The sequence below is a fragment of the Erpetoichthys calabaricus genome, chromosome 2 (genome assembly GCF_900747795.2).
Source record: "Erpetoichthys calabaricus chromosome 2, fErpCal1.3, whole genome shotgun sequence".
Lineage (NCBI taxonomy): Eukaryota > Metazoa > Chordata > Cladistia > Polypteriformes > Polypteridae > Erpetoichthys > Erpetoichthys calabaricus.
The window spans coordinates 29,187,346-29,475,703 of NC_041395.2; the positions used below are offsets into that span (position 1 = coordinate 29,187,346).

Genomic DNA, 288,358 nt, shown 5'->3' on the forward strand with positions numbered 1-288,358 from the left:
CGCTCTGGTGTTGTACAGAATAAATCTACAAGACCGCTATGGACACCGTAGCAACGTGGTCAGTGAAAGACAGCTGGTCATGAATGAGCAGCCCAAGGTAGTGTGCCAGCTTGGCAAGTTAACAGAGACGAGCCTGTCAGCACGAGCGGGGCCTTCTGTTTAATCGGCGGTTGTATTCTCTATGATGGACCACTTCAGACGAGGACCTCCTGTCGCGTAGCTCTCTGAGGAATTTGTTCGTTTGAAAACTAAGACATTTTGAACATTTTAGTGTTTATTTTGGTTTCTGAATAGTTATGATAGATAGATAGATAGATAGATAGATAGATAAATAGATAGAAAAGGCACTATATAATAGATAGATAGATAGATAGATAGAAAAGGCACTATATAATAGATAGATAGATAGATAGATAGATAGAAAAGGCACTATATAATAGATAGATAGATAGATAGAAAAGGCACTATATAATAGATAGATAGATAGAAAAGGTACTATATAATAGATAGACAGATAGATAGATAGATAGATAGATAGATAGATAGATAGATAGATAGATAGATAGATAGATAGAAAAGGCACTATATAATAGATAGATAGATAGAAAAGGTACTATATAATAGATAGATAGATAGATAGACAGAAAAGGCACTATATAATAGATAGATAGAAAAGGCACTATATAATAGATAGATAGATAGATAGATAGATAGATAGATAGATAGATAGATAGATAGATAGATAGATAGATAGATAGATAGATAGATAGATTTACACTCCTACACCACTAGGGGGCCTCAGCAGCTGCACGGTCCTAATTGCCGCTCAGGTATAAAATCACAAGAAGGTAACAGACTCCAGCTGCAGGCCCCCAGTGTTCCACTCCATTGTGGGGACTGTCACTTTATATTGTACCTCAGTGATATTTCCACCTGCTTACACCATGGTGAAGATTAGGGTTAAGGGTGGGTTATCTCAAGTCAAGTAAATCAAGGGATAAAACCTGCAATCCAACTGGCTGTCCAGCAGAGCTACTGAATCGCAGAGCTGAGGGCTGAGGTCTGCAGCTGGACTCCCTCTCTGCTAAGGCCCTGTCACATTACATAACTTTTCCAGTAATTTTCAGGCATAGACTTTACTTACATACAGTGCATCCGGAAAGTATTCACAGCACATCACTTTTTCCACATTTTGTTATGTTACAGCCTTATTCCAAAATGGATTAAATTCATTTTTTTCCTCAGAATTCTACACACAACACCCCATAATGACAACGTGAAAAACGTTTACTTTAGATTTTTGCAAATTTATTAAAAATAAAAAAACTGAGAAAGCACATGTACATAAGTATTCACAGCCTTTACCGTGAAGCTCAAAATTGAGCTCAGGTGCATCCTGTTTCCCCTGATCATCCTTGAGATGTTTCTGCAGCTTAATTAGAGTCCACCTGTGGTAAATTCAGTTGACTGGACATGATTTGGAAAGGCACACACCTGTCTATATAAGGTCCCACAGTTGACAGTTCATGTCAGAGCACAAACCAAGCATGAAGTCAAAGGAATTGTCTGTAGACCTCCGAGACAGGATTGTCTCAAGGCACAAATCTGGGGAAGGTTACAGAAAAATTTCTGCTGCTTTGAAGGTCCCAATGAGCACAGTGGCCTCCATCATCTGTAAGTGGAAGAAGTTCGAAACCACCAGGACTCTTCCTAGAGCTGGCCGGCCATCTAAACTGAGCGATCGAGGGAGAAGGGCCTTAGTCAGGGAGGTAACCAAGAATCCGATGGTCACTCTGTCAGAGCTCCAGAGGTCCTCTGTGGAGAGAGGAGAACCTTCTAGAAGGACAACCATCTCTACAGCAATCCACCAATCAGGCCTGTAAGGTAGAGTGGCCAGACCAAAGCCACTCCTTAGTAAAAGGCAAATGGCAGCCCGCCTGGAGTTTGCCAAAAGGCACCTGAAGGACTCTCAGACCATGAGAAAGAAAATTCTCTGGTCTGATGAGACAAAGATTGAACTCTTTGGTGTGAATGACAGGCGTCACGTTTGAAGGAAACCAGGCACCGCTCATCACCAGACCAATACCATCCCTACAGTGAAGCATGGTGGTGGCAGCATCATGCTGTGGGGATGTTTTTCAGTGACAGGGACTGGGAGACTAGTCAGGATAAAGGGAAAGATGACTGCAGTAATATATAGAGACATCCTGGATGAAAACCTGCTCCAGAGCGCTCTTGACCTCAGACTGTGGCGACGGTTCATCTTTCAGCAGGACAACGACCCTAAGCACACAGCCAAGATATCAAAGGAGTGGCTTCAGGACAACTCTGTGAATGTCCTTGAGTGGCCCAGCCAGAGCCCAGACTTGAATCCAATTGAACATCTCTGGAGAGATCTTAAAATGGCCGTGCACCGACGCTTCCCATCCAACCTGATGGAGCTTGAGAGGTGCTGCAAAGAGGAATGGGCGAAACTGGCCAAGGATAGGTGTGCCAAGCTTGTGGCATCATATTCAACAAGACTTGAGGCTGTAATTGCTGCCAAAGGTGCATCGACAAAGTATTGAGCAAAGGCTGTGAATACTTATGTACATGGGATTTCTCAGTTTTTTTATTTTTAATAAATTTGCAAAAACCTCAAGCAAACTTTTTTCACATTGTCATTATGGGGTGTTGTGTGTAGAATTCTGAGGAAAAAAATGAATTTAATCCATTTTGGAATAAGGCTGTGACATAACAAAATGTGGAAAACGTGATGCGCTGTGAATACTTTCCGGATGCACTGTACGTTACGTTAGCTGGTTAGAGGCAGGCTGTGGTGCTCTCCTGTGAAACTGGTCATCTAATGTGACATTCCCAGTGACTCACTCCATCAGAATCAAACAGATTTGGTTTTGTCTCCAGTCGCAGTGGTTGGCTCTTTGTGTATGAGAGCTGCCAACCAGTGAATGCCCATTCAGAAATTCAATGCACAGAATGCAGCAACGAGCATTGAGGACTGCAAGCATTTTGGACCTCACAAACGTAACAGAAGCTCGTCTGCTGGATGTCTCGTGCTTTATGTATGATGACAGAATAGAATAAAAGGGCAGAGATTGCAGTTGAACTCCTTGTAGCTGTTACCCCTCTGGATATTACCAGCTTTGCCATGCAGCACGTTATTGACTGTCACAAAAGGGGCAAGCATGCCCATGCTGGAAGGTCGGCACTCAAGTGGTAAATGTGACATACCCATCAGTTTTCAGTTGTTTAAATTGACACGGTGCAGTGAAGAGATCATCAGTGTGGTGTATAATGTGACATCGGCTTAAGTTCATTCTAAACACAATAAAAACTGAGCTGCTCTTTCACTATAAAAGGATTACATTGGGAAGGAGTGCTGTTGGCTGTGTCTCCCCCTAGTGGCTAAACAGCTCAACTTTAAGATAGAAGACACCTGTTTAATGTTCTTCACGTAATGTCAGGGTGATCTTGAGTGGCTGATTTACCTGCCAGCTCTTACACTGCGGAGATAAAGAAATGGTGACACTTGGCCCCATATTGTGATAATCGCTTTTTTTGTTTTATCTCTCTCTTTTTATTCTCCATCTGCGCCGCTGCGTATGCTTCTCTGTCCTGATGCTGCATTGAACACTGGCGCATATGCTGATTGTGAAGGCCAAGACAAGAGGAGGCGTCCTGCGAGGATGAGATGAGGATTTGCATTCAGATTGTTACGCACAGCAGAAATCTTTAAGTTAGGAACTGGAAAAGTGCTCTTCTCTCTGTCCGTCTCCCTTTATCTTCATGTTTTGGTGCAGCAGCTTCCTAAAGTCTACAAGAAATGGGGACATGTCACTGGCTGGGGGGGGTGGTTTGCTTGTGATCATCAACAGTTACGGCTCCCCCAGGGGGGGGTCACTTATGTCTAATGTTACTTGTTGGATTTTTGGGACTTTCTCCCATCATGCTCTGCTCAGTATTTTAGAAGCCCGCCCTTAATATTTTCATCCGGAGCCACGGCTGATCATCAGCCTCCAAAATGAAGCTCTGACAGTTTGCTGCAGCAGCTGGAGAAGAAGACATGTGACATTGGAGGTGAACAGAAGCCCCCCCCCCAAGGCGGGTACCTATGGTAAAGTTCTTCCGTTCTATTTTCCGTCATCAGAGATGGTGCCCACTTGAATCCCTTGGACTAAAAATAAAAAGGGGGTCAGTCAAGTGCTGTAAAGCAATGTGAGTTTGCTCAACAAATGTTTCTAAAATCCAACTAATACCTCCATCCTAATTCATCCATCCATTTTCCAACCCGCTGAATCCGAACACAGGGTCACGGGGGTCTGCTGGAGCCAATCCCAGCCAACACAGGGCACAAGGCAGGAACCAATCCCGGGCAGGGTGCCAACCCACCGCAGGACACACACAAACACACCCACTAGGGCCAATTTAGAATCGCCAATCCACCTAACCTGCATGTCTTTGGACTGTGGGAGGAAACCGGAGCGCCCGGAGGAAACCCACGCAGACACGGGGAGAACATGCAAACTCCACGCAGGGAGGACCCGGGAAGCGAACTGAGGCCTCCCAACTGCGAGGCAGCAGCGCAACATTCTAATTCAAATCAGGCTGATTTCTCAAAGAAAAGAGGGAAAGAAAGTAAATGTTTGTTCTTTATATATTATTAAAGACAAGAATAAAATTTGTATCAAATGATTTCTTATTTCTTAGTGTTACATTAAATTATAGGGGGGGAGGGCAAATCTGATGACCTCCTCGTCAGTTCTGGTCCCCCCTTTATTTTCATCTCAATAAAAGAAAGAAAGTATTTGCTTGTTCCTTTTATATTATGAGACACAAGAATGTTAGAAAATGTGTATGAACTGATTTCTTATTCCTTTTTGATCCATTCAATTACACTGACAAACAGATTGACAATTTGACCCTTGGGGGGGCAACTGAATTGGACACAACACCTGCAACAAACCGGCAAAAGAAAAAAGACAAACTGTGAGTACAATTGGAGTCATGGAGGAGGGCTAAGGAGGTGTGCCTTGTGATTGGCTGGTTAGCACTGACTAATCCCATTGGCTAAGAAGAACAAAGTCCCGTCCTTGCTGCTTTCACTCTCAAATAATTTTGTATTTGATGCCGCGCAAGAACATGGCCAAAAACCACGTGACCACAAAACATTTGCCAAGTGCATCACTCACACCCAAAATATGACTCCATCTTACTCGGACACGGACTCTTGGCAGTAATTGAACTCCGCAAGACTGGGCAAGACTGGTGAAGAAGAAAATGAGGAGACACCGACACTGCCCCCTCTCAGCCCAGGGGGGTATCACAAAACCTGGGAAGAGATTGGATGAAGAACCTCAGACCTGCCGGCTTGACAACATACATGAATGTTTAGAAGGTACAAGCATCAAGAGCAACATAGAACAAAATAAACAAAAAACAAGCAAGATGGAGCAGTAAGAAAGTAACTGAAAATGTATCTATAAAGTGCGTTTCACAGGCAAAGGCATCAAAGCTCTGTACTGTTATATCTTCTTCTTTTGGCTGCTCCCGTTAGGGGTTGCCACAGCGGATCATCTTCTTCCATATCTTTCTGTCCTCGTCATCTAGTTCTGTTACCCCCATCGCCTGTATGTCCTCTCTCACCACATCCATAAACATCCTCTTAGGACTTCCTCTTTTCCTCTTGCCTGGCAGCTCTACTCTTATCATCCTTCTCCCAATATACCCAGCATCTCTCCTCTGCACATGTCCAAACCAACGCAATCTCACCTCTCTGACTTTGTCTCCCAACCGTCCAACTTGAGCTGACCCTCTAATGTCCTCATTTATAATCCTGTCCATCCTCGTCACACCCAGTGCAAATCTTAGCATCTTTAACTCTGCCACCTCCAGCTCTGTCTCCTGCTTTCTGGTCAGTGCCACCGTCTCCATCTGACTTGTTCCAACTGACGGTATAGGGCGTGTCTTATGTTAGCATCAAGCCCAAGTGTTACCTGGGCAATGGTATTGGGTGTGTCTTATGTTAGCATCAAGCCCAAGTGTTACCTGGGCAACGGTATAGGGCGTGTCTTATGTTAGCATCAAGCCCAAGTGTTACCTGGGCAACGGTATAGGGCGTGTCTTATGTTTTTGTTAGTCCACTAATATGTTACCTTTTAATCTCATTTTAATATCTGTTACCCTTTTTTTCCTAATCTGTTGTTTATTGCATTAAATTTACTTTAATTTTAAAATAATTTTAATTAAAATTATTATTAAGTTATTATTTAATTTTATTTTCTTGTTGTTAATAATTGATTTTTGAAATGAGAGCAAAATGGCCAACTACTGCTGCATGCTGTACCATGACAATCCAGATACAGCGCAGACAAGAAAATCCGACTCAAGTGTTTTTGAAGAAACCGTGGTAGCTGACTGACACCATTCAGTATATCTATGCCACAGTGTGTGCCTATTTGACTTCGTACTGAAGAAATATTTACTTCATTGGTGCTTACGTTTTAGTGAAAACTGCATGCAAGTACACAGTAGACTAACATTACTCATAACTCAAAAAGTGGATTTGACTGGAAAAGACCAAAAGTAGATCTGAAATCAGCTTGAAAAACTGATTTAGAAAAAGGCATTGTGGTCTCTGATGATTACCAAAAAACAAGTTTTTGTTGCCTTGAGTAATTAAGTGGTCTCATTAAAAAGATGCCAAGGGAATCGCGATTATCTGTGTGTATTTCTTTCTATGTATCACTCACTATTGGACTACAAGCTTTCTTCGATTACGGTTTCATTCTGGATTTATGTGCTTGTCTTGTGCCTGCTTGTTCATGCAGTTTCATCAGAGTTGGTGCACGTCTTCATCAGGGGAGCACTCCCAACTTCTACAGATCTTCTCACAACACTTGGAACACGGTAGGACAAAACTCTCATCACATTCAGGATACGGGTTACTTGGCATCTCAATTAATAATTCTTTGCATTTATATAGCGCTTTTCTCACTACTCAAAGCGCTCAGCAATTGCAGGTTAAGGGCCTTGCTCAAGGGCCCAACAGAGCAGAGTCCCTATTGGCATTTACGGGATTCGAACCGGCAACCTTCTGATTGCCAGTGCAGATCTCTAGCCTCAGAGCCACCACTCCGCCCAATTCATTCTCTCCATCATCCACACCCGCTGTACTGGACTCTGTTTTGGACTGCGCCCTAAGTGTTGACTCTTTATTGGCTAGTGCTTAGTGTTCTATTAGGTTTCATTTGTGTAGTGTTCGTAATTTATTATCACCATCAGGAGAACTGGGCAGGGTTTTTGCGCATGCGATGTTTGTTTAATATTGTTTTTTTCTCCCTTTATTATTGGCTTAATATACTTTTATTATCATTATTCTATCTTTGCTATTCAACAATTCATTCAGCTTCTTTATCAGTATCTCCGTGTGTGAATGTGTGCGTGCCAGGTGAAGGCTGAACGTGTCCCTGGGGTCCCCGTAGTAACAAAAATAAATAAATCACCATCTTTGGATGGTGTGAATCTTCACATCCTCACGGCTGCTACTGAGTCATGAAATGGCTGGCCAGGTCCACTGAGATTCCACTGCCTGATTACACACATTCATTGTATGAAAGCGTTTGTGTCAGATGTGTTATTCATGGAGACTTCCTACATTTTTAATACTTCATGAAAAAATAAAACCTGACAGCCAGCCTGCTTTCTGGACTCAGTAAAAATTTGGTCACATAATTCAAAGATATTTTTAAAGATAGCCAATATACATGTATGACATCCTGAAGGGATTCATGTCCATTACCTGCTAAAGTCAGAGCGTTGCGCTCTCAGCAAATAAGTAAAACACAATGAACATTCAAAACGAACGGTACTGTTGTCTTACTGTTTATCTTGGGCAATTACCACAGAGACAGCTTTCGGTTCAGACATTTGGAGGAATATTCCAGACAAAACAAGTAAATAAATACACAATAAATAAATGTATTGCAAAATGTGACAGTGTATAAATAAACACAATGATACAAGAGTATAAATAATTAAATATTTCAGTAATGAGTATAAATAATTCAATATTAAATCTATTTTTTATGTATTTAATTAATTCTTCATTTATTTATTTCAGTGACACTATAGGCCATATGAAAGATGCAATGAAATAAACACTGTCATTGTCCCCTGTCAAAGTCCACAGAGCGGGCTCTGGCGAGTACTGTGTTTTCATTGGTTTACTTCCATAGTGTTACATTTTTTTTTCTCAAAAAAAACATGTAAAACGCGTGGCAGTTTTTGGCTTGAAAAATTACATTTTTATTAAATCTCATCTTTTTACTGTAAAATGTGCAAAACACTAAAAGTACAAAGTCAGAAGTGTAAAAAGTATAATGATAAAATAATAATGATGATGAATAATAATAATAATGCCAATACTATATATACTGTCACAATATGTCATTTGTGTGGTGTATCTTTAAACGAGAAAACTGCACAGATGTACGATCATTTACCCAACATTGTTACGCGTAATGGTTCATCTCAATAACAATTCTTTCGATCACGTCATCATGAAGAAATAACTTCATGTAAGGAAGTGGATCTTGGCTGGCAATGTTTACTTTTATTCCTGGCTGCCACACAAAATCAAAACGAGGTGCTGCTGGTTTATCTGAAGCAGGGTCAACAGAAACCCAAAATCAAGCGTCACTTTTGGATTCATCAGAATCCTTTTCGGTGTCACTGTTCATTTCAATTTCACTCCCTGAAGAAAGATCCACTTTGTCATCACTGCTGATGAGAGGCTCCTCACCATCACTGCTCACATCACTGGAAAGAGCGTGCAACATCTTGGATGCTGACAAACTTTTTTTACGGGACGCTACTAGGAGAAGACATGTCTACACTGTTACCCGGGAAAAGTTTGGGCAAGGCGCTTACATAAGACAAGCCCTATACCGTTACCCAGGTAACACTTGGGCTTGATGCTAACATAAGACACGCCCAATACCGTTGCCCAGGTAACACTTGGGCTTGATGCTAACATAAGACACGCCCTATACCGTTGCCCAGGTAACACTTGGGCTTGATGCTAACATAAGACACGCCCTATACCGTTGCCCAGGTAACACTTGGGCTTGATGCTAACATAAGACACGCCCAATACCATTGCCCAGGTAACGCTTGGGCTTGATGCCAACATAAGACACGCCCTATACCGTTGCCCAGGTAATGCTTGGGCTTGATGCTAACAAAAGACACGCCCAATACTGTTGCCCAGGTAACACTTGGGCTTGATGCTAACATAAGACACGCCCTATACCGTTGCCCAGGTAACACTTGGGCTTGATGCTAACATAAGACACGCCCAATACCGTTGCCCAGGTAACACTTGGGCTTGATGCTAACATAAGACACACCCTATACCGTTGCCCAGGTAACACTTGGGCTTGATGCTAACATAAGACACACCCTATACCATTGCCCAGGTAACACTCAGACCTGATGCTTACATAAGATACGCCCAATACCGTTGCCCAGGTAACACTTGGGCTTGATGCTTACATAAGACACGCCCTATACTGTTGCCCAGGTAACACTCAGGCCTGATGCTTACATAAGACTCATCCTATACTGTTGCCCGAGTAATGCTTGAGCTTGATGCTTACAAAATAATTCTTTGCATTTATATAGCACTTTTCTCACTACTCAAAGCGCTCAGCAATTGCAGGTTAAGAGCCTTGCTCAAGGGCCCAACAGAGCAGAGTCCCTTTTGGCATTTACAGGATTTGAACCGGCAACCTTCTGATTGCCAGAGCAGATCCCTGGCCTCAGAGTCACCACTCCGAACAGTCAGGCCTGATGCATATGTAAGACACGCCCTATACCGTTTCCCAGGTAACACTCGTGTATGACGCTTACATAAGAATTGTCCTATACTGTTACCCGAGTAACGCCTCAGGACTAACGTCATTGGCATTGCTTTCACAGCTGGAAGTGATGCTCAGTTCTGACACTAAGGAAGGAGGTTAATCATTGGTAGATCAGACTGAAATCGCCACTGATGATGAAAGAATCGTTGACATTAAAGAGTCCAAAAGCTCAGAGTCCAAAATCCAAATGAAACCCACTGTGTAAAACAATAAAACCTCAAAGGGGTGAAAACTTTTAGAGTTATCCATATTTACTTAATGTTTTTGATTTTCAGCTGTTTTTTTTATTTCCATGTAAATGTAAGTTTAGTGAAGGGTCAAAAATTCAGTTTCCAGTAAGTTCAGATTCTGATTCAACGATGTTCAAAACTTCTAAAAAAAAAAGTAGATTTTAACATGCTGTCTGTATGTGTGTCTGTGGATACCATATAAGAGGGGGGACCCAAAAATAACCGGAAATATTTTTAAAACGTGTTTAATTTAATTTTCTGTACAAACTACAATTAGTCTCCTTCAAAGTACTCTCCATTGGCGGAAATACACTTATCTAACCGTTTGTTCCATTGTTCGAAACATTTTTTAAATTCGTCTGAAGTAATGCCCATTAATGCTCTGGTCGTTCTTATTTTACCTCTTCGACGTCAGCAAAACGCCTTCCTTTCAAGTCTTTTTTCATCCGAGGGAACAAAAAGAAATCACACGGAGCTAAATCCGGTGAGTAGGGTGGGTGGTTCAGGGTTGTCATACCGTTTCTTGCCAAAAATTGGCGAATGCTGAGAGCAGTGTGAGATGGAGCGTTGTCATGATGAAAGAACCAATCGCCCGACTCCCACAAATCAGGGCGTTTCCTTCTCACACTGTTGCACAACCTACTTTTACAAAAAAATTCACTGAACACAAGCACAACCTTCCAGACTGATGGCACTTGGCAGACTGACTTGTGAGGAGTGTAACTAGATCGCCCTAGCGGCCCAATCACGTACTACAAGTACCAACCTAACAACAACAAAATTCCGGTTATTTTTGGGTCCCCCCTCGTATACTCGCATATAAGTCGGATCTTGAAACCCAAAAAAAACGATCATAAAATCAGACCCTGACTTATGCAACACTTCATTTTTTTTCTGTTACACGTTCTTTCCTCCTCCAAACTCACACCAGTTTCTCAGACACATCGAATTTTGTTGCAGCAGTGCAGTTACCAATTTCTTTCGCCACTTCAACGACTTTTAATTTAAAACCAGCTTCATATTTTCTTCTGATCGAACGCTCCAACGTAGATAAGGGATGCTCTTACGATAAAGGTGTATGAGAGTGTGAGATACAAAAAACACAAATCAGTGCAAACGTCACTTCAGAATAGTTCGGGTATTACTGTGTGGTCATGTAGGCACAATACACAGAAAAGAAAGGCCGTGTGCCCTGTGGTTACTCTCTCAGGTGGCCGTTAGCATATCAAAATCTTTTGGACCAATAGGGTGAGTTTTCTGCATTTGACTTATATGACCGACATTATAGAATACCAGAAATTATACGGTAAAATTAAGCCCGACTTATCCGCGGGAGAACTTAAATGTGAGTATATACGGTAATCACAATTTACTTTCACATCCTAAAGTTTCAGATTTCACCAGAGAATTGTGTCGTTTTTTAAAGTTGTGTGGAGCTCCATTACATCTGAGCTAAATAGAACATTTTAGAAGAAGAGCCCTGAACTCGGAGACCAATGTACAATGATAACTTCCAAAAAAATGAACCGTCTCCTTCAAACAAGTTGCATCGTGTTTGACTTATCACAGGCTCCAGGCCTTTTTGTTTTGGTCCAATTTGGTCCTGTTTGGTCTTATCTTCAAAAACCATTTGTCCAATGCCCAACGATATCAAGCACAGAAATCGTTCAGTTTAGCCAGAACTTTTACAGTTCTGAAGCTAGGCCTATTGATTTTCAAATTTTTGCACAAGCAGTTTTTCAAATACAGTATTAAATTCAATTGTGAGGGCCCTCCTCACTCACGCACCAACCTCGCGGCATATCTCACATCCTCTTAGCTAGCAAACAAGAGATCTACTTAACGGATTTAAATTGGGTTTTTTTCTATAATTTGCTTGAACATTCCAGTTGATTTTGCGACTTCTCTCATCTCGCCAAGTACTGTATCATAGTTCATTTGTGGTACTGATTTATTCACGCTAATCTGAGACAGAGGCTGTGGGGAAGTGTGACATCAGGAGTGGGGAGCCGGGCAGTGCCCTCCTCACTCACGCACCAGCCTCCATTTGAGTCGGTCTACCTCTGTGTTTTGGAGCGTACCTTGACTCCGCTTACCTAGCGATTCCTGTTTGTTTATTGATTTTTAAAGTTTGTCCTGTTTCACTACTGCACGGGCTTAGCTGTGGGGGACAGCTAGTATAATATAAAATGAATCAGCAAGCAACACTCTACAGCTGGTTATACAGCAACAATATAAAATTAGCCTTTAAAATAGACCACCTTCACAATTAAATTCTGGGGGGGCGGTTTCATTGCATAGTCGTCAGCGTTCCTGGACCCAATGCCGAGCCTGCTTGTGGTTGGCAGGTGTGTAGAGTTGGTGTCAGTGAGTTCTCCAATTTCTTCTCACAGGTTAGGCATCTCAAAACTGGCTTGATGTGAATGTGCAGTGGATACCCAAAGTCTTCAGACCCCTTCAGTTTCTGCACACTTTATTGTGTTGCAGATTTAGATTCGCCAAATTTTGCACAATAAGTCATAATGACAAAGTGAAAATGTTTTCAGAAAAGGTTTGCAAATTTATTAAGGACCCAAAACTGAAAGCTCTCATTTCTATAAATGCTGTGGCACTTCAAATTGTGATCAGGTGCATTCTGTTTGGTTTAATTCTCCCTGAGATGTGTCTTGAACTTGAGTGGAGTCCACCAGTAGCAAATTGAAATGAACGGACATCATTTTGAAAGGCACCCATGTGTTCCTATGTATGGAACGGCCCACAATTCACACTGCATTGTCAGGACAAAAAGTCCGAGGAATTCTCTGTAGACCTCTGTGATCAAACTGAGGTGAGGCATTTCTAAAGCTTACTGGGTAAGAAGGGCTCTGGTCAGGCAGGTGACCAAGATCCCAAAGGGCACTCTACCAGAACTTCAGAAGTCCTCAGCTGAGATGGGAGAACATGTTGGCAGGATGACATCGCAGCAGCACTCCATCAACCAGGTGTGGTATAGTGGACTGGCTAGATGAAGGTCACATCTGAGTAAAAGGCATTGTACAGTTTAAAGGACTCTGAGAGCATGACGGAAGAAAAAGATTTTTCTGATCTGATGAGGACAAAAAAAATGAACTCTTTGGGCAGAACTCCAAGTGCTATGTATGGTGAAGCATGGTGGTGGTGGCATCATGCAATGGGGAAAGGGAAACTGGTCAGAATTTAGGAAAGGATGAATGTAGCCAAACCAGAGAGGTTGACACAACCTCAGACTGGGGCGATGCTTTACCTTTCAGCAAGACAAAGGCCTGAAGCATGCAGGCAGCACAGTGCTGGAGTGGCTTTGGGACAAGTCTCTGACTGTTTTTTGAGTGGCCCAACCAAATCCCAGACTTAAACTTAAACAGCATAGAACATCTATGAAGAGTCCTGTAGATGGCAGACTACAGACGCTTGCCATCCAATCTAACACAACGTGAGAGGATCTGCCAGGAAGAATGGATGGATAAGCTGCTGAAATCCTGGAGTGCAAAGCTTATAGAGACTTACCCAAGAAGCTGGAATTTCTGCCAAAGGGGCTTCTAGAAAGTACTGAATTACAGTAAGGAAAGATTTCAGTTTATGATTTTTAATAAATTTGCTAACCTTTCTGGAAACCTGTTTTCATTTTATGGTTATGGGTTATTGGGGACAGATGAATGGGCAAAACTGGTAAATTTCTTCATTGAAAATTTAATCTACACCCCAATAAAGTGTGCAGAAAGTGTAGGGGTGTGAATACTTTCTAAATCCACTATATGAGGGTGTGTGTCCCACGATGGGAGCTGTGATTGTTTGGTTCCATATTATGAAGGTTAACTGGTAATTCTGCATTGGCCTAAGAAAGGTGAGTGTGGGAGTGTGCCTTATGGTGGTCTGGGTGGTGGTCTGTCCGGGCTGCTGCCACCCAGAAGCGCTCTCTTCCAAATACATTAAACAATGATAACTGTACATCTCGAGCCAATGTGTAGCTGGATTGCAAACTTAAATGGTTTAGAAGGGAAATTACACAGAAGTGATGTTTGTTGGCAGACATCTTAAAAGTCATAAAATGGTAATCTGCTGCGGATACAGCCATTAACTCTTAGGAATTTGACTGCTTCACACTGGAGGAGTTTTAAAACAATTTTACAAGTTTTTTAAAGTCCTTGAAGTTTTAACAAATTTAAACTTATTTGCCTGGTTGATTCTTTACTTTTAAGTACAGTGACAGAGGACCATTGTGTCCTGAAATTAGTAAGATACTTATTAAACCTGAATTGAAAATAGGTAGGGGTGAATGTGGGAAAACACATACTGTAAGTATAATAATAAATCACAGAACACGGCACACAAGGCCCTCACATCTCCAAACTTCTCTTCTCTTCTCTCTCTCTCCTATTATTAGCAACATCAAAGAGTAAGTTCTGTCTTTTTCAAGGCCAAATTATTTCTTCACAATCATGGCACCTATTTATGGAAGCTCTGGACCGTACAATGAAAAAAATGATGGGATAGCCCTTATCTTGTATGTACATGAAAATACTTTTATGTACAGAAGAGATGTTTTCACGTACATACGAGATAAAGTTTAATGAAAAAAATTACAAAAGTGCACTTTGGGTATTCCGTACGTGTGTTAAAGTATCTCATATGTATGAGAAAACTTCTTGTACATACGTAAAAGTATTCTGTACATACAATGGGTATAGAAAAGAATCCCTCCTTCTAAATATTCCCATTTTTTTTTGCTTTACAGCCTTAAACACACAAACCAATATTTTTTCCAGATTTACTTACTCAATGCAATCTATAACATCCAAGTGAAAGATATTATAGCTACACTTCAGAAGAATTATAAAAATTCAAAAACAAGACATACTGAGATTAATAAAGGTTCACCCCGCCACAATGTCAATATTTTGCTTTAATGACAGCCTTGAGTCTGTTGGGATACGTCTCTATCAGCTTTGCACATCTAGATTGAGTAATATTTGCCCCCACTCTTCTTTACAGTTTAACTGTTCAAGTTCGGTCAGATTGGACGGTGAGTGTTGGTGGTCTGCTATACTGTGATTTAGGTCTGGGCTCTGATTGGGCCACACAAGGACATTCACTTTTTTCTCCTTCAGTCACTGTGTGGTCAATTTTTTCTGTGTGATTCAGTCGTTGTCGTGTTGAAAGGTGAACATTCTGCCCATCTTCAACTTTCCGGCAGAGGGTAGCAGGTTTTCCTCAAGAATTTGATGGTATTTTGCCCCACCCATTTTTCCTTCTACCCTAACGATAACCTCAGGCTCTGTGGCGGAGAAACACCCCCACAACAGAATGCTGCCACCTCCATTCTTTACTGTAGGTATGGTGTGTTGTAGATGGTGAGCTGCATTGGATTTCTACCAGGTATACCATTTGATTTTGGTCTCATCTGACCATAAGACCTTTTTCCACTTGGCATCAGAATCTTCAAGGTGCATTCTGGCAAAGCTGAAACAAGCCTTAATGTGGCCTTTCTTGAGAAGTGGCTTTTTCCTTGCGACTTTCCTGAACAAGCCACAATTGTGGAGCGCTTGTGAAATTGTTGTCACACGCACAGAATGACCACTCTTTGCCATAAAATCCTGTAACTCCTTCAAAGTGGCCATTGGCCTCTTGGTAGCCTCTCTTACCAGTTTTCTCCTTGCTCTTCCTTCCAGTTTAAGGGACGGCCAGATCCAGGGAGGGTCCTAGTCGTACCAAACACTTGCCACTTCTTTATGATGGACTTTGCTGAGCTCCTTGGGATTGATAAAGCCTTTGAGTTTTTTTTTGTATCTATCTCCTGCCTTATGTCTGTCCACAACTCTATCCCTGAGATCTTTTGAAAGTGGCTTGCCACCCATAGTCAGTTGTTTGCTGTCAGTTGCACAACAAAGCAAGGGAATGAATGCTCCAGGAACAGCTTCACTAATCACATGGATTACAATTGATCACAGGTGGGTTAGTAACCATGATCTGCAATGGAAATGCTGCTTACTTACACCTGATTGAGTTTAGAAGGGGGTGATCCTTTATTAATCTTAGGATTTCTTGTTTTTCATTTTTTATAATTCTTCTGAACTGTAGCTGTGATATCTTTCACTTGGATGTTAAAGATTGCATTGAGTAAGTAAATCTGGAAAAAATATTGGTTTGTATGTTTTCATTTAAGGCTGTAAAGCAAAAAAAAAAAATGGGAATATTTCGAAGGGGGGGATTCTTTTCTATGCCCACTGTACATGAAAACATCTTGTATGTATGTAAAAGTACCCAGCATGCCCATGTACGAATGACATAAGGGTTATCCCATTATTTTTTTCATTCTGCGGTTCAGAGCTTCTGTACCTATTAATATGTCACATGAAATTGTTTTCTAAAGTGAACACTTTCAATAAACTCTAAAAAAAAAAAATACCTAGCTCATTCTGTTTTTGTATTTTAAAAAGCATGTGAAGGGTCAAAATGTGAAAGCAAAAGCTTTAAAATTTACAGAAGACCTCTTTGTATGCCCACCTTCATGATTCCATAACTACACCTATCCAGGTCACGCAAAAATAGATTAACGATCATCTTTCCCTATCAAAGCCGTTGTGTTGTGTTAAAAACATTTAAAGAAATCCTGTGCGAACTCTAGCCACCAACACATCCAAAATAAAATTGTCCAGAGGGTTTATTATTCCCCTAGGAAGTGCTTCCTGAAGGGCACCTTTCTCCACACATTCTGGGAATGTTCCACTGTTGCTGTTCTTTGGCCTTTAACTGCTATGTCCCTCTCCTCCATCTTATCTATCTTTATTCCTTGTTCTCCTATCACTCTGCTTGGTTAGATTTCTCTACTTTCTCTCTTTCCCTTCACTACCAGCACATTATCTCATTGGCCACAACAGCAAAAGTCTAATAGTTTCCCAAACTTGTTACTTTCTCAATCTGGACGTCCTCTTTTTACAACCTTGCTTCATTAGAATTGTCAGCTGGATGGATTAATGGGGTACTTGTGCATACTATTTATTAGAAAATAGGAAAACACTATCTCCCTGATCAAGTCATGGCTGACAGCGACCCCTGATTTCACATTCGACTCTACTCTATTAGATTCCTTTCCTCGGCCAGGTGTGTGGGCCTTTGAGACCTGTCAGTGACTTGTGTGTCCCATCAGTTCTAATTGAATCCACTTTCTTAAATAGCTCTGGGGTGCCGGTGGGGGTTTTCTTCAAAATCTATACATGAAAGTTTCTTCACCCTTTTTGCTGCCTTGCTATTTGCTTTTGACATCAATATGAAATTGATTACCAAAAAAAACAAACAACCTTACAGAATAAATCCACTTTAAAGAGGTCAAGGGTTAAAGAAAACATGACTTCCACATTTCTGAGACGTACATTTAACTTGAAAAATGTGGAACTCATCCTGTATTAAGGAAACAGCTGATGTAAAATTGGCACATAACAACTTTTGGCTTGCATAGCACTTTGGTGGTGGTGCGGGTGTTAGTTTGTCTTGCCAAAGTTACACCTTGCCTGATGAAGGGGCCTTAGCTGCCTCGAAAGCTTGAATTTGTAATCTATTTAGTTAGCTAATAAAAGGTGTCATTTCACCCTACTTTCTCCTGTATCAATCTATGGCTAACACGGTACAACTCTCTACCACTATGTACCTTGTGAGGTTATCACACCATATCAATTTAAGACACTGGTATTTTTCATAACCTTTTGTCCTCCTACACCTTTCTGGAGCTTTTGACATTAATAACCATGAGATCTTTCTGTTGCGGCTTGACCATCTGGTGGGGCTCATGGGGGCTGCTCTTAACTGATTCAGGTCATATCTTACTGGTAGACACTTTTCAGTGACTTTCAATTCCTCTTTCTCGTCTGCTGCTCCTGTTAATTGTGGTGTTCCTCAAGGATCCATTTTGGGTCCTAGTTTATTTTTCTATATATCTTCATTTTATAGGAGCTATTTCTAGGAATTTAAATTTTTCTTTTCACTGTTATGCTGATAACACACAGGTTTCTATTCCTGTGTGCAATTCTGCAAAGAATCGGCTGCACAATTGTCTTACAGAACTAAGATCCTGGATGGCTGACAATTTTTTAAATCTTAATTAAAATAAAACGGAAGTGCTGATAGCTGGTTGTGCAGCCAAAGCTCAAATCAGTTTTGAACATTTTGTCTCTTTCGTGGATTTTTGCAAACCTCAAGTTAGGAGTCTTGGGGTTATTTTTGGCAGTAACCTCTCTGTTGAGACACAGATTCTCTTGTGAAGAGTTGCTTTTTTCAGCTTCGTCTTTTAGCCAAGGTTAAGCCTTTTACTCAGACTTTTATCTTTTCTTGGCTTGATTACTGTAACTCGTTGTATTATGGGATTAGCACATCTCTGATATGAAGATTGCAGTTGGTTCAGAATGCTGCTGTTTTTTGGTTGGTACAAGAATGTTTGATTCTGTATCTCAAATTTTAGCCTCTTTACACTGGTTGCCTGTTAGTTTCAGAATTGATTTTACAATTTTACTGCTGTTTTTTAAATCACTACAAGGTTCTGCTCCTGTCTATTTATCCAAATTGTGTGCTTTACACCAGCCATCCAGAGAGCTCAGATCTACCAGTCAGTTGTACCTTATTGTCTCTTGTACCAAGTGCAAAACTAAGGGGGACAGAGCTTTTTGCATCTGCTGTACCTCGTCTGTGGAATTCTTTACCTAATTACATTAAGGAGTTCCCTTCAATTGATCCATTTAAAACAATTCTAATGATGCATTTTGTGACCATCAATGATACTGGTATTTTTATCCTCTTATTCATTTGTTTGTTTCAATTTACTGCTGGTAGTTGTGTGTTTTATGTTATTTATGTGTATTGTATGTTTTATTGTAAAGCACTTTGGCTACAGCATTACTGATGTTATTTTAAATGTGATCTATAAATAAACTGACATTGATAAGACTCCCTCTCTGAAAAGAAAAAAAATTCTTGGCTATAAAAGAAAATTCAGGACTGTGACATTTGCTTTGTTTCTGGCTATGTTTTCTTGGTTATTGTCTCCGTAGAGCCTTGTTCATTTTCTTGAATCTTGCTTCTGATGACTCTTTGGAAAGCCCTTTTACTTGCTTGCCTATCTGCTATTTTAAATATTACACCTACTGTCAGTGGCTACAATGGCCACCCTGACAGGTTGAGCACTTGCCTATATCTCAACCCCTGATTCCAAAAGCCAATCCTCACAACCACTTCTGGGGTCTGGAATGCACTTCAGAAAGTCCTGCTGCCTTTCCTCTGGAGCTCCTTCTTGTGGCCCTTTACACCTCCTTCATCTATCTACCTAACTTCTCTCTTTGGCCTTTGCTCTTCAGTTGTTCACTGCAATATGTTTTCCTTTGTAGTCAGTATTTTAAATTACTGTACACTTTATGCAAACTTTCTCCTTACTATTTGTTGTTCTTATCTTTTGCACTCTAAATTGAATAAGGGGCAGGCATACCTGACTCTCAAGTTCTCCAAACACCCTTAGGTTTTTGTTCAGATCAATTTTTGTAGGCTACATCCAAACTACAATTTTTTCATTTAAAACACAGACATTAGTCGTCGTTTTCACCTTTCTTCCACAATACCCCAGTTTGTGCTTATTATATAGCTCTTCTGTAATTGGATTCCACTAATTACAATGTCTCACTCCCTGATTGGTCACCTTTCATGGAAGAAAATTATGTTCCAACATACAGCTTTCCATGGCGCTTGCTGCAATGCTTACCTGTATGCATCTAAATTGCATTCTGTAGTTTGAATGCTAAATACATGCGCAAAAATGCAAGTTCGTTACCGATTATTATATATTAGTTCTGCGATAAATACCGTGGCCAGCAACATACCCATCCCTTCAAGGGTTTTTCTGCTGATGCACGTAGGCCAGTGTAGATGACATCATATGCATTTACGGCTAGTTTTATTGTGACCAAAGATACTTTCATAAACAATGTGACAACGCTAGTATATATGGAGATCACTTTTACTTAAAAAATGCAGTTTTTAAATGAAAAATGTAGCAGTGTTCACATAATTTTCATTTAATTAAATAGTTTCCTCAAGCTCTTTGCCTGCAGTCTTAACAAACGACTAAAAGTGTAGTTTACTCTTCTATAAAATTCACAAAAGACTCTACTATCATCTTACATATAAAAGTCTATGCATGGAAGTGTGTTTGTCTGTCTGTCCGGCCTGGAAGTGCACGGCTACAGCATGAAGCTCAAAGAAAGCAACTCCATCGCCAAAGTGAAATTGCCAAAAATACAGAGAAAATGCAGGGAAAACAGAGAAAATCACTTAGCCGCTAACACACAAGCGAGGCGAGCACATCGGCAAAACAAAACCTCCAAGGACAGAGAAGCTTGTTTAGCCGCTGATAGACAATGGAGGTGAGCACTTTGGCAAAACGAAACCACCGAGAAAAGAGAACAGTAACCACTTAACTGCTAATGCGCAACCGATGTGATTGACTGATTTAAGTGCCAGAATCCATGGTTTCTAGGAGCCCAGGCTTTTTACAGCACGGGCTTACACAACTAGTTATCATATAAAACTCCAAAGAGACTCTATTACTTTTGTTTTACTCACTGGTTAAGTGCTAAGCCAATCATAATCTACATTGACTCATTCCAATCAAGGGTGGTGTGTGGCATTCTTATCTATTAGTGGTGTAATTGTCACGTGTACTACACTAGTACAATGAAGTTCTTACTTCAATGTCTGACCAACATGCAACAGACTTCAACTCTCTGGAGCTATAATGAAAAATGCAATAAAATATAACTTCATTTCATTTAGTAGAAAATACAAATAATCTTACCTGATGCACTTTTTATCCATGCTTCCATTCCTCCTGCACACTGTCCCAGCTTGTGGAAAAAGCCCGAGGAAAACTCCAGTATAATTAGCATAGTGTACGTGTCCACATTAGCATTGTTGACTCTGATTTAATAATAATTGATTAGAGAATCAGTTAAAAGTGTTCATTATAAACAGTTTACATTTTTTTATCTGGCTAAAGTGAACAACTGTATCAAATGAAGTTGTCCACCTTGATAGTGTAGAGACAGAAGCAGTGGCAATAAAATATTCAATTTAACTGGGATAAACTCCTTAAAATCACAGTGGGAATAACATGTAATGAATGACAATCCTGATAACATGAAAGAAAAATCAATGATTACACTACTAAGTACATGTCTAAAGGTTCTGGTCATTTTTTATGGAATTTAGTTACCCAAACATTTCCTGAACTAGGGGGTTCAAAGCCTACTCCAGCAGGGTTCAATAAGGGAACCACATAAAAGTCACTCTAACAAGTAGGTCTTTAGGATGTGAGTAGCAATTAATTATTTTTGCAACCATCTGCCAATTAGCAAATTATTATTTTGCATATGTTTGTACGTATCTATCATAATTAATAAAATCCAGATATTTAGAAACAAATGGTGGGAGGAGAAGCTGATGGTTAAAACTCAACTTAATATGTTGTTGAATTTGTTAGAAAAAAACATTAGACAATGGCAGAAAGTTCTCATTCCACAGGACTGGGATTAGAAATGTTTACAGGACACAAGACCTGGCTTCTAAGTCAGATAGATGGATGGACAGATCTATGGCCACATGCAGCATAATAATAATAATAATACATTTTTTTATATAGCACCTTTCCAAGCCTGTCCTGTTCTGTACAATACTCCCAGACAAAGACTAAAATAATTCTACACACTAAAGGCTCAGACCACAGTGTGGTTTACTTCTCTGTAAAAATGCATTACTACAGTGTAAATTATTTTTAATTTGAAAAGAGGTGCAAAACTGTGCTGTTGATCATCCCTGAGACTACAGACATTTAGTTAAATAGCATTTTCAATTAACAACAAGGATTAATTTTAAATTAAGTAACTCAACAGAATGAAATGCTGCAGGCACTGAGATACTCAAGGACCCAATATCATTTACTTTATATTTTTATGGTTTATTCTACTATTAGTACTGATTTTTGAAATTTATGTTGACCACCATAGCTTTATCTTCTGCCTTATTCACATCTGTCGAGCACCATTACCTACATTTTACTGACAATCATCCCGTGTATTATTAATAACACTAGTACTATTAAATACTAGTTATTTTATCGACACTTAACACATGCAAATTTGGTTAGCATTTGAATAAATTATACAATCTTGGCTTTAACAAAGTGTTTTGCATTACCTGTCTGTAAGTGGCTTATCGTATATGTCTGTTTTATTCATGTACAGTATGTGCACACACAAACAATCAGTGATCACAAAACTGATCCAGTGTATCACAACAAACTGGTAATATATTTACAGTACAAGCACTTATAGCTGGGCCACTGCATTCCCTGTTGTGTTTTTTCATGCTCCTATTTAGTCAAGTTCATGTACCATTATGGAGGAAATAAATAAGCCAGCAACAGCCAATCAATAATTCATTTATAGAGACAATGGGAATATTCTCTTACTTGGAAAATAACTCATAAATTACATACAAATAGTACACAAAGGATTTTGGGATAGTGTAATAAACTGAGGTATTAGGAACTGTGTGGCCTAATGCAACTTGCTTTTTAATTCTTCTAGTGTGAACATTCAACATAAAAAAATAATTCTGTTTTAATAACTGCAAGAATATTCCCATTTATAATCATCAGTCCTTGTCCTTCTCCTTCTTTTTAGGCTTTCTCTGGGAGGCTAAATCATCAAGTTTCTTGTCCAGTTTCCTCTGAAGATGAACTTTTTTCACTGGGTCTAAGGATTTGTCTTTTGCTCCACTCCCTGCATAAACCACTCCCTCCCGGCTGATTCTGATACGAGCCTGGTGTTTAGCTTTATCACCACAGCCATGGACCTACAGTACAAAAGAAGAGACCTTATAAATCAATGTTTATTGAACAGACAACATTACTTACACAAGAGCAGCATTTGGCAGAATGAACAAAAAAATGTCATAGAAACAATGAAAACAGGTTTATATGGTGCAACTGAGGGGTATTTATCTGAGGGAGCAAGACAGCAAGAGTTCATGGATAACTTAACACACATAGCTAAAGGTCAGTAAGATAAACAAGGAAATCGGATTTGTGACACATAAAAAAGAAAAACAGATTTTCAGATAATTTTATGATCCCCAAGGCTTTCAATAATATATTTCACTTCACATTTTTGTAAGCCTTCAACAGCCAAAACACTTTTTCAGATTTTTCTTCTTCTTTTGGCTGCTCCCATTAGGGGTTGCCACAGAAGATCATCTTCTTCCATATCTTTCTGTCCTCTGCATCTTGTTCTGTTACACCCATGACCTGCATGTCCTCTCTCACCACATCCATAAACATCCTCTTAGGCCTTCCTCTTTTCCTCTTCCCTGGCAGCTCTATCCTTAGCATCATTCTCCCAATATACCCAGCAACTCTCCTCTGTACATGTGCAAACCAACGCAATCTCGCCTCTCTGACTTTGTCTCCCAACCGTCCAACTTGAGCTGACCCTCTAATGTACTCGTTTCTAGTCCTATCCATCCTCGTCACACCCAATGCAAATCTTAACATCTTTAACTCTGCCACTTCCAGCTCTGTCTCCTGCTTTCTGGTCAGTGCCACCGTCTCCAACCCATATAACATAGCTGGTCTCACTACTGTCCCGCAGACATTCCCTTTCACTCTTGCTGATACCTGTCTGTCACAAATTGCTCCTGACACTCTTCTCCACCCATTCCACCCTGCCTGTACTCCCTTTCTTACTTCTCTTCCACTATCCCCATTACTCTGTACTGTTGATCCCAAGTATTTAAACTCATTCACCTTCACCAACTCTATTCCCTGCATCCTCACCATTCCACTGACCTCCCTCTCATTTACACAGATGTATTCTGTCTTGTTCCTACTGACCTTCATTCCTCTCCTCTCTAGAGCATATCTCCACCTCTCCAGGGTCTCCTCAACCTGCTCCCTACTATCTCTACAGATCACAATGTCATCAGCAAACATCATAGTCCACGGGGACTCCTGTCTAATCTCGTCTGTCAACCTGTCCATCACCATTGCAAATTAGAAAGGGCTCAGAGCCGATCCCTGATGTAATCCCACCTCCAACTTGAATGCATGTGTCACTCCTACCGCAGACCTCACCACTGTCACACTTTCTTTGTACATCCATCCATCCATCCTCTTCTGCTTATCCGAGAGCGGGTTGCCGGGGCAGCAGCTTGAGCAGAGATGCCCAGACTTCCCTCTCCCCGGCCACTTATTCTAGCTCTTCCGGGAGAATCCCGGCCAGCCGGGAGACATAGTCCCTCCAGCGTGTCCTGGGTCTTCCATGGAGCCTCCTCCCGCTTAGACGTGCCCGGAACACCTCACCAGGGAGGTGTCCAGGAGGCATCCTGACCAGATGCCCGATCCACCTCATCTGACTCCTCTCAATGCGGAGGAGCAGTGGCTCTACTCTGAGCCCCTCCTGGATGACTGAGCTTCTCACCCTATCTTTAAGGGAAAGCTCAGACACCCTGCGAAGGAAACTCATTTTGGCCGCTTGTATTCGCGATCTCATTCTTTCGGTCACTACCCATAGCTCATGACCATAGGTGAGGGTAGGAGCATAGACCGACTGGTAAATTGAGAGCTTTGCCTTACGGCTCAGCTCCTTTTTCACCACGACACACCGATGCAGAGCCCAAATCACTGTGGACACCGCACCAATCCGCCTGTCGACCTCACGCTCCATTCCCTTGTACATATACTGTAAAACTCTTACGTACTTCTCTGCCACTCCCGACTTCCTCATACAATACCACAGCTCCTCTCGAGGCACCCTGTCATATGCTTTCTCCAGGTCCACAAAGACGCAATGCAACTCCTTCTGGCCTTCTCTAAACTTCTCCATCAACACCCACAGAGCAAACATTGCATCACTGGTGCTCTTTCTTGGCATGAAACCATACTTCTGCTCACTAATCATCACCTCACTTCTTAACCTAGCTTCCACTACTCTTTCCCATAACTTCATGCTGTGGCTCATCAATTTTATTCCCCTGTAGTTACTGCAGTCCTGCACATCCCCCTTATTCTTAAATATCGACACCAGTACACTTCTTCTCCACTCCTCAGGCATCCTCTCACTTTCCAAGATTCCATTAAACAATCTGGTTAAAAACTCCACTGCCATCTCTCCTAAACACCTTCATGCTTCCATAGGTATGTCATCTGGACCAACGGCCTTTCCATTTTTCATCTTCTTCATAGCTGTCCTTACTTCCTCCTTGCTAATCCGTTGCACTTCCTGATTCACTATCTCCATCATCCAACCTCTTCTCTCTCTCGTTCTCTTCATTCATAAGCCCCTCAAAGTACTCTTTCCATCTGCTCAACACGCTCTCCTCACTTGTGAGTACGTTTCCATCTTTATCCTTTATCACCCTAACCTGCTGCACATCTTTCCCAGCTCGGTCCCTCTGTCTAGCCAATCGGTACAGGTCCTTTTCTCCTTCCTTAGTGTCCAACCTCTCATACAACTCATCATAAGCCTTTTCTTTAGCCTTCGCCACCTCTCTCTTTACCTTGCACCTTATCTCCTTGTACTCTTGTCTACTTTCAGCATCTATCTGACTATCCCAGTTCTTCTTTGCCATCCTCTTCCTCTGTATATTCTCCTGTATTTCCTCATTCCACCACCAGGTTTCCTTTTCCTCCTTCCTCTTTACAGATGTACAGATTACTACATCTGCTGTAGTTTCTCAGCTGTCTGGTAACTCTTCACTGCCACCCAGTGCCTCTCTCACCTCCTCCCTAAATTCAACCTTGCAGTCTTCCTTTTTCAACTTCCACCATTTCATCCTTGGCTCTGCCCTCACTGTCTTCTTCTTCTTGATCTCCGTTATCCTACACACCACCATCCTATGCTTCTTAACTACACTACACTTTCCCCTGCCACCACTTTGCAGTCTTCAATCTCCTTCAGATCAACTCTTCTGCATAGGATGTAATCTATCTGTGTGCATCTTCCTCCACTCTTGTACGTAACCCTATGTTCCTACCTCTTCTTAAATTACTTATTCACCACAGCCATGTCCATCCTTTTGGCAAAATTAACTATCCTCTGACCTTCTTCATTCCTCTCCTTGACACCATACCTACCCATCACCTCCTCGTCTCCACTGTTCCCTTCACCAACATGCCCATTGAAATCTGCTCCAATCACCACTTTCTGTCCCTTGGGTACACTGTTCATCACTTCATCCAACTCACTCCAAAAATCTTCTTTCTCACCCACTGCACAACCAACTAGCGGTGCATATGCACTATGTGGCAAGCAGCTGGGAGTTGCACCTAGCCGGGACGCCCAGAAGGGGGCGACCGCCCTGGTTGCTTTGGGGACCACAGAAATGGAGCTTAGAAGCTCAACCCTATAGGGGCCCATGGTCACCGCCAGGGGGTGCCCCGATGCTTATAGAGCCCTGGCCCTCAGCACTTCCGTTACACCCGGAAGTGCTGGGGGGAAGAAGACCAGGGACACCCGGAGTGCTTCTGGGTCTGCAGCCGGTACTTCTGTCACACCAGGAAGGGCTGGCGGAAGCTTATCGGAGGCACCTGGAGCACGTCCGGGTGTGTATAAAAGGGGCTGCGTCCCTCCATTTGATGGCTGGAGTCGGGAGAAGAGAAAAACAGAGCTTGGTGGAGAGGCGTGGAGGCGGTGAAGAAGACAGTGTGAGAAAGGCCTGGACTTTGGGGGAGTACTGGGGTTGTGTGTGTTTCACTTGTATATAGTATTGTAAATAAATGTGTTGTGGTGCTTAAAACGATGTCTGCCTGTCTGTGTCCGGGCCAGTCTCCACAACTAACAACATTCATCATCACACCTCCAATTTCCAGCTTCATAATTATTACTCTGCCTGACACTCTTTTCACTTCCGAAACACTCTTGACATACTCTTTCTTCAGGATAACTCCTATCCGTTTTCTCCTCCCATCCACACCATAATTGAACAATTTGAATCCACCTCCAATCCACCTGGCCTTACTCCCCTTCCATTTAGTCTCTTGCACGCTCAATATATCAACCTTCCTTCTCTCCATCATATCTGCTAACTCTCTCCCCTTACCAGTAATACAGCCAACATTCAAAGTTCCTACCCTCAGTTTCATTTTCTTTACTTTCCTCCTCTCCTCCTGCCTCTGGAAACGTCTCCCCCCTCTTCTTCTCCTTCTTCTTTTTCAGATTTTTCTGCTTTATAGTATTGAATTCATTTTCATTTATTTCTTTTAGTTATTAATTTATTTTCTGTAAACTGATTCAGAAGCTATACACTAACCCATACAATTTTGGTGTCTTTTGTGGATGGAAGAATAGCACAATTTTTGTTAAATAAAGTACATACTAATAACTAAGTTTATTGTTACCATTTGTTATTTCCACAAGGGGTGGGTTCTTGGGTCCGCTCTTTGAATCTGGCATATTTGAAAAACCCTGGTCCAATTATTGGGTTCATAACAAATTTTACTTCACTTTCGGTCATAAAACATCTGATACATGGAATTTCACACAGCAAAGCTTATACAAATAAAACAGCAATACAAGCAAACAACATTACTACTGAAACACTCTTCATTTTCTCTACCGCCGTTAAGAAAATTTCACACACACACACACACACACATAAATATATATATATATATATAAATAGAACTAGGTGCTTGTAATTTATTGATATATTCTCTACAATGTGTTAGTGCTTAAGATAGCATTCTAAAACCTTTTTAATTTAATTCAGGATGTTAGGATACAGAGGCCTATTCCTGGTGTATCAAGCCTGGATAGTCATCAGTCCATCGCAGAAAAAAACACTCTTACACATAAATACACTAAAACTCATATGGATTAATATACCCAAATAGCCTAACACGTACTGTATGTCTTTGGGATGTGGAAGGAAACGCTGTGTCTTCACAAAGACAATAAGTGCACAATTCAAACCCAGGATGATGGATCTGTTAGACAGCAGTGCTAAACATTGCTTCACAATGCAGTCCTTTACTGCTCCTTTGCATGCTGTAGTATTAGTTGTGAATATGCTAATTTGGGTGTCATCAGTTTTAAACATGCTCTCATAAATTCACAACAGAAAACCAGCAAAGGATGCTAGTTTTTCTTGCAAAAGATCTTAATGAAAATCACATTGTCTTTGGGAATCATGAATAAAACATTTTCTAAAAATTCTGTATGTATTCCTAAGGATTCAATATTTAAAAATACCACCCTTAAACTATTTTCCATCTTTTTATTTTATTGACAGAATCATGTTTCTCTAAAATAGAATATTTTTTCCAAGAAAAAAAATGCATAAGAGGTTTTTATGTTATGCAAGACAAAAGGAAAGAACCACAAACAGTCTGCTTAGTTTTTTGTTCTGACGTTATGATTAAAGCAAGCTTTTTTAAGCTATGTATCATTTCACATTGGAATATACCTATTATATGGTGGCCCAAGGGTTTTAATATGCTGTCACCATTTCTACTAAACACATACTGTGTTATAGTGCTTTTATTAGTTACAGGTAAAGAGTAAACTGATTTGCAGTTGACTGACACACTATTTTTTTAAACCCATGGAATTCTCTTACCTCTGGGATATGATGAGACAAGCAATAACGCTTGTTACAGTGTAGGCACAATTGCCCTATCGTCAAAACACTGGCTTTGCATTTTAAAAATGCACAGACACTGTCCGCTTTTACAACAGCTGCAATTAGTTCATCAAAGTCAGCATCAGCCAATGCAGTTTCTACAGGTTCAACTTTATTTGAAGTCTTTCCTAAAAAATATTGTGAAATGAATAAGATTAAAATCATATAGCATCATAAATTCTGAATCAGAAGCCTGCTTTTCAAATCAATCACAGACAACTAGCTCACAATGAAATTTTTGTCACTTTTTTTATTGTGTCTAATATCTGTTCTGCTTACATTTACGGTACTGAAACCAAACCCAGGTCTTGCAAGAGGCAAGCCCATGCAGCAGATACAAGTGGCCCACCAAGTTATATGGTGCACCTAGTATCCTCGTCTGTATGAAGCACCCCCCAGGTTTTGCTTTAGAACTGTCATATCAATCTATCCTCTGGAAGAGGCTCCTTTTTGATGTTAAACAAATGACCACAGGAGCCCCTTTTTAGTAAGGATTTTTTCTTTGGCAACCCACTTACACTTTTTTCCAAGAAACACAAAATGAACAGTTGTACATATTTCTGGAAACCATAGATTGAAGGTTACCCCAGACATATAAACCCATCTACTATGCCACAGACACAATCATAAATCATAAATACACTGGTTAACTGTGTCATTTAGAATTGACTTTAAAATACTGCTTACGGTTTACAAAGCCTTAAATAATCTGCTCCAATTTATATTTCGGAATGTCTTACACCTTACACTCCAAATCGTAACCTTAGATCTTCAAATGAATGTGTACTTAGAATTCCAAGAGCTAAACTTGAAAGAAGTGGTGAGGTGGCCTTCTGCTGTTATGCACCTAAAATCTGGAATAGCTTGCCAATAGGAATTCGCCAGGCTGATACAGTGGAGCACTTTAAAACACTGCTGAAAACACATTACTTTAACATGGATTTCTCATAGCTTCATCTTAGTTAAATCTTGATGCTCTGTATATTCAATTAATTATCATTATTATTCATGGTGGCTCCAAAATCAGTACTAACCCCTACTTTCTCTTCTGTTCTTTTTCCGGTTTTCTGTGGTGGCGATCTGCACCACCACCACCTAATCAAAGCACCGTGATGTTCTTACAATGATGGATTAAAGGCCAGAAGTCCACATGACTGTCATCATCAAATTCTTCCATGAGAACCCTGAATACCATGAGGACTGATTGAGATAATTTATTTTTGGTAGAATGCCTAGAGGGGGCTGGGTGGTCTCATGGCCTGGAACCCCTGCAGATTTTATTTTTTCTCCAGCCGTCTGGAGTATTTTTGTTTTTTCTGTCCTCCCTGGCCATTGGACCTTACTTTTATTCTGTTAATTAGTGTTCGCTTATTTTAATTCTTATTTTATCTTTTTTTTCCCTTTCTTCATCATGTAAAGCACTTTGAGCTACATCATTTGTACGAAAATGTGCTATAAAATAAATGTTGTTGTTGTTCTTCATCATGTAAAGAACTTTGAGCTACACTGCTTGTATGAAAATGTGCTATATAAATAAATGTTGTTGTTGATGAGTAAAAGCTCTTCGTTTACAGTCTAAATCCCTGGTAACACCTGTGATCACAAGCCATCTACTGAACACAAAATGAGACATGGCATTCCTCAAGCACTTTGGAGAAGGGCCACTACTCGTCTGTGCTGCCAGGAACCAGGTGTAGCAATCTTAACATCTAAAAAAGATGCCACTAGGTAACCCTTGTAAGTGTTTTAGGTAAGACCTACAAGAGTGGGACATAGGTGAATAACCAGAAAAACACTACCGACTATTGTTTAGGATATGGAAGACTGGTGAGATCAGCTCAGTACGCCTTGTAAAGAAAACTCACTGATTGAATTCTTATTAATATACTGTGTGATGGACAGCAGGCGTTTCAGCCTGGCCTGGATGTCCCTCATCAGAGGAAAAGAAGAAAAGCAGCATGTTCAGGACACTACATCCCCCGGGACGCTAGATGGCAGCTCCCCTGGATGAAAATGGTTCCTTGGATTCCTGCAGGGCAGCATGGGACATGGAGTCCGTCTCTTCAGCCCTGTTGGGTGCCGCCAGGGGAAGCTCACCAAGAACTCGGGGACTATTACGGTTACATCAACCCAGAAGTACTTCGGGGTCACGTGGACGGAAGCCTGCAGTACTTCCGGGATACTTGAAGAAGGCATTTGACCCGGAGAGGGCATACTTCCGGGTCATGAACTTTAAAAGGACTCTGGGAAACCCCAGCAGATTGAGCCGGAGTTGGGTGGGAGTGTGACGGAGCGGCTGGGAGTTGGAGGATTGGTATTTGTTATGGTATTGATCATTGATTTATTACTGAGAACTGTGGAGTGTACGGTGCTTTGTGCACTTTAAAGAAGAAAATATTAAAAAGAATCTTCTTGTGCTTTTAATCGTGTGTCTGCACGTCTGTCTGGTGGGTTCAACGGGGTGCTATAGAGCGATTTATACCACAACTGTTATTTAAACTCTATTTTACTTTAAATTTTCTAAATGTACTGTATTACTATTTAATAAACTAATTCAAAAACCTCACATTGGGCTAATATGGTATGATTTAACAACTTTAAGCATTTATAAATGAAAATGCTAACCACTAAATAGTATACACTTTTTAATACCCACCCTTTTCTGTATTTTTGCTTTTCTTTGAGCACTTTATCTGCATGGCTGGTTTCACTTCTTGATTGGGCTTTACTTTCTGTTGTTCTCGCTGAAGTCTTTCAAAGTGAAGAGCCTTCAGATCAGTCTGAGTGGAACTTTTTAAGGTACATGGTATTTCAGCTTGGACATCCTCATCAGTCATTGCTTTAGAAAGTGGTTCTGTTTCTTTTTCTTTGCCCTCTGTGCATTGTTCCATTCTAAGTTTAACTTTTTTTGAAACTGTAATATATCTGTCTTTTCCTTCACCTTTGCTTTCATGGTTAAGGCCAAGCTCTTCACAAATCTGGTGCACCAGCAAACGATCATGAGAATTTAGAGATGGTGGGAAGTCTAATTTTTCCTCATGAGGCTGGCTGACAAATTCTAAAATCTTTGCTTTTAGTTCAGCATAGTTATCTCTAATCTCAAGGCAGTCCGTGGTTTTGAACAACTTATCTGTAATATCATTATTTTTACCATGAAATTTATTTGATTTTGCATTTTTCTCCCTTTTTTTGGGCTTTCCCTTATCTTCTTCATTGAGGCTTCTTTGAGAGCTTTTGCCCTGCTGGCCCAAGAGATTTTTGTTCATCTTCGGTTCTTTTTTCTGTTCCTGAGTAGGGTCATGTGAATAGTTCTGTGGTACAATGTCTTCTAGATACTCAAACGCAGTTCGGACTTCTCCATGGTTGGTCATATAATCAACAAGTGATTTCAAAAAGCCGTGATGACAAATAGTGCGTGAATCACAAACTACTGCAAGATGCCTTCGAGCCCTTGTGACAGCAACATTGATCCTCCGGTTTTCTGCTAGAAAACCAACATCCCCTAAAAAGAGACAAGTGTAAGGTTATGTTTTAAGCATAGTCTTGCTAAAAATAAATATGTTTAATGGCACTTACAAAACTGCATTAAATTAAACAATACAAAGGACATTTCAGGCTTTGGAAGAAACCTAAATTGTTCAATCCTAAGAAAGCCACTGGACTTTGATGAGCTGACCTGTCTTTCACTAATAATGCTATTGTGTGATTTAAAGTCTCCCTTTTCAAACAATCAAAGATTAGTTTACATTTTCTAATAAAAATATACCAGATACGCATCTTTAATGAAACTCTGAATATCTCTTAGGGTTACACTGTGTTATTACGGCCAACAGTTTGTGGAAATATTAACATTTCTTTTAAATATATGTTTTTATATCCATTACATTAATATACATGCCTGTCACCAAAATGTTTTTGATAATTGTCATTAAAAACAATTTTAATTAACAACTAGTCTTTTTTAATTTTTTGCCACTATAATTTAACTAGTATAAGTTAAGTGAGATTATAATAATTCACATTCAGCTGATGAAAAGGAAACTACCTGTATTATTGACTCCAAACTTCACATATATACACAAATAAACACTTAGAAACATATATGTACAGTAGGAATGATATCAGTTTGTACTCCTTTGTGCACCTGCCAACCCGTGGCCACCTCGTGATATTATTTCCTGTACATGAATTCTCTGAGCTCCTGACTCCTGTCCTCTCAGGTGCCCTACTGCACACAATGCTTTGGCTCCTGGACACACCTCTTGTAATACACTTAAACGGTCTTCCTCAGACAGGTTTCTCCTAATGTTAACCTTTTGCAGCCAGGAATGCCAGCTAACATATTATATTTCAAAAAGTTTCCGAGTCTGACGTCTGCACTGCAAATTTCAGTAATGCTCAACAGCAAATGCTGGCAATGCTGCTAGTGAGTGTACTGAAAGATCCACAAACGCAGTCGGAATATGTTAAAAGACCAGCCAAAGCAATGGGCTTAATTAATATGGAAGAGCCACCAACTCAACAGGCTGAAGTTTCCAGCTTTCATTACAGCTGTTAAGATGAGCAGCTTTGTGGCTCCCTGGTGCAACAGTTAAGATGCATGACTGGAGCCTGCCTTTTGTTGAGTGATGCAGCTGGCTGATGATGAAACACTGACAGAGGTGGTTTTAAATGTGAAATACTGTATTTGTTTTCAGGATGCTTTTCTCTTCTTTCCAATCTTGCTCTCTGCATCTGCACTTAAGCATGTTCTCTGTCTTGCCCCACGCTGGTATAAACATTAGCACTGCAGACGCAAAGGAAGATGTAAAGTGGCTTGTAACATATGAACATAAAATAAAGAATTCAAACAATTTTGTAAAATGTTTGTGGTAGGAAAAAAAGACTCATGATAATACAATTACAGTAATCCCTCCTCCATCGCGGGGGTTGCGTTCCAGAGCCACCCGCGAAATAAGAAAATCCGTGAAGTAGAAACCATATGTTTATATGGTTATTTTTATATTGTCATGCTTGGGTCACAGATTTGCGCAGAAACACAGGAGGTTGTAGAGAGACAGGAACGTTATTCAAACACTGCAAACAAACATTTGTCTCTTTTTTCAAAAGTTTAAACTCTGCTCCATGACAAGACAGAGATGACAGTTCCGTCTCACAATTAAAAGAATGCAAACATATCTTCCTCTTCAAAAGAGTGCGCGTCAGGAGCACAGACTGTCAGAAAGAGAGAGAGAAAAGCAAACAAATCAATAGGGCTGTTTGGCTTTTAAGTATACAAAGCACCGCGGCACAAAGCTGTTGAAGGCGGCAGCTCACACCCCCTCCGTCAGGAGCAGAGAGAGAGAGAGAGAGAGAGAGAGACAGAGTTTGTTTTTCAATCAAAAATCAATACGTGCCCTTCGAGCTTTTAAGTATGCGAAGCACCGTGCAGCATGTCGCTTCAGGAAGCAGCTGCACAGAAGGTAGCAACGTGAAGATAATCTTTCAGCATTTTTAGACGAGTGTCCGTATAGTCTAGGTGTGCGAACAGCCCCCCTGCTCAATCCCCCTACGTCAGGATCAGAGAAAGTCAGCGCAAGAGAGAGAGAGAGAAAAGTAAGTTGGGTAGCTTCTCAGCCATCTGCCAATAGCGTCCCTTGTATGAAATCAACTGGGCAAACCAACTGAGGAAGCATGTACCAGAAATTAAAAGACCCATTGTCCGCAGAAATCCGCGAACCAGCAAAAAATCCGCGATATATATTTAAATATGCTTAAATATAAAATCCGCGATGGAGTGAAGCCGTGAAAGGCGAAGCGCTATATAGCGAGGGATTACTGTATGTAATTACGGTGAGAAGTACACATATATGCAGGTTCTCGTAAAACACCTAAAGAACCAGCAATAAAAGGCAGGTTTTAATCACCTGGAAAGAAAATACTTCCAATCTAGATAAACCTCAAATTATTTACACTTCCACTCCTCTGGCTCCTTTGCATTAACTATGAATTGCATACATTTAAAATGAGATCTGTTTCTTTAGGAATGATATGTTAAAAGTAATCATGAGGTTCATCCTAGTTGGAAGAAACTGCATCACTAAGCGAGTAAGCATGGATTTCTTACTAGGTCCTGATGAATATTAAATCTCCACAACATACTGAAGTATCTTTGGGTTCTCTAACTGCTCAGAAAGGTAATACCTCAGTGAAAACAGCTTTAAAACTGTTCTTTTTAGTAATAATTAATTTTGCAATTGCAAAATATGATTGAAAGACAGGCTCTAATTACATTTTTTAATTTGACTTTTACTGATGCAATGTGCCCTGAAATCTTCTGTCAGTATCAGCTAGGAAAACTGGGCACTTAGTCACTTAAACTGTAATTTAGGCAATTAAGTGCAATTTCAAATTGAAGCCTTGCTCCTATTAACACCAACAGCATAAATAATTATTTTTATAAATAATCAGATCCAATCAGAGGTTTAAAGAAGTCTGATTTGTCAGTCCATTTCTTGCAGAACCTGTACAATTACACCTTGCATTCGCCAAAATCTGCATTGCTCTAATCCTATGATACTCCATGCCTGCACCCCTGCGACACAGACTTACTCACTTACACAAAACCTTAAACTTTATACACTAAAAATGCACCATAATAATAAAGCACTCAAAGGGAGTTATCAGGTGTGTGTGCTTGCTGAGGAGTTAAAGTCATGTCAAGACAGGATTTAACCGTTCAGTAAGCTTACTTAAAATATGAACATGCAACTCTTAGATCAGCATAAAAAAGAAAAGAACTTCAGTCTATTAATTTACTACTTAAAACCATCATGTACTGCATGAACTTCAAGTCAATCACTCATTATGAGTTTTCTAACTAAAGGAAAAGGGAATTCTGATCTAAAGCTTATCTATAGATACTGAAAACTCACTTCACAGAGTGAAACACTTCAATCCAGTCGTGATGTGCATAAGGTGCTTGTTATCTTGTTTGGTTTCTATGCAGGTAGACAGTTTGTTCAGTGTGTTAATGCAAAATTGATTAGTACTTTATTAGTTTACTAGTCATTTAGCCCGTTACAATAACGGGCGCTAGAACAGTAGTGCATAAACATTAGTAGGAACAGTCTATATTAAATGGCAAGGGACTTTGACCTCATTCTTTTTGTTGGTTGTATTTTTCTTTCTTTCAGCCTTTCTTTTGTTGATGTTTACTTGCTGAGCTGACCGTTCTTCGTGGGCTGCCGCCGTGTATTGTGTGTCTAATTTTCTGTGACAGTAATACTGTCTTGTACGGCTCTGTTCAATAAGGGCGCGCACAAAAAGGCGAGCCTCAAAAGGGCGACCTCAATCGCCTTTTTGTGCGCGCCCTTATTGAAGGATGCCTGTGCGCGCCCTTATTGAAGGATACCGTCTTGTACGTCCGCTGGCTTGTACGTCCGTAATATACCTTTAATTTTCTCTGGCGGTAATACAGGCGTGCGCGTCGGTAATATGTCTTTAATCTCCTCTGACAGCAATACTGGCTTGTATGTGGCTGTAATATGCGTCACTGTATTGTGTACCTTTAATTTCCTCTCGCAGTAATACTGGTTTGTATTTCCGTAAAATGCCTCTAACTTTCTCTGACTGTAATATTGCGAGTCGCACCGTGCCCCGCGCATGTGCACTTCATCAGAAGACACCCACACACGGACACCTGGACGCACATAGGGATTTTATATATATAGATGACACAGCTAATATTCTGAATGTGTTAGTGTTAGAACTAAACTTGATCCATTAGGTTTAAAAGTCAAGACAGGTAAAGAATTTAGGTGTAACTATTGACTCTGACCTAAATTTTAAATCACATATTAATCAGATTGCTAGGACAGCATTTTTTCACTTAAGAAATATAGCAAAAGTTAGATCCCTTATAACTTTTCAAGATGCTGAAAAATTAGTTCACACTTTTGTTTTCAGTTGACTAAATTACTGTAACACACTCCTCTCAGGACCACCCAAAAAAGACAATCGATTGCAACTCGTGCAGAATGCAGCTGCTAGAATCTTAACTAGGAAAAGAAAATCAGAGCTCATCTCTCAACTTTTGATGTCACTACATTGGTTACACGTACCATTTAGAATTGACTTTAAAATACTGCTTATGATTTACAAAGTCTTAAATAATCTGCTCCATCCTATATTTCGGAATGCCTTTCACCATACACTCCAAATCATAATCTAATCATCATTAGATCTTCAAATGAGTGTCCACTTATAATTCTAAGAGTTAAACTTAAAAGAAGTGGTGAGGCAGCCTTCTGCTGTTATGCACCTAAAATCTGGAATAGCTTACTGATAGAAATTTGCCAGGCTAATACAGTGGAGCACTTTAAAAAAACTGCTAAAAACTCATTACTTTAACATGGCTTTCTCGAAGCTTCATTTTAGTGTAACCCTGACATTCTATATATGCATTTAATTATCTTTTTTTTCGGGGTTCCGAAATCTGTACTAACCCCTATTCTCTCTGCTGTTCTTTTTTCGGTTTTCTGTGGTACCGATCTGTGGAACCACTACCCGATCAAAGCACCGTGCAGTCCTTACATTGATGGATTGAAGGCCAGAGGTCCACATGACCATCATCGTCTAATTCTTTCATGTGAAGCCTGAAAACCATGAGGACTGAATGAGATCATTTATGTTAGGTAAAATGCCTAGAGGGGGCTTGGTGGTTTCGTGACCTGGAACCCCTGCATATTTTATTTTTTTTTCTCCAGCCATCTGATTTTTTTTTTGTTTGTTTTTTCTGTCCTCCGGGGCCATCTGACCTTACTTTTGTTCTATGTTAATTAGTATTGCCTAATTTTATTTTTAGATTTTTTCTTTCTTCTTCCTGTAAAGCACTTTGAGCTACATCATTTCTATGCTATAGAAATAAATGTTGTTGTTGTTGTAATGAGCATTTTTTGTAGTTATTGCCATGTCTCAATGTCTGTATATCTTCTGATCATGAGAACATTCACTCCTATTGTTGAATCTACTATGCTAAATTTTTTATTATTGATCCCACGGTTTGTGAGGGATTCTCAAAAGAGTCCATACCAGGAGTGCAATGTCCGGTGAAATGAGACCGTGTTTTTAGGAGATACAAGCACCTTGTTTTTCTTGCACTTTACAATTTGTTATTCATGAATGACTGATCATTTTTTAAAACATTAATGATTTCAGATTTTCATTATTCACTGTATTAGTCACTCTACATTGTACATATTGCCTTTCACAAAAACACCATTACACATGTCAAAACTGTAAAGAACTCATCATAAAACCGCTGAAATAGTATAGCAAATATACAACTTGATTAATTATTTGTGATGCCAGACAGCTAGCTCTCATAATGGTGTTTACTCATACGAGATTTTGATGAAATGAAACAGGGTCTTTAGCAAATTCTTCTGTTGTTTCTCAATTTTTTGCTGCACACTTAATAAGGCGGTATCACTCTCATAAGCAGTAAAACAATGTTGAAAATCACAACTTTCCATGTTTTTACCTTGTAGACTTCAGTTGCAATCTCCTTTTGACCAGTACAACAGGACAAATGTTTAGTTGCAACATTGCTTATAAGAGCTGAAGTGTGATCAAAGGTTTGAGGACATACTATGTATGTTTAAAATGTAGAACTGTAGCAAGATTCAATTAGTTAACAGATACCTTATGCAGGTATCGTCATGTGATTCCCTGTGTTTTTAAAATATATTTCATGAGTTTTAGGATGTCTTTAAGACCAAGAAAACTTTCTGAAAGAACTGCCTGTTGGATTACTAGTGTGGCGAATAAAAACCCCTGTATGACTGTAAAAGACCTTCAGGAAGATTTAGCAGACTCGGAAGTGTTGGTGCACTGTTCTACTGTGCACAGACACCTAAACAAATATGACCTTCATGGTAGAGTCATTCAGTACCTTAAGTTTGCAAATGAACATCTAAACAAGCCTGATGCATTTTGGAAACATGTCTGTGGACTGATGAAGTCAAAACAGAACTTTTTGACTACAATGTGCAAAGATACGTGTGGAGAAAAAAAGTTGCTGAATTCCAGGAAAGAATACCTCTCCAACCATTACGCATGGGCTTGTGTTGCAGCCAGTGGTACAAAAAGCATTGCATTGGTAGAGGGAAGAATAGATTCAAATAAATACCACCAAATTCTGGAAGCAAACATCACACTGTCTGTAAAAAAAAGTTATACTTAAAAAGAGGATGGGTCCTAAAACAAGATAATGAGTCGAAACTCAACAGTCTCCTGAACTAAACATCTTTGAAACTCTGTGGATAGATCTCAAAAGAGCAGTGCATACAAGGTGGCCCAAGAATCCTGCAGAATCAGAAGTCTTTTGCAAGGACAAATGGGCAAAAATACCCCAAGTAAGAATTGAAAGACTCTTAGCTGGCTACAAAAAGCATTTACCAGCTGTGATATTTGCCAAATTGGTGTTACTAAGTACTGACCGTGTTATGTGCCCAAACGTTTGCTTCAGGCTCTTTACAATTTTTGGCATTTTGTACCTGTAAATGATGGAAATAAAAATTTAATCTTGCTTCAAATATCAAAGAAATGTGTCATCTTTAACTTTATATCCTTTGGTGGTCAGTTCATCTTCTGCTCACTTAACTATTCACAGTAACAGACATTTTAAGCAAGGGTGCCCAAACTTTTGCATGGCACTGTACCTCGCTGTTCATTTTCTGAAGTAAAAATAATGTGATGGATAACTAAGAGTGAAAAGCAGCACTAGCAAAAGACTGAAATGGACTGTTAGTAAAACAATTTGCTGTCTATTTATGGAAGAGTGCAGTATTGACTACAAGTCCCACAGAGCAATCACTTAAAAAACAAGAATATAAAAGCGAGTGTCCCATTGCTGACCTTTTCTGTTCGATCTTACTAATGACAACACTACAACTTCTTTCTCTCTTCCCTGGAAGCCATCCACTGATTTAATTTCCAGATCAGAATACTTTTGAGCAAGCCGCTCTTTTATCATATCAACCTGTGTATAAAAAAAAGGTAAGTGTTAGCATCAACTGACAGAAAAAAGCAAAGAATAATATAAGGCAATTGTCTTCACAAAGCACCACGTTTGCATGAGCAGAGAATTAGAAAGCTTTCTTTGCTTTTGTCCAATTCCCAGATGTTGACTGCAGCTAATAATTTGTGAAGTTTAAACACAGCATATAATGTCAGAAAACTGACAGGCAAATTATAAGACAGCTTCCAGGAACAGTTAACTAGGAGAAAGTACGCATCATCAACAAGGGTAGTGAATTGGTGTGACTGAATTGAAAAGACCATGGCTAGTTAATGTTTTACACTGTACCTACATTAGCAAAAATTAAATACCAGAACTGTAAAGTGACTCTTTAACTTAGGCCAATAACATGTCATATTTAAAATGTTTTTACTGTAGAGGGGTACAAATTAAAAGCACAGGTCTTTTAGACCTTAAGATCAAATGTGCCTCTATCTGTCAACAAATTAAAGTCTTCAAATTACTTGTCAACACCTTATCCTTACATAATGTTGAAAATATCATAGTGTAAGAAAAACAAATACAGTAGCACCTAAGGTCTCCAGCTGCAGATAGAGATATACAGAAAGTACTCAAAACAACTCACAAGATGACAAAGATATGAAATGACATTTTATAGACACACAAAGGACAGAGGGCTTACTTAGGCAATTTATCAGGCAGCAAGTTACAATATATTCTGGTGTTGTCTGACATAATTTGTAGAATTAGGATACAACGTTTTATTTAAGTAGTTCTATTCTCAGGACACCATTAGTGAAGGCAAAACGTTTTTTAGTAAAATAAATGTCAATGTGCATCATCGCCTCCCCCCACTACTGCACGGCTAAAATCTCACATGGGCTTTCCTCCATGTACACTGTTTTCCTCCCCATCTAAAATATGTGCATTTTAGGGTAGCTGCCAAATCAAACTAACTCAGGATATGTATATGGGAGTGAGTGTGCCCTGTGAAACACTGGCACTATGCAAAAGGCTGGTTTCTTCTTAATTCCCAAAACCGCTTAAAAAACTCCAACTACTTGTCACAATTAATGAATCAATGTTTTGATTGATTGACATTTTTCAGTCCCACATCACTTAACCAATGTTTATATTTTACTTTTTAACCTGCTATTCAAATTCCTATTTTTTTTGTAAGGGGCACTGCCCATAACTTTGGCATCCTACCACATAAGAGGAAGAACAGCTGTGAACTGTACTTATATATTTACACATTGTTCCTTGAAAACTTAGGCTTTAAAGAAAATGATTCTTTATATTCCATACTGTTTTGTTATAAATCTCACCTGTAAATTATATGGAGTGATAACTGCAATATCTTTAGCTTTGACACCAGCCTTTATCAAAGCTTCCACATGCAACGACACAATGTCGGCTTCACCTACAAGAGAAACAAATTACAAAAAGCATTGATCTTTCTGACGGTGATCCATTTTCACAATAATCCAAAAGAATGGCTGATAGTTGTAACAAAAAGATGTATTAAATGATACGAAATTTTTGTATTAAACAACTTAGCGGTAACCACAAGGGGTGCGCTGATGAACTCTTATCACAAAAATCATCAAGTTTCTTTTTGAAAAAGCTATTCAGCAGTTTACAATGAACAATAATAACTTCAGATGAACTAATATAATGAAAAATTTTCATCTGTGAAAAGAAATTCAAACTAGTACTAGTATTCCTTAGCATTAATTCTGTTAACCTCCTAGATTTAATATTTTAAAATAAGCTGTTGGAGACATTTCTATTAGTGACAGTTTTATAATTAAATTAACTTAGTCTGGAATCAAATAAATATAGAAAGGAAAGGAGCAGCTAAATATTTAAATTTTTCACCAATAGAAAATGTTTTGAATATAATTTTAAAATTAACCTAATACAAAAACATTAAAACTCAGATGTCTTTAAAACGTTGCATGCATGCACATTCAAATGATCCCTAATACATCAGATCAACATACTTAAAATATTAAGCAATAAAAAAAAGAATTCACACAACATTGTTTGCTATTCAGCTTTTCAGGTCTATTCCAGGACTCAGTCATTTTTCTAGATATTCTACTTTCTCCTACTACCAGTAGTTTAGTCAACCAAACTGATATCTTATGTGCTTATGTTATGAAGAACATTACTGAAGTAAACACAGATGATACATAGTAGGGATTGCAAAGGGAAACACTATACACTGTTATCACAATGCCTAATTTCTCTTTGGGGTCAGATCACTTCACTTAACATCGCCTCTCTCCGTTTTTAACTGTATTTACTCACAAATTGCTTTAGAGGTTGGTTCTGAAGATCTTATCTGCTGCTTTACATTTTTAATATCATGTATGGTGAATATGTACTGTAAATTAGCCTATGAAGAATGACTACTGTGTAGAAGAAATAAGAAAATATAAATCTCTGTGTGTGACCTTTAAGAATTGTAATTTGCCACTATTATATGTTGTGATAATGTTATGTACCATGTATTGTTGTTTGTATTATGTTGTTTTTCTATGGTATATGCCTCTGTAACACCAACAAATATTCATAGCAACTATACTGCCTGAAAATTAAGTTCAAATTCAAAAGAGATAACAAACAATAACAAATAGCTTTCACAGTTCATCTATTTATTATACACTTTTCAGCATTCAACACTATGAAACATCAGATCCTCCTGAGTACAGTACAAAATCTACTGGGCCTGCCTTGACATCTGACTCCTACCATTTAGGTATATCTTGCAAGACTTTGGAAAAATTAGAGTTTGGGCTTCAAACAGACTAAACATCTTTGTAACCTAGCTTTCTTAATTAAAAAAAAAAGGTTCAACTAGTTATTTATAAAATAATGTATCCATAGTTTAATCAGTAAAAATAAAGCAAAAATGTCACCTTGATTGCCTTTGGATTGCTCATCTTCAACGTCCTGCTCAAAAAGCCCGCAGCCAGCTGTGTCAATAAGCAGCAGGGGAAGGCTAGTCTCTTCTATGGTACTAACTCCAGGCAAATCCCTATCATGACAAGAGGAATAAGCTGTAACGTTGTTAGTGAATGAACGATTTTCCTAAATGTTGTTAGGAAACCTAGTTAGGGTAAACAGTACACTACTGGTAAAAGGTCTTAGAGCACCCCCACTTTTTAGTTTTATTGAAATTTAAGCAGTTCAGGTCCAGTGAACAAGTACAAAGGTGTGACTGTCTATAAAAACAGAATAGAATTTGGGTGTTCTAAAACTTTTGCCCATTTTAACAGTAACTTTCTTCTTGACACTCAGCCTGTCAAACCTACATCTCAAAGTTTTATCTTCGCAGTTAAAAATGAGGCACTTATCACACAAGCTTTGTCTTCTGACTGTGTTGTTACTTTGAACCTGCCAGAGTTTCCTCCAATTTCCTTTTGATTGCATGGTAAACTGTACTCAATGACACCTTTCACTTTCTTTGTAATTTCTCTGAAGAAAGGACCTATAATTTTCATGGGTTATAATGTCTGTTGATCTTCCATTGTTAATTGCATATTTGTTGCCATTATGATAGCAGTATACTACTTCCTGCAGTACAACATTGTTCAAATAATGCTTCACATAGTGTAGCAACATAGTTTCTTCCATTACTGCTTTTATACAGGCAGAGAGTTTGTAAGTAATCAACAAAAGCTGGAAAACCTGTAGGAATTTTTTACATGAGCTTGCAAGGCTTACCGTAGATACTCGCGTATTAGTCGAAAAATTTATGCCTTAAAATTCATTCAAAAAACAGGGTCGACTTATCCACGGGGCAACACAATTTAATGATTATAAGCCAGCAATGGGTCTTTTTACTTCTGGTACATGCTTCCTCAGTTGGTTTGCCCAGTTGATTTCATACAAGGGACGCTATTGGCGGATGGCTGAGAAGCTACCCAATTAGAGCAAGCAGTTAAGTTCCTGTGTGCTGATTGGCTCAGCGACGGAGCACCAAATTCGATTCCGCTGCATTAACCAGGAAGTCTCGTCTCGCTCATTCAGCATCAATGTGTTTCGCTGTGTAAAGAGCTAACTTTTGTGCTCTTTTGTGTTTATCTTTGTGCATAGTTAAGCCCTTCGTTATGGCTCCAAATCGATCTGCTCCTGCTACTGCTTCAGAGGCCGTGCCCAAGCGCCAACGGAAGATGTGAACGATTGCCATAATTATAATTATTTATAATTTGTTTTACCCTCAACTTATATGCGGGTCATAACAAATTTCGTAATTTTCGGCTTAAAAAATATACTCGACTTATCTGCGAGATCGACTAATACACGAGTATCTACGGTAACTAACTTCCATTGCTGCAGACAAACTGGTTCCCTGAAAAAGGCCTTTTTTGTATAGGTTTAAAAATTACAATATTTTTCAGGTTTTGGTGACCTAAACTTTTTTTTTAAACTTCTGGCAGTTTACTGTGTACCATTGTATCATTTCAGGTTAATGGAGGTGTTCTGAACTGTCATATATAAAAAATCACTCTGAACTAAAACTTTTGACACCTGCCAAGCTGCACGGTACTTATGTTAAAAGATACATTCAGGTTATATCCTGCATTTATTTAATGGAGGTGTTTGGTAGCATACTCAACTAACTTTTTTACAGGTTAAGAGTGGACAGGCCTTTTTCTCAAATGATGCCAATAAAATTCAGAAAGAAAACCAGACTTCATATCTGTCTTAGCTTTCATGTTTAATAATTAGAACTCTGATATTTTATAGCTGCATCAGTATCTGTTAATTTCTATAGTATCTCTTCTTTTATTCTTACAAACTGCCAATAAGACATTAACTGACACCCACACTTTTCCATGACAGACTTTTGCAGTGTAGGGTCTAAAATCCCTTCTACACCTGCTGTTTAGTTCAGCCCTAAATGTGTAGTAAAGAAGCAAGGCCACAAAACTGAAAATCAGCAGAAAAAATGAAATAGAAGAACCCCCTAAATGCTGACAATCCAAGTGACCTAATTCCAGAACAACTAAACAGCACATAAGCACATACTGAAGTTGGAACTAAATGACCAAAAAAGAAAAAAAATAAAACACAAAGAGAGAATTGTCAGCAAGAAACTAAAGCAAACATGGCACAATGAGAAGAGTTTATGTTTTGTACAAATAATAAATAGAGCAAGAGAAATCTAGGAAAAGAAAGACATGATGTCAAAAGGGATATCAAAAGACAGGATGGAAGTAAGACAATCAGAGAATAGGAACCAGATGAAGAGACTAGGGAACTAATTCAGTAAAGTACCAGAATAATTTAGCGCACAATAAAATTGCTAGTGTTAAATGAATACTTTAAGTGTACAGTACATATATTTTAACACTATTGGAGTTAATTTAGCACTGGCCATGTTACTGCGTGACATTATGGGAAGTTAGCCAGTCTTACAACATAGCATTACCAGAGTGTTAGATATAAATAATGTATAATTTAAACTAAATGGGCTGCAAATTAGAAGGCTTGGAGGAGAGTGCGCTATATTTAAAAATAAAATTCTAGGAATATGCAGGAGGATAAAGCACTCCAGATTAAGCATATAAAGCATTGTGTAAGGGGACATAAAAGCAGAAATTGGTTTTACAGTATAAGGGGATACAAAGTACCACAAACCTACAGTGCAAACGAAAAGAGGAGACCTTAGAAAAATGTCACATTTTAAACAGTGACCTCAGAAGGATGTAAATAAAGAAACTACAGGAGGAAAATACAGAACCTGAATTACAGAGACTGGAATATTAAGAGTTCTGAATCATCCGAAATATCTTCAAATGTGTTGATACCCTGATAGATCCAAGATGGAAATGATATGGAGATTTCAGTAATTCACAGGACCTTACTAGAAATGGTAGATACTCTCAACCCAACACTATGTCTCAGACAGCACATGGAATAAGATGAACCAAAATTGACAAACTTAGAAGTTCAGTTTAAAAGAAAGGAGAAAGAGAAAGTGCAGGGTGTGGTGGAACAAATTAAGATACAAATGGGAGGCAGGAAGGGAAGTTACAGGGTGGGACATCCCAACTCTAGATCGGGTGTAGGCATACATACAATTAAATAATTCTAAATTTGGTAAGGACACCTCAGCATTCAGCCTGCCAGGGCATCTTTTTACATTGCAGAGGAAATGGGAGATGAAAGATCCTCTGACAAGTATTTGAGAGGGAAGCATGGCACTTAAAAAACTGAAAATCTGAATCAAAGTTCATTTTAATATTTTCCAACATCAAGAATGTAATGATAGCATAAAACAGGATCAAAAGGAAGGTGAATTCTATAGAACTCTCAGAATGCTTCAATGGTTGAAGAAAGCAATGTTTTGCACTATAGTGAAAAAAATCAAGTCGTAAATTGTAAATTTGTTTCAAAATGGGACAAAGAAAAGATTGTTGACAGAAATGGTTTGATGAAAGAAGGTTGAAGTTGGACCAGTTTGTTTCATAGTTATAGACATCCATATATGAACTAGACAGAAACTATCAAGAAAAAACAAGATGTTGTACACTTATTATGAAATTTTATGAATGTCATATTTAGACATAACAATGATCAGATCCAAATTATAGTGGGCAATGGAAACATCTTCAAGAGAAATATTAAAAGGTTAAAGAAAAAGAATAAGTCTGGTACCTTTGAAGACACAGTAATAGACAGCAAACAATAGACAATCATATTAACTAATTTGAAACCAAATCTCATCAAATCCTCAACCACCAATAAATGCCCAATTCATGCAGTTGAAAGTTTCCTCTGCAACAAGTGAAAGAAAGATGATAGGACAGGGCACGGTCATGGCTTGTCATACCGTACTGGTGCATCTCAATATCATTGAGAAGTTAATTTATTTCAGTAATGCAATTCAAACAGCGAAACTCATATATTATATAGATTCATTACACACACAGTGATATATTTCAAGCGTTTATTTTTTCATTTTGCTGATTATGGCCTACAGGTAATGAAAACTCAAAATTCAGTACAGTAATCCCTCGCTATATCGCGCTTCGCCTTTCGCGGCTTCACTCCATCGCGGATTTTATATGTAAGCATATTTAAATATATATCACGGATTTTTTGCTGGTTTGCGGATTTCTGCGGACAATGGGTCTTTTAATTTCTGGTACATGCTTCCTCAGTTGGTTTGCCCAGTTGATTTCATACAAGGGACGGTATTGGCAGATGGCTGAGAAGCTACCCGGCTTACTTTCTGTCTCTCTTGCACTGACTTTCTCTGATCCTGACGTAGGGGGATTGAGCAGGGGGGCTGTTCGCACACCTAGACGATACGGACGCTCGTCTAAAAATGCTGAAAGATTATCTTCACGTTGCTATTTTTTGTGCAGCTGCTTCCTGAAATGACATGCTGCACGGTGCTTCACATACTTAAAAGCTCGAAGGGCACGTATTGATTTTTGACTGAAAAACAAACTCTGTCTCTCTCTCTCTCTTCCTGCTCCTGACAGAGGGGGTGTGAGCTGCCGCCTTCAACAGCTTTGTGCCGCGGTGCTTCGCATACTTAAAAGCAAAAAGCCCTATTGATTTGTTTGCTTATTTTCTCTATCTCTCTGACATCTGCTCCTGACTTGAAGAGGAAGATATGTTTGCATTCTTTTAATTGTGAGACGGAACTGTCATCTCTGTCTTGTCATGGAGCACAGTTTAAACTTTTGAAAAAGAGACAAATGTTTGTTTGTAGTGTTTGAATAACGTTCCTGTCTCTCTACAACCTCCTGTGTTTCTGCGCAAATCTGTGACCCAAGCATGACAATATAAAAATAACCATATAAACATATGGTTTCTACTTCGCGGATTTTCTTATTTCGCGGGTGGCTCTGGAACGCAACCCCTGCGATGGAGGAAGGATTACTGTATCAGAAAATTATAATATTACGTAAGACCAATAAAAAAATAATTTTTAATATAGAAGTGTTAGCCTACTGAAAAGTCTGCCCATGTACGCGCTCAATACTTGGTCAGGGCTCCTTTTGCATGAATTAATGCATCAGTGCAGCGTGGCATGGAGGCAATCAGCCTGTGGCACTGCTGAGGTGTTATGGAAGCCCAGGATGCTTTGATAGCAGCCTTCAACTCGTCTGCATTGTTGGGTCTGGTGTCTCTCATTTTCCTCTTGACAATACAGGTCAGGCGAGTTTGCTGGCCAATCAAGTACAGTGATACCATGGTCATTAAACCAGGTATTGGTACTTTTGGCAATGTGGGCAGGTGCCAAGTCCTGCTGGAAAATGAAATCAGCATCTTCATAAAGCTTGTCAGCAGAGGGAAGCATGAAGTGCTCTAAAATTTACTAGTAGATGGCTGTGCTGACTTTAGATTTGATAAAACACAGTAGACCAACACCAGCAGGGGACATGGCTCCCCAAATCATCACTGACTGTGGAAACTTCACACTGGACCTCAAGAAACTTGGATCATGTGCCTCTCCATACCTCCTACAGACTCTGAGACCTTGATTTCCAAATGAAATGCAAAATTTACTTTCATCTGAAAAGAGGACTTTGGACCACTGAGCTGTTAACAGTCCAGTCCGTTTTCTCCTTAGCCCAGGTAAGGCGCTTCTAACGTTGTCTCTGGTTCAGGAGTGGCTTGACACAAAGAATGCTGTGACAGTTGTAGCCCGTGTCCTGGATGCTTTTGCTTCACAATCCTCTCAAGGCTGCGGTTATCCCTGTTGCTTGTGCACCTTTTTCTGCCACATTTTTTCTTTCCACTCAACTTCCCATTAATATGCTTGGATACAGCACTCTGTGAACAGCCAGCTTCTTTAGCAATGACCTTTTGTGGCTTACCCTCCTTGTGGATGGTGTCAATAACTGTCTTATGGACAACTGTCAAATCAGTAGTCTTCATCTTGATTGTGTGGCCTACTGAACCAGACTGGGAGACCATTTAAAGGCTCAAGACACCTTTGCAGGTGGTTTGGGTTAATTAGCTGAGTGGAGTGTGTCACCATGAGTCTACAATAATTTTCTGAGATACTGAATTTTGGGTTTTCAGTAGCTATATGAAAAGAAATAAACAACAATAGCAAAATGAAAAGAAATAAAATGCTTATTTCTTGAATTACTGAAATAAATTAATTTTTTGATGATATTGAGATGCACCTGAATTAACGTAAAAAAAATGGACAGCATGCACTAAGCAAGTAGCTTTTTCAGTAGTTTTATAAGAAAAATTACTAACCTGTAGCACTCATTCACTAGTTTATATTTAGAAAAAAGTACTATGGTTTTAGTTCATGAATATATGAGCTACTGACCTGTCGTCCTCTTGATCTGTGTGCATCCCAATACTCTAATGCATGCCTTTATATTAATAACTATACACTTAAATTAATGTTGTGTCACACTGTCAAACTGCAAGCTGTAGCCCTTGAATCTTTGTTGCTGGCACTGAATATTTCATCAAGTCAGGATTCATTTAATGAAGGCACTGACATGAACAGACTCACAGTTTCATTTATAATCAATTTTAATACCAAAAATGCAATATATACTTAATTCAATTTCACCTGTAGTAAATAGAAAAATTAACAATTATAATATAATTATAGAAGCATAGTTGTGTAGCATTAAAGGTATTAAAAAACTTTCCTTTTATTTAAGTAGTAGCAGTTTTTTTTAATGATTTTACAGTGAACAGTATATAAATCAGGAGACTGCAGTCTCACAAAAGAACTTAAAAATTGTTCAGTATGAAGTCAGACTTAGGATGAAGCATTACTACGAACTCAATAACAGGATGTTGGACAGGGAATAAATATTAAGTTGTGCATTGAGGGAAATGAATGTGTCAATATTTAATGAGAGCAAAACAGGCTTAAGCAGTCTGTTTGAAGATACAGTATCATTCATACATTAACTGCAGTCACACAAGCCACTGGATTTTGTAAATCATTATTGTCAATTTCTTTCTTGTGGGCAGAATACTCTGCAAGATTTATATCAAGACAGATTAAGCTGATTTTTTACACTGATTGAATTTCTCATTGTAAATAATGCAGAGCTTTTAATAGTGTTAGTTTATTTATACTATATTTATATATTATTAGTTTAAACAAATTCAAACACAATCTGTGCAATTGTCAAGCACAATAATTACATTAAAAGATAACTTTGTAACATTTTAACAGTAACCAAATTTACAATGACAATGGCAGTGAAAATGTATCCATTACCTTAAAACCATATCATGTGTAGTAGGTATACATTATAAAGTGCATAAACAGAGAAAGCTATATGTATCTATATACTGTACATTATTTGACAGTAAACTATGTAACATTCTATGATCTGCTTCTCACAACTGAGAGGGCACCCGTGGCGGATGTTTGCCGACTGGCAGACCAACCACATGCGTTACCTGGTAGGTAACCACCCATACAATCAGGTCGGGACTCAGACAATGGATGCTATGAATGTACTTACTCCGATCTCCAGGCTGTCAAATAAATGAACCACAAGCTGTGGCACAGCGTAAAGGGGCTTCGTCTCTGACGCTGACGTCCGAGGTTCGATCCCCGCGAGGGGTGCAGTGGAGTGTGTACGCCTGATGAGCCCAAATAAGGGAGAAACACGTGTCGCGTACTCTTTGCATTATTTGACTTTACCACATGTGTTACCTGGTAGGTAACCACCCATACAATCAGATCGGGACTCAGACAATGGATGCTATGCTATGAATGAATATATATATATATATATATATATATATATATATATATATATATATATATATATATATATATATATATACATATACACACATACACACAAAAACACACACAGAGTAACTATATTAGAAAGGGCAGAGCAGGCCCTTTTTCCACTAGGAGAGTGAATTCCTTTTAAATGGGAAGTGACATCCTTCACATCTTCTATAAGTCTTGATGGCCATTGCGATCTTATACACTGTGGTGTGCTGGGCTGGTAACATCACTGCAAGAGAGGCCCAATGAATCAACGAGCTAATTAAAAAGGCAGAGTGAGTTATGTGAAACTCTCTGGAACAATTCTACACATCCTCTCTCTGACACACTAACTTGGACTAATTTCAGCTAACAAATCATTCAGCAGAAGTGTGTCAAGAAACGAAACAGCAATACCTGATTGATTGATTGATTGATTGATTCTTTCTAACAAATTATGTTCTTCTGGTAAAAAAATAAAAAAATAAATAAATAATACAATGGACCCTTACCTTACACAGAAGCCACAAACACCCACAAACAGAAAAGCTATATTTGTTGCTGACTTGATAATCTCTGTCCAAATCCATTACATTAGACTAAGTGGACATTGTTCAAAACTGTAAATACAGCCCTTCAAAGTGCCAAATAACAACATCTTCCAGTTATGAAATCTCGGCCCCAAATATACTAATGCATTGAGTTACATTACCTTGTCTGTTATGTCACTTACTTTTAAAAATATATTATGTATACTTCCAAGGTCCCCACTGTAATTTTGTTTATCTTTATAGATCCTTAGATGGTCCTTGTTATTACTAATGTTACATAAAATAAATATTGATTTATTGGTACAGTACATATTATTTTCACTGTACAAAACTAACAACTTGACAGAAATAATTTAAATGCAATATTAAAGCTTGTAGAATTACTTACAACACCATGCTTTCAAGAACAGCATCATCATTCAGCCCTAAAACGAACAGACTGCAAGCAAAGCAGAATAAAGGGAGTGCCTGCTATATAACATAACTGCTCACATTAAAAAGTGCACTGTATTGAGAAACAACATATACAGTAGCTGTTCCTTTCATTAGAAAAAATAAAAGGCAATAATATGGATCAAGCACTTTTGATTTTCCCTCCAAGCAACCTATTTACCTTACCAAAACATTTAAAGGTAACATATTGTAAGGAGCATACAAATTAATACACTTAAAAATATCAGCTAAATAGTGATAGTTAACAAAGCAACACTGAGAAGATGAATGGCCTCATTGTGACATGAAGTTTTGAGGTGAACAAAAATTTTAATTGGAAGAGGCAAGGGAAGGATTAGAATTACTCAGGATTTTCTTCATCTCTTCCTGAAAACAATTTCAACACTTCAAGTTTGTAAGCCACTAACTGGAGTGGCACCAATACAATGCAGAAAAATGTCTTATTTAATTTGTTATGCGTTAATATATTGTATCGTTCTATATAATCCCATTTTTCTTTCACATTCCACATTCATATGCTGTATAATTCTTTTTCACTTTTATTTTCACAAAAGATGCGTTCAGAAACATGTTCTACTGCAAGACTTCTTTTTCAGGGTCAGCAGTTTTGAGTGTGGCAGCTGGGGGCTGGAGGCTGACAGAGCAGAACGGAAAACCAAGATAAGAGCTGACACGCATTTAATAGTGCCAGTAGTCAAATGCAAAAAATAAAAACAGCACAAGGTTTGCACCTTCACTGTGCTTTATCAAACTTTCTCTTTCCATTTTACAACGTAATCATGTCTCTTTTTTCCCCCGTCTAGGATAATTCCCCTTATTCAGTTGTCCATCTGCCCTATTGGCTAGTGGTGCTATTCATGTGGTCTGTCAATCGCATCTGCCAAGTGCTTCATTTGCATAAAGCCTGTTCTCAGCACAATGCAGTGCATATATGTAGCATATTAATAAATATCGAAAAATAAAAAATGTATTGACAAATGCAAAAACATCTGTTGACTTATTTTTTTTTTCTGTAACATCAAATTTCAACCAGATCTGTGAAAGCATTTTTGAGATTTTGGGTTATTTAATTTTTTTTATTGCAGGTTTTTTTTAACCTCCTAAATATTTATATATTGAAATTTCCTTTATTAGCAGATACCTACTGGGCTAGATGCACAATCTTGCCAAATGTCAGCTTTTTAACTAAATTGGAAATATTTTTTTTTGTTGTTGAGTGAGCAAGTGAGTCAATCAGTCTGTCAACATTAAATTATACAGTATATAGATATGGTTTCATTGACCCCAAAAAATAAGGTTCTGAGAGTTGCAATTGTTTCCCAATTTAATACCTTTTAAACTCTGTTATATATTTTCTTGCGACACCAATTTCAAACAGCTGTTCTAAAGATGGCTTGCCATTAGGCAGAATGGTTAGGAATGTGCTACACAAGACTTCATTACTGATATAGAAAGTCAGCGTTGTGCACTTCTAGGTTTGCCCAAGTTTGTGATCCTTTCTGCCTTTTTTGGCCATTACTTTTGGCTTATGTTTTTTCTCGGTTTATCTGCATATTCTTATTTTTGATTCTCTTCATACACTCCATGATGGATATTGGGCACTGTACTTGTTTTCTAGTTTTTTGATCTCCCTGTAGTTGAGTTTGGTTAGTTTATACTTTTTTTTTTTTTTTACCCCATTCCATTTCCTTTCAAAACAGCTGTTACCTTGTTCAGTCAGTACCAAGACAACTGTACTAACACTCAGTCAGTGTGGTTCTGACTTCCATTTGACTAAGTCAGAAAGATAAAATATATTCCATCTACATTGTGGAGAAGGATTGAACTTGATTTACCACTGCCATGGTATTGATATGTTGCGCTGTTTAAGTAGTTCAAACAAACTCGAAGACAGATGACTAAGTAATTGAAAATATTTCCATAGATGACATGCTGAAATTTTCTTAAGTCATCTTTAAGATGAGTATGACTTTAGTATATTACACTACCTAATCTTACCAGATCTGTGAATATACATAACCTTGTCTGTTCAAGCCTGTCCAAGTAAGGCACGTACTTCTGTTCTTTCTTCGATTTACCTTAAAAACTGGTAAGCTTCGTTTATTACATTAGATGATTTTACTGTAGATTGTAAAACAATTTTGTGGTCTTGTAAGCACTTTGACTGATTAACTGCAACATCTTTAAAAATCAAAATCACATCACCTATATACTCATCATAATACAGAACTAAATAGGTAATTTGCACTGTTCACAAGTTTAGTCTTACAGACCAGGGGTCTCATGTATAAACGGTGCGTACATACAGAAATGTTGCGTAAGAACGTTTCAGCGTTCAAATCGCGATGTATAAAACCTACACTTGCCGTAAAGCCACGCACTTTTCCACGGTACCTCATACCCTGTCGTACGCAAGTTCTCTGTTAGGTTTTGCAGACTGGCGGCACCCAGCGTCAAAGCAGTGCTACTGTTTCTGTGTGGTTACCCTTTCTTAGATCCACATCCACGACGGCGGCTCAAGTGCTCCTTGTAGAACTGTTTGTACTTGCAAGTTACCGTAAGGTAATTGTACTTATGATACAGTTATAACATTACATAACCTGAGCCACTTTATAAAGCACGTATTTACATATGATGACGATATCATTTTTAAGATGAAATGCAGCAAAATATGTTGATTATATTACACAGATAAAACTTTAACTACACGGTGCCGCAGCGCTAGCGAGCTTGAGGATTCGTTGTTTTCGATGTTCCTTAAAAGTTTTGAAGAATCGCCGTTCTAAGCTTACAGATGGCTTAACGTCTATTACAGAGCTGATTGTGTGGCAATTGGGTATTTGGAGAAAGAAAAGTAAGGACAGGAATTGGGGGTTAGTACATTTGAAAAAGACAGTACTTCTGTAATAAAGCATTTCATTGAAGGTCGCGCATGGTGCAGCAAGCATCTTGCTGTAAGACATGAACAATCACTGCGCCACCGTGTTCCCATGTCTAATAACATGCTTTAACTCATATGATCATGAAAATGATATCACGTATACTTCTCAGTATTTTAATTACTCAGAGAGCCGTAATATTACGAACGTAATGGATTCTGTGTCCTTTTGGAGAAAGAGAAAGCCCGGAAGCACATAGTGATTCACACACATAAAGCACATAGAAGATCAAATACAAAACAAAGCATTTAACGTGTTACTTTAGTTACGATGGGATTTGAGAAACTAGTAAATTAAATGATTTTAAGATGAAGTTTATGATGTTCTACTTTAATGACAAAATAAAGTACGTGATTAAAGTGGAAATTTCGAGATTAAAGTTGACATTTCGTGCTTTTTTCCCCACTGTGTGCCTATTTTTTTTCTCTTTACCCTAATAAGCTTTCATATGACACTCAGAAGTTGGGCTACGAGATGCCTTTTCACGCCGACTTTGATATGTAACAACTTTTTTATTTCGGGCACTGTACGACTTTGTGAACTTGAGCTTTTGAGTTTCTCCGACACGCTGTGTCACTCGATCAACTTCCTTTTGTTGCTTATATAACTGTTTAAACCAACAAATAGTACGTTTTTCTTTGCCTCCATTTGGTATTCGCTGAAATTCTTCTATTTTTCCTCGTACTTTTGCCATTGCCTTTTCACAGAACGCTGGGCTTAAGGGCTATTTATATTGATTTGCATATTCAAAGAGGCGTAATTCTGGGAGTTGGGGCGGGACAGCAAGCGCGTGCATGTGCGTTTATTTCCACGCTGAGCGAGATTTATGTAGCAGAAGAATGTGGAAGTTGGCGAACGCACAGATTCCTGCATCTGGATTTTTCTGTGCGTAAGCACATTTCGGCTTTTGTGCTTACGTCATGTTATAGTGCGAATTCTAGGCACGGCGTTATGCATGAGGCCCCAGGTCACTTAGCAGTGGAAACAGAAAACAGGACAAGTAAACATGAAACAACTTCTGCAAACCAGATCTGAAAAAGTTATTTTGCAAAGGACAACTTACTTAAGTAGATGGGCCTCTACAGATGAGTGAGCGATTAGTCGACCTCCATACATCTCTTCTGAAGCCCACTTCATGATCGCCTGGTTCATACGATACTGGACAGTCAGCATTTTAACGACTTTATCTCCATACTTTTCTATCAAACGCTCCATTAAACTCACAGAGAGGCCTTTTGCTGCAGCGCTGTATAAAAAAAACATTGAGAACGCTGTAATAAAAAGGGGCACTCTGACAGCTTGTCTTTCTATTAAATATGTTATTCCTGTAACAAAGTTTGGAATTTGGTCTGGTGAAGCAAATACAGCATAAATACAAACAGCATAAAATGAGAACAGTAGTCATTATTCCCTAATAGCTCCCAAATAACCACGTTATCACAAAGACACTTAGACATATTCATCCTGTATAAGAATCTCATGTATATCACAGCTTGTGGACAGGCACTGTCCTTAAATCTACTTGTTGAGGTCAATTGGCTTTGACAAAAGAAGAGTGAACAAAGGGAGGTTGAAGCTCCTTAACTTGCTTAGGCAGCCCAGAATAAATGTTTTATTTTCTCACTGATCTATTTGATTTAAGTCTTCTTAATCTAAGCAGAAATTCTCTCTCTATTTCCATCCATCCATCCATTTTCCAACCCGCTGAATCCGAACACAGGGTCACGGGGGTCTGCTGGAGCCAATCCCAGCCAACACAGGGCACAAGGCAGGAACCAATCCCGGGCAGGGTGCCAACCCAGCGCAGGACCTCTCTCTATTTCTCACTCTCTTTTTCCAATTTCCAAATCACCGGGTATTTAATTAATGGTTCCTGAAACTACTAAGAGGTTATGGAGTTTTTCACAAGTGGAAATTATAGACAAATGCAAAATTAGAGCAGTCATTATTTCATTGTCTGTAAATTTTACTTCATCCCCCAGTTCACCCCTGTGGCGCAATTCCTCAAGGGTGATTCGGCTTGCAGGATCCTCATTATTGAGGACACAAGCAGCTGGACCAGGCCAAGGGGATGCCCACATAACACCTGGCTGCTGCAGATAGATGGTCATTTTGGGGGGGTACTACCTGGGGGGGCTGCCAAACGGGATCCCGAGCTGTTTTGTTGTGTGGTGGGTGCGACAACCAGTGCATGCTCCCCAACCTGATCTGACCCCAGTTCCTAAAATACTTCACCTTCTCCTTGATCATTTTCTAACTACTGAAACACCGAAAGAATCTCTAACAGTCATCTCTTACATTTTTGCCTTTTTTAACCATTGCAGTCATGCACTCATAATCCCTATGGTTAGTTCTGAACTAATTTGTCTTATGTGTCTTCAACTATATTCAAATGTTTTTTTTTCTGTTTATTTCACAAATTGTTTTTTGGTTCTCACTCTATTCTGTTTCCATTTTTTAGACTTTTCCACATTTGGTCAAAATTTGCCCTATTAAAATAAAATGTAACATGTAGTTTTTGGACAGGCACTACGGCAAGACGCCATATGTAATGTACTGTATATTATACTTACTAGACCCTAATGGCTGGATCATGTATCTCTATGAATTCTTTCTAGATTGTTATAGAATAATACATCTAGACAGGCTTCTAAACATACTGGCACTTTAACATGCCGTGTTAAAAGAACAGTTATAGGTTACATCTATGAAATTCTTGTAGTTTCTCATTTTATGATTATCACAAATAATATTAAAGCAATTAACATTCTCCAATACTCTCCCATACAAAACTATTATCAATATGGTGCATACTTAAATTATTGTTTGCATATGGGAGCCTGGAACACATTTTCAATATCAGATAACCTTTGCTAAGGTTTTGTATTTGAATCCAAATATGTCTCCCGGCTGGCCTGGGAACGCCTCGGGATTCTCCCGGAAGAGCTAGAAGAAGTGGCCGGGGAGAGGGAAGTCTGGGCATCTCTGCTCAAGCTGCTGCCCCCGCGACCCGACCTCGGATAAGCGGAAGAGAATGGATGGATGGATATTATCATTATTATCATGTTCAGAGGAACATGTTGGTGCAGTGGTAGCATTGCTGCCTCCCAGTAAGTAGACCAGCGATCGACTCACTCACTCTCTCCCTGATTAGAGTTTGCATATTCTCCTCGTGTCTGTGTGGGTTTCCTCCAGGTGCACTGGTTTCCATCCAAAGTCCTGCAGGTTAGGTGGATTAGTAATGCTAAGTTGGCACTAGCATATGTGGTGTGTTCATGTGTGTGTGTTCAACTTGCAACAGACTGAATCTTCATTCTTGCTAGGTTCCATTATTGCAATATGAGTGCAGTAAATTTTTCCGATTAGGAAAAGTGAACACTTTTGCAAATTTTCTTTTTATGTTGACAAAACATGTTATGTTTTAAAAGCATGTACACTCATACCAAATGAAAATATAATGTAGCAATTCATAAGTTGGTTTGTGGTTTGCCGCACAGTGGTCACGATGGAGGGAAGCTTGGCTGAGATATTCCTGACTGGTTGACAAGTTCTGTGAAAAATGAAAACAGGTAGCCAATATAAACTGATGGAAAACCAACAAAGCTGTTCAGGGCAAATATGCAACACTGGTCCTCTTAAAAGGGAACAAAAATACAGTCATCATTTTTGAGGTTTATGTTTTTCATGTCAACACACATTCTAATAACGGCTCGTGATATGAATTATTATACACGTGTGTCATCATTTACCTAGTTTGGTTGCATTTCCCTACTTCATCAACGGTGCCGCTAAGATACCTTATTATGTATATGTAAATATTCCAAAATCTGCAATGCTTCTAGTTCCAGGCATTTTGGACTAGGGATACTAAACCAGTACAAACATAAAAGGTAATGATTTCTTTACTTAGCCAAAATAAAATGAGTAGTACAGTAAAAATTGCAGACATCAATTCTAGAAGTGTCTAGAATTAAATAAATAAGTTGAAGTTGATTGTAGCTTGTAAGAAAAGGCGCTATATTGCGCTCGACCCGACACAGATTCACCTGGAGGCATGTATAAAAATAAACTTTTTTTTTTCTTCAGCTGGAGGGCACGTCTTCCCCATAATCCCTCCAGCCACAACACAGTCCCAATAACAGTATAGCACCAGTATACCACACTCTTTTCTTCCACCACCACTCCTCACCAAGCTTTGTCCTCCTCCCACCCGACTCTGGCCCCTGAGTGGTGGTTGCTGGCTCCTTTTATAGTTCACCCGGAAGTTCTCCAGGTGTTTGATCACTGAGTTCCGGCTGCACTTCCGGGTGTGATGAATCTGTTGCCAACACGGGCTCAGGAATCCCAAACACAACATCCCCTGGCGGTGCCTGCAGGACCCCAACAGGGCTGCACTCAACTCCAATTCCTAGGGAGCCCTGTGGGAAACTGAAGCACTGCTCCACCCCAGGGGGGCGGCCATCTAGCGTCCAGGGGGAGGTATTGCAATGTTCAGGGCTGCTCCCCCTGAATATAATGTGCAGGGGCGTCCCAGCTGGGCATGGACACCAGCCGCCTGCCACAAGCTGTACTGTATATGCTTATGATATTATAAAAATAGCAAACACCTGGTTAAATCTGAGGGATATGAGTATAGCATAGCAAATTGAACGTTTGTCTGCTGAAAAAAAGTGATGAATTATACCTATACCATATCCTATACCCACTTAATCCTGAGTAGGGTCACAAGGGGACTGGAGCCTATCCCAGCAACCATACAGCACAAAGCAACAACGAGTTATAAAAGTAAAACACATTAGTCAGTTTTTTTGAAGGATCCATTTTGTTTCGATTCTGTAGACTGGACTTACATTTGCAACTTTCCAGCCATTAGGGACTTCTCCCATCTGGAGTGACTGCTGAAATATGCCTTTGAGGCTTTTAGGGAATTTTATATTTGGAGGCTGTAGGGAATTGATGCATATTAGTGTTATTCTTAGTATGTAGATTTACTTTGATGCTTATTTTACCAAATCAGATTCCATGCAACTGACTTTGTAGTGGCAATAAAATTTCTCTTGCTTTTTAATTTATTTTAACTATGTTTTTTAATTTGAATTTGAGATACATATATATGTAATACATGAATTCATGCTCTACACTATCTAACAGAGTTAACCACCAAACATCAGTTTTTTATTTGCCTTATTATTAATTATTCACTAAATGAAGTTTCCACAGAATTTATTCTGGTTTGTCTCCGTGAAGGACATCATATACAACAAAGTTTAACTGATTGATTTTTCAGAGAATGATTACAAGTATATTTTGAGTATCAGCAATATATACTGCAAGTTACTGATGTGATTTAAATGAATACATGTATCAAATTCACTACAGATCAATAGTTTTAGAACACCTTAGTTTTTGTGGAAATGCAAGCAGTTTAATGTCTTAATGATTCATGAAATAAAGGCATAGAATGAATAAACAATGGCAAATAAAAAAATAAGGAATCATCAAGTGTACAAAATTCTATTCTGTTTTTTGATTAATAAAAGTAGCTACCTTCTGCTGATGTAACTGTTAAACTGTGGTAACCCTTTTGATTCAGAATGCCAGTCACTCATTGCAAGGTCACTCCAGCCAAAGAATCCCAGACCATCACACCTTCTCCTCAATGTTTGACAGCTGGTGTCACACACTGAAGAACCATCCTTTCACCAACTCAGCAGCATACAAACACCCTGCATGATGAACCAAAGATTTCAAATTTTGTTTCATTAGTCCATAAGAATGTCTTGCAGACTGCAGTAGTCCACAGTCAGTATTTCAAGGCCCTATTTTGTCCTATAAGGAATTGTTTTCTTACTGCCACTTGCCCTGTCAAACCCGCAGCACAAAGTCTCCTCTTCACAGCAGAAATTGAGACTTGCTTTTTTCGCCCACTGCTAAGCTGTGCCTGAAGCTGTTGTGCTGTGAGTCACCAGTCATGCAAGCTCATGACCCTGTCTTCTAACTGGGTTGTGACTTTGGGTCTGCCAGATCTCTTCCTATCTGAGTTTTTTCCAGTTGCCTTTGGATTGCGCAGGACACCACTGTAGTCACTGACACTTGGATATTTTTTTGTTGCAATTTCTCAAATGAAAGGCCTACACTTCTAGGGGTAATAATGTTCTGTCTAATTTAATTTGTTAACTTCCATTTTCTTGCCATTACCATTGGAAATTACAACTTTCAACGTTGTTTCAGGTGTAATATTGTCCAAGTAGTACTTCAGGGGGTATAGTAACACAGACTTTTCCAACTCTGCTTTAATACAGACAGAGGGATTTTAAGTAATCATCAGAAGTTGAAGAACAAATTTTTTGCTTCAACTTGTAAGGCTTAATTTACTTTAATTGCTGCGGAACATCTGTAGCTCCTCCCTGAAGAAGGCCCATTTGTAATATTCTTAAATTTCCTTTTGTTCAGTTTTTGCTGACCAAAACTTTAAATTTAAACCTCTGGGAGTTTATTGTTTACCTTTTCACCATTTTAGGTCATTCATTGCATTTCAACTGAATAAATCTGAAGAAAAACTGAAAAAACTTTGGACCTGTAGCATAGTAGGACACAGTATTAAACCAATGAGAAGACAATTAACTGTGCGTTCAATGACATTTACAAGCTTTTCAAGAACACTGTTTTCCATAATTGATAAAAAAGAAATTACTTTGAAATTACTAAAAACAGCATACATAAAATTAAATACAGATGTATAAAAATAGCATCAAAAACACATCAAATCTGCCTTACACTGAAAGGTATTCAAATAATGAACAAAACAACCAAACCAGAGAGGTAAGGAGGAAAGCCTAAAGCTCACTGATTAAAAAAAAAAAAAAAACAGTGTCGAACAGAACTCTTTGTATTCCTCGTGCAGTCCATGCAGGACATGTTCAGTCATCGCCTCTGGGTGCATGTGTCAAAACCCAAACAAGTCGATTCTACCTCTGGTTGGTCGCTCAGCTGTAAGGTTAAACTCAAAACTTGTTGGCACATTCTACTGATGCCAATCAACTGACCATTCCTCCTCTTGCCATACATGCCAAGACTGGGCAATGCTTCTCTGTTCTTTTTCCAAAGCTGTGAAATGATACCTTTGTCTATTTGAACTGCATACAATTTATTTATATTTTAATGTCTTTTGAAAATAACCTTTTTATTAAATATTTGGGAACTGCGTAGTTTCTCTTTTACAGGATAACTACTGTTGTACTGACAAAGAGTTCAGGATATTGATTTTTGTTCGCAACTTTTTGTCTACTTGTAGGTATAATTTCATGACCCTCAGAAACACGTCTTCTGACTGGGTTGTGACTTTGGATCTGCCAAATCTCTTCTTATCAGAGTTTCTTCCAGTTGCCTTTGGATTGCATAAGACACCATTGTAGTCACTGACACTTGGAATTTTTTTTGCAATTTCTCGAAATGAAAGGCCTAAACTTCTAAGGGTAATAATGATTTGTCTCATTTTATTTGTTAACTTCAATTATCTTGTCATTAAAACTGGAATTTTACAACTTTCAGCAGTATGGAGCAAGAGTTTGCAAAACGCTACCAGAACACTGACTGGGGTTATGTTCTGTGGTCAGACAAAACGTAAATCAATAAAGGTAGGTTTGCTGTAAAAAGAAGTATGTCCATACTGAACAGAGCCTGATTCCCACTATCAAGTAAGGTGGATGTTCTGTAACATTGTGGGGCTGTTTTCCTCCACATGCCCTGGAAACCTTGTTATGGTACACGGCATCAAGGACTCCATGAAATATCATGGAATTCTGACTTTAAATAGGGTTGTCTTTACCAAGAAAGTAAAACTGAGTCATTGCTAGATCTCCCGGCATGACAATGATCCAAAACGTCCAAACCAATACAAAAATGGTTAATGTAACACAAAATCAAGCTTCTGCCATGGTCATCTCAGTCCCTAAACATAATCTTCATTTAAAACCTGTGGGGTGAGCTGAAAAGGAGAGTGCATAAGAGAATACCTAGGACTCTGGATTATCTCTAGAGCAGGCATGTCAAACTCACTAACATTGGTGGGCCGCTTCGACTGCCATACGTGCGTCAGCGGGCCGCACTGTAACAAGTACTATTATACTGTTATACAAAGTTACTGTAGCTTTCTTTCCAATACTGAAAACTTTAAAAAATGTAACACTTAAAGTTTAAAGAAAAGCAATTTATTTACATGCAGTCTCCATACAACAGTGTAGAATTAGAGTCTTAGCCTCTTAACTAGGTCCTTATTATATTATATTCATTATATTATATTCATTGCTTATATAGGAGCCTTACAGCGTGAGATTTATTTCTTTTGTCCCGACACTTGTCATCTCTTGTTAGTAACCAGTTTGTCAATATCAGGCTTGAAATCTTGTGCAGATGCAACTTTTATGAAGGATGAAAGATGCTCGACGGTAAGTCTTGAGCGATGTGGGGCTTTGGTAGCTTTCATTAACTAAAACAATTGCTCACAAAGGTAAGTGCTTCTGAACATTGACAGTACTCTTGATGCCAACTTACGGATCTGCACATACGAGGGTGGCAGGTAAGCATACAAGCCTGGCACACCAACTTCGTTGTATTTTGCCTTCAGAATAGAATCTGACTGCACTTCAATCAATTCCATTTGGATATTCTCAGGCGCATTCTCAACATTGTAAGAGAACAGCGCAATGCCCTGTTTGTGCAAGAGCGAGCCTCCTGGCAGCTCTTCTGCTGCTGCGGCTTTCTGAGCTGTAGCGGTTCCTTCTCCCCAGATCTTTCTAGTGCCGCCATAGCTCCACGGATAAGCGCGCTTCAGCCACTGACGCGGATCCAGGCAGTCCCTGCCTACAACACAAAACCAAGGTCCAGCCAGTCTGGCCCCCCAGAGCCGACTGCCGTTCGGCATGGGACTTACCTCCCGGATCCCGTTGGTTGAAGTCAATTTCCTCCCCATGTCCTTCCCAGTCACGATGCCAACCCAGGCATCCTTAGCGACGACGTGCTTTTGGGAGTCTGCTGCCCTCATGCCTCGCCTGCTCTTCTGTCTCCGCATCGGGTGGCGATGCCGCTTCTGTGAACCAGGTGTGTGTAAGTACCTTGCTACTGCGGTGTGTGTGTGTGGCCTGTCCCGCTGTGCCGGGCTGTCCACAAAATAATTTTTTTTAAAGGGTCCCTGCCTTGTAACAGGCGGAGAGTCCCATCTGAGATGCCATTGTGGAATACCAGCCTGGACACTGACAGGCAGACACCGATAAGTCCAACATACACAAGTTTATTTACAGTAAATCGACAAAACTGTCACGCATAGCACCCAGTGCCCCTGCACCAATCACCCTTAAGTCCGGGCCTTCCAATATGCCTTCCTTTCTTCTGCCGCCTTTCTTCCTCTATCCCGAGCTTTGTCCTCTTCCTCCCAACTCCGGCTAATGATTGGAGGAAGGCGGCCTCTTTTATACTCACCCAGAAGTGCTCCAGATACCCTCTGATTGTCTTCCTGCGGCACTTCCTGGTGTGGTGGAAGTGCTGCATGAGCACCCGGAAGCACTCTTGGTGTCCCTGGTAATCCTTTTGGCAGCACTTCCGGGTGTGGTGGAAGTGCTGACGTCCAGGGCTCCTCAATTCTCCAGGCGCCCCCTGGCAGTGGCCATGGGCCCCTACAGGGTTGAGCTTCTATTCTCAGTTCCTGTGGCCCCCATACAAACCACGGTGGCTGCATGGGAGGCATAGTCCCTCTCCCGGTCCTTCCAGGTGTCCCGGCTGGGCACAGCCTCCAGCCGACTGCCATTATATATATATATATATTATTTATATATTATATATTCACACAAATCTTAGGTTCTTAAAAGATGGAATTACAGAACGTACAGTATTTTAAGAAGTACAATCAAGTGGTTTTGAAAATATCCATCCATCCATCCCGCTATATCCTAACACAGGGTCATGGGGGTCTGCTGGAGCCAATCCCAGCCAACACAGGGCGCAAGGCAAGAACAAACCCCGGGCAGGGCGCCAGCCCACCGCAGGGCACACACGCACACACAAACACACACACACACACCCACCCCAAGCACACACTAGGGACACTTTAGAATCGCCAATGCACCCAACCTGCATGTCTTTGGACTGTGGGAGGAAACCGGAGAACCTGGAGGAAACCCACGCAGACACGGGAAGAACATGCAAACTCCACACAGGGAAGACCCGGGAAGCGAACCCAGGTCTCCTTACTGCGAGGCAGCAGCGCGACCATTGCACCACCGTGCCGCCCGGTTTTGAAAATATTTGCTAGAAAAAGATGACAGAAAAAATAAAATTGAATTTTCTGAGGTCCTTCTATTGCAGTGCTGCTATTAGCATCAAATACAACTACAGCTTATGTGGAACACTGCCAAAACAGCTTCTGACAAAATCCACTTATTAAGCTGGAGGCATGCTTCATGTGGAGATTGCATTCATCAGTAATGGGTGAACAAAACAATATTACAGCAGAGCAAACAAGCCAACCAACAGTGCAGAGGTTTCACATGGCATGTTGTGCACACCCTTGGTGCAGTATCATTGGAGAGTGGTGAATAGATGTATGAAATTGTGCTTTAAAGTAGAAAAATCTCCAGAGAAACGGAATCACTTCCAGATTAGGAGATCCAGTGTGTTCAAGCAAGAAAAATCACTAAAATAATTGTTACATTTATTTAAAAAAATGTATGTTTTTTTAACATTTTATGTCATGCAATGTCACAAAACATTTTTTTCTAATACATTGTGAATATGACTTCCAGATTAGGATATCCAGTGTAGAAAAATCACTAAAATAACTGTTACATTTACTTAAAAAAATGTATGTTTTTTAACATTTTATGTCATCCCTTTTAAAAGCCTCCACCTTTTTCCTATTCCCTCAGTTCTGTTTTGGACTCGGTTTTCTGCACATCAGTGCTGTGTAACACTTTTGCAATTTTGCAGCCAGGATACCAATTATACTGGTGGCTGCCCCAAACCTTGCTATGACTTGTGGTCAAGTTTGTGACACACCACATGAAGTGCTTTCACGATGGTTGAATAACGTTCGCACTTTTACTTCTAAAATTTCCAAATCTCTTAGTATCCACTTAGTTGTCTCTTTTAATACTGGGAGGTTATCCACTTTTTCACATTTGAAGTCCACAGAAAAAGAAAAGTTTAGAGCATCTGCCATTTCACTCTCTGTATTTTTAATTACCCTTTACTATTCCTGATGTATTTCAATTCCTCCTTAACTGTTCTTTTATTATTATAAATTAATATAAATACTATACAATGTCTATGTACTTAGCTCAAATTCTGTATCTGAGCGTTGTTCAAGTGGAATGTGTTCCCCCCATGTCTGTGTTCACATATTATTTTGATATGGGTCTTTGAGGTACTTTTAAGATTTTTTTCCTACATCCCCAAAGAGGGTTTAGGTTCAAGGCTGGTTCTAGCTTTGCCAGCATAGGCTTAACCTCCTTTGATTCAGAATTGGATTAAGTGAGCTTTAAATATAATATTGCGCCATTTATGTACATACTGTATAAAGTGTTGCCAGAAAAAGCAGAACCATTTCAAGGTGTTATAACCCTGTACTGAGTAAATGACAAGGAAGAGGATAAGCACTGCTTTTAGCTTGGTACATATCATAGTTCTGTTTTTCAGCATGCGCTGCCAGTAATGACTGTAATGATGCTCTTTTTAGGTGAATTTTCGTAATATGCTGATAGCACCTATTGTCACCATTTCTGTCTGACTCTCTGTCTGCCTGTATGAAAACACTTGGGTCTCAATTAACCAGTTTTGTTCAAATTTAGTACACTTGTTCTCCAAGAAACTGACTGATAGGGGTCAAGCACTTAAGAGGTAATCTGGGATACAGAGATTCTTATTTGACATAGAAAGAAAAAAATTGTAAGAAGCAGCTCAAAATGAAAAGAATGTTTGTTTTTTTGGAAAAGGTATTCATGTATATTGTAAAATTTTGATATTAAACATTACTGTCTGGAGAGAGACAGGTGCGGATGCCAGTCCTAATGAACACTATGGTAAGCATTATTTCCATTTGCAGAAAGGGTAGTACTGATAAGGAACCTGAATGGGGCATATACTGTACATAAAGAAGACAAACAGTGTCACAGATATTTAAAATATATTTTTTAAATACATGACAATCATGTAAGCAACTGCACATTTGAATAACTTTTGTGATTTCAATTGCTTTCACCAACTTTAAGATGTGTTTAACAACAGTTTTTCTGTTTTCACCACAACCTAAACAACAGCCAACTAGAAGATTGCTGTGCAAAGGGTAATCATTCAGATATTATTTTATTGATTTATTAGCAGAAGCATTTTTAAATATTGCTAAGGCATTTTCATATTTTGAATACCACACATTTCATTTTATCTCCTGGCTTTATTTCTATATGTATTCCAAGGAACAAAGCATATTTCACTTATGACTCTTTACTTCCCCCTTGTGTACATATACAGTAGAACGTCACTATTGTGAAAGCAACGCAAAAAAAAAGCAGTACAGTAAATGATGTGGAAAGCTGTAGCATATCACACATTCTTAAGTGTACCCTACTGTAAGACATAAATATTTATAACTCGAGATTTTAATAATAAAACTATAGAACTTGGGCTTTTAGAATAAACCTTATTTGAATGAGACTAAAATATTAAAACGTTACCTGACCATTACACTTACTTTCCAACCAAACTTTATAATTTATACGCAAGTTTAGGGCTAGCACAGGTCTGGTAAACTACAGTAACATTGATTGATTCAATGGGGATGATAATTGCTTATAGCCTACTATTTTAGTCTATGGAAAACATCTGATTCATTTTATACATTTTTTGCTTTTATTGTTCACGTCACAAACTGCTTTTAATGTGACATTGCCTTATTGAAAATATTAAGTGGATTTTTGAAATACATGAAGTCAGAAAAATATAACTCACTTGTGTGATTTGATGGTAGGAGGAAGTTGTTTGTGATCTCCAGCTAAGAGGCACTTTGGTGCTTTCAGAAGTGGAATCCAGCAGCTCCCCTCCAACGCCTGGGTACACTCATCAATTACAACTAGGTCAAAGTAATCTTCTGGAAGCAGTTTCAATTGACCATCATCAGATGCACCTACAATGAGAGCCAGAATGAACAACTAAGACTAAATATGAAATACAAAAGGGTCTAAAATAACTCAACGTCAGGTTAAGCAACCCAGCTCTTACACAACTGACTTTGGGAAAGTAAACTCAGTTTTAGGTATAATTCATTGATTTTGATTGAGAGGCAAATCATCCATCCAGTCCTTGCCTACTTAAACAAAAAGGGTCTACCATCATGTAGCACCTGCAACACTTGAGAACCCACTGAACAGACATCATACTGATTATACTTCACAAACAACATGGCCAAAGAAGCACCTTGCATGCAAACTTTCAAAGTGCATATAAAAGTATTATTTGTATACATTAAATACACTGAAACCTTACATTGAAATTCTACAAACTAAATATACCAATACAAATTAAAAAAAATCAAATGCAATTAAATTCAACTAGAGTTGCATCAGGGGTTATGGTCAATTCCTTACATGTTCAACATGACAAATGTTATGTCGATTTGCAAGATTTTTATGTTGGTAAACATAAGGAGCACCCAAGTTATGAAACGTCCATGTGGCAGAAGTAGAACACTTACTTATTTTGAGATGCAGCACTATAGAGAAATAAGTACTGACTAAAGTACGAATCACAGAACTATGACTATAATAAGGGATGACCACCACTGAAAAATAAAACGATGAAAGCACACTCAATTTATCAATGCACAGATACTGTATATGGAATGAACTGTTAGGTTTCCTTAAAGATCTTCTTTACAGCCTTCCTCTAAGTAGCTTCTCACACCATATTTCCAACCAGCTGTACCATAGGGATGATCACCACTGAAAAATAAAACGATGAAAGCACACTCTCCAGTCTTATAAACTCACTGGAAACTTTTCTAGGTAAATCAGCTGTCAACACAAATGGTCTGTTTCTGCAAATAGCCAATCATGTGGCTGCAACAAATATATATTTAATGCAAATATTTTGAAGGGGTTTAGCTGTTTTTTGACCAAACACAGGCCATATGTTTTGAATATCCCTAAGTAGCTTTGGAATGATAAATGGTGACAGACATGGTGTTACTCTGTATTTTTATATGCTACAGTTTGCAGAATTCATTGAGAACAATAAGATAATCAAAAATTTGCAGTGACCAAAAGTTATGAAGGTTAAAAAACAACAAGTTAAAGACAGAAGTTAGAGGAAAATGGCCAGACTCAATCAAGATAACAGGAAAAGAGAAATAACTTAAATAATAATTATTTACAAAAGAAATATACAAAATGGCATTTCTGAATGTCCAGCACAATAGACTTTGGTGCAAATGGACCACAGCACCAGAAGACTATACTAGGTTAAACATTCCTGTTGGCAGCTGATAGAAATGAGGCTTCAGTGGACATGTGATCACCAAAATTTGACAGGCAAAAGATGCCACATGGTCTAATAGCTCTTGATTTCTGCTACAGATTGGAGATGAGAGGATTGAAATTTGATGTATACAATGTTAGTTAATGGATCCATCTTGCTTATGGCTATGTCACATTAGATGACATCTTCAGCAAATTTCAGTTGTAGCCTTTATTTGGAGACTTAGCTAGTCTGAGACAGTCGGCAGCACACTTCTCTTCTCAACTTTTTAATATGGAAAAAATGACAGAAAACATTCATGAGAAGCATATTGTTAAAAAATGCTTCTTTGACTCATCAGCAGCTTTAAAACTTACAAACAATCTAAGCAATCAGTCCGTTTATAGTGCCAACTATAATAGCGAGGATAATGTAAATAATAAGGTGGAAAGATTTAATACTAAAGTGAGAGCTGCTGTTGACATAGTTGCACCTGAAAAGACAGTTAAAAAATCTTCTAGCATTGTTATACCATGGAAGACCCAAAGAGTGTCTGATCTAAAGAGAACATGCCGTAGAGCTGAGCGTAAATGGAGGAAAACTAAACTAACTATCCACTATGAAATATTAAAAGTTAAAATAACAGAATAAAATAACACAGTCCGTCTTGAGAGGCGCTGCTATTTCTCTAAGCTTATAAATAACAATGCTAGTAATCCCAGAGTCTTATTCTCAACGATTGATCGTCTACTAAACCCAGGTAACTCAAAGGAATGCCTCCTAAGTACTTCCAGTAAAACCTGTGAGGCTATTTCTGTATTTTTCAATCAAAAAATTAATGATATTAGAAATAACATAGTATATCTCCCCAACACTAAGGATCCTCCTAAACCCCAGTATTCCGTTATAAACAAATTAAACTTTCACTAGGATAGATTTACCTGATTTACATAAAATAATTTCTCAACTGAAACCCTCCACCTGCATCCTTAACCCAATACCAGTACTAATTGATAAAATTCTTGACATAGTAAATTCGTCACTAGATACGAGGGTCTTCCCAGACTGTCTTAAGACTGCTGTAGTTAAACCCCTACTTAAGAAAAATAATCTTGACCCCTCTGCTTTTGAAAATTTTAGACCCATCTCTAACCTGCCTTTCTTAAGTAAAATTCTAGAGAAGGCAGTCATTATGCAGTTAAATGAGCACCTCAATAAACATGCTATTCTCGATAAATTTCAGTCAGGTTTTAGAACAAATCACAGCACAGAAACTGCACTTGTTAAAGTAGTAAATGACTTGCGGGTAAATGCAGACAGAGGCCATTTATCTGTTCTCATCCTCTTAGATTTGAGTGCTGCATTTGACACCATTGATCATAATATTCTTAGAAATCGCCTTAGTCAATGGATGGGCCTCTCTGGCAGTGTCTTAAATTGGTTTGAATCCTACCTGGCAGGGAGGAAATTCTTTGTTAGTTCTGGTAATTATAATTCAAAGACACATGATATCCTATATGGTGTTCCACAAGGCTCTATCCTGGGTCCGCTGCTCTTATCAATCTACATGCTTCCGTTAGGTCAGATTATCTCAGGGCACAACGTGAGCTAGCACAGCTATGCTGATGACACACAGCTGTATTTATCAATAGCATCTGATGACCCCGATTCTCTTGATTCACTAACACAATGTCTGACTTGTATTTCAGAAAGGATGAATAGCAACTTTCTCAAGCTAAATAAAGAGAAAACTGAAATCTTAGTGATTGGCAATAATGGATACAATGAGGCTATTAGAAATAAACTGGATACATTAGGATTAAAAGTCAAGACGGAGGTAAAAAGCTTAGGGGTAACTGTTGACTGTAATCTGAATTTTAAATCGCATATTAATCAGATCACTAGGACAGCATTTTTTCACTTAAGAAACATAGCAAAAGTTGGACCTCTTATATCACTGAAAGATGCTGAGAAATTAGTTCACGCGTTTGTTTTCAGTTGACTAGATTACTGTAACGCAATCCTCTCAGGAATACCCAAAAAAGACATAAATCGTTCGCAACTAGTGCAGAATGCAGCTGCTAGAATCCCAACCAGGAAAAGAAAATCTGAGCACATCTCTGCAGTTTTGATGTCACTACACTGGTTACCTGTGTCATTCAGGATTGACTTTAAAATTCTGCTTATGGTTTATAAAGCCTGAAATAATCTTGCCCCATCTTATATATCGGAATGTCTGACATCTTATATTCCAAATTGTAACCTCAGATCCTCAAATGAGTGTCTCCTTAGAATTCCAAGAGCTAAACTTAAAAGTAGTTGTTGAGGTGGCCTTCTGCTGTTATGCACCTAAAATCTGGAATAGCCTGCCAATAGGAATTTGCCAGGCTAATACAGTGGAGCACTTCAAAAAACTGCTGAAAACACATTATTTTAACATGGCCTTCTCATAACTTCACTGTAATTTAATCCTGATATTCTGTATATCTAATTCATTATAATAACTATTCGTGGTGGCTCTAAAATCCGTACTAACCCCTACTCTCTCTTCTGTTTCCTTTCCCGGTGTCCTTTTGGTGGTGGCGCAACTCAAAGTACCGTGATGTTCCAACAGTAATGGATTAAAAGCCAGAAGTCTGCATGACCATCATCATTATCAAGTCCTTCCGTGAGAACCCTAAATACAAAGAGGACTATTTCATTTATGTTAGGTAGAATGCCCAGAGGGGACTGGGCGGTCTCGTGGCCTGGAAACCTTGCAGATTTTATTTTTTTCTCTAGCCGTCTGGAGTTTTTTTTTTGTTTTTTTTCTGTCCCCCCTGGCCATCAGACCTTACTCTTTTTCTATGTTAACTAATGTTGTCTTATTTTAATTTCTTATTTTGTCTTTTATTTTTATTTTATTTTCCTCATTATGAAAAGCACTTTCAGTTACTTTTTTGTATGAAAATGTGCTATATAAATAAATGTTGTTGTTGTTGTTCTCTTGAAGCCTGTTGTCTAATGTGATGTACCTAACAAATACGAACAACTAGTATGTGACTGGCCAGGATAAAATAACAGGTTGATTTTCTCATTAGTCAGAGGGATGGGCTGTTTAAGAAGAGCTCACAAGACTATAGCTGAGACTATGGCTGAAGACACCACAGCTAGTAACCCTTTGCAGCAGCTGTACAGTGCTGGCTGCGTCAGGCAGAAGAGAAGCTTGTCTGTCTGCGGTCTTGTATTTAACATACCACAACAGAATGGTAAAAAGAATTAAAGTGTAGAGATTGCTGCTGAACTCGCTGCAACTGTTAAGCCTTCGTAAAAATGCGCCACTTTGTTTGTCAACACACTACCGTCTGTCAGAAAAAGAGGTGAGCATGACTGTGCTGGAAGATTGGCAAATGGCTGCTAAATCTGGCATGGGCTGAAATTTTGAATAATGTAATCTGAAATGGTGTAATTCTCTGGGTAATTTAAATTAACCTAAATGCCAAATTCTATCACAGTAGTATGCAAAGTGTGGGTAACTATAGTCAAAATACAGTATATATTTCTGCTGTAAATATCACATAAAATCATCATTTACTTACTCAATTGAAACAGATAATTAAATATTTTCTTTTTTTTTTTTTTTTTTAATATTTTTATTTTATTAATTTTCATTGTAATCATTCCATACAAACAGATCAATTTATAACCCAACAAATTTGAAAACAAATCAAACCCCACCCCTGAGAAGGAGAGCTTAGCTAAAGGAAAATTTCTTTAAGCTTTTTAATAAGGCAACATTAGACAAAAGAAGGGGAGAAGTAAATATCTATATAAATAAGAGATGGAGAAGGGAGTTAAATGCAATAATAGTTAATTCTCTTATTCTAAAATAATATTGATTAAATCCTGCCAAGTTTTGAAAAAATTTTGTACAGATCCTCTAACTGAAAATTTGATTTTTTCCAATTTCAAATAATATAAAACATCAGTTTCCCACTGACTTATAAGAGGAGAATTAGGATTCTTCCAATTTAACAAAATAAGTCTGCGTGCCAAGAGTGTAGTGAATGCAATCACCGTTTGTTTGTCCTTCTCCAATTCAAGTCCATCTGGAAGGACACCAAACACAGCTGTTAGTGGGTTAGGAGGGATTGTGATACTAAGGCTGTCTGAGAGGCACTTAAAAATTTTTGTCCAAAATGATGTTAGTTTAGTGCAGGCCCAGAACATGTGACCCAGTGAGGCAGGAGCTTGGTTGCAGCGCTCGCAGGTTGGATCCTGGCCTGGAAACATTTTGGACAGTTTTAAGCGAGACAGATGAGCTCGATATATAATTTTTAGTTGAATAATTCTATGCTTTGCGCATATAGAACTCGAGTGAATTCTCTGCTTTGCTACCTTCCACTCCTTTTCTGATATATTGATTAAGAGATCTTCTTCCCAATGTCCTCTTGGATCTTTGAAAGGTAGGGACTCTAATAAGATTTTATATATTGCGGAAATAGTGTTTGTTTCCTCGGAATTGAGCAGTATTTTTTCCAGCATTGTGGAGGGTGCAAGGTGGGGGAAATCGGGCAATTTCTGTTTAACAAAATTTCTAATTTGAAGATAGTAAAAGAAATGTGTAGCTGGGAGGTTAAATTTTGAACGTAATTGTTCAAAAGATGTAAATATGTTGTCTATATAAAGATCTCTGAGCATTTTAATCCCAAAACTTTTCCAGGTATTAAAAACTGGATATACTTGCGAAGGTTGAAAGAGGTGGTTCCCTTGCAGAGGTGCCACTGATAAAAGATTTTCCATCTTAAAATGCTTCCTAATTTGGTTCCATATTCTGAGTGAGTAAAGCACAATTGGGTTATTAGTATATTTGCGATAACTTTCATTTATTGGAGAGCAGAGCAGGGAATATAAAGAAGTACTACAGGATTTTACTTCTATTGCAGACCAAGCCTGTGTATGTGCATTTATTTGTGTCCAGGTTTTTATGGCTTGTATGTTTGCTGCCCAGTAATAAAACTGAAAATTAGGTAAAGCCATGCCACCTTCTGCCTGAGGTCTTTGTAGGGTCGCTCTTCGGATACGTGGGTGTTTTGAGTTCCAAATGAATGAGGTTATTATTGAATCTAACTGTTTAAAAAACGATTTATTGATATATATTGAAATGTTTTGAAATAAAAAGAGAAGTTTAGGAAGGATATTCATCTTAACAATGTTAATTCTTCCGGCTAGAGTGAGATGAAGGGTTGACCATCTATGCAAGTCTTGCTTAATTTTTTCCATACAGACGCCAAAATTTTGTTGATAAAGAGCTTTATGTTTACTTGTGATATTTACCCCCAGGTATTTAAACTGATCTGCTATGGTAAAAGGTAGGGTGTCTAATTTAATATTATATGCTTGTGAGTTCACTGGAAAGAGTATACTTTTATTCAGATTAATTCTAAGACCAGATATCTTTTGAAATTCTATTAGTGCTGTTAAAACAGCAGGGACAGTGTTTTCTGGGTCCGATATATATAAGACCATATCATCTGCATATAGAGAAATTTTCTGTTCCAGTCCTTCTCTGACAATCCCCTTTATCTGATGAGAATTTCGGCAGTGAACCGCCAGTGGTTCAATAGCGATTGCAAACAACAGTGGCGACAAGGGACATCCTTGTCTGGTACCACGTTCTAGTTTAAAGTAGTCTGAGCAAATTTTATTAATACAAACTGAAGCTTCTGGACTGGTATACAGTAGTTTAATCCAAGCACAAATATTCGGGCCAAACCCAAATTTCTCCAATGCAGTGAAAAGGTAATTCCATTCGATCATGTCAAATGCCTTTTCTGCGTCTAATGATAGTAATATCTCTGGGGTGTTTGATTTTGCTGGTGAATATATAACATTAAACAAGCGTCGGAGATTTGAAGATAGATGTCGGCGTTTAATAAATCCAGTTTGATCTTGTGATATTACCGAGGGCAGCACTTTCTCCATCCTTCTAGCTAGGATTTTTGAGAGTATCTTAACATCATTATTCAGGAGTGAAATTGGTCTATATGATGCACATTGTAACAAGTCCTTATTTTGTTTAGGAAAGACGGTGATTAATGCTTGTCGAAATGTTTGAGGTAGTATTTGGTGGTCTTTAGCTTCTGTAAATGTTACCAATAAGAGTGGAGCTAGCTGAGTGGAGAATTTCTTATAAAATCCTACGGGGTAACCATCAGGGCCTGATGATTTCCCGCTTTGTAGTGACTTTATAGCGTCTAGTAATTCTGTTAGCGTTAGAGGTTTATCTAGTTCCTCAGCACTTAAAGCATCTATTTGTGGTATTTGTGAATTATCCAGAAATGCATTAGATTGCGTGTTGTCTTCTTTGGGCTCAGTGGAATATAAAGACTTATAGTAATCTCTAAATGTGTGCATTATTTTATTATGGTCGATGATTTCTTCTCCATTCTTGTTGGTGATTACTGGTATTGCATTGTGAACTTCTTGTTTATGAATTTGTTGAGCTAAAAGCTTATTAGCTTTTTCTCCGTGTTCATAGTGATGCTGTCTAGACTTATAAATAAGTTGTTCAGTTTCTTTAGTTGTTAAGATGTTAAGTTCTGTATGCAGGGCCTGCCTTTTTCCTGTGAAGAGCTTCACTTGGACGCCTGGCTTGTTCTTCATCTATTCTAGTAATTTCATTTCTTAGCTCTGACACTTTCTTGGTTTCTAATTTATTTCTATGGGAAAGATATGAAATAATCTGGCCTCTTAGGAAGGCCTTTAGAGTTTCCCAGAGTGTTCCTGCAGAAACCTCTGTAGACGTGTTTGTCTCTAGGAAGAAGTTGATTTGTTTGGATATAAATTCTGTGCAGTTCTCGTCTGCCAATAAAAGAGGGTTAAGACGCCATCTGCGAGGTGAGTACGAGGGGCTTATTGATTTTAGCTCCAAGACTAGAGGGGCATGGTCAGAGATAACAATTGTGTCATATTTGCATGATTTAATTGTAGGCAGGAAATTATTATCTATAAAAAAATAATCAATTCTTGAGTAGCTATAATGCACTGGTGAGTAGAACGAATATGTTCTTGAGTTTGGGTTAAGAAACCTCCAGGGGTCTGATAAGTTGTGATCATTTAAAAACTGTGTAAGTATCTTTGCAGATAATTAAATATTTTCAATTACCAATTCAGTATAACCTAATACTTGTTAAGGGACACCCCATGTTTTTTTAATATGTATGCATTAAAATTATGAGAACACTTTATTTTGCTTCTATTTTTACAAATGTTTAAAATACAGAGATGTATACATGAAGCTCACCAGTATTTGTAGCTAATATAACATCTGCCTTCTTTAAGATCTGGGTGATGGATGACTCTTCTCTCTGTCTTAGCTCTTTCCGTAAGGATTTAATCTCTCCATACAAATTACTTTTTTCACATTTGTCCTGAAACTTTTTCATTTTTGCCTAAATAAAGCATAATCAGGCATAATTGTTTTTTATAATATCAGGACAAAATATTTTCAAAACTCATTACCAAGAAAGACATTGTTAAAGCTAAAAAATACTAGATATTCTTAATCAAAAACACTATAAGCAAAATAATCCTAATTTCAATAACAAGAACACATTGTAAATCAAATAATTTTGCAGGTCTGCACAGTACACCGAATTTTCATTTTGTAGTTACAAACACACATTTAAAATTGTTATTGTTAATAAGGCATTTGGCACAAGACATGTATCACAATGTAACACCTAAACAGTATAAAAGCTTTCAAAATGTGCATCTGATAAGTAAAAAAAAACATTTTTTGATTTCTAATGTGCACCTTCTCCTAAATCTGCTTTTCCAGTGCAGATCTTTAAAAATGCACAGCAGGAATGGATGAAAGGTTGAGGTCACCTTTATACACTCAAACACCCATTAACTGACCTGGCAGCATTTTTACTGTTGATGGCAATCTAAATATCATCCGAATTGACTTCTAATAAAGCTATGTACAATTGTTTTAAAAAGCTGGACAAATATAGAGAATATTTACATTCATAAACAAATAGCATCTTCATTAGTGATCTTGAGTAATTATCAATTACATACTTACAAAAGCTTGATCAATGTCTGTTCTAATGTCCTTGATGATCTGTGTGCTATCACTATGGGCAAGTACAGCATCCAAGCAATGTTTCTGAATTGACTCCAAAAGACGAGCAGGGTGCCCAAGACGTAAAACCTTAACTTTATTCTTTGCCAGCCTTTCAACTAAGTTGTCCACTGCCACATTAGATGGGGCACAACAAAGAATCTTTGGGTGGAGGTAAAATACAAGATTTTAATTGGAACAGTTTTTATTACAGTAAAAAAAATCAAATACAAGATTTTAACAGGAATAGGTCTTACTATAATGAAAGTAATAAATTAATGCAGAATCTTCAAATTAAGAACACTCATTGGCACAGTCCTAGTCCTTCTGTAGCATTTTACTGTATTTCCTTAGTCTTTAGTATCTGCTTATATTATCTTATAGAGGATGAGCCAAAATTAAGTACCAAATTTCTCAAGGTCACTGCATGAGGTAGAGGCAGCCAAGTGGGTTGGGGAGGGGGTCCTTTGATAGGCAATTTCTTGTAGTTTTCAGTCAGCAACATGCCCTGGTTCGGTGTGCACCATACTTTTGCTGTCAAAGTGTTCTTCAAAAACAATGAATCCATCATCACTACGCAACATGCCTTTCTGAACGCACTTCAGCATTCCTCCTAATGGTGGTGTCATAAATCAGAAAACAACTCTTCAGTGGGTGGCTAAATTAAGACAGACGGGTAGAACACTGAACAGAAACTCTCCAGGCCGTCCTCAGACTGTACGAATGCCTGAAAACATCCAAGCTGTAAGGACATCAATTTTGCAGTCTCCTAGACGTTCAGCGTGCAAACCTGCTTCTGCCTCAGGCATTTCCAACATGTCTTTGAAGACGATTTTGCATGAGGACCTTAATTTCCATCCATACAAAATGATAGCAGTGCAAGAACTTGGTGAGAAAGACTGGGAGAGTCGTAGAGAGGTATGTGCGAACATTCTGCAAACCGTTCATCGAGATGCCATCGTCACGTGCAGCGACGAGGCACATTTCCATTTGAATGGTTGCGTAAACAACCTAAACTTTCGCTACTGGGCTGAAACCAACCCATCTTGAACTTCATCAGAGACCCCTGCACAGTAAGCGTGTTACAGTTTGGTGTGCCATTGTAGGATTTGGTTTTGTAGGCCCTTACTTCTTTGAGGAGGGGAGAGCAACGGTGACTATCACTGCAGACACGTTAAAATGAAATGTTAGAGAAGTTTTTGCGGCCCCAACTGGAAGAAATGGATGTGGTGGATGCCTGGTTTCAACAGGATGGAGCAACAGCTCATATGGCACTGGAGCTCCATGCAAGTTGTTTCCAGGGAAGCTGATCTATGCTAGATGTTTCCAGGGAAGCTGATCTCCCTGCACAGAGATATCGGGCAGCTTTCACGTTCACCTGATCTCGCTCCATGTGATTTCTTCTTGTGGGGCTATCTCAAGTCAAAAGTATACACACACTGACATCAAAACCTTGAAGTCCTCAAGGACACTATCCACCACGAAATTTCCGCTATTCCGCTTGAAATGGCCGAATGAGTCATGTGTGTGTTCAGAAATTGTTTCGAAGAGTGTATCGCTAATGATGGCCACCACCTTGAAGACATCATTTTTAAAACACAGTGAAAAAAATCTATTTTGTATAATCTTTCAAGTGTCATACTGAAATATATTTTATCTTGCAGTGTTTTAGTAGAATAAACATTTGAAATGTGGTACTTCTTTTTGGCTTATCCTGTATTATCAAATCAAATTTTATTTTCACATACAGCTATACACAGTTGAATTTGTAGTAAAAGGCCTAACTGCAAAACTCCAAGACTGTCCACTAGAAAGAATTTTAAAAAGGCAATAAACAATGAATACACATCTCTATAAATATCAATATATACAATAGCAGCAGTAGTGTGCTTATATTAATATTGTAAATACATTGAAAAATTACTTACTTTAATTGAATAATTAATTAATCCATATTACTAACCGAGAATGCTAAACCGGATGATGGACGCAGGCACATCCGGCAATGGGCCGTAGCTGCAAAAAGACGTACTGCGCAGGCGCAAAAAGAGTCCGCGAGAGTCGGCTGAGGAGCCGAGAAAGGCGGACAAAAGAGGGCGAGAGAGGCGGATGAGGGGCCGCGAGAGGCGGACAAGACCACAGAAAAAAGGAGTGAGCACAGGAAAAATGGAGAAATGAGGAAACGCAGGCAAAGCACGATACACATTGCACACGAAACTAGACCCAAAAAAAAAAAAAAAAAAAAAAAGAGGCTCGCGCACAACAGCAAGGCACCCCCCCCCCCCACAGGCACCGGACGGGACACACACCAAGAGGGGGATTCAACAAGCCCATGGAACACAAAAAAAAGAACACAAAACCACCCCACAGACCCTACAAGCAAGGGACGGGACACACACAAACAGGGGGATTCAACAAGACACAGGAACACAAAAAGAAAGAAGACGCTCGCGCGACAACAATCCTCAAACCCCCCCCCCCCCCCACCCACACACACACACACACACACACACATCCATAAGAAGTGACACCCAAAGCCACATATTCTAAAGTGAACATCAACACCTTCACACTAGACAGCATAGGTGTCAGCATTGGTGTATCTCCTTACAATAAAGCACTATTAACCGTTCAACTGCAGAAAAGGAAACCTATTAACAGTGACTGCGATCCTCCTTATTACTTATCCATATTTCGCATGCTGAGAAAGAAACAAGTCATGAATACACGGTCACGGGTACAAAACGAAAAGGAAAGGATAACAGGAACAAACACACGAACACGAAAGAAACAACAAAATAGACGGCTATGCAGCATAGGTGGATCTCATTACAATAAGGCACTATTAACCGTTCAACCGCAGAAAAGGCTACATATTAACAGTGAGTGCAATACTCCTTATTACTTATCCATATTTCTAAAAGAAAAAATGACTCGACTCCAAAAACGCAAAGCTCAACTAAAGCTTCTAACTAATGATGTACCTAAAAGTAAAAACTTTATGAACTTTATTAGATCCTACAATACTTCATTTAATATGCACAAATCTACATCCTAGATCCACATGACGCAAACTATCAATCAAAGTGCTGCATCGCAACAGGCACGGATTCAAAACAAAACACCTCCCGTCTCAGACATACGTTGATGGCAGCGAAGGCTACAACGGGCTTCTCACACAGCACAGGCAAATCGATTACAGCTCCAAAACAACACGTCCCAAATACTACACATGCAACAACGCGCCTCTCAAACGGCACAAGCAAAACATACACCAGGAAAATTCATTCGGATTAATGAATGTCATTTGCAATCATTGTCATTCAGTTCACTTCCCTGAAGAAACAACTGGCAATACAAGTAATACATTTACACGTTGTTGTCAAAAGGGTCAAATTAGACTGCCTTCTTTACATTCATATACTGAATATCTACAGAAGCTTATAACTGACGATGTACCTGAAAGTGAAATCTTTATCAACTACATTAGATCTTACAAATCGGTATCCACTATGAACATTAACAGTGGCACTGCACGTGACATCCGTCTTGAAAAAATGTTTATTGATGAATGTTCAATGGCATGAACAAACGTTTATGAATAATAATATTCGATTTGGAGGAAAGGTACTTTTATGAGGAGGAGATTTTAGACAGTGATTAGCTATTCTTCCAGATACCATGCACTCAGCTATTGTTCAGTGCACCTTAAAATACGCAGACAATTGGCATTGCTTTCAAAAGATACAGTTAGTAAAAAAGATACGATGTCCAGAACCAGATCATAACAATTGCTTATTACAACTGAGAGATGGTACACTCGCCAATACAGATGGACTTCAGCCACATATTATTACAATTCCTCAAGCCTTTATCTGCGACGACTTAGTTACAGAGAGATTTGGAACAGCAATCTCATTAGACCAAATGCCCCTTTTAACACAACGCACTATATTATGTCCAAAAAATATTAATGTGGAAAACATAAATACCCAAGTCATTCCATTACTTCCTGGAAAGACACAACTCTTTCTAAGCTCTGACAAACTTGACTCTGATCACAACAATAACCATCTTAAATGACCTTACAAGTTCTGAGCTGGAATTACCTTTTACACTTAAACGGCGTGTACAAAGAAATTTTCAAATAAACCTTTACACTGTGCCACACACTTTATTGTTTGCTTTCTATTTGCATCATTTACACCGTCACACTATTCTATATCTCATTCATACATCACGCTCTTTGTCATTCCCAACACCAGGGGTTGGCGAGCGAAGCGAGCAGGGGGCGGAGCCCCCTAGTATAAGCATATACACACGACATATTTAGCTGTCTACATTATCACTATACCATCTTGCAAAAGTATTCAGACCTTATAAAGTTTTCACCTATTTGCTGAACTAATAACAATACAAAACTAATCTAATATGTGTTTCCGTTAAAAACTTACTTAATCAAGATAACCTACTAAAAGACAATATACATTATTTTTCAGCATATACTGTATCTTTAAGGCAAAAAACTGCATATGATGCATACAAAAATATTCTTACTCCCCCAATTTGGTACCTATTAAAAATTCAGAATTTTTGGGGTAAAACCTCACCTCTTAAGTGTTTAGATGTGTAATAAATCACTTTTTTGGATAAACCTCCAATGTGTTTAGGATTCAATTGTCATTTCAAAGAAGGTGAAGGCAAAGTTATAAAATTGAAAAGATTACAAAATTATATTAAAGGGTTTGGAAATAAAAAATGGTAGTTAAATTACACCACCCAGAAAAGCAAAATAAAACAAGGTAGAGACTTGTGAGAGAAACTATGTGTGGTGCAAATCTAACACTACCCATGACCATAAATATACAATCTTCAGAGTGTAAACTAAAGGCAGCTATATCAGATGAGATGATGCTTCTCATCACCAGGCATGAACAATTTATGAGAGGTGATGCTCAAGATTCATCTTTCAGGAAAACATGATGCCAAGGAAACACTGCAGTAGCACAAGTATACAAACATAAACATATCTGTGGGATCCAGTTAAAATTCTTATCTCAGTATCATAAAAAATTTCCTTTGCACAAAGCTTGTGGTCACCTAACCCAAAAGACTTTAGACAGTTATTGTAGTAAAAGGTGCCTCGGGGAAAAAATCATTGTCTGAAAACCATCTGTTAACACAAGCTGTATATTTCAATTATTGGCTTTAAGATGCTGTACTTGAATTTTGCTTTTAAAATATTCCTTCTTGACCTTGTAAATTTACAATACAAATTTAGACTGGAATAACATGTAAAAATATTACATTTTCACTATAACTCTAGCAGTGTTTGAAAAATTTTAAAAGGTGCAAACACTTTTTGCAAAAATACTGCACTTAAATTGCAGATTTAAATTCAGTCCTGAAAACAAATGTTTGCTGAGATACAGTATATGCAGGGTGTCCATACTGGAGACTTAAGTCTGTAACAACAAATGAATTCATTTTTATTGAAATTCACAGTTCTGTAAAAATATATGTAAAAAAATAATAAACAAGGGAACCTTTTTATCTGCTGTATTCTGATGGTATGGAACTAATGAGAATCACACAAGTAGCACAGAAGCAATAGTATCTCACAGAATTGCTAGATTTCTCATATGGCCGCAAGCAGACAATTACATCATGCTGCTTTCATCAGCTGAAAATACTACACCGTCCAACATGCTGAGGAAGCTCAGAAAAATGTTAAAAGAAAGTACTTTTTCGTTGTAGTACCCTTTTTCTATTATTTTAATTTTTGCTAAGACATTCATTTTCTTTCTGCATTTTGCTCTTTACAGCACAAAACAGAATTGCTTACTTTCATGCCCTTTTTGACAGCTTGCAGGACAATCTCAACCACTGTGGTAGTTTTTCCCGTACCAGGTGGTCCATGGATTATGGCAAGCTCTCTCTGAGACATAGCAAACTCAACAGCTGCTTTCTGGGATTCATCCAAAGAGCTGTTATAAAAGTTCAATTGTCCTACATAAAAAGAGAGAAGTATTTTAACAGAATAAAGTATCATTTTGAACTGCACTGTTTGCAGCAACAGAAGTATAATGCTTGTGGTTTCTGTTGTTTGTGGACCTGATTTTAAACTCAAGTTACAGTACTAAAAACAAACACACTTTAGTTGGATTAGAAACTCTTTTCCTGTGCTAGAATTTTTTTTGCAAATACAATAAAGTAAAAAAAAAATTCATAAGTTATTAATTAATTATAAGAAAAAAATTGTGTCATATCAAGTAATGCCACATTTATCCCACAGGTCTTGACAGTTTACTTATGGTTTGTTTACATTTTTATTATATAAAACAATATCAGACAGAGACTATAAGTTCTACTAACTTTGGTCTTGTGACAAACTGGGCTCTGAAGATCCAAAGAGGACTCCTATCAAATGAGCTGCATTGCCACCATGGTACTGTTTGAGCGAATTCAAAGCACTAAAATGACCAAAAAAAAAAAAAGTTAACCATGAGACATCTTAACTGTAAGATGCTTGATATATTAATTCAGTGCTGGTTGCTTCTAGAAAGAACTCTGTAGATAACATAAAACAAGCACTCAAAGGAAGGCACATGAACTGGAGACAAAACACAGCCTAAGGTATTTAAAAAATGTGTGATAGAAAATGTGTAAACTTATTGAGAGAAACAACCATAATGATTATCATCCTGAGCAGATTGCGCAGTTTAGTAATTTGAGACAGTGCACTACAACATCTTTCCTACTTCTGGCCAGTTCTCCGTTTGAAATGAAGCTACTACTTGTCAACTTTTAGGTCCTTCAACTCTTTGCAAATTGATATCCATTACCATGCTGTCACGGGGTTATATTTGGGTTCAGGGCATGGCCCTGACTCATGGCCATCATGGTTCAATACCTCCATGGGGTCAATTCACAGATGGCGCAGTGGTAGTGCTGCTGCTTTGCAGTAAGGAGACTGTGGAAGATTGTGGGTTCGCTTCCTGGTTCCTCCCTGTGTGGATAGCGCTTTGAGTACTGAGAAAAGCGCTATATAAATGTAATGAATTATTATTACTATTATTATTATTAATTCTCTACTTGAAGGGCCAAGTACTAAGTTCTGCTGTCTGTCTTAACATTGCCCAGAAGTCTCCTTGCTGCTGCTCTGATACCCACCTCTTATTTCAGATGCAATTTCAATAGTTGGGTGTACAAAGGCTTTTGTTATCTTAAAATAAGTGTGCTTATCGTGTATGTGGGAAAGTGAATATACTATAAAGTTTATGTTCAACTTCCAGCAAGGACATAATATTTTATCTTGTACTTTGTCTCTTTCATCTATCAGTAAACCCTCTAGAATAACAGAATAAAAAGAACTTACTTTTTTATTCTTTTGTAGGTCACATCATTGGATAACTTCAAAAGATTGTATGGTCCCTCTCTGTCCAAATCCAAACTGTCACTGGACTCATCAAATGCTACAGAAATAGAGCTTACGGTGACACGTGTCACCACACCTGTGGCCAGCTGAAAGGATGGACTAATTCCTTCAGAACTGTACAGACCCAGAATGTCACCTGAAGAAGTTAAAAGAAATTATTTCAATATAGCTTTCTACAAAGCTAAAATTTACACATATGCTCTGTTCTTTAAATCCATTTTCATTTCATATTTATAACATTCCCTTAATTTATATCAAAAACAGGAAGGTAATTCACTTGTGAAGTCACTTATGGAATACTCTGCAACTTTATTGTCCTGTTCATTATATCAGAAAAAGTGCATGTAAGATTAACTAGACCAGGAGTTCTTAACCTGAGGTGTGTGGACCCCAGGGGGACCATGGATGGGTTTCTGGGAGTCTGTGAGGGTCAGAAAAAAAATTAACAATTATATTCACTATACACCGGTACTGTCGATTTAGAGTAGATGTGGTGGTGGTGGTGGTAGTAGTAGTAGTACTAGTAATGGTAGTAGAAAACATAGTAGTAGTAGATCTGTTTTAATTTGCACAAAAGGATTGTATTTTGTAATTATAATGAGTGGCGATTACTTTTTGCATAAAAAGGAGTGATTTTTTTAGATTGTTTACAACAACAATATTTATTTATATAGCACATTTTCATACAATTGATGTAGCTCAAAGTGCTTTACAGGATGAAGAAAGAGAAAAAAGATAAAATATATTAAAAAAATAAAATTAGGCAATACTAATTAACACAGACTAAAAGTAAGGTCCGAATGCCAGAGAGGACAGAAAAAAAAAAACACCAGGCGGCTGGAGAAAAAAAAAAAAAATCTAAAGGGGTTTTGAGGCCACAAGACCACCCACCCCCCTCTAGGCATTCTACCTAACATAAATGATCTCAAACAGTCCTCATGGTTTTCAGGCTTCACATGGAAGAACTTGATGATGCCGGTCATGTGGACCTCTGGCCTTTAATGCATCAATTACTACATCATCACTTTAAAGTTTAATAATACTTTGTGTATGTCATATATGTTTGAGACAATCAAATCTCGATAAATAAAGTACATTGTATCCATTGCATTCAAAATTGTGTTTATGTAAATATTTATGGGGAAGGGGGTCCATAGCTTTCATCAGATTCTTAAAGGGGTCTGTGACTCAAAAAAGGTTAAGAATCACTGAACTGAATTAATTCAAGGCAGGACGACCGATGAAACTGTGTGCAATTAAAGATTAAGACATGATAGAAGGGTTTGAAATTCTGACAGGACTGTGGAAGGTTAGTGCCAGCTGTTATTTGTAAAATGAGTGATTTAACATGAAATACATGGCAAAGATGGAACCTGGTAAAGTGTAAATTTTGCACATATGTAAGTAAGTGTATTATGGGGTAAAGAATCCATGTCTTATTACCTTTCTTACTGTTTATTATTTTAAATACAGCATTCTAAGAATGCCTGTAGAATTTTCTAGGTTGTTCTTTCATTTGTATTGTGTTAAAGGAGTTCTATATTTGCAAACAGCTTGCTCAGTCAATAAATCGACAGTGTTTACAGTAGCTCGAGCAAAGTCAAATAAAGTGACATTTACTGTACTTTAAATTAACTAATACAGATGTCAGGTGTGGGAACTTACAGCTAAAATAGAGAGAACTGTCAGTAGAGATGCTAAGAATTGGGCTGAACTTCAAAGAGGTTAGGCCTTGCCTGCTAGGTGACTTTGGAACCTTAGCATTTGAATGAACACATGCAGCAAAAAGTTCCAATTAAGGGGATCTAAGTGATCATGAAAGCAGAACACTGTTAGATGCACTCTCTCTGCAAGAACTGAGAAACCACCAAAGGTCAGACAGTCCATATGGAGACAGCATGGCGCTTAAAAGATGCAATGGGGGCACTTTTTAAAAAAAATTTCTGGACAATGTATATATTCATTTGTGTTGAGATATTGATGAAGATATGCTTTGATTAAGTTGCTATAGTAAATTTCCACACCATTAAGTGAATAGTATGTGTGACAAGATATGAAGTGCTAAATAATCTGTTCTAATGAGATATTAGTTGTTTTTATGTTCCTTTAGATGAAATATGCTTTAACATATTATCTCATACAATTTGCAATACCCCAAATAATTTCACATGTAAAAAAGGCAGCATTACACAAAATTTTGTATGTATCCAATATTTGAGCAATGTACACATATTTATACTAATCAGGAGAAAAACTAATCCATAAAACCTTTCCACACATGTACTGATAAATTCACACACATTTTCTTTCGAAACGTCAATCAAGGACAGCTTTTTATTCAGTCCCTTGGAGATTAATTTGTATTGTGAATAGTACTTGTTTAAAAATATGTGGTTTAGAGCAGATCAACAATGTATGCAGGTGCTAAAATCCAAGGCCAGAGGAGGATAACATCTGAGAGATTTACAGCAGGGGAGGTGTGTGCATTGTCAAATGTTGAGCAGAAAGTACAAACTGCCAGAAAACAGTGTGAATTGTCTTCATTTTGAAAAACTGAAACAGAAACAAAAACAACCAAGAAGAAAAAGTCATTAAGTAAATTTAACTGAAACATAAAAAAGGGATCTCATACTATCAATTGCCACCAGTTACTACTTGGCAAAATCAAGGACCATTTTTATCATTCAAAACAATCAAGAAATGCACTGATATAAAGAAAAATGTAAACGCAAACAATACAGAAAATCAAACGTCAAAAAAAATAGGTCATTGAGAACAGCTGTTGGTAATTTATTTCATAATAAAAAACACTTGGAAGAAGACTGGTTAAGACATGATCAGCAAATCATTAGATTAGATTAGACAAACTCCATTAATCCTATGGGGTAATTAGATGCATATATCTCCGCATGGAGAGGAGTCAGATGAGGTGGCTCAGGCATCTGATCAGGATGCCTCCTGGACGCCTCCCAGGTGAGGAGTTCCGGGCACGTCTAACCAGGAGGAGGCCCCGGGGAAGACCCAGTACACGCTGGAGGGACTATGTCTCCCGGCTGGCCTGGGAACGCTTTGGAATTCCCCCGGAAGAGCTAGAAGAAGTGGCTGGGGAGAGGGAAGTCTGGGCATCTCTGCTCAAGCTGCTGCCCCCGCGACCCGATCTCGGATAAGCGGAAGAGAATGGATGGATGGATGGAATTAGATGCATATAGCAGCAGAACCACATGACAATAATATAGCCAATCAATAAATGTATATTGTGCTGATATTTCAACATTAACTTAAAGAGTATGCCTGAAGGAAGCATTGAATTGCCTGACTGCAGTGGGCAAAGAAGACCCCTAGAAGTGGTGGAATGAGCCTGTAACTAAAAGTGCTCCAAGAGAGTGCCTCCTGAAGAGGATGGAGAGGATTTTACATGATGGCATCCAATAGTGTCACAATCCTTTTTTTCCACAACAATTTCTAGTGTGTCCAGGTATAGCCCTGTGATGGAGCAGGCTTTCCTGATAAGTTTGTTCAGGCATTGCACTTAAGTTGCAGTTGCTTCCACAGGAGGCTACAGCATAGAACAACACAATTTCTACTATGGAATGATAGAACAATACAGTAGCTTCTAGCATGCATCAAAAGACCTGAGTGTACCCTAGACATTGCACATTGCTCTGGCCTTTTTTGCAATGTGCCACTGTGTTGTCAGACAAGTCAAGTTTGTTGTTTATGTGAACCCCCAGGTAGCTCGGCATCAATTCAACATCCTCCGCCTGAATGGCGACTGGTCTCAGAGGCTCCTTGGCACATCAGAAGTCCACCACATGCTCTTTTGTCTTGCTGATTTTGACTTGTAAGGTTGTTGTCTCTGCACCACATGACAAAGTCCTCCACAACCTTCCTGTACTCTGACTCATCTCCAATATTAATGCAGTCTACAACAATGGAGGAGTCATGTGAAAATTTCTGCAGGTTTTAAGCGCTGGTGTTGCACTGGAAGTCTGTTGTGTAGAGCGTACACAGCAAGGGAGACAGGACGGTTCCCTAAGGTGCTCCAGTATTACCATTTCTGACACACAGTCCCTCAGCCTAATAAACTGCTGTCTGCTGGTCAGATATTCCATGATCCAGGGGATTGTGCCTTGAGCTTTTTCCCTAGTCTATGTGGCAGAATGATGTTAAAGGCACTGGAAAAGCCAACATTATTCTGACTGTGGTACCAGCTTTGTCCAAGTAAGAGTAGGCTCTGCGGAACATATAGATTAGAGCATCCTCCACACCTATATGTGTATGATATGCAAACTGCCGAGGTCCCAAATGTTCTGAAACCAGGGGATGATCAATGATAATTTCTGCATTGTTCTTTCATTCTCTTTAGAAATTATTTCAGAATTTTTTTAACCAGATTCATTCATTCTTAGCTTTTGTTTTTCCATTAATTTGAAGTTTGTCAAGAGTTTCTTTTGGGTTTGTATAAATACAGTGTATATGTATTTATGTATGTGTGTGTATATGTATATTATATGTGTAATACACAGTATATTTATGTACTATATATGTATATTACATATATGTAGTCTTTCTCTCTATATATATATAAAATCCAATGTCTGTCTGTATGTACAGTGGTGTGAAAAACTATTTGCCCCCTTCCTGATTTCTTATTCTATTGCATGTTTGTCACACAAAATGTTTCTGATCATCAAACACATTTAACCATTAGTCAAATATAACACAAGTAAACACAAAATGCAGTTTGGAAATGGTGGTTTTTATTATTTAGGGAGAAAAAAAATCCAAACCTACATGGCCCTGTGTGAAAAAGTAATTGCCCCCTGAACCTAATAACTGGTTGGGCCACCCTTAGCAGCAGTAACTGCAATCAAGCGTTTGCGATAACTTGCAATGAGTCTTTTACAGCGCTCTGGAGGAATTTTGGCCCACTCATCTTTGCAAAATTGTTGTAATTCAGCTTAATTTGAGGGTTTTCTAGCATGAACCGCCTTTTTAAGGTCATGCCATAGCATCTCAATTGGATTCAGGTCAGGACTTTGACTAGGCCACTCCAAAGTCTTCATTTTGTTTTTCTTCAGCCATTCAGAGGTGGATTTGCTGGTGTGTTTTGGGTCATTGTCCTGTTGCAGCACCCAAGATCGCTTCAGCTTGAGTTGACGAACAGATGGCCGGACATTCTCCTTCAGGATTTTTTGGTAGACAGTAGAATTCATGGTTCCATCTATCACAGCAAGCCTTCCAGGTCCTGAAGCAGCAAAACAACCCCAGACCATCACACTACCACCACCATATTTTACTGTTGGTATGATGTTCTTTTTCTGAAATGCTGTGTTCCTTTTACGCCAGATGTAACGGGACATTTGCCTTCCAAAAAGTTCAACTTTTGACTCATCAGTCCACAAGGTATTTTCCCAAAAGTCTTGGCAATCATTGAGATGTTTCTTAGCAAAATTGAGACGAGCCCTAATGTTCTTTTTGCTTAACAGTGGTTTTTGTCTTGGAAATCTGCCATGCAGGCCGTTTTTGCCCAGTCTCTTTCTTATGGTGGAGTCATGAACACTGACCTTAATTGAGGCAAGTGAGGCCTGCAGTTCTTTAGACGTTGTCCTGGGGTCTTTTGTGACCTCTCGGATGAGTCGTCTCTGCGCTCTTGGGGTAATTTTGGTCGGCCGGCCACTCCTGGGAAGGTTCACCACTGTTCCATGTTTTTGCCATTTGTGGATAATGGCTCTCACTGTGGTTCGCTGGAGTCCCAAAGCTTTAGAAATGGCTTTATAACCTTTACCAGACTGATAGATCTCAATTACTTCTGTTCTCATTTGTTCCTGAATTTCTTTGGATCTTGGCATGATGTCTAGCTTTTGAGGTGCTTTTGGTCTACTTCTCTGTGTCAGGCAGCTCCTATTTAAGTGATTTCTTGATTGAAACAGGTGTGGCAGTAATCAGGCCTGGGGGTGGCTACGGAAATTGAACTCAGGTGTGATACACCACAGTTAGGTTATTTTTTAACAAGGGGGCAATTACTTTTTCACACAGGGCCATGGAGGTTTGGATTTTTTTTCTCCCTAAATAATAAAAACCATCATTTAAAAACTGCATTTTGTGTTTACTTGTGTTATATTTGACTAATGGTTAAATGTGTTTGATGATCAGAAACATTTTGTGTGACAAACATGCAAAAGAATAAGAAATCAGGAAGGGGGCAAATTGTTTTTCACACCACTGTATGTCTGTCTGTTTTTCATAAGGGAACTATTTAACAGATTCAGATTGGTTTTTTTTCTATAATTTGCTTGAACATTCCGGCTGATTTTGCGAGCTCTCTCATCATGCTAAGTATCATAGTTTTCTTGTAGTATCGAATTTATTTGCACAAATCTGAGAGAGACACGGGGCCTCCCCACTCACACGCCAGCCTTGTGGCATATCTTACATCTGCTTAGCTAGCAACTTTTTTCTAGAATTTGCTTGAGCATTCCGACTGATTTTGTGACTTCTCTCATCATGCTAATGATCATAGTTCGCTTGCAGGAGCGATATTTTTGCGCTAATCCGAGCCAGGGGAGGGGGAAGTGTGACGTCAGGAGTAGGGAGGCAGGCAGGGCCCTCCTAGCTGTCCTGTTTCACTTCTACGGGGGCGAAGCCGTGGGGGACGGCTAGTGTATTTATATACTCGTAACGATATTACTGATTACACATTTAATCACTGTATCATAAAGTGTCACCACATCATCTTTCATACATTTCTACATAAGTAAAGTTGCTTCTATTTATGACTTTTATAGACATGAACATCATGTTACTTATCAAACTTCAGTTTCAAGAAGTAGGAAAAGTGAGCTGCTGTGATAGAAGTTTGCGCATGTGCCATGCAGCCACAAAGACAAGCCCGGAATGGAACAGAGGTAGAAGCCAGACTGTTAGCATAAAACAAGTCCTACCCCTGCATTCTGGTAGGGTAAAAGATGGTACTTACTTTGAACAAGGATGAATACATCAGCAATATTATTACTACTGTATTGAATAAATAAAGAATATCATTGTAAGCAAATTGAATGAATAAATACACATCTAATGGTATCCCTTTTTTATATGGTAAATTTTTTCATCCAACCCTGCCAACATATGACCCCATCCCATCCCATGTCTTCCAGCCAGTGTACTTGCTATAGCACACAACTGCAGGTGTTTTACGGTTTTGCAGTGAGGATGGCCGAGTTAAATAACCAAATAACCAGTAAAATGAAACAGTAAACTAATTAGTAGTTGAACTCACTCAGAATGTTTGTCTGTTTTAAGACAGATAAGTCGGCAAATTCACCAATGTTTTTCTAGCACAGATTTCGAAATTTCAAAAATGTGTACAGCGTGCTGGCTGTATTCAAGATATATAAATAAAAACTGAATTGTCCTGATAAACTTTCTTGAAGAATAAGTGTGCCAAATTTCAACAAAATCAGTCCACTGGGAGCCAAGTTGCTTCATGTGGACAGACAGACAGACATACATTAGTATTGCAGTTGATGCTTTTCACATTATGAACCTAAAATGAACCTAAAAACACACCACTTAGCTTTTAAGATTTCTAAGGTCAAAGAGATTTTAAATGCTTATTTATTTGGTTAATGATATGATTTTTTTTAAAACGTCGCAGACTTTTAAATTAGCATTGAGAGACAGGAATACCTGGTGTAAAGCTGTTGCTGGGCAGAACTGCAGTTGCCTCATATTTTCTGGGTTCAAATGTTACTAGAAGTCGTCCATACAATCCTGTTCTCTGACTTGATGCTTGCAGTTTCATAAGACAAACACCTTTGCGTTGCAGTTCTTTTACAGAAACATTCTCTTGCCATGACCTACCAAAATATAAAGTAAATAATAGATAAGCAGGAAATAATTAACTAGGAACCATTTAAATATGTATACAAAATGCCTTCTCCTCATCTGATTGAAATTCAAAAGTCATTAATGTTCAGACACACTTATCTCCTGAGTTCAAAGTTCCATTCAAACAAAAGTGAAAATTAAACTAAGTTAAAAATGTTCCAGACACCACCAATGAGTTGTTGCAACACGTCCCATAGGAAATGCACCAACATCTTGGCTGCAGCCCCTTGGCATAGATTTGTTCTGAGAGGGGATGGACAAGTTGGGAGATCATGAAAAAGTAGCACTTAATTAAGCTCTGATTTTCAATATAAACATACTTGCCTTTAATTAAACTTCTAGTATACAAAGTTACACTGATATCTTTTTCCATAATACTATTGAAAAAGACAAAATAAAGTAATCAAAAGAATTCATTTAAAAGAAAAAAAAAATTTGCTAACAGCAGAGAAACAATTTTCAGGAGCCAAAACGGATAATCTCAATGAATGTCACCAACAACAATGAAAACAAGGTGCATTCTTGGTGGAGTCCTACGCCCACCTTTAATGGATTTGACTTAACTTAAAAATGTAGAAAAATTTTAAATTACTTTCAGCCTCAGATACAGAATGCAATATTTTTATAGCCCTTTCCAAAAGATAACCTCAGGAGTGCAAACACACGCAGAAAGGATGGGCAAACTCCCATTATCTCTTAAGTCTCTTCCTGAATTTATGGTTCAGCTATCTGGCTTCATGTTTTATAATTTCCTAACACCGAAGGACTGGTTTTCTTTGGCAGGGTAAGACTGATCCTTAATTAAAGGAGCATCCTCTCTGGACCTCTTCTTTAAAATGTAGACTTGGGAGTGCACCAAAATAATCTTTGACTGCAGGCAACTTTATTAACTGTATAACCCATTATCAAGAAATGATACTGTTATTCAAAAAAAAAACAATGATGGCAAATATTCAAAACAGAAACATGATAGTTGGCAAAAAATTTCCACCCTTATATCAACAAATGAGTGACTTTTATTGACTTGGGAATCAACTTAAGCGTGAGTTGGAAGGAAGGAAAATAAATGATCATCATTCATCCATCCATCCATTTTTTTAACCGGCTCATACATGGCAGGATCGTAGGGCAGCTAGAGCCTATCCCATTAACCATCAAGCACTAGACAGGAACGATCCACAGACAGGGTGCTAGTCCATCACAGGGTGATGACACTCAAACTAGGGCCAAATAAAGAATGGGCCAATTCACCTTCCCTGCAAGGCATTGAACTCTGGGAGGTAAGCAAAGCACCTGGAGGAAAGCAACACAGACACACGGAGGATATGCAAGCTCCGTGAATGAATTAATTGACCGATTCAATAGCTGAAAAATAATAATACATTTTATTTATATAGCGCCTTTCCCATGCTCAAGGCACTTACAGAATATAAGAAAGAACGGCAGGGTATACAGTATATAGCAATGTACAAACCAGATAAATAAATAAAGAAGATTACAATAGTGAATTCAGAGAAAAAGCCTAACAGACAACATAATTGATGGTCTAGCACACACACATACAGGTTACATGAGCATCTTGACATAAAGGTAAACTGAGAGAAGGGTAATAAAGTCAAGTAGAGCTAAAAGCCTTCCTGAACAGATGAGTTTTGAGTTGTTTTTTAAAAGAATTCATGGAGTCAGCTGACCTGATTAATTTTGGTAGGTCATTCCAGAGTCTGGGTGCTATACAGCTGAAGGCCCTGTCAACCATGGAGTGTACATTAGTGTGGGGTACAACAAGATTGCCAGAATCAGAGGACCTGAGTGGGCGGGCAGGCACATAGTGATGGAGAAGGTCACTGATGTAGTTTGGCGCGAGGTTATTTAATGCTTTGTAGGTTATTAGTAGGATTTTATATTCGATTCTGTAAGACACAGGGAGCCAGTGAAGACGGAGCAGGATGGTTGTGATGTGTTCGCTGCTGCCGGTCCGTGTAAGGACTCTTGCAGCTGAGTATTGAATAAGCTGGAGCTGTGATATAAGATTAGAAGGGGCACCTGTCAGTAGGGAATTACAATAATCGATGCGGGATATGATAAAAGCATTGCCAAGTTTCTCAGCATTCGAGAAGGAGAGGAAGGAGCGAACACGGGATATGTTACGGAGGTGAAAGTAAGAAAGTTTCTTAATGTGATTTATGTGGGCGGAATAAGAGAGGGAGGAATCAAAAATGACACCAAGATTCTTTATAGTAGAGGCAGGTCTGATGAGATCACCGCCAAGATGGACTGGGAAGGAGCTCATTTTATTAAGTTGCATTTTAGTCCCAATTTGCAAGAGTTCAGATTTGTTGCAATTTAATTTTAAAGAGTTCTGCTCCATCCAGGTTTTAATTTCACTAAGGCAGGTTGTGAGCTGAGAAAGCTCTGATGAAGTTCCATTTTTAACATTGAAGTAGAGTTGAGTATCATCTGCATAAAAATGATAACCCAGTCCATAGCTACGTATAATATGGCCAAGGGGAAGCATGTAAATACAGAAAAGCAGAGGACCGAGGACAGAGCCCTGAGGAACTCCTTGTGTGACCGGTGCTGAGCTGGATCTGCTGTTGCCAAGACTAACAAACTCTAGCCTAACAGTCAGATAAGACTTGAACCACTGGAGGGCAGTGCCAGAGATACCCAGCATGTTCTCCATTCTGGACAGTAGATAAAATAAAATAAAATGAAATAAATAAGGCTTAATCAAAATTCTTACAATCAGACAACAAGCATTCTAATATTAATGCCACATGTTCTAGCAAACACAGAGGTTATTCAGGAAACTTAAAATCATTGTAAGGAAAGTTATCAAATTAAATTTGTCAACAAGTCACTTTGAGAGATGGTTGCACTTATACATTTAGTAATAATTAATTTAATGAAACATAGTTTCCCATGCATTATTCCATTAAAAACAGTATATTGTTTTATTTTTTAAGCATTCTCCCGTAAGTAATATTCCAAACACTCATGTCTCACTGTGGCTCTTACTCCTTCATCTGTTCTTGGATGTCAACACAGGTTCCATCTATTCCTTCAGTCTTTTTAATACTGTTCCTTTGTTTATAAGTCCTCAACAGACCCTCCTATGTATTGTGATTGTAATGAAACAACAGCAATGCATACTAAAATGGACAGCCATCCGTTAAAAAAGTAACCCAAAAATGTAATTTTCCTTTACAAAATAGAACTTTCTTTCCCTTTTACCATTTAGATAGATAGATAGATAGATAGATAGATAGATAGATAGATAGATAGATAGATAGATAGATAGATAGATAGATAGATAGATAGATAGATAGATAGATAGATAGATAGATAGATAGATAGATAGATAGATAGATAGATAGATAGATAGATCTTTATTGTCACTTTTACAAAGGAACAACGAAAATTGAAGGTGCAGTTGACTCAGTGGGAGGCATAAGAGTTAAAAACCGAATAGTAATAAAAGTACTTTACAAAATATACAAATTGCACTTGTTGACATAAGATCTATATTGCACATTGGGGGAATGATATGGAGCAGTTTTATTCTGAGTTCAGGGCCATGATTGCTTTTGGATAAAAGCTGTTTTTAAGGTGGTTTGTCCTGGTTTTCATTGCTCTGTATCTCTTGCCTGATGGCAAAAGCTGGAAAAGGCAATGACCGGAATGTGATGAATCCTGTGAAATGTCTATTGCTTTTCTGCAGCATCGGGAGATGTAGATTTGTTCCAGAGTGGGGAGGGTACAGCCAATTGTTCTCTCCGCTGTCTTGACAACCCTGTGGAGCGCTTTCTTTTCTGAGGAGGTGCAGCTGCCGTACCACACACATAGTCCGAACGTGAGCACACTCTTGATGGAACGGTGATAAAAAGCAAGGAGTAGATTTTTGGGGAGATGGTTCTTTCTGAGAATTCTCAGAAAATACAGTCTCTGCTGCACCTTCTTCAGCAGCTCCTTGGTGTTGGCGCTCCAGGTCAGGTCATCCTCCACCTCAATGCCCAGAAACCTGAACACCGGGACCCTCTCCACACAGGCCCCGCCAATGATGAGTGGCTGGATGTCAGTTTTGTTTTATCTAAAGTCAATAACAAGCTCCTTCGCTTTTGTGGTGTTGAGGAGCAGGTTATTGACTGTGCACCACTCTGACAGCCGCTCCACGTCGTCCCTATATGCCAGCTCACCCTCCTTGCCCGAGATGAGTCCGACCACCGTCGTGTCATCCGTGAGCACATCTTCAAGTACTTCGAATAATTATAACAAACTTCAGCCAATGTTACACAATGACGAAACGCTGAAAAAAGTATTTCCAGAACTTCCAATCCTGGCATAGAGACAACTGCCAAACCTGCAGCAAGTATTGACCGAAACTCCCTAAGTGGACCAACAGAAAATGGCACAACTCCCTGCCTACAGAAAAGATGTAAACCGTGTGCTCACATTTATGATACAGATTGTGTAGTTATACCACACTGCTGACTGGAACATCCCATAAAGGGATCATTCTCCTGCAGATCACCTAATGTGGTCTATCTAAGTCTCTGTATGAAATGTCCTGACACTGCACTCTATGTGGGAGAAACTGGACAAACACTCCGCCCGAGAATGATTTTACACGTTCCACATCAAGCATGAAACACAGATGTTCCTGTAGCAGCCCACTTCAACAGCCATGGACACTGTGAGAGGGACTTCAAAGCCACAGTGCTTATGGGCAACTTCAGAACACAGCAAGAGAGAAAAAAATGGGAAGGTAAACTCATGCTTGAATTTAACACATTAACTCATTACATTTATATAGTAATTCATTACATTTATATAGTGCTTTTCTCAGTGCTCAAAGCGCTATCCACACAGGGAGGAACCGGGAAGCGAACCCACAATCTTCCACAGTCTCCTTACTGCAAAGCAGCAGCACTACCACTGCGCCACCTGTGAGGACAACATTACAACATGGTTTGAATAGGGACAAGAGTTTTATGGCCAGATATGAGGACTGTTTGCATGTCTCGGACTGACACAGACAGCCTAATTACAGACACAAATTGTTTTGAAAAACGCATCAGAAACTTCAAAAGACTTTGTTGGACAGTTATCTTATCCAAAGATCTTGACCGTACATTGTTCTCCTCTCTTGCTTAATGAATCTTAGCCTGAAGAGGTCTATTAATTTTTTACATTTAAGATGTCTCACTTAAAGGTTTTCCAATGCTGTATCGGTCCTATTGTCTATATAAACACAGGGAATTCCAGTCTCTGTATTACATCTTGCCTGAAGAAGGGGCCTGAGTTGCCTTGACAGCTTGCATATTGTAATCTTTTTAGTTAGCCAATAAAAGGTGTCATTTTGCTCGACTTCTCACTACATCCATAATGGCTAAAATGGTACAACACCCTAGTACTACTGGTATCTATCAGAAATAATTTTTTGTTGATTACTCTTTTTATGGCACCGATTACCCTGTCGCCACGGTGGTGCAGTGGGTAGCGCTGCTGCCTCGCAGTAAGGAGACTCGGGTTCGCTTCCCAGGTCCTCCCTGCATGGAGTTTGCATGTTCTCCACGTGTCTGCGTGGGTTTCCTCTGGGTGCTCCGGTTTCCTCCCACAGTCCAAAGATATGCAGGTTAGGTGGATTGGCGATTTTAAATTGTCCCTAGTGTGTGCTTGGTGTGGGTGTGTGTTTGTGTCCTGCGGTGGGTTGGCGCCCTGCCTGGGATTGGTTCCTGCCTTGCGCCCTGTGTTGGCTGGGATTGGCTGTTTTCGGATTCAGTGGGTTGGAAAATGGATGGATGATTGCCCTGTACACATGACACAGAATTATAACCGTACTTTGTCATGTACTTTACAATTGTGTAAGCAGCTCATTTACACTATATTAAACTTCACTAAACTACTCTAGAGAGATTAATTTCTAATACTGTAACACAGGCAGTTACTACAGCAACTTACTTGGGATCTTACAATGACTAGTTATAGGAGATAAACTAACAGCACTGAAATTTTCAGTCTGTGATGTATAATAGTCTTTAAAGAGAAAATGTATCCTAATTATTTACCTGGTTTCCTCGATTTCGGTTTCTCTCTCCTCCTGCAGTAATTCTAGAGTTTTGGCAACAAACCTTTCAACTGCCATCATTGAAATATTAGGAACCAGACATGTTTTTAGAAATTCCTGTCCTAAAAAAATGAAGAAAACAGCAAGACTGTTGAAAAAGATTGCACCAACATCTACTAAAAAGAAATGCAAGGAATTACTGTAAGTAAAAGCAGATAACATAATTCTTAAATAAGAAAAAGTGCAACAAGTAGAAAGAAAAGAAACTATATTTCAAAATTAACAGTTATACAACTCTTCAAAACTTTATTCTCAAGAGGAAGAAAACATGACATTTGGTGGCTTGTTCTGAATGTTCTGCTGCAAAATCATTACATAACTTGTTTTTGCAACTTGTCCAATATCACAAGCAGCCCATTAATAAGCCATGCTCTTTATTTTTAACACCTCAAATTACTTCAAAATGGTTCAGAAATAATGCATAATTATTAAGAAAATCTGTATCAATAACAACCCTTGAAAATGAAAGAAAATGAATTCATGAAGTACTTAATAAAACCTTTAAATGAATTACAGCATTAAGAACTATGATCAAAACGACCTGAATTAGAAGTAAACAAATCGACAGTAACTGAGTTCTATGTCACAAATAAAGATCAGGATTTAATGAAAAGTACATAATTAGAACATATTAAAGAAAATTAATTTTATGTGTAACTGAATCCTGATTTGAATGGTTTTTAAAAGATCAATTCTACTTATAGCTATATACCTGGGACATTTACAAACTTACAGACAGATTATAATAAAGAAAATAAAAAAGCAAACATTTAATTGAAAGATTACAAGTTCTCTTTCTGTTCATGGGAGCCTCCATCTTCTACCACAGTCCAAAAATCATGCTTTTAAAGTGATTTTTGAAAGTCCAGAATAGCCTGTATATTTTAGAGATTCATCTGCTTAGAATGTTTTTTACATAGACCTACAGAACAATTGTACAGTTTTAATATGAAAGATTAATTCCTGAAACCTTCAAAGAAAACAAAACTAAAAATAAGTAACTCTGACCAGGGATCATTCAACGTTAAGTCACACTAAGCATTAAAAATCTGCCTCACCACTTGGGCCGGGTACTGTCCGTGTGTGGAGTTTGCCCATTTTTCCCAGTAATGCATACGCTTTCTTACCTCAGTTTCCCTCTGACCTCACAAAGACATCCATGTAATGCTAAATGGATACAAGAGAAGTCTGAGTTCTGTCAGTGGCCTAGCAATTTTACTGGGCATTCTCATAGGAAATATAAACTCCCCAGTGTGTCATTTCATATACACAGCCTATAAGGTAGTAAGTCCATGACCACCATATAGATTACTTAGTTGTCTGAATTCACAAGCCTGAGATATAATGTTGATTTCTCATTACATTTTAAAAAATAATAAACAACGCATAGAAACAGAATGAAATGGGGAGGATGTAACAATAATAATATTATGTTTACTTTCCTTAACAGTTAAATATCCGTATCTCTGGACTAATAATGCAGCTGTATTTCTTCTTGAATTGCAAAACAAACACAAAAAAATCCAGACAGACTGTAGTTCTTAAGGATTTATCTAGTGTTCAGTCATTTTTGAAAAATATGCAGTACATTAAGGGTTTATATATGCACTCACTAACCTCCTTAGGCACTCAAGGATAACTGTTATCTGATCCTGGTGATTTGTTAGATTTCAGCCTTTTTAATCTAAGGACAGCTTCCTTGGCTATACAACTGCCAAATCACTTAGTACCTCCTTGGCAATCAGTCGATAAAGTCTGAATTGTCGGTAAAGATGCAAACTACGGTGACATACAAATAACAGGCAACTGCAGCAACAATAATTTGTCTGTATCTAGATCTAATCCACCTTAATAAAAGGAACAGTGTCTGTGTTTTTGTCTAGTTACTATGTCTCTGCTATATGTCATTTGGTATGGGATTCGTAAAAGCAGTGCTAATGTTTGTGATGTGCCACGTGTTAGAATGAAAAATTAAATGCATTTTATTACTACATGCATTATGAAATACATTCTAACAGATGGTGCACTGCAAACGTCAATGCTGAATATGCAAAAGTCTACAATGATTAAAGAGATTACAACCCATCTATAATGGTTAGCACAGCTAGTGTTATTTCCAACAGGTACTGCAGCAATGGGTAATTTTGTCCATAGAATTACAGTGTTTCTATTTTCTGTGCCATAACTAAAACTTACTTTTGTGTACTCTATCACTGATGTTATGTACTTCTGTGTGTAGTTATTTTGTAAGGTAATTTTTCTTTTTATTATTTTTTTAATTAATTGCCCATAAATGTATAATGGAAACGTCTATACATAATGCAAGTACAGTTTTATGAAAAAAGCTTAATTCTCTGCACGTGCCGAATTATTTCACTTACACAGGCATACATTGGAAATATTGTTTTGATTTTTGCATTTGATATTAATATATGTTTATACGCTGAATTCAAAAATGAAAACCATTTTTCTCCATCGCGTAATATTTTTTTTCTCAAAACACATCTTTTTACCTGTCAGTTAGAGGTTTTCTTATTGTTTTTGAGCTATGATTAATTCATTATTAATATTTCATTGTGATAATAATTTGTTTGAATAATATTTTTTAAAGGAAAACGGTTATTTTATGCTATAAAAAGGTCTGATTATAGCTGGAACTGAGTCATAGCAGAAGTCGGGGCATACAGAATTACAATGTACTGTATTCTCTGTTAGAGGAACAGCAGAGCTAAGAACTGACAATGGGTTCAGAAGGAATGACCAAATAGAAAAAGGCTACAACTTTCAGGACCTGGCATGTTGGATCCAGAACAAGTGCTGTTACAACCCCTTCATATTAAGTTTGGGTTAATGAAGCAGTTTGTCAAAGCCCTGTCAAAAGATGGAGCCTGTTTAATGTATTTTATGAAGAACATTTCTGAGTTTGTCTGAGGTGAAATTGAAAGCTGGACTTGATATTAAAAAACTGATTTCTGGTGCAAAATTTGACAGTGCAATGACTGACATAGAAAAAAGACTTGGGTATCATTCAAAGAAGATAACTTCTATGTTTTTTGATAATAAAGAAAAGATTCAAATTATAAACAAACTGTCAAAACTTTTTAGTTATGTTTAAGAAACTGGTTGCAACAGGAGTATCAAAAGTTTACTTGTTTGGTTTGCACTTGGATTTTTTTCCCTGAAAATCTTGGTCCCGTTAGTAAAAAGCAGGGTGAAAAATTCTATCAGTATATCAGGCACATGGCGAGAAGGTACCAGAGACGTTGGGATATCAGTATGATCACTGGCGGACTGCTGACCGGTAATTTTCAGAGGGATGCATCAGAAAAGTGGACAAACTACCGGCCACCAAACGAAAAAACGAAGAATGTATAAGCTAACGAAAACGCATTGTTGTATTATTTATATACAGGTTTAAAAATATTGGATTGAATATTTTTATGTTAAGTTGATTTAGGACAATTGTGTGGTGAGAAAACACATGCAGGTGATGGGTGTAACAGAGCAAGATGCAGAGGACAGGAAGAGATGGAATAAGATGATCCGCTGTGGCAACCTCTAACGGGAGCAGCCGAAAGAAGAAGAAGAAGAAGAAGACTATACATGAATAAACTGTAGTAGTAAGGTACATTGAATAAACGGTGTGATTTGTTACATTTGAATTATATTTCGTTTCAGTTTTGTACTTACATGTAACGTGCAGGAAACATCCCAAATATATTTCTGTTGTGGTCACTATTTCAAATAACAATATTCACAATTAAAGCATTTGTTTATGTGTTTTATTTTGCAGACCTGTGTTATTAAAACAACGAGTTACAACCTATACTTGCATCAAACCACATCAACGACTTTATTCGTAATTCTTAACAGTTGTACTTAGATTAACGCTACTTACACCGCCAGATGCAGAAATACGTAGCACGCGTAGCAGTGACACTTCTAACCTCCCTGTCAGTCCTTCACTTCTCAGGCTAAATTGAACTGAGCGTTCATGTTACCGGAAGTATAACTACAAACACGCGCATTGTATGCAACGGTAAAACAAGCCCGACATCATTCATGCTGTCCTACCCAGAGTAAAATTAAATTGAAGAATTGTGCGATAAAAATTGGTCAGGGTCTCAGTTCGTCTGGTGAAAAAAACACAAAAAGCTTTTTATACGACTACAGGTATGTCAGGGAGTTGTCTTTATTTTAGCGTGATATATACTGCTGATTTGGCGTGATGCAAAAGACTGGAGCAGACGACCTACACGGACATTGTTCGCTGCCGGACTGAGACGGAAATCCAATTCAAGCAAGCAAGGTTTGGGTGAAGATGACCGCGTCCGTAGTTCGGGGTTGCGGCCAACTTTTGCGTTGTCCATCTGTTTTTTGTAAAGGTTATCTTCGTCCAGGTAGGTTGATGTTTTTATTTACTTACTAACTAATCGAGACAACGTTTTTGTGATGAAGGCGTGTACTTATTGGATGTGTAGTTACATTTGTAAATAGCAGACATGTCAAAGTTAGAAGCTGACACCGCTGGTTTTTCTTAGTATAGGTTTCTTTTATAAATTCAAGCAGCATTGTCAGATGCCAGGGAAGATAATGTGTTCATTGGCAGCGGTAAGTATCTTGCAAAAGTAATAGAAACAGAATTGCATTGTATATATCAATTTAAGTAGCTTTCATCCTAACTCACAGGGGCCTCGCAGAACCAGGCTTATAGATAGATAGATAGATACTTTATTAATCCCAAGTGTAGAGAAAAGCCAAGCAAAATGACACCTTTTATTGGCTAACTAAAAAAATTACAATATGCAAGCTTTCGAGGCAACTCAGGCCCCTTCTTCAGGCAAGATGTAATCCCAAGTGGAAATTCACATACTCCAGCAGCAGCATACTGATAAAAAACAATATTAAATTAAAGAGTAATAACAATGCAGGTATACAGACAGACAGTAACTTTGAATAATGTTAACGTTTACCTCCCCGGGTGGAATTGAAGAGTCGCATAGTGTGAGGGAGGAACGATCTCCTCAGTCTGTCAGTGGAGCAGGACAGTGACAGCAGTCTGTCGCTGAAGCTGCTCCTCTGTCTGGAGATGATACTGTTCAGTGGATGCAGTGGATTCTCCATGATTGATAGGAGCCTGCTCAGTGCCCGTCGCTCTGCCACAGATGTCAAACTGTCCAGCTCCGTGCCTACATTGGAGCCTGCCTTCCTCACCAGTTTGTCCAGTCGTGAGGCGGCCTTCTTCTTTATGCTGCCTCCCCAGCACACCACCGCATAGAAGAGGGCGCTCGCCACAACCGTCTGATAGAACATCTGCAGCATCTTATTGCAGATGTTGAAGGACGCCAGCCTTGTAAGGAAGTATAGTCAGCTCTGTCCTTTCTTACACAGAGCATCAGTATAGGCAGTCCAGTCCAATTTATCATCCAACTGCACTCCCAGGTATTTATAGGTCTGCACCCTGTGCACACAGTCACCTCTGATGATCACGGGGTCCATGAGGGGCCTGGGCCTCCTAAAATCCACCACCAGCTCCTTGGTTTTGCTGGTGTTCAGGTGTAGGTAGTTTAAATTGCACCATTTAACAAAGTCCTTGATTAGGTTCCTATACTCCTCCTCCTGCCCACTCCTGATGCAGCTCACGATAGCAGTGTCGTCAGCGAACTTTTGCATGTGGCAGGACTTCGAGTTGTATTGGAAGTCCGATGTATATAGGCTGAACAGGACCAGAGAAAGTACAGTCTCCTGCAGCGCTCCTGTGTTGCTGACCACAATGTCAGACCTGCAGTTCCCGAGACACACATATTATCGCAGACATGGACTGAAGATCAGATTCAAACGAGAATGCTAGCACATTTTCATATCGTTATGTAGCCTTCATATATCATACCACGGAGCACATTATTAGGAACACCTGTGCAGCTGCACATCCGAGCATGTATTGAATCAGCCATTCATGTGGCAGCAGTAAAATGCATAAAACCATGCATATACAGGTCAGGAGCTTCAGGTGATGTTCACATAAAATACCAGAATGGGGGAAAAAATGTGTTCTTGGTGATTTCGACCCTGGCATGGTTGTTGGTGCCAGATAGGGATTTTCACACCTAACTGTCTCTAGAGTTTACTCAGAATGGTGCAAAAAAAAAAACGGAACATTTAGTGAGTGACAATTCTGCAGACTTGTTGATGAGAGAGGTCAGAGGAGATTGGCCAGACTGGATCAGGCTGACAGAAAAGCGGTAACACCAATAACCAACTCTGGTGAGCAGTAAAGCATCGGAGAATGCACAACATGCCGGACCTTGAGGTGGATGGGAAACAGCAGCCGAAGGCCACACCGGGTTCTACTTCTGTCAAGAAGCCAAGAAGGCTTACCAAAACTAGCCTGCTGAAGATTGGAAAAAACACAGCCTGGTCTAATGAATCTTGGTTTCTGTTGAGGCAAAAAGTTGGCACCAATAGCTTGAATCCAGGTATCCAACCTGTCTTGTCAACAGTCAAGGCCACAGGTGGTGGTGGTTTAATGGTGTCAGAGATGTTTTCTTAGCACACTTTGATCCTGTTAATACAAATTAATCATTCCTTGAATGCTACAACCTGTTTTGAGTATTGTTGCTGACCATGCGCATCCCCCACATTGCCACAATTTACCTGTCTTTTAGTGGCTACTTCTCATTGTATATGTGTATAGTGACAATAAAAGGCATTCTCTTCTCAGCACCATGTCACCAAGCAAAATTTATCACCAACTGATTTTATGAACCAGTCACCGGATCTAAATGCAATGGAATGTCTTTGGGATGCAGTGGAATGGGAGATTTGCAAATCTGAAGACGTTGTGTGATGCAGTTGTGTCAACACAGGCCAAAATCTCAAAGGAATGTTTCCAGCATCTTATGAAATCCATGCCATGAAGAACTGAGGCTGCTTTGAAAGCAAAAGGTGGCAGTACCCTGTATTAGTATAACTAAAAAATTGCTCAGTGAGTGTATGCTATCTGTACAGCTTATTGGAGTACAAGCACAATTCCCTGATATAATTAACACTAGAATCCATGAAACCTACGAAAAAATTCGTAATCCCAGCCCACCTTAAATCCCTTTGCACCTCTCCATCCGGGTCTTTTGTTTTCTAAATGTGTCAATCAGCACAAGCAGCCTGCTATCCAATCCTCCCACCGCCATAGCTCAATGCTCTTTATTTGGGTGTGAGGTGCCTAGAGTTGTATACGGTAAATAATATATCATTATTTGGAACACATGCATTTCATGTGTGCTCCGCGTCTACAAATATCTGTGTAAGTGTAGGTTGACAGGAAATGCGAGCCAAAAAATGTTGACCACATACCTAAAACAGAAACTTTTTTCATGTTATAGTATTAATGACAAAATTGTGACATGAAGTGTATAACCTGTGAAGACTGAAGTTCAAATATCAAGTAAACACTTGCACAAAAGGTACACGTATAACAAAATAAGTGCACTTTAACTCAAGAATAAAACTGAAAAAAAGAAATCGGGTTAATATATATATATCTTTTTAACAATATTTTCATCTTGATTTTCATTCTACTTTTCTAGGTGTTCTAATTGTTTAATCCATTATTTACTAATTAGTGGGTCTGATGCTAAAGTAGTTGCAGCCTTTGATTATTTAGTGTTGTTTGCCAGCGTGTCTGCTCTGCTCATTTTTAATTATCATTAATAAGATACAACAAAGGGGAAAAACTCTACAGAGAATGGGCAAAATATAATGAAATAAACAAAAGAGAGTTAAGCATTTAAATCTACAGCAAAAGCAGAAATATTTCTAAATGTCTTATAAATGTAAAAATCATGCTGCTGTGCTTTTCTGAATGTAGAATAAAAGAAAAAATAACAGCAGCTAATTAAATGAGATCAGTGATATCAGGTGTTGTCACTGATTACGAATCTGGTTGGAACAAAAACCTGTAGCCACAGGACCAAGGTTGGGAAACACTGCTCTAAGCATGTAATTGTTTTGCTTAATGGTTCATACAGAGCTACCTTATTATTATCATAGACTATGGATAGGTTAAATTCATTCAAAGTCATATATAGCAAGTTTAAGCGTGTATGGATGTTTCATCTCCACAGTTGTACCAACATATACTGTGCTATGTTTAAAGGACAAGTATCAAAGGGTTCTTCCTGATGTGCTCAAACGCAGTAGAAATGATGCATGAAAATTTCTACCTGTTTACCATCCACCTCTAAAGGGACATGTGAAGTGTAGTCTTCGTGGAGCCAGATATGATTCTGAAATGAGAATTCACCCGTTAAAAAAATTTGTAGTGAATATCATTGAAATCCTGCGTTGCACACACAGGGCTTCTTCTTAAAACACCTGACCCCAATTCCTCCAGTCCATGAAGTTTAAACTCCTTAGTTTTCATGGAGAGAGCAAAAGAAATTGAACAAAAGAGTTGATGCTGTGGGAAAATAAAAAGCTAACATTGCTGTTTATCAATTCTGGAGCTCGGTAACACAAGGTAATTGAAGCTTTATTAATAATTTGTATGTTGTAATCAGCTTTGCGACAGAAGAGACAAACAGACAGACACACAGACCACCACAGCTACTTGGCTCCACGTTTGAGAAGTACTTCTGTCTGCTGGGAGATCTTTCTGTCATTTTCACTACTACATCACTATATGGCATAAAAGCAGCAAGTACAGCTTAGATAAGCATTGTGATGTATGTATATACTACAATAAGTGTTAAAATGCCGCAGATACGGTATATTCTGGCATGGCATGTTTGCATTTCCAATTAGACAATTAAAGTAAGCAAAAATTACTATTTGTTTAGATGTGCAGTCAGTGTGTTTAGGCAAATTTGTTGATTTCAGGTGTTTTGAGTACTGAAATCTACATCCCCCACAGTACTTTGATTTGAGCTCCCCTAACGGTAGTCCCTTTTAACCTCCTATTTAAATAATGTTTCCTTCAAATGAATATTTTGATGTATACAGTAATCCCTCGCTACTTCGCGGTTCACTTTTCGCGGATTCACGACTTCGCGGATTTTATATGTAAGCATATCTAAATTCATAACGCGGATTTTTCGCTGCTTCCCGGGTTTCTGCGGACAATGGGTCTTTTTACTTGCTTCCTCAGTTGGTTTGCCCAGTTGATTTCATACAAGAGATGCTATTGGCGGATGGCTGAGAAGCTACCCAATCAGAGCACGCAGTTAAGTTCCTGTGTTCTGCTGATTGGCTCAGCGACGGAGCGTTACATTAACCAGGAAGTCTCATCTCACTCATTCATCATTAACATGCTAATGCTTCAGGGGCCATGTCCAAGCACCAACAGAAGATGCAAATGATTGCAGAAAAGGTAAAAGTTTTGGATATGTTGAAGGAAGGGAATAGCTACACCGCTGCAGGACATCGATTCTTTTTATTTAAAAAGGAGGAAAAGCATATAAGATCTACGGCCGCAGTGTCCTTTAACCAGGGTGCAAAACGAGTTGCAAGTGGACGTGATAAGGCAGTAGTCTGGATGGAATCTGCTTTAGGAATCTTTGCAACAAGGTCGATGACGTCATGACCGCCTACAAGCTGCTACATGTACTTCGCTATACAGTAAGTGTAAACTTATCTACCGATTTCATATTGCTTAGCAGTTGTCCCTGTTTTTAATAGAGTAAATGGTGGGTTGTAAACAATACAGGGAGGGTTTTAAAAACGTCCAAATACACGTTAAATAATTAAATAAATATAGTGTCCCTACTTCGCGGAAATTCAGTTAACGCGGTCGGCCTTGGAACCTATCTCCCGCGATAAGTGAGGGATTACTGTATAGCTGCCAATTCTCTCAACCTTATGTCGACCCCTACAATATTTTTGTAATTGATCAGCAGAGAGCATATGCCACACCTGCAATGAATACACAATGCAACAACACGATTTCTCCCTGTACCACACATTTATATGTCTAAAAGGGTTTTCTTTGGAGTCTTTTCGACTGTAGATGGTTCAGCGTAATAAGAAGCTTGCTGTTTGTCGGACTGAGGGTAACAAGAAAGCCTCTAATCTTTGCAGTTCCAAAAAGTTGCTCTCCCTAGTTTGAGTGCCATGTTCCAAGGTGTTGGATTGGTTTAGAAAAGTGACACTCAGTGAGCCATCTAATTGCTCTCGCCCAATTTTAAGAAAAATTCACTCATGGTTGTCTCCAGGAGTATTAATATTATATGTCTGGCTTGCGAGACTACATTAAGTGTAACACAGTGAGGTTGGAGCAGGAATTGATCCAAAAGCCTTGTGGTTTATAGTCCAAAGCCTTTGGCTCTAAAACACTCTGCAAATCCATCACACATTTGCTTCCTTATTCTTTTGTTTGAAACGCTTTCAGTAGCATTAGTAGAATGTTAAAAAAGCACTGGCAAATGTTTAAGTGGCTTGCTTTTATTGTGTAAATTACTGCCGTTTCACTCCATTCACTTTATGTATTTTAAATGTACAGTGGATGTAAATTTGAACATTTCTGAATATAATGTAAAGGTAGAAATATATGTCATCAATTTTAATTTTAAATAACACACTGCAACCATTTATACTTAAATGATCAAATAATGGATTTTTTAAAAATAAAATATTTTGTTGTATAGTTATGCACACCATTTACAGTAACTTGCATCAAGTTGAAGGTGTCTTTAATTGCCACAGTAAATGTTTGGATAAGTCTCTATCAACTTAGCATATCTGTATTTTTCAGTATTCTACCAGTTTACTTTGTAAAAGAGTTTAAAGTCAATCACGGTAAATTGAAAGGAGAATGCTTGTGCGTAGCCCTCTTCAGGTGACTCCATAGATGTTCAGTATGAATTGTGTCCAGGCCTGGACTGGCTCAGACCCCAACAACACACCAGCATTAAGCCTTTTGTCCTCCATCCACTCCCAAGAGATAGAGCAAGTGATATTGTAGAATTTAATGCTATACCACTAGGCTCTTGAACCATTTCTCTAGCAAGTTCTTAGCTTCCATAAATCATCTGCTTGACCTGTGACCAAGAATCCATTATGGAAGCACTCAAACTACCAATCGGTTTGCTTTGCACTGCCAAATCAGTTGTACTGTCTGATTTGTGTTTTGTTCTGTTAGTTACATGTTATATGTCCATCCATCCATTTTCCAACCCGCTGAATCCGAACACAGTGTCACGGGAGTCTGCTGGAGCCAATCCCAGCCAACGCAAGGCACAAGGCAGGAACCAATCCCGGGCAGGGTGCCAACCCACCGCAGACATGTTATATGTCTGTGTGTGATATTTGTTAATTTTTATTATTTTTATTTGAAGAAGAAGAAGAAAACCTTTATTGTCATTGTAAAAACATTACAATGAAATTACGAGCACACTCCAGCTGGGTACAAAGCTAACAACACTACGTTTGTTAAAAACACCTGCAACAAATAATGTTATCTAAAAAATGGTGTTGCACTAAAGGATATAGCCAGGGCTGTGGAGTCGGTAGATAAATCCTTCGACTCCGACTCCTTAGTTTCTGGTACTTTTGACTCCGAATCCTCTGTATTTAATATGCTAATGTATTTTCCATGTTGATTAAAGGAAGGCAACATACTGTACACGTCATTTAACCACAGAACTACTGGCTAGGAAGGCGATTCTCTACCGTATTGGCCAGTTTAAACAAAAGACAAGAACCCCTGAACACACATCAGGCCACAGCACACACCTCCACCTACATCATTACACTTGTTTAATACACTCAAATGAATTTGTTAAACACATTATATCTAAAATAAAATGAAAACACTTTTTGTAATGTACCATAATCCAGATTAAAATATGTGAATTTCAGGTTGTATAATAGCTCAGCTGAACTTTACACATCTATGCATTGGGCTTTATTCTTACAAAAGATAAGTACTTAATTATGATTGTTGTTTGTGAAATGGGACATTTGGACTTGCTGTATTTTATTTTTTCATTCCAATTTAAATTCATTAGGAGTCAGTCGGTACATTTTTGCCAACTCCAGGTACCCAAAATTATCCCCGACTCCACAGCCCTGGATATAACACATTTAGCCTAGTTTGTAGATAACAGTATATTATATGTACAATATATACTTAAAAAGAAATGCGACCAAAAATGAAACTAGCAGTAATACAATAAATAATTTGCTTTATAGTTGTGACTGCTATGTTAGTAATTTATATCTGTTTTGTCATTCAACCACTATTTCACTTCTTCTTTTTCTTCAGCTGAACTTATAAATAGGTAGTTTTCATTGTCGCATGAGGGTTACTGCCAATCACTTGATTTAAATTGCAAACATAACATATCTTGGAATTTTTATGAAAACCATCAGCAGTTTGACCCTCGCCCGTAATGAACTATTGTTTCAGTGGAGAAGCAGCAGCGCTGTGGAGTCTGTACACAAAACCTCCCAATTCCAGTTCCAACTCCTCAATTTATGGTACCACCAACTCCAACTCCTCCATTTGTAATTTATGCCAGTATACAGTAAAAGTCAAACATTTGGGGTCTCCCAAAAATGTGCATGTTTGTAAGAAAAATTGATACCCTCCGTTTATCAAGATACCATTACACTGATTTAAAATATAGCCAAGGCATCACCAGTGTGTGTAATGGATATGACTACTTGAAATGACAAATATTTAGTTTATTATTCTCATATGGCTGCAAAGCCTCGTATTCAGCAGCAATTCCTTCAGGGGGGGTAATCTCCCTTCACTTATCCTTAATTAGTTGTGTTAATTGGTTATTAAACCTTTCTAACTGCATTAGCACACTGAAACCTGTTATCCTGTTCACTTCTGTTTCAAGGTACTGTACTGACATTCCTAAAGTTCACTTCTAGGTTCAAAAATGTACAACATGAAACTGCTTTCTTTAAAAAACATGTCAGCCTATTGTTTTTTGGCAGAATGAAGTTTATTCAGTGTGACAATTTGTAAAGATACTGAAAATTTCATACAGAAATGTTTATTACTATCTTGAGAGAAGAGGGTGAACTTGATCTAACCAGGATAGAAAAAGAAGAATAAGGCCCAGCTGGGCAACTGCACAAGAGGGTGCAGTTTGAAAAACAAACCCCTTCTTATAAGATTAAAAAAAAGAGGATTCTTTTTATCAAAAAAATTGTTTGAATTAGTAAATGTGAAATTGAAAATTTTAACACAATACAGTATATTAGAGTTTACATATATTTGGAATTTTTTTCGAGTCGGACTCCAGTAACCCAATAATTGTTATGACTCTGTCTCCACAGCTCTGACAAGCGCTAGCACTTTTTCTTACTGTTGTGTCCCTGGTTAGCTACAATGTTTTTATAGTACAATTCTGATTGTTTTTAGGTTTTCTAAATTATGCTGCTCTGTGCCACCAAAGTTCTCAGCCATCAAAATTGCCTGTGGGGTAAGTCAAGACTGTCTGTATTGTATGTGTTTTGTTGTTCTGTTATTTATTTTTTACTAGCAAAATACCCGCGCTTCGCAGCAGAGAAGTAGTGTGTTAAGGAGGTTATGTAAACATATATATACATAAACATATATACTTATATACATATCTACATATATATATATATATATATATATATATAGACATCCACATATATATACATATATCAACATATATATACACACATATACATACATACACACACACACACATATATATATATATATATATATATATATATATATATATATATATATATATATATATATATATATATATATATATACATATAGCAAAATACCCACGCTTTGCAGCGGAGAAGTAGTGTGTTAAAGAGGTTATGTAACCATATATATACATAAACATATATACATATATATACATATCTACATATACACATATCTACATATACATATACACATCCACATATATATATACAAATTTACATATCTAATATATATATATATATATATAATTATATAGCAAAATACCCGCGCTTCGCAGCGGCGAAGTACTGCTTTAAAATTTTAAATAATAAACTGAGGGAAATTATACCAATAATTATTTGTTAAGGATCTCTTTGTATACCATGTTGTCAGTTCGCCCCTCCGGTTGTAATATGACCAAGTTGTGCGCTGAGCTTACTCTTGAGCATGCAACGTATACTTGGCCATGTGAAAAGCAAATCAAGAACAGCAAGACCGCGCCAGCTGCGGAGCTCAGCTCGGAGCGAAATGAAGTGAATGAAATGAGGTGAATGGGAGGGGAGATGATCACGTGACTCCAACACCGGCCTTAACTCTCCATCCCTCCACAAACACAGTCTCTCGGATCCCAACTCTCCTTATATATATATATATATATATATATATACAGTAATCCCTCCTCCATCGCGGGGGTTGCGTTCCAGAGCCACCCGCGAAATAAGAAAATCCGCGAAGTAGAAACCATATGTTTATATGGTTATTTTTATATTGTCATGCTTGGGTCACAGATTTGCGCAGAAACACAGGAGGTTGTAGAGAGACAGGAACGTTATTCAAACACTGCAAACAAACATTTGTCTCTTTTTCAAACGTTTAAACTGTGCTCCATGACAAGACAGAGATGACAGTTCTGTCTCACAATTAAAAGAATGCAAACATATCTTCCTCTTCAAAGGAGCAAACAATTCAATAGGGCAGTTTGGCTTGTAAGTATGCGAAGCACCGCGGCACAAAGCTGTTTAAGGCGGCAGCTCACACCCCCTCCGTCAGGAGCAGAGAGAGAGAAAGAGAGAGATAGAGAGAGACAGATAAAAAAATCAATACGTGCCCTTTGAGCTTTTAAGTATGCGAAGCACCGTGCAGCATACTTAAAAGCTGCACACAGAAGGTAGCAACGTGAAGATAATCTTTCAGCATTTTTAGACGAGCGTACGTATCGTCTAGGTGTGCGAACAGCCCCCCTGCTCACACCCCCCTACGTCAGGATCACAGATAGTCAGCGCAAGAGAGAGAGAGAGAAAGTAAGTTGGGTAGCTTCTCAGCCATCTGCCATTAGCGTCCCTTGTATGAAATCAACTGGGCAAACCAACTGAGGAAGCATGTCCCAGAAATTAAAAGACCCATTGTCCGCAGAAACCCGCGAAGCAGCGAAAAATCCGCGATATATATTTAAATATGCTTACATATAAAATCCGCGATGGAGTGAAGCCGCGAAAGGCGAAGCGCGATATAGCGAGGGATTACTGTATATAGATAAATAGCAAAATACCCGCGCTTCGCAGCGGAGAAGTAGTGTGTTAAAGAGGTTATGAAAAGAAAAGGAAACATTTTAAAAATAACGTAACATGATTGTCAATGTAATTGTGTTGTCATTGTTATGAGTGTTGCTGTCTTTTATATATATATATATATATATATATATATAAAATATACACACACACATATAAACATATATATACATATCTACATATATATATATATATATATACATATACACATCCACATATATATACATATATATATATACACATATCAACATATATATATATATACACACACACACACATATATATACACATACAGATATATAATATAGCAAAATACCCGCGCTTCGCAGCGGAGAAGTAGTGTGTTAAAGAGGTTATGAAAAAAAAAAAAGGAAACATTTTAAAAATAACGTAACATGATTGTCAATGTAATTGTGTTGTCATTGTTATGAGTGTTGCTGTCTTTTATATTTATATATATATATATATATATATATATATATATATATATATATAATATACACACACACACATAAACATATATATATACATACAGTGGTGTGAAAAACTATTTGCCCCCTTCCTGATTTCTTATTCTTTTGCATGTGTGTCACACAAAATGTTTCTGATCATCAAACACATTTAACCATTAGTCAAATATAACACAAGTAAACACAAAATGCAGTTTTTAAATGATGGTTTTTATTATTTAGGGAGAAAAAAAATCCAAACCTCCATGGCCCTGTGTGAAAAAGTAATTGCCCCCTTGTTAAAAAATAACCTAACTGTGGTGTATCACACCTGAGTTCAATTTCCGTAGCCACCCCCAGGCCTGATTACTGCCACACCTGTTTCAATCAAGAAATCACTTAAATAGGAGCTGCCTGACACAGAGAAGTAGACCAAAAGCTAGACATCATGCCAAGATCCAAAGAAATTCAGGAACAAATGAGAACAGAAGTAATTGAGATCTATCAGTCTGGTAAAGGTTATAAAGCCATTTCTAAAGCTTTGGGACTCCAGCGAACCACAGTGAGAGCCATTATCCACAAATGGCAAAAACATGGAACAGTGGTGAACCTTCCCAGGAGTGGCCGGCCAACCAAAATTACCCCAAGAGCGCAGAGACGACTCATCCGAGAGGTCACAAAAGACCCCAGGACAACGTCTAAAGAACTGCAGGCCTCACTTGCCTCAATTAAGGTCAGTGTTCACGACTCCACCATAAGAAAGAGACTGGGCAAAAACGGCCTGCATGGCAGATGTCCAAGACGCAAACCACTGTTAAGCAAAAAGAACATTAGGGCTCGTCTCAATTTTGCTAAGAAACATCTCAATGATTGCCAAGACTTTTGGGAAAATACCTTGTGGACTGATGAGACAAAAGTTGAACTTTTTGGAAGGCAAATGTCCCGTTACATCTGGCGTAAAAGGAACACAGCATTTCAGAAAAAGAACATCATACCAACAGTAAAATATGGTGGTGGTAGTGTGATGGTCTGGGGTTGTTTTGCTGCTTCAGGACCTGGAAGGTTGCTGTGATAGATGGAACCATGAATTCTACTGTCTACCAAAAAAATCCTGAAGGAGAATGTCCGGCCATCTGTTCGTCAACTCAAGCTGAAGCGATCTTGGGTGCTGCAACAGGACAATGACCCAAAACACACCAGCAAATCCACCTCTGAATGGCTGAAGAAAACAAAATGAAGACTTTGGAGTGGCCTAGTCAAAGTCCTGACCTGAATCCAATTGAGATGCTATGGCATGACCTTAAAAAGGTGGTTCATGCTAGAAAACCCTCAAATAAAGCTGAATTACAACAATTTTGCAAAGATGAGTGGGCCAAAATTCCTCCACAGCGCTGTAAAAGACTCATTGCAAGTTATCGCAAACGCTTGATTGCAGTTATTGCTGCTAAAGGTGGCCCAACCAGTTATTAGGTTCGGGGGGCGATTACTTTTTCACACAGGGCCATGTAGGTTTGGATTTTTTTTTTCTCCCTAAATAATAAAAACCACCATTTCCAAACTGCATTTTGTGTTTACTTGTGTTATATTTGACTAATGGTTAAATGTGTTTGATGATCAGAAACATTTTGTGTGACAAACATGCAAAAGAATAAGAAATCAGGAAGGGGGCAAATAGTTTTTCACACCACTGTATACATATATATATATACATATCTATATATACACATATCTACATATACATACGTATATACACATATACACATCCACAGAAACATATATATACATATACACACACACACATATATATATATATACACATACAGATATATATATATATATATATACATATAGCAAAATACCTGCACTTTACAGCGGAGAAGTAGTGTGTTAAAGAGGTTATGAAAAAAAAAAGGAAACATTTTAAAAATAACGTAACATGATTGTCAATGTAATTGTGTTGTCATTGTTATGAGTGTTGCTGTCTTTTATATATATATATAATATACACACACACACACACACACATAAACATATATATACATATATATATACACATATCTACATATACATACGTATATACACATATACACATCCACATAAACATATATATACATATACAAATTTACATATCTACATATATATATATATATAGACATACATATATACATACATACATTCACATATATATATATATATATATATATATATATATATATATATATACTGTATATATACATATCTACTTAGTGGCTCCTGTATTTAGGATATAGCGGGTTGGATAATGGACGGATGGACATTTGTATGCATAGCCCCATTTGCCCGTTTTCGTTTTTTTTCTTTCTTCAGTAATATTTCAGTAAACCCGGAGCTTGTCAGTTCAAATCCTGGTACTGACACCACTGTGTGACCCTGAGGAAGTCACTTCACCTGCATGTTGTGCAAAAAACAAAAGTAATGTAACAAATTGTACCTCAGATGTTGTAAGTTGGTGGAATAAAGGCATAAGTAAAATAGATAAATATGTATTATACACATAGGAACTATTCATTTATTTTCAGTTAAGTCATCTGCAGCAAACTTTTATAAATGAGGGTTTCTGATTTTTAGATAGTGCAAACTGTTTCTTCTTTATTGACGTTTTCTCTGGGAGAGCTTTTTTTCATTTCATTGAAAATGAAAGCAGCAGCTGCCAAAATATGTAGCTTTCTTATTAATTTTTTCAACATTGTGTAAAATAAATGTATAAAGTAACATAAAATGTTTAAATACTGGTTATTCTTTTACACTAAAATATTACTACAGAGATACAAAAAAAGTAAAATGGATATGTTCTTTTTCTTTAAGGAGATTAAATATTACTGAAGAAAGAAAAAAAAAAAATTAAACAGCCAAATGGGGCTATGCATACGAACTTAAAAGGTTTAAATAAAACAGAAATATATATTTTATTTTTACTTGCTTAACTCGTGGAGGGTGTATCCTGTAGCAAAGCCCTAACTTTTTTCGTGAAAGCCCGTTTCAGTCAATAAGTCTTAAAAAACGTGTAAAGATATTGACAATAAGCTAAGTCATCTGCAGCAAAGTTTTATAAATGAGGGTTTCTCCTTTTTAGACAATAAGCTACGCAAACCCAGGAAGACATGGAATCGTTTAAATCAAGTATCATTACATCTTCCTTTCTTAAAGAGAAGTAAGGCAGTACTTATAAGCTTACATATTTATATATAGACATATATATATATATATATATATATATATATATATATATATATATATATAATCTATATATATCTATATCCGAAGCCGTGCAAGCACACTCTTTTGAGAATGCAACGTATAGTTGTACAGAAGAAAAGCAATCTTGCCTCAAATGAATGGCAACCTTTTGTAGGTCTATGAAGTAAATTTAAACTTTAGGTTTACGCGGTGCTTTCTTTCCGAAGTACCTGCACTCATGAATATGTCTGTATGTGTCAGTCGGTCAAATCCACGCGCTTCGCACCGGCGAAGTACCGCTTTTAAATTTTTATTAAGAAGAAAATAAAACGTTTTTAAATTGAGTGAAAATATACTAATAACAGTTTGTTAAGGATCTGTTTTTTTGTGAAGCTGCCTTTACTCGAGTGATCACTTCGACCTGACTTGGTGGCCAAGTGTAAGCGTTACCTGGAAGTAACCATCCATACAATCAGATTGTGAATCAGACTACGAATGCCATGAATGTAATTACACACTCACTGCACTTGCTTACGGTAATCGAACCTCGGACGTCAGCGCTAGAGGGGCTTAGCAGCGGTGAAGTATTGGTTTTAAATTTTAATTAAGAACAAAAGAAAACCTCAGAGGTTCGATTCCCGAAAGGGAGTGAAGTGAGTGTCCGGCTACCTACCAGGTAACGCTTATGGTCGGACAGCAAGTGACGTAACATCAGCCACGGTGCCTTCAGTTGTGAGAAGCAGATCATAGAATGATTGAAAATAGTTTTGCATTTACCTTTTTAGTAAAAGGCGAGCTTTTAATCCTGAAAAATCACCCCGTAAATGCACACGTTTAATTGCACATGTGTTAATATGTATGGTTACACAGTATTAAAAGACAGTGAACAACGTCAGTTACCTTTGTTCCCGCGTTTGATAAAAGGCGAGCTTTTAAGCCTGAGAAATCACCCCGTAAATGCACACGTTTAATTGCACATGTGTTAATATGTATGCTTACACAGTATTAAAAGACAGTCAAAAATTAACGTCATTTACCTTCGTTCCCACGTTTGACTTGTGCTGTAAATCTCTTCCTTGTTTTTAGTTCACGTGATTACGTAGGAGGCGTGATGACGCGATACATGACTCCGCCTCTTCCATTACAGTACCAGTTATGACCATTACGCATAGAATTTCGAAATGAAACCTGCCTAACTTTTGTAAGTAAGCTGTAAGGAATGAGCCTGCCAAATTTCAGCCTTCCACCTACACGGGAAGTTCGAGAATTAGTGATGAGTGAGTCAATCAGTCAGTCAGTCAGTCAGTGAGGGCTTTGCCTTTTATTAATATGTATAGATTCATATTTAACCCATCTGGCCAATAACTATGAGTAAGGCTGGGTAACATTAAATTTTTGATTTGATTCTTAAGAAAAGTCAGTATACAAAAGTACATTTTGCAATGTTCTGTACTTTTGATTTTCAACAACTTCTTTTGACAAGTTAAAGAAAAAAATTGCAAAGTCTGCACCACTCTTTCTAAGCTGCACAGACCAAAAAAAAAAGGAGTGAGAATCACAAGAGGAAGAGTTTAGAACATATAGTGTTAGCTCCACTGATTGGAAAGTGGTGGTTTTATCCAGGACGACAGTGTGCACAGTACAACATCTGACAATAAAACCCTTAACTCTATATGACAAGGCCATTTAAGCCATGTGTGACACATACAACGTGCTGTGCCGCAAAACTGGTCTTTGCTAAGGATGGTTCCATAAAACATTTACCGTTCCTTTGCATAGCACATGAGTGGACAGTCGTAGGGTGGGGGACAGATGCAATGACTTTTGCCTACTTAACTTGCACTGCAAAATACTTTTACTTTGTCAGAGTGCAGATAACTACACTAACCTGTAATTCACACCGAAAGTGACAGCTCTGTGCCATTGTAAGCCCTCATCTTTTCATTTCATGCAGCCTCTGCAATGTAGTGAAATGATACATGTGAGATAAAAACAGTAGCATTCCAAGTTTTATTTTGTGTGACTTATTCATTGTTTGTGTATCTATGGGGTAAACTGGATTTTTGTTTTGAGATTTTATTCTTTGTTTAGCAAGTGACTTGAGCTTCCTAATTACAGTAGTTGTGGATATTCCACTTACAGCACAAAAATTTTGCATTAACATTAGTAAGTACTTTGTCCCGATGGTTTTTGAATCTGTTAAGGATATTGTAAGTTGGAGGTAGTCAAATAAACAACCATGTTACTTTTTGATTAGTATTTACTAATAGGATATGTGTAATCTCAGTTAATGAAATAATTTGGGCGGAGTGGTGGCTCTGAGGCTAAGGATCTGCGCTGGTATCCCGAAGGTTGCCGGTTCAAATCCCCGTCACTGCCAAAAGAGATCCTGCTCTGCTGGGCCCTTGAGCAAGGCCCTTAACCTGTAATTGCTCCAGGGGCGCTGTACAATGGCTGACCCTGCGCTCTGACCCCAAGGGGTATGCGAAAACTACCAAATTCCTAATACAAGAAATTGTATAAGGCGAAACAAAGAACAAAAAAAAAAAAAAAATCTGTGATTTTTTTTTTTTTTGGAATGGCAAATTACCATATCAAGATATTACTCCAGTGTTGATTGGGATTGAAAGTGAAAGTACAGTTTTGCTGGGTAGTTCAAGTAGCTCCATTTCTGCTGAAATGACATCACCTTCGGATGTTCCTTGACACCAGCCCTGTAAAGTACTTATCTATCTATATTGTAGTGAAGTTTTTAAGAACACTGAGTGCAAAATACTAGGTGCTTGGCTGCCATTGCAGTACTTACTTAGCTGTTAAATGTACTATACAAGTACTGTACAGAATAATAGTTACAGACATGAAACATCACATAAATAAAAGCATAATTTAAGACCATTAAAATGGTGTAAATCATAAAGCATAGATAAAATAGATATTTTCATGATCACTGATTAGGGTGGTAATGAATGAAGAGGGTTGTCTTTATTATATAAAAATTCAAATTGAGACATAAAGAACAATGTTTTCTGAGATGATAGTGACTGGCAGTCACAGACACTGGCAAAACAGACGAGGGGTTGAACGCAATGCATTCAATGAAAACTCAAACATAAGAAGAGGAGATTCAGCGGGTTGGAAAATGGATGGATGGATGGATTTTAAAACAAAAATGGTTTGGAGAAAAATTGAGCTAAATGTTTCTTAGAAGCATAGCAACTACCAGAATTGTTACATTTTGAGAAAGTTAACGTAATGAAATAAGTGGATACGACTAGCAAGCTTGTTCTCGTCTAGAGTGTTCTAATGTTTCCTCATCCAGTATTTCATAATATTAAATATTAGATTTTTTGTATGGAGGCGATCTTCAATCTTTACAGTGATTTGAGAGCATGTTGAAAAATATCAAATATCGCATTTTGCCAGATATTTACTGAAAAATCAATTTAAATCAATGTCACCCAGCCCTACTTGTAAGGACTACACTATCACTTAATTTTAACAAGTATGTTTAAATAGAGGTTTGGTGCGTTTGAACATTTCACTATCAGATGATCATCTAAAAATAATGATGCTCAGATTATGTAAAATGCCAATTTACAGAAAATATAATATATATTATAATTTAACAAGATAAATGCATATTCTTGTGCTAGATATGTTCCAGAAACATCTTTATCCAAGCCTCCATGGCCAGAAGTAAAACTACCTGATCCTGAAGAGGAAAAAAAGCAAAACATAGGTAATTTAAGTTTTATAAGTAAAGCTGTATTAATTTGCATCATTTATTTGTCTTCATAATAATAATAATAATACATTTTATGTACTGTATATAGTGCCTTTACCATGATCAAGGGGCTTATTAAATATTTTTGAAATGTATGTGCAAATATATAGATATTAGTATATATGTTACTGGCAGGCATTGTATAGAATGCCTGGCGTTTTTGGGCAAAGTATGAAATATCCAAATTATTTTAATATATATACTTTCCCTAGGCATTGTATGTAATATGTAAGCATTATATACTGTAGAATGACAAGTGCTATTTAGGCAAAGTATTAAAAGATAGTTCGTTTAAAAGACGTATATGAAAAAGAAAGAAATACAAAATAAAGTACTGTATAGGACTTTCTTATTGAGGAAAACGAGAAAATAAAATATGAACTTGTTGCAACAAGGAAGGAAAAAAATTTATTTTAAATTGCACTGAAATGCAAATGGGGAATTCTGAGGCAAGCGTCGAAAGTCACGTGACATTAGAAACGTCATTAACGGGAGTATTTTATACTTTGCCGATTTGTCTTTTGGCATTGCATGGAATGTGAAATAATGTGTGAAATATTAATCGTTTCATACTTTGACGTCCAATTTTCAGCATTCTATATATTGCCTAGGCATTCTATACAATGCCTGCATTTCATACATTGCCGGTAACATATACACTATATATACTGTGTATGTACTGTTTTCTCTACTTTGCATTGGTGTCGTAGTTAAAAGAAGGCACTGGAGAAGAATTACTTTCAGGGGTCAGTATGGATAAGAACTGTTTTGCTGTGCATGTTTTTTCATTAAATTAATCTGAACATGCAATGTACTATCTCATTAATCCAGAATCCAAGGTTCAAATCCTGTGCCTCATTGTTGCCTGGTTAGAGAACACAAATGTTCCCATGTTAGTATGGATTTTAGTTTTCCTGCTACATCCCCAACAATGTTTATGTTACTTTATTTTGTGATTTTTTTTTTTTTTTCAGGCTTTGTGCATGAGTGAGCTAGTAAAAGATTAGCACCCTGTCCAGATTCAATTCTTGCTTTGTACCCATATTGTTAATAGAAATACAAACTAATTTTAATTCTCCTAAATTTATGATTAAACCATTTTCTTTTATTATGTATATTATTGTGTACTAGCCTTCACCTGCGTAGAAGTGAAACAGGATAGTGCGGAGGGCCCTGCCCAGCTCCCTACTCCTGACTTCACGCTTCCCACTTCCCTCAGCCCGCAGCCTCTGTTTCGGATTAGCACGAATATATAGCTCCTGCAGACGAACTATGCTTCTTAGCGTGACGAGAGAGGTCGCAAAATCAACCGGCACGTTCAAATAAATTATAGCAAAAAACCTGATCTAAATCCATTAAGTAGTTCTTTCGTTCACTAGCTAAGCGGATGTAAGATATGCCCCAAGGCTGGGGTGTGAGTAAGGAGGGCCCCTCCCCTCGGCATGCTGTGTCTCTCGGATTCGCACAAATAAATCGGTACCACAAGCAAACTATGATAATTACACGATGAGAGAAGTTGCAAAATCAACCGGAATGTTCAATCACATTACAGATCTAAATCCGTTAAGTAGTTCTCTCGTGAAAAGCAGACAAACAGACAGACAGATGTTGAATTTTATATATAGAGAGATTATTTTATTTATATTTTCAAATATTATACTTCTGAGAAATTTCCCAGCAGTTTGATTCAGTTGAACATTATTACATCAATAAAAAATTCGGACGTGAGCATCGGAACCAAGTTACACAAACTCTTCTATAACATTTCAGTAATTATTTACCACTCTGATGCTGATTTTTCTGGTCATTAAATAGATCATTACAATAGCAATTGATGAGAAGAATTCATAATTAATTGCAGAATTTCGGGTATTTGAAGGTTCCTCTAGAGTGCCTCTTTCTTTTGCACGATTTGGTTCAAAAACTAATCAGCACATCGTCATCTCTTAACAGGCTTAAGTTTTGAGTTTGGTATTTTTCTATCCTGCTGTTTTAGCTCTTGACCATCCTCAAAAACTATGATACACAAACAGACAGACACACACCCATCATCGAGATATCAAAGTTTTCTTTATCAAGGGAACCCTAAAATGTTGAGATCCATCAAAAACCAGAGATTAAAATTTTTGACAAATCTAAAGCTCTCAACCTATAGATGATAGGTTATGGTAGGCAGGGCGCAAAGCAAAAATAAACCATAATTCTCATATATTAGGTAAAAATTGTGTAATGTGCTAAATAAAAAAAGCATGTTTCACTGAGTGCTATAATACCTATTGTTTCATCTACTTTTTTTTTTTTAAGTTTTTAACTTGCTCGCATGCATAAATGACACACTTCCTTGTAGAGGTGACTTTCATTATACAGTAGTTGACATAAAAGGATGTAACACTTCTTTCTGTCATTCCATTATATCACTTTTTCCTTTCTGATATTAAACTGCCTTGTTTTCTTTCTTTTAAGCCATTGTTGTTTACTGTTGCCATATTTGTACAATCTTTCTTACTGTTTGTATCTAAACCAAACCAAAAATAATTGTCCCTATTTTGTATAAACTTTTCTCCAATAATGGATGTATTTTTATTTATTGCTTGAATGCCATACTGACCTGCTATTAGCTGTGGGTCCTATGGAGGACTTATAATGTTTCCTAATAAGAAAAAATTAAATTGCTAACACTACATGAAGCTGAGAACTCTCCGCTGTGGCAGCATCCCCTGAAGTTGAAAGCACTGACAGAATACAGACATGGCAGGGACCAGAAGTACAGTATGATTTGACACAAAAAGCAATAATTGAGAATTTGGCTACTTTCTCTCTCTACATTTCTGGAGAACTGCAATTGAGAACAATGTAAGGTTGACTGCTATATAATTCCTCCTTGCTTCAATCCTGCTGTAATCTACCCCCACTTTTGAATCAGTATCTGTGAAAGATGAAGATTCCATGTCTCAAGCAGGTGTTCTCACACCCATGGCTCATGAATGCTGTAGAAACTGCAGCTTGCTGCTCCCAGTAGTATTTGAGTATATCATGAGGTCTGTTCCATTATGAGAAGTTTGTGCTTTGCTAGTCCCTGTAGAGTTTGATCTGAAAGCATTCTTATGGATGCAGTGGTGCACTTATGAAACAACATTACTTGTCCGAGAATGCAACTCACTAAATCAAACATGCAAAAACACTTGAACTCTTTCATGTATGGTGATGTTCATGTTGTCTGTCCATACCGTTCACCTTCACATCATTGTACAGATTGTGAATAACAGGTTTGCCAAAGTGTAGTCAGTTTTTCATATTATTTACTATTTTCAAATCATATTTTTAAAATTCAAGACAGTTTAATTTGCCTTTGTGTTTCATGTCATTTATGTTGGAAATTCCATACACAAAATAAGGCCACAATTTGTATTGGCAGGATTTGGTGTCGTAAAATTGAATACAAAGAAATTTTTGTCTCATTCCTACTAGAATTTGAATGTCATCTAGTAACATTGAAGGTTTGTGTTACTTTATAAACTCTGGTGTACTCTGGATTGACATGCTTGCTTAAGATATATCCCTAAAAAGTTTAGCAAAAATAATTTTTAAAAGTACTGTATATACAGTATTTCTTTGCTTTCTACTAAACTAATTTTTCCTTTCACAGATGTTGTGCATAAAGTGAATGACCTTATAGCCACCGGGCAATATGGAAGGCTGTTTGCTGTTGTTCACTTTGCTAGCAGGCAGTGGAAGGTGACAAATGAGGACTTGATACTGATTGAAAATCATATAGATGCAGAATGTGGAGAAAGGATCTGTCTTGAAAAGGTAAAGCATTAATTTCAGGCGGTGAAACTTTTTCTCATTACTGCTAGTTAATATATTAAAGTTATTAAGAATAGAAGACAATCTGTGTATACAGATTATTTTGATAAATTATTTCAGGGTGTGACAAATTCATTTGAATTTTTTTTTATATTTTAATGTTTTCTTTTTAACAGTTTGGACTATGTATTATTTAATATACTCCATCTTACTAATTGTTATTGTTGCATTTTCATAGTTTTTAATGTCACAGGCCCTTCTATGTGGAATTTGTTGCTTTTCTTATATGCTGTAGGAAATGTGGGAAATGCAAACTTCCCAATGGAAAATTTTGTGTAAGCACTCTTCTAAGTGGTAGGTCCCACTGGGACAATTTGGAAATAACTTTTTCCCTCAAATTTGATGAGTTGTGTTGTAATGGTGATCTCTCATGTAAAAGAAATAATAACCAGTTCAACCAGAATTAGGATTTGCTGGTCACATTGGTTTTGGTCGATGCAATTCCTGTTTAATTTGTTTTGTTAGCTTTTAGTTGAGTAACATATCTTGCAACATTCTGATCAGATAGTTCAACAAGTCTAAACCGTGCTCCTAACATAATCAAAGAACAGACAAAAAGTTGGAAATGGAATAAAGAAAACGGATTTATTGCTACAGTGTCTTGTGAAATTTTTACCCCCTAAGTGTTTGTCCTGCTTTTTATTTTTTAGGACACAAAGAATAATTAAGACAAGCCAAAATAAACGTGTGCACATTGGTATTCTCCCCCATTCCAACCGCCCATGTCCCCCCTCAATGTCTCTATTAGCTTGCCGTATCTCACCATGGGGATTTTTGCCCTTTTCTGAAGGCAAAACTGGTCTAACTCCTTCAAGTTAGATGGATTGCGTTGGTGCACCGCAATCTTCACATTATGCCACATATTCTCAATTGGATTGAAGTCTGGGCTTTGACAAGGTCATTCCAAGACATGTCAATGTTTCCCTTTAAACTACTCCAGTGTAGCTTTAGCAGTCATTATCCTGTTGGGAGGTGAACCTTTGTCCCAGTCTTAAATCTCTGGCAGAATGAAACAGGGTTTCCTCAAAAATTGCCCGGTATTTATTGTGTTCCATATTTCCTTTCAATCCTGACCAGTTTTCCTGTCTCTGCCAAAGAAAAACATCCCCAACAGCAGGGGTCTCCAACACGTCGCTCGCGAGCTACTGGTAGCTCGCAGTCCCCAAGTAGCTCACCAAAGGGTTAATGAATCCTATATAAATTTGAAAACTTGATTAGTCAAATTAGGGGTGGGCAATCTTTACAAAAAATCATATCACAATCCACAATCTGAATTGCAATCTATTTTTTTAATGTGGCATACACTTAAGAGAATATCCAGACTCAAACTCATCAAGACCTAAGTAACACTTTATTTAAAATATCAAACTAAGTTTAATTCAATTATTCTCTCGTTTGCTAGCTAAGTGGAGTTAAGGACCACGCCCTGAAGCTGACGAGTGAGTGAGGAAGGCCCCTGCCTTTTTCTCGGATTCACGCAAATAAATCAGTACCGCAGACGAACTATGATACATAGCAAAATGAGAGAAGTCGCAAAATCATCCGGAATGTTCAAGCAAATTATAGGAAAAAACCTGATCTAAATCCGTTAAGTAGTTCTCTTGTGAAAAGCAGACAGACAGACAGTGGATTTTATATATTATATTATATATTAGTAAACCTTGAAAATAATGTGCAGTCTCAACAGCATTTCTGGAGCTTAGTAGAGCCAGATAACTATAACAATCTTCACCAAGCAGCTCTGAAAATGTCTGCTTTGTTTTGGTCTCCATACCTCTGTGAGTCTGACATGAATGTCATGAAATCAAAATTCAGAACAAGACTGACAGATGAACATTTAAAGGACTCCATAAGAGTGAACCTAAGTGGCTCCACTCCACCATACACCTGCCTCTCTTGTTGACTCCATGTAGTGCCAGTCATCTGACTAACTAAAAAACACAATCGCACATGCAACTGGACATGTGAATAAAGTGACACAGTGACATGGAACAAAATGACAAATGAATAAGTCATATCTGTGTATTTGGAATTGCTTTGTTTTGTTTTGACAGCATGCATGTTTTAATTCAATAGTGCGAGATACACTAGAAAATGCATACAGACATAGAAAATACATACAGACATAGAAAATACATACAGACATAGAAAATGCATTTGAAGGTGAACTCGATTTTTTTTTGTGATGTTTTAATGCAAAACGTGAGTTGTGGACACCAATATTTTGTAAATGTTTAGGCAAAACAAGCTTATTCAGTTTGTGTGGGTTGAAATAAGCTATGAGAATAAACATTAGAAAACATGAGTAGCTCTCGGCCATTTTTCATTTTGTAAAAGTAGCTCTCAGGGGGGAAAAAAGGTTGGAGACCCTTGCTCTATAGCATGATACTGCCACCACCATGCTTCACTGTAAGAATGGTGCTCTCTGGGTGATGTTGGGTTTGCGCCACACATGATATTTCCCATGATGGCCAAAAAGTTCAGTTTTAGTCTAATCTGACCAGAGAACCTTCTTCCGTGTATATGGGGAGTCCACTTCATGCTGTTGGGCAAACTCCAAATATGTTTTATTTTTTTTCTTGAAGCAGTGGCCTTGTTTTCTGGCCTATCTTTCTTAAAGCCCGCTGTATGTAGTGTATGGCTTAAAGTGGTCCTATAGACGGATACTCCCATCTATTTTGTTTTCATTCCATTTCAACGGTTTAGCTTGTATTGCGAAGTCCATTACATAAAATTACATTTTCCAATTGAAAAACCATTTCAATTCAAAAAACATTTTAATTCCAGATTGTAATACAACAAAACAGGACAATCACAGAGGGAGATAAATACTGAGCAAGACACTATATATGCACATATACTTGTCAGTAATTGTTTTCATTACACTGTTTCTGGACTGTTGCCAGTGTGACTGAGTTAGATATCAAAGGGCATTTGGCAAAATAACAAAAGAATAAGCAACAAAGCCAAGAAATTCCTGCTGCTTAAAAACCTCAGAAATCTCAGCCAGAATGCCACTAGATACAGTGCGATAACAATCTGCATGGTTTACATTTTCAAGTCTTCTACAAGGCAGATTCAGTCCCAGTCCCAAATCAAATTAAACATGGATATAGTGCTTGAACTAATTTTAATATGTTGTGTATTTTGAGTATATTCATTGCCACATCATTATTGGCAGGTAAAATTTAAAAAAGTAATACAAAGGTATTTTTTACATAGTGTAATGATGTCATTAAAACAAATAACCAAAACAATGACAGCTGTCTATAAAATAAAAATAGAAATAATTCACAAATAAATATATCTGTCTGTTTGCCTGTCTATCAATACTATAGTCCCTTTCTTATGTATCTCTCAAACAATCAAACTGATTGGTCCCTTAAAGCTATTCTCAACCATGTGTCTATTAAATTTTAAAATCTGCTTTATTCATTGCAGGGAAATCTTAATTTCTATCTTAGAAAAGTGCTCTGTGGAAAAAAAAAAACATAATTTTTATTTTGACTTGTGATGTAGCTAAATAGTAGCCTTGTTACAGTAGACAGCAGTTATGCCAAACTGAAACTCTTCCTCAGAGTACATTCAGAGACAAATTGTTAGCATTTTAAAATGGTCATCCTGACAAAATAAGGTATTTTAGTCTATCCGTAGTTGAATAAAGCAAAAACAGTGTTTAGGTAAACACATTATGAATCTGGAAACATTTTAATGCTGCTGACATTGCTTCTAATGTTAATGTCACTAGGAGTTGTGATTTCTGCTCAGTAGGCATGAGACAATGCACTCATCCATCAATGCCATTCATTTTGTGATTGAAGCTTTCACGCTATGAAATCTTTATTAAGAAGTGTACTGTTTAGTGTTACTTATCGGTGCACAAATACATACATTTTACCATGAGATTCTGAGATCTTCTTTTGGATTAAAATAAAATCAAAATATTGTGATGAACACAGAGATGGAAAGAAAGATTGAGGCTCACACCAAAGGACAGGAAAGCCAATGAACTGATGTGTTTATTTAATGCTGAAAAATCATAATCTTAAGTAGAACCTCCCTGTTGTTATGGCCATTGGAAATGCCTCTCAGAACAAGAGAAACCAACTAGCAACCAGCTGCAGCTATTCTATGGCTGTTCCTTACATCACCTCGGTTGTCCAGCATCCCTGATCATCTTCTGCTGTCACGTGCCGCCTCTGTCTATGATCTCTCCTTCTATGCACAGAGAATCTCCACCTGTATTCTTGAATCTTCCCGTGCTTCTAAGGTGTATTGGAAATCATCCCTTGGATTTTGGAATGCAGATCTCGGTGTACTTTTGTAGTTCAGAGTCATCTGCTGACTACTATAATTATTAATATAAAATATTTTCACTGCAGTACCGTCATACACATGCAACTAAGAATACACAACTATATATAAAGTGGGGAACCATGTAAATGTAAACTTGAGTTAACATCGAACATTGCTCCAACAATTGCTGTCCTTTTATTCCCTGCATAAATGCTTTACTAGCTCATAAACCTATGAAGAACGTATATTTCCATTTAAGTTAAATGACAGCACTCTGCATGAAGCTGAGATCACCCCATTGTGACGATATCCCTTTAACTCACTGGCTACAGTTTTTTCATACAGTTTGCTACTCCCTGTAGCATTTGAGTATATCATGAGAACTGATAAAATACAGTGATAGGTTTGATTTGAAAACAAACCTGTGGATGCCCTTAATGAAACTACACTTTGATTTGCCATACTCGTCTTAAATTAAAGATGACTGGCAAAAGACCTAACCACAGCCCCAGCACACTTTCACATATGGTGGTGATGTCTGTTGTGCGCTGACAGCTTTCACTCTCGCATCATTTTACAGACGGTGAATATCAGTTTTAAAGCACAGTCAGTTTGTCACATTTTATCTTCATTGTTGTTTTTCAATCAGAGGTTTAAATTCATTGCTTTTGATAAAAATACATTTTTGTTTCCCTTTGTGTTTTATTTCAGTCATGTGGTAATGTCATACAATGCACAATATGCCACATTTTGTATTTTAAGTTTCATTGTAAAATTTGGCTCAATGTCATGCCTACTGTTCAGTGCCCATAGCTGTTCTGGGGAAGGCTTGAAGCTACTGGTGTTTTCAGTAGAATCTTTCAGCAGGTTTGACTCCCTCTGCTCAAAGAAATCTCACTACAGCATGTTTTTCAAAATCCCACCGAAGAGTGTCCATTTTCATTTGACCTTGGATTCAACTAGACTAATGGCAGAGTGCCATGTGTATTTGAACTACCCATAAGCCATCGCGGACATGTTTTAGTATGTCAGGTTTTATCCTTTGTAGTTACTGTGTAATTTTCAAATTGCCTGTACTTTTTGTTTTTCTCTTCTGTAATGTCAATGTCAATTTATATATATATATAACACGTTTAAAACAACCTAGGAATGCTGTGGCCAAAGTGCTTTTACAGTAATAGAAGAAAAAAAACATACAATTAACATAAATAGAAATAAACAAACAAACATAAATAAACTAAATAATAAATAGAAGTAATGTTACATAATCACAATGAGGAAACCATCAGTATTACTGAAGGTCACGGAATGCAAGTGAATAGAAATGAGTCTTTAATCTTGTTTTGAACAGTTCAGTTGTAGACGACTCCTTTATGTGATGAGGTAAAGAGGTCCACAGGCGAGGAGCAGCAGCTGCACAAGCCCTGTCTGTCCCCCTTGGTTTTACACTTGGTATGAAGGACAACAAGAGACAACTGACCAGAAGATCTAAGCACTCTAGATGGCTGGTATAAAGCACACAATTCAGATAAACAGGCAAGAGCAAGCCCATGTAAAGAGATAATGAAGATGAAAATAATAGTCTTCTAATTTATTCCATTTGTTTGGCAATGCCTGTACAAATCTTTTAAGAGTGTGTGTGTGAGTTAACTTCCACTGTAGTACAGCTAATAACCAGACTCTACTTTACTTTTCTTGGCTCACACAATGTGCATTATTACTCAATTGCACTGAAATAGTACAATTTCACTCTCGTCTTCTAGGTACTACTTGTAGGAAGTGAAAACTTCTCTTTAATAGGAAGACCATTACTTGGGTAAGTTTTTTTTTTTTTTTTTTTTTTTTTTTTTTTTTTTTTTTTTTTTAAATATATGTTTCTTTTGAGTTTATGGTATGTTTTTATATTTTTAACATGTCAGCTTTTGCTAAATAGTTTGAATACAGATTTTTTGTAGAGGAGAGTTGTAACATATGCCCCAGGACACTGAGGAACATTCCCAGAGAACTTATTTATTTATTGATTGATTGATTGAAATGGATGTGATATGTGTCCACCATTGCTAAAATCGCCATAAAGCCATGCTTCACTCCCCATCTGGTACTTTATACTCATATTGTGAAAGGAGATTTTAGTTGTACAGTCTATGCTCACCAGCCATTTTCCATCAGCTTTAAAAATTTGAAATGAAAGTAGCTTACAATATCTAGTTTGTAGATTTCTTTACAGCAGGTAAAATTAAACACATTTTTCAGTTACTCGGTATTCAAGACTTCTGGAGTTTTTCAAATCCATTATTTTAATATAATATAATTGAGTCAGTAGTTTGGTGCATTTTCATCTTTCTTGGAGTCTACCAGCAAGCATTTCATGTAAATGAGGTGTCCTTTTAGTAGACCATGCCACCCATTTTTAACCCCCCCCCCCCAGCCAAATGGTTGCACTTGGGAATTCCGTCTTATATTATACTAGCTGTGTAAGCCCGTGCTGTAAAATGCTGTAAAAAGCCCAGGATCCCAGAAACTATTGAAATCATCAGAAAAAAACTGAAATGTAGAGATGTCAGGTAATTGAAAGGAACTACTCTCCTAGGAGGTTTCATGTTGCCTCGCTTGTGTATCAGTGGCGTGAAGAAAAGTAAAAGGGATATCGTTTTGCCGATGTCCTCGTCTCGCTTGCGTAAGAGTTTCTCTGTTTTCTCTGCAGTTTTACTTTGACAACAAAGTCGCTTTCTTCTTCTGACTCATTAACTTGGGGCCACCTTGCCAGCTCTCTGAGCTTCATGCTGTAGTAGCCTTGCACTTCCGGGCCGGACAAACAGACACACACACACACATACTTCCACGTGTAGGTGTTTAGTTTTCTGTTTCCTCAGAGCTGGAGACCTTACCCTGATTCCACCTCTCCCTTCCAGGCCGGACAGACGCACACACTTCCACATGTAGACATTTATATATAAGATTCACTGTAATACTGTTACTTATGTTTACATCATTTTTCTCAATATTCCGTCTGATGCCTGTGCATATCTATATGCCCTTCAGGTTTTGTTTGTTTGTAGATCCATTTGAAGAGATTGTTGCTGTAAAAATATGATGATGCTTATGGAACTCATTTGCTTGTCTTTTAAAGTATACTAGTCTTTGAAAAAAGTTTGGTAACTTTTTGGCTTTACTGTTTCCTACTCCTGTCTAAGATGGGGTATTTTTTTTTTTTTTGGTGTATATTGTTACCTACCTCCTGGTGTTGTGAATGACAAATTAAAACATTCGTAAATTAAAACTGCAGTGATTTTATTTTATTATTTATTTGTTTTCTTGTAATCCTTGGTAAGGGTGTATTACATCCTATTCTGATGAGAACAAGGAATACCTCCCATTAAACAAATCTTTAAATCCAAATCAAACAAGTGAACACCTCAGTTTGTCTCTGCCAAACAAGCCTGGTTAAATAAGGCAGTAAAGAAAGGTCCTTCTCCTTTGACATTTTTAAACAAAGCTTGTTCCTGTCTTAATTATATTTGAAACATCTGTAAATCTATATAGATGTAGAATGGAAGAAATGTTTAGAATAATGTTTAAATCTCTATTTTTAAAGGAAAGATTTGGTGCGAGTAGAAGCGACAGTTATTGAAAAAACAGAATGCTCACCAAAAGTTCACATGGTATTTTGGAAAAGACACAGGTTCCAGAAGAAAAAATGTATGTAACCTTAGTAGATATGTAATAAACATAATTTCTTTTTTCCTTTCCTAGAAATGTTCAGCTTAATACTGCAGCAGTAGTATGTTTTTAGTTTTATTAATGTTAAGGATTGCTATTAACTTTAATATTTTAGACTTAAGCCTGTTTGCTGGAAAAAAAAAACACCTTATTGCGTTTTCTTTTTGTTTCTGCTTTGCAGTTAGAAGCTGTTTTTTGTATATAAGCGATTAAGAAGAAAACCTTTTATAAGCATGCAGTACCTTTCAAAAGTATCTACACCACTTAAAAGGTTTCAAATATTTAAATATTAAATGTTTGCAAATGATACAAACTTATTGCTATTATCATTATTAAAAGCTTGCACAGCATTAAGCTTACAAAACATTTGCAGACAAAATATTTCTGCAGATATTTTAGTCCTCCAGTCTCCCCCCACTTATCCAGTCCAGCATTGTGGCCTGTGCTATGATAGTGAATGCCATCTTTCATGGCAAGCAGTGACACACACGGCTTCTCTCTCTTTCTTTCACTCACTCACACACACACACACATGCCTGACTAATGTAGAATAACCAGTTAATCTTTCTTGCACATGTTTAGAATAAAATTTGTATGTGGAAAAAAAAATGCAATGCTACCTACAGGCAGTCCCCAGGTTAAGAACGATATAACATTGTGTTTGTCTGTCCTTAAGTCGAATTTGTCAGTAAGTTGGAACACATACATTTGGTTCTTATTAAGTGTCTCATAGTCAAATGTTTGCCTCTGTCTAGTATTTATTTTACCTTACTGTACATTTTAAAACACACAAACACTTCCAAATAAAAAAAAAAAAAACTCATACAGAACTCTACCTAATAGATAGATAGATAGATAGATAGATAGATAGATAGATAGATAGATAGATAGATAGATAGATAGATAGATAGATAGATAGATAGATAGATAGATAGATAGATAGATACTTTATTAATCCCAATGGGAAATTCACATTCTTCAGCAGCAGCATACTGATACGGAGCTGCTGAAAAGGCTGCCACTTACGTAATAACAATAATAAGTAATAATAAAAGTAACTATGTTCATACAGCACTCTAAAAAAATTTAAAGAAACCGTTCTTAAAACAGTTTAGACAAAAATAAAAAGGATAATGATTAAAGGTTGCATTATGATAAGTTCATTAGTTTAATTGTTTTCTTTTTCTTTGATGCATCACTTACACATCGGATTTACGCTTTGGTAGCATCGTTCAGTGGTGCTGTAATTGAAACAAGGGACTGGGATCAAACTGAATGAGTTGCGATGTGACCGATGCACTCAAAATCGATCATTCTAAACTGCTTGAATAACTACATGATAGTTCATGCTAGAAACAAAAGAGCGGTAAACAAGCTTTCAAATGATTGAGCTTTGACATCTGTAAATTCAAGTGAAGGCTAAAAATAAATAAAATAAATTTTTATAGAATGTTATTTTGTAATTTTTTATCCACTATCTTATCATTATTTGTCATAAAAACAAACAAAAAGCAAAAAAAAAAATACTACTCTGAATCAGCTAAACTCAAATTTTAATTAGCTTTACTTACAAGACTGCTATCTTGACTAATCAGAAGTAGCTGCTCTCAAAGATACGACCAGCTTCACTCATGCAGAAAAGACGAGCATTCGTTTGTAAGGCAGGATTTATCATAGTTTATTAAGTTAGAATTTATTAGAAGATGATTTATGAATTCATAACCACGAATTGTCCACGAGTCAGATGTCCTCAAGCCGGGGACCACCTGTATTTCTTTTTTTATGCTTATTTAAACCTAGCCAACGACTCTATTACTGCTAATTTTTACAATATACTTTCTGTTGGAGAGCATTTTGTTTGCATTCAATGATATAATCCATTACTTCAGAATCCAACAGATGGCGCACCACAAACATCCTCACTTGTTCTGAGATGGCTATTTTCATCCTGTATCGACTTCTAAAGAATCTGAATTTTTCACATAGAACCATCTTTCTTCATTTGTGTTGAAACCAGCTTAATCTAATTCAGGCCCACAACCTATCCTGGCAGCATGGAGTGCAATCCACAAAATAACCCTGGACATGCCAGTGCATTTCCTAATTAAAAGTATCAAAGTACAACCATTTGTCCAACAAACATTGTATTTAAAATAAGCCCTTCTTATTTAATTTACAGATATGTGTAAACCTGTATTATGATATACATTTAACACCACTTTAAATTCCATTAAAATGATAATATTTTTGTTAATTGGTATGCGTTAGTTATCACCTAACTCCAGGCTTTTTTTTTCCTTCTGAAAAAAAGGGAAAAGTTATGATACTGTAGTGGTATTTAACACGTTTCTTTGTCATCTGTCTACACTAAAATTTGTTTACAATTTGAAATTAATGTTTCTTTTAATTTTTTTTTCCATTTTGCAGTCATTGTGCAACCTCAGACTGTACTTAGGATCAACAGTATAGAAGTCCTTCCAAACTTGTCGTAAGGCTTTGCACTTGAGTTTTGATGGAGCAGATACCTTGGCACCTTGGTTCTGGATTGTCACTTTGATCACCGTGTGGTCTTTTTATTGTTTTTTTCTTTTTTTTTTTTCTTTTTTTTTTAATACTTAATCATGTAAGCATCTTGGACAGATGTTACTCATTAAAAGCATTTAATATGAAAATTCAGTTTTGTTTGTAATATTTTTGTTATTGAAGCAATTAGTCTTTATATTCATTTGGAGTAAGGTCCTGTTTATTTAAAATACATTTTAGAATGATCAAGTGGTGGTTATAGAATGGGAGTATCAGAATGCATATTGTTATATTACTAAAGAGATTTTAAAAATTATGTAACTCTTTTTTTGCATTTACTGGGTGCATAATACCTCAGACTACAGAGAGAAGGTTTGTGGTAGTTAGAGAAGGAGAGCACGTCCTGTCACTGACTTCATTCAGTCAAAGCGCCGAGTAATTATAATTTATTTCAACTAGGGATAGATATTTTCTGAATAAATGTGCATTCTTGTGGTTAAACTTCAATGTGTTTCAACTATGACTGTAAAATTACAAGGTTCCATATTCAGACTCTACTATACCTGACTGTAACTTACAATTCTGTTCATTTTGGAAAGACGTTACCTTTTCAGCTCACCCTCTACAGCAGTGTTTCCCAACCTCGGTCCTGTGGCCCACTGTGGCTGCAGGTTTTTGTTGCAACCAGATTCCTAATCGGTGACAACACCTGACAGCACTGATCTCATTTAATTAGCTGGTATTTTTTTTTCTTTTATTCGACATTCAGAAAAGCACAGCAGCATGATTTTTACATTTATAAGACATTTTAGAAATATTTCTGCTTTTGCTCTAGATTTAAATGCTTAACTCTCTTTTGTTGATTTCATTCTATTTTGCCCTTTATCTGTGCAGTTTTTCCCCTTTGTTGTTTCTTATTAATGACAATTAAAAATGAGCAGAGCAGACACCCAGGCAAACAACATTAAATAATAAAAGGCTGCAACTACTTTAGCATCAGACCCACTAATTAGTAAATAATGGATTAATTAAACAATTAGAACACCTGGAAAAGTAGAATGAAAATCAAGATGAAAATATTGTTAAAAAGAAAAAAATACATTATTCCTATATAACTGCTAGTACATTTTAAAATATATAAATAAGTCTTTAACCTTTAAAATGATGTAAACATTATAGAAAATAAACAGTTGTTTGTATTTCTAAAAAAATAGGAGTCCTTACTTTTGGGATTGCCCTCGTATATACAGTATATATATATATATAATGTATGTATATACCAAACTTAGTTTTCTAATTTCTGTATTGTTCCCTAAACACAGAATTTGGGAAATAACACCTCACTTAATTAGCCCAGGAGTCCAATTTAAAAAAGACGCTGGTTGGAACAAAAACCTGCAGCCACAGTGTGCCCCCAGGACTGAGGAAACACTGATCTACACAAGTCATGTCAGTTGCAAAAGTTCTCTGGCTCTGCAGTAATAGGCTGTATTAATAAGAGGGATGACATAGAGTAGAGGAGTCCAGTGGAGAACTAGACGAGGAATAGACCAAAGAGCCTCTGCACCAAATCACTACCCAGGCAGTGGAACTGAAGGTTGTGCACAACTAGTGCTGGAAGGTATACCAGTTCATACCGAAAACCGTTTTTTTGTTTTTGTTATGATATGGATTTTTCTTATACCGCAACACCGGTTTAAATATCCTAAACAATGTTTGGAATGTGGTGCAGCGGGAAACTATTTAATGGGGGGGATCTTTTTCACTGCTACACCGCTAAACATGCATGCAGCGGAGTACATGCATTAGTGGAGGTATTGAGCAGTGAAAATGGACAGAGAACATTCTGAAACTGAGGCTGTAGCAGACGATAGAGTTGAACATATGACACAGAAGAACTTTTGCTGAAAAAAGGAGCCGTGTCTGTTGTCTGGAGATAACAGACAACTAAAATTGTCGCTAGAAGCAGCAACACGAGCAATTTACTACACCACCTTAGCCGCAAACATGCTTTGGAGTACCATGAATGTATGGAACTAAGATTGACGCCCTCCACGTCCTCAGGTAAAACTGAAAAAGCGAGAGGACACTTGAGTCAGACGTCACTTGTAGACGCGTTTTCTAGAGGACTGCCTACGACAAAAAAAGCAAGCAGTGGATCGAGATAACCAGCGCCATTACAATCCATATAGCTAACGTGTCAGTGGACAGAGATTGTTAAAATCTGTGTGCAGATGGTGCAGACCTATAAATATCTGGGAGTGCAGCTGGATGATAAATTAGACTGGACTGCCAACACTGATGCGCTGTGCAAGAAAGGACAGAGCCGACTATACTTCCTTAGAAGGCTGGCGTCCTTCAACATCTGCAATAAGATGCTGCAGATGTTCTATCAAACAGTTGTGGCGAGCGCCCTCTTCTATGCGGTGGTGTGCTGGGGAGGCAGCATTAAGAGGAAAGACGCCTCACGCCTGGACAAACTGGTGAGGAAGGCAGGCTCTATTGTAGGCATGGAGCTGGACAGTTTGACATCTGTGGCAGAGCGAAGGGCACTCAGCAGGCTCCTATCAATTATGGAGAATCCAATGCATCCACTAAACAGTATCATCTCCAGACAGAGGAGCAGCTTCAGCGACAGACTGCTGTCACTGTCCTGCTCCACTGACAGATTGAAGAGATCGTTCCTCCCCCAAACTATGCGACTCTTTAATTCCATCCGGGGGGGTAAACTTTAACATTATACATAGTTATTGTCCGTTTTTCACCTGCATTATTATCATTCTTTAATTTAATATTATTTATTGTATCAGTATGCTGCTGCTGAAGAATGTGAATTTCCCATTGGGATTAATAAAGTATCTATCTATCTATCTATCTATCTATCTATCTATTGCAGCCTATAATGGACGAGTCATCTGAAAGTTTCTGTAGATGGCAGGCACGGGTATTGTACTGAAGGCCTATTGTGTAGAGGGTAAATAGGAACAATTCTCTGAAGTGTTCCAGTATTACACTTGCACTCCATTTCTAACACACAGTCCCACAGCCTCACAAACTGCTGTCTGTTGGCCAGGTAATTTATGATCCAGGAGAATGAAATACTTAAACAGACAGTAGACAGTTCTATATCTCTTGTCTAAACTTAAACAGTGAAAAACACAGTCTAAACAGTGACTGCTGTCACTGTCCTGCTCCACTGATAGAATGAGAAGATCGTTCCTCCCCCAAACTATGGGACTCTTCAATTTCACCCGGGGGGGTTGGGTAGACAGTAACATTATACAAAGATATTGTCTGTTTTTCACCTGCATTATTATCATTCTTTAATTTAATATTATTTATTGTATCAGTATGCTGCTGCTGGAGAATGTGAATTTCCCATTGGGATTAATAAAGTATCTATCTATCTATCTAAAATTAACAGAAAATATAGTTGGTTTACAAAAAATATTTACTATTTATTCCTTTTCTAAGACATGTTCAGTGCAATACAACATTTGACAAGCACCGCTGGATATTTTACTATGCCTGTTTGGATGGTTGAAAATATGTTGTTGAAATTATAGTTTAAGTTGTTTGCAAAATTTGGTCAATAAAAAGGTTCTATATTTTGACTGCAACTGTCATGCAATGTGATTCCTTCTCTTCATTAGTGCCACCCCCTTGAAAACGATCACTTTATGTGGCCATGCAAACCTGTATTAATACTTCTGTGCACATTAGAATGTTTTTTTGTACAATGTACAATGCTCATGACAGTGGAGTAGGTTATTCTTAGCCAGTCTACTGCAGTGGAAAATGTGGTTAACATCCACTTATGCATGGGAAAAAAAAATACCGTTGAATACAGTGAAACCGTGATATAGAATTTTGGCCATACCGCCCAGCACTATGAACTACAATACTCCCTCAATGACACGATGGACTGCTCAAATAGCACAAAGGAACTTACAAGAAAAGCCTGCATTCCTTTAATGTGGATAGTGACATCCTTTATATTTTCCATAACTTGTGATAGCCAGTGGAATTTTATATGCTGTAGTGTACTGGGACAGTAAAATCACTTTAGCAGAGGCTCACTCAGTCATCAAACTAACTAAGAAGGCAGGCTCAGTTATGGGATACACTCTTGACCTGCTGAAGGCTGTAGCAACAAAATTGACAGCCACTATGAACAATGCTGCTCATCCTCTCTCTGACACGCTGGTGTTAATACTTTTTATCCAACAGATTTTTCCTGCAGAAGTGCATCAAGAAGTTCTACTGCGGCTCCTTTAACATCAACGTCAGAACACCTGCATAATGCCTCACTGTGACACTGTTTTAATCTTTAGCCAAGTCAGGAGTTTTTTTTTTTTATATATATGTATCAGAGTGTTTTTTGCTGCTGCTGTTGTTTGTTACAATCTCTATAAATAAAATTGTAGTACCCTCTGCCTGCCTGTTAATTTGTTTGGCTTTTTTTTGCGTTATTCATCCATTTACACAATACACACCTCATTTCAACCCTGCAATCGTGTCTTTATTTGTCTGTTTGTTTGGCACTGTTATCCAATCACACAAAATGGGCTAAACTGATTTTCACTAAATTTTGCATGTAGGTAGGTGGAAGTTGGTCCAAGATAAGATACAGTGGTGTGAAAAACTATTTGCCCCCTTCCTGATTTCTTATTCTTTTGCATGTTTGTCACACAAAATGTTTCTGATCATCAAACACATTTAACCATTAGTCAAATATAACACAAGTAAACACAAAATGCAGTTTGTAAATGGTGGTTTTTATTATTTAGGGAGAAAAAAAAATCCAAACCTACATGGCCCTGTGTGAAAAAGTAATTGCCCCCTGAACCTAATAACTGGTTGGGCCACCCTTAGCAGCAATAACTGCAATCAAGCGTTTGCGATAACTTGCAATGAGTCTTTTACAGCGCTGTGGAGGAATTTTGGCCCACTCATCTTTGCAAAATTGTTGTAATTCAGCTTGATTTGAGGGTTTTCTAGCATGAACCGCCTTTTTAAGGTCATGCCATAGCATCTCAATTGGATTCAGGTCAGGACTTTGACTAGGCCACTCCAAAGTCTTCATTTTGTTTTTCTTCAGCCATTCAGAGGTGGATTTGCTGGTGTGTTTTGGGTCATTGTCCTGTTGCAGCACCCAAGATCACTTCAGCTTGAGTTGACGAACAGATGGCCAGACATTCTCCTTCAGGATTTTTTGGTAGACAGTAGAATTCATGGTTCCATCTATCACAGCAAGCCTTCCAGGTCCTGAAGCAGCAAAACAACCCCAGACCATCACACTACCACCACCATATTTTACTGTTGGTATGATGTTCTTTTTCTGAAATGCTGTGTTTCTTTTACGCCAGATGTAACGGGACATTTGCCTTCCAAAAAGTTCAACTTTTGTCTCATCAGTCCACAAGGTATTTTCCCAAAAGTCTTGGCAATCATTGAGATGTTTCTTAGCAAAATTGAGACGAGCCCTAATGTTCTTTTTGCTTAACAGTGGTTTGCGTCTTGGACATCTGCCATGCAGGCCGTTTTTGCCCAGTCTCTTTCTAATGGTGGAGTCGTGAACACTGACCTTAATTGAGGCAAGTGAGGCCTGCAGTTCTTTAGACGTTGTCCTGGGGTCTTTTGTGACCTCTCGGATGAGTCGTCTCTGCGCTCTTGGGGTAATTTTGGTCAGCTGGCCACTCCTGGGAAGGTTCACCACTGTTCCATGTTTTTGCCATTTGTGGATAATGGCTCTCACTGTGGTTCGCTGGAGTCCCAAAGCTTTAGAAATGGCTTTATAACCTTTACCAGACTGATAGATCTCAATTACTTCTGTTCTCATTTGTTCCTGAATTTCTTTGGATCTTGGCATGATGTCTAGCTTTTGAGGTGCTTTTGGTCTACTTCTCTGTGTCAGGCAGCTCCTATTTAAGTGATTTCTTGATTGAAACAGGTGTGGCAGTAATCAGGCCTGGGGGTGGCTACGGAAATTGAACTCAGGTGTGATACACCACAGTTAGGTTATTTTTTAACAAGGGGGCAATTAGGTTTGGATTTTTTTTTCTCCCTAAATAATAAACACCACCATTTAAAAACTGCATTTTGTGTTTACTTGTGTTATATTTGACTAATGGTTAAATGTGTTTGATGATCAGAAACATTTTGTGTGACAAACATGCAAAAGAATAAGAAATCAGGAAGGGGGCAAATCGTTTTTCACACCACTGTATATTCTGTATGATGTGCAGCCTCTTTAGCAGTATGGTTACCTCCAGAAATAAAACCCAAGAGTTTTACTATGTGTAACAAAAACATAGCATGTATACTAAATGTGCATCAGTACAGTAGTGAACACTAGACATAACTTTTCCTACTGTGATTATTCTGATGTGTTGGTATTTACCTGTTCATCTCAATAAATTAGAGTATCATTGAAAAGTTCATTTATTTCAGTAATTCCATTTAAAAAGTGAAACTCATAAATTATATAGATTCATCACACACAGAGTGATTATATGTCAAGCATTTTATTTCTTTTCATTTTGCTATTGTTGTTTATTTCTTTTCATATAGCTAATGAAAACCCAAAATTCAGTATCTCAGAAAATTGTGAAAACTTTCAGTATTGTAGACTCCTGGTGTCCCACTCCACTCAGCTAATTAACCCAAAGGGTTAACTGCAAAGGGGTCCTGGGCCTTTAAATGGTCTCCCAGTCTCATTCAGTAGGCCACACAATCATGAGGAAGACTACCGACCTGACAGTTGTCCAGAAGACAGTCATTGAGACCCTCCACAAAAGGTCATTGCTAAAGAAGCCGGCTGTTCACAGAGTGCTGTATCCAAACATATTAATGGAAAGTTGAGTGGAAGGAAGAAATGTGGCAGAAAAAGGTGCACAAGCAACGAGGATAACCGCAGCCTTGAGAGGATTGGGAAGCAGAGAATTCACAAGGAGTGGACTGCAGCTGTGAGTCAGTGCTTCAAGAGCCACCACACACAGACGTGTGTATCCGGGATGTGGGCTACAACTGTCACAGCATTCCTTGTGTCAAGCCACTCCTGAACCAGAGACAACGTCAGAAGCGCCTTACCTGGGCTAAGGAGAAAACGGACTGGACTGTTAACAGCTCAGTGGTCCAGAGTCCTCTTTTCGGATGAAAGTCAATTTTGCATTTCATTTGGAAATCAAGGTCCCCGCGTCTGGAGGAAGAGTGGAGAGGCACAGAATCCAAGTTTCTTGAGGTCCAGTGTGAAGTTTCCACAGTCAGTGATGATTTGGGGAGCCATGTCACCTGCTGGTGTTGGTCCACTGTGTTATATTAAATCCAAAGTCAGTGCAGCCGTCTACCAGGAAATTTTAGAGCACTTCATGCTTCCCTCTGCTGACAAGCTACCAAAAGTACCAATACCTGGTTTCATGACTATGGTATCACTGTGCTTGACTGGCCAGGAAACTCGCCTGACCTGTATTGTCAAGAGGAAAATGAGAGACACCAGACCCAACAATGCAGACGAGCATCCTGGGCCTCCATAACACCTCAGCAGTGCCACAGGCTGATTGCCTCCATGCCACACCGCACTGATGCAGTAATTCATGCAAAAGGAGCCCTGACCAAGTATTGAGCATGTACTTTTCAGTAGGCCAACATTTCTGTATTAAAAATCATTTTTTTTATTGGTCTTATGTAATATTCTGATTTTCTAAGGTACTGAATTTTGAGTTTTCATTACCTGTAGGCCATAATCAGCAAAATGAAAAGAAAAAAAGCTTGAAATATATCACTCTGTGTGTAATGAATCTATAAAATATATGAGTTTCACTTTTTGAACTGAATTACTGAAATAAATGAACTTTTCGATGATATTCTAATTTATTGAGATGAACAGGTAAATACCAACACACCAAAATAATCACAGTAGTGTCTAGTGTTCACTACTGTACTGATGCACATTTAGTAAACATGCTTGACGTTTTGAAACCATCACCAACGCACATGGGCAATGTTTGAGCAGATGATGAATGATTTTTATTTTTATTTATTGTATTTTTCCTGTTTCTTAAGCATGAGATGGCAGAACATCAGTGCTTGATCCCCACCATAGACACCACCCATTGCATTACTGTTGGCTACTACAGTGCGAAGCATAGCGACTTCTACTTTTCCCCTAACAAGAACATTGACAGTTTCTGCATTGTGAACTGTGCTTAGGTGGCAAAAATCTTTTTTGTCTTTCCACTTCATCGTTTTTAGCACACAGCTACCTCACCATGCTGCAGATTGATACATTTATGCAGTCGGCATCACAAGGCACATCACGCCAGTTCAGTCGTTCAAGTGTCGTATGCTTCAGTTGTCCTTTGAAGTAAAATATCAAGCAGTGTAGGTGAGGTATAGAAATTGTCCATCACTATAACAGGAGAACATCGGTCAAGCAAAGGGTCCGCCAGTGACAGCTCACCTGATATAGTGACACCATATTGACTGTACTTTCTGGTATTGAGTTCCAGATGTATTCAGAGCTTGATTTGCACAGCATGTAAAACTTGATACCAGCTTCAGATTTGGTGTACTGTATGCACAACAGCCTTCCCTTGTAACCCTCACAATTGGTAACGTGCACCTTATGCTTACTTTTAATGTTTGCCTGATATACATCCCACAGTTTGTACAACTGCATTGTGGGTGATTGGCTTCAGCATTGTTATTAGTGCAGGTATTTCATAATGAGTACAAAAACAACACTCATAACTTTGCCTCAAATGGATGTCTGCAACAACCAATTTGTGGACCAGTACCATCTCTGGACTGGCTTACCGTACAGGAGCAGGAGACTGATAAACACTGTAATAAGTTGGATCCTTAAATAAAGACACTCTGGACAGCGCACAAAGTGTTGGGGAATAGCCCTGTATAATGTCCATTGGACAATCCGTTACAGATAAACCGGGTTTATATAGACAAGATGGAGACAGGGAGTGATGTGGCAGAAAGCTGAGCTGAGAGAGGAAGCAATGTCATCAAGGAGTGGAGAGTGAAGATGGATTTTGGGAGATGGCAGCAACGTCATCAAGGGAAGCCAGAAGTGACGATGTTGTGGGAATTCTGGGATGCCTGGTGGCCATTTTGGAGGACTGGAAGTATGTTTTATTTTTCTTCTTGCGGTTTGTATAAATATAGAGTGAGAAGTTAGTGCTTATTATCAGCCCCTTGTCTCGTAGACTTCCACTCACCTTAGGGCTTGTTGACTGTCTCCTAAGTGCACGTGCGTGACAACACCCACATGCTGTCTGCAGCAACAGACTTGTCTGCCGTGAATATTTTCTGATACTGCTTAGATAGTGGTTCAATTTCAACAAGTCTCTTCTCCACCATACTGTCATCGACAAATCATAAACAGACCAGGTAATCATGAGCAAAAGACATCTTTAGGCCAGGATTACCCATAAATGGACAATGAGGATAAGCAGGATTGTCTGCAGTTGTATGAAACTGACACCAAACAAAAACATCCCTGAAACTTTCCAGGTCAGAATCTACTGAACAGATGTCACTTTCAACACCCATTCACCTTTCCATCACTATTGCTCGATTTGAACCATGCTTCACTTCAGTTTGTACTAAAACTGCCTTTACAGCTTTTCGTTTGCTATTATGTTTTTGGTTGATGAATCCGCCCTGTTCATGAATATTAATGAGTTTCCATAAAGTGAAAGGTAACATAGAAATATTCGTTACGTTTTGCAGAATCCACAAGATGGCAGCAGACTACAGTCCTGAGAGTTATTTGGGTTTAACACCATAAAGCAGATCTTCACATGTCAGCACAGTCCTGACTCGGGTTTAACTGTGTTTACATAAAATTCTGAGACCAAGTCACGCTCGGGGATTAATGCCAAGGAGGTTAATAACTTTTACCCTGGATAGTTTGGCTAGCATTCTGTATTTATAATAAAGTTCTAAAAAAGTAAAATTTCAGTTGGGGCAAGTAAAGTACTAGTATCTATCCATCCACCCATCCATCATATTAACTCAAAAAGCTGCAGGTTTAGTCACCAGCACTCTGTGTGATTCTGGGGGGATCAATTCACCCATCAATGTTAATAAAGTGTGAGGCATTAAGATCTCCCACATTTCGAGGGAGAACTGTGCGGATTGTAGTGGGGGTAGAGAGGTGGGGTAGGTCTCATTCGGTGAGTTGGACTGGTGAATATCGGGGCTTTGTTGTTCAAGTGTATTATGAGAACAACCATTCTGTGATAGAGGCGCAGAGGACATTCTGTACCTGCTTCACGCTCGGTCAAAATGAATCTGTACCAGATTGGAAAATGATTTTTCTATGGATTTCTAACAACTGGGTCCACACTGAAAAGAAAATCACCTGGCTGACCTAGGACAGAACATGTGTGGTTTCAACAGGATGGGGCCACAGCTCACACAGCACGATGTTCACTCAGAGTGTTAAGGGAGATGTTCCATGGGCATTTGATGTTTTTAACTGGAGACGTGCTGGCCACCAGATTTAAGCCCATGTGACTTTTTCCTTTGGGGATACCTAATGGAAAATGTTTTCAAACATCGTCTTTGATCTCTTGATGATTTGAAGGAAAGGATCAGACAGGAAATCGATGCCATTCCACCTGAGATGACCAGGATAGTGATGGAGAACGTCTGGGAACGTCTTCAGCAATGTATTGCCAATGACGGCCGCCATTTGTCTTGATATGATTTTTAAAACCCATTAAAACAAAACTGTTTTTTTATGTACTTTTCGGAAATATATAATTTTTTTTTTGATAGCTTCATTCATTTATTATACCCCTTCAAAATATGGGAGATCTTTATGCCCCATCCTGTATTAAGCAAGCATAGAAACAATAATTCTGCACCTGTACAAATTTATTGAAATGTACTATATTAGCTATAAGTGGTCTCTGGGACAAAAAACAACCCAGAGACTACCTAGCAGTTTTACTATATTGGTGAACTTGCAGAGATGTCAGCTAAGTGGGCTGGGACAGGTCGTGTCTTGTCCGAAACGGATGTGTAATCAAGTGCAGCTGTGGCACAAATTGAGCAGGACAGGCTGCAACAAGTCTCAGGCAAACATAGGTTAGCTCCTTGTGTGAATGTACAACACGCATGAACCACAAAGCTTAGTTTGTCTGCTTGGGTTGATTGACAAGTGATGTGCATGCAAGTGCCATCTCACTAAGTGCAAGTCACACTTATATAAGCTTCTACATCTTTCGTAGAATTCATACCAACTCCAGTGGCTTTGGTTTAGTGTGAGCAGGGTGGACTGCTCCATATAAACACTCGTCTTTCATAGTGAGAATCGAGGTGCATGCAACCACCAAAAAATGTAAAAGTGCATGTATGTTCCATCTAGTGGCTGTGGTTAAGTGTAAGTAGAGTGGACTGCTCTACACACACATATACACACACACAGGTCTTTTGTTTAAATGTGTCTAATAAAGTCACAGGTATTATGAATGCCTCCATTTTGACCTTTGCAATATACTTGATCCTCCACTGGATGGATTGTCAAAATATGGTGCCATCTATAAATGTATAAATCTGTAAATTGGACTAAATGGTAATCATTATAGAATGGCACCTTATAAAATGGTTGATTCTTGAAAGTCACTATATAAAGTGGCACACATTCAGTTTATAAAAGATACACCATGAGACCCTAAACATGTCACTTCACATTCCAGTGTTCACAATATAGGAAAATGGGAGCAACTGTCCTGTAGCTGCAATGAGTTTTAGATTCGATTAGATTACTGTACATTAGATAAACTTTATTAATATCAATGGGAAATTCAGAAACATACAGCAACAGAAACATAAAAAAACAAGAATACAGACTCACAGGACAGATAATACAGCCCATTGATCAATAAATTTGTTGTTTATACCACTGCTTAAGCCAACAAATTGTATGTTTTTCCTTGCCTTAATGTTGCATTCACTGAAATTATTTTTTTCACATGCTTTTTCAATTGTCTTTTAACCGAACACTGAATGGAAAGGGCTATTTATATTGATTTGCATAGTCAGAGTGGTGCGTTAGGGTCATGCACAAGTGTTACTTTTCACGCTGTCCAAGATTTATGTAGCGGAAGTGTGTGGAAGTTGGCTTACACACAGTTTTGTGCATCTGAATTTTTTTGTGTGTACACACATTTCCACTTTTGTTCGTATGCCATGTTTTAGTGTGAGTTCTACGCATGGCATTATGCATGAGGCCCCTGGTCCTCACCATCCATATTGCTGAAGATCAAGCTTCCTTTGTTCACCTCCATCGTGGTCCCAATAGCCATCTATGCCAGCAAGACCTGGAAGGCATCAGTGAACATCAAGAAGAAACTCAACGACTTTCAACAAACGTGCCTTTGCCAGATCCTAGGGATCCAATATTTTGACCACATCACCAATGAAGAAGTGCTTTGAAGGAGTGGCTCATGCAAACTCCTTAACATCATCGCACGCCAAAGACTCCGACTGGCTGGCCACATCCTTCGCATGGAGGAAAATTGGATCCCTAGTGTGGCAATGAGATGGTCACCTCCTGGTGCCAAATTACCACGAGGTTGCCCCCGAATTACATGGAGAAGAACTTTCGAGCAAGACCTGAAGGGACTGAACATCATATGGGATGACGCTGAAGCACTCACCCAAAATTGAAATGGCTGGAGAATTCCTGCTACCTGATATGCCACATAGCATGGGAAGACCTAAGATCTAAGTTTAAGTAAGCTATAAGATATCAAAGTGTTGCAGATTTAATCCCTCCTTTAACCTGCAAAGTGCTTTAAGGCGCCTTTCACATTGGAAAAGTTTGATCATTTTTGTTTTATGCATTTTTTTTGTACCTGCTGCTGTAACCCTTCAATTTCCTTCGGGATTAATTAACTTGCTACAGTACCTGGCTATATGTATGGTCCATTCTCAGTCTTACAATTGCATTCATATGTCTAGATACTTAAATTACTGTCAATAGTTTCTCAGATTATAACATGTGAAAATGCATTTTGTTTTTGTTTTGCCAGGAGTCCAAGAAGCCATTAAAGAAAGAAAATCAGGGGAGAAAAATAGATATTGTGGCTGTGCTGGCCTTGCTGTTGAGGTTGAGGATACAGTTAGGTCTGTGCAATTTTCATAATTTTGGTTCTGTGCACCACCACGATGGATTTGAAATGAAGCAATCAAGATGTGATTGAAGTGTAGACTTGCAGTTTTATTTTAAGCATTTAACAAAAATATTTTATGAGCCATTTAGAAAAGACAGACATTTTTATACATGAGACCCTCCCATTATCAGGGGCTCAAAATTATTTGGACAAACTAACATAATCATAAATGTAATTATCATTTTCAATATTTGGTTGAAAATCCTTTACAGTCAATGACTGCCTGAAGTCCGAACTCATGGCCATCTTTAAGTACTGGGTTTCCACCCTCGTGATGCTTTGTGAGACCTTTACTGCAATATCTTCAGGTGCTGCTTGTTTGATGGACTTTCTGCCTTTAGTTTTGTCTTCAGCAAGTCAAATGCATGTCCAGTTGGGTTGAGGTTAGTTGACTGACTTGACCTTTTAAGAATATTCCACTTCTTTGCATTGAAAAGCACTTGGTTTGCTGTCACAATATGTTTTGGGTTATTGTTCATCTGTACTGCGAAGTGTCATCCTATCAGTTTTGCAGCATTGGTCTGAATCTGAGCAGACACAACTATACACTTCAGAATCCACCCACTTACTTTTGTCAGCAGTCATATCATCAATACACACCAGTGACTGACTTTCATTGGCAGCTATACATGCCCAGGCCATAACACTGCCTCAGCCATGTTTCACAGATGATGTGTTATGCTACAGATGCTGCTCCTTCCATTCTCCATACTCTTCTCTATCCATCATTCTGGTACATACTGATATTAATTTAAATTTAATTTCTCCAAAGAAAACCGTTCCAGAACTGGGCTGTTATATATATATATATATATATATATATATATATATATATATATATATATATATATACACATATATACAGTATATTGTGATATTCTTCTTTAAAAGAAGCATCACAAAAAACAAAGTTTTGGGGACCGTCCCTGTATATTGTCCAAAGGACAAGGAATAAACCACAAAAGAAAACGTTTGCGTGATCAAAAGCAAAATGTATATAGCAGTTGATGGATGTTACATAACAAACTGGCGTTTTTATACAGAAAATAAAAATGGAAACAGGAAATGGTTGGCAGGAAGTGACGTCAATGCTGTGGGACAGAAGCGACGTCATTTAACAGAAAACCGGAAGTGATGTCATCGGGGAGTGTCGGAAGTGTCGTCTTGTCTGGTGCCGAAAGTGACGTCCTGGTGGCCATTTTGTAACCCGGGAGTAAGTTCTTTATTTTTCCTCAGTTTTCCTGCTGAGAAGAATGAGAGATTCAGGTTAGCACCGTGTGACAACCTCTTGTCTCACGATGTTTCACTCACCTTTAGGCTTTTTGACTGCCTCCTAAACGCACGTGTGTGACATGATAGCCCAGACCAGTCAGGTCAGGCGACCTGCACCAAGAGGTCATGAACACGGGAGAGAGCATCCGCGTTGGCCTGCAATGAACCTTTACGATATATGACAATAAAATGATAAAGGTTGAAGGTCTAAAAACCATCTAGTGACGCTGGGATTAAACTCGTGGTGAATGGACATCCACTGTAGAGCAGCATGATCCGTCACTAGAGTAAACTCCCGCTCCAATAGGTAATACCTTAACTGCGTGATAGCCCTCTTGATCTCCTGGTCCCGGTTTCTGGCTGAGGTACATAACGGGGTGTTCAGCACCATCGATGCATTGGTTCAACACGGCACCTAATCCTGTGTCCAATGCAACGGTCTGGAGTATGAAAGGAAAAGAAAAATCAGGAGATTTCAAAACAGGTGCTGACGTAAGGGCCAACATTAAGTCACAGAATGCAGTATCAGCATGATCATCCCATACCACTTTTAAGGGTGCTCTTTTCTTTGTTAAATTGGATAAGGGCGAAGCGATCTCTGAAACACGAGGTACGAAACAGCAATAGCAACCTGCAAAACCCAGAAATACTTGTACTTGCCTCTTAGTCACCAGACGGGGCCAATTTATGATCTCATCGATTTTTGAGCATTGTGGTTTAACGGTGCCTCCACCCACCAGATAGCCCAAATACTTGGCTTCCTTTAACCCAAAGAAACATTTCTTGGGATTAATATGAAGTCCGGCTCGTGCTAATGTGAAGAGCACCGTTTTAACCTGCAGTACATGTTCCTCCCACATGCCAGAATAAATAACAACATTATTTAACATTAACATGAGCATTACCTAGCTGATCGAGTAGCTCACGGCATCGGATACGCATCAAATTTAGAGACCTGATTAAGTCGTTGGAAGTCATTGCAAAACCTCCATGACCCATCAGGCTTAGGAACTAAGCCAACTGGACTAGACCAGGGGCTGTAACTTTCTTCAATAACCCCTAACTCCAGCATTCATCTGCTTTCCAATTCTACTTCCGTCTTCTTTGCCTCCGGGAGCCTATAGGGTCTTTCTCTGACAATCACCCCCGGGTCAGTGATGATGTCATGCTCAATCAGAGCAGTCCATCCTGGTAATTCATTCTAGGTCCTGTTTTTGTTCCGAGGTCAAATCTGTTCCAAAATAAAGTGTGGTTTTGATACGAAAAGGGAGTGAGGCTGACCGAAGGAGGGATCAATTTCCCTTTCCTTTCACAGCTTCAGCAAATTTATATGATACACTCGTTCACTCTGTCGACGATTTGGTTGTTTTAACAAATAATCTACAAATCCTTTTCTTTCCTTAATTTCATAAGGGCCTTGCCAATGTGCCAATAATTTAGAATGGGAACTAGGAACGAGTACCATTACACGATCACCGGGGATAAATTCCCAAATGGTGGTGTTTCTATTGTAATAATGAGACTGCGCTGCTTGAGCCTTTTCCAGATTTTTTTTTTGTATGGGTCTAATTTTTTCTAATCTATCGCGTAATTGCGTGATATATTCTAATATATTTGAGGTAGGAAGGACCTGTTCTTCCCATCCTTCATTTAACATATCCAGTAGCCCACGGGGTTGTCTTCCATACAGTAATTCAAAAGGAGAAAAACCTGTAGAGGCCTGTGGGACTTCCTGATAGGCAAACAATACGAGGGGGAGTAACTGATCCCAGTTCCTCCCATCCTCGTTAACTACTTTTCGTAACATCTGTTTCAAGGTTTGATTAAATCGTTCTACCAGTCCGTCTGTTTGCGGATGATAGACCAATGTTTTCAGATGTTTTATCTGGAGCAATTTAGTCACCTCCTAGAACGTCTCTGAAGTGAAGGGAGTCTCATGATCCATAAGAACCTCTTTGGGGATCCCTACATGAGCGAATATTCCTACTAATTCCCAGGCGATGTTTTTTGAAGTAGCTGAGCACAATGGAACAGCCTCTGGAAATCGGGTGGCATAGTCTACTAAAACCAATATATATTTATGATCTCTTAATGATGGTTCTAATGGTTCTACGAGGTCGATGCCGACTCATTCGAAGGGAATATCAATAAGGGGAAGAGGGACAAGAGGAGCACGGTTCCTCCTAGGAATCTGACGAAGTTGGCATTCTGGACATCAAGCACAAAATCTTCTGACCTCCTCATTTATCCCCGGCCAATAAAATCGGAGTTTAATTCTCTCCAGTGTCTTTTTGGTGCCCAGATGGGCTCCCAGAAGGTGGACATGCGCTAGTTCACATACTTGTCGCCAATAAGTACGTGGCACTAGGAGCAATGTCCTCACTTCACCCTCGTGTTCTGCCACTTGATACAAGACTTCATTATTTAATATTTTTTTTTTTATTAATTTTATTGTAATCATTCCATACATATAGATCAATTTTTACAAAAAATAGGATTGAGAGCAAATCAAACCCCACCCCTGAGAAGGAGAGCATGGCCAAAGGAGTAATACTTAAGGCTTGTAAACATGCCTAAATTATTGAGTTTAATAGGGCAAAAAAGATAAATGGAGAAGGAAAAGAAAATTCTTCTTATTCTAAAATATTATTGATTAAATCCTGCCAGGTTTTGAAAAAATTCTGTACAGATCCCCGAACTGAGAATTTGATATTTTCCGATTTCAAATAATATCGAACATCGGTTTCCCACTGACATTATTTAATATAAAGAAAGGCATTCGTGGCAGGGGATCTACGGACGTGTGTCCGTTAACTGACAATATTGCATTTTTACCAAATTTTAAGGAATCATCGTTCCATTGCTCCCTGTTAAAGGAGGATGGCGTAAGTAAGAATTGTGAGGACAAACTCTGAATAGGGTCTTGTTTGACCTCAATGGGAGGAATTTCAGCCACCACGTCCTCTACGTTAACCATAATAACTCCCGCAGAGGACGATGGGACATCAACTCCATCACACTGTATACCCGTATGGGTCCTAGTGGCCGTTGTACACAGCGTGGAGGCAGACGGAGTAAATGAATTCTCCATTATTAAGCCCAAATTTCTCTCAGGAGCAGTTGTGTTTGTACCGCTATTGTTTTTCGTCCTGTCTCTCCCAATTATGACTGGAAATAGGGGATCCGGTAATACTGCCATGGTTAATTTTCTCATAGTATGATTTATGGTTACCATACAATTGGCAGTCTTACAATACCGGATGTCCCCATGAATACACCCTTAGGCTAGTTTTTATTTTAAGCCATTTTCGCGGCAAAACAAATCGGGAAGCAACAATGGAAATGTTACTCCCGGAATCGAACATCGCCCTCACCTTAAAGGCATTTATAAGAAGTGCACCTGTGTAAGGAAGAGACAAAGAGTTAATCACAACAACACAGTACCTCTCTCCCTTAGTAAGTGAACAGTCCATCGGTTCGTTGGGGCATGCAGGTGCTAGATGTTCAACCTCCCCACACTTGAAACAGTGGGGAAGGTCGAAATGTTTATCTCTTTGACGGACAGCAGGCTCAGGAGCTCGTCGAGTGGGCTCAGGAGCTGCCCCATGTGCCTGTGGGGACCGTTCTGACCGCTCCGATTTACAAGCCACCCAATGACGCTCAGTGATTTTGATCAGGGTGTCCATGCTTTCCAAATTTTGTTTCTGGATATGTTGGGTGATATTATCAGGGAGAGCATGCACAAAGGTTTCACAAGCCAGAAGCTCGGCCATTTTATGAGAATTATTTATGTCTGGCCTTAGCCAGCGACATACGTTGCTCCATGCCACGAAAGCCTGGGTACGGAGAGGCCATTCTGGGTCAAACTGCCACTCCCTCCATTCTCTCGCCTGCTGCTCCGGAGAAATGCCATAGCGTTTGAACACCTCGGTTTTAAGAACGTCATAATCAGCAGCCTGCTCCTCAGTTAAGTCATAATAAGCCCTCTGCGCTATCCCCTTCAGGTAGGGAGCCAGTAGGTATGCCCATTCCAACCTCGGCCACGAGTTCCGCTTAGCGGTACGCTCAAAAATCAAAAAATAGGATTCGATGCTGTCCCCCTCAGTTAAGTAAGTAAGCTGAGTGGGGAGGGACCAAGCGGCCTCCATCCGTACCGCGGCTGCAGCATGAGCTTCGGATTCGGCGAGTTGGGTACAAGTCTCGCCCATCTATACCTTCAGGATACGTAATTTGTCCATTATGGTGGACAAAACGGTATTGAGGTTCTGTTCTTTGGTCATCTCGAACAGTAATAATCCTGCCGACTATGCCAATTATTCTTCTTTAAAAATAAATAGAAGCATCACGAAAAACAAACTTTTGGGGATCGTCTCCGTATATTGTCCAAAGGACAAGGATAAAACCACAAAAGAAAACATTTGCGTGATCAAAAGCAAAATGTATATAGCAGTTGATGGATGTTACATGACAAAATGGCGTTTTTATACAGAAAGTAAAAATGGAAGCAGGAAATGGTAGGCAGAGAATGACGTTGATGCTGTGGGATAGAAGTGACATAATTTAACAGAAAACCAGAAGTGATGTCATCAGGGATTGCTGGAAGTGACATCTTGTCGGCGCTGGAAGTGACGTCCCAGTGGCCATTTTGGAACCCGGAAGTAAATTCTTTATTTTTCCTCATTTTTCCTGCTGAGAAGAACAAGAGATTCAGGTTAGTACCATGTGACAACCTCTTGCCTTGCGATGTTTCATTTACCTTTAGGATTTTTGACTGCCTCCTAAACGCACGTGTGTGACAATATATATTTTCTGGCAAAGTCTAATCTGTCCTTCCTATGCTTGAAGTTTACCAGTGGTTTGCACCTTATGGTAAACACTCTGTATTTACTTTTTTGAAGTCTTCTCTTGCTGGTGGGCTTTGGCAATGATAGATCTACCCTCCCAGAGAGTGTTTTTGGTTTGGCTTAATGCTGTAAAGCAGTGGTCCCCAACCTTTTTGACAGCAAGGACCACTTTATTAGATGCAAATTTTTCCACGGACCGGTCGGGGAGGGGGGGCAGTTTTATACACAATTTACATAACATTTCTATTATTATTAAGTTATTAAGCAGTTCACATACGTTTGCAACCCGAGGTTTTTCTTCTTTTTTTGCATATAACAAAGACATATGCTTTGCATTTGCCATTCCAACAGATTGCACATCACAAACATTAACACTGTTATCGTTTTTTTCGTGTCTGCCGTTTCTATAGGAGAGTGACAATGAGTTAAATTCCAATGGATGTTTTTCAAAAGTTGACAAGCAATAAGCAAAAGGTATCACTGAAAACCACAGTCAACAAAAACAGCAAAAAAAAAAAAAAAACAGTACGAGGAAAGTTCGAAGAAAGAATTTTTTTTTACAATGTTTCTGTTTGGGGATCGTTGTGTAAATGTGTACAACTGAGCTGCGACCACAGATCTAACTGCACTGTGGATGATTCATTCAAGCATTTCAAGGTCACTTTGTTGTAATGAAAGCATCTGCTGAATGTATCGTAGTAACGTGATTTCTATAGACTCGTGTCATATGGGGAAACTGTCGGGACCATAAAAATACTTTGTTGTAATACTCTCTCACCTCGGTCTCTCTCTTCTCTCTTTGCCGCTGCAAAGCCCCGCCCGCCAAGCGTTCTGAAAAGTCTGAGTGAGTCGCCGTTGCCGGCAGTTCTCTCGCGGCCCGGCTGTCAGACGGCTGCGGCCCGGTAGTGGGTCGCGGACCGGTGGTTGGGGACCCCTGCTGTAAAGGGGCTCATCTTCACCAAAGAAAGAATTCTGCAATAATGCAGCACAGTTGCCTTCTATGGTTGTCCAGGCCTTCTGGTGTTCCTAAGGTCACAAATGCGTTCCTTTTTTTAAGAATGTTGAAGATGATTGGTTTGACCCCTCCTAGTGTTTCTGCTCTTCTCTCTGATGGGTTTGTTTTATTTTCTCAGCCTAGTGATGGCCTGTTTTTACTTGTATGGACAGCTCTTTGGACCTCACATTAAGAGTTCAAAGCAATAGTTTCTAAATGCAAATTGCACACTTGGAATTAATTGCAGTCCTTCTACAGGCTAAATAGTCAATGAAATAATGAGGGAGCTGCTCACACCAGGCTATGGAACAGCTTGTCAGTAGGTTTGGGGATCATCCCCATATACTGTTGCACACAGCAAAAAACAAACATCAAAGGAACTGAACAACAGAAAATGAGAGTAGTATAAATAGGTGGATCTGTAGGAAGTGAAGTGTAGGAAGAAGAATGATCGGTAGGCTTGAAACCGGAAGTGACACGTGGGAGTAGGCGTAGGCTTAAGGGTTGGAACCGGAAGTGATGTTATTGAGTGGTTTCTTTACTTCTGCCAGGAGAAAGAGAAAAAGAGTTAGAGGGCAGCGCCAACCCCTTGTTCAGCGGGTATCTACACCTATTTGAGCTTGTAAACTGTCTCACAAGCGTACGTGTGTGACACAGTCAAATGTCCAAATACTTTTGAGCCCCTGAAAATGGGAGCATATATAAAAATGGCTGTCATTCCTAAATGGCTCGTATTATATTTTTTCATTTCAAATCCATTGTGGTGGTGTACAGAGCCAACATTATGAAAATTGCGTCACTGTCCAAATACTTACAGATCTGACTGTATCTGCCATTATGTGGACACAAATGCAGACGGCAGGCAGCTGAAATGAATGAGACACACGGACTGACTGACTTTCACAGCTACAACATGCGCGTAAAGCCTCCTGGCCGCCCAGCAAAACAAGCAGCTCAACAGTCAAAAGAGCTTTTGTATGTGAACGGGGGGAAAAAAGAACAAGATCTTTATGTTTTGACATTTGCCTTCTTCCTACTTGTGAATTTCTTGTCTGGAAGTAAAGTTCAATTAGAGTGGAGGTGATATTCAAGCACAGCGCTTTACAAATTCAGGTCAGGGCCTCAGGTTTTCAGTTCTGATGTTTTGGGCCATCTGGTAGATGGGATTTGAGTTGATTGATCCTGAAACTGGCACAACTTGGCAAATGGCTAAGCAGCTTAACTGTCTCAATCCTGCTATCACCAGAATCCCATGGAATCAAACTAGCATGCATCTGTGAAATAAATCAACTACAACTAGCCATTTCATTGAATTTAGTTCTAAAAGGTGTCAAATGGAAAGGTGGAAATAAAAACAAGAGATATGAAGTCCATTTAAAGTGGGCGCCTACACACAGCTGGGACTTCCAAGATTACGTCACATCTGAGTGGGCTCCGGGGCCTGTGGTCAGGCATTGTAGCCGTAAGTTGCACCCTATGAAATGTTTTAACATATGCACACATATCAAGATTTGATCATCATTTAATCAGTATCTACAGTGTGAGAAGTAGCCCGGACACCATTCTTAAGTCCACCACACGTTTATTATACATAATTTACAGTCCAATAAAGTGCACAAACCAGTGCCTCAAGAACCAAACTCCCCCAAAGTCCAGGCCTCTCTCAGTCTCTGCCTGCTCTTCAGGCCGCCTCCACTCTCCTGCACACAATCCTTGTCCACTCCTCACCCGACTCCAGTCCTCCTTTGCAGGGAGGCGGCCCCTTTTATAAGTACCCGGATGGGCTCCAGGTGATCCCCGACACTCCATAGACACTCCCCTGTATGGCGGAAGTGCCGGCTGTGTTCCTGGAAGCCCTCCAGGTGTTCCCAGTCTTCTTCCACCCAGCACTTCCTGGTGTGGCGGAAGTGTTGGAGTTCCGTGTCCTTCAGGCATGGGGGCTCCTACAGGGTTGGGCTTCCAAACCCTGTACCCGTGGCCCTCAAAGGAACCAGGGCGGTCACCCCCTCATGGTCTGGAGGAGGCATGAGCCCTCCTCCCATCTTCCTGGGCGTCCCGGCTGGGTGTCACCCCCAGCCGCGTGCTACAACAGATAAAAGCGATACTGTGGCGTGCAGAAGTATTTATTCCCCTTGAAAGTCATCATAATTCTCTGCATGACAAAAGATTTGTACACATATTTATCCATTCAGTATTTTTAATGCTGCAGCAATATATTTTCAAAGTAAAACTAAACCATTTTCTTTAGATATTTAATTGAAAAAGAAAAACTCCAAAGTTAGTGTTTGCCTAAGTATTCAAGACCTACACATTCATACTTCATTGAGAACCCTTTTGCTGCAGTAACATCCGTCATTCTTTTGGGGTAAGTATGTCCCAGTTTTGCACTATGTTCTATTTATTTTTCATGATTTTACATAGTTTGAATTGAAAACTTAAAAAGGTTACTCATTTATTCACTCATTGTGTGCATTTTCTTTCACAAAAGGTTATGTATTCAGGCTTGAGTGGTTTAAATAGGTTAACAACTTGTTTTTATCCATTCATTGTTTCCTTTTTCTTTCTCTTCATGTTAGTAGTACTAGGGTGGTGTACTGTGTTAGCCATTATGGATGCAATGAGAAGTCAAACAAAATGACACCTTTTATTGGCTAACTAAAAAGATTACAATATGCAAGCTTTCAAGGCAGCTGAGGCCCCCTCTTCAGGCAAGCTTGCATACTGTAATCTTTTTAGTTAGCCAATAAAAGGTGTCATTTTCTTTGACTTCTCATTTCTCTTCATGTGAAATTGTTTCAGTTGAAAGGTTGAATAACTCAGGAACCTGTAATCATTCATTCATTCATTCATTCATTCATTCATTCATTCATTCTGTGCTCTTTGTTTCTTATGATATCATATACTTTAATCCGAAAGGTTAAAGAGGCCAGAAAGATGCATTATTTTGTTCTTTCATTAAATTGTTGTATTTGTTCTCCTAATCTCTCTCTATGTATATAAAATCCAACATCTGTCTGTATGTCTGTCCTCTTTGCATGATAGAACTACTTAATGAATTTAGATGGGGATTTTTTTGTATAATTTGCTTGAACATTCTGGTTGATCTTGCGACTTCTCTCATCGCGCTAAGTATCATAGTTCGCTTGCAGTACTGATTTATTTGCGTAAATCTGAGACAGCAGCAGTGGGCTGAGGGGAGAGGGGCGAGGCTCTATTCAAGTCGGTGTACCTCTCACGTTGGAGCGTACCTTGCCTCCGCTTAGCTAGCGATACCGGTGTATTCAGCAGACGTTATCATCTACAATTTTTTAAAGAGTAACGTTTGACATTTTTGAGAGAGAGATCACAGCTACGTGTGTTTTAGAGGGTACCTGCTGATTGGCAGAGATATCATGACCACATGCTCCTCGGGGGACGCTCTGTCATCAGAGCTGAACACACTCAGATACAGTGCCAACGTTTGACCTACCTTCCGCTTCGCCAGAGTTATTTTTTTTTTTTTTATTGTTTGTTAAAGTTTGTCCTGTTTCACTACTACATGGGCAGAGCCGTTTGGGGACAGCTAGTGTTATATATACTTGAGTTGAAAGGTTAAACAGTTTAGCAATTTCTAATCATTCATTTTTTCACTATGGCCTCCTTGTTTCTCATGATATTATTTTAGATGAAAATTTAACAGGTCAGCAAATTTTACTCATTCCACCACTATGTACTCTTTATTTCAGTTAATGTTATTTAGTTAAACATGTCAGTAACTCATTTATTAATTTATTGCATGCTCTTTGTATCATATAACATTATAGAGCTCAAGCTAAATGGTTTAAACATGTTAACAACTTGTATTCATTCATTCATTATTTATTTCTTTTTTCATTCATTACCGCCACTTTCTTTCTCATCATGTTATATTGTTTCAGTTGGAAGGTTAAACAAGTCAGCAGTTATTCATTCACCAGTAACGGCGCGCTGCACGAATACACTTGACCTGACCATTCCTAGTTTTCATCCTCTTCCTCTGTACATTTATCATCCGTTTGCTCAGAGGTTGATGTGCTTGCTGCTTCCTAAGCAGCTGTTCTTTTCTTTTCTCCACCCTAACGGCCCGCTTCTTCTCTTCTTTCGTTGGCATCTTTTCGCATTAAAACTGATTAAGTCAGTGTTTGTGTTACAGTTACTGAGTACATTTTTCTTAATTTTTCACTTAAACTGGCACTTAAGTCTTCAATCTGCCTCAAGAATGATTTAAGATATGAAGAGGTAGGGGAAGTGACGGCAAAGGTGAAAGGGATAAGAATGGCGCCTGTACTCATGCACCGCATGGCTTCCCTGCTGGCTCCTGCCAAGAGTTAATTCTACAATAAAATAAAATAAAAATAAAAAGAGGAATAATCTTGGAGGTCAATCATCACCCCGAAAGTGGATAGTAGATGTCACATAGTATATGTGTACCAAATTTCAGGTCAATAGTTCAAATGGTTTGCGAGCTACAGGTGATTTAAAATCCTGGACAGACAAACAAACAGCCAAGGTAGCGTATTATATAAGAAGATTGTTTTTTGGTTGTTTTATGATCTTATATATTTAAAGCTGAAAGGTGTACTGTTTATATTATCTATTTTGGGTTGAAAGGTTAAACTGTTTAGCAACTTGCATTTACTCATTCATGAATTCACTGGGGCCTCTTTGTTTCTGCTTATATCATTTTAGTTGATAACTTAAACTGGTCAAACAAATTGTATTCATTTCTTCACTATGCACTCTTCATTTTTCATGATGTTATAGAGTTTGAACTAAAAGGTTTAAAGGGTTAGCAACTTGTAACCACTCACTCACTTATTATGCCCATTTTCTTTCATATAATGCTATATTGTGTGAGTTGAATGGTTCAAGCTGATTAGCCACCTTTATTCATGTATTGTAGTCATTAATTTGGCATCTCCCTTTTCTTTCTCATGATATTATATAATTCAAGTTGAAAGGTTCAATTGATCAGCAACTTGTAATCATTCATTCATCATGTCTTTTTTCATTTCTTATATTGTTATACTTTCAATTAAAAGGTTAAACATGTCCGCAACTTGCATTATTCCATCCATTGTGTTCTCTTTGTTTCTCATTATGTTATAAGTTTGTAGTTATAAGTTTACAGTTTAAGTTGAAAGGTTAAATCGATTAGCAACTTCTATCCATTTATTTATTCATTCATTCATACATTATGTCCTCTTTGTTACTCATGGTAAAAGGTAGAAGTTTAACAAGGCAGCAACTTATAGTCATTTATTTTCCAAACTTACCCATTCATCAATCCATTTTCAAACCCACTTAGTCCAGGTAATTGAGGTCTACTGAAAAAGTGCTGGGTTTTATGGGGTATTTTAGGTGAGCAAGTGGACATGGTCCTCCACTGAGAAAGCTCAAGATTATTGTCACATGTTCATTGGTCAATGAGATTGCTACATCCATATCTCCCACAATCTTGTGACAGTAATTTAATACCAACATCATGCAACAGATGCATCATACATTAAGGTGAAAATTAACAGGTACGATCACACAGTAGTCAGTGTGAGTGGCTATTGTGTAGCCATATGACTTGTAGATATAAACTGTTCCAGGACCTAGTGCTGCGAGTGCTAATGGTCATGAGTGGAGGAGGAATGGCTGAGGTCTTTAGCAGTACTGTCTACATCTCTGTGGTAACATGTGCTGTGTATGTCCTGAACAGGAGAGAGTTGTATGTTGATTTCACCACCGTCTGCAGTGCCTTGTCGCTCTGGGCTGAGTAGGTGCCCTATCAGGATGTAATGCAGCCTGTGAGGATGGACTCCACTGTGCTCCTGTACAGGCCGGTGAGCACAGATGGAGAAATCTGAACATCCTTTGGGCATCTAATACAAGCTCTTGTGAATCTTCCTGACAATAACCAAATTGTTTTGTGCCAGGTTCAGGAGGTGAAGTGACATTTGACTCCAATGAATTTAAAACTACCAAACTTGTTCACCATCTCCCCTTCAATGCAGACAGGAGTGCTTCCTAAAGTGTATTACCAGCTTCTTAGTTATTCTTAAGGTTGGAATTTTTGTTCTGGCGCCATTGTGTCATTAGGTATATGATGGTGGTGTCACCAGCAAATTTAATGATGGAATTGGAGCTGTATTCAGCACACAGTCAGAGGTGAACAAGGAGTGAAGATTGGGCTCAGTACACCTAGCCTGTGGAGTGTGGAGTGCCTGTGTGGAGGCTCAGTGTGGAGGATGTGATGCTTCCAATCTGCATGTGCACAGGTCTACTATTTAGGGAGTCCAAAATCTAGTTGCAGAGGATGCCACAAAGTCTCAAGTGATGGAGCTTTGTGATATTAATTTTTTAACCAGGCCTCACGGTGTTAAATGGTGAATGGCAGTCTGTAAACTGGATTCTGGTGTAGAGCTTTTTTCTTATCCAGATCTGCCATGAATGGCATCAGGGGTAAATACAATAGCATCTTCTATGTGACATTATGAAAACTGGTAGTTGTCCAAATTAATTTAAATATTGCTCAAAACATTCCATCACAATGGCAGTGAGTGCCACCAGTCTATAGTCTTTGGCACGGGGATAACTGATGTCACTTTGTTGCAGGCTGGCACCACAGATGCTGTTTGTGAGGCATTATAAACATCCATAAAATGGTAACTAATTGTTTGCTACAAGTTCTTAAAATGCATCTTGTAATTCTGTCCGGATTGGCTGTTTCACAGATGCTGACTCATTTAAAAGGTCCTCTTTAAACTTCATCCACTGAAATGGAAAAAGATGAATCATACGGGGCTACATGTTTTTGGACAGAAGGCAGTCTGTGATCTTGACCAAAGTGGGCGAAGAAATTATTAACTCTATCCTGGAGGGAAAATGTGCATCTGGGTAGAAAGGCTGATACTAGAGCACCCCCAGCTGTTCGTAAAGTACAATTCAATTAGTGACCTGTTTTCAGAATCGGGGCACAATGTGGCCATGGTGGGTTTGACCTTAATGTCAGTTTTTTTTTCCCCCATTTATGCTGTTGCACTTACATAACCTTCTTAAATGAAGTGCCAGTGAAAACAGTGACACCCCTAGAACACAAAACTGAATATGATATATGAATGTTTGGTATGTGAGAAGGCTGCCTTCCTTCTGGCAGTACTGAATATCACGACAACCTTTGTGAAATGCGAATGCCTCACAAACTCCTCTTCAAAAGCTGTGTCCTTAATGCTCAGAGCCGTGTCATTTGCAACCTTGTTTCAGAAGGAGCTGAGATCTCCATGTCATGGTGGGAGATGAGGGAAAGAAACTCTGTGTCTGAACTGCTTCAAAAAACCTGTAGGCATTGGCTGTTTTATGCATGTGGTCTCTAAATAACACCTTGCATAGTTCTTTCAATACATAATGACTAATTGTTAAACTTCAAGATGCTCATTTATACCATGCCTAGTCATTGTGCATGGACAGTGGCAGTATTGTCCTTAAACTCAATAAAATCACATCCTGAGAGTGTAATGTGTGCTCCACTATGTGGGGAAAGATAAGTTCAGATATGAAAATAGGGCCTAGGCCAGGGTTGTCTAATGCCAGTCCTGGTGGGCCACAGTGGCTGGAGGTTTTCATTCTAACCATCTTCTTAATTAATGAGCTGTTCTTGCTGCTGATTAATGTGTTTTGCCTTAGTTTTAATTGACGTGACTCAGTCCCCTTAGTTGTTTCTTTTTCCTAAATGAGCAGCCAAACAATAATGAGACGCACAACAAGCCGCCGCCACATGACCAGCTAACCTGAAAATAAAGAAAGGTGAAGGTCTAGGTCATGTTGGCCTGTTCTAGATTATTCTAATGTTCAGTACTGAGATGCACTTGGTTACTCTCAACAGGACAGCTTCAAGTGTTGTCATTTCTTTCTTGTAGTGCAATAACAAGAACGTACACAATAAAAACATTACAACATGACAAAAATTTAGTGGAGATCAGGCCATTCAGCCCAACAAAACTTGCCAGTCCTATCCACTTAATTCTTCTAAAAAAACATCAAGTTGAGTTTTGAAAGTCCATAAAGTCCTACTGTCCACCACACTACATAGTTCATTCAATTTGTCTGTGGTTCTCTATATGAAGAAAAACTTCCTAATGTTTGTTCGAAATTTACTCTTAACAAGTTTCCAACTGTGTCCCTGTGTTCTTGATGAACTCATTTTAAAATAACAGTCTCGGTCCACTGGACTAATTCCCTTCATAATTTTAAACACTTTAATCATGTCTCGCCTAAATCTCCTTTTGCTTCAACTAAAAAGGCTCAGCTCTTTAAATTTTTATTCATAACTCGTTCCCTGCAGTTCTGCAATCAGACATGTTGCTCTTCTATACATCTTCAAGACTCCAGATGTGGTCTCACTATTGCATTATATAGTCCAAACATAACGTTCCTTGATTTATAGTCAACAGTTTTTGCAATATACCCTAACATTTTGTTTACTTTTTTTAATAGGTTCTGCAAATTGCTTAGATGATAAAAATGTTGTGCCAGTTAATTAATTTAATTAATTGGGAGCACTCCATTGGCACTGTGCTAATCAGAGTGATTGTAATGGACTGGCATCTTGTCAATGTCAATGTGAATTTATTTATAGTGCACATTTAATTCAATATCAGCAATGCTGTAGCCAAAGTGTTTTACATTGAACATGGAATACGCGTAAGACAGAACGAACACTAAAACACTGACTTGGAAGGCAGAATTACCAGTATTACTGAAGATCACAAAAAGCTGAAGAATAGAAATGAGTCTTCAATCTAGTTTTAAACTCATCAATTGAAGGCGACTCCTTATTATAGTGAGGTAAAGAATTCCACAGATGAGGGGAAGAGGCTGTAAAAGCCCTGTCCCCCTTAGTTTTACACTTAGTATGAAGGACCACAAGAGACAGCTGACTGGGAGACCCAAGTTCTCTGGATGGCTGATGTAAAACACACAATTCAGATAAACAGGTGGGAGCGAACCCATGTAAAGATTTAAAAACCAGCAACAACATTTTAAAATCAATTCTAAAACTAATTGGTAATCAGTATAAAGAGACCACAATTGGGGATACAGAGGCAATGTTTCCTGCCCAAACCAAAAAATGAGCAGCACCATCCTGAACCAACTGTAACCTGCGTATCAGGGATTTATTGATCCCAGAATACAAAGAGCTACAGTAATCAAGCCGAGAAAAAAATAAAAGTATGAGTAAGTCTCTCAAGATCCCTAGAAGATAGAAAAGGCTTAACCTTGGCTAAAAGACAAAGCTGGAAACAGCAACTCTTGACCACAGAATTCATCTGTTTCTCAAAAGAGAGGTTACTGTCAAAAACCCCAAGATTCCAAAATTCATGTTTATAAAAGACCACAAAAAGTGACAAGAAATTCAGGGACTGGTTCCTGCTCTGTAGTTTGTGCTGACAGAATGGGCTCCAGCTCCCTGTGGCTTGTTAACAGAATTATCAAGAATAAATGGAGGCGGCATTACAAGTGGAGTTCCAAAAATCCATTTGCTTTAATAGGAATTAAAAATATAACCTACAGATTTTTTTTTCCCCTCAGAAACCTTCTTCATTCTCAACTTCTCCGTATAATCACCTCCAACCTCAATGTACTTTTGCAATCTGTGGATCCATTATTGAAAGCACCTGCAAATGTCATCTTTTTTTCAGCTTTGCCAGCTCTTCATTCACCGCCTTGATCAAGTCTTCTCAATACTTCTTGCATTTTTTCATGGATGTTCGGCGTTAATTTGGGGAAGAGTAAGAAATCACAAGATGCCAGATCAGGAGAGTAGGGTGGGGCATCCAAAAAGACTGCTCCCAGAGACACCAATGAAGGGGATGGTCTTGGTGACTTGATGCACAGGAGTATTATCGTGAAGAAGAAGAAACCAATAGCTCAACTTTCACATTGGGTGATCTGTGCTGAGGTTTGGTAGAACTTCACCAAATATTTCTTTTTGTAGATATCTGAAACTAGGCCGACCACTTTTGGACGTTTTTTTGAATCATTGCTGCAAATATATGTCTGAAGCTTCTTGAATCTTTCTGTCACTAATAAACAATAATGAAAATGTGGTAAAGCATGAGTGCTCATTTGTTTTTATCAAAAAACTTCATTCATCAGCAAGCACCACATTTACTTCTGTCTTCATTTCTTGTTTCCATCATGATCTATGAGTCAGAAATTTCCAGGTAGTTTTTCCAAATAGTTGAATAAGATTCTCTGAGAAAATCAACTTTTGCAATTCCCCTCTTATGAGAAGAGCTCTAAGTAAATTGAAATGAGTGAATAATGCTTCTGATTGGTTAATACAGCTGCTTCACAGGTCCAGCATTCTGAGCTTTGCTGATGTCTATATGGAGTCTGCATGTTCTCTCCTTGGATATGGGTACTGGTTAGGGTGTGGGAGTTCAGGGTAAACTTGCCTAACTTATATCTATTATAAAAAATATCATGGAAGGTTGCAAGGAGACGAGATGTGATTTTCTCACAGAGACACTTTCACGTCCCGTGAGACGAGTCTTTGTGCAAAGAGATTTAACCACGCCCGGGACCAGAAATAAAACAAAGTAGATTACAAAGTAGAATGTCATAAAGAATTCAAAAATGTTGGCAAGTTAGAGATAATGGAAGTATGAAAATTTGAAAGTCTCAAAAAAAGGATATAAAGATCACATTAGCGCAAACAAACGGAAATTATTACTCATTATTATCGGTGAAATAATGGAACACTGAAAAGAGGTTGAATATATTGTTCGGATTTAAACTTTAAGTCGGAGACTTGTAGATCGTCTAATTTGTGTTGCCATCAGGGAAAAAAAAAGCAGTGTTTCTTCCCAATGAAGAGGCGTATCCGCGAGAATTAAAAGACTTGTTGTTTGGTGAAAGTGAAATCCCGCAAGAAAAATAATTTCTCATTTGTGTGAATGCTATTGTCAGACACATTTCTTGTAGAGAGAAACGATATTCACTCACAGGCAGTTATACTTTGCGTTGTCACGATTTAATTCCAAACATGGAATCAAAATTCAATGTGATATTGTTGAAAAGGTAAAAGCAAAAAGAGATTGAATATATGAACATAGGTGGTATGACAAAAGTGTGCTGCACAGGATGCAGATCACACGGAACGGCAGCAGCAGCAAGCCAGAAGCTGATCAAGCAAAGAGGAGGTAAAAAAAAAAAAACTATTTTTGTTTCCCATTGCATCACCGTTTAAGAGAGGGGTGTCGGAGGAGTGACTGCGTCTCCTTGGGGTGCGTTCAGCCCCACTCTTCACAACGCGAGTGGCAGAGATGGGGGGGTTGGCGAGTGAAGCGAGCAGGGGGCAAAGCCCCCTAGTTTTATAACATTTCTAACTGATTGATCATGAGTTATAATTCATGTATGTTTTTATTCCGAGAAAAATTAATTCCAGGCTACATCCCTGTCCTACTCCAGTATTCCTCCTACCTCCCCAAAGAGAGTTGAACTGGGATAGCTGGCAAATCAAAATTTGACTTTTCCAAGTGGTGGACTGGTGTCTTGTCCAGGGCTTTCTCCTGCCTTGTGTCCAGTGGTGTCAGTCTCCTGCAACCCTGATACAAATAAAGACAGTTTGAGAAATGGACACTTCCTGTGTAAATTCTTAGGCACACTACACTAACACTGGGTAGGGCCTGCTTTTGTTCTCAGAACAGCTTCAATTCTTTGCAACATGGATTCTGTTGGAAACATTCCTTTGAGATTCTGGTCCATGGTGTCACATTGCATCACACAATCTCTGTTGATTTATCAGCTGCAGGTTCATGTTGTGAATCTCTCCTTCTACCACATTCCAAATGTGTCCTGTTGGATTCAGATCAGGTGGCTGGGAAGTCAATTGGAGAACACTTAAGTCATTGTCACGTTCATGAAACCAGTTTGAAATTACTTTTGATTTGTTATGTATGCGACGCTAGAAGGGTCTAGCTGCAGGATGCAATACCTATGACATGGATCAAGTAATGCCCAAAACGTCTTTTGCCTCAGAAAACCTTCCTACAACCGTAATCTTAACCATTGTGTAACGGGGCCCTAATGTTAATCATAGTGTAATGCGATGGATGTTACGTGACTGATGTTGAGGGCGTTTCATGATGGGTATTACATGACTGACCTTATACGGTCTGCAACTACACTCTGTTGAGCCAGCACAGCTTAAACGAACACTGAGCAGCACGACACACAGTAAGCATTAATCGAACAACACTAAATAATTGTTAGCGGGTTTACGGCAAGGAAAAAATAAACTATTTAAAAAGGTTTGGACTCACGTGTAGGTTGTCTTGATATTTTTCGGACATTTCGCCGTTCGTTTCGGCCACTGACCTCGCGCGTGTTTTGAGGTTGGCGCCAAGGCTAGGCGTAGTTGCGGCTTTCCGGAATCCAGGAACACGGCCACAGGGGAGCCCATTTTGTTTCGCTCTGAAGGTATGCCGCATCGTTTTGTTTTGTTTTTTTCTGATAAACTCGAGCTTAAGAAAAATTCTGTTTTGTAGTGGTAATTAGGGATCAATTATGTTTATGTTGTTTTATGGATGTTTTGTTTTTTGTTTGAGGAGAATAAACTCCCCCTTCAGGATCGTAATGGTAGCTCCCAATGCGTAGGCGTGCTATACGGGGTAATTGAGACGTCTTTAAAGTACGGTTGTGGCCGCAAGAGACTTTTTATAAAACGAATGTATTTCACTAGACTGCTTTGTCCCCCGCCTTCGGCCACCACCCAACTCACACTGCACCCGACCTCCTTGGCCCCTCCCATAGGTGGTGAGCCCATGGGAAGGGGGACCCACGTTGCCTCTTCGGGCTGTGCCCGGCCACCAGGCGAGTGCCCTCTCAGGGTTGGTAGCGAGATCCTGCCTCAAGTGGAGGAGTTCAAGTATCTCGGGATCTTGTTCACGAGTGAGGGAAGAATGGAGCGTGAGATCGACAGGCGGATCGGTGCGGCATCCGCAGTGATGCGGGCGCTGCATCGGTCTGTCGTGGTGAAAAAGGAGCTGAGCCGCAAGGCGAAGCTCTCAATTTACCAGTCGATCTATGTTCCTACCCTCACCTATGGTCATGAGCTATGGGTAGTGACCGAAAGAACGAGATCGCGAATACAAGCGGCTGAAATGAGTTTCCTCCGCAGGGTGTCTGGGCTTTCCCTTAAAGATAGGGTGAGAAGCTCAGTCATCCGGGAGGGGCTCAGAGTAGAGCCGCTGCTCCTCCGCATCGAGAGGAGTCAGATGAGGTGGCTCGGGCATCTGATCAGGATGCCTCCTGGACGCCTCCCTGGTGAGGTGTTCCGGGCACGTCCAACCGGGAGGAGGCCCCAGGGAAGACCCAGGACACGTTGGAGGGACTATGTCTCTCGACTGGCCTGGGAACGCCTTGGGATTCTCCCGGAGGAGCTAGAAGAAGTGGCCGGGGAGAGGGAAGTCTGGGCATCTCTGCTCAAGCTGCTGCCCCCGCGACCCGACCTCGGATAAGCGGGAGACAATGGATGGATGCTTTGTCTGTCTGTCAGTTTTGTTTGTCTGGTCAGATCGTGCAGCTGATTTTAATTCCTCTTTTGGCGAAGCGAATTTCTTCAAAGTCTGCATACGTGTTCATTATTGATGACAATACATTAATCTGTCAAAACCGATGCAATTACGTAACAAATTTCACTGTAATTAATGGCAATGCGATTCCAATTCACGTACACACAAGAATGACAGAGAGAGAATATAGTGAGATATAGGAGCATACAAGTGAGAGACGCATCGGATTGCCCCCACTTGCCTCTTCCAGTGAGTGGAGTGGGTAAAAATGCCTGCTGACTTTACTTGTTTACTCTGGCGAAGGAGTAACCATGATGATCACAGTGATGAAGTATAGCCGTAAAATTGCCGTTCTGTCGTCGATATTTTTTTTTTCGCAGCTACCGAGCGCTAATCCCACAAGAGCCTGAACGGAAAAATAGAGACCAAAATATAGTAATTCTTTTTAGTATTTAAATACATCTGTAAAGAAGATCTATTATGTAATACTTTTAAAGAAACTTCCCGTTCATGAAAATGATTAAAGAAAAATCATCTGCAAAATACTCAAAAAGTAAAATATATATAAAAAATTTTAAGTAACTGCGGTGGACTGGCGCCCTGCCCAGGGTTTGTTTCCTGCCTTGCGCCCTGTGTTGGCTGGGATTGGCTCCAGCAGACCCCGTGACCCTGTAGTTAGGATATAGCGGGTTGGATAATGGGTGGATGGATGGATTTTAAGTAAAACGATTTTATTTACTTTAGTTATAAATGCATTGAAAAGTAAACAATACATTTTCTTTAACCCCAATTTCCGTGGTTATATGTGACTAAATAAAATCGTGGGTTGCACATAAATTAGTTAATTCAATCAATTAATAGAATAGCTGCTTTCATCAGAAAATATTTAAAAAAATAACATTGTAATTCCCCACCATGCTAAAAAACTTTCAAAACTGTTTGAATCAATTAATTCATCTGTGCCCCACGATTTTATTTAGTCACATATAAACACAACAACTGTGATTAAAGAAAATTAAATTTTGTGTTTTTTAGCACATTTATAACTAAAGTAAATAAAATTGTTTTACTTAAAAAAAATGTATATATATTTCATTGATCGCTCGTGATGTTTGCTGATGACATTGTGATCTGTAGCGATAGTAGGGAGCAGGTTGAGGAGACCCTGGAGAGGTGGAGATATACTCTAGAGAGGAGAGGAATGAAGGTCAGTAGGAACAAAACAGAATACATGTGCGTAAATGAGAGGGAGGTCAGTGGAATGGTGAGGATGCAGGGAGTAGAGTTGGTGAAGGTGAATGAGTTTAAATACTTGGGATCAACAGTACAGAGTAATGGGGATTATGGAAGAGAAGTGAAAAAGAGAGTGCAGGCAGGGTGGAGTGGGTGGAGAAGAGTGTCAGGAGTGATTTGTGACAGACGGGTATCAGCAAGAGTGAAAGGGAAGGTCTACAGGACGGTAGTGAGACCAGCTATGTTATATGGGATGGAGACGGTGGCACTGACCAGAAAGCAGGAGACAGAGCTGGAGATGGCAGCGTTAAAGATGCTAAGATTTGCATTGGGTGTGACGAGGATGGACAGGATTAGAAATTGATGACATTAGAGAGTCAGCTCAAATTGGACGGTTGGGAGACAAATTCAGAGCAGCAAGATTGCATTGGTTTGGATATGCACAGAGGAGAGATTCTGGGTATATTGGGAGAAGGATGCTAAGGATAGAGCTGCCAGGGAAGAGAAAGGCCTAAGTGAAGGTTTATGGATGTGGTGAGAGAGGACATGCAGGTGATGGGTGTGACAACAAGATGCAGAGGACAGAAAGATATGGAAGAAGATGATCCACTGTGGCAACCCTTAACAGGAGCAGCTGAAAGAAGAAGAAGAATTGATCGCTCGTGAAGACTTGAGAAGCAAAGTCAGTGTGTGCGAGGTGCACCAACCGCGGTGGGGCAAAGTGGCTGAACAGTTGGTTATTGTTATGGAGCAGCTTGAGGCTCCTGGAAACCGAAGACCACTCCTGAGGAATTTTGAGGAGTTGCATTTAGGGCTTGAGCTGACGCAGAGTCCAGTTTTGGTAGTTTTTGTTTTTCTCAAGGCTGCTAAAACCCTTTTTCTGGACTGAAACTGTCCAAACAGTAAGAGTCTAGGTTTTGTTTTTTCTTACTCCATCTTCACTTTCCTTAGTGGTTGTTTTTCCCCATTTCCCGCAAGAAGATCAGTTTTAGCTGTGGGCTGCATTTTTTAGTGTTGTTTAGTGGAGCATATTTATTAATCCATCCATCCATTTTCCAACCCGCTGAATCCGAACACAGGGTCACGGGGGTCTGCTGGAGCCAATCCCAGCCAACACAGGGCACAAGGCAGGAACCAATCCCGGGCAGGGTGCCAACCCACTGCAGATATTTATTTATTTGTATATATTTGCACAAAGAACTGAGGTTTTTTTTAAGCTATTATGGAATAAAAATCTACCTTTTTTGTACATCTTCCTCTCTTGTGCCTCTCTTATTACACTCTCAGTCCCAATCAGTCCTAAACTACTAGTAGGCCATCTGCTTTATTAGACGGCTTATGACAACGTGGTGAATTATCATGCTGGAAGCAGCCATTACAAGATGATGAAATTGTCGCCATATAGGAATGCACAGCAACAATATTCAAATAGACGGTGACGTTCAAGTGATAATTAATTGGAAGTGTGCCAAGAAAATATTCCCCACACTATTTACACTGCCACCGCCACCAGCCTAGATTATGGACACAAGGCAGGTTGGGTGCACGGATTCATGCTGTTGGCACCAAATTCTGACCCCACCATCTGTGTTCCTCAGCAGAAACCACAATCCATCAGACCAGTCTTCAGCTGCCCAGTTTTGGTGAGCCTGTGCCCACTTAGGCCTCAGATGTGGAATCTGTTGTAGCCCATCCTCTTCAAGATGTGACGTGTTGTTCATTCTTAGATGCTCTTCTGCTCACCTCAGTTGGGTATCTGAGTTACTATAGCTTTTCAGTAGTCTGGCCATTCTCCTCTAACCTCTGTCATCAACAAAGCGTTTCCATGCTGCAGAGTGGAAAATGTTTTGTTTTTCTCACCATTCTGAGTAAACTCTAGAGACAGTTGTCTGTGAAAATCCCAGGAGATCAGCATTCAAATATATACTCATGCCACTATCAAAATCACTCAGATGACATTTTGTCCCCATTCTTATGTTTGATGTGAACATTAACTGAAGCTCCTGACCTGTACCTGCCATATGATTGGCAAATTAGATAATTGTAGGGATAAGCAGGTGTACTGATGTAACTAATAATTTGCTCAGTGAGTGTATATTGTGTAAACTGCACATTATGATGTGGTAGTCCTTGCTGCTGTCTCATTGCGCCAGGGCTCGCCATTTAAATTAATGCCCAGACACGGCCCGGTTACAGTTTGCACTTCTGTACCTGTCCACATATATATATATATATATATATATATATATATATATATATATATATATATATATATATATATATATATATATATATTTTTTTTTCTCACATAAACCAAAGACGTTTAGATAAGTGTTCTGTTTAATTAAGTGGCGCCTCTACCAGGCTTTTAGCCTACCTTGCCAATGATGGTGTCATCTGCTCCTGACTTTGTAGTGGAATAGGCTGGTTCAAAATGAATGAATGGACGGTTAGATGAAATAACTAGTACAATAAAGACCAAATTGACAAGCAACACAGATAAACGATACTCCGAGGGTGGAAATGTCATTAGACTTTCGCCATTAATTTTGCTCGGAGAAATGTGTCAAATTTGAGTACTCGCTGCGCGTTAAAGCGGCGCTCGTCGTTGTGGCCTCGAAAGAGGAGGCGGGATCGCGCGCAGCTCTGCCTGCCCCTCTTCAGTCAGTGGCAGACAGGCGGGGAGGGAAGGCGATCAACAGTTGCTGACGGACGCAAAACACACAGGGACTGCTGCCAGGCAGGCAGGCAGAAAGGGAAAAGTGTGAAACGCAAGGGGTCTTCATTCTGTGGATTCGTTTACCGGGAAAGGGCGTCTAGAGTCGGAACAGTGTTAGAGGTGCCGGTCAGAGCACGACCACCTCACTATTATGTCCTCGTCGAAGCTGTGTGCTGAAAATTGCAAACGATGAGCAGCAACTTTACTTTACCCAGACCGCTGAGGAGATCGGGAAGTCTCCCCCCGTCCAGGACAGTCCGGGTGGTAGTCTTGGGTCAAGGTGCTGTTGGAAAAACAGGTACTGTGCCGATCGGGGCCATATTGGGATCTTATCACCTGTTACAGGTCTTTGCATTATTCACCCTGCAGACTCTTTATACAGTACGGGATCGCTGGAGCGGCGGTACCTGAGCAAGAACCAGCTCTGGACTGGACGCCAAGTGTGTGCAAATCAACATTTCTAAAAGCAGCATTGTGTAGTTACACAATGCCGCACTGCCATTCATACAGCAGCTTTCGTTTTTTATTGCAAATAAATTACCGACCTCGTAAAAAAAATGAAAGAAATACGAAAGTCAAACTGATGAGTGATACGTGTCAGGCTGTAGTTCTAGAATACCTCATGAGAGGCAGAGAAGTGTCCGTGAAGTCTCCCGGAAGATTATTGTTTATTTCAGCCGAAAATTAGAAAGCAGCGACTGCGGGGCATGCTGGAGAGTCTGCGGAAACAACAATAATTTGCATCTGAGCGCAAATCTTCAACGTCTCTCGCGGGCCAAATATACTGCTGACTGGACTGATTTTAAAGTCGGGCGCTTGAATGAAGAGTTGTGATGATGACAGGAATGGAAACTGGAGCACGCGGATTAGGAGTGGAATCGATCTATTATAACATTTTGTCTTTTCTCTTTTTATTTGGGTTTAGTTAGGTAGCATTTGTTGATGGTTGCTTTTTTTTTCTCAGCAATCAGGGTATTAACTAAACTTTTACAATTACTGCTGCATTACCTTTACGTGAAGAGAATTTGAGCCTTATGTACTACTTAAGGCCTTTGAACGGACTGTGTCAACGGGGAAACAATTCTAAATTATATTGCAACCTTTTTATTTTATAGTACCCCAAATTGCGTTCTTAATTGTAATTTTCTTAAAATAATAACTTATTTTAAAAGTATCTTCTCAACCATTCTACTTACAAATGCGCTTTCATTAACTGCGACCAGGAAAGCAACTGACGTAACACAGAAGGTACAGTACGGGATGTCGGTCCATCACTCGGCAAACTTTGTCGCACTCTCATCAGCTTTAGAATTGTTAATCGATATACAACTGCAAATCATTCCACCGGTGGAAGAACGTAATGTCCCGAAGGAAACCCACACACCCGCTGGGCGAAGAACATGCGTGTTTTTCACAGAAGTCTATTATTATTATTATTATTATTATTATTATTATTATTATTATTATTATTATTATTTATTATAAGGGCAACACGGTATGTGTCGCCACTTCGACAAATTCGACACATGCCAAGCTCAATGTTTGCTAGTGTGAGGTTTGCACATTCTCTCCATATGTGTGTGGGATTTTTTCCTCGGCGAGTCCGGGTTTCGTCCCACATCTCTAAAATCGCGCAGATTTCGAGGTCGTCAGTGAATGAATGGCTCTTTGAAGGACTGCCACTCTGCTATCGAGATTTTTCGATTTAGAACTGGCCTCCGTGAGCATGAAGTGAACAATGCGGCTTTGAGAATTTTGTATTGGTATTTATAGATCATCATTTGATAACGTCACCTGTCTGCCTGTTTGACTTTTTGAATTCTTTAAAATTCATGGCTTAGAAAAAAAGTATCTCTTATATGGTGCCTATCTATCTATCTATCTATCTATCTATCTATCTATCTATCTATCTATCTATCTATCTATCTATCTATCTATCTATCTATCTATCTATCTATCTATCTATCTATCTATCTATCTATCTATCTATCTATCTATTGAATAGTGCCTTTTATTTCTATTATATAGTGCCTTTCTATCTATCTATCTATCTATCTATCTATCTATCTATCTATCTATCTATCTATCTATCTATCTATCTATCTATCTATCTATCTATCTATCTATTGAATAGTGCCTTTTATTTCTGTCTGTCTATTATATAGTGCCTATCTATCTATCTATCTATCTATCTATCTATCTATCTATCTATCTATCTATCTATCTATCTATCTATCTATCTATCTATCTATCTATCTTTTGAATAGTGCCTTTTATTTCTGTCTGTCTATTATATAGTGCCTTTCTATCTATCTATCTATCTATCTATCTATCTATCTATCTATCTATCTATCTATCTATCTATCTATCTATCTATCTATCTATCTATCTATCTATCTATCTATCTATCTAATACATTTTCATTACATTGCATGCTTTCTTTTTCTTATCTCAGTTCTCATATGGCACTAAGGATTATGAGTGTAACTAATCCATTTTGTATGCTTATTATTTATTGTTCTGTACATGGGCTCGTGTCTCACAGTCCCGACATTATTCTGAGCTCACTGACTACATTCGCCCATCCTGTTTACTTCAGTTTCTGAAGAAGATTGAATGCAATATCCGAATCTGTTAAATCGCTGCTGTTTAAGACACTCATTAAAGTGTTTGTTTTTTTTCTGTTGACTCTTTTTTGACAGATTTCAGTTGCTCATCCAGTATTTTAAAGGCCGCCAGTAGCGCACCACCAGAGGGTTGCCTTTTATTGTCTGTCTGCTGAGTAGCTAAGCAGACCCCAGAGCCCACACGCTGCCCTTAGCCCGCCTTACTTTGTAGCACATCACTCTCTCTTTCTGCTGCATGGTTTGTTAGTCCTGTTTAGTTTTCACAGCCGCTCCATTAAAAGTGTGTGTAGCTGGGAGAGTGAAGTTTTCAAATAAAGTCTGCAATGAAAATATGTTTTACATTGAACCTTTGGCCAATTAATGATCACCATTAAGTTGACTTCCTTTTCCTCTTTATCTGGACATAAAGAGTTTAACATGCATGTCTGAGTAGTGTTTGGTGTCTTTATGGTGTAAATGAGAGAGGACTAGTGCTGAGAGTAATTCATTTTGAGACTTCCTAGAAATCTGTCAGAATATCTGCCTGACAGTTTTAAGTGGGCACATTATTTGTCATAGAAAATTAAGCCGTTTACTGTAAAACAATTCTGTAATAAAAGGATAAAAAAGATAGTTAGAAGCAGAGGTAGCAGTCCACTTTGCAAGAACACCAACTGTGCAAATCTGCCCAGCCAGGTAGCCAACTGCTTTGGATAAAGTGCCTGTAAGGCTCACCGCAGCCAGTAGGCGGCAGCACACTAGACCTGTCATTGAAAGGCAACAGTGGGTGAGAGACAGACGAGGTGTCCTTGGGGCACTCAGCACATGGCACAGGAAAGACGAACAAATAAGGGAGCCCGTATTTAGGTTTTTATGGGGCTGTGTGGCTGAGCAGGAAAAGCTGAGATGAGCTGAGAAGGAAGACAGTAGAAAGAATGCTGGCTTGGCTTTTAACCCTTTCAGCCCTGGATTTTCTGTTTTTATGGGAAAAATTATGTTGTGAGATTTTCTACCTTTCTTTGTCTAGGAAGCTCAAAAATTAAATAACTAAAAAATATATAACTATTATTATACAATAGCTGCCAAATATTTCAATCTTCTTGAAGAAATAAAATTGAAAGTGGACCTACTTACTGTACTATGTGGTGTGCATAGTCCGGAAGCATCCATTTTCACTTCCGTGTTTCACGGACTGTATGGCAGTCTCTCCAGTCTGTGCTAATAGTAGCAGGCCCAGTTCCAATGACTGCAAAAGTAGGCCTACCTGTGCTTTACAAAAACAGTTGCATATTTATGTACTAGTAATAGGATGTCAGGGTTGAAACAAATCTGAGAGTCACAGGAAGCACAGAAAGATCAAGTTGCAAGCTGTCCATGAGCCTATAGCAATGGTATTTGTTACTGAGAGAGATGCTTGACTTTTCATGGATTTCTAGACAATGCCCTGAATCATGGACATATGATTCACAGAGGCGGAACTCCATTCACACCTTTATTTAGGACGGCAGCCATTGTCTGGCCATAGATAGATAGGTAGATATGAAAGGTACTATATGATAGATAGATACATGAATAGATATGAAAAGCACTATATAAAATATAGTTTTGAATGGCACTATAAGATAGATAGATAGATAGATAGATAGATAGATAGATAGATAGATAGATAGATAGATAGATAGATAGATAGATAGATATGAAAGGCACTATATAAAAGATAGGTATGAATGGCATTAGAAATGAATAGCACTATATGATAGATACAGTCAAATGGAAAAGTTTGGGAACCCATCTTAACTCTTTGGATTTTTGTTTATCATTGGCTGAGCTTTCAAAGTAACAACTTCCTTTTAATATATGACATGCCTTATGGAAACAGTAGTATTTCAGCAGTGACATTTAAGAATTAACAGAAAATATGCAATATGCATCATAACAAAATTAGACAGGTGCATAAATTTGGGCACCCCAACAGAGCTATGCAATCAATACTTAGTTGAGCCTCCTTTTGTAAATCTAACAGCCTCTAGACGCCTCCTATAGCCTTTGATGAGTGTCTGGATTCTGGATGGAGGTATTTTTCACCATTCTTTCATACAAAATCTCTCCAGTTCAGTTAAATTTGATGGCTGCCGAGCCTGGACAGCCTGCTTCAAATCATCCCATAGATTTTCGATGATATTCAAGTCAGGGGACTGTGACGGCCATTCCAGAACATTGTACTTCTCCCTCTGCATGAATGCCTTTGTAGATTTCAAACTGTGTTTCGGGTCATTGTCTTGTTGGAATATCCAACCCCTGCGTAACTTCAACTTTGTGACTGATGCTTGAACATTATCCTGAAGAATTTGTTGATATTGGGTTGAATTCATCTGACCCTCAACTTTAACAAGGGCCCCAGTCCCTGAACTAGCCACACAGCCCTACAGCATGATGGAACCTCCACCAAATTTGACAGCAGGTAGCAGGTGTTTTTCTTGGAATGCGGTGTTCTTCTTCCGCCATGCAAAGTGCTTTTTGTTATGACCAGATAACTCCATTTTTGTCTCATCAGTACAAAGCACTTTGTTCCCAAATGACTCTGGTTTGTCTAAATGAGCATTTGCATACAACAAGCGACTCTGTTTGTGGCGTGAGTGCAGAAAGGGCTTCTTTCTCATCACCCTGCCATACAGATGTTCTTTGTGCAAACTAAAATCTTGAATTGAATTGTAGAACGATGTACAGATACACCATCTGCAGCGAGATGTTCTTGCAGGTCTTTGGAGGTGATCTGTGGGTTGTCTGTCACCAATCTCACAATCCTGCTCATATGCCACTCCTGTATTTTTCATGGCCTGCCAGACCTGCTGGGTTTAACAGCAACTGTGCCTGTGGCCTTCCATTTCCTGATTCCATTCCTTACAGTTGAAACTGACAGTTTAAACCTCTGAGATAGCTTTTTGTAGCCTTCCCCTAAACCGGGAGACTGAACAATCTTTGTTTTCAGATCTTTGGAGAGTTGCTTTGAGGATCCCATGCTGTCACTCTTCAGAGGAGAGTCAAAGGGAAGCACAACTTGCAATGGACCACCTTAAATACCTTTATATCTCATGATTGGACACACCTGTCTATGAAGTTCAAGGCGTAACGAGCTCATCCAACCAATTTGGTGTTGTAGTAATCAGCATTGAGCAGTGACAGGCATTCAAATCAGCAAAATTACAAGGGGACCCACATTTGTGCACAGCCAGTTTTTCACATTTGATTTAATTTCATACAACTAAATACTGCTTCACTAAAAATCTTTGTTCGGAAAACACCGCCGTACTCAGATGTTCCTAGGAAATGAAAAACATACCACTGTTATCTTTTTTGTTGAAAGGAGAGTCAATTATTATGCAGGCTGAGAGGGGTTCCCAAACTTTTTCATATGACTGTAGATAGATAGATAGATAGATAGATAGATAGATAGATAGATAGATAGATAGATAGATAGATAGATAGATAGATAGATAGATAGATAGATAGATAGATAGATAGATAGATGCAAAGGCACACTATATGATAGACAGAGAAGGACCTTCCTCTAAGTTTAGAGTGTCTGTTTCCTTTATTCTCATTTTCCAGACTACACAGTCATATACTATAAAGCTCATCTACAACGTGACTGAAAAATATATATTTTTTTAAATATATTGTGAACACCGTAAACAGGAGCTAAATAAATTCAACATTTGAAACTACTACTGAAATCGAGGAAAAAATGTGATGAAGCTTTTCACGTACATAACATAATGGGCAGTTAAAGTGAGAAATAATGAAAATTGTCTTAGAATGAAAATGAAGGAAATGAGATCCACTAAATCTGTTTAAATTGCCTGATTGAAGTTTTCACAGCTGCCCTCCGAGCTTCAGTGTAATTATTTGTACTTGAAATGACAGCCCCAGAGGCCACATGTGAGAAGTGGAGAGCAGCGCATTTGGAACAGACAGCAGGAAGTATTTATTACAATAAAATAAAATACAGTTAATCACTGTGAATGTTTATTGTGCTACTGCCGCTGCAGTTGCTAAAACATTATCCCTCTGCCACGCAACAGAATGACTCGTCTTTTTTGTATTCTTCACAAAAATTATAACCATATTTAAATTGTTTAAAATGGCTTTTCTAACAAAATTACACGTAATGCATCGATGCTGTATTTTATTAATTGGCAAAATCTCACAAAACACTAAGAGTGACTGTTAGTCATTTCATTTATCCGTATGATATCAACAAAAGAGCCAAATAGATAAACAGATTGTTAGGAAAGATACAATATAATTTATAAATATAATTGAATGAAGGGCACTGCTTAAAATGAGATCAATTGACAATTAAGAAAGACACTATATAATATAGATACTGTATATCGAGTGAAAACACTATATACAATGAGATCAATAGATAGATAGGAAAGACACTGGATAATAATATAGATGGATACTATAGATAGAGTGAAAGGCTCTAAATCAATAGATGGATCTGAAAGGCACTATATGATAGATAGATAGATAGATAGATAGATAGATAGATAGATAGATAGATAGATAGATAGATAGATAGATAGATAGATAGATAGATAGATAGATAGAGTGTAAAAAGTATGTTATAAAATACAGTGAATAGATTGAGAATTAGATAGATATAATAGGCACTGCATAAAATGAGATCAACAGATAGATAGGAAAAACACTGTGTAATCTAAGTAATGATAGAGGAAAAGGTACTTTATAAAATGAGATCCAAAGATAAATAGTAAAGGCACTATATAAGATAAATCAATAGATACCGTATAATATGGCAGGAAAGTGTGGTGTAATTGTTGAGATTTTTATTGACATGGTGTGACCATTAACATTGGGGTGGAGTGGTGGCTCTGAGGCTAAGGATCTGCGCTGGTATCCTGAAGGTTGCCGGTTCGAATCCCCGTCACTGCCAAAAGAGATCCTACTCTGCTGGGCCCTTGAGCAAGACCCTTTACCTGTAATTGATCCAGGTGCGCTGTACAATGGCTGACCCTGCACTCTGACCCCAAGGGGTATGCAAAAACTAACAAATTTCTAATACGAGAAATCGTATAAGACGAAATAAAGAAAAAAAAAAAAAAAAAAGTCACTTCACCTGCTGGTGCGCTCCAATTGGAAAAACAAAAGAAATGTAACCAATTGTATCTCAAATGTTGTAAATTACCTTGGATAAAGGCAGCAGCCAAATAATAACAATATAGATACTGTGGATGGAGTACAAGGCACTATATAAAATTAGATGGATAGGAAAGACACTATTTAATATAGCTAGGTAGACAGAGTAAAAAGCACTGTAAGAAATTAGATCAATAAATAGACAGATAAAGAAAGTATCTTCTTATATAATACGCTATTGTGGCTGTCTGTTTGTCTGTCCAGGATTTTAACTCACCTGTAGCTCAAACCATTTGACCTGAAATTTGGTACACATATACTACGTGACCTCTACTATCCGCTTTCGGGGTGATGATTGACCTCCAAGGTTATTCCTCTTTTTATTTTTATTTTATTTTATTGTAGAATCAACTCTCGGCAGTGGCCAGCAGGGCGGCCATGTGGCGCATGTGTACAGGCGCCGCCGTTCTCATCCCTACCACCTTCGCCGTCACTTCCCCTACCTCTTCATATCTTAAATCATTCTTGAGGCAGACTGAAGACTTAAGTGCCAGCTTAAGTGAAAAATGAAAGAAAACGTACTGATTAATTGCAACACAAACACTGACTTAATCAGTTTTAACGTGTAAAGACTCCAACGAAGGAAGAGAAGAAGCGGGCCGCTAGGGTGAAGAAAAGAAGAGCTGCTCAGGAAGCAACAAGCACATCAACCTCTGAGCAAATGAATGATAAACGTACAGAGAAAGAGGATGAAAACTAGGAATACTCAAGTCAAGTGTATGTGCAGTGCGCTGTTACTGGTATAATATAAATAGACTGAAACAGAAGGTGAAAGGCACTATATAATAAGATAGATAGAAGGAAAGGCACTATATAATAGATAGTTAGATGCGTAAGGCCTGCCTAGGTCCATCTGCTAAAGGGTCAATGTCTGGTGGCATCTTCTTGCCATCAGTATCCCTCTTCTTTGAAACAATCCGGGGGTCCAGCTGTAGTGTGCTCCACAGCTCTCCATAAACCTTTTTTTATCCTAGAAGAGCCCTTGCTTGATACCCAATAGCATGTGCCATAGGATGCCATCCCTACTTGGATGATGCATACCTGCTTGTAGCACCAGCACTGAGTGTCTCATCTACCTCTGTGCTCTCCCTGTGCTGTCTGTTCATTTGCCTCTGCTGTTAGGCTTGTTTCTTGATCTCATGTCACCGATTGTGTGCCCATAAGGACTTGCAGTCAGGTTGACTGGTGAACCTTAATTTGTCTTGAGAGTAGGCAGCGGTTGGCATCCCGTCCAGGACTGGTTCTTGCATTGTGCCCTGATACTTTGTATACTGTATTGTTAATGCAGTTTTAAACTTCAAGCAGATATCATGTTGCAAATGTTATAGTTAACAGTAAAATATCAAATGAAAGATTTTGGGCTCATTTGAAGACATGATGTTGAAGAATGTTTATTTACTTATTTTCTGCATGCTTCTTGGACATGGGGACATATTGAAAATGCAGAACTGTTTCCTCAAGCCCTCGTCCAAATCAAAAACATACTTGAAAGCTGCCATGAAGTCATGTGGCACTGATCTTCAGGGTGACCTGGGATCCATGCCAGTCTAATAAGGGCCCTTCTTCACAAGCAGTAGACAAAAGCAGATGGACGGCTAATCCCACTTCAGGGTGAGGCTCCCTCTCACATTAGAAGGAATGCTTTAAATCTATTAATGGCCGCTCTGTCTAGCAATGGCTTCCTCCTTGTAAGTCTTAGTGGATGGGCTCTGTCTCCCTGTGACCCTGAACTGAATAACAGATTACAAAATTGATGGAAGCATCTTAGTGGTGGCACTTTCAGCCCACATGAAGCATTGAGTATATCACAGCACTACAGGCATGTGGACATCACTTACTATCCTCCTTTACGTATGTCAGACTCCACAGTATGGCCTGGAAAAGCAGCAGCAGCAGGAAGCAGCTGGGAGAAACTGCGTCTTGAGATGGGATGACCACAGGGCAGCAACATTTAAAAACTGAGGTCAAGTGGTGCACTGAATTCCTAAGGAGTCCCAGAAGGGACCGAAGTGGGGGCAGCATTCCCAGTCTGGATTATTTTTAGCATTTTTCACATTCACTGGAGATGTGACTCTTCATAATCTCATCGTATTGTGAAAGTCTTTGGCCAAGACACTCGAGAGTGTGGGGGGAGGAGTTGGGTGGTGGGGGTTTGGGACCACCAGTGGCAGTCAGGTCTGCCTGTTAACCCTTTGACTTTTGATTTACAACATTAGTTTGGTTGAACATTCTTTTATGTGGCGTTGATTTGCTTAGCAGACCCATTTATCCAAATTGACCTGCAAAAGAGACAAACACAAAGTAAACATCAAGTGTGAGAGACAAGAGTTAAGGACGAGGGTCATCACACGTGAAGAGCTCAGAACAAAATGCAAATGTGTTGCATGTCCTAGGTTAATCTCTCTATTATAATAAAAAAAATCCTGGGACAAGACGTGACTTCTTCAGAGAGATACTTTCACGTCCAGTGAGACGAGTCCGGAAATAAAAGACAAAGATTAGATGACAAAGTAGAACATCGTAAAGAATTCAAAAACATTGGCACGCTACACATGCAGAGTAGGTTAGAGATAATGAGAGAACTAAAATTTGAAAGTCTCAAAAATGATAGTAAAGATTACATTAGCGCAAACAAACGGAAATTGTTACTCTGTGAAATAACAGAACAGCGAAAAGAGATCGAATATATTGTTTGGATTTAAACTTTGTTGGAGACTTGTAGATTGTATAATTCATGTTGCCATCAGGGAAAAGTAGTGTTTCTTCCCAATGAAGAGGCGTATCCGCGAAAATTAAAAGATTTGTTGTTTGGTGAAAGTGAAATCCACATACGTGAGTGGCAGAGACGCGAAGTGGCTGGTGCATAGCTCAGGCTGGGGGGGATTGGCGAGTGAAGCAAGCAGGGGGCGAAGTCCTCTAGTAATAATAATAATAATAATAATAATAATAATGATAATGATAATAATAATACATTTTATTTGAATAGTATCTTTCCCATGCTCAAGGCACTTCATAGAAAGAATAGCAGAGTATATGTAAATTTGGATATAAATATTTTCTGCATAAAACATTAAAACAGATAAATACAGAATATACAAAGCAATAAATAGAATGAAAGAGAAGAAAAATATAAACCAGAGAACAATACTAAATTCAGTACTAAAAGAAAGCCTGAAACAAATCACCTCATTTGTGATATAACACACACACACTGAGTATGCTGAGTATCTGGACAGAGAGATAAACTGAAAATGATGGCAGAATGTCAGTTTAAGTTAAACGCCTTCCTGAACAGAGGAGTCTAGTGTTGTTTTTTAAAAGAATGAATGGAGTCAGCTGATCTCATTAATTTCGGGAGGTCATTGCAAAGTCTGGGCGCTATACAGCTGAAGGTCCTGCTGTCACATACAGAGCACAGGTTAGTGGGGTATGGCAAGCCGAATTAACATTTAGATATATCTCAAACTGAATTTCGGATATCTTAAAATGTAATTTACTTTTTAAGATATCTGAAACCCGCTTTGAGATATCTTAAAATAATTTCCATCACATTTTAAGATATCTTCAATATATTTTGAGATATGTCAAATGCATTTCAAGATATCTCAAATACATTTCCAGATATCTCAAAACAGCTTCCTGTCCATTTTCAGATATCTCAAAATCATTTCCTGTAAAACTGCCTATTATTTCAATGGGAATTCTTGTTTATTATAAGATATCTGAAAATGTATTTCAGATATCTTAAATTGTATCGTAGATATCTGAAAATGCTATTGAGATATCTTGAAATAATTGAGTGTCCTTTTAAAGATATCTTAAAATGCATTTTAGATATTTTGAAATACAATTTGAGATATTTTAAAATACATTGTTAGATATCTGAAATGGAGCAGAGACCCATTTTAAGATATCATGAAATTAATTTTAGATATCTAAAAATGTATTTTAGATATTTCAAACAACAGTGAATTTTAAGTTAACTAAAATGCTTTTTGAGCATGAGATATCCTAAAATAACTTCCCACCCATTTTAAGATATCTCAAATTTATTTTGAGATACCTGAAATGCATATACTGTAGGTGCTGACCCATTGATTACTCTTTAGGGAATCATCAAGGATTTGAACTTAATTTGTGCTGCTACAGACAGCCAATGTTGTGATCTGTAAAGAGAAGTAACATGTTCCTGACTCTGATTCCTCAAAACTAGATGTTCTGCTGTATTTTGAATTATCTGCAGCAGCTTGGTGACACATGCCAATACTCCTGCCATGACAAAGTTGTAGTAGTCCTGGCATGACAAGATCAAAGCCAGGACCATGGGTTGTTATGAGTAGATATTGTATAGAATGAATCTCTAAAAACACATACAACATGGTCCCTGATGGACAGCTGGTCATCGTCCACCCTAAGGTTGCGTACTGACTGGCTGGTATTGGTGATAGTAAACTTATGGTGGTGATGAATAACTTGATGAGCTGGGATAACAAGAAGGTCCACTTTTGCCAGGTTGAGCTGGAGATGGTGCGCCTTCATCAGTGATTCATATCCCAGCAAGCACTGAGTGTAAGGTAGAAACTATCCTTGGAAAGGGAGCCAGTCCATCCCATGTAAACACACACTCACATACACCTCAGGGGCCAAATTAGCATTGCCTTCTACCTAACCTGCATGTCTTTGGACTGTGGAAGGAAACCAGAGCACATGCAGGAAACTCAGTCACACATGGGGAGAACATGTGAACTCCACACTGGGAGCACCTGGGACTTGAACTCCTGTCTCCTTGTTGCGAGGCAGCAGCGCTAGCAATGCACCACTCTGCCACCTGCACTCATTATTATCATGATTATTATTGTAGTGGACCACTGAGTTGAGAAATGACTGGCACATACAGTATACACTGTTGGTGGTTAGAGGCTCTCCATACCGGACTTATTTTTATGTAGGCCTTCCTCTAGCAACCAGGATTCTCCTGCCACTAAAGGGGACACTTGTCTTGTGCTGGAGCCAATCCCAGCCAGCACAGGGCGTAAAGCAGGAAACAAACCCCGGGCAGGGCGCCAGCCCACCGCAGTGCACTGATTATATTATCATTATTATGATTATTATTGCAGTGGCATACTGAGTGAGGCAAATTGTTTCCTGTCACATGATGTCCTTGTGGTTTTAGCTGCTAAATCCAGGCTACAACATGAAGCTAAAGTGATTTACCCTAACACTTTTCTAAGGATGTGTGCAGTGCCCATAAGTGAGATCTTTTGCACTTCACTAGCTGATGGATGGCCTGGGAGCATCTTCAAGTTTTCATCATGATCTTTCTTTAATGTACCTAATGCTCCAATTATAACTGGCACAGTTCTAGTTTTACAGTTCCACATCCTGCTAATCTCAATTTCCAAATCCTTTTATTTACTGATCTTCTCAGTTTCTTTTATATCGATCAACAGGCAGGCTTTCTAATTATGCAGCACAATATCAGGACGATTCGCTAGGATTGTTCTATGTGTTGTTATTGGTTATTATTATTATTATTATTATTATAACAGATCCTCATGCATGCACTGTATAAACCCTCTGTGTTCAGAGCAGGGTCGTGAGGAAGTTGAAGTCCATCCCAGCAGACGTCAGATTCAATGCAGGAACAACACCTGGACAAGGTGTCAACCCCATCACAGGGTGAACACACACACACCAGGGGGGTAATTTACCACTTAAACTGCATGTCTTTGGACTGTGGGAGGAAACCAGAGCACCAGGAGGAAGCAAATGGGGAGAACAAACTTACCATAGAAAGCTCTTGGCATTTGAACCACTTCACCCCCTTGCCATCTATTTTAATATTATTATTGTCAGTACTAGGGGGCTTGCCCCCTGCTCACTTTGCTCACCAACCCCCCTGGCCTGTGCTACGTGCCAGCCGCTTCGTGTCTCTGCCGCTCATGTTGTGAAGAGGGGGGGCTGAACGCATCCCAAGGAGATGCAGTTGCTCCTCTGAAACCCCCTCTTAAATGGTGATACAGTGGGAAACAAATACAGTTTTTTTTACCTCCTCTTTGCTCGATCAGCTGCTGCTGCTGCTGCTGCCGTGCCTGCATGATCTGCATCTCATGTGGCGCTTCGAACATTTAAAAGCCTGTACAGCAGCTGTCTTTGTCATCTACTCTTTGTCTTTTATTTCCGGCCCCGGGCGTGGTTAAATGTTTTGGCACAACGTCTCATCTCGCGGGACATGAGTTCTTGATATTTTTTACTTTATAATTTACAAACGGAATAAGAATCTAAAAATCTAACAACATCACATTAAAGTTTGATACATTCTGAAAAGAATGATACCAAACATATATCTGTAGGTTTTAAAATAAGCCGAATTTAAAGCGTGACAAACGATATGACATAAAAACGTTGCACAAAATCTTTGCACATTTAGGCTTAGGATTTTATATATAGAGAGAGAGTAGATTAGTAATAGTAGTATTTATTCACTGCTAACATTGTATATTTTTACCTGCTATGGGCTGGTGCCCCGTCCATGAATTGTTCTTCTTACCTACCATGGTCTGGTGCCTTGTCCATGAGTTGTTCCAGCTTTGCACCAGCTGCTTGTTGGGATGGGCTCCAATGTCCCGATGACCCTGTTCTGGCTAAGTGGGTACAGAAAATGGAAAAAAGATATTTCAGTACTATTATTAATATTAAAATGATCACATTGTGCTGTAGACTTGCATTTCTAGCTTTGGCTACCCTTGACTTTGAATTGAGTGGTGACAAATGGATGGATGGTGTTGAAGCAGATTAGGCAGCACAGGCACCCTCAGCCCCAAAGAAGACACTTGGAGTCTCAGGACAGGCAGCAGAATCAAGATATGGCATCCAGCCATAAGTACCTTTTCCTTTTATTGCAATTCTTATCATTTAAGCCACCATTATTCTTCCTCATCTGACTCCTAATGTTCCATATTCCTGCCTCTAATGAATTCCACCAATAATTCTTAGTTGAGGGGATGTCAGACCCCGCTCTGTCTATCTCATCTGTTTGAGAAGGACTATTCTTGCTTGCTACCATTCTTTACAGCCAAAGAGTTCACATTCTGTCTCTAAGCGAGGGGCCCATCCTTTGGCTCTCTATCATGTCTGACCTCTGGATTATGAAGTACAGTATTGGTGGTTTTTAGCTCATACAACCTAATAAAGAATATGTAAACAGGAGCCTTATTAATCCTAGCACTCTTTAATGCTTAGCATAAAACAATACTTACTTTCCCATGTGCTCCCATGTGCTTATAATACTTTTCTAGTACGTGTAAATTACCAATTTTAAGAATACAATTTTCTATAATGGATAGATGCATGAGCTGGACGCATCAGCTTGAGTCCTACAAATTATAGTTTTATTAAACAGCCCTGTCACTCACCGTCATTTTTTAAACAAGTTCAGCCTTTTTTCTTACCGATTGTAATGGCTTTGCAAGTATCTGACACCTCATGTCATTTCTTTATATTTTTAACTAGCTATCCGTCGCGACTTCACCCGCATAGAAGTGAAACAGGACAGTGAGGAAGGCCCAGCACAGCTCCCTACTTCTGACGTCACGCTTCCCCCTTCCCTCGGCCTGCAGTCTCCGTCTCAGATTAGCGTGAATATATATCGCTCCTGCAAGGGCACTGTGATTCTTATGAGAGAAGTCGCAAAATCAACCGGAACTTTCAAGCAAATTCTAAAAAAAAAAACAGATCTAAATCTGTTAAGTAGTTCTGTCGTTCACTAGGTAAGCGGATGTAAGGTACACCCCGAGGCTGACGTGCGAGTGAGGAGGAGGGCCCCACCTGCCTCAGCCCGCTGCATCTCTCTCAGATTCGCACAAATCAATCGGTACAGCAAGCAAACTATGATACTTAGCGTGATGAGAGAGGTCACAAAATCAACTGGAATGTTTAAGTAAATTATAGAAAAAAGGCAGATCAAAATCCATTAAGTAGTTCTCTCGTTCGCTAACTAAGTGGTGGTAAGATACGCCCCGAGGCTGACGTGTGAGTGAGGAGGGCCCTACCTTCGGCCCGCTGCGTCTCTCTCGGATTCGCACAAATAAATCTCTACCACAAGTGAACAATGATACTTAGCGCAATGAGAGAAGTTGCAATATCAACCGGAATGTTCATGTAAATTATAGAAAAAAACCTGATCTAAATCCGTTAAGTAGTTCTCTCGTGAAAAGCAGACAGACAGATGTTGGATTTTATATATATAGAGATGGGTATTGTCGTCTAGGGCTGAATTGCATTAAACTAACGCAAAACACTTCAGAATAAGTCATTGCTATTTAATGTCGTCACAGTGTCTGTAGTTTCAATTTCTTTGAATGTGGGAGTTATGGCAGCACGGTGGTCAGCACTGTTTCCCCCTAATCAGCAGCTCTGGCAGTGTGTGGTTTGGATGTTTTTGGCTTGTCAATGTGGGCTTTTCTCAGCTCCAAAGGTTTCCTGTCATATCCAAAGATGTGTAAATTAGATCGATTGGTGATGCTTGGTGGATCTGACATGTGAGTATAATGGACTGGCATATTGGAGTGTGGAAGTACATTTAAAACTGAAGCCAGGAAACACTTCTTTATGCAGTGTAGCTGCGTTTTCCCAAAATTACCAGCTCTAGAATAAAAAATGCGATTCAACAAATGCCTGACACGCTGAAATGATTCCACAGACAAAGTATCCTCGTTTTTAAAAGTTTTAGTTAAAATTCAAAGTAAAACAGTTCACACAAAAAAGAGAAAATTTAAATAGCAAAAAAACAAAAGAAAGTTCTTATAAGAAAAGTTCTGTTCAAAACTTAAATCTTATTTCATTTCTTTAAGTTTCCTTATTCATTTCAATCATTTCCAAACGTTTCGAAACCATTTCAAAACAGTCAGAGAACTGTAGGCCTGTCCCATTTCTAAGCTGAAAATAGGTCTTTGAAGTTCCTGTGCACTGGGACCCGTTCTAAACAACAACTGACTCAATTCTCAATTATGTAAGAATGTTCCATCTCATATTAACCTTTGTCTATGTCTATGAAAGAAATGTATATTCTATTCAAATTAAGCAAACGCTAATATGAGTTTAACTCAAATCTTTAACTTTCTAAGATTGGCTCTTACATGCAGAGTTATGGGACTATGGAACAAACTGCAGAGACATGATGTCGAAGTGGAACTCCTGACAACCTTTAAGTAGAATCTGAATGAGCTATTGGGGACAGCTTGGCTATTAGCTAAATAAACAGGCTTGATGGACTGAATGGTCTCCTCTCATCTCATTCTTTTGTTCTTATAGGCCCTGTAACATATTTCATAGTCAGCAATACCACAAAGTGCTTAACAGGATTCATCAGTACCACTTACACCTGCCAATACATCCATCAATCCATATCACAGCTAGCCCAACTCTCCCATTTCCTTTGAAAGATTATGTTGGATGAATGTTGAGAGGTAATCAATCATCTGAACCTACTTAATCCAGTTTACAGATGTGGGGGCCACACACACCGGACCAGTTTGAAGATACAAATCCCCCCATGTGTGCACGTCTTAGTGGTATGGGAGGAAGTGATGAGTATGCAGAGAGAGATACGGTGCCTTGTGGAAGTAATTGCCCCCATAGGTGTTTGTCCTGTTTTGCTGCTTTACAACCTGGAATTAAAATGTTTTTTTTGGTGGTGGTTAGCATCATTTAATGTATACAACACACCTACCGCTTTGAAGGTGCAAATTATTTTTCATTGGGACATAAACAATAATTTAGATGAAGAACAGAAATCCTGAGTGTGTATAGGTATTCACCAAACAGTCAGTACTTTGTAGAGCCCCCTTATGCTGTATTGACCCCCTTCTTTTGACACCCACTGCACGCCCAATCTACCTGGAAAGGGGTCTCTCTCTGAACTGCCTTTCCCAAGGTTTCTTCCATTTTTCCCTACTAGGTTTTTTTTGGGAGTTTTTCCTTGTCTTCTTAGAGAGTCAAGGCTGGGGGGCTGTCAAGAGGCAGGGCCTGTTAAAGCCCATTGCGGCACTTCCTGTGTGATTTTGGGCTATACAAAAATAAACTGTATTGTATTGTATTGTATTATTCCAGCTGCAAGTCTCTTGTTGAATGTCTCTATTAGCTTAGTACATCTGGCCACAGGGATTTTAGTCCACTGGTGTAAAGCAATCTTCAAGTCATGCCAAAGATTTTCCATTGGACTGAGGTCATCCCAAGACATTTTAACGTTACCCTTTAAACCACTCCAGTGTAGCTCTAGCAGTATGTTTAGGGTCAACCATTGTCCTGCTGGAAGGTGAACCTTCATCCCAGTCTCAAATTTCTAGCAGACTCAAACAGGTCTTCCTCAAGAAATGCCCTGTATTTAGTGCCAGCCATCTTTCCTTCAATCCTAACCTGTTTTTCTGTCCCCACAGCATGATGCTGCCACCATCATGCTTCCCATTGGGAATGATATTCTTGGGGTGATGGGAAGTGTTGAGTTTGCTTCACTCATGGTGTTTCTCATGATGGCCAAAAAGTTCAATTTTAGTTTCATCTGACAAGAGATATTTCTTCCATGTTTTTGAAGAGTCCACCTCATGCTGTTCGGCAAACTCCAAATTTGTTTTCTTATTTTTTTTTCTTTAAGCAAAGACTTTTTTCTGACCACTCTGTCATGAAGTCCCTCTCTGTACAGTGTACGGCTTAAAGTGGTGCTATGGATAGGTACTCTCTGCTGTCGATCTTTGCAGCTCCTTCAGGGTTATCCTTGGTGTCTTTGTTGAATCTCTGATTAATGCCCTCCTCGCCTGTTCTGTGAGTTTTGGTGGGCAGCCTTCTCTTTTCAGTTTGTAGTGGTGCCATATTCTTTCCATTTTGTTATAATGGATTTAAAGGTGCTCCCTGGCATATTCAAAGTTTAGGATATATTTTCATAACCGAAACTCTGATCTGAACTTCTCCACAACTTTGGCTCTGACCTGTTTGGTTTTCTCCTTGGTCTTCATGTTGCTTGATTAGTGGTGTTGCTGTGTAAGGGGGCTTTCCAGAACAGGTCTATTTATACAAACATCATGTGACAGATCATGTGCACACAGGTGGACCCTATTCAACTAATTATGTGACTTCTGGAGTTAGCTGGTCAGACCAGATCTTATTCAGGGGTTTCATAGCAAAGGAGATGAATACATATGCCCACATAACTTTCAAGTTTTTACTTGTTATATATATATATATATATATATACCGCTCAAAAAATTAAAGGAACACTTTTTAATCTGAGTATAGTATCAAGTCAGTGAAACTTCTGGGCTATTGATCTGGTCAGTTAAGTAGCAGAGGGGGTAGTTAATCAGTTTTAGCTGCTTTGGTGTTAATGAAATTAACAACAGGAGCAATAGAGGGGCAACAATGAGATGACCCCCAAAACAGGAATGGTTTAACAGGTGGAGAGAGGCCATTGATATTTTTCCCTGCTCATCTGTTTTCAGACTAGTTTTGCATTTGGCTACGGTCAGTGTCACTACTGGCATCATGAGGCAATACCTAGACCCTACAGAGCTGTCACAGGTAGTCCAACTTCTCCAGGATGGCAGGCACATCAATACGTGCCATTGCCAGAAGGTTTGCTGTGTCTCCCAGCACAGTCTCCAAGGCATGGAGGAGATTCCAGGAGACAGGCAGTTACTCTAGGAGAGCTGGACAGGGCCCCTCAAAGAAGGTCCTTAACCCATCAGCAGGACCCACCAGTATCTGCTCCTTTGGGTAAGGAGGAACAGGATGAGCACTACCAGAGCCTACAAAATGACCTCCAGCAGGCAGGCCACTGGTGTGAATGTCTCTGACCAAACAATCAGAAACAGACTTCATGAGGGGGGCCTGAGGGCCCGACGTCCTCTAGTGGGCCCTGTGCTCACTGCCTGGCACCATGGAACTCGATTGGCATTTTCCATAGAATACCAGAATTGGCAGGTCTGCCACTAGCAGCGTGTGCTTTTCACAGATGAGAGCAAGTTCACTCTGAGCACATGTGAGAGATGTAAAAGAGTCTGGAGATGCATCGTTCAGCATGACCGGTTTGGTGGTGGATCAGGGATGGTCTGGGGAGGCACATCCATGGAGGGACGCACAGACCTCTACAGACTAGACAGCGGCACTGCCATTAGGTATTGGGATGAAATCCTTGGACCAATTGTCAGACCCCATGCTGCTGCAGTGGGTCCTGGGTTCCTCCTGGTACACGACAATGCCCGGCCTCGTGTGTGCAGGCAGTTCCTAGAGGATGAAGGAATTGATACCATTGACTGGCCCCCATGCCCGCTTGACCTAAATCCAATAGAACACCTCTGGGTGTGACATTATCTTTCGGTCCATCCGATGCAGCCAGGTTGAACCTCAGACTGTCTTGGAGCTCAGTGATGCCCTGGTCCAGATCTGGGAGGAGATCTCCCAGGACACCATCCGTCGTCTCATTAGGACGTTGTCAGGCAGGCATACTAGCACATGGGGACCGTACAAACTACTGAGTACGATTTGGAGCTGCTGCAATGAAATTTCAGCAAAATGGACGAGCCTGCCTGCCGCATTATTTTTTCACTTTGATTTTCGGGGTGTCTTTGAATTCAGTCCTCTGTAGGTTGATAATTGTCATTTCCATCAAACGATGTGCCATCCTTTCGTTCCTAACACATTACCATATCAGTCCATATCAGTAGAGATAGCCAGCAGGATTTTTTTCCCATTGAGATCTGATGCGTTTTCAAAGTGTTCCTTTAATTTATTTGCGCAGTTTATATTATATATATATATATATATATATATATATATATATATATATATATATATACATATATATATATATATACATAGTATATTTACCTATATATATGGAAATTTTATTTTTATTCCAATTCAACAATTTGGACTATATTGTTAAATCCATTACGTAAATTTCAAATTTGTAATGAGCCAAAGCAGGGCAGACTCTGAGGAGATTAATACTTTGGTAAGGCACTGTAATTGCTCAGGGACGGTGTGACTCTAGAGTTGTGAGACAGCACATGCAGCATTTTTACATTCATTCATTTATTTATTAAAGTTCCAAACATTTTTCCAAGCCAGTATGCATTAGGCCATGGGAATTGCACATATCCACAATGAAATCGGTTGTCTTCATGCATCTCTCATATAGCATTTTACAAATGAGTCTATAATGCAATTCAGATGGATTCAAATCCCAGGCAGGTCAGTGTCGTACTAGTTTGGGTTTTCATAGAGTTCTTTGGCTTTTCTTCCCAAATCTCAAGAAGGTACATGTTAAGTATATTCAAGACCCCAAATGGAAAGAAGTGAAATATAGAGATTAGAGTAATATAAATGTGTCTAAAATTATATTTTGCCTGGACAAGGGGAGCCAGAGCCAAGAAGGATGAAAAACCTGAAATCCTTGAGTGGAGAGGGTTGGCTGACCATTTCCCCTTTTCTTTACTATACAGAAGATGCTTAATGTTGTATTTAAATTTTGTTCTCTCTTTCTTGTTAACTTCCTAATCTCTTAGATGTTGAGTAATGTGTGTAAGTACATTGATTTTACAAGTCAGCAAAAATGTATGAATGTGAGGGTTGACAGAGGCTCCTGTGTTGAGTGGCCACCAGTAGTAAATGTATTCTTCAGTGACCCTACTTGAACTGTTTTGTAATAGCCACCTCTTCATTTTTTTTATTTTGCAGCAATGACAGTGCGATTCATCACCAAGAGGTTCATTGGAGAGTACGATCCAACTTTAGGTAGGTGTTGACAAGGAAAACAAGTAAGACAACTTACAGTATGCCTGGCGTACGACTCGGGTGCCTGAGGTGAATGTTGGCGCATTTCACATTTCACTTTTTTATTTACTTCATTCAACAGTCAGTTATTACATTTTTGTTTATTAAATAGTTTTGTAACAATGAGTCATATTCAAAGGTAATAGCGATCATACATTAGAATGCAATTCAGTTGTGTTTGTAGACACCATTAAATATGTGCTTTCAACAGCACTTTACAATGGAGTTAAAAACGGAGCACAAAGAGGCTTGTGGTGGCTCAATGCTTTCATAAACAATGGACAGCAACTCAAGTGACGTGAAAATGGCCTCGGCTGATGTGTGGTAGTAGTGGAGGGTCTGGGACTGATTAGTGTTCAGTATACTTAAAAGCAACATATTAGAAAGTACACCTAACTGAGTAATATACAGTAATTAACAAATGAAAAATAACTACTAATACAAAATGACTAATACTAGCATAAAATCACTGAGGGCTGAAGATCACAAAATATTTGAATTTTATTTTCCACCTTGAATTCTGTTACATTTGACATATTCAGGCAGTGGATGTCACTGAAAAACGTCAACATACAAATTTAAAAAATCTTAAACTGCCACATCTCCATCAATTGTTATCACCTTATCTTATCTTTTATACACCGTCTCAAAATAATAACACTGGTATATGGAAATACATATGTGACGAAATACAGGAATGTGGCTCTCTGAACAAGCCACTTGTGACCATTTGGGCAACTGACTGATGTGAAAGGCACTATAGATAGATAGATAGACAGATAGATAGATAGATACTACTGTATATAATAGATAGATAGATCTGTACGCTGGAATATGCAAATGCATACTGTATGTGCAATTTGTTAAAATTATATAAATAAGTAAGAACGTGGGAAAGAGAATTGTAAAAGGAGACAATTATCTTACATTTTTATTCAGTCTGAAGATACACAGAAGCACAAGGGTCTCTTTTTAGTTTTGATAAACTGTAACACATTCTTGCATGTTATACCACTAAGTAACCAGCACGACACGCACTGTAACTGTAAATGCAGTTCCATTTTTAAATCCATCATTTATTTACATCAGTTAGGGTAGCTACATCTTTCATGTGTAATTAATTAATCAATTAATTAATTAATTAAAAAAAAACTCATGAAGCAATGAAGGGAACAGTTAAAAACTCCAGGCCCTAAATAACAGTAATATGTTATTTTGTATCAAAAAAGAGTTATTTTCAAAATATGTTCAAAAAAAGCAATGCGAGAATAAAAGCAAAAATGAGGTCAGAAAGGTATGTCTTAAAAGACAAACTAAACAGTGCAAAAGCAGTCAACAAGCTCAAATCTTTATCCTCAAATTGTTGTCTGTTAAACACAAGTTAAGTTGTAGTAGATGATGTATAGAGGGAGGTCAGCCATTAGTGGTCTTGTAAACTGTCTTCGGGGCTATAGCACTAATTATAAGCATATTCTTGAGTAACACACAGAGGATAATGGTGTCTGAAATAAGAGTGAAAAACCAGAGTGTCATCACAGGACAGAATATTTTGAAAATAGGAAGGCCTAAGCGATGGTTTATGGATGTGGTGAGAGAGGACATGGTGATGGGTGTAACAGAACAATGCAGAAGACAGAAAGATATGGAAGATGATCCGCTGTGGCAACCCCTAACAGGAGCAGCCAAAAGAAGAAGAAGATCACATCATAAGCTTTCCATTAAGACCAAGATTAGAGTTATAGCCTGACAGGTAGACAGACCTTAACATTTTATATACAGTCATATGAAAAAGTTTGGAAACCCCTCTTAATTCTTTGGATTTTTGTTTATCATTGGCTGAGCTTTCAAAGTAGCAACTTCCTTTTAATATATGACATGCCTTTTAGAAACAGTAGTATTTCAGCAGTGACATTAAGTTTATTGAATTAACAGAAAATATGCAATATGCATCGTAACAAAATTAGACAGGTGCATAACTTTGGGCACCCTAACAGAGATATGACATCAATACTTAGTTGAGCCTCCTTTTGTAAATCTAACAGCCTCTAGACACCTTCTGTAGCCTTTGATGATTGTCTGGATTCTGGATGGAGGTATTTCTGACCATTCTTCCATACAAAATCTCTCCAGTTCAGTTCAATTTGATGGCTGCTGAGCATAGACAGCCTGCTTCAAATCATCCCATAGATTTTCGATGATACTCAAGTCAGGGGACTGTGATGGCCATTCCAGAACATTGTACTTCTCCCTCTGCAGGAATGCCTTTGTAGATTTCAAACTGTGTTTTGGGTCATTGTCTTGTTGGAATATCCAACCCCTGCGGAACTTCAACTTTGTGACTGATGCTTGAACATTATCCTGAAGAATTTGTTGATATTGGGTTGAATTCATCTGACCCTCGACTTTAACAAGGACCCCAGTCCCTGAACTAGCCACACAGCCCCACAGCATGATGGAACCTCCACCAAATTTGACAGCAGGTAGCAGGTGTTTTTCTTGGAATGCGGTATTCTTCTTCTGCGATGCAAAGTGCTTTTTGTTCTGACCAAATAACTCAATTTTTGTCTCATCAGTCCAAAGCACTTTGTTCCAAAATGAATCTGGCTTGTCTAAATGAGCATTTGCATACAACAAGCGACTCTGTTTGTGGCGTGAGTGCAGAAAGGGCTTCTTTCTCATCACCCTGCCATACAGATGTTCTTTGTGCATATTGCGCTGAATTGTAGAACGATGTACAGATACACCATCTGCAGCAAGATGTTCTTGCAGGTCTTTGGAGATGATCTGTGGGTTGTCTGTAACCATTTTCACAATCCTGCTCATATGCCACTCCTGTATTTTTCTTGGCCTGCCAGACCTGTTGGGTTTAACAGCAACTGTGCCTGTGGCCTTTCATTTCCTGATTCCATTCCTTACAGTTGAAACTAACAGTCTGAACCTCTGAGATAGCTTTTTGTAGCCTTCCCATAAACCATGAGACTGAACAATCTTTGTTTTCAGATCTTTTGAGAGTTGCTTTGAGGATCCCATGCTGTCACTCTTCAGAGGAGAGTCAAAGAGAAGCACAACTTGCAATTGACCACCTTAAATACCTTTATATCTCATGATTGGACACACCTCTGCGGTGGGTTGGCACCCTGCCCAGGATTGTTTCCTGCCTTGTGCCCTGTGTTGGCTGGGATTGGCTCCAGCAGACCCCCGTGACCCTGTGTTCGGATTCAGCGGGTTGGAAAATGGATGGATGGATGGATGGACACACCTGTCTATGAAGTTCAAGGCTTAATGAGCTAATCCAACCAATTTGGTGTTGTAAGTAATCAGCATTGAGCAGTGACATGCATTCAAATCAGCAAAATTACAAGGGGACCCACATTTATGCACAGCCAGTTTTTCACATTTGATTTAATTTCATACAACTAAATACTGCTTCACTAAAAATCTTTGTTCGGAAAACACCCCAATACTCAGATGTTACTAGGAAATGAAAGACATACCACTGTTATCTTTTTTGTTGAAAGGAGAGTCAATTATTATGCAGGCTGAAAGGGGTTCCCAAACTTTTTCATATGACTGTACAAAGATAAGCAAAAGAAACACAAGCCAGAGATGAAACCCTAGCTGTATCATACCAAATAAGACTCCTACACCCTATAAGCATTATGTTTCACATTTTTAGAGTAATGAAATAATTTAACAATCCTTTTTTTTATTTTCAGAGACAATATACCGACATGAAACTTCAATAAGTGGAGACGTCGTTCACTTTGAAATTTTAGACACAGCTGGCCAGGTGAGCATTGATTTCAAAAATTCAGTTTTCACCATCTAAGCGTTTAACATCGAGTTATGTCATATTTGATACAGCATCTCCAATAGTGAATATCATTATCTAGCACTTTACGTTAATGGTGTTTCTGATGGTGTTAACTTTCTGTTGTTCCTGGAACTGCTTCATCGTTCTCACTCCATAACAAATCAACTTTATAGTCAGCCTCTAACGTCACAAAGCTGGAACTGCTTCAAAAGTCAGGCAACATCCCATGTGTGGAAAAAAAAAATTGGTGACTGGTCACAAAACTGCATACAAAATGTTCCGACGCTGGAGGTAAAAACAATTGTCATTGTTTAAATTCTTAAGGTAAGTGGAATTTTTAAAAGTGTTATTATAGGATGTGAAATTGTCCATCTTTGTACACACAGTCCCTGCTTTATGATGACAGAGGCTGGCTGATTGTTCAGACCTGATTATTGGAAAGTGTCCTGGAATGAAACCTACTTTACAGCATAGTGATGGCAGTGGTCTGGATCACGCCAGTATGGTCTTAGGTTTCAGTTCTTAGGCACTTTTTAATCCTTTATGTTCATTCACCACTGTGTGAAAAGATCAGACTCGACACACTTAAAAAGGTTTGGGGCAGCCACCCGTATAATTTCCCTGGCTGCAATGGGTTTTGAAGTCACGACGTTGATGGAGTCTAAAACAAGACTGAAGACTGGTGGAAAAATGGCGGCTTTAAATTCCATAGCCGGAAGTGACGTAGGGGAACCAGAAGTGATGGATTTAGGACATCGTAACCGGAAGTGATGTCTTCAGGATTGATTCAGACAGGTTTTCCTGTTTTTGGTCTGCAGAGGCAACAGAAGAAGGTTTATCGCACTCTGCCACCCCCTGGCCTGGCATGGAATTACCTTCACTCGGTCCATACAGCTCCCTCCTATTCGCACGTGTGTGACAGCTGCTAAACTGATTTTCATGCATATGTGCATGTGATACATTAAGTCACATCTGTACCATTCAGTGCTTTCCTGGGAAAGGTTCACTTTATAGATGGTGGATTATACATTCTGAAAGGTGAAGTGTTGGTGTAGAAGCCAGAAGTGTTTCCTCAGCATTCCTAGTTAGGTCTTCCCTTATGTTCCTAGTTTTCATGTTCTCTTTATTTGCATTTTCTCCTCCAGTTAAGAGACATATGTCATATTCAGGACATTCTTACAGTCACTTGCAGTTGACATTTTTCCATAGTTGGGTTCTCTTCGTCCAGTGAAGGGACGTATGTTAACTTCTGCACATTCTTATGGTCACTTCTATGCTAAATGTGATTTTGTTTTATACTTGGGTTCTTGCAGATGTCATTTTATGTGCCATTTGGGTATAAAGATCGTTGTGCAATATGATGTTTGCTACCGTATTTGGGAGGTGTGCATCTGTTAACGTTGGTCACTTACAGTATGTGTGAAATGGCTTTGCCAACTCAAATTGTTTGGCTTTTAGGAATTTCAAGAAATCTGCGTTGGCTCGTGGTTTATGCCAGTTTACTTTTGACCCAGCTTGCCAAGGAGATTCTTCTTTATTGATGTCGAACTGTCTTATCATTCATGTTTTGGTTTCACGTCTTCTGTAAACAAGTATTACTTTATGGATCTTTGCTACTCACAACAAGCTGTCAAGTGGTGACTCTAAGGCAGCCTTTTGTGAATGACTTGTGGGTGTCAGTGTGAGGAAGTCATTATAAAGAAACTACTTCACACTTCTCTCTTGCACTTAATGCCATGCTTCACTAGTAAGGACAAGGGTATAAAAATCCAGAAGAAGCCCAACACTAGTTGTGTGGATTAGCTGCTGTATTTGACAGCTAAACACAAGTAATGTAAGGCCATCTGCAAGGAACCCAGACAATTCTCATGTAAGCCATCTGCTAAGTGTAGGGGTATGCAATGCCAGCAGTGAAGAACCCACTCAAGTCTCAGCCTGGCACGGGGTAAATAAGGGTAGCTGTGAACAATTCACAACATCATGCATGTGGACTGTCTGCAGTAGCTAAATGTAGGAGTGTAAAAGGTCGGCAGTGCAAAACCCCAACAACACTCCTATGGACGAACTGCTCTGTTTAGGAACCAAGTTTATAAGGGCAGCTGTGAACAAAACCCAACCACCATCATGTAAGATATCTGCAACTTTTAAATACGCAAGTTAACTTTTTCCAGTGGAAACCTCAACAAAGACTCATGTGGGTCGCTTGGTATGCTTAACAGCTAAATGTGGAGGCAACAAGGCTTGCTATTGTCATGGTTTGCTGGGGGTAACATCAAGTCAAGTGAAGGTCCCTAAAGTCTTCCTGTCTATTGCACTACTTGGTCACTTATTCCATGTGTCTAATTGTCTCTAATGTTTGTGTGTAACAGTATGTGACTAGCAGAGGCATCACAGATAGTATCTAATAGCAAGTGTTGCTATTTTTTTTCTGATTGATGTTTTGATTTGCATTTTTCTTCAATTTTTTGCCTTCCCTGTCAAGTCTGTTAAATACATGTAGTATTTTAATCATTCATCCATCCATCCATCCATCCATCCATTCTCTTCCGCTTATCCGAGATCAGGTTGCGGGGGCAGCAGCTTGAGCAGAGATGCCCAGACTTCCTTCTCCCCAGCCACTTCTTCTAGCTCTTCCAGGGGAATCCTGAGGTGTTCCCAGGCCAGCCGAGAGACATAGTCCCTCCAGCGTGTCCTGGGTCTTCCCCGCGGCCTCCTTCCAGTTAGACATGCCCAGAACACCTCACCAGGGAGGCATCCAGGAGGCATCCTGATCAGATGCCTGAGCCACCTCATCTGACACCTCTCGATGCAGAGGAGCAGCGGCTCTACTCTGAGCCCCTCCCGGATGACTGAGCTTCTCACCCTATCTTTAAGGGAGAGCCCAGACACCCTGCGGAGGAAACTCATTTCAGCCGCTTGTATTCGTGATCTCGTTCTTTCGGTCACTACCCACAGCTCATGACCATAGGTGAGGGTAGGAACGTAGATCGACTGGTAAATTGAATTTTTAAAATAAATTTTTAACCCAAGGATTAATTGATTTTGCCATTTGTATTTGTCTAGAAACACTGTTGAAAAAGTTTTACCATTTATTTTGCAGTGCCATTTTCTTTTGCTATGGGCACCACCATTTTGGAGTAACAATGTTTGGCTGTGGCCATGGCAATCTTACCCAGAACCACCAGGGAATATGCAGCGACAGCGGCAAAATAAATGACAATTCCAGGGTATCCATATTAGAATGAAAATAGTGTTGGTGTGTGATTCTTTGCGACTACATTTTTCTTAGTTAATGATTTTTTCTTGTTTTGGTGTTAAGGTCTTTAATTTTAAATATGAGGGGAAGTCAAGCTAAAGTTAGAAAATGAGATGTATTAGAATTCCAAAACCTTCACTCAAGCTCCATATGTGCAAAGCATACAATTATTCAACTCAAAATTATATATCGAGCACATCTGTCTCATTTAAAATTGTCCAAAATGTGTCCCGGGCAAGATACAACCTGTGAACGTTGCGCTCGAGCTCCAGCCTCACTGGGTCACATGTTCTGGGCCTGCACCAAATTAGCATCATTCTGGACTAAAATCTTTAAATGCCTTTCAGACAGCCTTGGTGTCCCAATCCCTCCTAATCCACTGACAGCTGTGTTTGGTGGGCTCACAGAGGGGCTTAAAGTTGAGAAGAACAAACAAACTGTAATGGCCTTTACTACACTATTGGCACTTATCTTGCTAAACTGGAAGAATCCTAACTCTCCTCTTTTAAGTCAGTGGGTAACTGATGTTATATATCATTTGAAACTGGAAAAAAATCTAATTCTCACTGTGGATCTGTGCAGAAATTTTACAAAACCTGGCAGGATCTAATCAATAACATTCTAGAATAAACTTTCAAAGCACTGATGAAGCAGATTCTCTCACCATTTCTTTTTCTTCTCCATTCATCTTTATTTACTTATTAATTAATCTATTTACTTATTTTTACTAGCTTTAAGTTTTACTCTGCTGGCCATGCTCTCTTTCTCAGAAGTGGGGGTTGATTTTTTTTCAATCCTATTTTTTGTAAAAATTGATCTATTTGTATAGGATGTTGTGTGATTACAATAAAATCAATAAAATTGTAAAAAAAAAGAATCCCAAAACCTTTTATTCTGCTAGAATCCTGGCACTTCTAGGCAGGTGGCTCAAGTACATTAAAAAGGGTGGAGACGACATTGAGAAATGACCTGATCACTTTTGTTAAGGTCCGTTCCATTTTCTAATAAATCCCAGTTTTTAACTGTAGTTTGATTCCCCCTCAAAACGTTTTGAAATGGACAACAGATCGGTTAGATTTTTGATAACAATTTCGGCTTAACCTTTTTATGACGTTTCATCTTCTGATCCTATTCATTAAAAATTCTCACTGCCCTTTTTAAATCAATACAAAGGTTTTGCTTCTTTCCCCTTTTGCTATGGGGAGGACAGGACCCCCAGTCATGCAGAAATGCAGCTAATTCTATTGAAGAATTTTGTAGACTAACAATAAATTTATTTTCTGTGTCCCCCTTTCTCTTTTCTCATAAATTTTACTTTGAAAGTTTGTTTGGTTTGGTTTGCTTTGTTCTTGAATTTTGGCTTTTTTGTGTAGCTTATCTTTTAAGGTTTGTTTTGATCTTTTTATCTCTTTTGGCCTCTCATTACAGTACTCTTGGTAGTTTGGCATTTTTCATGTTATGTGGCTTTTTCATTGCTTGGTCATTTCTTTTGATGGGATTTTTGCATGTTGTATTGCTTGGCCTTTCTTGTAGTTTGTACTGCAATACTGTAATATTGCTGGACTTTAACTCATTATTGTATTTCTCATTGTTTTAGCCTTTGTAACTCTTGACATGTTTTACATTGTACTAGTTTTCATTCTTGGCTCTTTTATATTGTTTGATCTTTTGCATGAATTGTGTTGTTACTTTTTGACCTATTGCTATGATTCTCTGTTATGATTCGAACTTCTTAAAATTTTACATGAGTTAGAATACTCATCTTAGAGTTGTTTTGGGGGCTTTAACACCTAAGGAATCAAATTCTGCAACCAGAATTTTGTCAAGTGCTTTGGTGTAGAAGTTTAATATTTTTTTTTACAATCTTTTCCAACACCATTTTATTTTGTGGATGGTATCGCTCTTTTGTGGGTGTTGCATTATTAGATTCCATGGGGATTTCCTATGATTCACCTGGCTCACAGCATTTGTGACATCATCTGTGTGACAATATAACGATTACTCTAAAATAGCCAGGATTGGATCAAACTTAGCATACTTCTTACTTTGAACTTTGATTGCTGGTATTTTGAAACTAGCTCTACCTATTGACTTCAATTTTTGGGTTACTATTTGGCTCTGATGTTCTGTCTTTTTGACTTTCTCTTTATCCTCACTCTATAATTATTTGGACTATGTGCTCTTTTTACAGTCAGTACAACTATTTTGAATGATTTTTTAATGAATTGATTTTTCAAACAAAGAGCCATCAAACAGATGAATCTATTATCTCATCATGTTTTGCCACTCACAGTTCTGTGTTCAGTTAGACAAATTGAAATCATAATAGCAAGAAAGCAAATATTATTTACTAGCTGTGTAAGCCCATGCTGTAAAAAGCCTGGGGTCCTAGAAACTATTGAAATAGTCAGGTGTCAGGTAATTGAGAGGAACTACTCAGGGCATCTCTCTTCTAGGAGGTTTTGTTTTGCCGACGTGTTTGCCTCGCTTGTGTATTAGCGGCTGGAGGAAATGTACAAGGGATACCGTTTTGCCGAGGTTAGCGACTTTGTCTTTCTTCTGAAGTTTAGTTTTGTTGACGTGCTGGCCTCGCTTGTGTTATTAGCAGCTAAGCGAGTTTCTGTTTCCGCAGAGGAGGAGCCCTTACCCCGACTCCACCTTTCACTTCCCGGCTGGAAAGACAGACACATACACTTCCACACGTAGACATTTATATATACAGTAAGATAAGGGATATGTAAAAACAACATCATGGATACTGAAGTGCTGTACATATACAGTAAGAGCTAAATGGCAAGGAAAACAAATTTACAAACCAAATAATCATTAGCACAGGCAATTAAACACAAAACGAGTATTATAACATGCATATAAGACAGACTTGAAAGCTAATGAGAAAAGGTGTGTGTTGAGTCCACATTTAAAAACAGTACAGTAATCCCTCCTCCATCGCGGGGGTTGCGTTCCAGAGCCACCCGCGAAATAAGAAAATCCGCGAAGTAGAAACCATATGTTTATATGGTTATTTTTATATTGTCATGCTTGGGTCACAGATTTGCACAGAAACACAGGAGGTTGTAGAGAGACAGGAATGTTATTCAAACACTGCAAACAAACATTTGTCTCTTTTTCAAATGTTTAAACTGTGCTCCATGACAAGACAGAGATGACAGTTCTGTCTCACAATTAAAAGAATGCAAACATATCTTCCTCTTCAAAGGAGTGCGCGTCAGGAGCAGAGTCTGTCAGAAAGACAGAGGAAAGCAAACAAATCAATAGGGCTGTTTGGCTTTTAAGTATGCGAAGCACCGCGGCACAAAGCTGTTGAAGGCGGCAGCTCACACCCCCTCCGTCAGGAGCAGAAAAAGAGAGAGAGAAAGAGAGACAGAGAAAAACAAACAGTCAAAAATCAATACGTGCCCTTCGAGCTTTTAAGTATGCGAAGCACTGTGCAGCATGTCGTTTCAGGAAGCAGCTGCACAGAAGATAGCAACGCTGAAGATAATCTTTCAGCATTTTTAGACGAGTGTCCGTATCGTCTAGGTGTGCGAACAGCCCCTCTGCTCAATCCCCCTACGTCAGGATCAGAGAAACTCCGCGCAAGAGAGGGAGAAAAGTAAGTTGGGTAGCTTCTCAGCCATCTGCCAATAGCGTCCCTTGTATGAAATCAACTGGGCAAACCAACTGAGGAAGCATGTACTAGAAATTAAAAGACCCATTGTCCTCAGAAATCCACGAACCAGCAAAAAATCTGCGATATATATCTAAATATGCTTACATATAAAATCCGCGATAGAGTGAAGCCGCGAAAGGCGAAGCGCGATATAGCGAGGGATCACTGTAATAGAAGGAGCAGCTCTACCGCTGAGGCCGAGACTGTTCCACAAATATGGGGCAGCACCTGAGAAGGTACAAACCCCCTTAACTTCTAATCGGGATTGATGTGCCTTGATCTTGAGGATAATGATGACTGATAATAGCTCACTGATGCTATTATTCCTATATATAACTACAATTACTACTGAAACAATTGCTTTAATTTAAGGCTGAATGATAAAACATATAAAGGCAGTTGTGAATACAATACAATACAAGACAATTTATTTTTGTATAGCCTAAAATCACATAAGAAGTGCCACAATGGGCTTTAACAGGCCCTGCCTCTTGACAGACCCCCAGCATTGACTCTCTAAGAAGATAGCGAAAACTCCCAAAAAAAACCCTAGTAGGGAAAAAATGGATGAAACTTGGGAAAGACAGTTCAAGGAGAGACCCCTTTCCAGGCAGGTTGGGCATGCAGTGGGTGTCAAAAAGAAGGGGGTCAATACAATACAGTACACAGAACAGAACACAAGTAATTCTCAATTCAATATAAAAATAAAAATATTACAAGTACAGAGCAGAATATTTAAATTTCATAAGTCCCATTTAGGCCATTTGCTGTATTTAGCATTTAATTCCAGGGGTACATCATGTAGCTGTTAAGAATTCAGAGTTTATGTGAGTGAGTGATGTGCCATTATAATGGCTAAATGCAATGATAATAATTCTTTGCATTTATATAGCGCTTTTCTCACTACTCAAAGCGCTCAGCAATTGCAGGTTAAGGGCCTTGCTCAAGGGCCCAACAGAGCAGAATCTCTTTTGGCATTTACGGGATTTGAACCGGCAACTTTCCGATTGCCAGTGCAGATCCCTAGCCTCAGAGCCACCACTCCGCCTAATGATGTATAACAGTCCTGGCAGTAGCACTCCTCTGTAACATCCTCCATGTTTTATGGCAGAATGCAGGAGTATGGAAAGCCAATTCTGAATATCCCTAACAATATTCATTACATTTACAGAATTTTAGGAAGTAAAGCATCAATAAAATACTTTAAATAAAGTGAAAATTCTGTATATTCTCTGTTTTCGTATATATATCTTGATTTCATGTTACCAACTTGTATCTTGTTTAAGTTAGTCTTCCAGCCACAGAAGGAGATTCTTTTGTCTCTTACAACAGAAGCAAGCTGACTTGTATTCCTCTCGGGTGTTGGCTTGAATACTTCTAATTAGGGTATAAGCAGGAAATCCATTGGCTAAAGAGAACAACACCAAGAAATGAACTACTTGTGCAGTTTACACAGGGGACCTGAAGTTCGAAAGAAGCAAAATTGCAACTTAGAGAAAAAAGAAATGCTAAACTAATCTTGTGTTTTTTTATTCCAAACAACTGTAAGGCAGTTTTGACTGCCAAGGAAAGAGCACAGTTTTACAGTTCCAACTATTATTTCCTCTACCATTGTTCAGTCTGATAGGTCAAGTCAGGTCAGGTCGGGGAGCATGCACTGGTACAGCCTTTTGCCGTTCCCACCACACAACGAAACATCTTGGGATCCTGGTTGGCAACCCCTCGAGGCAGACATGTGGTCCAGTCCCACCCTCTGATAATGACCATCTATTTGCTGCAGCCAGGTGTTACATGAGTGTCCCCTTGGCCTGGTCCAACCATTCGGGTCCTCAACAATGAGGATTCTGTGAGCCAGATAACCCTTAGGGAATCACGCTACATGGCCATAGTGCCGTAACTGATGTTTCCTCACAGTGCAGATAATGTGCCTCATTCAGGACTCCATGAGCAACACAAAGTCAAACCAGTGGTAGCCAAGGATTCTTCGGAGAGACACAGTACCACAGTCCAGTCTTCATCTCAGGTCACTGGATAGCATTCATGTCTTGCAATCATATAGTAAAACAGGAAGCACCAGGGCTCTCAAGACTTGCACCGTTGTCCTTTTGCAGAGATATCATGAGTGCCACACACCCCTTTCCAGTGACCTTGTGGTGACCCCCCATGCTCTTTCAATATGTCTATTGACTTCATAGGAAGAGTCACCAAAGACATGAATGTCACTGCCGAGGTAAGTAAACCTCTCAACAAGGTCGACACTCTCCTCGCAAACAGACACACTGTTGATGGCCGTGACCAAGTGGTCATTAAAGACCTGGATGTTGGTTTTTATCAGGACACTTGCAAGCCCAGACACTCAGACTCCTCACTTAGCATCTCGAGCTCCCCAGTCAGAGCCTCCATTGACTCCATGAAGATCACAGCATCGTCGGCAAAGTCAAGATCCGTGAATCTTTTTTTCACCAACAGATGCTTCACAACCGCTGGACTCCACAGCCCTGCCCAACACTCAGCCCATGTAAGCATTGAACAGAGTAGGAGCAAAAATACACCCCTGACGATCGCCAGAATCAACTGGGAAAAACACAGAGGTTCTGCCTCCATTCTGCACAGCACTCACAGTACTAGTGTACAGGCCGGCTATGATATACAACAACGTTGGGGGGATCCCGCAAAGTCTCAGGATTTCCCACAGGGCAGCTCGATCAACTGAGTGGAACGCTTTACAAAAATCAATAGGGGCTGCAAAGAAACTCTGCCGATATTCATGTTTGCGCTCCATGAGAACCCTCAGTGCCAGGATGCGGTTGATGGTAGACTTCTTAGGCGTAAAACTAGACTGTTCCGGTCGCTGGTAGGTGAACAAGTGATCATGGATCCTATTGAGGATGACCCTAGCGAGGACCTTACCCAACGCCGAGAACAGTGTTATCATCCTGTAGCTGCCACAATCCAGGCAACCATCCTTCCCTTTCCAGTTAGGGACCATAACTATTGTTTATATTACCGAAAATTATGATAGTGCTTAAATGCCATATTGCATACAATTTAAGATGCACTTTTCTCTTATGTTTCCTTCCATATTTTGTATACTTAAAAAGTTTAAGTGCATCTTAAATTCAAATGTCACACCTCAAAAGTCCAGAAATCATTGTCTTCAGGGATAAGAACTGTCGAGTGTAAATCCAAATGCAAACAAGTGGTTCCCCACACATGGGCTTTTGAAGGATTGTGATTTTATTTTTGTACACACCATGTGCACCACCTTGTGAAGGGATTGTGATATCAAAGAAAAGCGATTCCATGATTGCAGGCTTGACTATGAAGGAAAAAAGGTCTCGGTATGCCTTGGACGGCCAAAAAACCTTGAAAGGAGGGAAAGCCAAGGTATTTCAGTCTTCCTTTTTGATTATTTATTATAATACCAGTAACGGCACACTGCACGATAACATGCAGTGAATCCACCTGACTTGAGCATTCCTAGTTTTCATCCTCTTTCTCTGTATGTTTATCATTCGTTTGCTCAGATTTTGATGCTCTTGCTGCTTCCTGAGCAGATCTTCTTTTCTCCACCCTAGCGGCCCGCTTCTTCTCTTCATTCGTCGGAATCTTTTTGTGTTAAAACTGATTAAGTAAGTGTTTGTGTTGCAATTACTTAGTACGTTTTTCTTAAGTGAAAAACTAAGCTGGCATTTAAGTGTTCAATCTGCCTCAGGAATGATTTAAGATATGAAGAGGTAGGGGAAGTGACGGTGAAGGTGGTAGGCATGAGAATGGTGCCCGTACACATGTGCCGCATGGCCCTGCTGTGTGCTGCCAAGAGTTGATTCTACAATAAAATAAAATAAAAATAAAGAGAGGGATAAAAATCATCACCTCGAAAGTGGACATTAGAAATCACGTAGTATATGTGTACCAAATTTCAGGCCAATAGGTCAAACGGTTTGCAAGATACAGGTCGTTTAAAATCCTGGACAGACAAACGAACAGCCATGATAGCGTATTATAATATTTTTATCTGCAATGTTTTTTTTCCTGAAAAATCTTTTTTTCAAGGGTAGAGTGCATCTTAAATTTAAGAGCAGCTTAAAATGCTGCTGAGATGAGCCACTATACTTTTAGCTAATGTTCCAGCCAATATAGTTACTCAGACCAAGCCAGAACCAACCAGTATCATTCAGACCTGTCACACATTGTATAAATGCAGTGCTGTGTGATACCTTATAACGTACGTTAAAGGAATGCACCACCAATGAATGATATTTTTTATGTTACTTACCTCATATGGTTTGTTGTAATGGCCAAGAAAAATGTTTAATCTCACGTTTTCATATTAAATGGAGACAACACACATTGTGAGAAGATGGCCGTCTATGGAGTCCAACGCTGGACCACAGAAAACAGCATAAAAAAACATCTCACAAATTTTCCTTTTTCCACATAATCTGCACGTCGAGTCATTCAGTCATATACAGTGATCCCTCGCTATATTGCGCTTCGCCTTTCGCGGCTTCACTCCATCGTGGATTTTATATGTAAGCATATTTAAATATATATTGCGGATTTTTTGCTGGTTCGCGGATTTCTGAGGACAATGGGTCTTTTAATTTCTGGTACATGCTTCCTCAGTTGGTTTGCCCAGTTGATTTCATACAAGGGACGCTATTGGCAGATGGCTGAGAAGCTACCCAACTTACTTTTCTCTCTCTCTCTCTTGCACTGACTTTCTCTGATCCTGACGTAGGGGGTGTGAGCAGGGGGGCTGTTCGCACACCTAGACGATACGGACGCTCGTCTAAAAATGCTGAAAGATTATCTTCACGTTGCTACCTTCTGTGTGCAGCTGCTTCGTGAAGCGACATGCTGCACGGTGCTTCGCATACTTAAAAGCTCAAAGGGCACGTGTTGATTTTTGACTGTTTGTTTTTCTCTCTCTCTCTCTATCTCTCTTTCTCTGCTCCTGACGGAGGGGGTGTGAGCTGCCGCCTTCAACAGCTTTGTGCCGCGGTGCTTCGCATACTTAAAAGCTAAACAGCCCTATTGATTTGTTTGCTCCTTTGAAGAGGAAGATATGTTTGCATTCTTTTAATTGTGAGACTGAACTGTCATCTCGGTCTTGTCATGGAGCACAGTTTAAACTTTTGAAAAAGAAACAAATGTTTGTTTGCAGTGTTTGAATAACGTTCCTGTCTCTCTACAACCTCCTGTGTTTCTGCGCAAATCTGTGATCCAAGCATGACCATATAAAAATAACCATATAAACATATGGTTTCTACTTCGCGGATTTTCTTATTTCGCGGGTGGCTCTGGAACACAACCCCCGAAATGGAGGAGGGATTACTGTACTCACAACAGGTAAAACACATGCCTTGTTTACTAAAATATTGTTAAATAAATGATTCCTATAAATCAGAGCAGTGCAAGCAGAGGAAACACATTCACACAGGAAGGAGCTTTTGAAGTGAAGACAGGACTCTTAACCAGTGAATGACTGGAGGAGGCACATCTTCAGTTCAGATACCCCAAGTCTTAGTTCTGCCTTAGTGTTTGATTTTATGTGTTGGTTCTGAAAAATCTGTGGCAGTGGCTCAGTGGGTAGCACTGCTGCCTCAAGGATCTTGTTATCTGGGTATGAATTGTGTTTCCCATTTTTGTCTGTGTGAAGTCTGCACGTTTTCCACATGTCTTTGTGGGTCTTCTAATTCTACTTCGTATTTACCTTGTAAAGATGTGTATTTTAGGTTAATTGGTGATTCTAAATTGGTCTCAGATGGGTGTGAACTTTAGTGAGCCCTGTGATCGTCTGGCACCTCATTCAGGGTTGGCTCCTGATTTACACTCAAAGATTTTGGGATGTCTTTTAGCCTCGTTACTATCAACAAATCTGCCGCTTTTACAGTAGGCTTTTTGTTTAATCCATGGTAAATACATTTTTTATGAAGTTCTTTCTTGCCAGTAAAATTTTGAAAAACAAAACGAATCCAGGCACTCAACTTAAATGCAGATACAACATTTGGATAAGAGCATATGCAGTCATACTAACATTAGTGGTTTCCATCACTCCTCAAAAACAATAAAGTAAACCAAAAAAATGTTCACAGGCTATTTCTGTTCCCTCATAAAAGAAGAAAATGTTTAGTGTGCTGTTTATAGGGTTTTACAAGAAACATATTTATTTATACAAGCACCAAAACCCCGACATCCATTATCGAAGCCGATTAATTTCAATTCAGATACACCAAAAAGTCTGCCTACTTTAAAAATATGAACACAAACATCTTAATAAGCCTCTATCAGTATATAAATAACATTACATAACAAAAAGTACTGTAATACTATGGCATATGAGGGTGGCATAACAGCCCGGCAGTTAGACCCAGTGTTCTCCTCTGAATAATGGCTCAGCACACTGTAACAGCTAAATTACACATTTTATAAATTACATTATGTACAGACACATATCTCAGATTAGGATAAACATACACAGATTAGGATTATCATAAACAGATGCTGCAGTCTAAATCCAGTAATATTATGGTTGAGATAAGGCCGGTTGACATCTTAGCCAAGAAAAACAAGGTCAACAACAGCCCTGAGAGCTTCACGATCAGTTATAGACAAAGTCAGACACATCACAGGTTTGGAGACCTGTGCCAACTGGCAGCCCCATCACTCCTGGGCAATGTGCCAATTGGCAGCCCACCAATCCAGGGCACTGTATACATTGCAAACATTTGGGCATGGTAGCCTAATAAGAATCCATCTTTGGATTCCCAAATCACCAGTATCTTTGTTTCCCTCTCAATGGCAGCAGAAAACATTGGTAGTATAGCAGTGGCACTATGTGCCATAGTAGGATACCCAAAAGACCAATGAAGTAGAGAAGAGTCATTAACAGTTTACAATTATTTTATTACTTATATGTAGAAATACCTGACAAGACAGATATCAGTGATTCATCAGCTCTACTCAGGGTCTGTTAGACTACATCAGTCAGACTAAAGGAGCATCTCTTATGAAAGCAGGCAGATCATTCTACATCTTTGCACTTTTAACACTTTTCATCCTTGCAACTTGGAATACATTTTTTCCTTCCATCTACTCTCTGCTTTTCAGTTTTCTCACCCTGGGTCAATCAAACACAGGAAGCTCTGCAGTCTAGTTGTGATTTTATGCTTTAGGAAGATACGTACATGAATCAAGGTAAATAACATTCGATCTGGCTTTTATATAAGTAACGTATACATGGTTTTTATATAAAGACCATCACAAACAGGACTTTGTACGATACCTTATATGTGAGTGGACATTTCTTGCGGGGAGGGCTTCTGTTCTCTTTCTCCGATGTAGAACTCTCGTCCTCATCTGAGTTCACCTCTGTTATAGCACGTCTTTATTTGAAAACAGCAGTGTAAGATCAGGGCGAGCGTGAACGTGACTGAGAGAATAAAACTGAATAAAAAAACAAAAAAACAGTAACCTTTACAAGTACCATACATTTACACTGGCTCTTACAGACTCAAATCAAATGTATGTTTTTATACTATATTAATAATAATAAGAGCCACTCACTACTCAAAACAAATGAGCTCGGAATTGAACTGATTACGACTCCTGATTATGAGTCAGCCACCCAAGTGGTCGTGTCAGTGTTGTACCCTAACCCGATTTCTGTTTCTGTGGTTATACTCTTGAATAAAAGCGCACTTATTTTGTTATAATTGTACCTTTTGTGAAAGTGCTTATTTGATAATTGGACTTCAGGCTTCACACATTATACGCTTCATGTCTAGATTTTGTCAATTATTACTAAAATATGAAAAACGTTTCTGTTTTAGTTATGTGTTCAACAATTCCTGCCTCGCATTTCATCCTACACTTACACAGATCGTTGTAGACACGGAACACTCATGAAATATATGTTTTCCAAATGACAATATATTATTTGCCCTGTAGAACTCCAGGCACCTCACACCGCAATAAACAGGCTTGAGTTCTGAGAATCTTCTCTGCGACTTGAGCTGCGTCAGTGGGTGGGATTGCAAGCTGCTTGCTGCTTGTGCTGATCGACACATTTACAAAACAAAAGTCGCTGATGGAGAGGTGCAAAGGAATTTAAGGTGGCCCAGGATTACGAGTTTTTTCGAAGGTGTCAGTGATTCTAGTGTTAAAGGCACATATATCCTCGTTAAACCAGAGTGAGTTTATATATGTTTAATCATTTTTGTTATCAGAGGGGCTACTGCATCTATGACCTCTTCCAAAGCCACATCATAATTACTGAATATGTCGGCTTATCTAGATTGTCCTCCAGGGTTGTTTGTACTCCTTATTTTGATTTTAACGTATAGTGTTGCAAGGTAGATGTTGTACTTTTTTATTTTGTCTTATAAAATTTTATTTTATTTTAAAATAAAAAAAAAAAAGTATTTTATTTTTATCTGTAGCTGTCCTAGTAAGAGCAGGAACTTGTCAAACATAATTAAATAGTAATGAGAGATAATTTAGTGGATTAATTATTACATTTTGATTCCCAAATCTATAAGTAATAATTACATTATTGTAATAATTACAATAATTACATTCAATGTTTGGTTGTGAAAATGAGTTTACTCTTCTGGTCAAAAGTTGTAGAACACCTCAGTTTTTTCAGTATTTATGAAAATGCATGCAGTTTAATGTCTTAATGTTTTATAAAATCAAGGCAAGAACAAATAAACAATGATAGATAAAAAAAATAAGTCAAGGAATCATTAAGTGTGCAAAATTTTATTCAAAGTTTTGATTCATCAAAGTAGTCCCATTTTGCTGATATACAGTAACAGCCAAACTGTGGTAACCCTTGTGATTCAGAATGCCAGTCACCAACTTTGCCTTCAGCAGAAGAAGCCCAGACCATCACACTTCCTCCTTCATATCTCACAACTTGTATCACACACTGAGGAACCATCCTTTCACCAACTCGATGGCGTACAAACACCCTGTGCAATGAAACAAAGATTTCAAACTTTGATTCTTCAGTCCATAAGAATGTCTTGCAGTCTGGAGTAGTCCACAGCTGGTATTTCAAGGCCCTACTTTGTCCTTTAAGCAATGACTTTCTTACTGCCACTCGCCCTGTCAAACTCGCAGCACATAGTCTCCTCTTCACAGTAGAAACTGAGACTTGTTTTAATTGACCACAGTTAAGTTGTGCTTGAAGCTGTTGTGCTGTGAGGTGCCAGTTACACAAGCTGGTGACCCTCAGAAAGTTGTTTTCTAATTGGGTTGTGTCTTCCCATTTCCAGTTGCCTTTGGATTGTGTAGGACACCACTGGACTCACTGACACTTGGATTTTTTTTCTCTAAATGAAAGGCCTACACTTCTAAGGGTAATGATGCTCTGCCTCTTTTCATTCAGTAATTGCCATTTTCTTGCCATTAACACTTAAATTTACAGCTTTCTACAGGGTAATATTGTCCAAGTAGTACTTCAGAGGGTGTAGTGACACAGTCTGAGCTTTAAGGCAGACAGACGTTTTTTAAGTAATCAACAGAAGTAGGGACACCTGTGCAAATTGTTTACTTCATCTTGTAAGGCTAATTTACTTTAACTGCTGCAGAACATCTGTAGGTTGTAATCTATTATTTGTTCCCTGAAGAAGATCCCTTGTAATATTCTGACATTTCCTTTCTTCAGTTTTTGTTAACCTAAACTTTAAATGTACACCTCTGTCTGTTTCTTGCTTACCTTTTCACCATTTTAGGTCATTCATTTCAACTGTTTAAATTTGAAGATAAACTGGAAAAACTGAGGTGTACTAAAACTTTTCTCTGGTAGTGTATCATATTCATTTATATGGATTTAAAAATTCTCCATCCACACTCCATGATCATTATTTTTTTATTTTTTAATTTTTTTTATACTTTATTAACTTTACTTTATTATACTTTATTAAGGAAATTACTTGTTTTTTTTCGCATACCCCTTGGGGTCAGAGCGCAGGGTCAGCCATTGTACAGTGCCCCTGGAGCAATTGAAGGTTAAGGGCCTTGCTCAAGGGCCCAGCAGAGTAGCGTCTCTTTTGGCATTAATAGCTACATCAGAAAAAATCTAAAACTGAAACATAAACCATGAATATGGCCCATGGTCTGTTAATTATTTCCATAATTGTGATAAATTCTGTTTTAATATATAATTATGGGCACCACAATAGATGTGACATCACATATCATTTTAGAAACAATATTAAGTTTATCACACATTCATAAGTCCCTCTTTGACCAATGTCTTTTGATTTATGAAAGAATTTAAAACCATCCAGTGAATCATCAACTAAAGGAACTGACTTACTAAGCCAGGATTCCGAAAAGAGACAAAGGTCAAATATTTTGATTAGATTAGATTAGATTATTTATTTGTAAAAGCACATTTAAAACAACAGAATTTGTGCCAAACTGCTGTACAAAGAACCATTAAATGAAAAAAACATACAATCATGCAGAAGCGGATTAACACTAGAATTACCAGAGTCTACGAAAAAACTCTTAGATCCGGCCCACCTTAAAACCGTTCTAACCTCTCTTTTGTCTTCTAAATGTGCCGATTAAGACGAGCAGCAAGCAGCCGGCTATTCCATCCCTCCACTGCCGCGGACCGTGCACAAACTTCTCCCAGCTCATGCCTTGATTGATTATCTGGGAGTGAAGTGCTAGAGTTTAAGAGTGGAAATAATAGATCACTATTTGGAACACACACATTTCATGTGTGTTCTGTTTCTACAGTAATCTGTGTAAACACATTTTTAAAACAAACGTTTTTCATATTTTAGTAGTAAATGACAAAATGTAGGCATAAACTATATAATGTATGTAGCCTGAAGTCCAAAGATCAAGTAAACACTTTCACAAAAGGTTCACGGAAGAGACAACAGCTTCAGTGGCATAGCGGTAAGATTTGCTGACTTGTAATCAAGAGTCCACGGTTCGATCCCCACTCACTCCTATATTTGCCGTTTTCAGTAGTGAGCTGCTCCTTTTGTTAATATTATACAGTACACACATACATTTGGTTTGCGTCTGTAACACACGGTGTGCGTTTATAGAACTTGTAAAAGTTACTGTTTTTTTTAACTTTTATTCTCTCTAAATCACGATCACAATACATACTACCCCCTAACCCCCAGGGATCTGACACTGTTATTTTTCATTTGAAACGGAATAACTGGAGATGTGAGTGGTGTTTTGAGACAATGGAACTGGACATTCTCTCAAATAGAGGGATTAAAGCTGACACACAAACGCTGGCGAATCTGCCTTCTTCGTATATCACCATCACTTGATTTTTTTTTTTTATTCAGTTTTATTGAGTGTTCGTGCTCATGCTAAATTAGTGTGCACCTTATGGTGTATGATGTCAAAAAAAAACAAAAAACACAGACGTAGGTATATATGATATTTGGAATTATTCGTTTTATGACCTGTATAGTACATTTCGGAAAACATTGTGGCACGGATGCAACATTATTCATATTATTCATATTCATTTGCATAACATCTTGCGGTTTGTAATCAGTGACTGCATGTTTTTTTTTCCCCAATCTTGCCAGTCCCGACATGTTGCTGTATGCTGTTTCTTTTGTACTCCAGGACATGCAGAGGATAGAATAGTACAGAGCAGTAAGTTCAGCACTATTTGCAATCATCAGATTCAAATGTTAACTGTTCACACACACGCAAGGATTGTCTTTCCTACATTTACAAAGTGTGTACCTGTTACAATGTACACGCTTCTCTCTATGCTGTGGTTTCTATTACACACCTGAAAGAAAGACAATATATGTGAAAACATCATCGCACTAATGCAATATTATATGAAAACAAACAGCGTCAGATCAGGTGTGGATTTATGCTGGTGCCATTACTGAAAGAAAAAAAAGATCAACATGTGCGTTGATCCTGCAGCACTGAATAAGCTCAAGCGCTCTAACATCCCCCCCACTTCCCCCCAATCTGACTCTAAGAAACAGCGCAAGTACAGACGCAAACCAAGTGTGATCAAGAGTCCCCGGTTCGATCCCCACTCACTCCTATATTTGCTGTTTTCAGTAGTAAGCTGCTCTTTTTTTAATATTATACAGTACACACATACACTTGGTTTGCGTCTGTACTTGGTTTGTGCTGTTACTTAGAGTCAGATCTGGGGGGGGGGGAGGTGGGAATGTTAGAGCATGTGAGCTTATTCAGTGCAGCAGGATGAACGCACATGTTGATCTTTTTTTTCTTTCAGTACATGTGCCTTCCCTGTTTATTTATATATCTAGTGACTTTTCTGCCTGTCTGTTTCTCTATTGCGCAGTGCTCGGTCTGTCTGTGTGTTATGGATCTTAAAAATAACAGTTATAAGGACACTTGTTCATGTTAATTGCAGTCTCAATTGTTAAAAAATATTTTAAAAGGAGCATCCCACATGAAAATATAACGATCTCATTAACTGACAGTGCATACCAATTTATAAATTTTATGTCCGTTTGAGGTTAAAAAGAAAAAAAAAAAAGAACACTTTCTCCTCAACGGGGAATCAAACTCGGGTCCCTGAGAGACAGCAAGCCTGCTGTGCTCTGAGATGGCAAATCTTACCCCTATGCCACGGAAGCCACTGTATTGTTTCTGAACTTTTTGTGAAAAAGTGTTTATTTGATTTTTGGACTTCATGCTGCTTCACACATTCTATAGTTTATGCCTACATTTTCTAACATTTATTAGTAAAATATGAAAAAGGTTCTGTTTTAACAATGTGTTTACACAGATTACTGTAGAAATGGAACACACATGAAATGCATGTGTTCCAAATAACAATCTATTATTTCCACTCTAAAACTCCACTTCACTCCCAGATAATCAATCAAGGCATGAGCTGGGAGATGCTCGTGCACGTTCTAAGTCGGTGGGGGGATGGAATAGCCGGCTGCTTGCAGCTTGTTTTTATCGGCACATTTAGAGGACAAGGACGCTGGTGGAGAGGTGCGAATGGTTTTAAGGTGGGCTGGATCTACGAGTTTTTTCGTAGACTCTGTAGTACTAGGGTGCTGTACCGTGTTAGCCATTATGAATGTAGAGAAAAGCCAAGCAAAATGACACCTTTTATTGGCTAACTAGAAAGATTACAATATGCAAGCTTTCGAGGCAACTCAGGCCCCTTCTTCAGGCAAGATGTAATACAGAAACTGAAGTTTCCTATGTTTATATACACACTCTAGGACAAGAAACAACATTGGTAAAAATTTAAATGAGAGATTTTGAATGTAAAAAATTAATAGATTCATTCAGGCTAGGGTTAGTTTAGCAAGAGAGAAAAGAACAATGTATTGTCAAGATCTCTGGATAAGATAACTGTCCAACAAAGTCTCTCTGACTCTGGTAATTCTAGTGTTAATAAAACAACCAATTAAAACATCCCCCACAGTTCCATTATACACAGTGAAAGGTGGAAGAAAGCAAGTCATTCTACATTTACACAGATCACTGTAGACACGGAACATACGTGAAACGTATGTATTCCATATAACAATATATTGTTTACTGTGTTCAATTCCAGACAACTCCCACATACACAGATTTCAGCGGTGAGAATTCTTCAGCTGCGTTGGTGGGTATGGGTGAGCAGGCCGGGTGCTGTCAGTGCTGATTGACACACTTGCAAAAGAAAGGCAGTGATGAGGAGGTGCGATGGAATTTAAGGTAGTAATATTTAAGGTATTACAAATATTTTCGCAGGATTCAGGGATTCTAGTGTTAATGCACAAAAATGCCTTTTGAGAGAGATAAAAGTATACAGCCTCTGGCACGATAACACATATTCCACAAATATTTATTATAAATGAAAAATGTATTTAAATAAACATGAAAAAGCACAAAAAAGTAGCCAAAGCAAAGTAAAGGCAAATAAGGATTTGCCTAAAAATGCAATCCAAGGTGAACAAGTCCCAATATAAAATCCGAAAAACAGTAAACTAAAAACAGAAGCAAATATTAAAAAATAATAATAATAAAAACAGAAAATAAAAGGGGAAATAATACAATAAACTCCAAGTAAGTCTCATTGATCCAATACTGGGACCCTGCCTCTGACCTCAACATAAAAACAGAAGGAAGAGCCAATAGCAGAGACATCAAGGTGGCCCCGCCTCCTGGGGTTCCACCTATAAAACACGAGGAATGGTGAAGCATTTAGAGACAAAGGGCACAAATAATAAATATAAAGCAAACTTGAGAGAAAATACATAAACACATGAAACACTTATGAAAAGATACTTTCCATTCAGGGATTAATAAAGTATATCAAATCAAATCAAAATCAAAACACAAAATACTCCTAAACCAGGGAGAAACACTGGCAGAAACATAATAATCATAAGTTATCAATCCCTTTTGTTAAAAATGTTGAATTCTTGGACCACCCTTTTCACTGTTACTCGTTCACAACGTGGATGAAGTGGTGCTTCTCACTTTGGCTTTGTTTTGCCTGCAGTGGGGCCTGCACTGACTGACGCCAAATTAGAAATGACCGAATGATCTAAGCAAACCTTGTCAATCCAATTGTTGGTCTGGATTATGGCGATCTGGTTCCAAACACAGGTCTCAAAAGTGCACATTCTCCTCACCAAGCCTAAGTTAACTATATTTGGCAAGTAACGTTAGCCATACCATGGGCAGGAAAACCTAAACAGCACATACTTTACTATGTCCCACACTCAAAAGGTAGGGGACATATCAAACATCAGTTTTGCACAGAGTGGCTGGCTTCTCACCTAATCAGCCGACTTTTCCTCCACTGGTTTTATCAGTTGGCTTGGTTTGATTTTCTGTTTCTGCTAAATTATCTGTAAATTATGTTGTTGTATAGGAGCCTTTAGAGCTCCCTCTAGTGGCTCCAGGTATCATTATAGGCACAGACTGGTGAGAACCACACAAACTAACCTCCCCATTGTTCTCAAAGGTCTACAACTTAGTGCCCGGAGATGACAAAGTGTTCTCTAGTAGTTTTGGACACTGCATAATAATTAAAAGGAGTTCCTTTACGATACATTTTGAGATGGTAGCACCCCATTAACAAATAAATGGTAGTGCTACTTGGATTTCTTCAAGAGTGAATTTGATAACTAACTTACTGCATTGATGTATACCATGCTTGGCTGGCACAGCAGCAGATTGGTCAGTGCTTCTGCCCCACAGATCCATGGTTTGAATTCCCATGTCTTGGCATTGTTTCTGTAGAATTTTTCTGTTTCCCCCATATCTGTCTGTAGTTTTCCCTGACTGCTACTCTTTCTGTCCCAAATCCCAAGGGTTAGGTTGTCAAAGTTTGCCTGACTCTCTAATGAAATGCAGTTCCACAAGTAGATGGATTAATTCATTAATTAATAATAAGGAATACAGTAGTTCTAAAGATGCCAAATAATTATGTAAGAAATATAAAATTCATATATTACTAAATTGCTCCTTCCCTAATGAATCTGACAGATATTTATTTGAGTTTCTTCCTCAGAGACAATATCTGACAAACCGCTTAGATCGGTAGTAGCTGCCATCTTCCTTAAACGTGATGTTAAAGTTTTCGAACGTTGTTTTTGCAGGAAGAAGACACTCTACTGATTGAGGAAAAGATCAAGTGGGGCGACGGATTCATCATTGTCTACTCAGTGACAGATCGTTGTAGCTTCGATGAGGTCATGCGTTTGTGCTTCCTGGTGAACCACATCCACTCCGGCTCCAAAAAGGGTAACTCTGACCCACCACCCATGGTCATTGTGGCCAACAAAAGGGACCTCCAGTTTGATCGGATGGTCTCTACGGAGGATGGTGAAAACCTCTCCAAAACTCTGAAGCAACCTTTCTATGAGATCTCTACCAGGGACAGCTGTGAGGAGACAGTTGCCGTCTTCCATGCTCTGTACTACGAAATGATGAAACAGCTGAACTCCTCGCCCACGTCCTTCAGGAGGAGAGCTGTCTCTAAACTCATGGAGAAGATTCCTAAAATCCACTCCAATTCTGCACTGGGCTCTACGGGCCGGAGTTTTAGCTTCAATTCCTTCCGGGACTTCTTGCCGGAGTAAAGGAAAAATGGTGGCAAATGAATGGAAGAACTGTTTTATTACAAGGGCTCTGAAAATGGCTCATGTTGGATAATGGGTGTGGACCTCATACTCTGAAGAACAAAGCACGGTGGGTGTTTAGAGATTACAGGAGTCATCTGTTGGGAGCTGGCTGTTGCTTGTGGGGGTCTCCTTCCTTGTACACTGGATGTTGCTATTTTTTTATTAAGGAAATACATTTACTTTTTTTCAGCAGCTAGATGGGATAAAGGGTTTATAGCCAAAAGGCTACGTGTGATAGACCGGGTGCATGGAGGAGTGACAGGAATCTGCCATCGCCATAATCTCCATTGACATGGCAGGGTGACTGAAAGTGATATTTTAAGCTAGTGAACTTTTAACTCATTTCCTTTTCAGCCCAAGGAAGTGTCTGAACTTTCATAAAACTCACTTTCTCTCGGCCTTTATTACCATTACAAAAATAACAGCTTAGAAATGTGGCAATTGTCTTGAATGAATAAACATCTAATAAAAAAAATCGACTCCATGTTTTGTGTGTTTTTCAGTCCCATTTGAGGCTTGGAGGTCTTTGAGATGTAAGTTTATTATAAGGTTTCAATAGTAGGCCAGCAGGAAGCGGAAGGCCCACAACAGGCTGGAGTTTTACAGAGTGTCAGTTGAGACCATTGGCTGCTGGGAATATTGGCAACTGGGAAAGCAGGGCTAGGCGGCTTCTCTAGACCCCAGTATTACAAGATTCAGGGTGATATGCTGGTACAATCAACTGGATGCTGTGGGATCTGGGATGGGTTCATTTGGGTGTTTTGGGTCTTTAATTACCAGACATCCTTGTCCAGGACACCCAGCCAAGGCTGATCAGGCCTCGACTGGCATCACAGCACCAGTAGCCCATGGATTAATACCCTCTTGAAGCAAAGCCATCCAGACACATTTTTCACAGCCTCTGTGATAGTTTGGATTGCTCTCCACTTTGCAACTCCATTGATGCCAAGCAGTGCATCTACGTTACATTCTACAAGTCACCAACCCTGTCTCCGGCACTGGTACTGGACTTTAAGAAACATTAGAAACTAGCAAAATACCCGCACTTTGCAGCGGAGAAGTAGTGTGTTAAAGGAGTTATGAAAAAGAAAAGGAAACATTTTAAAAATAACGTAACATGATTGTCAATGTAATTGTCGTAGGCTTATTTTAGTATTGAGAGTGAATTTGATGATTGTAAATGTTGTGTATGAGAAATGCACATTTTTAGGATGTAAACTGCGTTTGCAGTTCTGCCCTCAGGCTGTAAGATGACCAAGCTGTCTGCTGAGCTCACTCTTGAGCATGCAATTTACAGTTGGCCTTGTGAGAAGCAATCTTGTGTCAAGTCAATGCCGACCTTTTTAGAGTCTGGCCCTGTGATTTATTTATAGTCATAGTGAAGCAGACCCTTGCTGGAAATTGGAGGCGTTTGAATTGGAATGGGAGGTCAGAGGGTATGAGAGGGATGAGAGGAATTAATCCAGTCTCCCCTGAGCCACTTCCAGTGAAGACAGTTGCCTCAATGAGGTTGTTGTGCAGAGATTTGATCTGAAGGCTGGTGGTTGTAAGTTTCGTAGTAACATAATTGGTGCACCGACCTTCAAAAGTATAGTATGCGGAGGCATGCCTGGAGGATTAAGAGTGTGAAGAAACTAAATGAAAAGGCAGGAGTCACCAGGATGAAGACATGAAGGAAGGCCAACAATAACAGGCTTGAAGCAGTGGACTAAAGAAGAAGGGAGCAGTGAGCACAACAAGCAGCTGAGGAAAGTAAGGAAGCGAGTGAGGAGGCACATGAGCGCGGGATGTCGTTAATGTATACAGTGATCCCCCGCCTATGGTAGACATTACGTTCCAGACCCATCAGCGATAGGTGAAAATCCGTGATATAGAAAGACCATATAAATAAACTTTTTTTTTATAGTTTAAGCCAGCATTTCTCAACCTTTAAGAATTTGTGACCCGAGTTTTCATAACAGTTTTAATCGTGCCCCCCTAACGTTTTTTTGAAAGGAGCCCACTAATACCAATTTGTTCTTTTTTAATTACAGTAATCCCTCCTCCATCGCGGGGGTTGCGTTCCAGAGCCACCCGCGAAATAAGAAAATCCGCGAAGTAGAAACCATATGTTTATATGGTTATTTTTATATTGTCATGCTTGGGTCACAGATTTGCGCAAAAACACAGGAGATTGTAGAGAGACAGGAACGTTATTCAAACACTGCAAACAAACATTTGTCTCTTTTTCAAAAGTTTAAACTGTGCTCCATGACAAGACAGAGATGACAGTTCTGTCTCACAATTAAAAGAATGCAAACATATCTTCCTCTTCAAAGGAGTGCGCGTCAGGAGCACAGACTGTCAGAAACAGAGAGGAAAGCAAACAAATCAATAGGGCTGTTTAGCTTTTAAGTATGCGAAGCACCGCCGGTACAAAGCAGTTGAAGGCGGCAGCTCACACCCCCTCCGTCAGGAGCAGAGAGAGAGAGAGAGAGAGAGAGACAGAGAAAAACAAACAGTCAAAAATCAACACGTGCCCTTTGAGCTTTTAAGTATGCGAAGCACCGTGCAGCATATCGCTTCACGAAGCAGCTGCACACAGAAGGTAGCAACGTGAAGATAATCTTTCAGCATTTTTAGACGAGCGTCCGTATCGTCTAGGTGTGCGAACAGCCCCCCTGCTCAATCCCCCTACGTCAGGATCAGAGAAAGTCAGCGCAAGAGAGAGAGAGAAAAGTAAGTTGGGTAGCTTCTCAGCCATCTGCCAATAGCGTCCCTTGTATGAAATCAACTGGGCAAACCAACTGAGGAAGCATGTACCAGAAATTAAAAGACCCATTGTCTGCAGAAATCCACGAACCAGCAAAAAATCTGCGATATATATTTAAATATGCTTACATATAAAATCCGCTATAGAGTGAAGCCGCGAAAGGCGAAGCGCGATATAGCGAGGGATCACTGTAATGATATATCATAGATGCATATTTTATTATACCTACTTAACTTTTATCGACATTTATCTAACTCTATATTTATTTTTCTAGTATCAGAATGTAGTTTAAGTTCATTTGTTTTGGTTTCAATAGATGTATTTTTCATATTTTTCATTCTTGTTTTCTTTTTTTCACATCTTCGCACCCCCCCTTTTTGTTACTTTGCGCCCCCCTAGGCCTAGGGGGGGGGGGGGGGCCCGCCCCACAGATTGAGAACCACTGATTTAAGCCTTAAAATACCCCTCCCACACGCTTTAAGCACATGTAAACTTATTAAAACACACTTTGTAAACACATATGATATGTGGATGTCGGGCTAAGGATATGAGTAACATCTATCTATAATAAAAAAAATCTTGGCAGGGAGACCAGGGAGACGAGGCTTAATCTTCTCAGAAGACAATTTGACATCCCGCGAGAGACATTTTAACGTCATGCAAGACAAGGCAGTGAGACAGAAGGACAGCTGCTGTACAGGCTTTTAAATGATCGACGCGTAGAACAGGCATCTTGGCAGAAGCAGCACAAAGCCAGTAGCTGATCCATCCACTTCTGCTTAGTGTGTTGTTCAGCTCTCCCCTTCACAACGTGAGCGGGAGAGACGCGAAGTGGCAAGAGCGTAGCGCGCCTCCTGGGGAGTTGAGTGAAGCGATCGAGACCAGATCATCTCGGAGAGACACTTTGATGACATGCAAGACTAGACATTACAACCTTAGGAAGCAAAACCCATGAGACGGTGACTTTTGCACGTCACGCCCTACTTACAAGCAAATTAAAACAAGTTCACTGACATCTAAGCTAGCAGTTGTTGGAATGCTTTTGGCAGACACACTTCAGGTGCACCCAGATCTTTAAACAACAACAAGCAGAACACAGCTTGCCGGCAGCAGCTGCATCAAGCCAGCAGATGATCTGAGCACTTCTCCTTAGCATGCGTTCAGCCCTCACACCCAGGGAGCCAACCATGTGGTAGGTGAGTGGAAAAAGGAAGGGGGACCGGGGGCGGCCCTTGTGCATCTCTGCCATGAAATAAATTCTCTGTTAACGGAAATAAGGAATGAAACCGCCAAAAGGAGAGGTCAGTTTCAAAAGTTCCTTACGGCATAATGGTGAAAACCACCAAAAAAAAGATGTTATTTTCGAAACTTTGTTACAGGGCATGAAACAAAATGAAACATAATGTTTGTAAGTACAGTGTAAAGGATGAGCATTGGAAATTTGAGCTTCCTACGTATAATGGAAGTCGCAGAAATAGTGAGGACTAGTTTCCCCAATCTATATATACAGTTTAGGGGGTACACCAGTTTCCCCCACTTGGATGTTACAATAGGACATGAAACATACCTAACTTTTGTAAGTACACTGCAAGGAATGAGCATGCAAAGTTTCAGCTTCCCACCTATATGGAAAGTGGGAGAATTAGTGATGAGTCAGTGAGGACTTTGCCTTTTATATGTATATATTTTTAGAGAAGAACAGGCCATTCAGCCCAACAAAACACGCCAGTCCTATCACCTTAATTCTTAATAAGTAACATCAAGTCAAGTTTTGAAAGTCTTCAAAGTCCTACTGTCTACCACACTACTTGGTAGCTTATTCCAAGTGCCTATGGTTTACAGTGTAAAGAAAAACTTCTGAATGTTTGTGGGAAACTTACTCTTAGCAAGTTTCCAAGTCTGCCTCTTGATGAACTCATTTTAAAGTAACAGTCTTGATCCAATGGACACTTCAATCATGTCACCCCTTAATCTCCATTTGCTTAAACTGTAAAGGCTCATCTCTTTTAATCGTTCCTCATAACTCATCCCCTGTAGCTCTGGAATCAGCCTAGTCGCTCTTCTCTAGACCTTTTCTAGTGCTGTTATGTCCTTTTTGTAGCCTGGAGACCAAAACTGCACCCAGTACTCCAGATGAGGCCTCACCAGTGTGTTATAAAGCTTGAGCAGAACCTCCTGTGACTTGTAATCCACACATCAAGGCACTATATAACCTGACATTCTGTTTGCCTTCTTAATGGCTTCTGAACACTGTCTGGAAGTTGATAGCATTGACACCTAAATCCTTCCCATAAGGTGCACTTTCAGTTTTCAGACCTCAAATCTAACATTTTTACTTTCTTCGTGTAATACCTAATCAGCTGCCTAAAGGCTGTGGGAGAAAGTTGCTATTGCTGGTGACATTACCAGGTGTTGAAGATTGTGGTGGACAGCATATCCATGGCTATCTGGGACAACAAGCTGGATCACTGCCTCAACCATAGCCCACATCGCAAGCAGGTCTACTTCACACTGTGCGAGACTGGTAACTAACAGAAGACCATGACTAGCAACACGCTCCCGGCACACATTACTGTAACATCACAGTGTCAAGATATAGTTGTTCTGTCAGAAGTCACAAAACAAGTGGACATGACTGAACTCACCATACCCTGGGTGGATCACATGGAGGAGGTGTATGAAAGGAAGTATGCAAAGTATCAAGACCTTCTGGAGTAGTTCCGGGGAAAGAATGGCAAGCCTGTTGCCTGCTAATGAAAGTGGGTTGCAGGAGCTTTGCTGTTTGCTTGCTTTGTAAAGGCATCAGCATGCCAAAGAGGTGCATCATGGAAGCTATAGGAAGAACCTCCAAATGGTTGGTCTACTGCTGGAACAAAACCTAGGGTATGAATACCCCCGGCTGAGTCAAATATAAATATATCTCCATTCATCAGGGACCAATTTAGTATTGCTAATAAACCTAACCTGCATGGGGTCCTGGGACCTGAACCTGTTTTTTTTTTCACTTTCTGTAAAGCACTACACTTTTTGTATAATAATACGCTACATAAATCAACATAAATAAATGTTGTTATGTTTATATAGTACCTTTCATAGACCCCAAACCGCAATAAATAGGTTAGAAATTGATTAGGATGGATTGAACCTTGTGAAATAATCAGCCTCAATACAGGAAAAGGTTTGGGGCAGCCACCCGTATAATTTCCCAGGCTGCTAAAGGGTTCTGTTAAGTAGCACTGATGTGCATAGAATGGAGTCCAAAACTGAACTGAATCAACATTCCAAACATGGCAGCTTTAAAGGCCATGACCGGAAGTGCATTCTTCTGGGTGCCGGAACCGGAAGTGACATTTCTCTGGGCACCCGAACCAGAAGTGATGTCTTTATGGTTGAATCAGGCACGTTTCCCAGTTTTTGGTCTGTAGAGACAACAGAAGAGGGTTTAGTGCACCCCACCACCCCCTGGCCTGGCGTACAATTACCTTCACTTGGTCCATACAGCTCCCTCCTACTCGCACGTGTGTGACAACCTTTAAAGAAAAACACTCTTACTGTGCTTTGTGAAAGGCTCTCTAGAATTATTCTTTCCTATTAGGATTTTCATTTAATTGGAATGACACCTCCATTCTGTCACTCGAGCTTCCTCTTGAAGGTGGTGCCATTTTGTAGAGAGCAGTATTATAAAGAAATCATGTAGCCACCAGGAGTGCAAAACAGCCCAACTTGCTGCTGGTCCCAACCCTGGATAAATAGAAAAGGTAAGTGTCAGGAAGGGCATCCAGTTATGAAACATCAGCCAAAACCTTAATGATGGAGTCAGTCCTATCAGTTTTGGAAAATGGTTGGGCATTCCTTGTAGGCGATGTGCAGGGGTGTCACCTGACCCCTGTGGGAAGTCAGCGAGGGCTACTGGGACAAGGGTGGGCTTGGATAAAGACGTTAGTCCAGAAGTAGCAGAAGAAGAAGACAGGGGAGCTGAAAGAAAAGGTTTAGTTAAAGGTAAGAGTGGAGACACTGAATGTTGGGACAATGGCTGGAGAGGGAAGAGAGGTGGAAAAATGGGAGTGTTGTGTGTGCTGGAAACAAGATAGAAGGGGATTCATGCAAGGGAATTGGGAGGAGGCTTTAAGTTGTTGTACAGCAGAGCAAATGAACAAAGGAGAAATGGCGTAGGTATCGTAGTATCCAAAGAACTCGTCTTGTCAGGGTGAATAGGAGGAGTGATAGGATGATGAGTGTCAATCTGGGCCTCGGTGAGACCGTAATTAGTGTCATCTGTGCATAGGCTCCTCAAGTGGGCTGTGAGGAAGAGGAGGAGAAGAATGTTTTCTAGGCACAAATGGATGAAGAGCCAAGAGCAGTACAAGAGGTGATTGTTGGCGGTGATCTAAATGGGCTTGTGGGAAGGTGTAGGGAGATGATAGAGAGGGTACATGGAGGGTGGAGAGTGAAAGGAGAGAATAGGGGAGAGGATTGAAGATTTTGCCATGTCATCTGATTTGATAATAGTTAACACATTTTAGAGAAGATCTCATTTGAAAGAAATAAAGAATTGTAAGGTCATAAATGGGGAAAATGTGAGAGTGCAGCATAAAGTGGTGGTGATGGACTGGGAGATCAGAATCAGCAGGAGAATCAAATCAGAGCAAGCAGCACCGAGGATAAAGTGGTGGAGATTAAAAGAGGAAGGGCTTAAGAACATTTTAGGGAGAAAATTTTAAATGCACTGCAGTCGTTTGAGAGTATGGAAGAATGGTGGGAGAAGTATAGCAGAGAATGAAATAAGAATAGATGAAGAGGCGTTTGGTAGGATGACAGGAAGGAGCCCAGCTGGGGACAAACAGACATGGTGGAGGAACAACAGAGAGGTGCAGGATGTGATCAATGCTAAGAAGGAAGCAAAGAAGAAATGATACCAATCAGGGAGTGTGGAACACGGAGAAATGTATAGGCAGACAAACAAGAAGGCAGCGACAAGAGCCAAGGCGCGAGCTTTGGAGGAGGTCTTGGAAAAACTGGAGATAAAAAAGGGAGAGAGAAGGATTTGTAGAACAGTGAAGGCTAGGAACTCGGCTGGGAAGGCTTTAAGTCAGATAAAGCAGATGAGCAAGGTGTGTTCTTGGATAGGAACAAGAAAAGATGGAAGAGGTGCTTTGAAAAGCTGTTGAGTGAAGAAAATCCAAGGGTAGTAACTTTGATGGAACCCTAAGTGAAAGGCTAGTATCAAGAATAAGGAGGGAGGAAGTAAAGGAGGCACTGAAGAAATGAAAAATGGAAAGGCAGCAGGTCCGGATGAAATACCAGCAGAGGTGTGGAAGAGTTTAGGAGAAGAAGGAGTAGATGTGTTGTGGGATCTAAAGCAGAAGATCTGTGAACAGGAGGGAATACCAGAGGAGTGGAGGAGCAGTGGGATTGTACCCATTTATAAGGAGAAGGGAGACATTCAGAATTGAGTAAACTACAAAGGGATAAAGCTGATGTCACACACAATGAAAATTGGGGAAAGGGTTATAGAGAGACGGCTTAAAGAAGAGACCACCATAGGGGAGGAGCAGCTGGGTTTTATGCTAACTGATGCTGTCTTTGCATTGAGACAGTTGATAGACAAGCATGGAGAAAAACAGAAAGGTTCACGTATTGGTGTTTATGGATTTGGAGAAGGCGTATGATTCAAGCTGTTTTGGAATAAACTGCATTTTGGTGCTGGCAAAATTGGATGCCATTGTGAAAGAAAAATTAACTGCTTGCAAGCACTTTGAGCTACATTATTTGTATGAAAATGTGCTATATAAATAAATGTTGTTGTTGTTGTTGTTGTTCTTAGGGTTAATAGCTGACAAAGCCGGCAGTTATTCATACAGGCGTCTGTCATAAGACAGGGTGCAGTAAGCTGACCTAAGATAATTTCCAGTTTCTTTAGGAACGTGTCTATTTGACACAGGAAAGATGACCTTTCCTTCTTTAGGGTCTATCTGACAAGTAAAAAAAAAAAATAAGAACAGATGGCCCATTAACGTAATAAAATAAAATGCTTAAGTAAACGATATTATGTTTTTTTTTTGATAAATAATTGGAAGGGGGAGGAAGGAGAAATTATAAAAAGCAAATCGAAAAAATGAACTTTACTCTTCTGCCTTGCACCATAGAATCCATGTACTCATCTGTCATTAATTGACTGAACTATTCCTGTCTTCCTCGGGGTAGGGGTTCTTAAACACCATCATGAAGAATCCCCTCCAGAAGACGCTCTGTCTTTGGAGCACTTGTAGCCACAGGCTCATCCCACCATGGTGAGCTAAGAAGTGTCTCTGGGGGTCTTTTCTGCCCACTGCTGTTAGGCAAGTCAGTGCTTTCTCCTGATGTCCCAAACTAAAGGTTATGCTGTAAGTTTTTGTACATTATTAATTCATTTATTTATTGATCAAACGATTGATTGATTGGTTGTATTATCTGACCAGTGAGCTTGTATCTTTGCTTTTTATGTTTCTGCTTGTGGTGTAGCAGGTCCACAGCTCAAGTCAAAAAGGCCACTTTTTAAATAAATAGTCGCCGCACTCTTGGCTTAGAGACGGGAGCATGGAGCGGAACCCGCATCGTCACATTTGGTGGCAGCGGTGGGATGAGCTGGCAGTGAGGACCGAAGAGCAGGAGACAGAGCAGCAAGCGGAATTGGTGCCAGACTTCTTAAAAGAACTCACAGACCCAAGCCGGAGGAGGACATTTTAAAGGGCGGAGCTTTTTAATGGACATTTATTTATTGATTGTTTTTATTGTCATTTTAAAGTTCTTATTCTTTAAATGTCTTCTTTTTACAAGGGGGGCTTGGGTTGATTTTAGTGTGGGATTGTTTTAGTGCTTTTATTATTTATTGTTTTAGCACAGTGATAGTGTGGCCGAGCTGTGGACCTGGGCCGCCAGTTGCACAGGTTTGGCAGTGGCATGGAGCCTTCCCTTGCAACTGGGGCTAATGGGGGGAGGAATGTGGTGTAGCGGGACCACAGCTCAAGTCAAAAAAAAGCCACTTTTTAAATAAATAGTTGCTGCACTTGCGGCTTAGAGACAGGGGCATGGAGCAGAACCCGCTTCACACTGCTGCTGTAGGCATCTAAACTTCCTCTGAAGATTAATAAAGTTTTCACACCTAATCAAGCTTTAAATAACAGATGGGACTATTTAGTATCATGCATTTTGAAGTAACCCCTTCCTCAATCAATTAATCTTAAGGTGGATCCTTGCCTTGAGCACATTACATTCTGCACGGCTTCTGCCCACCCCTGGCCCTGAAACACACAGCTGGTGAATATGAAGGTAAAGTTATCCATTGTTACAGCTGTGCCAGAATGTGTTGTTTGCTGCATATCCTTCTATTTACATTGTGATAAAGCATTTGTAAAAATTGAAAATCAAAACAGTGGCAGAGACATCTGAGCGCTACGGGTCTAGAAGCACTGATGCAGAAAATTGTGTCTAGGAATATCCGACTGCTTTCTTTAGAACTCGAGGATTAGTGCCGAGTGAGCCGACAGGCAGGACAGGCAGGAAGACCCCGCGTCACCACTGAGTCACGTTACTGCCCCCCAGTCCACACCTCTGAAGCTTCATGCAGCCGATTTTCTTTAGTTTTGGATTCCTTGACTTTACTATTGCTCATTTTTATTTCACACTTATAGCTTTTCCAATTACGTTTCAAATGTCTGCTTTTATTCAATCTTTTATTGTAATTATTTCTGGTTTTTTATAATGTAACTTTTATCATGTCAATTTTCTATTTAACTGCTAAAAGTTGAAGTTCATCATTTAATGTCATTAATTTATTTTTCTATCCTTCCATTCATTATTGAGCCCATTCAATGGAGCTCTGTGGGATGAGCTGGACGCAAGACAGTGTGGTGGGCCCAGGCCGGAACGTCCCTGTGATGGTAGGGCATATTTAGGACAATACCTCCCCCAGAACACGAGAGGGCAAACCCCCAGCTCACAGCTTAGAAGCTCAACCCTGCTGGGGCCTGTGGGCACCACCAGGGAGCGCCTGGACAGTTTCAGAGCCCTGGAAGCACTTGGAGCACTTCTGGTGTGTCCTGTAAAAAGGGCCTCCTCACTCCATTCGAGGAGCCAGAGTCGGGAGGAAGGAAGACGAAGCTTGCTGGGTGAGGAGGAGTGGAGGCATCTGAGAAACAGAGAAAGGAAGAAGAAGGAGAGACAAGGGACTGAGCATCGTGTGCTAGTACTGCTGCACTGGGCTCTTTAGTGAGGAGGAATGGAAAGCGCTGCCCCACTTAAATAAAATGTGTGTTGTGTGGCCTGTCTTTGTCGGGTTAGGGTGGCTCTACGCACCCTGGTGGTCCACAACAGGAACCAGGAGACTGGGCATCAGTACACCACACACTGGGTCAACATGTCATTGCTGTTCAATCTAACCTGCACATCTTTGGGATGTGGAAGGAAAACTTGAAGGACCCAGAAAAGAATCCCCACGGACACAAGAAGAACATGCAAATGCCACATGGACACAACCTGGGCCGGGATTTGAACTGTGAGGCAGCAGAAGTTCCATCTGCTGTGTTCAGTGTGCTGCCCTTCATTTCATTTTTAAATGTGTCATTTCATTATTACCTTTTATAATAGCTGCTAGGTGTTTTTGCTAATAATTGATTTAATCTATAATTGAAACTATTTTTTTTTATATTTCCTGTTTTTATTTAAACTTACATTTTTATTAGATTGATAGGAATTTATTTGTCCCCCAGATGGTAATTTGGCTTTTTACAGGAGCTCTTTAAATACGTGAATACATAAATTGATAAACAGATAAGAAATTTACATCCACACTATGGTGTGAACACACACCAGAATGACTAAATAGACAGAGGATGTGCAGCATTGTTCATAATGGCACTCAGTTTTCTCTTCATTTTCTCCTTGTCTGTGACCTCCAGGGGGTCCAGAGTGTGTCCTATAACTGAGCTTGCCCTTTTAATTAGCGTTGATTCGGTGGGCCTCTTGAAGTGATGTTATCAGCCCAGCACACCACAAACTGGCCATCACAGAGTTGTTGAAGAAGTAAAGGATGTCACTTCTCATATTAAAGGAACACAATCTCCTAAGGAAAAAGAGTCTGCTCTGCCATTTCTAATACAGTTCCTCTGCATTCTGAGACCAGTCCAACCTTTCGTTAATTGTGGACCCCCGCTACTTCAGCTCCTTGAATAGTGACTGGACATTGAGGCTTTTTGGTGCTGTGAAAGTCAATCATTAGTTCCTTGGTTTAGCTGATGTTAAGATGTATGGAGGACTATTTTGGAAAAAATGTAAATAAATACATGCACAAATAAATCAAAGTACTGTGAAATGTGAGCATAAATAAATTAATGTGTCATGAATTACATTTTTCTTGCCTATTTATTTGTTTATTTTTGTCGGTAATATTCCTCCAAATATATCATGAAATACGGTGTCACACACGTGTGAGTAGGGGGACGTTGTGTGGACCAAGTAAAGGTAATTTCACACCAGGCCAGAGGAGGGTGGGGTGCACTAAACCTTCTCCTGTTATCTCTACAGACCAGCCGTGGGAAAACCTACAGTATCTGAGTCAGTGATGACACTTCTGGTTCCAGCACCCAGAAGAACGTCACTTCCAGTTCCGGTGCCCAGAAGAACGTCACTTCCGGTCCCGGCGCACAGAGTGATGTCAGAAGGACATCACTTCCAGTTCCCCTACATCACTTCCGGTCTGATCACTTAAAGCCGCCATCTTTCCCAACCCTCGTCAGTTCTATCTTGGACTCAGTGCTGTCAACAGCTCTGTATTATTCAAAAAAACATTTGCAGCCAGGAATATTATACAGGTGGCTGTCCCAAACCTTTTCACGTGTGTCGAGTCTGTTCCTTTTCACAACGGCTTGAAATAAAACTTCACTCATCAGAGTTGAATGAGTGGGCTCTAGAGATGGTGGGCTCTAGCACATACTGTCTTTTGATTGGTGAGTCATCTTCTGGAGATTGAGAGCTTGGGAGCATGTGCCACCACACGACAAGCCACCTGGATTGGGACGCTTGCTCCTGCTTAATTCAATATGTCAGTATGAGAGATGAAGGTTAAGGAAATAGCATAAGATCTAATTAGAGAAATACTACTGCCGATGAAATGGATTTTACTGAAGTTATCACGTATTTCAGAGAGAAAATGGAAGATTTATCAGAAGAAATTGCAATGTCGGGGGCCCTTTCAGACTATAATGTCCATGAAACTGTTTTTGAAAACATCGAAGAACTGGTGCAATGAACAAGGCAACACGCCATTTCAGGTGATGAAGTTACCCGCTCTGGACTCCCTTCCTTTGACATTCCAGCTGACTCAATAGAAGACTGTCTTTTATGCAGTTTAAAAGTACAATGGATTGCAGATCTACTGTATATGGACAAAATTAAATAAATAAATAAGCAACAAAAACATTTTGTGACATATTTATTTTTGCTCTCATTTCATCACATATCTATACTAATAAAAGGCAAAGCCCTCACTCACTCACTCACTCACTCACTGGCTGACTCATCACTAATTCTCCAACTTCCCGTGTAGGTGGAAGGCTGAAATTTGGCAGGCTCATTCCTTACAGCTTACTTACAAAAGTTAGGCAGGTTTCATTTCGAAATTGAAAGCGTAACGGTCATAACTGGAACCTCTTTTTTGTCCATATACTGTAATGGACTGCAGCTCGCTGGCCGTGGGAGGTGGGGTTAAGTATTGAGTCATCACGCCTCCCACGTAATCACGTGAACTGACTGTGAACGCAGTACATAGAAAACAAGGAAGAGCCCCAAAGAGCGCTGAAGAAAACATTCATTACACAATTGAGAAGGCAGCGAAACCATAAGAAGCGAGCGAGTGACACATACAAGCATATTCATAAGTGCAGCTAAGGCGGAAACAAAGCACAGTGTAAACCGTAAGTTTAAATTAAGTTTGGCAAGATTGCTTTTCTCCTGTACAACTATACGTTGCATTCTCAACAGTAAGCTTGCACGACTTGGTCATATTACAACCGGAGTGCTGAACTGACAACGTGGTATACAAAGAGAACTATAACAATCGGAATAAACGAACAATAAAACAAAACAGAACCACTAAGCAAGAAGAAAGGACGGCCTTATATGGCGTTTGTTTATAAAACAGCGGACAGGCTGTGTAAAGGCAGCTTCACAAAAAAACAGATCCTTAACAAATTGTTATTGGTATATTTTCCCTCAATTTAAAAAGGTTTTCTTTTCTTCTTAATTAAAATTTAAAAGAAATACTTCACCGCTGCGAAGCCCCTCTAGTGCTGACATCCGAGGTTCGATTCCCGTAAGGGTGTGCAGTGAGTGTGTACGCCTGATGAGCCAAGAATTAGGGCGAAACACGTGTCGCGTACTCTTTGCTTTATTTGACAGTAAACTATTTTCAACCATTCTATGATCTGCTTCTCACAACTGAAGGCACCGTGGCAGATGTTAGCTGACTTGCTGGCCAACCATAAGTGTTACCTGGTAGGTAACCACCCATACAATCAGATTGTGATTCCGTGAATGCCGTGAATATATATATATATATATATATAACTAGATATGTATATATACAGTGCATCCGGAAAGTATTCACAGCGCATCACTTTTTCCACATTTTGTTATGTTACAGCCTTATTCCAAAATGGATTAAATTCATTTTTTTCCTCAGAATTCTACACACAACACCCCATAATGACAACGTGAAAAAAGTTTACTTGAGGTTTTTGCAAATTTATTAAAAATACATTTTTTCTTTCATTGTACAATCCCAACATTGACTTTGACTTTTGAAATGAAGTTGTCAAGACAAAATATGAAATATCTTGGGTTCAAAGTCAGTTTAATAATCACTAATTTTTTTTTTTTTGCATTTTCCATACTGTCCCAACTTTTTCTAATCTAGGGTTGTAAGTTTTCTGACTTTCCATTTCATTTCTTTTTTTATATATATATTTGATTTTAAGAAATATTTCAAAACAGATATGACCATTCAGTTCTTGATTTGCTTAGTAGTCATGATATCTCATCCAGAGTTGTCAGAGTTTCCCCTTCAGCTACAAAACTTGATTGATTCCCCTTGACCAGTGTCTTAAACTATGGGGTTGTGATATTTAAAAAAAGATCTGTAATAAAAAAAAACAAAAAATCACCCAACTCGTTTCCCCATGTAGACATTTTGCTGAGCTGTCACACACGTTTTGGTAGTGCAATCCCCATTTTGTCAATTATGATGCATCAGAAACAGAAAAGGAACTTGAATCTCAACAGCGCTTGAAGAGAACAAATCATCAAGTTCTCTGCAGGAATGAAGACAAAGGTTATATGCTGTTGTCACACACGTGCGATTAGGGGGCAGACAAAGGGCCCAATTGAGCGTGAAGGAACAAAAGATTGGGGGATTAGAACAGAGTACTAACGCCTTTTTCCCTTCCTCAACAGAAAAACAGAAGATTAGAGAACGTACCTTGCGGAAAACCCAAGGGCTAAAGTCTGTTCCGGCTCCCACTGATGACTCCATTTTCAGATCCCTTTCCAAAGATGTCACCACCAGCTCCGAATGAAGAGTTCACTTTCAGTCCCTTACCGATGACCTCATTTCCAGCTCCCGATTATGATGGCATGTACGTCTCTCACTATCAATGTATCTTCCGTCAAAATTAATTTCAGTTTCCTGTCTGTTATGTCATTTCCTGCCATGTATACATAAAAGACCCGCAAAGCTTTGTTTTGAATCTCAAATGTCTGATTTACTCAATCTTGACCGCAGTGTCAGTCTTTTACGATTCATCAGATCCACCAACATTATACTGGGAAATCCCCCAACCCGTGATCTCCTTAGTTTGTGCTTTATTCCATTACACTGTCTAGGGGAACAGATTACACGCTTTACATAGCTGCAGAGAAGAGCTCAAGTAAACATGGAAGTGCGAATGAGGCTTCAGCGAGCAAAATTCCTCATTTCCATTCCCACAAAAAATCAAATATGTCCCAAAACCCTTTTTGTGTGTTTCGTGTTTCACAATTTCTGAAATTGCATGAAAAACTTATTTTAGTGTTAGTTAAGTTACTGATGGTTGTTCTCCTGGTTCTGAGCCTCGCTGCATTTCTTTGATGACATCCTTGTCTTCTCGTAAACCTCTGAAGTTTCGTGTCTGGTGGCCATAACAAGTTATTCTACCCCACACTGCTTCTTGTGTCTCAATGTTTTCTTTGTAGTGTGGTGTCCAGTGTGTCGTGTAGGTGTTATCTCACTTAACATCTACTAGAGTCTGAGCATAACATCTATTTATTACTATTCAACAATATTTAAAATATAACCATTGTCACACACATGCGCATGGTGGGACGTTTACAGGCTCAAATAGTGTTATTCATCAGTCAGACTGGGAGTTGGCGCTCTCACCTGATCCTCTTTCCTCTTGTTTTTCTGCAGTTCAGCCGAAGGCCCCAATTCTGCATGACATCACCACTGGCCCACCCACTGTTGACATCACTTCCGGTACCCAGAATTCACCTTCCTACCACATCAGTCCCAGTTCTGGCCGCCTGACTCCACCCCTTCCTCCTATCCACCATCTTTATAGCTCAGATTCAACCTGTTAGTCAGTTCAGTTGTGAACTCCACTTTTGTAAAAAGGTGTTTCTTTACCTTTGCTGATTTTTTCAGTATACAGGGAGGCCATCCCCAAATCTTTATCTGTCTGCCGCCTAATCTTTTATCACACCATGCATTTTTTATTTGTTCTTTTAATTATTTCTGAATGTTGCTTAGGCAATGAAAATGTTACGTCAAGGTAATGCATAAATGCTTTCCAGAAATTGCTTCCTTCATGTTATTGTCACCGGGTAGCACAGTGGCGCAGTGGGTAGTGCTGCTTCCTCGCAGTTGGGAGACCTGGGGACCTGGGTTCGCTTCCCGGGTCCTCCCTGCGTGGAGTTTGCATGTTCTCCCTTTGTTTACGTGGGTTTCCTCCGGGCGCTCCGGTTTCCTTCCACAGTCCAAAGACATGCAGGTTAGGTGGATTGGCGATTCTAAACTGGCCCTAGTGTGTGCTTGGTGTGTGGGTGTGTTTGTGTGTGTCCTGCGGTGGGTTGGCACCCTGCCTGGGATTGGTTCCTGCCTTGTGCCCTGTGTTGTCTGGGATTGGCTCCAGCAGACCCCCGTGACCCTGTGTTCGGATTCAGCGGGTTGGATAATGGATGGATGGATGAATGTTATTGTCACCCATCTTAAATTTAGAATTATGGTCATTTTACTCCATTTTCCGAGTATTCATCTAGTTTTGAAGCTTATCTAGATCTTTTCAGATTGTTCTAGTGTCTTCTGTCTTTCCAGTTTTGGTGCCGTGTTCAAATTTCACACATTAACTTAATAATTCTAAGTCTGTTGTTGATATTGAACGAATTTTGAATAACACTCCAAGGACAAACCCCTGGACCTCACCCCAATCGCACCTCTTATCTGGAGTCCTGACCTCCAGCTGAAGAGCCAACTTGAGGTCCAGTTTTGTAAATTCCCTCTGATGCAAATGGCGTTAAATTTCAGAATTAATCTTTGGTGTAGCACTACTTTAAACGCCCTTTAAAAGTTTAAATGAATTATATATTAAGTGTTACTTTTGGACTATTACTCCAGAGTCACACTTGAAAAGTAGAGTAATTTTGAGATAGGGTCTTCAGATCTTCTCACTTTTTTGCTTGTTGGTCTGTAATTATTGGGATCACATTTTATTTGTCTTGTTGTGGACTCGGGTTATGCTGGAAACTTTCCAGTCAAGTCCGTTTTTCCAGTCAAAAAATGATAGCTGCCAAGTTATAATTTATAAATAGCGCCTTTCCTCTCTTTCAGCACTTTTAATTAAATCCTCTCTAGCCCAGGGGCTTTGCTAGTCTTCTGTACCCTTGGTGTCTGAAGAAAATATGACGGTTCTTTCAACATTTTCAGAATTAACAGGTCATTCAGCAAATCAGGCTCGATGGGTTGGCTAAGATGTCCTCATATTTCATCGAGATACTTGAAGGTTATCAGGGTCTCCACTTCACCTGTATGACTCAGTAGAATCATCAAACTTGAAGCGACTTGATAACTGCCAGGAAATGAAGAACATGGAAGGCCGCCAGGGTGATGAACACAGGAACCTGAAGATGAAACGTTAGTCAAAAGGTCACAACAAGTTACAAAATGTAGTCATGGCGTACGACTCAGGTACGTTCAGGGGACTTAAGTGACTGATTTGAAAGTTGGAGCCTTTTAAAATTTTCAGTTTATCAAACAGTGAGCTCTCATTTTTAATTTTTAAATACAGTGGATTTAGGACGTATTCAGACCCCTTCACTTTCTGCACACTTTATTGTGTTGTAGACTTTATTTTAAAAAGATAAATCTGCCGTTTTTTTACCCATCTGTCTACACTCAATAACTCATAATGATAAAGTGAAAACGTCTTCGAAAAGGTTGACAAATTTGTTAAAAATCAAAAACTGAAATCTCTCCTTCATGTAAGTATTTAGATCCTTAACTCAGTACTCTGTAGAAGCCCCTTTAGCAGCAATTATCATTTCCAATATTCTTGGGTAAGACCCAATGAGCTTTGCTCAGTTATATCCTCGTGGTGAAGGAGCATGAGGTGAGGTGCACATGAGGACAGTGAACCCAAGGAAGACTGCTGGTCCTGATGGCATCTGTGGACGAGTGCTATTGGACTGTAAGGATCAGCTGGTGGGGGTCTTCAGCAAGATCTTCAACCAGTCCTTATCCCAGTTCACCATTGCACCTTGCCTGAAGTCCTCTATCATAGTTCCACTGCCCAAACAAGACTACCATCAGTATCCTGAATGACTACTGTCCAGTGGCACTTGCTCTGTGATCATGAGCTGCTTTGAGAGTCTGGTCCAAACTCACATTATTTCAAGCCTTCCACCCATGTTAGACGCACACCTTACAGGGCAAACAGGTCTACAGAAGATGCCATAGCCACAACTTTCCATACTACCCTGGCCCACCTAGAACAGCAGGGTAATTACACTAGGCTGCTCTTTGTAGATAGATAGATAGATAGATAGATAGATAGATAGATAGATAGATAGATAGATAGATAGATAGATAGATAGATAGATAGATAGATAGATAGATAGATAGATAGATAGATAGATAGATAGATAGATACTTTATTAATCCCGATGGGAAATTCACATTCTCCACCAGCAGCATACTGATACAATAAATAATATTAAATTAAAGAATGATAATAATGCAGGTCAAAAACAGACAATAACTTTGTATAATGTTAAATGTTAACGTTTACCCCCCGGGTGGAATTGAAGAGTCACATAGTTTGGGGGAGGAACGATCTCCTCAGTCTGTCAGTGGAGCAGGACAGTGACAGCAGTCTGTCGCTGAAGCTGCTCTTCTGTCTGGAGATGATACTATTTAGTGGATGCAGTGGATTCTCCATAATTGATAGGAGCCTGTTGAGTGCCCTTCGCTCTGCCACAGATGTTAAACTGTCCAGCTCCATGCCAACAATAGAGCCTGCCTTCCTCACCAGTTTGTCCAGGCGTGAGGCGTCTTTCCTCTTAATGCTGCCTCCCCAGTAGACTTTTGCTCTGCATTTAATACCATCCTCCCTCAAAGACTGGTGACCAAACTGACAGATCTAGGACTGTCTCACTCCATCTGCCTCTGGATTATGGACTTCCTCTCTGATCGCTCACACAGAGTAAGAGTAGGCCTCCACATCTCCTCAGCCCTCTGCCTCAGCACTGGTTCTCCACAGGGTTGTGTGCTCAGTCCCCTTCTCTTCACCCTCTACACCCACAACTGCACACCAGCAACAGCATCATCAAATTCGCGGATTACACCAGTATGGTGGGGCTCATCTCTGGGGGGAATTGAGTCCACTTATTGGGATGAAATGGAGCGGTGGTCTTTGTGGTGCAGGACAACAATCTGGTTCTCAACACACCACATAAAACCAAGGAGCTGATCGTCAACTTTAGGAGGAATAAAACAAATATTCGGCCCCTTTTCATTGGCAGAGATTATGTGGAGAGGGTCTCAGACTTCCGGTTCCTGGGTGTGTGCATAGAAGAGGACCTGAATTGGAACACTAAGACCACAGATCTGGTAGGGACTTTACTTCCTGAACCATTTTACTTAAAGACTGCTCATGTCTTTCTACTGTTGCTCCATAGAGAGCATATTGACTTATTTTATCTGTGTGTAGTTTGGCAGCTGCACAGCATCAGGCAGGAAAGTGTTTAGATGGTCAGCACCACTGCCCAGAAGATTATCGTAGGCCTTCCCCCATCCTTGGAAGATCTTTACAGTTCCCGCTGCCTGAGAAAGGCCTGGAGCATAATTAAAGATCACTCTCTGTTTGAACTGCTGCCCTCGTTCAGATGCTTCAAGACAATAAAAACACAGACAAATAGACTAAAAAATAATTTTGTTCCAAAGGCCGTGACTGCACTAAATGAAGCTCATACTGTGAAACCTTTAGGAAAAAATGAGGCAATAAATACCAGCAGAATTTGAAAAATGTCTTGTTGTGTAGTATGATGTTTGTTTTGCTTTTCCACTTTTAGAATCCCTTTCATAAATCTTTATACTTTTAGGTTTTGGAAGTATTAAAATTTCTTGCTATTTTGCACTGAATAGGATGGCATCCAGTTTTGTTGTATAATGACAATAAAGATATTCATTTCATTTCATTTGGGCAGTTTATCCCATTCTTCATGGCAGATTCTCTCAACCTCCATTAGATTGGATGGGAAGTTTCTGTAAACCGCCATCTTCAGGTCTCTCCACAGGTGTTCTAGGGGGGTTTAAATCTGCAATGCAACGAATAAGCTGCATAAATACATAATTAAATAAGGAAAACAGAGTAAAATCCAGGTGGGAAAAACAGATGTTCACAGGTCTTCCCAGCAATACACTGAGGCACTCAGTCCGTGAATGGAGCCCCGTCACCTCCATCTCTGCTTGCCTACAGAATCTCTGTTTGCTCCATTCACTCTGTCATCACGCCATATTGTGTCGAGCCCACAGTTACCTTCAGATGATCTCTGAGGTCTTCAGGTCTCTCCACAGACATTCTAATTCTGGGCTTGGGCTGGGCCACTCAAGGACATTCAGAGACTTCTTCTTAAAGCAACTCCAACATTGCCTTGGCTGTACATTTTAGGTCATTGTCATTCTGTAAGGTGAACTGTCACCATAGCCTGAGGCTGTGTGAACTCTGGAGCAGGTTTTCTTCAGTAACCTCCCTTCAACTTTTTCTCCGTTCTGTCCAGTCTCCCTATCCCTACCATTGAGAAGCAACCCCATAGCATGATGCTGCCACCACCATGCTTTTCCACAGGGATGGTAATATTCAGGTGATGAGCAGTCCCTGGTCTTCAATAGACATAGTGCTTGCTGTTCTACACAAGGAGATCAATTTTTATCTCATTAGACCAAAGAGTCTTTATCCTCTTGCTCACGGCATCCTTCAAACTATCAGATGTCTTTTATTGAAGAGTGATTTCCATGTATCTACAATACCATAAATGCCTGATCGATGGAATCCTGCTGAGATATATGATAGAAATTTTACTTCTTATTATTAAAGAAAGAAACATCCCCTTATAGGACAAATCAGTTATTAGGCAGGAGAAAAGCTGTTCATCGTATCTTTTAATTACTCCTCAGCAAAATGCCTTGGAGGGAGCATTCTTCAAAAGTAGTCTGTTATAGCCTGGTCAGAATGATCAGGGAAACAAAGAATAGAGGTTCATTTTATAAACTGTTCAATTTACCTACAGCATCAATCAGTGCATACATTTTACTCTGCTTGGCTCATTGGTTTACACCCAAATGATTTATCCTTCAGTACATTTTGTATATTACATCAACCTTTCTTCTGGTACATTCTTTATTCACTTGACCATCTTAGTATTTTTGCTAAATTTCAGTGTACAATTTGCTGTTCACTTGACCTTCATCTGGTTTCCTGGTGTGCCTGAACAGGTTTCTGACATTGATTAACCCTTTAAGCTGTTTGTTTAAGATGAGTGCTATGTTACCCTAAAATTATTCTTGCACAGATGGAAGTGTTTTCCATCCTACAGTCCATGTGATTTCTTATCACTTCTGGGTCAGATAAAAAGTCCTTTTCTTCAACCCGGAAACACGTCGTTCCTTCTGGTCATCTGATCATGACGTGCTTCCGGGTTATAGGGCACGTATAAGTCCTTGAGCCTCCCTGCAGCGTCCTCTGGTGGGCCCCATGGTATCCAGCAGGGTTGGGAATAAAAACTCCATTGTCCATAAGTCCCTGCTGGTCTTCGGGGCACTTCCATGCTACAGGGAGGGCTCCATCTAGCGGCCTGGGGGTATTGACCGGGATGAACAGCCGGCCATCTCCCACACCACGTTTCTGTCATCTTTGACACTGTGTCTCCGACTGTTACAGTATAAAGCTTCCTTCAAGGCTTCCATGTGCCTTGACCTTGTATCCCACGTCTGTCTGTGTCGGGTTTTAATGGTGTTGCGCTCCCTGGTGGTCCACATCCCCTAATCCGTTTCAAGCACCTTCGGTCAAACACATTCAGTCTTCTCTTAATTGCTTGGCTAAGTGTCCAGCTGTCAGCTCCATACAAGTCTACCGCACGTCTAATATGTTATGACTCTTAATTCTGTCCACAGTTTGATGTCTCTATCCCTTCATGTTTCAAGTACATCTTTCTAACTTAATAAATTCTGCTTCTGCCAAACGTAATCTCATTGTCACGTCCATCTCACAGCTGTCTTTCTCCTCCATCGTGCTACCCAAATATATGAATTTCACTACTCTTTACAGCTCTTGACCTTTATATTCCAATCTGTTCATTTCTTCTTATTGACCAATCTTCATCCAGTTTGTTTTGGCTATGCTTATATTTATTATAATTGTCTCTGATTCTGAACTTAATACTCTCAATAGCTCTACTAATGCCATCATACTCACTTCCAGAAACACTATATCCTCCGCATATTCAAAGATCTCCCACCGGTGCTCTACTACTCCACTATTATCTAATTCATCAACCTCCCTCAGCACATGGTCCAACACCAGGTTGTCCTGAATAGGATGTTAAACCACTGCTAGTGAAGAGGGTGGTCGCCATCACTGGTACCAGACCAGAACACCTCAAATAAAATCCCCAAATGAGCTCTAAGCTAGACAGAGAGAGGGTATGTGGAGTAAATGAGACTTTCACAGGCCAAGATCTCCAAGTTGGAAGAAAACTGGGAAATGGAGAAGCAGGCACCTTCTAAAGATGTGGCCGAACCAGTCAGGCAGCATGCAGTGGAGGTGCACTGCAAAAAATGAAATATAAGCCAAGTGAAAAGTACTGTATCTAAATCATGAGGTCAAGTCTAGCTTTCCATATTGTAAAAATTATTGACTTATCCAAAAATTTATATTTACAATTTTTTAGCTTACTTTAAGAAATCTTGTCAAGTAAACTTTGCTAACCCCTTGGCAGATTTTGTTTTTTACTAAATACAAGCAAAACATCTCTCATTTAAAGTTTTTTGTGTGTTTTTTGCATATGCATTTTTTGACAGCTACAAGTTTGGATCGCTGAACTGGAAAGGTGTCATGCAGAAGATGTCAAGCCACTAGAAGCCATAATCCCTGGATCTGCAAAAAAATGTCACAGTCCTACTTAGATGAGATGACAATACGGGAACAAAAAGTGCACAGAAGCCCAAGTGCATTTGGAAAAGCTGAGTGATGAATCCTAAGAGGAGAACACGTGACAGGCTGCCTGAAGTACTGAAGTTGAAAGAGGGGCCAACTCATAGAACAGTCCAGTCAGAAAAAAGCCTTGCTAGAGCAGTGCCATGTTATGGTGCTTGACGCTGAGGAAATAACGACGAGTTGACTTGAACGCTAGAAGGGCCCGGTTTTTAAAGAGTTAACCGCCATAAAAATGTTGTTGGCTGGTGGAGCCATCTGTGGGTTTGTAATAATATGTTTTGTTATTAAGTTTAATGTCACTGTTCTCTGTGCCCACTGTTATGGACTCATTCATACAGGCAGACCAAGTAAGGTACACAGGGGCTCAGCATCAGCATTTAGAATTGCCGAGCCAAGCACAGGACTAGAGAGCCAAAGACAACTGGAGAATTGAATAGTCAGCCTAAAGACAGACTAGTATATTTCTGTCTTCTGTCAGCACACTATCCTCTTTCCTTGTTGGGAGAATGAGAACTGTATGTAGGCATTGTGCTATTCCTGTATTTTTGAAGGTGGGGTTTGAGTCCTTTCCTGTCCTTGTTTGGATCCAGAAAAGGAGCCTGCACATGGAGCAACCAGAATATAAGGATGGACCTACGGCCAACACTTTGAAGCTGCTGGGCGGAAGATTATGTCTTCCGTCCGGTGAAAATCCTTTCAGCGTGGTGACGAAAGATGGCAGACTGCGTTGGTCAAGACCCCCACATTGCTTGATAGAGTCTGTCATAAGCTTCCCATCTGTAATACCGCGTGAACCTGTCAATAAAGTGAGCTAAATTATCCTTTATACTTCTCGTGTAATTTTGTAACCATCATATTGCATGCTGGGGGAGGATAATGCCTTTTTTATTTATAATTATTTAAATTCAGATTAATTAAAACGCCGCAATTGAAAAGAACACATTTCCAGAGAGCTAATGCCTCTTAAGGAAACAGGGTTCGGGTCTTTTGGTCTGAGGATGGAAAATGAGTGAAGTGCTAAACTCATGCATATGAAAACTAAGCAATTAAGCAAATGTGGGCTACAACTGCGTAGTAACACATATTAGGGGTCCATGGCAGTGCAAGATTTTTAAAAACAGTGAAGCAGCACAGGTTTCATGAGTGTAGGTGTGTGAGAGGAAAGTGGTGTGAGTGTGGAGATCTTGATGGGAGAATTTGTTAATTGCATTGTCACACACGTGCTCATGGGAGGCAGCTGAAGGGCTTGAGTAAAGGCAATTCCGAATCTGACCAGGATGGGGCAGAGTGCACTGACTCTTTTTCTCGCTTTCCTGCAGACCGTTCATGGGAAGTTCCACCTGGCCCTGTTGACGTCACTTCCGGGTCTGGACCTATAGAGGAAGACCTTGCCAGCTCAGGCCCCCTTGATATCACGTCTGGGGTCAAGCCTATGGCTGAAGACCTTTCCGATTCCGGCCCCTTTGATGTCAGTTCCTACCCTGACCTTTAAAAGCTTCCACCTTTTCCCTATTCCCTCAGTTCTGTTTTGGACTCCAGTTTGTGCACATCAGTGCTGTCATTTATCTGCAATTTGCAGCCAGGAAAATAATATATGGGTGGCTGCTCCAAACCTTGCTATGGCGCTTTGTGGAGTTTTTGACAGCATGCAATGTGCACGAATGGATAACAGGTCAGGAATAGCCGATGCTTAGCAGAGTTTCTGAAGACATAGGGAGCTGATGAAAAACAACCTACCTCTGAATATAAAGAAGAAACTGCTAAATACACAAACAGGGTCCACTTTACAGAATGGCACAGAAATCTGTGCTCTCACGTTGGCACTTACAAAGAAAATCACAGTGTTTGCATTAGTACTACAGGAGAACACTGAAAATTAGCTGAATAAAGAAGACTACAAATGAGGAAGTGATGCAGTGATGATGAAACCGAATTGGGTGGAGTCAATATTGAGGTGAAAATCGAAATTCTTTGGTCATATTGCGAGGGGCTCGGCTCCTGAAGAACTGTGCAAAATCGTGGAAGAGAACGGAAAAAGAAAAAGGAAAGGAAGAAGAAGAAGAAGAAGTAGGTGGTGGATGGATGATGTAGAAGAGGTGACAGGCAGCCAAGATGTGAAAACCAACACCAAAACTAAGGGGAAAGAAATGTCTGATGCAAGATTCTCAGTCTGAAGACACCAGAGATGCTGTCATGGTCGTGTAGTGGAAGTTCATGAGTGCGGTTTGCACAGCTTGTTGCTTACTGAGGCTCCACGAATTATTTGCCAAACCCGCACTCACCAGAGTCTAAAAACGAGGGCAGAGGAGATGACACAGATGGAGAGCTAGAAAAGGAATGGAGGAAAGACAAAGAGAGAAATTAAGAGGTGTTACACGTGGGCACTTGGGAGACAGCTGAAGAGCCTGAACAAAAGTAATTCCACACCAGACCAGAGGGTGGTGGAGTGCACTGACTCTTTTTCACGCTTTCCTGCAGACCGTTCACGGGAAATTCCGCCTAACCCATATAACATCACTTCCGGATCTGGGCCCTGTGATGACATCACTTCCGGTCTTGAACCCATGGACGAAGACCCTTCTGGTTCTGGCCCTTTTGATGAGGTCACATCCGAGTCTGAGCCAATGGAGAAGGACCCTTCTGGTTCTGCCCTAGATGACCTAATTTCCTATTCTAGTGTTTAAAGCCGCCATTTTACCTCATACCATCAGTTCAATATTGAACTCAAATCTATGATACGGGTGGCTGCCCCAAACCTTTTTTTCACTTTTTTGTCTACTAATTGCGACGGAGTTGGTGCAAAGGAAAGGGGACAATGCGGTGGATGGAAGCCCCTTGTGGAACAATGCCACTTTTGGGGACAGAGTTGCTTCTGTTGAACATTCTGATAGGAGCAGGAGCAGTTGATCACTTTGGTGAGGATTCACAGACGCCAATTGATATTGTTGGTATGAAGGAGAAGGGTCTGCAGGGTCCCCCACAAATGCCAATGGATGGTTGTGGGGACATGACCTGAAGATGGCTGGTGTCACTTTCCATTGACTGAGCAGAAGAGATGGGTTCAAAGTAGGATACACTGGGGTTTGAGTTTTGAAATAACTGATCCTGACTGTGATTTTAATTTATTTATGGATTTTAAGCTCCACAAGGATGCTGTTTTCATGGATTTATTTATTTACATAATAAGACAGCACTGCACTTTCATTTGGACACTGAATGTTTTTAATAAAATTTGCACAATGCACTGTTTACGCCCGACTTGCTTGCTTGTGTCCCCTCATTGCACCAGTCTATGGCGGTCATAGTCACGGTGTCGTGGCCGTGCAGTGGCAGTGGCAGTCCCAGGTTCAAGCAGATGTCAAGGCTGTGGTCAACCTGGACATCAGAAAGCTGTCAAAAAGAGAATCTGGCTACTACTGATCCAATTCTGGGTTTGATTAAAGATGAACTAAAATTACAAATGAAGAAAGCTGGGCTTCTTTTGCTTTCTTTAATGCAGATGTCCTCCCTTATGACTTTTTATGGCCCCATCTCTTCAAATTTTCCTGCCTGCTTACAGATGGCCAGCAAGTAATCTGAAAGAAATATGAACTGACAGCTCTTCTAGAAATCTGAAGTGTGCAGCCTCTCACCAGAACAAAATGTTTTGATAGATGTTGTCTCGTTCTGCAGGCCGTCTTCTCACTCAAAGTGCCGACAGCTTTCTACTGCCAGTCTGAACCTGATTTTTCATTTTCTTTCTTTCTTTCTTTTTTTTTTAAAGTGCTGACAGATTGTTTCTTGGTTGGATTTCAATCGGCAGGTAATGTCTTTGGGCTGCTTTCTTCTAACATTGATATGACTTGATTTAGCACTGCAGGCAGTATGGGCCTACGGTGATAAGTACCGGACTGTAAATCACAAGGCTGCAGACTCAATCCAAGGCACTAACTCACCAGGTGACCCTCAGCAAGTCACAGACAACTGTATGTGTGAGAGGAAAGTGCTGTTACTATAAAATGGGCTAACCGTGCTCCTATATAGGATGTGGAGGTTCAGACATGACATGGTGATCAGGTGGGTCAATGTTTGTGGTAACTGTAGTGCTGCAACTCCTTCAGTGGGTTGTGTGAACAATCGAGATGCCGGTTAATTTTGTCCCATTAAAACAGAAAGGGCACATCAAAAAAGGTGATGTCACTACCAATGCTTGTCCCCCACAAGTCAGTGAGCCCAGGGCTATCTTAACGTATGGGCACAATGGGCACTGGCCAGGGGTCCCAGGAGTATAGGGGCCCACGATGTTTCTGATGCCTATGCATGTTTCTGTTTTGCTATCAAAACAGGGGCCCCAGCACATTACTTTGCCTAGGGGCCTATGATACGGTAAGAGGGCCCTGAGTTAACCCCGTGGTAGCTTTTCTGACAATGTGTGCTACAGGGTGGAGTGGTGGCTCTGAGGTTAGGGATCTCAGAAGGTAGGTTGCCCTTGAGCGAGGCCCTTAACCTGCAATTGCTCCATCCTGGGTATGACGTTAACTTGCGTCCAGCTCTGCAAGCAGGTCCTCCAACTTACAAATACAACCTGGGGGTTGGTGGCAGGATTGGCACTCCAGACACTGTAAAATCCTCACACTGTTCCACTCCATTCAAACTAGTATGGTGCTGAGGTGTCACCCGTTGCACAACCGGACTTGGGTACTAATCTCTGTGCTCTTTTTCAGATCAAAAAACTGACACTAAAATTGGTTTGAGAACAATTTTGCAATTGTGAAATACAAATCTCTCAAAACTGATTTGTGAAATTTAAAAAGTTTAGTTTTTAATGGAAACCAAGGAGCATTGCTTCCTAAAGCCTCGCTACACTTCCATGTTCACACGTGTGTATTAATCTGTTGCATACAAGTTAAATCAATTCTGTTTATGCCTTATTATGTATGTGCGCCTAAGGGTCCTCTAATGAGCCCTGAAGGTGATCCCCAGGGGGGGTCGAGAGGAACCGAGGAGGTCCAAACCCAAAGGGGGGCACTTTCACAAACTGCCCTTTATCTTCCACCTGCAGTTCTGAGATGACATTTCAAATGAGATGAGGTCATTTGACCACGCCCACAGCCCACAGCCCTTTGAGTCGGGACACCATTAGAAGGGACATCTCATTTCAGACCTGAGCCCAGTAGAGGGTGGAACTCCTATGTGACTCTGTACCAGTCTACTTTCTGTAGTACTTTGTGCACTTAAACTCTTCATTTTTGTTTCAGTTAAATGGGGTCATCTGGCTGGCACCCCAACTGTCTCCTGTGGACTCCTCGCTTCCTTGGGTAATTACAGTCTCTCATTCGCATCACCATTTGGGAACTATTTGTCTTTGAACACAGAAAAAATAGAAATGTTTTTAATGGAGAAAATGGTGCTCCCAGGTGCAATCACCATTAGTTTTACTGAACCAACATGTAATCTTGGTGTTATCTTTCACACTAGCATGTCATTTAAAACACACATTACAAAAGCTATTCAAAACATGTCTTAAACATTTTGTATGATTAAAATGTTTTCTAAATATACCAAGATACCGAGAAATTAATTTATGCAATTATTTATAGCAGGACTGACTACAGCATTACGTTATTCACTGGCTTTTCAAATTGTTCTTTATACAACTTCGAGTTGATCCAAAAGAATTATTACAATAACAAGAAAATACAAAGACATAACTCCAGTTCTTAAATCCTTACAGTGGCTCATGGTTAAGTTTAGGTCTGGTTTCCAAATCCTCCTTTTAATAAATAAAGTCTTAAATGGCCAAGCTCCAGCTTACTTATCTGAACGTATGTCTTGATCTCAAGATGCTGGCCTACTAAAGATTCCAAGGATGAATAAAATAATAATGAGAAGTCGAGCTTTTAGTTACAGGGCCCTGAAGCTGTGGAATGGTCTGCCTGTTAATATAAGAGATGCCCCTTCTGTCTCAGCTTTTAAATCCTGGCTGAAGACTCACAATTTCAGTTTAGCATACCCTGCCTAGAGCTGCTGGTCGGTTGTGCATATTGCATTTCTGTTTGTTAGTCATTTGTACAGAAATATAACTACCACAAAATTTTTAAAACTGTTACTAACCCTCCTCTATTCTGTTTCTCTTCTCAGTATCTGGATGTTGCACTTGGTGCCATTGCTCTACTGCCAGGCTGCTCTCCTGCGGAATGAAAGGTCATCTCAGATAAAGGAATGTTGGAATCATCAGATGGAAAATCCTCTCATTAGACTGGATGGCCAACACAGACTCCACTATAGGAAAAGCAGGAATGGGTAGACAACCTGTTGGGCAGTCTATAGGACTGTGACTACATTTTTCACTTTATTTATTTATTGTTTGAGAAGTGAAATGCAAAGTTTCCCTGCAAATTCAATTTTGCAGAATTCTTTGACTCTTCATTAGTTTGTGTGCATCATCTAAACATAACCTCAGCAATGTCAACAGTAATGGTACAGTTTTGAGAGTCTGACTTACAGAATACATTTATTGTGATGCAGATTGTGTTTATTATCCTTTTTATTGTTTTTTCAAAGAACTTTTAATGTTTTTATGTACAGTGCATCTGGAAAGTATTCACAGTGCATCACTTTTTCCACATTTTGTTATGTTACAGCCTTATTCCAAAATGGATTCAATTCATTTTTTCCTCAGAATTCTACACACAACACCCCATAATGACAACGTGAAAAAAGTTTACTTGAGGTTTTTGAAAATTTATTAAAAATAAAAAAAACTGAGAAATCCCATGTACATACAGTAAGTATTTACAGCCTTTGCTCAATACTTTGTCGATGCACATTTGGCAGCAATTACAGCCTCAAGTCTTTCTGAATATGATGCCACAAGCTTGGCACACCTATCCTTGGCCAGTTTCACCCATTCCTCTTTGCACCACCTCTCAAGCTCCATCAGGTTGGATGGGAAGTGTCGGTGCACAGCCATTTTAAGATCTTTCCAGAGATGTTCAATCAGATTCAAGTCTGGGCTCTGGCTGGGCCACTCAAGGACATTCACAGAGTTGTCCTGAAGACACTCCTTTGATATCTTGGCTGTGTGCTTAGGGTCGTTGTCCTGCTGAAAGATGAACCGTCGCCCTTGTCTGAGGTGAAGAGCACTCTGGAGCAGGTTTTCATCCAGGATGTCTCTGTACATTGCTGCAGTCATCTTTCCCTTTATCCTGACTAGACTCCCAGTCCCTGCCACTGAAAAACATCCCTACAGTATGATTCTGCCACCACCATGCTTCACTGTAGGGATGATATTGGCCTGGTGATGAGCGCTGCCTGGTTTCCTCCAAACATGACACCTAGCATTCACACCAAAGAGTTCAATCTTTGTCTCATCAGACCAGAGAATTTTGTTACCATACAGGCCTGATTGGTGGATTGCTGCAGAGATGGTTGTCCTTCTGGAAGGTTCTCCTCTCTCCACAGAGGACCTCCGGAGCTCTGACAGAGTGACCATCGGCTTCTTGGTCACCTCCCTGACTAAGGCCCTTCTCCCCCAACTGCTCAGTTTAGATGGCCGGCCAGCTCTAGGAAGAGTCCTGGTGGTTTCGAACTTCTTCCACTTACGGATGATGGAGGTCACTGTGCTCATTGGGACCTTCAAAATAGCAGAAATTTTTCTGTAACCTTTCCCAGATTTGTGCCTCGAGACAATCCTGTCTCGGAGGTCTACAGACAATTCCTTTGACTTCATGCTTGGTTTGTGCTCTGACATGAACTGTCAACTGTGGGACCTTATATAGACAGGTGTGTGCCTTTCCAAATCATGTCCAGTCAACTGAATTTACCACAGGTGGACTCCAATGAAGCTGCAGAAACATCTCAAGGATGATCAGGGGAAACAGGATGCACCTGAGCTCAATTTTGAGCTTCATGGCAAAGGCTGTGAATACTTATGTACATGTGCTTTCTCAATTTTTTTATTTTTAATAAATTTGCAAAAACCTCAAGTAAACTTTTTTCACGTTGTCATTATGGGGTGTTGTGTGTAGAATTCTGAGGAAAAAAATAAATTTAATCCATTTTGGAATAAGGCTGTAACATAACAAAATGTGGAAAAAGTGATGTGCTGTGAATACTTTCCGGATGCGGTGTATTTTGTGTTAATATTTTATTATAGTCAACTCCTGTTTAAAATGCTTTTTTTTGTCATTTTTTGTTCACTTTTCATTATTATTCATTGTTTCAATTTTTTGTAATACTACTCTGTTCATTTACTATTTGCCTAATCAAGAATTACCTGTTAGTTTTATTTTACGTAGTCATTATGTAGTATCTATGTGTGTTTTGTGGTTCCTTGCATTTTGTGGTTGGCAGTACCACCCATCCATCACTGTTAAGGCACCACCCCCTTCCCTATAAAGGCTGCTGGGAGTTAAAGTCCAGTGCAGCCCGGAGTCTGGTGGTATTGTTAGCATTGTGCTCTTTGTTTTTGAATTCTGATTATTGACTTTCGACCTTTTTCAATCCTTTTTACCGATTGGGGTTTTTTGAATATTGTTAGCTTTGGATTGACTTTGGCAACTTCTTTTTGGCTCTTTAAAGCCATGTTTATGTTTTTGTACTTTTTTTGAAAGTAAACATCCTCTTTATGACCATTATTTGTGGACATGTCTCTTCTCCAGCTGGAGTTTTCATGGTTCTTCCTCTGTTGAGACATACTTGAAGGTTTCTTGAGACGTTTCGCTATCATTTTGAATTTAAAAGCCTAACCTTCTGTTTTCCTGAGATTTGTGTTATGGGTTACTTTGGAGGGCTGCCAGAGTAATCGTAATGATATGTTTATGCTTATTTATGGTTTAGTGTTTATGTATTATGTATTTAAGTGTATTTACATTCCTTGTGTTTTGTGAGAGGAACCCTAAAGGGTCACTGTTGTTGGGACCACCCTCAGCCTTTATAATGAGACAAAAGAGAAGCATTGCCATTTAAAGAGTACTACTATAAATGCTGATTATCTGTTTCTCAATTCTTTAAATGCTGGTTTCTGGATTTCGATACCGGAATGTGATTTTTGGACTTGTTTGCAGTTTTAGGCAAATCCTTTCTACCTTATTTTTATCTTGTGCCATTTTTGTTTTCCTTTTAAGCTATTCAAATAAATATTTTTATATTAAAAAGACATTGAAAATATTTATATATAGAAAAAATATATACTTTTGAAGCCAGATTCCCTTTGTAAGCCCATGTAAGCTGAAACCCACCTTTAAAGTTTGAGGTCAGGTGAGGCCTATCCTGGGCAGGATAGAGAAAGTCCTAGTTGTTATATAATGGTATCACACCCATGGCTAAAGGGGTGTGAGCCCTCCAATATAAGTTAAGAGGCAGGCCAGCATCTTGACTGACCTACCCAGGACAGGCTCACCTAACTAAGGCAGGCCCCAATACTACCTGCTGGCTTCAACCTGTGACCTGGCAAAAGAACTGGAAATATCTCAAGACATATAACAAAAGCCCCACAAGAGGGTGGATAAACCACAAGGAAGTTAGTTAAGTGGCCCCCCTGGAGCCTCCCACTGCCATGTCTTCAGCAGAAGATCAGCACACATGGGTAAAGGCAGCAGCTTCTGCCCAACGTCCTCTCTCTGCTAGAAGAGCTTAGAAGAAGAACTTGGAGGAACAACGTCTTGGATTCAACTGTAAGTCAGTGTTCATGTTTATTTTAAAACTGCATGGCTGCTTGTGTGTATGATGGAAGGCTGTGTGCATGTTTCTGGATAAAACTGCAGGGCTGTGTGAATGTTTGTGTGTATGGTGCAAGAATGAATGAATGTTTGTGTATAGAGCAGATTGTGTATATGTTTCTGAGTACAATGTAGGGCTCTGTGTTGTGTGTATGGTACATGTCTGCACATGTTTGTAAATTGTGTCTAGGTTTAGTGCTGGGCTATAGCTTATTTGTGTGTATTGTGCCATGTTGTATGTATGTTTGTATACAGCTGGACTATGTGTACCGTATATACTTGCGTATAAGTTGTGGTCTTGAAACCTGAAAAATCGATCCTAAAATCGGACCCCGACTTATACGCCCATTCAAAAATATGACACTCATTTTTTTTTAACATCTTCTTGCCTCCTCCAATCTCACATCAGTTTCTCAGACACATCAAATTTTGTTGCAGCAGCGCAGTTACCAATTTCTTTCGCTACTTCAATGACTTATTACAAACCAGCTCCATATTTTCTTCTGATCGAACACTCCGTCATAGATAAGGGATGCTCTTACGATACAGGTGTATGAGGGTGTGAGATACAAAAAACACAAAACAGTGCAAACGTCACTTCAGAATAGTTTAGGTATTACCACCATGTGGTCACGTAGGCACAATAGAGAGAGAGGTTAGGAGCACACGCTGATACAGCACATTGCCGCACCCACATAGAATAAAAAGGCAGTGTGCTCCGTGGTTACTCTCTCTTAGCATATCATAATCTCTTGGCCCAATAGCGTGAGTTTTCCACATTCGACTTGTACGACTGGCATTATAAAATACCGGAAATTATGCAATAAAATCAAGTCCTGACTTATTCCCGGGAGAACTTATCCGCAAGTATATGCAGATACGGTAAACAGAAAAAGATGTAAAGAAGGCTGGAGTTCCGCACTGCTTACCCGGACTATTTGCTGTGTTGGTGGTGTCAACATACTAACTGTAATGCAAAAGATGGGGACTCTTGGGTTAGCCGTGCAACTTCTGTGAGCGCAGAGGTGGAGAATGGCGACCACTTGCTGTGGTGCTGTCTTTGTATACCATCCTGACTGTAAGGTCTCTCCTAAAGTAACAACACTTGTCCTCCTCCTCTTCCATGAATTTCTCTGCAAGTCAGAGTGCTGTAGAATTGAACCCTGCAGGGGGCTCACCACGCTTGTGCGGCTGACAGACTTATATGTAATTAATTTTTTCATATTTTGGAATTCTTTGCTGTAATGGGCCGTATTGAAATACACACACCCACACATCTGTACCTTTCATCTGTATTAACACTTCTTCCACATTTGACAGCTCCAGAGAGCCTGCACAGCAAATCGCGTAAGAAAGGCTGAATTATTACTGCACTGTAAACAGCGTGCCGCCACATCAAATGATGATAAAAAGAAGAAGGACACAAGCCACTAACTACAAAGTCCACATTGCTTTTTTTCATCAAATTTAGTTAGTGATGTTACTGACAGTGTAGCTAAATTATAAAAGCAAAATTTAAAAATGGTTGTGTCTTAGTGGGATGTGCTGGGCTGCCTGTTCTCTGGCCTTTTGCGAGGCACAAGCTTTTTAACGCACGAGTCGCCATCACAGGACGTCTGATCAGACACATTCCGTCTGTTTTGATTGGTGGTTAGTGTAGTGATTGAAGAAATTTGCCAAACCGTTTTGTGCAGCAAGTCTTCTGTGTTCGCTTGTGACCTTATTCATGGAATATTTTTCAAGAGTATTTCCTTGGTTCAATTTTTTTTTTGCACCCCATGATGCTTTGGCAAGGCCAGCATGACGTTACAGAGCTCTAGCAGCCATGCACAGAACCTTCCTGCACGCTTGCAGGCCTATTGATGTCTCGACCTGATCAGGAGCTGTGTTAAAAAAGGGGCAGTAAAACCTTGAAGTATTTTCTTTTGAAGGGTACATTAGCTCAGCATTTCTCAACCACTGTGGTCACGTCCCCCTTTGTGCTTGCCAGTTGCCATTGCTGATTCACGAATGGGTCATGGTGGGTCGCGAGTGCTTCACCCAAGCACTATTATCCCAATTTGTAAATGAGCTCATTTCATGAAGGGGGACCTCACAGGGGACCCCACCCTTCTTCCATTCGTGCTCAGTTCACCAAGGAGGAATCCCCCCAACTCTGCTGATTGTGCTCATTTCACCAAGAGGGACCCTTGCTATGCCAATCACACTCATTTTACCAAGAGTGTGGTTTACATTGGCTGCTAGTGGGCAGCCAGTGAGTTGAAAAAGGCAAAACTGAGTTGTGGGACCATAAAGGTCAAGAAATACTGCATTAGTGGACCATAATGAGAATTTTATGAGTACTGCCACTGAATATATGAGTATATAACACTGCTCCCTGGGTGCTGGCAACGCAGACCTGCATGGCTAATTGGCTTTCATAAATAGCAATGTATCCAGCTACGATCTGAAAATAAACCTTTAAAGACCCCTACTTCTCATGGCAGAATGAGACCCCATTAAGAGTAATAACAAAATATTTATTAATGTTTACAAGGTCTTCTTTATAAAAGAAAAAAGTGCAATGCATTTGTACAGATGCATGGGAAACTACATTTTTGGCCACATTAATCGGTCCAGCATAGTTGGCAAATGCTTCCCTGGCCCACAGAAACACTTAAAAGACCATTTCACAATTATAATCCACTCAAAACTAGTTCAGTTCCTCCATCTCATTGGCTTCAATGCATTTCACAGAGTTGGTGAAGTTCCGGAACATTTCCGTGATTTCACCAAACTCATGGCAAAGCAAACTCTATGGGGATTGCTCATCATGACCGGTAATCCATATTACTAACCGAGAATGGTAAACCGGAAGGCACGGACCCAGGTACACGGCAATGGATGCAGGAGACATAGTGCGCAGGCGCCGACAGCGCGCGTCTCATAAACAGCCAGCGAAGTGTGATCCACCGCGCATGAAGGAGTCACCGCTCAAAAACGAAAGAGCTCTTGACGTGAATGAGAAATGAAGCAACAACGCGCCCATAGCTAACGACTACCGACACGGCCACACAAAAAAGATTCAAACGGAAGAGGCTACGGAGGCCCCACAGGTCCACAAAGATAGTATGGAAGGCGTGGGAAAGTACGAAAGGCAAAGGCGCCTACACAGCATAGTAAAACCCGACATAGTACGGAAGGCGCAAGCGTCACCGCCATATTGTGAGTGGCACTACTGCGGAGTGAAGGTGCAGGCGTCACCGCCATATTGTGAGTGGCACTACTGCGGAGTGAAGTTAGGAATAATGTGCTGCTTGGGACTGTACAAACCGCTGAACGCTTTACACCAAATTCAAACACAATACAGCTCAACGATACAAACACGAGCCCACCTGGATAAGATCAATGTACGCAGGCGCCTACAATGCGCGTCTGAGACTGCAGAAGCAAAGCAGGCACGGGTTCAAAATGAAGGCGGAAGCAAAGCAGGCATGGGTTCAAAACGAACGAGCTCGACTGACGGATATACAAACACGAGCCCGCCTGGATAAAATCAATGAACGCAGGTGCCTACAACGCGCGTCTGAAATGCCGCGGGCAAAGCGGGCATGGCTCCAAAACGAACAAGCTCGACTAATGTATTTCAGGATACAAAAATGCCGGGGGTAGGTGAGCGAAGCGAGCAGGGGGCAGAGCCCCCTTGTTAAATATATCACACTGATGTACAGAAAGGTGCTGCGATGCAAAAGAAGGGCCACCTTGGAGTGTCTGCATCACTTACAACAATAAGAAATTAGCAAGATTTTAGAAGAATAAGTTGGCACAAATACATTAGAGCTGGTTTAAGAACTGTGCTTGGAAGTAAGTCTGGTGACACTTCCTATAAATTACCTCAAATAGTCATTAATAATACAAAAGCACTTTATGAATGCACATGTCTGAACTCTTCACGTGACCCTGAGTTAAACACTTCACTTCACATGGCGCTGCTCACATTTCGTGGCCGGGGAGAGGGAAGTCTGGGTATCTCTGCTCAAGCTGCTGCCCCCGCGACCCGACTTTGTATAAGCGGAAGAGGATGGATGGATGGATGGAAAGAAATTGCATTTGACTTGAGCTGTCTGGTTCATTTTATAACCCAAATATCCTCATCAGGGCGGCTGTGAGTCGGTGTCTATCGTATTTAGATATATTTCATTACTGCATGTGACACTAAGTTTCAAATGTCATGATTCTTTTGTAATGTTTATGAATCATTTTAATTTCTAACACTATATTTTGATGCATTCCTTTCACATACAGTATTTATGTTGTCACACATGTGAGAGTAGGGGGACATTGTTTGGACCAAGCAAAGGTAATTCCACGCCAGGCCAGGGGGTGGCGGGGTGCACTAAACCTTCTCCTGTTATCTCTACAGACCAACCGCTGGAAAACCTATCTGAGTCAGTGCTGACGATGCCGGTTCCGGCGCCCAGAAGAACATCACTTCCAGAGCACAGGCTGACGTCGGAAGGACATCACTTCCAGTTCCCTTACATCATTTCTGGTCTGATCTCCTTAAAGCTGCCATCTTTTCCAACCATCGTCAGTTCTGTCTTGGACTCAGTATTGTCAACAGTTCTGTGCTATTTCAAAAAACCATTTGCAGCCAGGAATTTTATACGGGTGGCTGGCCCAAATCTTTTTATGTGTTTCGAGTCTGTTCCTTTTTACAATGTATTGTTCAAGTTAGAATTACGTGCTGTTACAGTAGCTAGCCAGTTTCATTTCATAAGCTAAAAATGTATTTCATTTATTTGCTAGATAAATTAATTAAAGTTAATTATCTTTTCCAGGTTAATTTTGTTTTTTATAAACATTCCCCTGTATTGCGGCACTTTAAAACTCACATCAGATTCAGATGTGTGTCAAACACATAAGCTTCGGGCATGTCAGTCAGAGTTTTGGTCATCTCATGTCACAGGGAAGGATTTAGATGTGACACTCTCATCGACCCAATTTCCATTTGTCCAAGAATGGCAGTGTTCAACTCAGTTGATCGAGCTGCCCTGTGGGACATCCTGAGTGTTCGCGGGATCCCCTCGAGGTTGCTGGATATCATGGCCAGCCTGTACACTGATACTGAGAGTGCTGTGCAGAGTGGAGGCAGGACCTCTGCGTTTTTCCCAGTTGATTCTGGGGTTCTTCAGGGGTGTGTTCTTGCTCCTACTCTGATAAATGCTTATATGAACTGGGTGTTGGGCAAGGTCAAGGGGTTAAGCGACTGTGGGGCATCTATTGGTGAATAGAGATCCACTGATCTTGACTTTGCTGACGATGCTGTGATCTTCACAGAGTCAATGGAGGCTCTGATCAGGATGCTCGAGAGACTGAGCGAGAAGTCTGAGTGTCTGGGCTTGTGACTGTCCTGATAAAAACCAAGATCCAGGCCTTTAATGACCTCTTGGGCACAGCCATCAGCAACGTGTCTGTCTGCAGAGAGAGTGTCAACCTTGTTGAGAGGTTTACTTACCTCGGCAATGACATTCATGCCTCTGGTGACTCTTTCTATGAAGTCAGTAGACAGATTGGGAGAGCATGGGGGCCATGAGGTCTCTGGAAAGGAGTGTGTGGCGCTCAAAATATCTCTGTTAAAGGATGAAGGTCCAAGTCTTTAGAGTCCTGGTGTCTCCTGTTTTGCTATACGGTTGCAAGACATGGATGCTATCCAGTGACCTGAGACGAAGACTGGACTTCTTTGGTACTGTGTCTCTCCGAAGAAGCCTTGGGTACCGCTGGTTTGACTTTGTGTTGCTCATGGAGTCCCGAATGAGGCACATTACCTGCATTGTGAGGGAGTGTGAGTTACGGCACTATGGCCAGGTGGTGCAACTCCTCAAGGGTGATCGGCTTGCAGGATCCTCATTGCTGAGGGGGGTCGCCCACATAACACCTGGCTGTGGCAGATAGATAGCCATTTCCAGGGGGTGGTCTGCCTTGGAGGTTGCCAACTGGGATCCCAAGCTATTTCATTATGTGGTGATTACAGCAATGCACTGTACCAGTGCATGCTCCTCCCTAACCTGACCTGACCTAAGATGAAGAAGTGCAATCCAGGGGAACTGTGATGTTGCTTCTGCTCAACCTGATGAATATTCCACCCCTTCCATTTCCACGTCTTTATTTAAGGTTATCTGACCAGCAGATCATTGTCAGACTGGACCAAAATTTCAAGAAGAGATGTCCTCTCTCAAGAATTAAAACTGCTGTAATAAGAGAACACAGACAAAGGTAAAGGACTGAGGCATCAAATGGTGATCCTCATATATTATAGTACTTGAAAAAATAAACTTTTTGCAAAAAAATACGTCTTTAAAAATTAGAGTCTACTATCAGACTGGGGAAGGATGGCATTAGTACTGGTTATTAGAACATTAGAACAGTTTAGATGAGAACAGGTCATTCAGCCCAACAAAGCTCCCCAGTTCCTCCAAAATAACATCAAGTCAAGTAAACGGAGCTCCTCTACAATATCAGGATCATTTTCATTGTAAAATGCTGACCCAGGGACGCCACATTGAGAGGGGAAGCTTAGGGCGACAGCTGCACCATCACAACAAGCACTATCACAACACACAAGGTGTGATGCAGGCATCTAGGATTCGAACCCTGTGCCAGGTTGCAGTCTGTGCACATTCTCCAAATGTTTATGTCAGTTCTTCTCCAACTGTGCCAGCTTTCCTCTCATACCCAGATAGAGATGCTTTTTAGGTTGATTCATCATTTTAAATTTTGCGTCACTCTGAGTGGCACCTCATCCAGGGGTGTTTCATGCCTTGCATTAAATACTGACGGGATCCCAGTTAACCTGAATTAAATTAGCTACTGTCACACACGTGTGAGTAGGAGGAAGCTGGATGGACCAAGTGAGGGTAATGCCACGCCAGGCCAGGGGGTGGTGGGGTGCGCTAAACCTCCTTCTGATGTCTCTGCAGACCAGAAATGGGAAAACCTGTCTGATTCGACCTTAAAGATGTCACTTCTGGTTCTGGCACCTGGAAGAATGTCATTTCTGGTTCTGGTGCCCAGAAGAACATCACTTCCGGTTTGGGGAATCTAGAAAAATGTCACTTCTGGTTCTGGCACCACGAGGGCATGTCATTTCCGGTTCTGGCACCAGAAACACGTCACTTCCAGGTTCATTACATCACTTCCGGTCTTGGCATTTAAAGCCGCCATCACACCAACAATTCCCCAGTTCAGTTACGCACTCCAACCAATGCACATCAGTGCTAATTTTTTAAGCTCTATAGCAGCCAAGAAAATTATATGGGTGGCTGCTCGAAATCTATTTAAGTGTGTGAGTCCAATCATTTCACACTATGTTTGAGAAATTGAATGTTCCTATTGTGCGTGGGTAAATGGTAATACAATTTGTATCAGTGTTCATTGTATAAATCGGCACCTTACATATACCAGTCAGTTCAGTCATTATCAGGGTCACGGAGCCAAAGCGTTTCCTGTCAGCACCGGGTGTGAGGTAGGAAGCAGCCCTGGACAGGCCCTAATCCAGAACAAGGCCCACTGACACACTTATATGGGAGCTAATCTGGAAACTTCCAGAGAAGTGGGAGGAACCAAAGACATTTATGATACAGAAACACGCAGACCATCAGATATTTTAACAGATCCACACTTAATTTCAACCAATCAGAGTGTAGAAGGATTAAAACAGAAAGCCGATCTCTCTGTTGGCCATGCCGCAACCTGTCATTTTAAGACGATCAATTCGACATTTCTATTTTTTTTTTCAGAAGTTAGAACTCATTTAAGTGATGAGGAAGTACAGCAATTTTTTGCCCACCCACATTTCTTCTATTGAAGGTGGCCTATTGTGCCTTGTTGCAGCTTGAATGTACTTCACAACAAAAAGAAATGATTTGACTTGTAAATGTCTGGAGCCTTTGAAATGGTGGGAGTCTGGCGGAAGGGAAATGATATGGTCTTTATTCTGAAAGGCTTGAAATGGAGATGTTTATGGATGACAATCAGCCTGCTGATGACAGACTTGAGGATTAAATGACCTCCTGATTGATCTGCTGTTGCATTTTGTAAATATTCGTCTTTATTATCAGGACTGCTACTGCCTGCTTCCTAATGTTGTTCTGTAATTGTGTTTGCTTTGTAATAGTCCTTGTTATGAGAGGAGCAATAAGCAATAAAGATTCAGTGACTGATTAGAATCATTGCACAAAAGCTAATTTTTTCCTACTTTTATTTCTTCATAGCCCTCTGGTGATACCACCAAAGCTGCACATAAAGTAATTGGTTTGCTTCTTTGTTTTGCAGTTCAGAGTATTAGGGAACCAGTGATGATCTCCGCCGAGTCGAGTGCTGAATCCACTTCAGAAACACCCAATAGGCTTTGAACCCTGCATGCAGGAGATCACCTCAGAGTGTGAACATCAATCTTTTAAATGTGTACCTCAAATCCATTTATCTATCATTAAGCCCTGATGCTTTGTCAATGCTTAAAGTTCTGATTCACAGCAAACTGAAAGCAAATTTTTGCTTTTTATAAAATGACAAATCAACTGGAAGAATTTCAAGAGATGTAGCTGCGTTTTCCTAAAATTACAAAGTTCAGAAGCTCTAGCATGCAAAATGGGATTCAGCAAAAGCCTGAGGCATTGAAATGATTCCACAGACAAAATATCTTCAATTTTTTAAAAGCTTTAGTAAAAATTCAAAGTAAAATAGTTAACACAAAAAAAGAGAAAATTGATATAGCAAAAAAAAGAAAAGTTCTTGTTAAGAAAAGTTTTGTTCAAAGCTTAAATCTTGTTTAATTTCTGATCGTTACAAGTCACTTCTAAACGGCTTTGAACCATTTAAGAACAGTCAGAAAACTGTAGGCCTGTCCCATTTCTATGTTGAAAATGGGTCTTTGAAGTCCCTGATTGCTGGGACCGTATTCTAAACAACAACTGACTCAATTATCACGCTGGATCTTAGTTATAGCAAGAAAGTTCTCTCTCATACTAACTTTAATAGCAGTAGAGTGTTGTGCCGTGTTAGCCATAGATTGATACAGGAGAAAGTAGGGTGAAATGACACCTTTTATTGGCTTACTAAATAGATTACAAATGCAAGCTTTCAAGGCAGCTAAGATCCCTTCATCAGGCAAGGTGTAATAAAGAAACTGAAAAATACTCTCGCTTATATTGGGACGGCAAAGTGATTTTTTTCTTTCATCTTAACAACCTTTATGTTCAAATGTTAGCAAAATAAATACACCTGAGATGAATTAACCCTGAAAGAAGAGAACAATGAACTAATAAAATGTAGAGATAAGATAACCATCACTAGAGAAAGTCCTGTAAGGTTTTTTTGAAGTGCATTGTCTGTAAGGTAGGCCTCTGATGTAGTCAGCTGGTCAATCAGTCTGTTAGTCTATAAAACTCTTGTCTCTTTTCAGACCATTTTGTAGTGTTTTGAATTTAAGGATAAGTTTGTATTCCCATTCTCTCCGCTCATGTTGGGTCTTGAAATTACCCATAAGCACATGCGACCCTCAGATCCTTTATGCTGTGGCCATTACAGTGGAACCTCGGTTTGTGAGTAACTTGGTTTACGAGTGTTGTCCAAGACGAGCAAAAATTTTTGATAAATTTTGACTTGATAAACGAGCGAGGTCTTGCAGTATGAGTAGTATGTATATGCTTTGTCTGCTGAGCGTCATGTGATCACAACTGAGCTGATGGTTCTTCTCTCTCTCTCACTGCGGGATTATGGGCAATCGTCTCCTATTCTCCATCTGAGTCGGTGTGCCTCACTCATATAGTAAACATCCGTACGAGCGTATACTGTTTACTACAGCAGTAGCACTGTGACTGTGTGTGCGCAAGCGTGTGTGTGTGTGTGTGTGTGTGTGTGTATGTGTGTGTGCTCGCTCGCTCATGTGTGTATGTGTGTGTGTGTGCACGTGCGCGCTCGTATGTGTGTGTGTGCGCTTGTGCGCGTGTGTGCTGTGACGTGCGAGTCCCCGTCTTGCACCCTAAAACATGAAGCTGAGTCTCAGTACTTTAGCGACACCAGCTTTATTCAGCTTGAAACAGCAACAGCGCGGTTATTTATTATAGCGGGATCTGCCACTCTCGTATACACAGACACAACAGTCAGGCAGGGCCCTGCGCATTTATAATGTTCCTTGTTCCTTGTATCACCCATCGATGGCAGGCGCTTATAGCATGTCCGCGATCTTTTCAGATTTGGTTTTACGGCGAACTGCTACAGCGCTGGGAGACTGCGATTGCTTTGGGACGCTCTTCCGCGTGTCGTCCCGTTGGGTGCAATCCCACAAGAGTTTAGAAACTCACTCACACCAGCCATGATTCTTTTCAAAGGTAAAGTGCAGGTTAATTTGTTTTATGTATTTTTACTTTATATTTTATTTTAATCATTTTTATATGAAGGGGGCGGCACGGTGGTGCAGTGGGTAGTGCTGCTGCCTCGCAGTTGGGTGATCTGGGGACCCGGGTTCGCTTCCCGGGTCCTCCCTGCGTGGAGTTTGCATGTTCTCCCCGTGTCTGCGTGGGTTTCCTCCGGGCGCTCCGGTTTCCTCCCACAGTCCAAAGACATGCAGGTTAGGTGGATTGGCGATTCTAAATTGGCCCTAGCATGTGCTTGGTGTGTGGGTGTGTTTGTGTGTCCTGCGGTGAGTTGGCACCCTGCCCGGGATTGGTTCCTGCCTTGTGCGGGTTGGAAAATGGATGGATTTTTATATGAATAGTTTTGGGTTGTGAAACAAATCATCTGAGTTTCCATTATTTCTTATGGGGAAATTCACTTTGATATACGAGTGCTTTGGACTATGAACACGTTTCCGGAACGAATTATGCTCGCAAACCGAGGTTCCACTGTACTGTTAAAGTGTGCTGCCACCGGAAGATCAACACTGTTCTGATTAATTTGAAATCTATGTGAGTTCATTCGCTGGCGCAGTGTCTGACCAGTTTCCCTTACATACAGTCCAGTGTTGGGGCACCTTATGCACATGATTAGGTTTTGCATGTGAACGGACCCTTTATTTTATGCTCCTGCTGGCAATGTGGTATAGCTACCTGATCTGTCGTGTAGATATGTGCACAGGTAACATACTAACTTACAGGGGGATAAGACAATACCATTGTCTATGACTATGAAAGAAATTTATATTCTATTCAAATTAAGCAAACACTAATATGAGTTTAACTTAAAGCTGTAAATTTCTAAGATTGGCTCTTACAAGAGATACTTGGAATTATTGATGTTTTATGTTTTATTGAAGACTAGTCATGGTACAAAGACAGATAATTGAATAATTCAGAAATATTTGTTCTACGTGTATCTTCCTTTTCCGGTGTCCTTTTGGTGGTGGCTTGTGCCACCACCATCTACTCAAAGCACCGTGATGTTCCAACAGTGATGGATTAAAAGCCAGAAGTCTGCATGACCATCATCATCAAGTCCTTCCGTGAGAACCCTAATTACAAAGAGGACTATTTCATTTATGTTAGGTAGAATGCCCAGAGGGGACTGGGTGGTCTCGTGGCCTGGAACCCCTGCAGATTTTATTTTTTTCTCCAGCCGTCTGGAGTTTTTTTTTTCTTTTTTCTGTCCCCCCTGGCCATCGGACCTTACTCTTATTCTATGTTAACTAATGTTGTCTTATTTTAATTTCTTATTTTGTCTTTTATTTTTCTTTTCTTCATTGTGTAAAGCACTTCGAGCTACTTTTTGTATGAAAATGTGCTATATAAATAAATGTTGTTGTTGTTCTGAGCCTTTCCTCTGAATTTGCTTGTGTGTGAACGTCTCTTCACCGGCGCTCTTTCTCTCAAGTGCGTTCCCATAAATCCTGCTTCTCTGAGTCTTGTCATTATTATTATCGAGGCAGCTTTCTCGCCTCCTGTTGAGTTTTACGCTCTCGGTCTCAGTTGTGCGTCCTACGTCTTTACTAACGTCTCTTCACCGGCACTCCCTGTGGTATGGCACCTCAGTACAAGCAGTCGACAGAATCATAACTATTTAAAGGCAGCATATTCTTTTGTAAATAGTTAAAATGGTGCACTTACCTTTGTTTTGATTTTTTTTTCATTGCAGTAGGTAGGTAGGTAGTAGGTAGGGATATAATGGTGTGTGACGCATGCGCTCGAGGACATTGCTGCTAAGTAAGCACTTTACTGACTATACCTGTGCGCCTATTTTAAGTAAATCTGGTGGCTTCCACCAGCTAGCAATGTGAGAAATCATCACAGTGAGAAAACAGCGTTTGGTTTCACTGTGTTGTGAGTTGAGAGAAGAAAGATGTTAAAAAATAAAAAATCCTTTGCATTCTGATGCTGTTGCGAAGGTGCAACACAGAAGATTGTAGGCAAGACCTTAAAATGTTTGGGGAAGATGCAGCAATATGCAAGAAATGGATAAAGAAAATCACCGTCAAGACATTTGCATGTCAGCATTTAAGTTTGATGATTTACTTCACTGCATCAAACCATTCACCAAACAGCGAAGCATGCAGATTTCTTCTGTTGGAGCGGCATTGCGGCTTGCCGTCATGTCTTGATAGTAAACGATGATGCTGACATCACATACCAAAACCTGGATGCACATGCCACCCATATTTTTGCTGATACTTAAACTTGCCTATGCATCGTGTTCTGATAATGTGCTCAGAAGACGTGTTAATAGAAGCTGGGAATGTGTGGAAGCCATGATGAGTGCACATAAGTGTTCTGAGTGTGAAGTATAAACGGTCCCTGAAGAGTCACCAGCAGATGAGGGAGCCGATAAAAGCAACGCAGACTACCCGTCCTGGAAGAAAGTGTTCCAGGGTGGCCAATCTTAAGGACACCAGGGGTGCAGCAGTCAACTCGGTGGAATAGCCGACATGAAGCCAAGACGCATTTAAAACAGAAGTTGGCTTACGTGCAGGGAAGACAATGGGCCAACTGGAGAAAAAGTCGCTGTGCTACGCATGCAGGGGTGATGCTGCAGGTATTGCAGGAGTGTGCCTGCGTAACAAGACTAAGCTTTATAGTAGTTTTTGGGGAGGTCAACGAGACATAGATACATCTAATATGCTAAATAAAATGGGATAGGGTGATACCCTAGAGCAGGGCTTCTTAACCTGAGGTTCATGGACCCCCAATGGGTTTTAGGGGGTCCATGAGGGTCAGATAAAAATTAATCAAAATGAAAAGTTGAGAAATAGATTGGATGTCAAAGATTATATGTGTATCACCTTTGTCGAAGACCACTCCACAATTTCATATTCTTATTCAAGGCAAACAAGAACAACCTTCTCATTGAAATAAAGTACAGTAGATAACGAGAGAGTAGATGTAGTAGTAGTAATGGTAGTAGAAAACTTCAGTAGATCTGTTTTAATTTGCACAAGAGGATTGTATTTCTTAATTATAATGAGTGGCCATTATTTTTTGCATAAAAAAACAAAGTGTTTTTTTAGATGATTTACTTTCAAGTTTATTAATACTTATTAATACTTTATTTCTCGATAAATAAAGAACATTATATTCATTGCATGCAAAGTTGTGTTTACTGTATGTGAATATTTATGGGGAAGGGGGTCCATAGCTTTCATCAGATTCTTAAAGGGGTCCGTGACTCAAAAAAGGTTAACAATCACTGCCCTAGAGCGTCACTCATGATTGGCCGTATAAAAGAGGCGGAGTGAACGTTAGGGAGGAGTCTGTCTTTGTGCTGAATCTGCATTATAGAGGTTAGTTGGTGGCAGTCCAGATAAAGAGAAGACGCCTATAGAGTGGAGGGTTACGACAAGGAGCGAAGGAGAGAAGCCGGGGAGATTGTGCTGGCAAGGGACTTTGGAAATGGTGTTTTTTTTTGTCTACACTTATGGAAGAAGGTTTTCTTGCAGCAAATTAAGGAAAAAAACTTTTATTTGTTTTTTTTGGGGCATTTTTTAAACTTGCAGAGTTCAGAGTGCAGAACTTATAAATGATATCACCATTTTACCACCTCAATTATTTATTGCATTTTTTTTTTTTGTGTTCACCGGCTTTGTGTGGTTTTTACATGATAACCAATCATTAAAGTATTTATGGTTTTGCACTTGAACATCAATCTTTTTTTGTAATTGAGGACATATATATTACTGTATATTACTTTTTTTTGTAATTGAGTACATTTATTTTGTCATTTCCATGAGTCTATTTTGCCTTTATCTCTAGAATAGAATAGAATCAGAATATCTTTATTGTCATTGTAACAAATATAAATAAATATTTATATAAATAAATATAATAACAAAAGGATAAGAAAGGATAAGAAGAAATAAGGTAGAACACAAACATTCAACATAAGACCTTAATTGCACATGAACATTATTGCACAAGATGTCATCTATTGCACTGCTGCATTTGGAGGTGATTAGGTGGCATTCAGTGCCCTAATAGCAACAGGGTAGAAACTGTTATTCAGTCTATTAGTATTTGTTTTGATGCTCCTACTATATATCTTCTGCCTGATGGTGTGGTGTTATGGGTCCACAGCTCTCTTAGCAAAGGCCAGTTGTTTTAAATAAATAATCCATGATTGACAGGAGCGAGCTCAGTGCCCGTTGCTCTGCCATGGATGTCAAACTGTCCAGCTCCATGCCTACAATAGAGCCTGATTTCCTCGCTAGTTTGTCCAGGCGTGAGGTGTCCTTCTTCTTAATGCTGCCTCCCCAGCACACCACTGCATAGAAGAGGGCGCTCACCACAACCATCTGATAGAACATCTGCAGCATCTTATTTCAGATGTTGAAGGACGCTAGCCTTCTAAGGAAGTATAGTCGGCTCTGTCCTCTCTTGCACAGAAGCATCAGTATTGGCAGTCCAGTCCAATTTATCATCTAGCTGCACTCCCAGGTATTTATAGGTCTGCACCCTCTGCAAACTGTCACCTCTGATGATCACGGGGTCCATGAGGGGCCTGGGCCTCCTAAAATCCACCACCAGCTCCTTGGTTTTGCTGGTGTTCAGGTGTAGGTGGTTTGAGTCAATCAGCTGGAAAAAGATACGAAACACATTCTAAACTCAATACATTTTAGCTTCAACTCTCTTTTCTAGAAGGAAAGTTAGCTTCATTGATTTGTCATCAGTTCCTGGAGTGTTCGCCACTAGCAAAGAGCAAACAACCTCTAAAATGGCATCAACATCTGGTGAGAGACCAAAACAAATGAGCAAAGCAAAATACTGTATTCTGTGAGCGACGTTTTACATATTATTGCTCAATAGGCCTCTCCAATTTTGATGCAAGTGATCTGGAGGTGAAAATCCAAAACAAAAATGAGGGATTAGCATCAGCTGATCAGTCCACCAGCTAATCATGCTGCTGAACATGTTTGTGTAGCTGATGCGCCTACAGCAACGGACTGCCACTTAAGATGACAAAAGGTACAAACCAGACTGTGTCACATTGGCACTGCCACCGGAGCCCATCTACTGTGTGAAGATATCCAGGCAGCCAGCCTGCTGCGCATTCCTGCTGGCCATCGAGCTGCCCCCGCACAGCCACCGCTGTCAGAGATGGTGAACAGGCACCAACAGCAACAACAGCACACAGTGACAGATGTTTTATGTTGATTTATGTGTGAACCTTTGCTTTGTGTGCTTTCCAGAAAACTGAATTTTTGAAAAAAAATATTCAGCCCTCAAAGAATTAATAGGTAGAAAGGGGAGTCTTAGGCCAGATTTATCCTTCATGCGACGTGACGCATGCGCCAGCGGACGCTACTGCTACGCAAGCGTTGTACTGTTTATACTTGTGCGCGTATTTTACATAAATCTGGAAGATTCCACCAGGTGGCAGTGTGAGATATCATCACGGTGAGAAAACGTTTGGCTTTGCCGTATTGTGAATTACCTGAAATATCCATTAAATTCCGAGGACACCTTGCCACAAGCTATCAGAAAAGAATGTTTATGATTATATCCATCAATTCAGGGATGTGCCCATTTCAGCTAGCATCAGGCGCAAGACAGAAACAATCCCTGGACGGCATTGCAAGGTGAACACAAGCACACACACACACTAGCGTCATTTTAGCATCACCAAATCACAGTGTGGAAACCCACCAGGAAAACCTGCAAACTCCAGGCAGGGAACACAAGGGACGCGACTCCCTACGCTTTCCATTGTGCACCACAACATGTGTAATCATTAACAATATTCATTATTTAAATGAAGTTAATGACTTATCTGTAAAATGTAACATACATACTTTAATGTATTTCATCATGAAAATGATATCAAGTATAAATCTAAGGATTCAAAATGTGCAGACAGCTGGAAAATCATAAACGTAATGTGTTCTGTGTGGCAATTGCGCAGGAGGAAGCCCCAGAAGCTCATAGCGATTAACAACTGGGTGGGTTTTAAGATGACGTTTAAGACGGTCTGCTTTAATGATAAAGTAAACAACGGGTTTAAAGTGGACATTTCGAGATTAAAGCCGAAATTATGACTTTAATCACTAAATAGACTTTTTCACCATGCCCTTAATTTTTTTCTCTGTGGCTCAGAAGATGGTATGTGAGACCTTTAAATGTATCGTGTCATTACGATGGGGAATATGCGATGCTTGAATATAAAAGCACCACAAATGTATCTATATGTCGGGATTTTGCTTCACCACATCGAACCATTCATCAAACATCGAAGTACGCACAAATCCTCTAATCGGCGATATTGCAGTGAATGAGAGGATTTTTTTATAGTGAAACTGGCAGGAAATTGAATACAGAGGGAATGCTGGGAAGAGGGTCGAGCGGAAATGACGTGGAACGTTAAGGCCGGAAGTGCAGTCGTCAGGTGAGGTCGGAAGTAAAGGCTTTGTTATTGTGTGTGTGGAATCGTCTGCCAGTCTTCAAATGGTGTGTTTTATTCTTCAGTTTTTCTGTTGAAGGAGAGAGAGAGACATTACTGCCTTGCACAAAACCCACTTTCTTTGTGTTATGTGACGTCGTTGAGCCTGTTAGCTGCTCCCTAAGCGCACGTGTGTGACATTAGACTTATTTATTGATTTTAGTTTCTTCACGTGCACCGTTTTTAAGGATCATTTACTGAAGACCATTTTGCATCACACTGTTATTTTGAACACTTGGGATTGTTTTAATAAAGCACTTATTTCACTATACCTTATGCACATTAATGTCCTGTTATGTACTTTGGTAACGTTGTTATCACAAACTCAATGAGATCCAATGCTGTAATATTGCCTCTGTACAATATTGCAATGTTACTTTATTTAGGAAGGTTTAAATCCCTTTCACACTGTACTGCTATATGGTTATATTGTTTATTTATGATATTGTTATGGTATTTATGGTACCATTTCTGTCACATATCTGCATTGGCGGCAAAGACCTGAAGAATGTCACCAACTACAAGTATGTCGGCTCAGTCATCAGCAGTGACGACAACCTGCTCCCTGACGTCTGTGCAAGCATCAATGCTGCATGGTTGAAATAGCGACAGGTCACCAGAATTCTCTGCGACCGCCGCATGCCAGACCATCTTAAGTCCAAGATATATAAAACGGGGGTGCGCCCAGGTGCCCTCTATGGCTCAGAGTACTGGACAGCTACGGCAAAGCACGAACAGGTCCTTAGTGTGAGGGAAACACAGATACTGCGGTGGTGCCTTGGTTTGATGTGATGGGACCATGTTGTGAACACTGATGTCCCGAAAAGGATGAGAATTGCACCAATCATGGAAAAGATGCATGAGGCAAGGTGATGATGGTATGGGCATGACACCTGTGGTGGTGAGAACTCAGTGACCAGGACGGCACTGCTCCTGAGTCCCCAAGGCAGACAACCGCGAGGGAGACCGAAGAAACATTGTATGGACCAGATCAAGGAGAACATGAAAATCGGTGGTGTTGCCCTGGAGGACGCCCTGGATCACTCCAAGTGGAGGAGACACGTGGGACTAACACTAGGAAGAAGACGTTTCTGTCACACATTGCACCTTGTTGGATGTTGCTATGTGTTGCACATGGAGATAGGTTGTCTCATCTCACTATTTACGTGTATACAGTTTATGATGACAATAAAGTAACCTTGATCTTGACCTTTTTTGTGACCTCGTTTGTCCTAGTCCATCTCGGTCCATGACTTTCGATGTCCCGGAATACGGAAGGACCCCCAGACCCTCTGTAACAGGCAGGCATAAGCTGAACCATGTTACAGTTTCATACAGTAAGAATTTTCTAGGACACTTAGGAAAAAATGGCCTTCACTAGTGGATTAAGCTCAGGATCCTAAAGGCCCAGAAAAATCAAAGCTGATTGAAAACTTAATTTAGCTGTGAAAAAAATCAGAAAACTAGGATTACGTTTAATATTTAAAAGGGCAGTCTTAGAACTAAATGGACTGTTTGAGTTTATCAAATGAATGATTAATGAAAAACATGCAAATCCACACAACTTGCACCTACAATCAGCATTTACTACTTACAACAATTTGTTGTAAGGTTTTATCTGAGATGCTATTACAGAGTAAGATAGTGGCCGTTAAAATTTTCATTGTGATTTTGTCTCATCTTTGATTTCCATATGAACAATTTTAAACTGCCCCTCCATTTTCTTATCCCTCGTTTCCCTAATTTATTCCTCTTTATTTTCTATGAGTAACATGGCCAATTAAGAAGCCTGCTTACAGCCGCTCCTGCTCCCTGCCTTTGCTCTGTGAGGACTGCGTGCTACCAAACTGTTAGACAAGAGCTGTCTGCTGCAAATAGATCTGTCAGGATGACTGCTGGCATTTATGACATGAAAGCGTCTTTGACAATGATATGCCATGACATGCTGAGGCAGGACTGCGGGCTTCTTGTTTTAGGACTTGACCCTTGAAGCCCAACAAATATGTATCTATATACATTTTTAATTTCTGCTCTCAATAGTAAAAAGATTGCCATTGTTGCTTGAAACACAATATCTATTATTAGTTTGCCGCTTGCAGCCGGAAATTGATTATATTTTGTGAAACCTAGTCTTCAATTAATTTTTCAGTCCGTTTCATTAAAGTGCGATTCACACCCTGACACTCGAGATTCTTCTCATCTATTACTTTTAACACCGTCGGGGCAACAATTCCCTGGATGCATGACGTTATTGCTAGGGATGCCAACTCACGTTAAAAAGACTTCAAAGAGTCCTTGTCAAGGTAGATGTGAAGAGCGGAAGCTTTTATAGTGCTGTGATAATTTAGGACTTTGGAGGAACCTTACACGGGATATAATTTCTATTGTAATGTGGTTCCTGAAAAACAAGGGATTGGTTTTTAGAAATTAAAATGTTGACACGAGACAGGAACAGCAGGGCAATGATAGTGTGTGGAAAACACTCACTAGATTTATCATTCCAGTGTGGATGGAAGGGCGCCACACCTCGACTACGCACCAGTTCTACCAGAAGGGTACGAGAGGGTACCTTTGAGGTTGGGAATGTGCACTGATACAGCACATTGCCACACGCACCACCTCAGGATCCAAAATTAGGTGACACCTCAGCACCACTCCAGTTCAAATGGAGAGGAACAGTGTGAGGCTTCTTACAGTGGCTGGAGTGTCAATCCTGCCATCAGCCCCCAAATATTCCCATGCAAGTTGGAGGATCTGCTTGCAGGGCTGGATGCAGGTTAACATCATATCCATTATGGAGCAATTTTAGGTTAAAGGCCTTGCTCAAGGGCCGAACAGAGTGGAATCACTTCTGGTATTTATGAGATTTGAAGCCGCGACCTTCCGATTGCTAATGCAGATCCCTAGCCACAGAAAAACACCGCGGCATAAATAACCACCGTGAAAATATGTGGGGTTACAGAAACTCCTTTGGTACTGTGTCTCTACGGAATATCCTTGGGTACCGTTGGTTTGACTTTGTGTTGTTCATGGATTCCCGAGTGAGGCACATGACCTGCATTGTGAGGGAGCATCAGTTGCGGCACTATGGCCATGTGGAGCGTTTCCCTGAAGGTGATCAGGCTCACACGATCCTCATTGTCAGGACCCAAATGGCTGGAACAGGCCAATTGGTCGTCCACGTAACACCTGACTGCGGCAGATAGAGGGTCATTTCTGGAGGGTGGGACTGGACTAGGTCTGCCTAAGGGTTGCCAACCAGGTTACCGAGCTGTTTCGTCATGTGGTGGGTGCGGCAACGTGCTGTACCAGTGCATGCTCACCAACTTAACTTGACTTAACTACAGAGACTTAGTAGATGGCACCATTATGAATGTAGAGAAAAGCCAAGCAAAATGACACCTTTTATTGGCTAACTAAAAAGATTACAATATGCACAGCTTTCGAGGCAACTCAGGCCCCTTCTTCAGGCAAGATGTAATCAACATCTTACATGAAGATGTAATCAACATCTTACATCTTGCCTGAAGAAGGGGCCTGAGTTGCCTCGAAAGCTTGCATATTGTAATCTTTTTAGTTAGCCAATAAAAGGTGTCATTTTGCTCGGCTTTTCTCAAAATGCCATGTAAACTCTTATTCTGGTTAGAGAAATAAAGTTATTAGGGTCTGAGAAACCTGCCCATCAGAGGTAGATTTCTCAGTGAATAACTTGATTACATGGCCATGTAAACCTTTAACCTGTTATGGATATTGCACTCTGCTTCACAACGCGCTTTCAGCAGCCATGGGTAAACGCATCCACAAAATACATTTCCAAAGGCAAGGGAGGTCACATTATTCCTTTTCTTGGCTGGAATAATCTGTCTCAGTTTTTGAGAAATCGCTAAATTTGTGAATGTGAGCTCAACATACAGTGCTAAATTCAGCAGCACAATCTCAAAATTGATAAATTTGTGAACGTGAGCTCAACGTACAGTGCTAAATTCAGCAGCACAATCTCAAAATCGATAAGTTTGTGAACGTGAGCTCAACGTACAGTGCTAAATTCAGCAGCACAATCTCAAAATTGATAAATTTGTGAACGTGAGCTCAACGTACAGTGCTAAATTCAGCAGCACAATCTCAAAATCGGTAAATTTGTGAACGTGAGCTCAACGTACAGTGCTAAATTCAGCAGCACAATCTCAAAATCGATAAATTTGTGAATGTGAGCTCAACGTACAGTGCTAAATTCAGCAGCACAATCTCGAAATCGATACATTTGTGAACGTGAGCTCAACGTACAGTGCTAAATTCAGCAGCACAATCTCAAAATCGATAAATTTGTGAACGTGAGCTCAACGTACAGTGCTAAATTCAGCAGCACAATCTCGAAATCGATACATTTGTGAACGTGAGCTCAACGTACAGTGCTAAATTCAGCAGCACAATCTCGAAATCGATACATTTGTGAACGTCAGCTCAACGTACAGTGCTAAATTCAGCAGCACAATCTCGAAATCGATACATTTGTGAACGTCAGCTCAACGTACAGTGTTAAATTCAGCAGCACAATCTCAAAATCGACACATTTGTGAATGTGAGATAAACGTACAGTGCTAAATTCAGTGGCACAATATCAAAAGCGATAAATTTATGAATGTGAGCTCAACTTACAGTGCTAAATTCAGCAGCACAATCTCGAGAGCAGTAGGGAAATAAAAATAAAATGTTATGTAGTCCACTTAGTTTTTAAAGTAACCTAAAGCATCCTAACGCAATACAATCTTATTGAAGTAAAAATCCCTGCATTGTTATTATTCCAGCACCAACTGGAGTAAGGCAAGAAGCAAGAGAGTGCTGACCATAACTAAAACAAAATGGCAACAAAAAGAGACAAAGTAACACAATAAACAGTAAACGTTAAATGAAAAAAACTTGTGAAAGAAATGTAATTTACAGCCACAAAAACTCCAGTTTAGAGTGTCTAACCTCTAGTGGAAAGCAGAAAAATGTAAATAAATGGTTCAATATAACAATACTATACTTAGCTCTGGATTTTCTCTTGTAATTTGTATTTTTGAATTATGCAAGTTCTCTTTCCGATGAAACTTCTTCGTTTAAACATTTATTTAAAGATTATAAAATAGTTTAATGTCTTCCAGAGTCACCATATTGTTTTAAAATTGTGAATTGTATTCACAATTTTGAGTCTGTACCTTCAATGTTGCTAGGATTGGATGACAGGAAGTGATGTCAGAAGTAAGCAGGCGTAAAGGTCAGCGTGAAGACTTCCCAGTTATCCAAGTTTGTGGATAGTAACATCAGTTGTACCGAGTCCATTTTTGTTTATCAGTTTCCCAGCTACGGTCTTGTGGCTTTGATCCTTTTCACTTTCATTATTTTTGGAACTACTTTTATTTTTGACAACAGAGTTTTCGTTAACAGAGTTTTTTCGACTTTTGACAACGTTTCTTCTTCTAGTCCTTTTTCATTACAGTCTTCTTCTGTGGCAGAACAGCTTGGTTGAAGGCCATAATGTTTTTGCAAGGATGCAGTCACAGGAAGAAGAGAGATGAGAATTGTGAATAATAGAAAAGGAGAGTGAAGAATATGGGAACTGAGAGTTCCTGTTGTACTAGAGTGGATGTGTTAACGTTCTTGGTGTTAACTCTGAGTGTGACTTGGGCTGGAAATTCTTCTAATTATGGATAAACCCAAGTCAGACTTGGGGTGACGTGTAATGATCCGCTTTATAGTGTTAACTCTTGAGAAGACATTCTTCTCCTGTCTAGTGGATGAAATGACATCATTCTGAAAAAAAAAGAATTTTCTATGCTTTCTGATACTTTATGGTAACTCTAAAGTAGCTCATCAATATTCATGAGTGGGGCAGAGCCTCCAATGAAAAACTCAATGGCAAACTGAACCATTACTCAAACTGAGCAATAGAGATGATGATCTGATTGGGTCATCAGTCATGACGCGGAAAGTGAAACTAATGCATACGGCACTGTACGACCGAACCGCTGTGATATGTTCGGTGAATTTGGACATGTGGAGCTTCATTGTGGTGTGACAGTAGCTATGTGACAAAAAGACAAAATGACAGTGGATCAAGTGCAAGTGCTAAAGAGTCGTTAGCCCGTTAAGCCCTGTTAACAACATGGCAACTGTCAATGTTTGTGTGAAGGGAAAATGTGGAGGTCAGTAAGCCTTGTAATGTGGTAGCCTACAATAACATATGGGGCTCGTCATTTGTGCGGATCATTGGCATTGGCATGCTACCCGCTCGTGTGCAAGCAAAAGCAAAAAATATAAGAAAAGCATACAAAGAAACACACTTCTACAGTCCCGATTGCAATGTTGGGCTGTGCACTGGTGACAGTTTCGAAACACATAGGACACTAAATCTGCATCAATACAGTGGCGGACACTAGACAGACCTTTCCTTCTGTGTTTAATTTGACATTTTGGTATTTACATGTTGCAGTTACACATAGTAATGTTTTTGTAGGTGACAAAAATTCAGCATCTTAGGCTCATTTATTCAGGGGTAAACATAACACTAAGGAGGCTACTGAACAGGATTATAGGACCCCAAGTTTGGTTCTTCTAGACTGGGGAAAGAATAGGAGATGAGAAAAAACACAAATTTAAAGGGCCTGAGTGCAGTTATACAGCTAAGGCTCTGCTCTGTGTGCCCTGAGGGGTTGAGGATGTGAAACTGATTGGCAAAATGTATGAGCTGTCAGTTCTGCCATCCAAGGAGCCCACTGTAGCACAGCCATCTTTTGAACATCAGAAAGTCGGCCTGCCTGAGTTTGATTCACTCTGTTGGCATGAAGAGAAAAGTAACACCACATTGTGCTATTAAACGAAATATTGTAGACCTCAAAAAAAAGTGAAGAAAATATCTGAAAAATTAAAGTCAACAACAGTACATTTCAAGAATGAGAATAGCTTCAGAACTGATGATGGCTGTCAGAAGGCTTTATGATCTTACGCTGTCCTCAGGGCCCCTTTAACAGGTAATGACCAACACAAATGTGATTGATTTTTATTAGCATGGAGCAAGTAAAGACTTTTCTTTTGTAACCTCTGTTCGCCATTACGATGGTGATGTCACGATTGCTGCTCTTTTGCTTGTTTTTTTTTCACAGGTGACATTTTTGAGAAGATTTGTCACTGTGACCCTATGTGTTGCTAGTCACATGGTAAATACACTGTGTCACACATAATGCTATGGCGGTTCTGTTATTGAAGATCATTCCACAGAGATCAATTATTTTGGGGGAGACAAGTAAGTATGTGGCTCATGATACTGTCTATGATCTGTTATAATGGCCAGAAAACTTAAAACTTAACTGTCATAAAATCTAATTCAGGTCATGAACATAAGAACACAAGCACTCTGACAAACGAGTGGAGACCATTCCGTCCATCAAGCTCATCTGTTTAACTAATAGCTAAGATGTCCTAATATCCAACCCAGATTCTTCTTAAAGGTTGTCAAGATTTCTGCTTCAACTCCATGTCACGGCAGTTTATTTCAGATTCCCACACCTGTTTGGGTATTGAAGAGCTTCCTGATTTAAGTCCTAAATGCACTTCCTACTGTTGTTCATCGTTACGTTGACAGAATTTGAATGGAATGAAAGAATTCTGCTGGAAACCTCTACGCCAACATCGCATCTCATTCTTATGAACGTTTTGACTCTCATTTTGATCTTCAGGTTTGGTTAACAATTTTGAAGTACCTGCTGGTTGGTGAATTTGGTTACCCATTTCTGTCTTTAGTGTACCATCCATCCATCCATAGTGTACCAACTTCTGCTAAATCCGATGATCCTCGTGAAACGTGAGCAAAATAAATAAATAAATAAATTGCCAGTGAGGACTTGTACTGTATGCCAATTCTTGATTTTTACAACAACCACTTTATGATAATGTGGCTATCTTAGATCCAGGGGTATTAAAGGACTTTACCAACAGCTCAATGAATATTATGTGGAATTGTTTTTGTTTACATTTGTGATTTTTTTTTTATTGTTTGTATTTGCTACCTTGTTTATTTTCTTTTTTTGATAATTTTGTTTAAATATTGTGCTGCAGTTTTGTGCCTTTGTTTGCATTGGGGTCATCATTTTAGATGTCCAGTTGCTATAATGCTAACTAGTTGCTATGGGCGGAATGTTTGTGCCATGTGACCTATGATGTCATGTCTGCCAGGATATAAGATCGCCTCTCAGATTAGAAAATGTCCCAGATTTGACTAAAACCTACTGACTGAAAAAGGCCAGTCAGTGAAAATGTATGAGCAACTACCAGGAGAAAGAACATACTGTATTTAAAAAATAAAAACATAGTTCAAATCCAGAAGATGTTCAGAGAGTGGACAAAACCAAAACACTGGAGCATTATAGGAATGTTAATCTAAATTGGGAAGTATTGGCATTGTACGAGGTAATCTTTACATACTGTTGTTGAGACATCATCGTGGTGCATCATGGGAAGGATACCATGGCAATGAGCAATGCAAACCTCACAAAACGGTACAACTTCCCCTCTGGGATTAATAAAGTGTATCAGATAACAAAAATGCATGAAAAAATAAACATTTTTAAAATTAAGATATGAAATATGATATGAAATGAAATATAAGGAACTCTAATGGGTGAAAAACCCAGAAAGAGTGCCAAGGTGATTTTTAGGGCTAATGAGAAACAAAAAAAGCAAAACAAAAATGGCAATTCATAACAATAACTAAGGAATTGCCTTGCACTTCAAATTACTAAAGAATAAATAGTTTTTGTTTGGATTGTGAACTCTGACTAAGAATTTCAATTTATGTTTAAAGTTACTTGATATTCTTGATCTTCGTGTTTCAACCTTTGGCCAGTTTTCTGACCTCTCCTTTTGAGTAAACTCAAAACTACAACATTTTTCTGTTGCTGTTATTATCTGTTTAAGCCCCCTTAGATCTGTCATCATTTCAGTCAAAAAACAGCAACATTCAAAAATAAAGAAATGCTTTATAAGACATCATTGCGCTCTTTGTTATTTTCTGTGGGAACTGCCATTCCAAGTGGTATTTTTTACATTGGTGCCCCCATATTGATTGTGGCAAAGACCTCATTGCTGTGAACGTGGCTTGCAACTTCTAACATCAATTCACTGTCCCAATAAAAGTGCTAAGGTTTTGGTTAATGGTTTATTTTTTGATATTTATTTCTCAATGAATTTCTGAGATCAAACACTTGTTTAGGAGGGTCTTGAAGCTCCTGAATAAGAATTAAACGTTTATTTCCATAAGTTTCAGTTTCTTAAAGAATTATCATGTTTATTGGATCGTTTTAGCAACCATTTTGCACCTTTCTTGATCACTGCTGCATTTTCTTCCTGTCATTAGGTCCTCTTAACACACTGCTCGGAGGTTACCACGTTCATGTATGACACGATGGGGTAAAAGATCATCCAGGAGTTCACTTAGTTATCTGAGACGTGGATTCAAAACCCTTTTTCAAATTGTTCTTTTTAGATCACAGTTCTTGTCTGTAGTTTTGGCTTTGATGCTCATGTTTTTGATTTCCCAGTTTTAACTCTTTTTCACCTAACTGGTCTATTCTTCTGGTTATTTGTCAAATCAAAACAATTACGGTTCATATTCGAGTTTGGTTAAAACAAAGGGAAAGTCTCACAAACTTATTTTTTTTTTAGAGTATTACGTTTGTCGTACATGGTTGGTAGTCAGACCCGGCTGGGAAGCCTGGAAGGAACAAGATGGGGCACATTTGTCCTCTGGGCCACGAGGGGGCAACCGCCCTGGAGTAGAAGAGGCCCATGGAAGGGGAGCAGGAAGGCTCAGGACCGTTGGGGCTTCTGTTCACCGCCAGGGGGCGCCCTGAGCCTCATGGAGTCCGGGACTTGTGTACTTCTGCCACACAGATGGAGGACGATCCTTCCAGGGTCACCTGGAGTGCTTCCGGGTGATCTCCTGACGCTTCCGCCACACCAGGACGTGACGTCAGGTAGAGCACCTGGAGCTCATCCGGGTGAAGATAAATGGAGCCGCCTCCCTCCTGTCATTGAGCTGGAGTCGGGAGCAGGAGCAGGACGAAGCGCCTGGAGAGAGAGTAGAGGTGACCCAGGGACAAGGCGAGAGAAGGCCCAGGAGAAGGGAGACTGGGGCTGAAGCACTGTGAGTTGTGCGGGACTGTGAATAGACTTGTGTTGTGTGGACAACAATGAAAGGTATTTTGATAAAGATGCAAATATCACACGTTCAAAACAAACTATTGCAGTGTTTTAACTTTGGCAAAGAACTTTATTTTTCTTGTCATGACGACTCTTATTACAGCTAATTAGAAAATAGGCCAGTCCAAAGCCCAGGAGATAAGGGATGTAGAATTAGAGAATAAATGTTAAACAAGCAGGGGTACGAAACAAATCTAAAAGCACCAGCAACAAAACAGAAACTTTTTTTTCTAAAAAAAAGATACTAAAGGTCCTAAACATAACTAACTGTCCCTTCTCTCACTTATGCTAAAGCCCGAAGTACTGTAATTCATTTTTTTAACGAATTCAAAACCTTGGATGCCAAGAGCTGTGTGCCACCATCTTACATAGTCACTGCATGATGACTTGATGCACATGCCACCACGTGGCTTGGAATGGAATTTTGACACCATAATCAATGTGTATTGTGTCAGCAAGATGATGGGAATTTGAGAGCAGATTAGTGAAGGACAATATCTGGGACAAATTGAACCACAAACCAAAAATGTTGGACAAAACTTCTCAAGCACAAGGTCAGAACCATAATAACAAATTAAAATACACTGAGCAAAACATCATTAAAAAAAATAAAAGGGCTTTTCAACCCACAACTTGAATAAGGAAATGCACCTTCAGAAAACCCTTTAACCCATCACGTCAACTGTCCACAGGTCACGACCTCTGAGAACGCACCCCTAGCAAAACAAGCATTTTTGTCCTAATGGTGGAACTCAGACATAGCAGCTACCACTATGAAAACAAAATGCTGGTCAAAACAGCAGAATATAAATAAATAAATAAATAAATAAATAAACCATCAGAAAAATGAAAAATAAACATCAAGATCTAGTTTAGGACATCAAAAAAAAAACAAGTTAAAAAATGCTTCAGAAAAATACATAAAATACTTAAGACAGCCCAGACAGCCAAGGGGTAGAAGCTGTTGTAGAAGCTGGCAGAACTGGTTTGGATGCTACAGAACCTTCTACCAGATTGAGGTGAGACAAAGAGACCGTGGGAGGGGTGGTAGCAGTTCTTCACAATGCTGTAGGCTTTAAAGACACAATGCTGTATAAAGACGTCTTCAATGGAGGGCAGAGAAGTCCCAATGATCTTCCTGCAGTGTGCACTATCTGTGGTAGGACCTTAGCAGTCAGAGACACTGCAGTTCCCAAACCAGATGGACAAGCAGCTGGTCAGAACCCTTTGCATTGTGCCCCTGTAGAATGTGGTGAGAACTGGGGACAGGCAAGCTTGTCTTCCTCATCTGCTGAAAGAAATGGAGATAACAATAATAATAATAATAATAATAATAATAATAATAATAATAATAATAATTCATTAATAATATGCTGCTGCTGCACCTTCTTGGCTATGGAGGGTGGTGTTAATTAATCAAGAATGATCAGCCGCCAGGTCCACACCAAGGAATTTCATGCTCTTAACCAATTTCTATCCTCAATGTGAAGTCTGGTGTGGACAGCATGAGCCTTCCTGATGTCAAACATCTTCTCTTTCGTCTTTTCCATATTAACTCTTTGAGGGCTAATTATTTATTTATTTTTTTCCATTTTGGCCCATGGCTGAATATTTTTTTTCCAAAAAACTCAGTTTTCTGAAAAACACACAAAGCAATGGTTTGATAGAGAAAGCAACATATTTATTTATGACAAATGCCACTGTGCTTTATGCTCCATGAGCCTCCACAATATGTGAATTCACATTCTTATTACATACCTGTTTGTCTCATCAGTCATAAGCTGAAATACACTTTCTTGAAAAAAACAGCTTGAAGTAGTCAATAGTGTCCACTAGCATGCCGTGTCATTTGGTGATGTCCAGTAGCCAGCTTGCCTCCCACAGATCAATGCCTGGGTAGGCATTTCAGGTGAACGTTGCTCGCTACATGAGCATGTTGTCACGCTTGGGTCACAGATTTGCACAGAAACACAGGAGGTTGTAGAGACAGGAGCTTTATTCAAACACTGCAAACAAACATGTCTCTTTTTCAAAAGTTTAAACGTGTTCCTTGACAAGACGGAGATGACAGTTCCATCTCACAATTAAAAGAATGCAAGCATATCTTCCTCTTCAAAGGAGTGCACGTCAGGAGCAGGGAAGGACAGAAAGAGAGAAAGGCAAACAATCAAATTAACAGGTGCTGTTTGGACTTTTAAGTCTGCAAAGTACCGCGCGGATTGCACGATAGATCGGCCGCAAGTAAGCCCAGCAAGCAAGGGAGCAATATGAAGGTAGTCTTTCAGCATTTTTTTAACCTGTAGGGGTGCAATCAGCTCCCCAGCTCACAGTGTTCAGCACTGCATTCAGTTGGGAACCAATCAGCTGCTGCAGGTACCTGACTTACATTTTCGATTTCCAGATCACTTACATCGAAATCAGAGTCCGTTAAGCCAGAGTCCAATTCAACAGTAATACGCAAATATTGCTTTCTGCATTCGCCTCGCTATCACTTGGCATATGATGACACCATTTTAGATGTTGTTTAGTCTCCACTAAATGTCCTCACAGGTGGCGCAGTGGTAGTGCTGCTGCTTTGCAGTAAGGAGATTGTGGGATCGCTTCCCGGTTCCTCCCTGTGTGGATAGCACTTTGAGTACTGACAAAAGCGCTATATAAATGTATTGAATTATTATTATTTTTTATTATTACACTATACACAAACAATCAGGGATTCAAGGTCAAATCAATGGAGCTAACTTTCCTTCGAGCAAACAGAGTCGACCTTTAACGTAACAGCGAGTTTCATCGATGTTTACAGCTGATTACCACCCTCTAGCCCTGGACTTCCGTCTTCTCCTGTTTATATCAACATAAGTTGACTCCCACTTCCAATGTGAAGAGACAGATTATTGTCCTTGTACCAGTCCACCAGTCCATTCTGTAAGTTGAGTCATCTCCATTGCTGATGAAACCCACCACCGTTGCGTCATCTTGCAGACTTAATGATGGTGTTAGAACCACGCATAGCCATACAATCGTCAATCAGCAGAGTGAACAGAAGTGGGCTGAGTACACAGCCTTGGGTGGTACAAGGGTTGAGCGAGATGGTACTGGTGGTGGTGTTACTGACACAGACTGTGTGGAGGGGTCTCCCTGTCAGGAAGTCCAGGATCCAGTTGCAGAGAGAACTGTTGTAGCCAGGCAGAATAAACAATACCTCACAAGGGTGAGAAACCATCACACTCAGGCTTATATCTTTACAAATGACGATATAATGCAAGCCAAAATGCTCAAAAAGAAGCGAAAAGCAAAGGATTTACCTAAATGGAAATCCGAGGTAGTCAACACAATCAAGAAGCAAACTGAGGAAACAAGAACAGAAAAGCAATGATAACAAACAAAATCATCAATTCTTACAATAACTCAGCTGGGTTTTCTTTCTGGCCGACTTATAAAACCATAAGGATGTAGCAGGTCTGACGTCAGGGTGGACCTGACCTCTTGGGATTCCACCCACAGAGTACACAGCATAGCCATATATTATTAAGAGTAAAATGACAATAAAACAGAAATAAACATAACTCCTGACTGTTTGGCCTCGTTTCATTCAAAACATCATGATGGTACCCAGACACAAAGAGAATCTGCAAACTTCACACAGTTAGTGACTGGGCTTGCCATTTGAACCCAGGATTGTGGAGCTGTGAGGCGGTAGTGTCCGCTGTCTTAACGCACATTTTCAACCCCCTCTGAATGTCCCGGTAGACATCACTGAGTGATAAAAAAGCCGGTGAGTAAAAACTGCTGAATGGTTTTCTATCGTGAAAGCGACTTCTTACAGATTGAAGGACTGATAACTCGACAGTGTCTTATATAAGTAGATGTGTTATTTTAAAGGCGTGAAGTTTTTCCCTCTTTCCAGATATTCTGTGAACAACTCGCTTATCAGTAATCTAATCCTTTCTTGTCAATCCAGCCTTCATCTTGGCATCGGCGAAGCTTCACACTTCAAAGGTTCTGCACGGATTGTGTAGAAACGTGTTATCACACTTTGCCTTTTTTGTTTTATTTTCTTTCTTTTATTTTCTGTTGTTAGAATTTTGTTCTGTAATGTTGTATTGTAACAACATCATCCCATTTCAACACTGCACCACTTTATAAATAAGAAAGCCACACCTTTATTCATACTCAGTAATATTTTAATTATTGTAATTGTAATTTATCAGACGAGAACTGGGAACATTTGAGTCACGTTCTGCTCGCTACCCAATTTGAAGAGCAGATCAAAATATGCAATGATACCTCTTATGAGACACATCATCAGTGATGTAACCCGGGGTCACTTGGTGTATCCTCGCTCAGGGATGATCACGCTCTGACTGGCGTCTGAGTAGCTCTCTGCCACGGGTCACTCTGTTTGATCCACAGCAGCCATCTTGAGGGTCTCTCGGCAGCCGATCTGCTGTCCCTGATGGCTTTCGAAAACTGAACAGGGAGTCGAATCCAAGATGCTGCTTCACCATTCCGGCACCTGAAAAATAAATAAAATAACATTTACTGAACATGCAGAAAATCTAGAATGACATCTGTAAAGGCTGTACCCACTTGGATCTGACAGATGCAGGCTCCCTTTGTTCTTTTTGTTGAAAAAAAAAAAGTTAAGAACAAAAACAAAAGGCAGAGGTTACATTCACGGGTCAGAAATCTAAAGCACAAAGTGCTATGGCAGTTGTCCAGAATTTATTAAATACCTCAGCATGTGATGTAACTTCCATCCATCCATCCATTTTCCAACCCGCTGAATCCGAACACAGGGTCACGGGGGTCTGCTGGAGCCAATCCCAGCCAACACAGGGCACAAGGCAGGAACCAATCCTGGGCAGGGTGCCAACCCACCACAGGTGATGTAACTTCAGGAATTTAACTTTTGGATGTGGTGCAATGCAGATATGGAAAGTGGAGGAAAGTGATTTTATTATGATGTGTTCCTTGTGCTTTAAAGTGTTAGGAATGATTACAGACAATATTTTAAAACTGTATGCTGTGAGATTTATAGAGGAGAATGGATGGAGGCCAATATCTTGCTATAATGGAAGGAGAGATTGAATGGAGGTGCAGCCAAGCTGAGATAGTTTTCAATTCTTATCCCAATAATGGATGAATTGGGCGATGTTGGATGTCAAGAACAGTTCATTCCTCCACACAAGAGGTGGCAGTATCCTTCTGGACTGATCCCAGTTTGGACACCCTACAACCACAGACACGGTAATGGCCAACACAATTCTGGATTTAAATAACAGATCTGTATTTCAACAATCACCTGCCAAAAAATCAATAATCAATACAAAAATTCTGTCATTTCTTCCTCCTCCCTCCAAGAGTGTTAGCCCACTGCTTCCCAATTCTGATGCCCTGATGTGAGACGGCAGGCTCCTTTTCAAGCAAAACCAGGACTGCTTCCGGTGGGGGCATTTCCAGGTCATAAGTAAACCAGGATACCCCCACCTCCAACACCCAATAGCGCCCTCTGGTGGCACCCAAGGACTCCAACAGGGCTCTATTTCCACACTCCAATTCCCATGCAGATCTGTGGATGTCCTAATTGGGATCAGCCTTGAGTAACACTGCCACCTTCCGTGTGGAAGTATGAGCTCTTCCCAGAATCCACATTCTCCCAGTTCATTCATTACAAACTCATCCCAGCCAGAACGAAAATTATTTGGTGTTCTGGCTGAGTTGGGTCTCCAGTCCAGCGATCCTTCCGTTAAGGTGTCCAGTCCGGGTAAAAATTCTGTCTTCATCCTGGATGGGATGCCCATCTGTCCTACCTGGCACTTACAACCCACAGGGTGGCATGGGACTTTGA

The 288,358-nt window shown here is 39.5% G+C and overlaps 3 protein-coding genes across 3 annotated transcripts; 2 read left to right on the top strand and 1 right to left on the bottom strand.

The window, feature by feature from the left end:
* Nucleotides 1-22,621: 22,621 nt before the first annotated feature.
* On the bottom strand, nucleotides 22,622-102,653 carry ighmbp2 (immunoglobulin mu DNA binding protein 2). Its single transcript, XM_028793532.2, has 16 exons — nucleotides 102,555-102,653; nucleotides 98,598-98,718; nucleotides 92,329-92,498; nucleotides 84,580-84,775; nucleotides 83,577-83,674; nucleotides 83,047-83,210; nucleotides 77,163-77,363; nucleotides 76,377-76,524; nucleotides 67,589-67,763; nucleotides 55,656-55,838; nucleotides 42,827-42,945; nucleotides 41,228-41,322; nucleotides 39,776-39,899; nucleotides 31,533-32,378; nucleotides 28,814-29,004; nucleotides 22,622-23,053 (listed from the first exon to the last, which is right to left on the bottom strand). Exons 2-16 carry the CDS (start codon nucleotides 98,675-98,677, stop codon nucleotides 22,853-22,855), a joined length of 2,991 nt encoding a protein of 996 aa, XP_028649365.1. The 5' UTR covers nucleotides 98,678-98,718; nucleotides 102,555-102,653; the 3' UTR covers nucleotides 22,622-22,852.
* A 225-nt stretch (nucleotides 102,654-102,878) lies between these two features.
* Nucleotides 102,879-135,909, top strand: mrpl21 (mitochondrial ribosomal protein L21). Its single transcript, XM_028793533.2, has 7 exons — nucleotides 102,879-103,056; nucleotides 112,029-112,089; nucleotides 121,224-121,309; nucleotides 125,001-125,164; nucleotides 131,281-131,333; nucleotides 133,113-133,216; nucleotides 135,665-135,909. Exons 1-7 carry the CDS (start codon nucleotides 102,978-102,980, stop codon nucleotides 135,727-135,729), a joined length of 612 nt encoding a protein of 203 aa, XP_028649366.1. The 5' UTR covers nucleotides 102,879-102,977; the 3' UTR covers nucleotides 135,730-135,909.
* Nucleotides 135,910-173,553: 37,644 nt separating this feature from the next.
* LOC114645717 (ras-related and estrogen-regulated growth inhibitor-like) lies at nucleotides 173,554-222,623 on the top strand. The gene is made up of 4 exons (XM_028793534.2): nucleotides 173,554-173,905; nucleotides 195,171-195,227; nucleotides 198,983-199,056; nucleotides 221,624-222,623. Exons 1-4 carry the CDS (start codon nucleotides 173,797-173,799, stop codon nucleotides 222,104-222,106), a joined length of 723 nt encoding a protein of 240 aa, XP_028649367.1. The 5' UTR covers nucleotides 173,554-173,796; the 3' UTR covers nucleotides 222,107-222,623.
* The last annotated feature ends 65,735 nt before the right edge of the window (nucleotides 222,624-288,358 follow it).

Excerpts from the sequence above, each read along its gene's own strand:
- ighmbp2 (XM_028793532.2), bottom strand. The coding sequence starts at position 98,677 with ATGATGGCAGTTGAAAGGTTTGTTGCCAAAACTCTAGAATTACTGCAG. Across the intron at positions 55,839-67,588 it reads CCTACCATCAAATCACACAA|CGCTGCAGCAAAAGGCCTCT; the intron begins GTGAGTTATATT and ends TTTTTTATACAG. Across the intron at positions 41,323-42,826 it reads GCAATCCAAAGGCAATCAAG|GTGAAGCCGACATTGTGTCG; the intron begins GTGACATTTTTG and ends TTTCTCTTGTAG.
- mrpl21 (XM_028793533.2), top strand. The coding sequence starts at position 102,978 with ATGACCGCGTCCGTAGTTCGGGGTTGCGGCCAACTTTTGCGTTGTCCA. Across the intron at positions 103,057-112,028 it reads TAAAGGTTATCTTCGTCCAG|GTTTTCTAAATTATGCTGCT; the intron begins GTAGGTTGATGT and ends GATTGTTTTTAG. Across the intron at positions 112,090-121,223 it reads CCATCAAAATTGCCTGTGGG|ATATGTTCCAGAAACATCTT; the intron begins GTAAGTCAAGAC and ends TTCTTGTGCTAG.
- LOC114645717 (XM_028793534.2), top strand. The coding sequence starts at position 173,797 with ATGAGCAGCAACTTTACTTTACCCAGACCGCTGAGGAGATCGGGAAGT. Across the intron at positions 173,906-195,170 it reads AGGTGCTGTTGGAAAAACAG|CAATGACAGTGCGATTCATC; the intron begins GTACTGTGCCGA and ends TTTATTTTGCAG. Across the intron at positions 195,228-198,982 it reads AGAGTACGATCCAACTTTAG|AGACAATATACCGACATGAA; the intron begins GTAGGTGTTGAC and ends TTTTATTTTCAG.